Source organism: Microcaecilia unicolor, chromosome 1 (assembly GCF_901765095.1).
Source record: "Microcaecilia unicolor chromosome 1, aMicUni1.1, whole genome shotgun sequence".
Classification (NCBI taxonomy): Eukaryota; Metazoa; Chordata; class Amphibia; order Gymnophiona; family Siphonopidae; genus Microcaecilia; species Microcaecilia unicolor.
The window spans coordinates 723,047,067-723,262,773 of NC_044031.1; the positions used below are offsets into that span (position 1 = coordinate 723,047,067).

The following is a 215,707-nucleotide window of genomic DNA, read 5'->3' on the forward strand; positions in this document are numbered from 1 at the left end:
GTCCAGGCTTCCCGCCTTGGGGCAATATTTATTTATTACGTTTGTCAAACTCTGTACGTCCTCATGTGAGGTAGGTCCTCCCTTATCACAGGGGAAAAGGAGGTTTTTAACTTCCAACAGGTTCTTAGTAACTCCCCACCATTCTGCCCCATATTTAGTTTTATCCAATCTCACAAGTTCTGCAGCTACATAGGTTTCCTTAAAAATTGCCTTTGACGGTCTGGGTGTCAATTTGGGCGGTGTTTCCCTGATTTTAAACGTGGGTGTCTGAGGATCCACTCTAAGGGAAGGTTCAGGGGGTGACTCGGTACATAGCCGAAGCCGTCCCTCAATTTCAAATTGTGTTGCCAGGTCATATTGTTCTGATGTAATTAGGGTTTTCAAATCAGGGTACGTGCCTGATTCTGCACTAGATTTTCCTTTTTCTTTCTGTCTCACCCGTTTTTTTTCCTTTTTCTGTTCCCTAGTCCCCACATCACTGTCCTCATTATCCCCTCCCTTTTTACCTTCTGAATCACTGGGGGGGGTCATCAAGAGCCGAATACCCAGCGCATGGCACAGGGCGCTTTGCCTTTGATTCCTTCATTTTATCAGTCGCCCTTAGGGGGCACAACGTGTCCCTGCTAGATTCATATGACGGGGGATTATTTCTTTCTGCCTCTTTTTGTATCCTATCTACATCAGCATGAAACAGATCTGCTGCTAAAGAAAATAAATTCCAAATTGTAAGATGCTTCTCTAAGCTTTTCTTCTGCCTAGTTTTATTTTTATTTTCTTGTAAGTAGCTCAGGAGAGATAATAATTTTGGACGATCAAACGATCCATCCTGAGACCAGCTCAAAACAGAATCTTTTCCTTCATATTTGACCCATTTCTCATGTATTTTTTCAATCTGTTTTTTTTCTAATGGGAATAATTCTATGACATGCTGCAAAGGGGAGCATTTTTTTGAACTATCTAAATCTAAATACATAGCATATACAGGAGGCTTTTCTTTCTTATCTGCCCCTTTCCCTTTCATTTTATTCTGACTATTACAATTTCTCCTATAGAGCCACAACCTACAAAAATATACTACTGCACCTAAACCAAGAAAATATACAAAACAGAAAACTATAAAACTAAACAAATATACCTAAGTCCACAATGTAAGCTTACTCACGCGTCTTCTTATTTCTCTTTAGCAAGCCCAGGAGTCGTAGCCTATATGTCCAGTTCAGCAGTTTGATCAATCCCACATCAGTGGAGCACAGAAATTAGGCTTAAACAACGCTTGCTCTCTCAAAATCCTGTAAAAAACTTCATTAACAACACACACTTAATTTGTTCTTCGTCTCGCCTTCTCTTTTCCGTTTGCGGCCTACTCCTACTCCTACTCCTGGCTGGCTCGCCACTTTGAAGAGAAGGCTAAACGAATATTTAATATAAAAAGTTTACTCATTTGTTTAGTGTACAAACTGATTACCATCAATAGGGGTAGTCAGGAAGCATTTCTGTACTCAAAGCATATCTACACACAAGCAATATACAGCAAGCTTAAGGCAAATCAAAATGCTATACACAGACAAAGAGAAATTCAAAATGCTTACTTATTTCTTTGTTCCCTCTCTTTTTATACCGGGCCTCTGACTAATTCTCTCATACAACATTCCTGTGCAAGTCTCTGAATACCACAAACTGTTAATCATGTGCAGAACATCTGCTTTCTATTACCCCCCCTAACTTCTAGCCCACAGACTTTCTGGAGCCTGCCTTTGGCTAATGTGTTGCCACATTCTTTTCATGCCTCAGGAGGGTTAGTGTTAAAACAGCTTGTTGTAATCATGGAGCCTTCCACTCCGCATTTTTCATACTTTTATTCAACAAATCTTTCTTTTGTTCAACAATTCCAAGAAATTAACTGTAATAGTATTTTCACTATATTTGCAGGATTTCCTGCTAATTCTGAAAAAAAAAGTTACAGATGTGGCTACATTAACCATAAAGAATTCAGTTCCACAGGTTTCTTCATCCTGAAAAAGTTTCCAAGTATTTAGATGTCTAAGTTTGTGAAGCTGCTCCTTTGAAAATTCACTAGGGCTGCACATCTAAATTTGGGAGCCTAACTTTTCTAGGTTCCTAGAAAGAGGGTGGCAATGTGAGTGGCGTTAGGGCAGGAAAAAATATTGGGCATTTAGCACTGATTTTCAACACCAGATATATAAGCTAGGGTCTATTTATGAAGATATGGTAATGCTGTAAATAATGGGTTTTAAACACACATTGGACCAGATTCTAGATATGGCACCAAAAAAGTCAGCAATGAAAAAACCCACGCTTAGCACTCTTCTATAAACCTCGCCTAAAGTTAGACGTGGTTTTAAAAATATTTGTAGTGGCCATCCTTTGACTAAAATTTAGGCACAGCCATTTACACTAACTAAAACCTGGTGTAAATGCCCACATCTTATTTAGGCACAGATTGGGCATATTCTGTAACAGTGCACGTAATTTTCAGGAACACCCACAACATGCCCATGAACCTTCCATAGCCACGCCCTCTTTTATGATCCACACATTAGAATTTATGTGCACCACTTTACAGAATACGCTTAGAAAGTCGTGCACCTACATTCTAATTAGTGCCAATTAATGCCAATAATTGCTTGTTAGTGGCCAATTATCAGTGCTGATTAGCTTATTAATTAAGTTGCGTACACAAATTGACTACTTATGCTGATTTGCATTCACAACTTTAGTCGCTGTTTATAGAATCTGGGGGATTATGGGTCAATAAATAGAGACCCCCTTAAGTTTTGAAATCTAGACCAATGAATTGCAAATCTACCTTTCGTATTCTAAATTTAGGTGAATTTTCAGCAGAAAATGTAAAGTTGCTGCATTTTGCTAAAAATTCACCAAATGTAAGGTACAGATTTGTACTTACAACCAAATTATTCAGCCATGTTATCTAGTTTGAACAGTTAGAGCCTGTGAATATTTGTATGAATCCAGATTACACCCTCCCCATCTCAGACAGCCTGAAAATCCTCGGCGTTACAATCGACCACAACCTTACACTAGAGAGCCATGTGAAATCTACAGCAAAGAAAATGTTCCACTCAATGTGGAAACTCAAACGCGTGAAACCATTCTTCCCAAAGGAAACATTGCGCAACCTTATACAATCAATGGTTCTAAGCCACATAGACTACTGCAATGGAATTTATGCGGGATGCAAAGAACAACTCATAAAGAAACTTCAGACCGCTCAAAACACGGCAGCCAGGCTTATATTTGGAAAAACGCAATTCGAAAGCACCAAACCCCTCCGAGAAAATTGCACTGGCTCACAATCAAAGAACGTATTGGTTTCAAAATCTGCACCTTGGTTCATAAAATTATCTACGGCGAGGATGCATGACAGACCTCATCGACCTACCAATCAGAAATACAATCGGATCAACATGAACCTATCTAAACCTCCACTACCCAAGCTGCAAAGGACTCAAATACAAATCAACTCATGCATCCAGCTTTTCCTACATAAGCACACAACTATGGAACGCATTCTGTGAAAACAACGTATAATCACCTAAACTTCCGGAAATCACTAAAAACTTACTTGTTCAAAAAGGCATACCCTACTGACCCAACTTAAGTGCCTGAGCCCTGCAACACTATGAAACCAAAGCACGTAATGGACATAACGTAACTCTTCCTCTATACGATTCCCTAATATGTCTGTTCCACATGAACCTCATTCTACCACAACATCACTGTGTAACTGTTTATACCGGAATTGGCGAACGCCTTTACGGTACTATGTAAGCCACATTGAGCCTGCAAATAGGTGGGAAAATATGGGATACAAATGTAACAAATAAACAAATAAATTGATCAGAATAAATAAACTCCCTGAAATCAAATCCCAGAATTAGGTTCAAACATATTGAAATGGACCTAAATTATTTGAGCCTGGATTCAAACTGTAAGACTGATATACTAAAGTACACCAACAATCACAAATGTGCTAATGTGCAATGAAACAGCAAATCATGCATGCTATTCCATGTGCAAGCATTTGTTTGCTCTGAGGGTATTTTTATAAAGTCAGTTTCATGCATATGTGGTTACACCTGAACATAAACAACCTCTTCGAAAAGGCCAACCTGTATAAAAATATGCACTTTGATATGACTGGTGCATACATTGCCGTTTGGGGTGGGGGGGGAGCCAACAGTCGCCCAGGAGCATATGGTTCAGTGTGGAGTATCCTCAAAGGATATTATTGAAACAGGACAATTAGGGAATCACATCAGAGAGGTTTCAATAATGGTGAAAGAAAGCCAGGAGTGTTTAATGGGAGAACAGAGTATAAAGGATGCAAATTATCCCCGTCAACTTCAAAGCAGCTTGTAGATGCTAGGAAAAAACACAGTTTGAAAAGTCTATATACAAATGCTAGAAACCTAAAAAATAAGATGAGAGAGTTGGAGTATGTAACACTAAATGAAGAGGTAGATATAATGGTTAGTGTATCTGTTTTTTTAAAAGTTTGGACAAGTTCCTGGAAGAAAAGTCCATAGTCTGTTATTGAGATGGACATGGGGGAAGCCACTGCTTGCCCTGGGATTGGTAGCATGAAATGTTGCTACTATTTGTGAGTATGCCAGGTACTTGTGACCTGGATTGGCCACTCTTGGGAACAGGATACTGGGCTAGATGGACCATTGGTCTGACCCTGTATGGCTATTCTTATGTTCTTATGAGTTCAGGAGTGGGTCCACCTTAGGAGTCAGCACCCAAGAAGAAGATCTAGGTATAATTGTAGACAATACGCTGAAATCTTCTGCCTAGTGTGCAGTAGCAGCGGCCGAAAAAGCAAACAGGATGCTAGGAATTGTTAGGAAAGGGATGCAAAATAAGATCAAGAATATTATAATGCCTCTGTATTGTTCCATGGTGCGACCTCAACTTGAGTATTGTGTTCATTTCTGGTCGTTTTTTCGCCTTCCATGCTACTAGCGGAGGTGTGTTCCTAACTACTATCAGAAGCCGGATGAATGAACAACCCTTGAAGACGCCATAGCTGGCGAAACACAATTGTGTCGAGTTCTATGTTTCATTTTACAGTCTGGAAAAGTTTCAGGCTAAAGAAAACTTAATGGACATTTCTACTGGACCTATAACAAGTTTTGACGAAGTGAGAAGTGCCCTGGTGTCCCAGTATAGAGAAAGACAATCCTTATGACAACTGGTGGAAAATCAGTAATGATGGACAATATCTATACTATTCAAGACTAATATGGGACAATAGATAAGATATGAGATAGGGCACGTCAAGATAATGACAAAAGAAGGTCTAGTTTATGTGCGATGATCCAATATTTGTAATAATTTAAGATGTTTTAAAGAGTTATTGTATTAAATTGATGTGAATGAATGAAAGATTGAGTGTGCATGTGATCCGTTTTATTGGATTTGTTATAAAAAAGTTTTTTGAGATAATAAAGTTTGTATTAGATTTGATAAAAACAGTTGTCTTGAATATATATATATATATATATATATAGCAGAATTAGAAGAGGTTCAAAGAAGAGCAACCAAAATGATAAAGGGGATGGAACTCCTCTCATATGAACAAAGGTTAAAGTGGACAGGGCTCTTCAGCTTGGAAAAGAGAAGGCTGAGGGGGGAAATCCCGAGTGGTGTAGAATGGGTAAATGTGAGGTGATTTTTTTACTCTTTCAAAAAGTACAAAGACTAGGGGACACTAAATGAAGTTATGTAGAAATACTTTTTAAACAAATAGGAGGAAATATTTTTTCACTCAACAAATCGTTAAGCTCTGAAATTCATTGCCAGAGGATATGGTAACAGCAGTTAGTGTATCTGGCTTTAAAAAAGACTTGGACACGTTCCTGGAGATAGACATGGGGAAGTCACTGCTTGCCCTGGGATTGGTAACATGGAATGTTGCTAATATTTGGGATTCTGCCAGGTACTTGTGACCTGGATTAGCCACTATTGGAAACAGGATACTGTGCTGAATGGACGATTGGTCTGACTCAGTATGGCTATTTTTATGTTTCTATGAGTTAGAGCAGAACATGGCCAGAGCACACATGTACTGGCATAGATGATAAAATACACTAATCGTTGTGCATACTTAAAAATTATGGGTGTGAACATTTATTCCTGTACTTGGGCAGATACAAATGTCCTTGTCTGTAAGGTAGGTGTGGTTTCTGCCACTTATGCTAGTATTTTAGAAAGAAAAGAGCATACTTACACTAGATGCCCCCTTTTCAAATGATCCTTCTGTGTGCATTGCTTAACTAGCAAGAATAACACAAAATATATGCACTAGTCATTTGCATATTATTAACATGGACTGTTGTTGCAGATTAACTGATGTATGAAAATGGCTCATGTTATCACATCTTAGTACCTTGCTCATTGTGTTGGAAGCGTCGAGCCCCAGTGGCGTACCTAGGGGGGGCGCAGGAGGATGGGAGAGCGACCACTCCTCCTGCGCCCCCCCCCCCCTAGTTACGCCACTGGGGCTCACCGCTTCCAACAGATTTTTAAAAAAATGGTGCCTATGCAATTTTGAACCAGCGGGGCCAGCACATTTTTTTTTAATTTGTGCTCTCTCTCCCCTCCCCTCCCTTCCCACCATTCCACAGCACACCTCCTTCTCCAAACCCAACACCACTCTGTTCTCCCCCCCCCCCCCCCCGACTGTCAAGTCTACTTTGTTTAGCAGCAGAAGCAGCCCCTGCAGCATTAACAACCTGATTGAGCCCGGCGTCGGATCCTTCACTCCCATGCAAACAGGAAATGTCTGAGCTAGAGCAGCGCGGCACGTGGTAGAGGGAAGGATCTGATGCCGGCTCTGGCAGCATGTTTATCGCTGCAGGGGCTGCTAAATGAAGCAGGTTTGACGGTCTGGGGGGGGGGGCGACAGAAAGCGGTGCTGGACTTGGGGGGAGGGGAGAGAGGGGGAAAGAAAGCGGTGCTGGACTCAGGGGAGAGAGAGGGGTAAACAAAGTGGTGCTGGACTGGGGGGTGGAGAGAGAGAGGGGGAAACAAAGCGGTGCTGGACTGGGGGTGGAGAGAGAGAGGGGGAAACAAAGCGGTGCTGGACTAGGGGGTGGAGAGAGAGAGGAGAAAACAAAGCGGTGCTGGACTAGGGGGTGGAGAGAGAGAGGGGGAAACAAAGCGGTGCTGGACTGGGGGGTGGAGAGAGAGAGGGGGAAACAAAGCGGTGCTGGACTAGGGGGTGGAGAGAGAGAGGAGAAAACAAAGCGGTGCTGGACTAGGGGGTGGAGAGAGAGAGGGGGAAACAAAGCGGTGCTGGACTGGGGGGTGGAGAGAGAGAGGGGGAAACAAAGCGGTGCTGGACTGGGGGTGGAGAGAGAGAGGGGAAAACAAAGCGGTGCTGGACTAGGGGGTGGAGAGAGAGAGGGGGAAACAAAGCAGTGCTGGACTAGGGGGTGGAGAGAGAGAGGGGGAAACAAAGCGGTGCTGGACTAGAGGGGTGGAGAGAGAGGGGAAGCAGTGGTGTTGGACTGGGGGGTTGGAGAGAAAGAGGGGAAAAAGTGGTGTTGGGCTCGGAGAGATAAAAGAGAGGGGAAACAGAAAGCGGTGCTGGACTCAGGGAGGGGAGGTTGAAGGCAAGGAGGTTTGATAAAGCAGGTGATTGGGGAGGCTATCAAGAGTTTTGACCCAAAACAATAGTAAAAGCTATAGAAAACAATAGCAAAAAGATTAATAGAGATAAGGGACTGCCTATGCATGGTTCATCTGTAAAAAGTCTAAAGCTGTTCTATTTGGATAGGCAGTGCCTTAAAAGGTGGAGGACAAAATAATTTGTTTTTTAATTTTTTTTTTTTTTTTTTTACAGTTTTTCAGTTTATTTGAAAGCTTCCCATATCCTACATAATAATTTGCACCTCCAACGTTCCATTGCTGTCTGGCTGCCTGGGTTTGTAACATCAAATGACGTCAGCCAGCCTCCAGCGTTCTGTTCCCCTTCACTGCCCCGCCTCACGTCAAAACGTAATGACGTCAGAGGGCGGAACAGTGAGAGGGAAGGGAACGCTGGAGGCAAGCTGAACTGACATTAGGGGATGTTACGAAAACAGACAGGCAGCCAGCGATGGAACTCCGAGGTACAATTTAGGCAGCAGGGTGGCAGGAAGCGAGCGAACACAGTAAGCAATGGCGCGAGATTGAGAGGCGAAGGACAGCAGCCTACAATGCTACATTCCCCCTCACTGTCCCGCACTTGCAAAAAGATGTTATGACGTCAGAGGGCAGAACAGTGAGAGGGAAGGGAAAGCTGTAGGCAAGCTGAGCTGACGTTAGGCAAACACGGAACCGCGAGGTACCCAGCGGACGACACAGCACATAAATTTATATATAACAGAAAAAACAGGATAATATCTAAAAAAAAGAAAAGGATACAAAACATACAGACATTGCAATCACTGGCACACACTCTCTCACACAGACACACACACACACACACACACAGAGTCTGTCTGTCTGTGTGTCTCTCACACTCACACAAAGTCTGTCTCTCACACACACAGTCTCTCGCTTTCTCAATAACACACACACACTCTCACATTCTCTCTCTCACACACTCTGTCTATCTCTCATACACACTCTATCTCTCTCACAAACACACTCTGTCTAAAACATTGTCTCTCTCTCTCTCTCTCTGTCACACACTCACTCTCTCTGTCTCACACACACACACTCTGTCTCACACACATACTTTCTCTCTCTCCCCCCACACACACTCTGTCTCTCTCTCTCTCTCTCTCTCCCCCCACACACACTCTGTCTGTCTCTCTCTCTCTCTCTCACACACACACACACACACACACACTCTCTCTCTCTCTCACACACACTCTCTCTCTGTCTCTCTCACACACACACTCTCTCACACACACACTCTCTCTCTCACACACACTCACACAGACACACTCTCTCTCACACAGACACACTCTCTCTTACTGTGTCACACTCACTGTCTTTCTGTCTCACACACACTCACTCGCTGTCTCTCTCTCACTCTCTCTCTCTATCACACTCTCTCACACACACACACACACACACACACTCGCACACAGGCGAATTGCAGGATATGGATGGCATGGGAGGCAAGGGGAGGGGAGAACATAGGAGAATCGGTGCACATCATGTAGAGGCCACAATCGCTGGAGACGGAGGGGAGGGAACGGCATAGGAGAATCGCTGCACATGGATTGCATCGGAGAGGATGAGAGCGTAGGGAAGAATTGCAGAACATGGAGGGGAAGGCAGGGCACTGAGCAAAAGCAGAGGCATAGTCCAACGTACTGTAGCTCACAAACAACAATCATAGACACATTCCAACGTGGTGAACATCACATGACTAGAAGAAGAACACTAACTGCTGAGGAGCAGGCTGAAGTTAAAAGAAAAAGAGCTGAAGCACAACGAAAAAGACGTGCAGCTCTGTGAAGACGAAAAGGCACATGAAAGTCAAAAAGCCACTGCAAGAAAAAGGTCCAGGATACAAAAGATGACTGATGAGGAAAGTGCAACTAACCGACAAAGAAACGCAGATTCAGAAAGGCACAGAATTGCTGAAATGGCGGACAAACAGAGACAAACACACAGAACAAGGCACACTGCTATACAACACAAAAGATTTGAAAAAATGACAGAAGAAGAAAGAGCAACAAATAGAAAAAGGAGAACATATTTAGAACATGAAAGAATTAAACAAATGACAAACACAGACAACAAGACAAAGACGAAAAGATTTAGGGCGGAAAAGACTTGCAGAAATGACAGACAAGCAACGAAGAACGACTATGCAAAATATAACAGATTTCAAACGCAAAACAATTGGAAATCTGAAACAAAAGAAAAAACCCTGTGACAGCACAAAATAAAGCAAGAAGAACAGATATAGTGACAGCACAGTGCAGAACACCAACCACAGGAATTGCAATAAGAGACTGTATCAATGAGAAAGGAACTCAATACTATAGTTGCAGTCCAATGAACACGGTCTCTATATTTTGCAATGCCAAATATTTTCACAATGCAACACCTTCTGACAACCTATTTACACAATGTTGTAGTAAGGGCAAAGTACAACTTCCTGGAATTAAGTACAATGAATTAATACAACAGCTTCTCTCCAGGGAACATGAATATTCAAAGAATTTTGTACAAAACATTAGGTCCTTAGCTTTTGCCTCCATGGGAGCTAACGTTGCACCACCACACGGATATGGCCCTTATTGTTTTCAAATTAATGGTACTATTTACCATAGAACAGTAGCACTAGATCCTCCAAATGACAATCAAAGACAATTTGCATAATTATATATTATTGATCCCGATGAAGCAGCCGTTCAGAGACTACGAATCTCAACAAATGCACACATCAACCATACATTGAGACAATTAAGCGATTTTATGGCATGGGAAAATCCATTTGCAGACGCATGCAAGATGCTGTATGAAGTAGAAAATGAATGCATATGTGAAGCACAACGAAGAAGAATAGAACCTCCAACAGTTTCAGTGGCCATTGTTCAAGATCGCAAAAACAATTCAAGACGATACAATGCCCCTAGAGCCAATGAGGTGGCTTTTATTTTTCAAAATACAGATGAGGAACCTCCCTTACATAGAGATCTGATAATACATTGCCGAAACAAGCCAAATGAAAAAAACAAAACTGAGATAATCAGTGTGTTGGACCCCAATATAGAACTAATGGTATATCCATTACTCTTTCCATATGGAGATCAGAGCTGGGGGATACATATTCCTTTGTCTAAACAACCAAAATGTATAATGCACCTGCGTCGCAAAACAAAGAACATAAGAGTAAGAGTTACACAAATGCAGTACTATGGGTGCCGTTTGGCAATAAGAGACAAATTCAATCCTTTTCTTAGTGCAGGAAAACTAACGCAACAATATTTTGTGGATGTATATATTAAAACAGAGGCAAACAGACTTAATTATATTCGACAAAATCAAAAACTCTTAAGAGTTGAAAAATACTCCAGGTTAATGGACCACCTTGCAAGTGAAGCTGCAAATGGAGGATTTATACCTGGCCAGGCATTTATTTTACCATCATCATTTGCCGGCAGCCCAATAAATATGCATCAAAATTTTCAGGATGCAATGGCAATAGTTCACAAATATGGCAAGCTGGATCTGTTCATTACTATGACCTGCAACCCAAGATGGGAAGAAATTACTCAAAATCTAAAAAAAAAGGTCAGGCATCAGAGTTTCGACCTGACTTATTGGCAATGGTGTTTCATTTAAAACTAAAAAAGTTACTACACGATATATGCAAAAAACATATACTTGGTGTCTCTCTTGCAAAAATTCATGTCATTGAATTTCAAAAGCGTGGTATACCTCATGCTCATATAGAGGGGCATAATTGAACGAAAACGCCTATCTCCATGGGCGTTAATCTCCAAGAACGGGTCCGTGAAGGGGCGGACCGAACCGTATTTTGGGAAAAAATAGACGCCCATGTTTTATTCAACGATGTGTGAGCTGGGCGTTTTTGTTTTTCAGCGATAATGGAAAATGAAAGCGCCCAGCTCAAAAACGAATACATCCAAGGCATTTGTTCGTGGGAGGGGCCAGGATTCATAGTGCACTGGTCCCCCTCACATGCCAGGACACCAACCGGGCACCCTAGGGGGCACTTTTACAAAAACAAACAAAAAGGTAAAAGAGCTCCCAGGTGCATAGCACCCTTCCCTTGTGTGTTGAGCCCCCCAAATCCCCCTCAAAACCCACTGCCCACAAGTCTACACCATTACTATAGCCCTAAGGGGTGAAGGGGGGCACCTACATGTGGGTACAGTGGGTTTGGGGGGGTTGGACGACTAATAAGCATTAAGCAGCACAATTGTAACAGGTAGGGGGGATGGGCCTGGGTCCACCTGCCTGAAGTCCACTGCACCCCCTAACAACTCCTCCAGTGACCTGCATACTGCTGCCAGGGAGCTGGGTATGACATTTGAGGGTGAAAATAAAAAGTTGAGAAACTTCTTTTTTTTGTGGTGGGAGGGGGTTAGTGACCACTGGGGGAGTCAGGGGAGGTCATCCCCGATTCCCTCCAGTGGTCATCTGGTCATTTAGGGCACTTTTTGGGGCCTTATTCGTGAAAAAACAGGGTCCAGGAAAAGTGTCCTAAATTCTAGCTAAAAACGCATACTTTTTTCCCATTATCGGTGAAATGCGCCCATCTCTGTTCGTCAGATAACCACGCCCCAGTTCCGCCTTCGCCACACCTCTGACACGCCCCCATCAACTTTGTCCGCATCCGCGACGGATTGCAGTTGAAAACGTCCAAAAATCGGCTTTCGATTATACTGCTTTATTCATTTTTGTGAGATAAACGTCCATCTCCCGATTTAGGTCGGAACTTGGGCGTTTTTCTCATTTGATTATAAGCAGGATAGTATCATAAAAGAGGAACACAAGCCAAAAAAAAAGGAAACAATTGACAAAATCGTATGTGCTGAAATTCCTGAAATAAACAACTTTTCACGTCTCCATACAGCAGTTGCTAAACGTACGATACATGGCCCATGCAGTGACCATAACTTAAATTATCCCTGCATGCTTTATGGAAAGTGCTCTAAACAGTTTCCAAAACCATTCTAAAATGAAACTATTGAGAATTGTGACGGATATCCTAAATACCACAGAAGGGATAACGGCGTAGGTACACTCTTAAATGGAAAATTCATTAATAACAGTTGGGTAGTCCCTTATAACCCTTACTTACTTTTAAAGTACAATTCCCATACAAAATGTGAACGCATGTACATCTATTAAAAGTGTCAAGTACCTCTTTAAATACGTCTAAAAAGGACAATGTGGTTATTACAGAGCACCAAACCTTACAACATGATGAAATTAAAACATTTACTGACTCTAGATATGTTAGTGCTCCTGAAGCTGCATGGCGATTAAACGGTTTTGAAATGCATCACCAATCACATACTATCCAGAGACTGGAAGTACACTTACCAGATCAACAAAGCATTGTTTTTCACCCTAACGAAGTTGAGGCTGCAGTACAAAGAGCCAGAACCAGGGACAGCGTGGTTTAAACTTAATGCAGAAGACAATCCTCCAAAGACCATTTTGTATGTAGATATTCCTATGCACTATACTTTTGACAAAAGAGAACGAAAGTGGAAACGTAGAAAAGCCGGACATGACAAAACAATTGGGAGAATGTATGCAGTTCATTTTTCAGCGTACCCTGAGCATTACTGTTTAAGGCTAATTCTACTACACAAACCAGGGGCTAAGTCCTTTGAAGACTTAAAAACAGTTGCATGTGTTCTTTATAATACATTTCAAGATGCAGCCAAGAAAATGGGGCTCATTGACGATGAAGCTCTGTGGGAGAACACCTTAGATGATGCACTCACATGCAGCATGCCACAGCAAATCAGACACCTTTTTGCATACATTTGTGTTTTTGCAGTACCATCAAATGCTTTCCAAATTTTCCAAAAATACAAACTTAATATGACACAAGATTTTCAACACATCCATGGTTGCAAAGGTGATTGCTAATTGTGAACAATTTGTGCCTTCAGAAAATCCAACCGTTCTGACTACACATGGCAAAAAGCATGAACACTTTGGTTTACGAACAGTCATCCACAGAATAGAAGATCCTAAACTTGCCTTCAATGTTGGAGATGAAAAGCAGAAAGCTGAACAAATAGTAGAAAAACTAAATAATGAGCAAAGGGAAGCATTTCATACTATACTTTCTGCCTGCAAAACAAAAAACATAACCCACACGTGCTTCTTCCTAAACAGTCCTGCTGGAAGTGGAAAAATATATACTTATAATACTATCCTGAGCTCCATCCGAGGAGATGGAGGAATTGTACTACCTGTTGCTTCTACAGGAACTGCTGCAAATCTCCTTCCAGGAGGATGAACTTATCATTCACAGTTTAAGCTACCTGTTCCTCTACTGGAAACGTCAACATCAAGTATCAGATTAACATCAAATGATGCTTTCATCATTAGAGATGCTAAAATCCTTATTTGGGATGAGTCAACTATCCAGCTTATTTTCGAAAGAGAAAGACGCCCATATTTCGAACCAAATCGGGAGATAGGCATTTTTCTCCCGTGGGTGCCCAAATCGGTATAATCAAAAGCCGATTTTGGGCGGCTTCAACTGCAATCTGTCACCAAAGTTGACGGGGGCGTGTTGGAGGCGTGGTGAAGGCGGGACTGGGGCATGGTTATCAGACAAGGAGAAATGGGCGTCCTTGGCCGATAATCGAAAAAAGAAAGGCGTTTTTAGCGTGAATTTGGGTCACTTTTTTGGACCCTGTTTTTTCACGAACAAGTTCCCAAAAAGTGGCCCAACTGCCCAGATGACCACCGGAGGGAATTGGGGATGACCTCCCCGAATTCCCCCAGTGGTCGCTAACCTCCTCCCACCAAAAAAAACCCACTTTACAAACGTTTTTTGAAAGCCTGTATGCCAGCCTCAAATGCCGTACCCACCTCCATGACAGCAGAATGTGTTCTATCCTCTGACAGCCTTTCCCTGGTTCTGATGTGGCTCTCGGGTGAGTGTGACACCTTTTCTGTTATGCGCACTGCAGAGTCACATCAGCAATGCATTGTGGTGGATGTAGGGTATTGGGCTCCGTGATTCCACTAGCTTGTGTTAAATGCTCACGATGTTGGTAGTTGGTAGGCTCTACTCCCATGGTGCTTTTCCCTCTGCTTGCTGGGTCAGAGTGTGCCCTGTTTTGTTTCCAGTAGTCCATGAGGTAGTGGCCATTTTTGTAAGCCAGTTTTAGCTCCCTTTCATGTGTTACCCACGTTACTGAAAGTGGGCATTGTAAAGCATTCTGCCAGCTCTGACCTACTGCTAATCTCAGTACCAGGGAGACTCTTTGCCAGTGGGGCACAACCTCTGATCTGCAGTTAACTGTGAGTAAACGTGCTTATTCGAATAAAGGACGTTTTTGGAGACATTAGTCTTCAGGTGTCAACTGGTGTGCCAAGGTTCTACAACAGCAACAAGTCCTAGAGGCCTGGAGCACTTTTAGTGGGTACCGCAGTGCACTTAAGGCAGGCGGACCCAGGCCCATCCCCCCTACCTGTAACACTTGTGCTGGTAAATGGGAGGCCTCCAAAACCCACTATACCCACATGTAGGTGCCCCCTTCACCCCTAAGAGCTATGGTAGTGTTGTACATTTGTCGGTAGTGGGTTTTGGGGGAGGGGGTTGGGGTTGGGGGCTCAGCACCCGTGGTAAGGAAGCTATGCATGTGGGAGCTGTTTCTGAAGTCCACCGCACTGACCTCTAGGGTGCCCAGTTGGTGTCCTGGCATGTCAGGGGGGCCAGTGTACTACGAATCCTGGCCCCTCCCACGACCAAATGGCTCGGATTAGGACGTTTTTGAGCTGGCCGGTTTTAGTTTCCATTATCGCTAAAAAAAAAAAAAAAAAACGCCTAGCTCAGAAACAAACAAATCCATGGCATTTGGTCCGTACAAACCGTACTTTTGAAACAAAACAAAGACGCCCATTTTTTTTCGAAAATACGGTCTGTCCCTCCTCTTCACGTACCCATTTTCAGACATAGACGCCCATGGAGACAGGCGTTCGCGTTCGATTATGCCCCTCCACGGCACCCAGTATGGCACTTACTGCTGTAGATAGAATCTTCAAAGACATCATGAACAATCAGAAACCATTTGGCAGGAAAGTTCTTCTCCTTGGTGGAGATTTTAGACAAACTCTACCAGTGGTACCACATGGTGATGGAGCTCACATTATTGAAGCCAGCATTAAGTTAAATAAACTATGGAAAAAAATTGAAATACTAAAATTAAACAACAATGTCCGCTCTGCACACCCAGATTACAACAACTGTGAAATTGGCTTTTGCAATGACAATTAACAAGTCACAAGGACAAACGTTTGAAAAAGTTGGCATTTTCCTCCCAGAACCAGTGTTTACACACGGGCAACTGTATGTAGCATTTTCAAGAGTTCAAAACTCTTCTGATACAATTGTAAAAGTCATAGATGGTCCTGAGCAAGGAAAGCTTTTCTCTCAATGTAAGAAAGTTTTCACTAAAAATATTGTTTATAAAGAAATCTTGCAAATGTGAACAAGCATTATATTTCTAATAAAAATTTTTTTAATTTCTGCATACTCTTTAGCTTCTTGGAAATCTCTCTATATAAAACGCACCTCCAACGTTCGAATGAAGCCTCTGTTAGCCAAAAGTGAAGGGGGTGAGATCGCATTGTGTCTGCCCCGCCCACGCGTCAAACGTGATGACGTCGAGGGCGGAGCAATGACACTCATCCAATCGCAACGCTCGGCAGCGAAGCGTCAGGGAAGGAGGCGGCGCTCTCAACGTCTAGCCTTCCCTTCGCTGTGTTCCGCCTTCTTCTGACGTCAAGGATGACGTCAAAAGAAGGCGGAACACAGCGAAGAGAAACCTAGACGTCGGGAGCACCGCCTCCTTCCCTGACGCTTCGCTACCGGAACCACGGAGGTACATTTAAAAACAAGAAAAAAAAATAAAAACCATGTTGGGGGGAGCGAAGAGGGTGGCCACAAAAGAAAAACAATGGGAGCGGGAGGGCAGGGGAGAAACGACACCATGGATGTGAAGGGGGGGGGGGGGGGGAAGAAGAGGGCGGCCCAGGCTGGGACATGGGAGAGAGAGGAGCATGGATGCAAGGGGGGGTCATGGAAGGGAGACAGGGGACTTGCTGGAAAAGGATGAATGGAGGCGGCAGGGGACAGAGGAGCATGGATGGGCATGGATTGGGAGGGCAGGGCTCAGGGAGAGAGGGCAATTACTGGAAAGGGATGAATGGAGGGGGCAGGGGACAGAGGAGCATGGATGGGCATGGATTGGGAGGGCAGGACTCAGGGAGAGAGGGAAATTGCTGGATAGGGATGAATAGAGGGGACAGATGGGCATGGATGGATATGGATTGCAGGGCAGGCCTCAGGGAGACAGGGCAATTGCTACATAGGGAAAAATGGAGGGGCCAGGTGACAGATGAGCATGGATGGGCATGGATTGGAAGGGCAGGACTCAGGGAGACGGGAATTGCTGAATAGGGATGAATGGAGGGGACAGATGGCCATGGATGGATATGGATTGCAGGGCAGGCCTCAGGCAGAGAGGGGAAATGCTGGATAGGGAAAAATGGAGGGGCCAGGTGACAGATGAGCATGGATGGGCATGGATTGGAAGAGCAGGACTCAGGGAGAGGGGAATTGCTGGATAGGGATGAATGGAGGGCACAGATGGGCATGGATGCATATGGATTGCAGGGCAGGCCTCAGGCAGAGAGGGGAATTGCTGGATACGGATGAATGGAGGGGCCAGGTGAAAGAGGAGCATGGATTGGAAGGGCAGGACTCAGGGAGAGGGGAATTGCTGGATAGGGATGAATGGAGGGGACAGATGGCCATGGATGGATATGGATTGCAGGGCAGGCCTCAGGCAGAGAGGGGAAATGCTGGATAGGGAAAAATGGAGGGGCCAGGTGACAAAGGAGCATGGATTGGAAGGGCAGGACTCATGGAGAGGGGAATTGCTGGATAGGGATGAATGGAAGGGACAGATGGCCATGGATGCATATGGATTGCAGGGCAGGCCTCAGGGAGACAGCGGAATTGCTGGATAGGGAAAAATGGAGGGGCCAGGTGACAGATGAGCATGGATGGGCATGGATTGGAAGGGCAGGACTCAGGGAGACGGGAATTGCTGAATAGGGATGAATGGAGGGGACAGATGGCCATGGATGGATATGGATTGCAGGGCAGGCCTCAGGCAGAGAGGGGAAATGCTGGATAGGGAAAAATGGAGGGGCCAGGTGACAGATGAGCATGGATGGGCATGGATTGGAAGAGCAGGACTCAGGGAGAGGGGAATTGCTGGATAGGGATGAATGGAGGGCACAGATGGGCATGGATGCATATGGATTGCAGGGCAGGCCTCAGGCAGAGAGGGGAATTGCTGGATACGGATGAATGGAGGGGCCAGGTGAAAGAGGAGCATGGATTGGAAGGGCAGGACTCAGGGAGAGGGGAATTGCTGGATAGGGATGAATGGAGGGGACAGATGGCCATGGATGGATATGGATTGCAGGGCAGGCCTCAGGCAGAGAGGGGAAATGCTGGATAGGGAAAAATGGAGGGCCCAGGTGACAAAGGAGCATGGATTGGAAGGGCAGGACTCATGGAGAGGGGAATTGCTGGATAGGGATGAATGGAAGGGACAGATGGCCATGGATGCATATGGATTGCAGGGCAGGCCTCAGGGAGACAGCGGAATTGCTGGATAGGGATGAATGGAGGGGCCAGGTGACAGAGGAGCATGGATTGGACTCACACTTTCACTCTGACTTTCAAACACTCACTCTCACATACACTCTCCCAAACACACACACTCCGAGGAAAACCTTGCTAGCGCCCGTTTCATTTGTGTCAGAAACGGGCCTTTTTTACTAGTATAATATAAATAAAAATTAAAATAAAACACAGAGATTTAAAAAAAATACACATGTCATACCCCTGAACCATATTACTCATTATACACCCTTCCCAATTATTCTTTATCATCACAGCACATTCTTCCTAACAGTTCCTTTAAAAACATAATCACCATTAGATGATAACCTTGCTAGCGCCCGTTTCATTGGTTTGAGAAACGGGCCTTTTTTTTACCAGTGTAGATATAAATATCATGAAATAACAATTGAATATCACTAAAACAGCTTAAACATTATTGTAGCTGGTAGAAACAGCAGTAATAAATGCTGTATTTTGTGCTCATTTTTCTACACTGTTCTATATAATACAGATGGTCAAATTTCAGTGAGGATATCCTGTTTCCTGATGGGTTCATGTTAACTGCTGTAATCTGAAATTAAACATGACCAAAACCGAGCTTCTCATTTTTCCCCCCAAACCCACCTCCCTGCTCCCCCCCGTTTCCTATTTCTGTTGATGGCTCTCTCATTCTCCCTGTCTCCTCAGCTCAAAACCTTGGGGTCATCTTTGACTCGTCTCTCTGCTTCTCTGCTCATATCCAGCAGATTGCCAAGACCTGTCGTTTCTTTCTTTACAACATCCGTAAAATCCGCCCTTTTCTTTCCGAGCACTCTACCAAAACCCTCATCCACACCCTTGTCACCTCTCGTTTAGACTACTGCAATCTGCTTCTTGCTGGTCTCCCACTTAGTCACCTCTCCCCTCTCCAATCAGTTCAAAACTCTGCTGCCCGTCTCGTCTTCCGCCAGGGTCGCTTTACTCATACTACCCCTCTCCTCAAGTTGCTTCACTGGCTCCCTATCCATTTTCGCATCCTGTTCAAACTTCTTCTACAAACCTATAAATGTACTTACTCTGCTGCTCCCCAGTATCTCTCCACACTCGTCCTTCCCTACACCCCTTCCCGTGCACTCCGCTCCATGGATAAATCCTTCTTATCTGTTCCCTTCTCCACTACTGCCAACTCCAGACTTCGCGCCTTCTGTCTCACTGCACCCTACACCTGGAATAAACTTCCTGAGCCCCTACGTCTTGCCCCATCCTTGGCCACCTTTAAATCTAGAATGAAAGCCCACCTCTTTAACATTGCTTTTGACTCGTAACCACTTGTAACCACTCGCTTCCACCTACCCTCCTCTCCTCCTTCCTGTACACATTAATTGATTTGATTTGCTTACTTTATTTTTTGTCTATTAGATTGTAAGCTCTTTGAGCAGGGACTGTCTTTCTTCTATGTTTGTGCAGCGCTGCGTACACCTTGTAGCGCTATAGAAATGCTAAATAGTAGTAGTAGTAGTAGTGTCTTGGGAAGCCTGGTGTTATAAAGATGGAAAGCAGGACTAGAGGAGGAAGATGGTGGACCATAGGAGGAGGAGGAGGGAAAGTGAGTAAGAGAAGGGGAGAAATGCTGGACCCACAGATGCAGCTACACAAACCCTGATGGCTTGCTCCTTCCCGGATTGTGTACACAGTAAACCACACTTAGCAGGCTTTCACTTCTGGTGTGCAGTTTGCTGCCTATACAAACTAGAAGACTCACGGCATTAGGGACTGTATCATATAACTGCCCATATGAGGCTGGCAAATTGCCGATTGCCCTGTTTATGATGCCAATGTTTAATCACGAAAAAGTAGAACCTGCACGACTGCCAGACACAACTCTGGACATCTTGTTGGGCAGACTGGATGGACCAAGTGGGTCCGTTACTATGTTACTGCTGATAGCAGCAGTAGCAACACCACAACCTCAAGATCATTTTTATATATTCCTGTATGACTCATTTTTTTCCCTTAAGTCCTATTCCTTTCATTCAGCAAAAAATAATAAGGCTAGAAATAAAGTCATCAGAATTCAAAATTTTTCACTAAACCAGAATGCACTCAAATATCTACGCATTAAAAAGGAAGGAAAAACCATGTGCTCAAACAGCTTCACCAACCACGAGCACAGGCTGGTGATCTGGTGCTCATCACTGCGCACAGGAACAAACCTTCCCAACTGTGTGTGATCTTATCTAATATGATATATTGGCCACAAATAATTATATTTATAAACTTATCTTCTTCCAGAAATAGAACTTATTGTCACACTCAATCACTAGGGGCGTAGCCATACCCAGTATTTTGGATGGGCCCTTCCACGCCCCCCCACCCCCCTCCCACCCTGAGATAAAAAAAATTACAGCTAAAAAAAAAAAAACTTACCTCACATCCAACATCTCTTCTTACTTTCCTCCGCGGCATCCCAGCATCTGCCCTCCTGTTGCTGGGCCCCATCCCTCCCCAGTTTGCCTTGTGAACATCCCTGGCACCTGCGGTGGTTCATTTTTGCTGCCTGCTCTGCCTCCACAGGCTTGCATCTGCCGTGATGCGTCACGTCCCGCCAGACAGGAAACAGTAAATGATATCATCAAGGGTGGGACATGGTAGATGGATGCCTGTGGGCTGGCACAGGTAGTGGAGATGGATAGCAGTAGGCACTGAGGACACCTTTGAGGTGCACTGGGAGGGACGGAGTTTGGCAACAGGAAGGCAGATACTGGGGTGCCATGGAGGAGAGAGAGGAGAAGGCAGTGTAGTATCATCGCTGGGTGGGCCTGTGCCCACCCATAGCTACGCAACTTTCAATCACGGGGGAAAAAAACTCCATCAGACATAATGTTCTACTTAGCATTTCCTCAGGTTTCCCTGCCAAGGCTATCCCGAGGGCTGTGTGAGTACTATGGTCACACAGTGCACAAGGGAGACAGGGGCACAAAATCACTCCCTCTTGTGGCTGTGGAGCAGTGGATGGGGCAGGGGTGCTAGAGGGTGTAGTTCTGTCTTGGGATGCTCCTCCCTACTATTTCTTTTATATTTCCCACATACCTTTCATCCAATACTCATAACCAGTGCTCTTTTAACATCACTATTTATTCTATGCCACTCATTCAAACAGCCACTCCTCCCACCTTCCACTGCCAATCTCATACCAACTTCACAATTTATTCTGTGCTGCTCATTCAAATAGCAACCCCTCCCACCTTCCACAGCCATTCTGACATCACCACCACCACCATTCATTCTGTCCCACTCATTCAAAACAGCCACGCCTCCTACCTTCCACAACTGCTCTCTTACCAATATCACCATTCTGTTCTACTCATTTGAACAGTCACTGTTACCTGCCACTCTTCTTCCACAACTGCTGTTAAACCATCACCATTCATTCTGACCCATTCATTCAAGCAGCCACTCCTTCCACAGCCACTCTGACACCAGCACCACTATTCATTCTGTCTTACTTATTCAAACAGCCACTCCTCTCACCTTCCTTCCATAATTGCTCTCAAACCAACATCACCAGTCTGTCCTTCTCATTTAGGGGCCCATTTACTAAGATGCACTGAAAAATGGCCTGCTGTAGTGTAGGCGCAGGTTATGAGCGCACACAGAATCATTTTTCAGCGCACCTGTAAAAAAGGCCTTTTTAAAATTTTTGCCAAAAATGGACGTGCGGCAAAATGAAAATTGCCACGTGTCCATTGTGGGTCTGAGACCTTACCACCAGCCATTGACCTAGCTGTAAAGTCTCATGCGGTAACCTAGCAGTAATGACCTATGTGCGCCAAATGCTACTTGGCCCGCATCCGATATGCGCGGCAGTAAACACAAATTATTTTTCAGCCGCGCATATCGGACGCACAGCAAAAATGAAATTACCACAAAAGCCATGCAGTAGCCATGCAGTAACTCCATTTTGGCATGTGTTGGGTGCGTGTAGACGCTTACATGGCTTAGTAAAAGGGCCCCTTAATCTTCTACTCTCCTTCCATCATTCACCATCACCATTCATTCTGTCCTACTCATTCAAACAGCCACTTCTTCCATCTTCCACTCGCTTTCCACAGCCACTCTCTCACCATTCATTTTGTCCCACTTATTCAACAGCCACTCCTCCTACATTCCACTCTCCTTCTATCACTGCTTTCATGCAGTCACCATTCATTCTGTCCCACTCATTCAATCAGCCACTTCTCCCATCTTCCATTCTCTTTCCACAGCCACTCTCTCACCATTCATTTTGTCCCACTTATTCAACAGCTACTTGCTACTCCTCTTAAGTTCCACTCTCCTTCTACTACTGCTCTTATGCCAAATAACCATTTCTTCCATCTTCCACTCTCCTTCCACAGCCACTCTCATTTCTGTAGGGGAGTTCCGGTTAACAACTTGTTGCCACATTTGTCAATATAGTAACTCCAGTTTTAATTTGACTTATACATGTGTATTTCAAACTTGGCTAGGTTAGTGGTTTATTTTTGTGGTTTGTACTATTAATTTTTTTTATTTTGTATAAACCACTGTGAATGACCTTGAACCACTGAGCCAGGAAAGTGATATGGAAGGGTTATTAATAAGCAAAGAAATACATACATAGACAGGACACTTGTTATTGGCTACAGGAGATATTATTTTTTAAATTAAAGTTACCCCCCCCCCCCCCTTTACTGTCATCAACTTCAGGGCAGGTGTCATAACTATCTTTAAGTATGGCTTTACTTTCTTGCTGGCAGAAATACACATATGTGGCACAAAGAGAAAAGAAGAATCAGAGAAAATCCAAGTTTTAAGAGGCTGCAGACACCAAGGTGAAATAAATAAGACTGCAAAGTTAATGGGTAAAATTTATGAAGAATGGACTGGCGGTCAGGTGAGCAAGCTCAGACGAGGAAATAAATTTCACTGTAAATAAAGCTCCGGCTATCACCTAGCAACATGATTATGATGCCAGTGCAATTATGATGCCAACAAAAATCCAAAAATGGAACTTTTAAAGTACTCAGTTGCAGAACAGAGCTACTGGGAAGCAGGGAGGAGATCCTGTAGGTAAGGAGAAACTGGCAGAAAAGCAAAGAATGAAGAGGTGGATTAGGATGTGAAGAGCAGTGACATTATCTAACTTTCTTTCATAAACAAATGTATGGCTTCAGAGCGGCCAGATGATGAATCCAATACTTTATGCATACTGTAAGTCCTCGTTTTCTTCTAAATAGTTTTTCAAATTAAGAAGAGTTCCATGCAGAGTTTTAAAGCGATGAATGCCTTTAATGGTAAGAATAATTCTGGAATATGAAATATTAATGGCATGATGTGTAAGGTTGAAAGTGGTCATGCTGTAGAAGGGGAAGGGGAGAAAACAAGAAACAGAATGTTCTGGAAAGAGGAGGTCTGTTGGGGCTGGAGGTAAAATTAAAGAAATAGACTCTCAGTCTTCAAATAAAATCCAATTCACCTGCTCTTTTTGCACATGTGGAAAGGGGAAGAGAAAGGGGAAATGGGACTTGATATACTGCCTTTCTGAGGTTTTTGCAACTACATTCAAAGTGGTTTACATATATTCAGGTACTTATTTTTGTACCAGGGGCAATGGAGGGTTAAGTGACTTGCCCAGGGTCACAAGGAGCTGCACTGGGAATCAAACTCAGTTCCCCAGGATCAAGGTCCACTGCGCTAACCACTAGGCTACTCCTCCACTAGCAACAGCCCATGTAGAAGCCTGCCCTTGCAGATCAGCAATGCGGCCGCGCAGGCTTCTGTTTCTGTGAGTCTGACGTCCCCAGGATTAAAGTCCACTACACTAACCACCAGGCTACTCCTCCACTCTATATTGAAATCACTATGCAACAAAGCACAAAACCAGCTTTAAGACTTCATACAAAATGAACAAAACTGCGCACTGCATTTGGCACATTATAACGACTCTTTGAATTGGATTTGAACACTTAGGAGCCCTTTTATTTAAGCTTAGCATGCACTGACAGACATTAGTGTGTACAAACGTCTAGATTCTATATAACGCGCCTAGCGTTCCACACTGAAATCTGTGTGTTCCATAACAAGGCGCTTAACAAGCTAATCAACATTAATAACAGCACTTAACAAGCAATAAGGAGCACTAATTGTCAATAATTAGAACTTATGCACACAACTCACTAAGCATATTCTGCAATGAACTGCACCTAAATTCTAATGTGTGTAGTTAAAGAGGGGCGTGGTCATAGGCAGGGAAATGGGTGATTCATGGGCGATGCTAAATTTACACGCATAGTTACAGAACATGGCCCAATGTGCATAAATCTATGTGCTAGGATTTACACCACATTTTCGTTGGTGTAAATGGAGGTGCTTCGTTTTAGGCACTGGAATATCAACTAAGCATATTCTATATACTGTGCCTAAATCTAGGTGCCACTTATAGTATATGCTTAGTCAGAAATGTTTACCACATGGATTTTATAGGCTCCATATATAGAATTTGGCCCTAGGAATAAAATAGTATGTGCAGCATTTAGACTGCTCTAATTCCATTAGTGCATGCTAAGCTTTAGTAAAAGGGCCCCTGAGAGAATTTTTTTAAATCTATTTTCTCTGTGCTAGTAATTTATCAAAAATGATCTGGGAATGAAATTGGACAAACTCAAACCTTTAGGAACAGCAAGTGAAGAGCGCACAGAGTAGGATCTAGAAAGGGAATCAGTACTGACCCTTGCTGGTGAACTTTTTCACAAAGAAACCAGGACAGTTGCTAGTCAAAAAGATGCCCTGGGCAAGGGTTGCTTTATGTTACTCCTGAGTCTAATTCCTTCAAAATATACTTTTTATTGGACCAACCTAAGAATTAGTCAAATGAGGCGCTGATGTGGTCTGTTTTTCAGAATAAAGTTTTCATAAAGACCAATATATCTACTAGAAACATGGGCATCACAAGAGGTGGGGCAAGTGAGGCAATTGCTCTGGGAACCAGTTTGCCCTTTTGAGTTGGTCTCTGAGTCTGGGGGCAGAAGGAATAGGCAGAAGATGTAAGCAACCCTTGCCCAGGGCATCTTTTTGACTAGCAACTGTCCTGATTACATCAGTGGATGAGACACAAATTTGTTATCTGTTGGTCTGTCTATCATTGTTTCAAGCACAAATGCTGGCCATTTGCTTTGTTTCTCATTCTAGTTATTTCTGCTTGCAACTGGTGATACCATGTTTCCTGTGAGGTAGTTTATTGATGATTAGTTTAATACAGAAGGTACTTAAATAGAGGGGCAATCCAAATGATTTGACCCTTTGAGTGACACAAGCCTTGTAAAACAATGAAAATTAAAAACCTCATGTTACCTATCTACGTTTAGCTATACTACTATCTCCATACACTTTACATAGAGAAAATGGATTTTAAAAAAATTCTTTCTGAAACCCAAAAGAGTCATTACTATGCCAAATTCAGTCCCCAATTTTTGTTAGGCTAATTACTGAGAATTTGTGACTCTCAGTAGTTATCATAAAGATTTCTTTTTAAATGATAGCTATGGAGGCAAATTGGAATGGAAACTTGAATTAACTGGAGCTTGTCTTCACATTGATATGTTTACCAATACATCATTTTACTGTGATATTAACAGCTTTCTGTTAACAAATATCACGACATGTTAAGTGGCAAATTGCATATCACTTGATGGGTGCAAGGCATAGGCTGTCTCTTAACACATCCCTTTGGACAGCTGCAGAGTTGTGTATTTTAATTTTCCCCCATAATAATTGATTTTGCCTGGTTTCAAAGAGATTTATCTCATAATATTAATGTTTATTTTACACCTATATAAACTCTTGTGAAACTTAGAGATGTTTTCCTCTTTAACAGGAACGGTGTCCTCATTCAGATCAGAGAAAGACTAGAATACCCTTTGAACATAAGCAAAAGTAATTACCACCTGCAGATACAAAATGGCACCTAAGAATACAACGTATGTTGTGTTTATCCTAACTTTTTCTTTTAATGTGATTACATGTCAAATATTTTAAAAGAAGAATTGGAGTGGGATAGAGGGCTGTAGGATTCGCTATCTTTTCCCAGGTCAACAAACAGGGTGATGATATGTCCCTGGTTTTCCCCACTGCATTTATGGACTTGTAGTTCTGGTTTTCCTATTGATGGCCCCAAGAAAAATTGTAACTACAAATTCCTGCAAACCCAGGACTGGATTAGCCTGTTTGGTTGACCCAAGTAAATTAACATTCCTATACAGTGCTGAAAAAAAAAGTTTTATGAATCACCTAGGATGGTCTATATTTTAGCACAATTTATACTAAAACCATAATTAGATTCTAATCTGAACCTTGATAAAGAGGAGAAATATGTCTTACCTGATCATTTTCTTTCCTTTAGTCCTCTACTAGACCAGTCCAGAACATGTGAGTTATGCCCATTGACCAGCAGATGGAGACAGAGAAGCAAAGTAGTTCTGCATGAGTCACCCCTTAAGGGTACCATGCAACAATAGAATGATCCTCCATATTTCAAGCAATGGAGTTCATAGTTCAGATCAAATGTCATATTCATCTATTACACATGCTCATAAGGCACTATTTTACTTTGCTGACACACAGCTCTCTAACTGGGTCAGGCCTAAAAATCCGATAAGTTGGATGAATTTTCAAAATAGAAACACTTTGACCTGTGAAATAAACAGGATAACAATCCATAAGATAGTTTCTCCTTCCTTAACATCCATTTCAGACCAGTCCAGAGCATGTGGGATATAGCAAAGCAGTCCTGAAACTGGGTGGGACTTGAAATTCTTTCTAGTACACACACTGCTAGAAAAATAGTGAAAGCTTGTGCCCACAGAGCTCTAAGCCTTATGTTCATGCTCTGAATTGATATACAGCGATACATGGCCATTCACTCTTACCTTCTCTAAGGTAAGAGTGAATGGCCATGTATCGCTGTATATCAATTGGCCAGAGTCACTAGGGAGAACTTTGATCCCAAAGTTCAAAAAAATCTTTACAAAAAGAGGGATCAAAAGTCAGCTCTGAAGGTTGTTCTTACTAACCACCTCAAGCAGAAGAAAGAGGAAAGGAAAAGTGCATGTAACACTAGTCGCTAATTTATTAACTCAATAAAGAATTGGAGCTTCATAGGAATATGTAAATCCAAAGTGGTCATGCAGTTTTCATAAACTTTCCTTTTCCATAACCAGAGGATAATAAGGGAGCTAAGGTTTCAGCATGCATTAGTTGTGTACTTGTAATGCAAGTGGAAATATAAAGGTTTGCGAACCTATCACAAACAGAAGCATCCACCAGTTCTACTTCACAAAGAGCCAACAGGTCACCCCACAACTGGGAAAGCAGTGTAGTTTTGCTTTTGGTTTGGTGCAAGATGTGTACTCCTAGGCCAAACAAAATGTACTAGCTAACTTGCTGAATTGCCATGACTTGTAGCATGTCAATACTTCTCATTATTAGCCATACTGGAAGGAGAAGAGAGAAGTGGAACGTTTATTTAGAGCCCAGCTGAACCCAGAACCTTCCGTTTCTGTCAAAACCAAATCTGCGACCAAAATTAGCCACTTGGTTTCAGCAAAAACCAAAACTGTAAATGAAACTGCCCCCCCCCCACCCCATAACCCTAACCATAAAAGCCCTCCTCCTGGCAGTGATGCCCCCCCTGCCCCACCTGATCACTCACTCATTTCCTCTCCTATCCATCCGACCACCAGTAGGACCTCCCCGGGCTTACCTTAGTGAAGCCCTAGTGGTTTAGTAGCCTCTTCAGGGGCAGGAACGAACCCAACTTATTCCTGCTCCATGCCACTTCTCCCTTGAAGTGGACCTCTTTGGGGGCAGAAAGAGACCCCTCTCATTCCTGCCCCGTGCACTGCTCCAATCCAAATGGCTGCCAAAACTTCCCATATCAGCCATGTGATGCTGTAGTTTGCATGTCCCGGCAGCCATTTTCTGATTGAAACAGTACGCTTGTATTTCACTTTGAAACCTAAATTCGGTCGGCCTCTACTTTTTTTTGACTGCCACCAGTCTAGGCCAAATAACTTATTAGATAAGGTGAATTGAAATAGCCTTCCTGCAATGAGTGAGCTACTTATAGATCACCAATACTGGAAGGTAGTCTAGGGAAAACAGAATGCACTCATATAACTGATATCTACTTGCCTGTCTGGAGCCAGGCCTAGCAAGTATACCAGTAGAGATTCTGAACTGGCAGGACATACCTGCAGCATGAGAGACCTTTATTTTTCTCAAAGCCCAGCATTCTTTTTCCAGGGCTAATAGGTCTCATGGACAAATGAACTCTGAACTTGTAAGCTTTACGTGGGAAGGTGGTCACCTTCCAAGAGGAGCTATTCTACTTCTTAAATAATGGGACAAGAGGAAGGAAGGAGGGAGAACATTTAAACGTTCCTGTATTACAGCCAATTCAACACTACACTCTATGTGTTCAGGAGAAGCATGATGCAAGGACAGTTAACTCCCAAGTTAACATGCTCCAGAGTTAAGTAGCACCAAGAAGGAAAATCCATTAGCAATGACCACTGTAGACAAAAGATTCTTAAAAAGAAATGCTGGAACATAAGTCTATTGAGAGAGATAGAAATCCCCAGTAAACAAATCAAGTAGTGCTGAATGAATTAGCAAGGGCTGTCTGCATGATTGATGAGAGCGAGATTCAAACCACGTTAACATTAACCCCCTAATTCTATAAACTTGTGTGCCAAATTTTACGCTTAGCGCACATAATTGCAAGTACTACTACTACTTATCATTTCTAAAGCGCTACTAGACATACGCAGCGTTGTACACTTGAACATGAAGAGACAGTCCCTGCTCGACAGAGCTTAGAATCTAATTAGGGCAGACAAACAGGACAAACAATATATAAGAAATAAGGGTTCTGAACAAGTGAATAAGGGTTAGGAGTTAAAAGCAGCATCAAAAAGGTGGGCTTTTAGCTTAGATTTGAAGACGGCCAGAGATGGAGCTTGACGTGCAAGTTATAGAATACTGTCAGTTACACATGTAACTTAATAGAATTAACTACTAATTGACTAACTACCAATTATTAGCTTTAATTGGTCTAAACTGATGCTAATTGGCACTAATTAGCAGTTAAGTGCATAACTGTCATTAGTCTGTATTCTAAAAATTTTGCGCACAAAATCCAGAGTGTGAATCAGTAAAGTGGGCATGGGCAGGTCAGGGTCAAGCCTAGCACACCACAATCACAACAGTTCACTACTCTCTGGTGAATCTGGTAAAACCCAACTAAATGAGTCACAAGAACTCATGCTTGCTGCAGATATTACCACTGTGACATCATATTTGTGTGGTAATAATCATTGAAATCAGTGACCTCGCACAGCACACCTCAATTAATAAAGAAGAAACAAGAGGCTATGTTACAATTAGAACTGAAACGCATCAGGTAATGGTGTTATCACTTCCTCTTGGGTGACTGAGTCAACGTTTGACCTTTACTTATCATGGGCAGGTAAAGCACTTGCTGTTGTGTGTCGACTGTGTTAGAGTCATTGCTGCTTCTGAATAATCATGTGAGGTGTTGCAAGCCACAGTGCACTTTCATGTGTTTTTGGTAATACAGTGCAGAAAGTTCAGGCCTCAACTATGACAGCAGTTCCGGACAAGAAGCTGGATTCAGCCAAAGGAAGAACAGAGGCATTACTGGCCTCTACAACTTAGGAAACACTTGTTACATGAATGCAGTCTTACAATGCCTTTGCAGCACAACCCCTCTGGTGGAATATTTTCTTTCTGGAAGTTACCACACTGCTATTGTTAGGTAAGCAACATGCATTTACTGAAAAGTAAGAGGTTGGTAGTTTAACACTATTTTACCAGACAAGAAAGGCTTCTACACGATTAAAAAAACACTAACCAATTGTAACCCAGATTTTCAGTGGCACTTACCCAGATAGGGCTAGATTCTATATATCATGTCTAAAAAAAAATCAGTGTTAAAACCCCCCCCAAAACAAACAACCCCCCCCCCCACCTAGGCATGCATTCTATAAACTATACCTAAAGTTCAATTCGATGTATAGAATAAGCCTAATACCCATCTGCACGATGAAATTTAGTCACAGGTAGTTACACCAAGTAAAACTTGTTGTAAATGCCTATGCCTAAATTAGGTGTGCATTGGGCATATTCTATAACAAGGCGCATAGTTTTTAGGAATGCTCATTCCACACCCCCTTTTCAATAGCATGCATTAGAATTTATGTGTATCACTTTATAGAATACATATAGCAAGTTGTGTGCGTATATTCTAATTAAAGCCAATTAGTGTCAATAATTGTTAATTGGCACTTATCAACACTGATTGGCTTGTTAGCTAATTAAGGGCCTATTTTTGTCAAGCCACGCTAGCAGTTTCTGTGCGGCAATGAACAGAGTCCATTCAATGCTGTGTCAGCATTACCGCACCAGGAGCCGCTAGTGCACCTTCATAAAAGAGGCCCTAAATTACGCGTGCAAATCCAGAATACAATTGGATTTGCATGTACAATGTAAGTCACACTTCATAAAATCCAGGGGATAGTACTGCTGAAAATCAAGGTAGACTGCCTTGGTACTATTTGAGCAGTGCCATGGCTATCCGGAGACAGACTCTGGGCACTGCCAGTATTCAACAGTGGTACCTGGACAGCTACTTGGTTAACTTAGGACAGAAAAAAGGCTGTTCTAACTTAACCAGAGAGTTATCTGGGTATTAAGCACCAGCGCCCGGATGGGACCCAGCACTGAATATCCAGGTCTAATTCTCAGCTTCTAACTAAGGGGCCCTTTTACTAAGCTGCTTAAGTGTCTATGCATGCCCAGCGTGCACCAAAATGGAGTTACTGCCCAGCTACTGCGTGGCTCTTGCAGTAATTTCATTTTTGGCGTGCATCTGATACGCGCGGCCAAAAACATTTTTAATTTTTTTATGCGTGTAGGTCATTACCGCCCAGTTACCGCGTGAGATTTTACCACTAGGTCAATGGCTGGTGGTAAGGTCACAGACCCAAAATGGATGCGCAGCAATTTTGATTTTTCCGCACGTCTATTTTTGGCAAAATATTTTATAAAGGCCTTTTTTACAGGTGCGCTGAAAAATAGATTGGCCCAAAACCCACACCTATACTACCGAAAGCCATTTTTCATCACACCTTAGTAAAAGGACCCCTGAATATTTTTAATTAGGCAGACAGCATGAGAGGATGTGAAATTATGCTGACTGAGATTGCTAGCTAGCTATGATCAGGGAGGTAAAGTATATAAACTGAATCAATGTTTTTCATGCGATGCAAAATCTTATTCTTGTTAACCTGTGCCCATCAGCTTAGTACTAGGGATGTGCATTCAGATTGTTAGTGTGTTTTAAAAAAATTATAGTACATTATATTACACTTCTTGTATTCCCCTAATACCTATGCAGATCTTAATGGATAACAATAAAAGAATCTAGGTAATTATCTAGGAAGTTACAATTAGTCTGGTATTAACTTAAACACTACTTGAAAAGTTACACTTAATAAATCATGATACATACACAGTAAACGTTTTTGAAATAGAAACTTTTTTTATAGATTTTTTAAACTCCATAATTAAAGATCTTAATTTAATAGGTAATATATTCTATGCCTTTGCAGCCTGATAAGTAAAAGTAGTAGTAAAACTTTTCTTTTTTAGATTTAATACCTCTAGGATTTGGGAAATATAACATCAGTTCATTACTTGTAGAGGATCTATCACAAGCATAAAAAATATTCATTAGTTGATGCATTTTGTGGGTCTTTTACTAAAAATCACAAGTTAGTTGAGAAGGGCCCATGGGAATAAAATGGGTCCTGTGACAGTAACTTGCACCAACCTTTAGTAAAATGCTCCCATAATGAGGTCTGACTCCATGAATGGCTCCAGACTAATAAAATTTTTATTGCATTTGTATCCTACCTCTTTGCAGGCTCAATGTGGCTTACAATGTGTTATTGTTAGTAGGTAGTAGAATAGGATATAACTGTGTTAAATGGAAGGTAATATCATCGGAGATTATATGCAACTTAATATGCAAAAGAAAAAGATCCAGTTCTTTCATAAGAACCAGCAACCACTTAATTTACAGCCACTTTCTCTTGGTGCTATAACTGATCTACTACTACTTAACATTTCTAGAGCACTACTAGGGTTACGCAGCGCTGTACAAGTTAACAAAGAAGGACGGTCCCTGCTCAAAGGAGCTTACAATCTAAAGAACGAAATGTCAAGTTGGGGCAGTCTAGATTTCCTGAGTAGAGGTGTAGTGGTTAGGTGCCGAAAACGACATTGAAGAGGTGGGCTTTGAGCAATGATTTGAAGATGGGCGTATGGGCTCAGGGAGTCCGTTCCACGCATGGGGTGAGGCGAGGCAGAAAGGGCGGAGCCTGGAGTTGGCGGTGGTGGAGAAGGGTACTGAAAGGAGGGATTTGTCCTGAGAGCGGAGGTTACGGGTAGGAACGTAAGGGGAGATGAGGGTTGAGAGGTAAGGAGGGGCTGCAGATCGAGTGCATTTGTAGGATAGTAGCAGAAGCTTGAACTGAATGCGGTACCTGATCGGAAGCCAATGAAGTGACTTGAGAAGAGGGATGATATGAGTGTATTGGTCCAGGCGGAAGATAAGGCGTGCAGCAGAGTTCTGAACGGACTGAAGGGGGAATAGATGGCTAAGTGGGAGACCAGTGAGGAGTAGATTGCAGTAGTTAAGGCGAGAGGTAATGAGAGAGTGGATGAGAGTTCGGGTGGTGTGCTCCGAAAGGAAAGGGCGAATTTTGCTAATGGTATAGAGGAAGAAGCGACAGGTCTTGGCTATCTGCTGGATATGCGCAGAGAAGGAGAGGGAGGAGTCGAAGATGACACCGAGGTTGCAGGCAGATGAGACGGGGATGATGAGGGTGTTATCAACCGAGATAGAGAGTGGAGGGAGAGGAGAAGTGGGTTTGGTGGGAAAAGAAGAAGTTCTGTCTTGATCTGTGAAATCATTAAGATCTTAGTTGTTCTGATCGATTCCAAGCTATCTTTTTAGGCCTATATATCATCTGTTGTCAGTAAATGCTTCTTTAAATTGCACTTGATTTGCTCCATTCAAAAAGATGGCCTTGTGGACTGTCATTCATGCCCTAGTTATCATCACACATCTGGATTACTGCAATGCGCTCTTCAAAGGTATTTGTAAAACAGAAGTAAGCAACTTCAAATGATACAGAATATCATGCAATTAATTTTTGGCGCTAAAAAATAAGATCATGTGACTCCACTTTTGAAAGTCAAACATTGGCTTCCCATTGATTGCCGTACAGTCTATAAAATTTTAGGGGTCCTTTTACTAAGCTGTGGGAAAATGGCCCTGAAGTAGCAGCGGGGGCCATTTTTCCCACGTGCCAGGGCCCTTCTTACCACAGTTGGTAAAATTCCCCTCCCCCCCAAAAATGGCCACATGGTACAACTCTTACCGCATGGCCATGCAGCAGGGAGCACTTACTGCCACCCATTGAAGTGGCAGTAAGGGCTCCCGCAGTAACCCAGCGATGCACGATTACCGCCTGGTTAGCGCTGCGCTAGGGAAAACAATTTCCTGAACCACTGGAAATGGTGCACACTCCAGCCAGAACTACCACCGGTAGCCGCATTAGGCCAGCGGTAGTTCTGTTTTATCATGTGGTAAGCCCACGTTGGGCTTACTGCCACTTTATAAAAGATCCCCTTAGTTCTTGTTTACCAAGTCCAGTCTACAGGCTTACCTCATTGTTTGCCTCAGTAGATGGTCATAAAAATCTTTTGGAAGTTCTTTCAGGTCTTTTTTTTTTTTTTGTGTGATATTTTTCATGACTATGTTCAATGTGGCTGGGCCCATGCTTTGGAACCAACTTCCTCCAACATTATTGTGTTCAGAAGTTTTGTTCTGAAGAGTTCTTTGAGAAGGTGTTCAATATTTAGCCTCTGGTTTGTTAGTGTTCTATGTTGGGGTATTGGGGGCATGGAGACATAGCAGGTAGATAATGTCATTTAATTTTTAAGCTTTTTTTTTTATTATTTTGTAGTTTCTTTCTAATTGATTATTTATTTCTTATTGCAAGTCTCTTTGAAGGTGGTATATTAAATTCTTTAAAGCAGATAATCAAATAAAGTGAGCCTTGAAGGATATTAAATATTATACAATAGAGCTTGAACAAGACACTAACCCCTCTAAAGACAACCAATGAAGAGGAATATATAACGAAGACACCCTGTCATATTTAATTAGGGAAAAATCAGATGACTTGAAGTATTTTTTTTTTTGTTACATTTGTACCCCATGCTTTTCCCACTCATGGCAGGCTCAATGCAGTAGGCAATGGAGGGTTAAGTGACTTGCCCAGAGTCACAAGGAGCTGCCTGTGCCGGGAATCAAACTCAGTCCCTCAGGGCCAAAGTCCACCACCCTAACCACTAGGCCACTCCGCCACTTTTTTGTATTGCTGCAATCTTTTTTGTAAATATGTAGAATAGTCTAATTGTGAAAATAATAAATCCTGAGCAAAAGCTTCACTGGCTACTAGTACCTTAAAGGGCTAAATTTAAAACTCTATGTTTGATTTTCAAGGTCCTCAGACAAAATGGCCCAGAGTACTTAAAGATTAAGGTAGCCCTTTACACACCTTTAAGACCTCTAAGGTCCTCTCGAGGATCATCACTATCTGTTCCTTCATCAAAACAAATTGTATAATGTGATACCTGCCAGCAGTGGCGTAGCCAAGGGTGGGCCTGGGTGGGCCCAGGCCCATCCACTTTGGGCTCAGGCCCACCCAGTAGCAACATACCTATGATGTGGCTGGCAGGGATCCCCAAGCCCCACTAGCCGAAAAATCCCAACAACTGTCCTGCCTGTATACTTTTTAAGTAGCAGATCTTAGCCTGCAGTGAGCAGCGACTGATACATACTGCTTGCACTGGCCCCACAGCCTTCCCTCTGATGTATTCCCACCTATGCGGAAACAGGACATTGCATCAGAGGGAAGGCTGTGGGGCCAACATGAGCAGTGTGTATTAGCTGCTGCTCGCTGCCGGTGAAAATCTGCTATTTACAAGGTATGCAGGGGAGGGGGATATTTGAGAGACCATATGGCATGCAGGCGAGCGAGGGAGAGACTAAATCACTTGTTGGCCAAGGCAGAGTTCTGTCCACCCATCTTGGGCCCAGGCCCACCCAAAATTGGGTGTCTGGCTACGCCCCTGCCTGCCAGTGAGCTTTCTCAAGAGTAGCCCCCACACTCTGGAATTTACTCCCAGAGGGGCTAGGTATAACTCAAGACTACCTCTACTTCAGGATGCAGGTGAAAGCCTGACTCTTCTCCCAAGCCTTTAATACATAGGTTGACTGACTGACTATACACTTACTCTGCACCTGACTAGCTTGCTACACTGTAACTAAAATCAGTTCCTAATCTCTTACTTAACTATACAATGAACTTGCCTTGAGTTTAACTAACCATCAAATTATCCCAATTGACTCTGTTCCATGCATCTTGTTCCCTTCATACTGCTCTTGGTCCCTCAGCTATATGGTAAGCCATATTGTAGAAAATCTTTAGCATCATATCTATGTTAGTTGAATGTTCTAATGCATGCTTATTAGATGTATCATTAGTATTACGCTAACATTGTATTATATCTCTGGTATTTGAATTCCAGTGCTATTGTAGTTCTATTATTAGGTTTCACTTTACTGTTTTCAAGTTTACCTCATGTATTATATTTATGTTTATTCTTGGTTATTTTGCTATTGTTATGTTGTTAACAAAATTATAAGTATTATGTTAGACTGTACCTACTGTACACCATCTTGGGTGAATCTCTTCATAAAGGCAGTTAATAAATCCTAAAAAATAAATAAATAAATAAATAAATCTAAATTGTTCTAGTTGAATATGTGTTTGAATTCTCCTTATTTCCATAGTATCAGAAAAGATTTTTTTAAATCAATAACTTCACTTGTGGTTCCATTGATACAGTGGGGGAAATAAGTATTTGATCCCTTGCTGATTTTGTAAGTTTGACCACTGACAAAGACATGAGCAGCCCATAATTGAAGGGTAGGTTATTGGTAACAGTGAGAGATAGCACATCACAAATTAAATCCGGAAAATCACATTGTGGAAAGTATATGAATTTATTTGCATTCTGCAGAGGGAAATAAGTATTTGATCCCCCACCAACCAGTAAGAGATCTGGCCCCTACAGACCAGGTAGATGCTCCAAATCAACTCGTTACCTGCATGACAGACAGCTGTCGGCAATGGTCACCTGTATGAAAGACACCTGTCCACAGACTCAGTGAATCAGTCAGACTCTAACCTCTACAAAATGGCCAATAGCAAGGAGCTGTCTAAGGATGTCAGGGACAAGATCATACACCTGCACAAGGCTGGAATGGGCTACAAAACCATCAGTAAGACGCTGGGCGAGAAGGAGACAACTGTTGGTGCCATAGTAAGAAAATGGAAGAAGTACAAAATGACTGTCAATCGACAAAGATCTGGGGCTCCACGCAAAATCTCACCTCGTGGGGTATCCTTGATCATGAGGAAGGTTAGAAATCAGCCTACAACTACAAGGGGGGAACTTGTCAATGATCTCAAGGCAGCTGGGACCACTGTCACCACGAAAACCATTGGTAACACATTACGACATAACGGATTGCAATCCTGCAGTGCCCGCAAGGTCCCCCTGCTCCGGAAGGCACATGTGACGGCCCGTCTGAAGTTTGCCAGTGAACACCTGGATGATGCCGAGAGTGATTGGGAGAAGGTGCTGTGGTCAGATGAGACAAAAATTGAGCTCTTTGGCATGAACTCAACTCGCCGTGTTTGGAGGAAGAGAAATGCTGCCTATGACCCAAAGAACACCGTCCCCACTGTCAAGCATGGAGGTGGAAATGTTATGTTTTGGGGGTGTTTCTCTGCTAAGGGCACAGGACTACTTCACCGCATCAATGGGAGAATGGATGGGGCCATGTACCGTACAATTCTGAGTGACACCCTCCTTCCCTCCGCCAGGGCCTTAAAAATGGGTCGTGGCTGGGTCTTCCAGCACGACAATGACCCAAAACATACAGCCAAGGCAACAAAGGAGTGGCTCAGGAAGAAGCACATTAGGGTCATGGAGTGGCCTAGCCAGTCACCAGACCTTAATCCCATTGAAAACTTATGGAGGGAGCTGAAGCTGCGAGTTGCCAAGCGACAGCCCAGAACTCTTAATGATTTAGAGATGATCTGCAAAGAGGAGTGGACCAAAATTCCTCCTGACATGTGTGCAAACCTCATCATCAACTACAGAAGACGTCTGACCGCTGTGCTTGCCAACAAGGGTTTTGCCACCAAGTATTAGGTCTTGTTTGCCAGAGGGATTAAATACTTATTTCCCTCTGCAGAATGCAAATAAATTCATATACTTTCCACAATGTGATTTTCCGGATTTAATTTGTGATGTGCTATCTCTCACTGTTACCAATAACCTACCCTTCAATTATGGGCTGCTCATGTCTTTGTCAGTGGGCAAACTTACAAAATCAGCAAGGGATCAAATACTTATTTCCCCCACTGTATATTATTGTTCATTGTTGCCCCTAGTTTTGATACAAAATTGTAGACAACACTTTTTCTTGTAATTGCATAGTTACACTGAGAATTTATTTTGGCCCCAACTTATTAAAATGTGGTCATTTATTTATTTATTTATAGCATTTATATCCTGCTCTTTCCCGCTTGATAGCAGGCTCAGTGCGGCTTACAAGCTATGGTACAAAGTATCACAGAGATAACACAAAGTATGGTACAAGGTATGGTACAGAGTATCACATAGATACATAAAGTATGATACAAAGTATCAAGAGATATTCAAGTTAAAAGAGTAGAGACAATGGGGAGAGATGTGGGGGAGAGGATTGGAGGATGGGTGGTGCTGGTGATGTGGAATTAGGTTTGAGAATTAAGTTGGGTTGTTTGGGTAAGCTTGTTTGAAGAGGTAAGTTTTCAGCAGCTTTCGGAAGGGTAGGTGTTCATTGCTTGTTCGGATGTGTCGTGGTATTGTGTTCCAGAGTTGGCTGCCTATAACGGAGAAGTTGGATGCATAGTAGGTTTTGTATTTGAGGCCTTTGCAGTTGGGAAGATGAAGATTGAGATATGTTTGGGAAGATTTGAACCTATTTCTGGCTGGAAGATCGATCAAGTTGGTCATGTAGCTTGGAGATTCGCCATGGAGAATCTTGTGGATCATTGTGTGGGCTTTGAAACTTATGCGTTCTTTGATAGGGAGCCAGTGAAGTTTTTCATGAAGTGGTGTTGCACTTTCAAATCGTGGTTTGCCAAAAATGAGTCTGGCTGCTGTGTTTTGGGCGGTTTGGAGTTTTTTCATGATTTGGGCTTTGCAGCCGATGAAGATGCTGTTGCAGTAGTCGGCATGGATGAGTACTGTGGATTGTACTAGGTTGCTGAAAGTTTGCTGAGGGAGGAATGGTTTTACTGTTTTCAGTACCCACATCATGTTGAACATCTTCTTCGTCGTGGCTTTTGCATGAGTTTCCAAAGTTAGGTGGTTGTCTAGTGTTACTCCTAGGATTTTTAGATTGTCAGATATTGGGATTGTGACGTCAGGGGTGATCAAGGTGGTTGGAAGCAGAGTAGCGTGTTGTGATGAAAGGATTAGGCATTGGGTTTTTTCTTTGTTCAATTTCATCTTGAAAGCGTTGGCCCAGGACGCTAGGATGTTCATGGCAGTGAGTATTTTCTCTGAGATTTCAGTAAGGTTGGATTGGAAAGGGATGAATATTGTGACATCATCAGCGTAGATGAAGGGGTTAAGGCCAGATTTGTATAGGGATTTGGCCAGAGGAATCATCATAAGGTTGAAGAGGATTGGGGGATAGAGGTGATCCTCAGGGGACTTCGCATTTTGATGACCATGCAGGCGATATTGATGAGGTTGATTTGACCTGATATGATCTGGTGGTGATAAAACTTTTTATCCACTTAATGATGTTCCCGCCGATCCCTAGTTTGTCCAGTAGTTTTGTGAGAATAGTATGGTCTACCATGTCAAATGCACTGGATAGGTCGAACTGTAGAAGTAGTATTTTGTTGCCAACTGAAATTTCCTGTTTGAATCTGGATATCAGGGTGAGCAGTACTGTTTCTGTGCTGTGTGCAGGTCGAAAACCTGATTGTGCTGAGGAGGTGGCAATATGGCGCTGTGAACTCCGGTGGAGAGAACGCTGTCGAGCTCTGTGCTAAACATTCACAATTACCGCGTTTTCAATATGCCCCATTCTAAGAGGAAAGGGAATGTGAGGACGGTTCCCCAACCTACCTCAACATCTTCCCCTGTTCAACAGAGGCTCGACCGCTTCCTTACCGGTACCTCCCTTCCAGGTTTGAACATTCCCGCTGCGGAACAAGCCGAAGGAGCGGCATTTCCGCTGGGTTTAGAGGCATCGCTATCGCCTCCCTCAGCCTCCAACAATCCTCCTTGTCCAGCTTCCACTGCCGCGCTGAAAGAAAACGAGTATGCTGCCGGAAGTGCTGCGTCGGCGTTTTCTGTTGGTGGTTCATCGCTGCAGGAACAGTGTCTGGAAGGAGAGGCCCATGGTTTTCCTGAGGCCCCCGAAACATCAAAGGAGGTAGATCTTCGACAAATTTGGAAAATGCTCACTGGTATGAACTCAACTCTTCAAAAATCTTCAGGTGAGATATCTACTTTGCACCAAAAATTCGAGGAATTAGTTAAGATGGCAGTGAGACTTGGCGAGTTTGGTTAGTGCTGAGGAGATTTCCTTAGTGCTGAGGGGGGTGAAATTTGTCCAGTAGCGGTCTGCTGGGATCTCTTCAGAGTCGGGGTCCAGTTCGTCAAGGAAGGTGTCAATATTGGTATCATCGTGGGGGATTGTGTTGCCCAGATTAGAGATTTTATTTTCGAAGTATTTGGCCAGTTGGTCTGCAGATGGACAGTTTGAGGGTGAAATTGTTACTGGGTTCGTGTTAAGAAGATTCTTTATGATTTTGTATTGTTTTTTTATGTCTGTTCCAGTGGCTGTAATTTGTTTTGTATAGTATGTTCTTTTGGCTCATTTAATTTCATTCTTGTATTTCTTCTGTGTTTGTTTCCATGTGTTCAGGGTTGTGTCATCTTTTGACTTGCTCCAAATTTTTTCTAGTTTTCTTGTTTCTTCTTTTAGTTTTTTTAATTCCTCATTGAACCATGGAGAGGGTTTTTTCTTTGTGCGTAGGGTTTTGGAGTGTAGCGGGGCAATTTCATCTAAGATGAGTTTGCATCTATGGTCCCAGTCTGCAAGGAAGTGGTTTGAGTTTGGGTCTATCATCCAATTGTTGTCGTAGATAAGTTGCCAGAAGGTATCTTTTTCGATTCGTCCTCTGGTCTTAATTGTTGTGGGTTCTGGTGGTTTGGGTTGATCTTTTTTCCGCCATTGTACAGATAAGGTTGCTTTGTGGTGGTCGGACCAGGGGGAGGCAACCCAGTGGATGTCTGATAGGAGGAAGTTTTGATCTGTAGAATGTTTGTTTGTGATGATATCAAGTGAGTGGCCTTTGTTGTGGGTTGGTACTATTGGAGGAAGATTGAAATCACATAGTTGGAGGAAGTCTATGCAGTCTCGGGTGTGGGTAGAGTTGGAGTCTTCTAAGTGGAGGTTTTAACAAATGATTTGCCATCCAATTTAAAGTAATACATTTCTGAATCAATGGTGTGATATCTTCAAGAGTGATAGAAATAGATAAAACACAAAAATTCTCTAATTCTATTCTTAGTAAGTACATAAAGACATTAAATACCCCCCCCCCCCCCAATTTAAAAAGCCGTGCAGCAGTGTCGACACAACCCATTCACTTTAAATGGGCTGTGTTGGTATTACTGCACCAGCTTTATTTAAAAAAAAGGAGGGGGTAAGATAGGTGACAGAGGGAAGCCCTGCAGCACCCCACATGGTACCTGCCAAATAAGAGGGTGTATGCCATCCATTTTTACCCTGTAAGATCTACTTGTGAGAAACGCTCTGAACCAACTCAGTACGTTTCCAAATATTCCAATGTCATCTAATATATGCACTATTAAACTATGCTCCACCAGATCAAAAGCACTTGGGAGGTTGAATTGCATGTTTGCCCTCACTGAGGAATGATCTAATCTCACACAACAGGGTCCCCAATACAGTCTCTGAATTATAATTTACTTGAAATCTTGATTGAGAACTATATAAAAAGTAAAATTTATCTAACTTTTATCAGCTGTTTGCTACTAGACTTTCTATTAGTTTGACAAAAAAAGGAATGGATGCTATAGGTTTATAATTTGTTACACTTTGATGTGAATCCTTTACATTCTTCAATATTAGAATAAGAATTATTTCTCCCATATTAATAGGAAATTTACCAGATAAGAGGTTTGTAACCAATTGGTAAGTATAACTTTAAATCCTATTGGGGCTCTTTTTATAAAATGAGCGGGACACACGTCTAATAAACAATGGGATCTTGCAAATTTCTTCATTGAGGGGGGAATTCATGAAGGTGCAGTAAATGATTGCTTACCATTTAAAAGCCCACCACAAATGACAAACATAATAGTGATGTAAAAAAATTTTTTTAAGTCATTTAAAAAAAAAAACAAATAGCATGAACAGAACATACATTAAATAATTGTCCATGAATAGATCAAATGACCTACATGTTTTGGCACACCGCATAAGAGAACTTAAACTTGCAGTGGAGTTCATGCCCAGTAAGAACAGTTGAAAGAATAGTGTGAACAGGTGAAGAAATATATGGGGGAAGAAAGGAGGCATAAGGGTAGATGGTGAACATTGACAAACAAAAAAAAAGGGGGGATAAATTCACTGAAGTAGGTTCAGACCCAAAATATTCCAAATGGCTGAAAGGACAACCTATAATACAAAGGAAATAAACATAATAAGACTGGAAAATAAGAAATGGGCACTTTGGAGTGGAGGAGTGGCCTAGTGGTTAGGGTGGTGGACTTTGGTCCTGGGGAACTGAGGAACTGAGTTCGATTCCCACTTCAGGCACAGGCAGCTCCTTGTGACTCTGGGCAAGTCACTTAACCCTCTATTGCCCCATGTAAGCCGCATTGAGCCTATTGAGCCTGCCATGAGTGGGAAAGCGTGGGGTACAAGTGTAACAAAAATAAATAAATACATCATATATTACAAAAGAATGAACCCATGAAGGGTCATGGGGTAAATACATTACATGCTGAAAAGTCATACCAATGAAGTGAAATTCAAAAACGCATGTCCCAGTAGAATAATTAACACTACAAAAATACAAAATATATAAAAATAACAAACATTTATAATTAAAAAAAATAACAGTCTGACCAGCATAAAGAAAGAATAAGTGCTGGCTAAAAATATCCCCCTTTAAGCAAAATATAATGGGGTTAATATTCAGCATGATTTCAGCAGGCAGGAGATGCTTCTGTCCATTAAATCACATGGGGGGGGGGGGGGTCAAGTGCTGATATGTAGCGACAGTTAACTAGGCAGTGCCAAGAATATTGGCTGTGATGGCCCTGGCACTGCCTGGTTAGTGCTGGGGCAGTCTAGGAGTGGAGTCCAGGAGGATCCGGAAGTTATGTGAGCGGGAGCTGTATTCAGAACCAGTACCCGCAAAGCTAAGCAGCCAGAGAGGACAGTACAAAAGGCAGTCCTAACTTTGGCTACTTAGCCATGCAGGTGCTGGCACTGAATATCAGGCGGCACCCGCACAACTTCCAAATTGCTGTCTGATGCTCTAATCCCCATGGATCCTATACCTCCCTGCCCACTTCCCCTTCAAAGCCTTCTCCCATTTCCAATCTCCCCTCCAACCACTTCAAGTTCCAACTTCCCATCTTGAGCCTCCCAATCCCCCAGGTTCCGATCTCCCTGATCCTTCCACACACCCCTCCCTGAACCACTTGCACCCTTGGGACTTATCCAGGGGTGATCCCTGGTAGTCTAGTGAAGTGGAGCAGGAGTTGTCCCCTTATGCTCCTACCCCATCAGCTCAGGGTTCAAAATGGCAATGCTGAACCATAGCAGTAGTCTCATGGTACTATCACTAGTGGGGGTTAGCAGTCAGCTTTCCATATAAGGGCAATTTGCCCTGATGCAGGCACTGTCCAAAATTTGATTTATTCAAGGACAATTATTTAATGTACGTTCTCTGGATGCTATTTATTTCTTTTTAAGAATTTTTGCTTACACATTTCCATTATGAGTCATTGGACAGGAGAAATACTCCATTTTGTCACAACATAGTTTTAAGCAAGGCAGTACTCAATGCAAAACGGCAGATTAATATTTCAATGCATCCATTTTACTTAAGACAACAAAAGATGCTGGTAATGGTGAAATTTTCATACAACTATACAGAAGTACCACCAAACTTACATATTTTGTTTTTATCCTTTAAGGGGCAGAGGTGAGCTTGCTAATAATTTTGCCAATTTAATGGAAAATATGTGGTTTGGCGATTTTAACTATGTTTCACCTGAAGCATTTCAGAAGGCTATTAGTAAACTACATCCACCTTTTGGAAGGAAAATTCAACATGATGCTCAGGAATTGCTAATCTATGTGCTGAATGGATTACACGAGGACCTGGGAAAGGTGAGCACCTAGTTTGTTCTGTTGAAATCAGACTGAACATTTCTCAGGCACTTGTGTCTATTCTATGTTATCAGAATTCTCATGCTTGGGCCATGTATAGAGCAAGTCCAGAAGCACAGCAGTGGCAGGTAGTACTGTGTCTTCCCCCTCTGCCATCCGACACATAACATCCAAACATTCCACAAGACCTCAGCTGGCTTATCTATTTTGTTGGGGACTGACTAGGTGGTCTGCAAACCTGGTTATAATTACTACTGACCTTGAGTCTTTGATTCACAGAGACTTTTGCTGACCTACACTAAGAGCAATTTTCTGTATTTATTCAGACATCTATTAAGGGCCTCTTTTATAAAGCCGCGCTAGTGATTCTGGCGCAGCAAACGAGAGGAAGCCCATAGGAATTGAGGGCATCTTTTACTAAGGTACGCTCAAGTTTTTAGCATGCACTAAAATTGTGGGTGCGCTAAACGTGTCAGACTTGTCAGTTCTTGTGCCAAGTGGAGCGCTGCTGAGCCCGGTACTCGGACCAGGTTCTGCTTGGCGGCCAGACAACACCGGGTTTCACCTGCGCTGACCGCCGTTCCCCAGAGGTTGAGCCCCTAGGTGCGGGCAGCCTGCAGAACTTACGAGACGGAGCTGGAAGCGGGTTGGTGAACGTATCAGCCAGGCAGGCAGCAGGCAAGAGAGTGATCCAGGTACAGGCAAAGTCAATAGGCAGACAACAGGCAGGGGAGTAATCCAGGAATAGGCAATGTCAACAGGCAAGAGAGTAATCCAGGCACAGGTAAAGTCAGTAAGCAGGCAGCAGGTCAAGAGGGTAATCCAGGTACAGGCAAGGTCAGTAGTCAGGCAGCAGGTCAAGAGAGTAATCTAGGTACAGGCAAAGTCAGCAGGCAAGAGGGTAATCTAGGCACAGGTAAAGTCAATAGGCAGGCAGCAGGCAAGAGAGTAATCCAGGTACAGGCAAAGTCAATAGGCAGGCAGAAGACAAGAGAGTAATCCAGGTACAGGCAAAGTCAATAGGCAAAGAGAGTGATCCAAGTACAGGCAAAATCAGCAACGAGGGACAAGTAGATAAGAAGTAAACTACTGAGCAAGTAACACCCACCAAAGTAGAAGCCAAAGCATGGAGTCCAGGAAGAGCTCAGCTGATAAAGTGCTGGTGTCTGACATCAGCAGGAACCAGCATGGAGAAAGAGCACAACCATAGGACAAGAGCAGGGGAAGGAGGAACCGGAAGACCAATAGAAGCAAGGGAAGCCAGGCAGAGGGAGAGCAGACACAGATGGGTGGAAGCAAAGCAATCCAGGAGCCTGGAAGCCAGGCAGAGAGAGCGCAGACACAGGTACATGGAAGCAAAGCAATTAAGGAGCCTGCAACCACCACTCTCTGAACAAACCCAGAGAAGAACTACACAATATGGCTCAGGGCAGTGCCAGTCAAGTGTGCGTGTCGATGGGACTCCACGCAGCCGAGGACGCTGCTTGCGTTGAGGTAGGGGACATGACAACATTAGAGACGCCCATAGGAATACATTGGCATCTCTAACATTTAGCGCGCCAAAAACGTGAGTGCACCTTAGTGAAAGACCCTCTGGTATGAGCTTCCTGTCATTTACCATATAGGAATCGCTAGCATGTCTTTCTAAAAAAAAAAAAAAAGAGAACCTAACCCTTGCATTAATTATTAACACTGGGATCCAAATTAATTCACATCCCTCCTTGTGTCCAATATGCCTTGATCCTGGCATGCGTTCTCTCAGTCAATACCCTCTCCTCCTTTCCACCATGCTCTCTCAATCCTCTCACTCCATCTCCTAACAGGAAACTATTTTCTCATATTCTTTTTTTCTTTTAATTCCAGTCACGCAAGAGAAGAAATTCTGGCAGAAAAGAAAGTAGTAGCCTGCTTAACTGCTGCTCTGATTGGTCAGTTATCACTCATCTATTACAGGGACAACTTCGTTACGAGATCACATGTCTTGCCTGTCATAACACTACCTTCAAGACAGAGCCATTCACAGTTCTCTCTCTCCCTATTCCTTCAAGGATCCACTGTTACCTTGAGGTACGTGTAATGCTTATTAGCCACTCCTGCACTATTTTAAAAATTTTTCTTAATGAAAAGCAATTCTATAAGCTGGCACCTAAATCTAGGCACATACCCCTGGACTCTATAAAGGTTACCCAAAATTGGGCATGGATCACAGATTGACACCCAAAATAATTAGTTAATGGGCTATAATGATTTAATTATTGGAGTTAGCAAGCATTCAATTAGCACTAATTATGATTTAGGCACCGGTGGTGGGAGGCGGGGCTGGTGGTTAGGAGGCGGGGATAGTGCTGGGCAGACTTATACGGTCTGTGCCAGAGCCGGTGGTGGGAGGCGGGGCTGGTGGTTGGGAGGCGGGGATAGTGCTGGGCAGATTTGTACGGTCTGTACCCTGAAAATGACAGTTACAAATCAAGGTAAGATACACACAAAAAGTAGCACATATGAGTTTGTCTTGTTGGGCAGGCTGGATGGACCGTGCAGGTCTTTTTCTGCTGTCATCTACTATGTTACTATGTTATATGTAATTCTGTAACAATGGGTGTCTAAATTGGATCACATGCTACTCAGTAGGGGGCGTGGCCATGGGAGGAGCACGGGTGGGTCAGAAGCATTCACAAAGGATGCACATAACATTACAGAATAGTGGGGATCCACACCCAACTTGCACACCAGGATTTACACAAGGTTTCATCTGGTGTAAGTCCTTGCACCCAAAGTTCAGTGCTAAATTTGGCACTTAATGCTATCTATAAAGAGTTCTCATCCCAGAGAGTCTTTTATAGAATAGCATTCAGCCACATAGATCTCTAGATGGAAGAGTAGCCTAATGGTTAAAATAGCCAACTAACAAGCAAAACAGAGATGCTGAGGTTACAAGTTCAAATCCCTCTTTACCTGTTTATAATTTTCTTTCATTTTTTAATCTTTTTAAAATTGTGAGCCCTCCAGGAACAGAAAATCACTTCCCCTATAATGACTTCCCTTACTCTCTCCAGTGGAGAACTGCTCAATCAGAGCTCCTTTCTGTAACCTGGACCTGCCAGTCTAAATATAGACAGACATCGTTTTGAACATAGACATCCCTTCCTCTTCTGCATCTTTTTGCCCCTCTCTAGTCGCAACCAAAACACGCCCAGACCTTGCTCCTTGCCATATAGATGTACTGCAGTTTTAGACATCCATATCCTGGCTTTATAAAAATCGGGATTTGGACATCCAAGCAAATATAAATGTTTAAATGCAAGTTTTCATACATTCAAAATACGAACAGAGCTTCTAAAATAACCACCATAGCTTTCAATGAAGCAAGATTTTATTGCTCAAAAAAATCTGTGCTAAACCTGAAGCAAAACACTGTATTGACGTTAGCACAGTGAACATGCAAATGAGCTGCACAGAGAATTTTTGTACATTTTTATTTACTTCCAACTTAGCATTGAATCTTTACTGCACCTTTGGACTTTTGAGTGCAGTTCTTAATGCAGAAATTAATTTTACTTTCTAACATCTTCCAGTTTGGTACAGAAATAAAGTACATAAGAACATAAGTAATGCCACACTGGGAAAAGACCAAGGGTCCATCGAGCCCAGCATCTTGTCCACGACAGCGGCCAATCCAGGCCAAGGGCACCTGGCAAGCTTCCCAAACGTACAAACATTCTGTACATGTTATTCCTGGAATTGTGGATTTTTCCCAAGTCCATTTAGTAGTGGTTTATGGACTTGTCCTTTAGGAAACCGTCTAACCCCCTTTTTAAACTCTGCTAAGCTAACCGCCTTCACCACGTTCTCCGGCAACGAATTCCAGAGTTTAATTATGCGTTGGGTGAAGAAACATTTTCTCTGATTTGTTTTAAATTTACTACACTGTAGTTTCATCGCGTGCCCCCTAGTCCTAGTATTTTTGGAAAGCGTGAACAGACGCTTCACATCCACCTGTTCCATTCCACTCATTATTTTATATACCTCTATCTTGTCTCCCCTCAGCCATCTCTTCTCCAAGCTGAAAAGCCTTACCCTCCTTAGTCTTTCTTCATAGGGAAGTCGTCCCATCCCTGCTATCATTTTAGTCGCCCTTTGCTGCACCTTTTCCAATTCTACTATATCTTTCTTGAGATGCGGCGACCAGAATTGAACACAATACTCAAGATGCGGTCGCACCATGGAGCGATACAACGGCATTATAACCTCCTCATGCCTGCTTTCCATACCTTTCCTAATAATACCCAACATTCTATTCGCTTTCCTAGCAGCAGCAGCAGCAGCACACTGAGCAAAAGGTTTCAGTGTATTATCGACAACGACACCCAGATCACTTTCTTGGTCCGTTACTCCTAATGTGGAACCTTGCATGACGTAGCTATAATTTGGGTTCTTTTTTCCTACATTCATCACCTTGCACTTGCTCATATTAAATGTCATCTTCCATTTAGCCACCCATTCTCCCAGTCTCGTAAGGTCCTTCTGTAATTTTTCACAATCCTGTCGCGAGTTAACGACTTTGAATAACTTTGTGTCATCAGCAAATTTAATTACCTCGCTAGTTACTCCCATCTCTAAATCATTTATAAATATATTAAAAAGCAGCGGTCCTAGCACAGATCTCTGAGGAACCCCACTAACTACCCTTCTCCATTGTGAATACTGCCCATTTAACCCCACTCTCTGTTTCCTATCCTTCAACCAGTTTTTAATCCACAATCAACAATAAAGTTCTATCCCTCTGCCTGTCGGCGTACCTCAGGGTTCTGTTCTTGGTCCCCTCCTCTTTTCTATCTACACTTCTTCCCTTGGTTCATTAATCTCATCCCATGGCTTTTCCTACCATCTCTATGCTGATGACTCCCAAATCTACCTTTCTACCCCTGATATCTCACCTTGCATCCAAACCAAAGTTTCAGCGTGCTTGTCTGACATTGCTGCCTGGATGTCTCAACGCCACCTGAAATTAAATATGACCAAAACCGAACTTCTCATTTCCCCCCCCAAACCCACCTCCCCGCTCCCCCCGTTTTCTATTTCTGTTGATGGCTTCTCTCATTCTCCCTGTCTCCTCAGCTCGAAACCTTGGGGTCATCTTTGACTCTTCTCTCTCCTTCTCTGCTCATATCCAGCAGATTGCCAAGACCTGTCGTTTCTTTCTTTACAACATCCGTAAAATCCGCCCCTTTCTTTCCGAGCACTCTACCAAAACCCTCATCCACACCCTTGTCACCTCTCGTTTAGACTACTGCAATCTGCTTCTTGCTGGCCTCCCACTTAGAGGCAGATGCAGCAACCAAACATAAAAAAATCTAAATCGTTAAAGTCCCTAACGATTTTAAAATAACGAAAAATGCACCAAAAAAAAGTCACACATGCTGAGATCGGTATTGAAACGTACAATGTATCAAAGAATCACAATACACATCGTTAATCGGCCCCCAAATCATGCGCAGAGCAGCCAAGCGTTATGTTAGCTGCTCTGCGCATGCCACAAACAGTCAAAACACAGTCAAATCACAAGCACATGGCTCCCAAATCAAAACAAAAATAAAAAAAAAAGGGTTGGGAGGGGGCAAAGGCGCTGGTCAGGAGCGTCCTGTATGGCCGTCCTTGCCCCCCCCCCCACCCGTGGTCGCCGTTCCCCCCGCCCCACTTCCCCCTGCATTCTAAATTAAAAAGCAAGAAGAAAAGCAAACGTACCTTTAGCAGCCTACGTAGGTTACTGACGTCAGACAGGGGCGGGCGCAGGAGGAGAGAGACGCGCGACAGAAGCTGTGCGAAGGCAGGCATCAGCTTTCTTCTTGCCCGTGCAGCGCCTTCAGACAGAGGAGAGAGGCGCTGCACGGGCCCGGTAAGAGGGAGGGGGGCCCGATGGAGGAGGGGAATGGCGGTGACGACCCCAAGAGGGGGCGGGGCACAGGGCGGAGGATGTCGGGAGGCGGAGCTGGGGGGAGACAGAGTAGTGAGGAAGGGAGGGGGCTGGGGCTGCTCGAATTTTGCTTTTTCGGGGGGGGGGGAGTGGCGGAAAGTGGGGAGCAGCGGGGGGGGGGGGCAAGGCCGTCCATACAGGACGCTCCTGATGAGCGCCCTTGCCCCCTCCCGATCCTTTTTTTATTTTTTTTATTTGATGTGTTTTCTGACGTCCTTTGGACCAATCACAACGCTTTTAGCTCTGCTAATGCGCTGGGATTGGCTCAAAGTTTGTTTATTTTTTCACTTAATGATTTTTCTTGGCACAGAGCTGTCCTAACGAGAGGTCCAGACCTCTCGTTAGATTTCCTGCCTTTTTCCTGCGTAAAGGCAATCGGAAAAGGTTAGTGCATGTCGTTTCAATGGGGTTTTCACACTAATTGCTCATCTCCATTCCGTTTTCGTTAGCTGCTGGCTTCCTCGGTAAAAGCCCTTTGATGCATGCAACGGATCAAATTTTCCTCGTTGGAGGGTCATTAAAGGCTCATTTAGCTTTAGTGCATCTGCCTCTTAGTCACCTCTCCCCTCTCCAGTCGGTTCAAAACTCTGCTGCCCGTCTCATCTTCCGCCAGGGTCGCTTTACTCATACTACCCCTCTCCTCAAGACCCTTCACTGGCTCCCTATCCGTTTTCGCATCCTGTTCAAACTTCTTCTACTAACCTATAAATGTATTCACTCTGCTGCTCCCCAGTATCTCTCCACACTCGTCCTTCCCTACACCCCTTCCCGTGCACTCCGCTCCATGGATAAATCCTTCTTATCTGTTCCCTTCTCCACTACTGCCAACTCCAGACTTCGCGCCTTCTGTCTCGCTGCACCCTACGCCTGGAATAAACTTCCTGAGCCCCTACGTCTTGCCCCATCCTTGGCCACCTTTAAATCTAGACTGAAAGCCCACCTCTTTAACATTGCTTTTGACTCGTAACCACTTGTAACCACTCGCCTCCACCTACCCTCCTCTCTTCCTTCCCGTTCACATTAATTGATTTGATTTGCTTACTTTATTTATTTTTTGTCTATTAGATTGTAAGCTCTTTGAGCAGGGACTGTCTTTCTTCTATGTTTGTGCAGCGCTGCGTATGCCTGTAGCGCTATAGAAATGCTAAATAGTAGTAGTAGTAGTAGTAAAGTTGATTTCAGTTTTGATTTAGCCCATATCTATTTATTTCAGTGCACTAAGCATTTCATTACTTTATTATATCAAAATATAAGTTAAAATTTAATACAGAAATAAAGTAAGTCTATGCTCAAAATTTAACACATTTTCATCACTCTGGAAGCTCAGTACTTTATTTATTTATTTATTTATTTATTTGTAATGCTTATACCCTGCACTTTCCCACTCACTAGCAGGTTCAGTGTGGCTTACATAGTATGTTAACAAAGTAACATAGAGTGGATGCAGCTGTAATATAGTAAGTAAAGAGGTGGTTGTTTAGATGTGGATAGGTAAGATGGGCAAGAAAGGAGGATGGTAAAGTGGGAGAGTGGGAGGAGGGTGTATATTGGGATTAGCATGTTGTTAAGTATGGGAGAATATATAGGGAGGGGTAGGAAGAGGGGTGTGTTAGAAAGGATTAAATAGGGAGCATATTTCAGGTTCAGTCTTCATAACAGAAGGGTTGGTGACCAAGCAACTTACAAACTATCTAGATAAATTTTCAATACTGCACGATTCCCAGTCAGGATTTCGGTCTAACCACAGCACCGAAACAGTATTAGTAACCCTCATGACTAAATTCAAAGAAATGATTGCATCTGGTAAGAACAGGGGCATATCTGAGGTTCGGCAGTAAGGGGGGGCAGGGGCTAGAGTGAGGGGGCACATTATAGCCCCCACCTACCGCCGTTAACCCTCCCCCGCCTACCGCCATCAACCCTTTCCCCGCCTACCTCCATCACCTACCCCCGAGGTCCGCTTCCTCCTGCCGGTTTTTAAATATATTACTTCAGCTGGTGGTGGACCCCAACCCCCGCCAGCCCAGCCGAGGTCTTGTTTGAGTTCTTCATCCTCGTGCTCTGAAAACTGCAACCCTTCCAGTTGGATGGAGTCTGACGTCGCAGCACGTTGACGTCCTGCACGTACAACGTGCTGCGACGTCAGATTCCGTCCAACTGGAAGGGATGCAGCTGTCAAGCACGAGGATGAAGAACTCAAACAAGACCTCGACTGGGCTGGCAGGGGTTGGGGTCCCCCGCCAACTGAAGTAATATTTTTTAAAAACCGGCAGGAGGAAGCGGACCTCGGGGGTAGGTGACGGCGGTAGGTGGGGAAAGGGTTGACGGCGGTAGGCGGGGGAGGGTTAACGGCGGTAGGGGGGTCCAGGGCGAAATCTTTGGGGGCCCAGGCCCCTGTGGCCCCACGCAGATACGCCCCTGGGTAAGAATATACTACTTTTACAATTTGACATGTCAAGCGCTTTCGACATGGTTGACCACGGAATTTTATTACACATCCTTGAATACTTCGGAATCGGAGGCAACGTCCTCAATTGGTTCAAGGGATTCCTAACCACAAGATCATACCAAGTGACATCTAACTCGTCTATTTCAGCCGCATGGGTACCTGAATGTGGAGTACCACAAAGATCCCCCCTCTCGCCGACTCTATTCAACTTAATGATGATACCCTTGGCAAAATTACTATCAAATCAAAACCTTAATCCATACATTTACACAGATGACGTAACGATCTACATCCCATTCAAACAAGACCTAAAAGAAATTTCCAATGACATCAACCAAAGTCTCAATATCATGCATTCCTGGGCGGACGTATTTCGGCTAAAACTTAATGCGGAAAAAACACAATGCCTAATACTCACCTCCCAACACAACAAGAAAGAATTCACCGCCATTAACACACCTACTTTAAACCTTCCTATTTCAGAAACCCTAAAAATTCTTGGAGTCATTATTGATCGACACCTAACACTAGAGAACCACGAGAAAAACACAACCAAGAAGATGTTCCACTCAATGTGGAAACTAAAAAGAATAGGACCTTTCTTCCCAAGGAGTGTTTTCCGCAACCTGGTACAATCAATGGTGCTCAGTCATCTAGACTTTTGCAACGCACTATATGCCGGCTGCAAAGAACTAATAATCAAGAAACTCCAGACAGCCCAGAACACTGCAGCTAGACTCATATTTGGCAAACCACAATTTGAAAGTGCCATGCCCCTATGAGAAAAATTACACTGGCTCCCACTCAAGGAACGCATCACATTCAAAATATGCTCACTAGTTCACAAAATTATCCATGGAGACGCACCAGTTTACATGTCAGACCTGATAGACCTGCCACCTAGGAATGCCAAAAGATCATCCCGTACATTCCTTGATCTGCACTTCCCCAGCTGCAAAGGAATGAAATACAAACTAATGCATGCGTCAAACTTTACCTACCTGAGCACACAGTTATGGAACGCACTGCCACGCAGCTTGAAATCGATCTACGAAAGAACGAACTTCCGCATATTACTGAAGACCCATCTCTTTAACAAAGCGTACCACAAAGATCAACAAATGTGAATATACACAACTCACACATCTATATTCAGAACTGTTTTATAATATTTGCTTGTATACTATCACTCTGTTTGTTTTGTTTGTTTATTATCATCATGCTGACCAAGATCCTGCAATACTAAATGTTTAACTACTAGCATTCTTCCACTACTCATGATGTATTGTAAGCCACTTTGAGCCTGCAAAGAGGTGGGATAAGGTGGGATACAAATGCAACAAATAAATAAAATAAAACAAAATAGTCTGATCCAGGTAGTGCAGATGGACTCATAGTCTAAGTCAGGTCATTTGTGTAGGCTTGCTTGAAGAGGTAAGTTTTTAGCAGCTTCCGGAAAGGTAGATGGTCATTGACTGTTCAAATGGATCTTGGTAAGGCGTTCCATAGTTGGCTGCCTATGACGGAGAAGTTGGATGCGTAGTAAGTTTTGTACTTAAGTCCTTTGCAATTGGGGAGATGTAAGTTGAGATAAGTTCGAGAAGATTTTGAGTCGTTTCTGGCTGGAAGGTCAATCAGATTGTACATGTAACCTGGGGCTTCTCCGTAGATAATCTTGTGAAACAGGGTGTGGACCTTGAAGTAAATTAGTTCAGTAATAGGGAGCCAATGAAGCTTTTTACCGAGAGGTGTTGTGCTTTCAAATCGCGACTTACCAAAAATAAGTCTGGCTGCTGTGTTCTGGGCGGTTTGAAGTTTTTTCAGGATTTGGGCCTTGGATCCAATGAAAATACTATTGCAGTAGTCAACGTGGGTAAGTACAGTGGATTGAACCACTTGACAATTTGTGTACACTATGCTCCTTCACATACACAGTTTAGCACATACTACCCTCATGTGAATGTGCAGAACAGACACTGGGGATGGAGAGCAGGGTCGGGGGTGGTGGGGGTCATGGCTCAACTAGTATCATCTTGAATCTTTCAGTCAGTGGAGTAGGAGCGATTAGGCATTGCTGCAGCAACTGGAGAGCTGGGGTTGCTCTTGTGTAAGGGAAGGGCCCAGGGATAGATCTGTGGGGCATGTGGCACTTAACCTGGTTTCAAAGTGAGTTGGGGCAGGGCTCATAACAGGGGAGTAGGATGGAATGTTGTCATCAAAGAGAGTGGCGGGGGAGGGGAGAAAGAATAAAACAGCTCCCTCAGTGTAGCATCATTTCACACAGATTTTGTATATATGCACGTACATACACATATGTACATTTACATATATATATATATATAGAGAGAGAGAGAGAGAGAGATGTGGTAGCTGTGTTAGTCCACTTTTAAAGGTAATCAATAGAAATAAAACAAAATAAAACAAGGAAAAGAAAATAAGATGATACCTTTTTTATTGGACATAACTTCGAAAGCTAATCAGGAAATGTATTAAGTTATGTCCAATAAAAAAGGTATCATCTTATTTTCTTTTCCATGTTTTATTTTGTTTTATTTCTATTGATTACCTATATATATATATATATAGAGAGAGAGAGCAGAATAATTAAGTTAGATTAACAGTAAGACTTCTTTCTTTTAAAAATATTTGTACTTGGCAGGAATGTCTTCAAAGTTTCTTCCAACAAGACACTCTAACATGGGGCAACAAAATGCATTGCTCTTTCTGTGAAAAAAAGCAAGATGCATTGGTAAAGTCTAACATCTACTCAACACCGAAGATCCTAATATTACACTTAAAAAGGTACTGCATGGTTTATATTTTCTTGGGAGAGTTCCATTTCTGGATAAAGATATGTAAATGACCGCTTTAAATAGTGAGGATGGTAAATCACCGCATTCTTTGGGATGTAAAGTCTGCTCCTTTTGCAATATGAAGATAACTAATCAATAACAGAATTGGAAACCATTGTGGCTTGTCATTATGGTGTTTTAAGAGAAAATTACTTTACCTGTTATCTCAACATACTTTATAGGAATGTACATTTGTTAACATGCCTTAAAAATTTAGGGCCTTTTACCAAATCACACTAGCGATCTCCATGCGGCAATGCCGATGAAGCCCACTGAAAGTGAATGGGCTTTGTCAGCATTGCCGTGCCGGGAATCGCTAGTGTGGTTTGGTAAAAGAGGCCCTTAGTGAGTAAGTATAAAATAATGTAACGCTCTTTAACCTGCAAATTAATGCACACTCAATGGATTTGCAAATGTTGAAAAGTTCTAATGTGCTTTTTGAGTTATTAAGATGAACGTAGAAAACAATCTGAAAAATTACCCCAAAATCATAGAAAAAGAACCAAAAAGTAAAGGGATGCACACAAGTCAAAAATTCTGTAGATTCCAAATAGAGGGAGCAGATTTATACAGCATTTCCCACATGTAAATGCGGTTTTAAATGCATAATTGTACAGCTACATACATGTGTGAAAAGTAGGCCCATGAAAAGACTGCACCTATTTTACATGACCCCTGTTCAGGCAGTCCTGGGGTACAGTGTGCGAGAAGCAGATGTAGAGTTGGGATGTACAGTGGGGGAAATAAGTATTTGATCCCTTGCTGATTTTGTAAGTTTGCCCACTGACAAAGACATGAGCAGCCCATAATTGAAGGGTAGGTTATTGGTAACAGTGAGAGATAGCACATCACAAATTAAATCCGGAAAATCACATTGTGGAAAGTATATGAATTTATTTGCATTCTGCAGAGGGAAATAAGTATTTGATCCCCCACCAACCAGTAAGAGATCTGGCCCCTACAGACCAGGTAGATGCTCCAAATCAACTCGTTACCTGCATGACAGACAGCTGTCGGCAATGGTCACCTGTATGAAAGACACCTGTCCACAGACTCAGTGAATAAGTCAGACTCTAACCTCTACAAAATGGCCAAGAGCAAGGAGCTGTCTAAGGATGTCAGGGACAAGATCATACACCTGCACAAGGCTGGAATGGGCTACAAAACCATCAGTAAGACGCTGGGCGAGAAGGAGACAACTGTTGGTGCCATAGTAAGAAAATGGAAGAAGTACAAAATGACTGTCAATCGACAAAGATCTGGGGCTCCACGCAAAATCTCACCTCGTGGGGTATCCTTGATCATGAGGAAGGTTAGAAATCAGCCTACAACTACAAGGGGGGAACTTGTCAATGATCTCAAGGCAGCTGGGACCACTGTCACCACGAAAACCATTGGTAACACATTACGACATAACGGATTGCAATCCTGCAGTGCCCGCAAGGTCCCCCTGCTCCGGAAGGCACATGTGACGGCCCGTCTGAAGTTTGCCAGTGAACACCTGGATGATGCCGAGAGTGATTGGGAGAAGGTGCTGTGGTCAGATGAGACAAAAATTGAGCTCTTTGGCATGAACTCAACTCGCCGTGTTTGGAGGAAGAGAAATGCTGCCTATGACCCAAAGAACACCGTCCCCACTGTCAAGCATGGAGGTGGAAATGTTATGTTTTGGGGGTGTTTCTCTGCTAAGGGCACAGGACTACTTCACCGCATCAATGGGAGAATGGATGGGGCCATGTACCGTACAATTCTGAGTGACAACCTCCTTCCCTCCGCCAGGGCCTTAAAAATGGGTCGTGGCTGGGTCTTCCAGCACGACAATGACCCAAAACATACAGTCAAGGCAACAAAGGAGTGGCTCAGGAAGAAGCACATTAGGGTCATGGAGTGGCCTAGCCAGTCACCAGACCTTAATCCCATTGAAAACTTATGGAGGGAGCTGAAGCTGCGAGTTGCCAAGCGACAGCCCAGAACTCTTAATGATTTAGAGATGATCTGCAAAGAGGAGTGGACCAAAATTCCTCCTGACATGTGTGCAAACCTCATCATCAACTACAGAAGACGTCTGACCGCTGTGCTTGCCAACAAGGGTTTTGCCACCAAGTATTAGGTCTTGTTTGCCAGAGGGATTAAATACTTATTTCCCTCTGCAGAATGCAAATAAATTCATATACTTTCCACAATGTGATTTTCCGGATTTAATTTGTGATGTGCTATCTCTCACTGTTACCAATAACCTACCCTTCAATTATAGGCTGCTCATGTCTTTGTCAGTGGGCAAACTTACAAAATCAGCAAGGGATCAAATACTTATTTCCCCCACTGTACATGTATTTTATGAAATGTACAGGCAAGGTTACAATCAAAGCAGTTTACTTATTATATGCAGGGTACTTATTTTATACCTGGGGCAATGGAAGGTTAAATGACTTATTTTATTTATTTATTTATTTACTAGGATTTATTTACTGCCTTTTTGAAGAAATTCACTCAAGGTGGAGTATATTAAGAATAAATCAAACATGAGCAATAGGCAATTACAGCAGTAAAATATTCAAATAGCAATACAAAGTATGGTGAGGGGCATAATCGAACGGAAACGCCTATCTCCATGGGCGTTTATCTCCGAGAACGGGTCCGTGAAGGGGCGGGCCGAACCGTATTTTTGAAAAAATGGACGTTTTTGAACTGGGCGTTTGTTTTTTTTAGCAATAATGGAAACTAAAAATGCCCAGCTCAAAAACGTCCTAATCCGAGCCATTTGGTCGTGGGAGGGGCCACGATTGGTAGTACACTGGCCCCCCTGATATGCCAGGACACCAACTGGGCACCCTAGGTCAGTGTGGTGGACTTCAGAAAAAGCTCCCATATGCATAGCTCCCTTACCAAGGGTGCTGAACACCCAACCCCCTCCCCCAAAACCCACAAATGTACAACACTACCATAGCTCTTAGGGGTGAAGGGGCACCTACATGTGGGTACAGTGGGTTTTGGAGGCCTCCCATTTACCAGCACAAGTGTTACAGGTGGGGGGGCGGATGGGCCTGGGGCCACCTGGCTGAAGTGCACTGCGGTACCCACTAAAAGTGCTCCAGGGACCTGCATACACGCAGGCCTCTAGGACTGGTTGCTGCTATATAACCATGGCACACCAGTTGACACCTGAAGACTAATCTCTCCGAAAACGTCCTTTATTGGAATAACCGCCTTTACTCACAGTTAACTGCAGATCAGAGGTTGTGCCCCACTGGCAACGAGTCTCCCTGGTACTGAGATGAGCAGTAGGTCAGAGCTGGCAGAATGCTGTACAATGCCCTCTTTCAGTCACATTCAAGGGAAGAACTAAGTTCTCTAACGTGGCTAACACAGGAAAGGGAACTAAAACTGGCTTACAAAAATGGCCACTACCGCATGGACTACAACAGGAAACACAACAGGGCACACTCTGACCCAGTAGGCAGGGGGAAAAGCACCATGGGAGAAGAGCCTACCAACTATCAACATTGTGAGACTGTAACACAAGCTAATGAAATCACGGAGCCCAATACCCTACACCCACCACAGTGCAATGCTGATGTGACCCTGTACTGCACCCGAGAGCCACATCTGACCCAGGGAAAGGCTGTAACAGGATCGAACACATTCTGCTGTCATGGAGGTGGGTACGGCATTTGAGGCTGGCATACAGGCTGGGAAAAAAGTTTTTAAAGTGGGTTTTTTTTTGGTAGGAGGGGGATAGTGACCACTGGGGGAGTCCGGGGAGGTCATCCCCGATTCCCTCCAGTGGTCATCTGGGCAGTTGGGGCACTTTTTTGGGACTTGTTTGTGAAAAAAAAGGGTCCAAAAGTGACCCAAAATCATGGTAAAAACGCCTTTTTTTTCGATTATCAGCTAAAGACGCCCATCTCTCCTCAGCTGATAACCACGCCCCAGTTCCGCCTCCACCAAGCCTCCGACACGTCCCCGTCAACTTTATTCGTTTTTGCGACAGAGTGCAGTTGGAAACTCCCAAAATCAGCTTTCGATTATACCGATTTGGGTGCCTTTGCGAGACAAACGTCTATCTCCCGATTTAGGTCGCACTATAGGCGTTTTTCTCTTTCGAAAATAAGCTAGATAGTATACTAGTTACATTGTCAGCACAATACGTAATAGAACATTTTAACTGATAGTGAAGGGTAAAGCAAGGATGGAACATATAGGTAAGAGAGTAAGAAAGTAAGTTGACTAATTTAAAGAAAGTTGCACATGAGGTCAGAGAGATGGTTAACATATAGATAGGTAAGAAAGTAAGAGGAGTTGGAAAATAAGGTGATTAATTTAAAGAAAGGTGCACATGAGGTCAGAAAGACTTGCCTAGAGTCACAAGGAGCTGCAGTGGGAACTGAACCCAGGCTACTGCACTAACCATTAGGCCACTCCTAGGCATACTTTTACTAAGTTGCAGTAACACAAGTTTAACATGGCAAAAAAGGTTTACTGTGGGGCATGCTCAAGGCACCCCATGGTAATTTTTGCATGTGTGCTAGAGACCTGCACGGGAACATGGTTCATGGGAATCCCACGGAACCTGCAGGAATCCTATCTGGGGCTGTGGGGTTCTCGTGGGGACGGAAATAGTTCTAGCGGGGTTGCTGTGGAAGAGTAAGCTGTACCTGCACCAGCCTCTTACCTACCAAGTATCAAGTTCTTTGAGTGTCGCCTACTCCTCCTCCTCGCTTTACTAGTGCAGATGCAGAAAGACTTCCATTAAGAAGGTGGTAGAAACAAAATGGTGATGGAATTCAAAAATGCATGGGATGAACACAGAGGATCTCTAATTAGAAAATGGAAGTAATAAAAAGCCTAGAATTAACTGGCTGCATGTATACGAATGTGTCGAGTGATACTTTGATGGCAAATCTGGCAGTGATAAACTTGGGCTGATATCGGGCAGACTTGTATGGCCTGTGTCTCGTATATGGCAATCTGGTTTAGGATGGGCAGGCAAGGGCTTAGACAGCCACTTGAGTGACTGGAACATGAAGAAAAGTACTGGACAGACTTTTATGGTCTGGGTCCCGCAAATGAGAAGACAAATAGGCTAGAGTGGGCTTTGATGACAACTCCAACAATTGGAACATAAGGACAGAGCCAGGTGGACTTCTGTGGTCTATGTCCCAGAAACATTAAAAAAAAGACCATAATCAAATCTGTATCATCAACATTCATTGTTGATTTAATCATGAATTGATAAAATGAGTGTGACTATTGGGTAGACTGGATGGACCGTTCAGGTCTTTATTGGCCATCTCATCACTGACTATGTTACTATTAATCCTCTCTGCTCCAGTGCTGATTCGCAGGCCTCAGTTCTGACACAGGCACAAGCATCAGATGTCACCTGACCTACAGGCGCATGCATGTGGCTACCTCTCAGCACACAGTGCCAGTGAATCAGAGACAAGTCTTACATATGAGCACCAGAGTGTTCCAGTTCCAACTTCCATTCCTTCCTTGCCTGCAGTGCTGTGGTTTGAACCCAGAGAGAGACGACCAATTTTTTAAAAATATATTAACGTACCATTAAATTCTTGTGGGAATGGGTGGGGGCGGGTTAAATTCTTGTGGGGATGAGTAAGATTCCAGCAGAGATAAATGGAGGCGGGTTAGATTTCTGTCTCCATACAATTCTCTAATGTACGCATCCTACCCTTGTACTAAAAAATAAAATGTATATTTTAGCGCTGAGGCCGGACAGTGAGCATATTCCGTACTAATCAATTAATGCAGCTTACATTGCTGTGCACTAGTTGATTAGCACATGGTTAGCATGTGATCCCTTACCACCTACATAAATGGATGGTGGTAGAGGCTCTTGCACTAACGGGAAAATTTACATGTGACCTTTAATAGGGAAATTAGAAAAATTGGCCATTTTACCCTGGCAGTAAAAATGGCCTCAGCACACAAAAAAGACCCAGGTAGGGACATGCTACGGTCACATTTTACTGCAATTTGGTAAAAGGGCCCCTTTGTATCATATGACCCACAAACACCCTTTTCTGAGCTCATTTTACAATACTTTGAGCTGGGCATACCCAGGCTCAACAGTTTTATCAATCAACCATCATAATATCTATTAAAAGCTACATATTTTCTAAATAGAAAGGTTTTAAGTAAGCTACAAAACTGATCACAACGAACAATTTTTATCAATTGTATAGGTAGCAAGTTCCAGCGTTTAGCTGTCTGGCACTGAAGTGTTTCTGAAAGGACAGATTTAGAAACGATTTTTTAGCACTCAGGAAAGTTCGAGATTATCGCCTAGCTGTTTCCAGTCTATTATGATTTGATAAAGCCATCAGATTATTCATGTAATCTGGAGCATCTCCATAAATAATAAAAAAAATAGGGCTGCATTTCAATCGCAGTTAACTTTGTGATTAAAAAAAATGAATCGCATTGCATTTGTCTCCTTCATATAATATTTGCTCAATATGTTAGAAATATTTTATTCAGCACCAAAAGTATATATCAATTTTTAATAAATGGCCTCATAAACCAAGGGTACCAAACATTAATAGGACACCCCTTAACACGGCTATCATCATTGGCCCCACCACCAACCAGACTAACCACAGAGAAAAACTCTCATAACAAGCTGAGAGAAAAGTCTGTGGTGAAAGGTTGGTAGGGAAAACAAAATATCTATTTTTAATTGAAGAAAAATTTTGTTGGATTTGGTTTTTTGCACTAAATTAAAATATTTTGTTTTCCCTACCGACCTTTCACCGCAGACTTTTTCTCTCAGCTTGTTGTGAGAGTTTTTCTCTGTGGTTAGTCTGGTTGGTGGTGAGGCCAATGATGATAGCCGTTTTAAGGGGTGTCCTATTAATGTTTGGTACCCTTGGTTTATGAGGCCATTTATTAAAAATGTATATATACTTTTGGTGCTGAACAAAATATTTCTAACATATTGAGCAAATATTATATGTTGAGTTTCTATTTTTTATATTTGCTGATGCAGTTTTGAATTTTTGATTTGTCTCCTTCATAAATCTCTACTACAAACAACCCCTGTTCTCGGCACAATCCAACATCTTCCCCCCACCCACGTTTCAACATCACCCACCCCTCTGCCAGTCTACCTTACAGGTGGTCGTCTGTTGAACTTTGCCAGCAGCAGTATTGCATATATTCTGCCTGCAGCCTGATCCACAGCTTTCCCCTTTCCCTCTGACCCATCCCACCCAAGCAGAAATAAGAAGTGATGTCAGAGAAGGCAGGACAGACCAGAGGGAAAGCTTCTGGACAGGCCACAGGCTCCAGGTGGGAGAAGTGTAGTAAGCTGCAGTTCCGCAAGCAGGACTGGAGGGGCCACTGGTGGAAGCTATGGCCAAGATAGAGAGAGAGAAAATGGACCTTAGGAAAGAAGAGTTTACATATTATAATATACAGGTACTTATTTTGTACCTGGGGCAATGGGGGGGGGGGGGGGGGGGTTAAGTGACTTGCCCAGAGTCACAAGGAGCTGCAGTGGGAAATAAAGAAATAAATAAAATCTCTTTAATTGTGTGATTAATTGCGATTAGAACTGGGTTGATCGTGCAATTAATCATGATTACAAATTTTAACCGGTCTACAGCCTTAGAATAAAAAAATAAAAATGTATAATTAAAAAAAAAAAAGCATACTAAATAAAGTACCTGCACTTCCCTTCTTTGAAGCAGGTGTAAATTTGTGCATAGGCATATGTGTACTATTGTGACTCCACCTAGGTGCCCTTTTGAACCTTTCACATAGGTGTTTTGTGGTAAAATGACCAAAACAACAAAAATTGAAGATAACAGCAAAGATGATTGTTATAAAAATCAATAAAAAATGATGTTACTCATTGCATAAAGTCATTGCAGGTACTGTGCCATGGCTGCTCCAATTGTACCTGCAATGATATGTAGCAATTGTACGAACACTGTATGATTGCCTTTGAGTGTTTTTAACTTTTTCTATTTTTTAAATTGGAATTAAGAGCAGTATAGCAAATAAGAATAAACAAAAATAATTTTAAAAGTGTGGCGAAAAGAAGACTTCAGACATACAACTCTGGTGGCAAACACTCAAAGCAATCAAGCTTATATCAGTCAGGGGAGGTAATTCTCAAGCAGCTATGTAACTTTAGGTGTAACAATGTGTATAAATGACAGTATTTTGGTCATTTATGCTCATACATGGCCACGTACATTCATAAAAGACCATTTTTCATCTACGTAGTATTCTGTAGGTATGTGCCAATATTTGACAGCATGTACTTGGCAGGTGGGCATTCACACAGTTGGCATTGAGCAGAGTGTGAGTGGGGTACACATCTACTCACACAGATTATACAGTACTATAATCTACACCTATTCTTCAACAATCTAGGCATGAGCGTTTACACCAGCTCTATGAAAATCATGTGGGAATCAACTCGAAAGACTGCATTCTTTTATCTTGCTCCACCGCTATGGAATTCCTTACCGAGATCTTTATGATTAATTAATTTGTTTCAGGAATTCATGTTGAGTTGAAAACATTTTTGTTTTTATCTTCTTTTGAATTTTCATGTTTATATTTACTTATTTGTTTTTAGCCAACAACACACATGGGTAACTACCAGAGACCGGAAGATCTGAGAGTTAGGGATAGAGTTTATCTCTCCTGAGAGTTAGGGCTAGAGATTGTTCCCTTTAGAGTTACAGATAGAGATTGTCTCCCTTGAGACCATCCCCTTTGTTGTTACTGTGTTAGTCTTTTGAATAATTTTAAGGATGATTATTTATGGATGTTTTACTTTTCTTTATTACTGTTACCTTTTCTATAAGATGTTATTTATCAGCCGCTATGATTTGCATTTGCAACAATGGTGGGATAACAAACGTTAATAAACGATGTGTTTACAACATTCTGGATGTAAAATGATGGACTTCAGATAGACTGATGATGCACTATGAGTGTTGCCGCAATCCCTTCCACATACCACGCTCACTGAAGTACAGGGAGATAAATTGTATGATATGATGTTACTGGCAGATTTATAGCACATGTGAGCATTCACAGTTTTAAGAAATGTTACCTTTTCCTTAGGTTTGAATGTGAAGGCCAATATAAAAGAAAACTGAGAACAGAAGTCACTTTCCCAGTAAACAATCTGGATCTTTCTTCTTTTCTTTCACCATCTATACAAAGAAGTCCAAGATACCAACTGTATGCTGTTGTGGTAAGTTTCAAAAATACAAACCAGGGCAGTAACTTAAAGAGATCTATGAGGAGACTGACTTTGAAGAATATAAGGCAAATACCCTAGAAACCTTCTATGAATTTTTAATGAAAGATTTGTAAAGTGAAGGACAGATTCTCAGAGCGTTAACTCACCCAAACGGAGCAGCACCCAAGGGTAAATATCTGCTAAGGGTGGACAAGTTTCTCGATCATTGAAAGTCTCCCAATTTTTCATATAGTGCGAGCAAACAAAACTAGTGCTCCCAAATACGCCGTGATAAAAATCACTGAAATTTTATTTTCACAAATAACTTCAAAGTCTACTCATATTCTCAATAAAGTCTCATTCATACCCATACTCACAACACTTACGAGGTCATTACCCCTCTAACATTTGTCACTCACGTTCTATCACAAGCTCTGAAAATTTGTTTCAAAGACTAGCACTCTAACGCTCTTAAACTGATTTTTTATATCCATATATGTGAATATATAATGTAAATATCTATGTACTAACACATATCATATGTATACATCTATGTATGCATATGCAGGCTAAGTTATACCATACTCATTTCATATCTTCATGCATACAACTTTCCTAAATGTTTCCATGTTTGGCAAATTCAGTATGTCTGAAAGGAATAGGGAACAAATAATATTTATAAGAGATCACAATTCTTCCTCTGTTTTCTCTGCACTCCTTAATCTATCCTATCCAACTTAAAATTGTGTAACATGAAAGCTAAAGATGTTTGTTGCAATGATTCTAACTTTCTGGGGAGGGGGGAGGAGATTTTTATCAGGGTTGTAAGGAACATTTTAATAATTGCTGGATTAACATAAGAACATAAGAGGTTCAAGTTTAGGATCCTGTTTCTTACAGTGGCCAATCCAGGTCACAAGTACCCAGCAGGATCCCAAAGAGTAGATAGATTTCATGCTGGTCACCCAAGGACAAGCAGAGGTCCCACTTTTCACTTTTACTGCTCAAGTCTTTATTGGCAGCTGTTGGCAGAGTTGATTCGGACATATGGGGTATCTTTCTTCGTTGATGACATTCAGCTTTATATGCTATTAGGAGATAATCATGTTATGTGGCTGCAATGATTAAGTGAATGTTTACACGGAAAAGGAAAGTGGATGAACCACAAAATACCTGCTGATTACCACCCAGTTAGCACCGCGCATTGGAAAAATATATATATATTTTCCAGTGCACATATTGGACGCATGTAAAAAATGAAATTACTGCCTGGCCCACACGGTAGCTGGATGGTATTTCCAAACTGGCGTGCACTGGATGCCCTAGGCACCTATGCAGCTTAGTAAAAGGGCCCCTGAATCTTTGCTCAAATAGAGATTGAATCTTCTTTTGGAAGAAGGGAAAAAAGGGAATGGGACTATATACCGCATTTCTGTGTTTTTTTTCCAACTAGATTCAAAGCGGTTTACATGTTATATACAGGTACTTATTTGTACCTGGGACAATGGAGGGTTAAGTGACTTGCCCAGAGTCACAAGGAGCTGAGTCCCTTATAATATTGGTGAGCGGGGGAGGTGGGTTAATTGGTTAAAAATGACTCATTTACTCACAATTATTTGTTCAGATATATTTCCCAGAGGTAGAGCGGTTTCAGAGACTGCAGGTAGAATTCTGATGGAGAGGTAGCTTTAATTCAGGGCAATTGTGCCAGTCGAGCCAGTAGAGGTAGTTCAAAGCTGGGTGGTCGGAATGTGCAGGCGTTTCATCGCCGTGTCCCAGTTCCGCAGAGACTGTCCCTCCATGGTACCTCCGTTTCTCCTCGGTTGTTCCCCCGGCGTCTCCGCCGTCACGGTGCCTGACTAGAGGCTCAAACGCGTACGATCGCAGCCATGCGCTCCCTGACCGGGGCGAGGCCCGGACGCCTCAGTTCTCTTGGCTGGACGATCAAGCGAAGGGCGAGGCCAAAGGGCACACCATCTCTGCTCCAGTCATCGCCCACTACTCATCCACTGCTCACCGTTTCGCTCCAGGTGGCTGGGCGGCACGCTGGGATGCAAATTGCCTGCGCCCCCGTCAGCTGGCGCTACTCAACTCTGCGGCTCCGGGTGGGCGGCCAAGATGGAAGGGCAGACCGCCTCTGCTCCGGTCGCCGCTCACTGCTTGACAGCTGTCCGGGATTTGCGTTATAAGACATATGAGGACAGACTTACTGACCTGAACATGTATACTCTGGAGGAAAGGAAAAACTGGGGTGATATGATACAGACATTCAAATATTTGAAAGATATTAATCCACAAACAAACCTTTTCCAGAGACAGGAAGGCGGTAGAACTAGAGGACATGAACTGAGGTTGAAGGGGGGCAGACTCAGGAATAATGTCAGGATAATTTCTCTGAGAGGATGGTAGATACCTGGTATACCCTCCTGTGGGAGGTGATGGAGATGAAAACAGTAACAGAATTCAAAAATATATGGGATAAACAAAGGAATCCTGTTTAGAAGGAATGGATCCACAGAAGCTTAGCAGAGACTGGGTGGCAACTCTGGTAATTGGGAAGCAAACCCAGTGCAGGGCAGACTTCTACGGTCTGTGCCCTGAAAATAGCAAGCACAAATCTAGGACAGGTATACATATACATACAATGAGTTTATTTTCTTGGGCAGACTGCATGGACTGTACAGGTCTTCATCTGCTGTCATCTACTATGATACTATCAAACAGCCTAATAGCTCTTTTCAGGGCCTGAAATATATACAGATAACACAAATCAGCAAATATAGACAAAAGATACTTAACTTTTATATGCGTACAGGAATACATTGGTCTTTGCATACAGTCAACAGCATAGTTAAGCTGCCAAATGATCAGATAAGATAGCATCAACACAGCAGACCCCAAATCCCTCTCTCTGAAGATGGTCTCTCTGCACAGCTCCAGAATGAGTGGGTTGGGGAGGCCCGAAGAGACAGTAAGGTGCAATAAAGTAGCAAGTGGCTATTGGCTAATAGGGAAATCTATGAACATACGAGTAAAAGAAAAAAAAAAAAAAAAAGCACACACACACAAAATCCCCCCCCCCCCAAAAAAAACCCCTGCTTGTAGGAGACTAGCACAATTGACAATGGGGCCTCTCTCTCTCTCTCTCTCTCTCTGCTTATTAGATGGGAAGGAATGTGACAGCCTACCTCTGTGCCAGCCTGGCTGAAAATCTTCTTTAGGAGCAGTACCAGCAAAAGGGGGGGTAGCCTAAATAGTAAGGAGCTACAAAAGAAAATTATGCATCCAATTTTACTGACAAAAAACCCAACAGCCAACTTTTGGCTACAACCTGCATCAGGGGTCTAAAAACATTACATAAAATTACACAATTCAAAATTACATACAAAAAAATACATCAAAATATATTTTTAGAAGAGTCAATTTACCATCAAAATCGCAAATCAAGGAAGACATGACCATACAGTGATAGAGATTTGTTCTTAGGAGCGCCCTATCTCTCTCTTTATATATATATATATATATATATATATATATATATATATATATAAAGAGAGAGATAGGGCGCTCCTATATACTTGTAAAAAAGGCCCGTTTCTGTTTTAAAGGAAACGGGCGCTAGCAATGTTTTTTTGTTGTTGTTTTGTTTGTAACCATAGTTTGTATAATACTGTTTTAAGGAGATGTAATACTTCTTTAATTTGTAAATGATGTGTTGCCGTATTGTAGCACCATGTGCAGCAACTGTGTTGCCATGTGATTGTGAAAGAGAGAGAGAGAGAGAGAGAGTGTGTGTCTATATGACCCCCTCCTTCTGTCCAAGGTGCCTGTTCCCCCCTCTCTCAGTTCCAAATTCCTGCGTTCCTGCGACACCCCTTCCTGTGTGAGTGGCAATGTAAGGATGTTCTGGTGGAAGTTTCTCCCCCCCCCCTTCTTTCCAAGTTGTGATTGTGAAACAGTGAGAGTGTGTGTCTGTGTGGCAGAGTATGTGTGTTTGTATGTGTCTGCATGAACCCCTCCTTCTGTCCGAGGTGCATGTTCCCCCCCCCCCCCCCTCAGTTGCAAGTTCCTGCCCCACCCCTTCCTGTGTGAGTGACAATGTAAGTTTGTTCTGCTTGAAGTCCCCCCCCCCCCCTTTTGCAAGTGAACTGCATCCCCCCCCTTGTGACACTTACCCAGATTTGTTTCATGCTTCGAAGTAGTGTTTTTTTTTTTGAGTTATGTCTCATGCGTTGTATTTTCCGTCATTGCTGTGTGTTGAATGCACTGTGACAGCCCTGGAGCTTTTGGATGGTGTTTTGAGAGGTAGCTTCTTGAGGGCGTCAGTGTGCTCAGGTGGTTTTTCTTTTTTTTTTTTGGCACGTTGTCAGTTTTGGTTGTCTGGCCCGTGTTGGCGACAATACATCAGCTGTTTTCTTTTTTTTTTTTTTTTTTGAGGGCGGCAGGTTCGGGAGGGCGATTCCTCAGTCTGGTCAGCTGTTTCTTTGTTTGTGAGGAGTATGGCAGGTTCTGGACGGCGGTTCGTGAGGGTGGCAGTCTCGTCGGCTGCTTGAGTGCGTTGGTTTATTTTTTTGGAGGGTGGCAGGGTTCGGGAGGGCGACTCCAGTCTGGTGAGCAGGTTTTTTGTTTTTTGAGTAGAACTGCAGGTTTTGGACGGCTCTCCGTGAGGGTGGCAGTCTTGTCGGCTTCTTGGTTTTTTTTGAGGTCGGTTAGTGCGCGCGTGAGGTTCGGGAGTTTGGCAGCCAGTGTTAGACGTCATTGTTATCTACCACAGGTAGCAGACCACCTCCTGCGGAAGCCACGGTCCCAGGCAGCGTCAGAACGTTGGAGGTGAGAATTATTATATAGGATATATATACATACACACAAAGGGCTAAATTTTATACATGGCACCTAAAAAATAATGCTCAGCGCTATTCTATAAAATGCACTTAGGGTGTGCCCATTTGCACCAACTGACATATGGTGCAAATCTTAAGGCCTAAAATTAGGCGCATATCCCCCCTTATTCTATAATTACGCATATAAATTTTAGGAATGCCTCTGATCTGGCCTTTACCCTCCCATTTCTGTGCCCCCCATTTTGGGCTCATGTGTAAAATTTGGTGCAGATCCAGCACCTAAATTTGCGCATGTAACCGCTTATATCCAATTACCATTAATAATAGCTTGTTTGGATGCCAATTATCGGCATTAATTGGCTTATGTGCAGAAATTGGGGTGTGTGTCCAAATTGGAATGCACAGCTTAAAGCCATATATAGAATCCGGGGGATAGTGCATAAAACCTACCAGGAAGCAAATCAAACAAGCTTTTCTTAATGTTATAAAAAGGAAACTATATATTACCCATAATATATTCTCACTACTAACTACACTACTACTACTTATTTCTAAAGTGCTACTAGACGTACGCAGCGCTGTACACTTGAACTTAAATCCCCAAAGTAAAAAATATTGTACATACATGATTCAGTAACAGCTTAGTTATGCTAAGATCCTCAAAATATAAAATTGGGTACAACTTGCCAATCCGCTATTGCAGCATGGCTTCAAGATGGCCAACAATCTATCCCCAAATAGAAAACAAAACTGTATTACTCTTCAATATTGTCCACCATTATCAAAAAGCTACTAAAATAACTGAAGACCACACATATTTCAAGCCCAGACCACGGCTAGTTTTAAACACTCAGGGGCCCTTTTACTAAACTGTAGTAAAAGGGGCCGTGCGCTAGCAGTGTTGACTGTTTTTGCCATGTGCCAGGGCCCCTTTTACCGCAGCAGGTGAAAATAGTCAAAACTGACATGGCTGTGTGCGGTAAGTTTGTACTTGCTGCATAGACATTTCAGGAGGGGGAGCACTTACCTCCACCCATTGAGGTGGAGGTACGGGCTCCTGCGCTATCCAGCACGCGACGCTGCCCGATTACTGCCATGTAACCCCCCCCCCCTGTATAAATATATTTTCAGTATTTCCACTAGAGCTGGAAATGGTGCTTGCTGGGAACAGAACTACCACCAGAACCCGCGATGGGTCAGCGGTCCTTCTGGGTTGCCGCTCTGCAACCCTTTAGTAAAAAGGGCCCCTTAACGTTAGGCTATTTCTTTAAAAATTATTTTTTAAAGTATAAAAATGTGTGGGAACTTAAAAATAGCAATATATACATAACTGTTTCGAAACCAAAGTGCACTCCTCCGTGGAAGCTGATATCATCATGAGCCGAATGCATCGACTTTCACATTGAGATAGAAAGGCATACCTTACTCGCCCGCCAACAAAAGTGCCAAAACCTAAACGATCTTCTTTAAAGCTAAAGCTGCTAAAAACCTTTGCCCATCTTTCACATTTTGGACCCTGTTTACACGGTTAGTGCACGCGCTAACTGTAGGTGCGTTAAAAATTAATGTGCCCCTAGTTTTTGTTGTGGTTCCTTCTTGGGGATTTAGACAATTGATAAAGACATGGCTGTTTACCTGAGGAGGGTGATTTGCTAACAGAGACTACGGTTTGAATAAAATGTCAGAGAATTTAATCTGTCATGCTGCAAACCTGCTTTGACTATTAGTTGAAAAGTGGCACATGAATGCTGATAAAGTTAGTCAGTAAAAGTATACATTACTGCCACAGAGAAAGCAAAACATTTTTTGAGATCCATCTACAGTACGTCATAAATAAGTAATCAAACCTAGTATTACATAAAATAACTTCAAAACTTGAATATGAAATATATTTTTCATAGCTTTAATACCAATATTGATAAGTAAATATAAATGGCAGCAAAACTATTGTCATGTATTTACAAGGATTAACCTTGTAAATCATGCCATAACTTTTAATACAGGAGTTCTCAACCCATTCCTTCAGACACATCAAGCCAGTCTGGTTTTCAAAATATCGTCAATGAATAAGCATTACATAATTTGCATACAATGGAGGCAGTACTTGCAAATTTATTTCATTCATATTCATTGTGGATATCCTGAAAATCTGACTGGTTAGTGGGCTCATTTTCAAAAGAAAAGGACACCCATCTTTCGACACAAATCGGAAGATGGACGTCCTTCTCACAAGGTCGTCCAAATCGGTATAATCGAAAGCCGATTTTGGATGTCCCAAACTGCTTTCCGTCGCAGGGACGGCCAAAGTTCAAGGGGGTGAATCAGAGGCGGGACTTGGGCGTGCCTAACACTTGAACGTTCTCGGCCCATAATCGAAAGAAACAAGGGCGTCCCTGACGAACACATGGACGACTTTACCTGGCCATGTTTTTCTTACGACCAAGGCACAAAAAGGTGCCCAAAATGACCAGATGACCACCAAAGAGAATCGAGGATGACCTCCCCTTACTCCCCTAGTGGTCACTAACCCCCTCCCACCATCAAAAAATACATCTCTCAAAATATTGATTGCCAGCCTCAGATGTCATACTCAGGTCCATGACAGCAGTATGCAGGTCCCTGGAGCAGGTTTAGTGGGTACTGCAGTGCACTTCAGGCAGGCGGACCCAGGCCCATACCCCCCTCCCCCCTCACCTGTTATGTTTGCAGAGGAAACAGCAGGCCCTCCAAAACCCACCACAAACCCACTGTACCCACATTTAGGTGCCCCCCCCCCTTCACCGGTAAGGGCTATGGCAGTGGTGTACAGTTGTGGGTAGTGGGTTTTGGGGGGCTCAGCACACAAGGTAATGGAGCTATGTACCTGGGAGCAATTTATGAAGTCCACTGCAGTGCCCCCTAGGGTGCCCAGTTGATGTCCTGGCATGTCAGGGGGACCAGGGCACTACAAATGCTAGCTCCTCCCACGACCAAATGGCTTGCATTTGGTCGTTTCTGAGATGGACGTTCTTGGTTTCATTGCCGAAAATCAGAAATGACCAAGTCTAAGGACGACCAAATTTCAGGATTTGGGCATCCCTGACCGTATTATCGAAACGAAAGATGGACGTCCATCTTGTTTTGAAAATATGTGTTTCCCCGCTCCTGGATGGGGGATGTTTTGTGAGGACGTCCCTTTCGATTATGCCCCTCTAGGTGTGTCCAGAGGACTGGCTTGAGAAAGGATGGAAGGAAAGAAGCAAACACTGCAAAAGAAACATTAAAATAAGTTGAAAACTGTAGCCTTATTTTTGTAGTTTACTGATTGAGCAACCATGAATGACATTTTAGCACAGGACCCATAGTTCCTTTCCTATCCCACACTCCTGCTCATTATCACTTTACTATTAGACTGAAATGCTTCTTTTAAAAAAAAAAATCTACAAGTGATCATATTTGAATTTCTTCTGTTTTGTTGCAGAATCATTTTGGTGATATGGATTGGGGACACTATACTGCATACTGTAAAAATCCTGTGATGCAGCGCTGGTACACTTTTGATGACACAAGATTCTTTAATATTCCAGAGTCTACAGTACAAACATCAAATGCCTACATCCTCTTCTATACTTGTCAATCATTCAGTGTGCCCACAAGTCCTCCACCGATATGAGAAAATGTGCACGGCTGTGTGATTAATCAGTTTAATCACAATTCTTAGTGAATGCCAAGTTCTACCATTAAAAAGCACCTCTCAATTGCTGGAGTCAATGTTTAACATCCACATTTTACCTGTCTTAGGGGGAAGAATGTACTTTTTCAACGGAAAAGCAGGACTGAATCAGGTACACATGTGGGTGATGTCATCCGACAAAGACAGAAGTGTTTTTCCAGAACTCAGAACTTTACATCGAGTTCTGAGCATGCACAGCACTTCCTGAGTGCAGCAGACTTCTTAGTGCTTCAGTTCTGTATCTTATACTCTGCTGAATGGATGCGTGACAATGCTCTCCCAACAAATTCCTTATTCCTATTTCTATTATTTTCATAACAGACAGCATTGAAGTTCTTCAACACAACACATCTCCTGTGAGAACTACTATTAGGTTATGACCTCTCTGTACTACAAATATCCACATGGAAGATTTTTCATCCACATTGCTTGGGCTGTTTCAAAGCTACCAGGATATCATTTCTAGAAGTAGACTTTTCAGTTCTGAACTAAGGGTTCTGCTGTCAAAGTCTCTATTATTTCCTTAAAATGCTTATTTATAGCTTCTACGTTACACCTGGCTCCTCTCAGGCTCTTGATTCTTGTCATGTTTAGTGGCATGTTACCATTGCATGCCAATTCTTCAAGGCTGATGTGTTCATTTTTTCCATCATGAGGCAGTGCAACTGCCTTCTGCTGTGATTTAGTACCAAGAAATCAGTGCTATCATTGTCACTATGCGATGGCCCAGCAGCCGCTTCTGCATTCAGTACAGAAGGCGCAAGCACTGCCGACACTGAAGCAGACTAGTGCATCAACCCTTTGAGAAGCTCTGTAAGAAGGGCCTTGATGTGCTCGTCGAGAGCTTACATCGGAAAATGCTGGGGGGCTGGTGTAGGAGTCGGTGGCAGAATCTGAGGGGGCTCGAGAGCCGGTATCAGGCTGCCAGATGACCGACACATCGGCACTTCCTGTATGGAGGGGTGAGCGGTCCTTCCAGTGCCAACACTTCTTGGGTGCCGACTCCCTCGGCACCCTGGAGCTCTTGGTACCGTGCATGGAAAGAGAACGATGACAGTGCTTCTTAGCCTTCGCCCAACGCCCGTCATCGAGACTCCTTGGTACCGAAGAGGACGTGGAATCCTCACGCTTCCTCAGGATCGGGTCTGACGAAGCTCGGTCCTGGGGGGCCTGCATAGCAGTAGGCCTCAAGACAGGTGGAGACCCACTCGATGCCTTGCTGCTCCCAGCACGATGCAGTCGTTCAGCAGCCATTACCTGAGCTCTCGATATCGCTGCTTCCCTCGACATCGCCGACCTCGGTACCGATGTCGATGCAGACGTCGAAGGACCGGACCGATCAGAAAAGTTTCTCATGTTGAGCCTCCCGAGCCACTTGGGTCCGTTTCTTCATCAAAAGACAGAGCTTGCAGGCAGCTGGTCAGACCCAAGGCACTGGAGACACCACGCGTGGGGGTCGGTACCCGAGATGGTCCAGTTGCAGCAAGTACAACGCTTGAAGCCACTGGGAGTCCTCGATGACATGGACGGGAAAACAGCGGCTGTGAAATTAAAAGACTCGATGCTGCCAAATAAAAAGACACAAAAAAGGAAAAATCACCCGTCTGAGCAGCCCAAGGGCAGCCGCGACAAAAAATATAAGAAAACAAAATTAAAAAAAGAAAAAGGGGAAGTGGTAAACGCTTACCCGAGTCTCCCGAGCCAAAAAACGCAGTCCAAAAAAAGACGTGCATCTTCGATCGCGGATCAAAAGAAATTGAGGGCATGCTTGCGTCGCAGGAAGCCGTTCGCACATGCGGTGTATGTCCCGCGTGACGGAGCGTTCTTCTTTTTGCTGTGCAAATTTTTTCCCGGTCTCCTGGGCCTTCGCGGACGACAACCCAGTTGCGAGTATAATCCAGCCTGCTTGTCCTCGGAGAACATTGGTTTTCCCCATTTTTTTTTACTGCTTTACCTTCTTCACAACCCACTACCCCCACTTCCCCTGCTCCCTTCACACATTCTAAACACAAAAACAATCAACCCCCAGATCTCAATCACTACTAACACACAGTGTCCTTCCTACCTCCAACCCACCTCCTATCCCTCCCTCTTTTCCCAGGTGCTTACACATCCTCTTCAACAATGAAATACCTTGCTTCAAGCCTTATGAGGCAAATATTGAATGTATGATCCTTTTAACTCCAGGAAAAAAGTTTTCCCTCTGCTTTGTTAATCATCTTTCTCCATCAAAACTCAGTGAAGAATACTCTACCACTGCCAAGATGAGGGAGCTTTCACTTCCTTCCTACTCACTACCACTATCTTTCTTCTCACCAGGAAAGCCTTGTGTAAGAATCAAAGAGCACATTCCACCATGGGGTACAGCAAGGATTTCCCCAGTTCCCTACCATGGCACAGGATCTTAATCTAAAATTCCTAAATTTTAGGAAGATCCACAGTAAATGTCCCAGGTTGGCCTTGACATTCAAAGTTAGCTATTTCAGCATTGAAACTCATGAAGCAGAACCACTACCACACTGATACCCTGAAAAGACCTGGGTGCATGTGTTAGATAGGTGTAATTTTCCTGACCACATCAAAGTGGTTAACTGTAAAACAAAACAAAAAGAAAAAAAAAAACTTTAGTGATGTTATCCCATCTTCATCTCTACATGTCAAATGCCTGTTACAAAAACTGTGTTGAGCTTTGTTTTAAATGTCTTTAAACAGGATTCTGCTCTCAGCTGAAATGGTAAAATATTCCACAGGAAAGGTGCAAGGATGGCATATATATATATATATTAAAAAAAAAAAAAAAAAAAAAAAAAGAGTATGTAGTCTCAAAGTGATCTCATGAATAAGAAGAGGGTTGAATTTCTCTCGCACCTTTTTCAGATATAGCTCAAGGACAGTTTCATTCAGGTTGTAGGTATTTTTTTTTCTCCCTGGAAGGTTTACTAAGTTTCTACCTGAAGCAATGGAGGGTTAAGTGACTTTCCTGATTACAAGATGCTGCAGTGGGATTTCAACTGGACTTCCCTGGTTCTCAGCGCATCACTTTAACCACTGATAGCACACACATGACATATTTCCCAGGATAAAATCTATATTGCTATTGATAGTTATCAAAATGTACATTTATGACTATGAAACACAGAACACATGAACAGGGGCCACCAGACCAGAGGTTGTGCACAACTGCAGCTTCCCATGGTTGATATGGAACACATACCTCAAAGGCAAAGGGTACAACCACACTATTGCATACATCCTTGGCATAAAATCTTGATCAAATCCAGTCCATCAGATGCTGCAATATACACATTTCATTTTATAGATACATGTTAGGGAACCTTTTAAGATCTTGTAATGAACTGCCCATCAAACAACCCAAAGAAATGTGGGGTAAATATGAAGCAAGGGTAACAAATTTATTTGTGGCCACCAGAAGATTTTCTAACATTATGTCACACCTCCCCTTTCTAACCTATCATCTCAGTGACAGTTTCCAGCAGGGGAACATAGACTGAGATAATGTGTTTGCTGCGTGTACTGAATTGTGACTGGGGTGATGAAACCAGGCACCTACCTTCAGGCTAAACAAAGTTCCCTTCTGAAAGGAAAATTGGAGGTTATATTTTGTAAGATATGCTCTCCTGCAGATTTGGAATGACTTTATAACTCACCTATAAGACAAAATGGTCTAATGGATGATAGCATCATTGATTTTTTTTTTTTTGGAATATAATCATTTTTAAGGGAACAGAATTTAATGGCATAGGTCTATAACTTAAGGTATAGCACAAAATCAACTTGATAAAGTGAGGAAAATGGTTAAAAAGAAGCTAAAGAGATTGGCTGCTAAGGTTGGGACACTGAATCAGGCATGGACATTATTCAGGGATACCATCTTGGAAGCCCACACCAGATGCATGCCACATATTTGCAAAGGTGGAGAGAAGAGAAAACAGCAGCTGGCATGGTTGAGGGGTGAGATAAAAGAGGCTATTACAGCCAAGGGATTGTCCTTCAGAGAATGAAAAGGGGACCTAAGTGAAGAAGGTGGGAAGCAACATAAGCACTAGCAGGTCAGATGTAAAGAATTGATAAAGAAGGCTGAAAGAGAATGTGAGGAGTGGCCTAGTGGTTAGAGTGGTGGACTTTGGTCCTAGGGAACTGGGTTCAATTCCCACTGCAGGCACAAGCAGCTCCTTGTGACTCTGGGCAAGTCACTTAACCCTCCATTGCCCCAGGTACAAATAAGTACCTGTATATAATACGTAAGCCACATTGAACCTGCTATGAATGGGAAAGCGCGGGGTACAAATGTAAGAAAAATAAACTTGCCGCAGAGGCTAAAACTCAAGGTAACAACTTTTTCAGGTACATCAGAGGCAGAAGGCCTGCAGGGAAGTCCATAGGATCATTGAATCATGAGGGAGCGGGGGGGGGGGGGGGGGGGGGGGGGGGGGCACTTGAGGAGGACAGGGCCAGTGGAGAGGCTGGGTGAATTCTTTGCTTCAGTCTTTGCGGAGGGGGATGTAGGAGATCTGCCTGTGCTGGAGAGATGGTTTTCAGAGATGATGATGTGGAGGAACTGAGGGAAGTCACGGTAGGCCTGGAGGATGTGCTGAGCTAAGTTGATAGGTTGGAGAGTGGTAGATCACCTGGACTGGGTGAAGTACATCCAACAGTACTCAAAGAACTGAAGCATGAAATTGCTGATCTGCTGTTGGTGATATGTGGCCTGTCGTTCAGATTGTCCGTAATGCCTGAAGACTGGAGGGTGCTCAATGTGACGCAGATTTATGAAAAGGGTTCCAGGGGTGATCCGGAAAATTACAGACCGGTAAGCCTGATGTCACTACTGGGCAAAATAGTGAAAACTATTATAAAGAATAAAATTACAGAACACGTAGACAAACACGGTTTAATGGGACAGAGTCAGCATGGGTTCAGCTAAGGGAAGTCTTGCTTCACCAATGCTTCATTTCTTTGAAGGTGTGAATAAACATGTGAATAAAGGTGAGCTAGTTGATGTAGTGTATCTAGATTTTCAGAAAGCTTTTGATAAAGTTTCTCATTAGAGACTCCTGAGAAAATTAAAGAGTCATGGGATAGGAGGAAAGGTTCTGGTGTGGATTAGGAACTGGTTATTCCACAGAAAACAGAGGGTAGGGTCAAATGGTCATTTCTCTCAATGAAGGAGGGTGAACAGTGGAGTGCCGCAGGGATCAGTACTAGGATCAATGCTATTTAGCATATTTATATATGATGTGAAAATTGGAACGCCAAGCGAGGTGATCAAATTTGCAGATCACACAAAACTATTCAAGGTGTTAAAACACGTGCAGACTGTGAAATATTGTAGGAAGGGACCTTAGGAAATAGGAAGACTGGGCATCCAAATGGCAGATGAAATTTAATGTGGACAAATGCAAGGTGATGCACATTGGAAAGAATAATCCAAATCATAATTACTTGATACTAGGGTCCACCTTGGGGGTCAGCACTCAAGAAAAAGATCTAGGTGTTTAAGATTATAGGCTGAAATCTTTTGTTCAGTGTGCAGCAGCACCAAAAAAGCAAACAGGATACTAGGAATTATTAGAAAAGGGATGGTGAATAAGACCAAAAATACTATAATGCCTATGTATCGCTCCATGGTGCAACCACAACTTGAGTACTGCGTTCAGTTCTGGTCACCATATCTCAAAAAAGATATAGTGGAAATAGAAAAGGTTTAAGGAACAGTGACCAAAATGATAAAGGGAAAGGGAAATGGGACTCATATACCACCTTTCTGAGGTTTTTTGCAACTACATTCAAAGCTGTTTACATATATTCAGGTACTTATTTTGTACCAGGGGCAATGGAGGGTTAAGTGACTTGCCCAGAGTCACAAGGAGCTGCAGTGGGAATTGAACTCAGTTCCCCAGGATCAAAGTCCACTGCACTAACCACTAGGCTACTCCTCCACTCCAAAAGGGGAGTGGAGTAGCCTAAAGGGGATGTAACTCCTCTCGCTTGAGGAAAGTCTAACGAGGTTAGGGCTCTTCAGCTTGGAAAAGAGGCGGATGAGGGGAGATATGATTGAGGTCTACAAAATCCTGAGTGGAACGAGTAGAAATAAATCGATTTTTTTAACTCATTCCAAAAGCACAAAGACCAGGGGACACTCAAGGAAGTTACATTTTTCACTCAACGAATAGGTAAGCTCTGAAACTCTTTAATGGAGGATGTGGTAACAGCAGTTAGCATATCTGGGTTTTAAAAAAATGGTTTGGACAAGTTCCTGGAGGAAACATCCATAGTCTGCTATTGAGACAGACATGGGGAAGCAACTGCTTGTCCCTGGGATTAGTAGCATGAATTTTGCTACTATGCCATACTTTGTATTGCTATTTCAATGTTTTTACTGCTGTAATTGTCCATTGCTCATGTTTGATTTATTCTTATTGTACAGTGCCTTGAGTGAATTCCTTCAAAAAGGCGGTAAATAAATCCTAAATAAATACATATTTGGGTTTCTGCCGCGTTCTTGTGACTTGGCTTGGCCACTGTTGGAAACAGGATAATGGGCTACTCTTATGTACCAAGATTTCACAGAATATTACAACCAGCATCTGAATTACAATATAAAGTAACAAGAAGAAAAACAGTATCTGATAAAATTTATTCTGAAGAAAACTGAAAGCACAATTACAAAAGGGCAACAGAAATATCAAGCTGTGGTTTGCTCAACAGAAAGAAATGTGAGCACTACAGATTATCTTAACATGAACTGTCAAAGGCTAGCAACCTGGTGAGTTACAACAGACTTATCTGAGAAAAATGCACTATTTTTATTATATACATACATTAGTGTGCAATTAGGTAATCAGTATGTACATTCCTACCTGTTTATTATTCTAGAATATTCACAGTAGTATCAAGCCAAAGGTTGTAAAAGTGAAAAGGCATTAACAGTGGAATAGAAAATCAATATACAACACGAATTTTAGGAGAGGCTGTTGTACTTGTTGACAGAGCTTTAGGCAATGCTATAATTTAATTCTGGAGCATAGAGAATTTAAAAAAATAGCAAATACTGGATATACTTTTTTTAAGCACATAGTTTTCAGTTACAGTGTTATTGGTCCGTTTACATCCTTGAAATGTCACTGAACTGAATATACTAATTCAGAAAAACTGCAGCAAATATCCCAATATCTATGTAGCCATACACCTGTAACATGTTGCATATAAACTATGCACTTGCAGTCCTCTATTGTGCATCTATGAAATGACCAGTTTTCTAACCAATGGCATCTTATGTGGTTATATAGGTTGCTCGCGGTTCATAAGATGTGTAAAAGAGAATATAGGCAGCTGAAGACTTCACCGATGATGTTGAAATTTCAGACACATCCTGATCATCAAACTTAAACCATCGTTGCTTAGCAGCATTCCTGCCATAGGCTGTATAGTGCCCACCATCTAACCCTCCATAATGATTCTGTGGAAGACACAAATTAAACTGTTAACAACATACTTCCGTTGTACCCTAGGTTCTGTTAGCTTAAAAAAAAAAAAAAAGGAATGCACACACCAAATGCCTTTATTTCTGCCCCACTCCCATGCATCCAAGTGGAAAACTCATGCTAGCAAAAAAAGAACAAATTATAAATTATACCACTCACACAACCCAAATGGTCCATGCTGGTTATATTGCAACATATTCTAAATACAAAACTTCCACCCAATACAAAATTACAATAATATATGGGGAAAAGCCTCAAAGAGCTCCCAGATCCAATATCAATCTGTCGGAGCTAAAATAGACCAACTGGTCTTCTCTTCATCATAGGCAAAAACCCCTTTTAGGCAGCCCTAGAACAATTTCTTCTGGGACCGCAGTAAATTTTCTAAATTTTTTGTTATTTGAAGATAAGAATTTTTAAAGATAAAGCGTGTTATATTGCAATGCACTTAGCTTTTTATTGCTTGATATTCAGTATTGCTACTGCTTCATGCTGCGCTGTTTCCTGTTGGGTTACCCTGAGCCGACGTTGGCCAGCGTTTCGCTGCTTCTTCAAGGTCTCGGGTAATTACTAGGGGATACAAACACAAGAATTAATATAGTGCAGCATTAACTGTTTAACAAAAAAATTCTTACTAGAAAGCCATCAGCACAGTACTTGGAACTCGTTACACAGAGTTTCAGATACAACATGTCTGACCTCGGGAGGCGTTGCTCCATTGATATAAGTAAAATATCTGACGTCAGACGCTAACTAATAATTGTCCAATCAAAAATTCAGGAAAATGCTCTTATTGGATATTCTAAAAGAAATAGCACCAATCCAATCGTGAATTTAGACCTCGCGGTTCTAAAGAGTGCAATTTAAAAATCCAACGTTGTTCAGCTTGTAGTAATTGTCTTTGATGATCGCCTCCTCGCATAGATTTTAAAATTTCTTGTAGGACAAAGCATTTCAAATCATTGAAATCGTGCATTAGATCAATACAGTGTTTGACCAAAGGTAGACCTATTTTATGAGAACTTATGGCGCTTTTATGTTCAATTATGCGCACATGTAAGGGCCTGGAAGTTTGTCCTACATATAGTTTCATGCATGGGCAGAGTAGACAATATATTACTGAACTCGATCTGCATGTGGTGTTTATCTTGAGTTCATATGTCTTCTGATCCACTGGATTGACGAAAGTGGAAATCTCCAACATGATGGAGCATACTGAACAACTGTTGCATTTAATGTGACCAGTCCAAATAGGCAAAGGAACTCTATTCAATGGTATAGCTGGACTAAGAAGCTCTTTTAAATTTTTATTTCTACTATATGCTAATCGGAGCTGGGCATCTACAAATTGTGGATGAGTTTGAATAAGTTTCCAATGTTTCCTCAAAATAGATGAGATTCGAGGCGATGTAGAATTAAACTGTGTAACATAGGTGAAAGTTTGTTGATCATTTTCTTCTCTCACCTCTGAAGTGTTTGCATTTAAAAGGTGTACTCTATGATTGTAACGTGCTCTTCTGTATGCATACTTAATTACCGATTTGGGGTAACCTCGAACTTTCAGTTTATTAAACAACGTTCTGGATTGATTTTTAAAATCTGAATCTTCTGAGCATATCCGACGATATCTCAAAAATTGAGATAAAGGTAGACTATTTTTTAGAGCAATCGGATGACTGCTCTCATAACCCAAAAACGTGTTTTTATCTGTAATTTTATGAAACACGGTCGTAGCAAAACTATTGCCTTCATTTCTGATTAGTACATCTAGAAACGTTATTTCTGTTGTATGTATGTGTGAAGTGAATTTAATACATGGATGATACGTGTTCAATTCAATTATAAATGAATTCAGCTCTTGAACATTCCCAGTCCATAGCATAAAGATGTCATCTATGAACCTGGTCCATACACCAATATTCTTATAATATCTTGATGGATACACAAATCTTTCCTCAAAGGCTCGCATAAAGAGATTTGCAATGGAAGGAGCCATCGTTGCACCCATCGCAACTCCTGAGGTTTGTTGGTAAATCTTGTCTTCAAAAAGGAAAAAATTATTTTTCATAGGAACTTTCGCTAAAGACACTAAAAAAGTGGTGGATACTCGAACGTCTGACCTTGATTGTAGATAATATTGAATCACTTCTAGAGCTTCCTCTTGTGGTATTACAGTGTATAAGGATATACTCTAAATATCAAATATAGGGAAAATCCAAAACCCATAAATGTAAAATTCTAAAATCAACCAATGGTTTTGAAAATCTGGATGAGACACGGAAGGTGTGTTATGTAACTGGATAGCAGAGCACCAGCACCAGCTCCACTTTCGACTATCTCCAGCCTGAAAACAGCGTTTCCAAGGAGTCCTACATTAACAACAATCAGATAAGTGACTGTTGAATAAAATCCTGACTCAAAAGAGCAATAGAGATTGAGTTCTATGCTATGAGATGTAATCATTTAGCTATAAAGAACCGCTTTTGATTAGTATTTTATATGAGGTTAGTATTATATTAGTAGGCAGAGCAGGTTGAGTGTTAAATGTTCGGGCGGTTGTATAGAAGAATAGGTGGGGGGTGTACACGATAGGGGAGGTGCACCTATCTTGACTTTTGCTAATAGTGGAGAGGTTGGGAGTTTTTAGACCATCCGGTTTTCTCAATTATATGTGAGTTTTTTCGGTTGGCTTTTTTTCTCCTATTCTCCCCACCTGAACCAGTGATAGTAATTTATGCCTCATTTAAATGGCAAACCAAGCTTAATTAGCAATGGGGGTCCATGAGGTGGTTTGAGGTTCTTTTGTTAAGATTTAATGTAGATCTTGATTTTGGATCTTAAAGTCAAGAGTGGTGACATACCCCTTTTTTCATATCGTGTTTTCCAAACCATTGGTGGATTTTAGTGTATAAGGATACCACATCTAGTGTGACCATTATCGAGGTACATGCTAAATTACCTTTAGCTGTTAATAGACGTAAAAAATGAGTAGTATCTTTGAGATAAGATTTACCTTGAACCACTAAAGGTTGCAAAAAGCAATCAACGAATCGGTAATTAAGTATGCATACAGAAGAGCATGTTACAATCATAGAGTACACCTTTTAAATGCAAACACTTCAGAGGTGAGAGAAGAAAATGATCAACAAACTTTCACCTATGTTACACAGTTTAATTCTACATCGCCTCGAATCTCATCTATTTTGAGGAAACATTGGAAACTTATTCAAACTCATCCACAATTTGTAGATGCCCAGCTCCGATTAGCATATAGTAGAAATAAAAATTTAAAAGAGCTTCTTAGTCCAGCTATACCATTGAATAGAGTTCCTTTGCCTATTTGGACTGGTCACATTAAATGCAACAGTTGTTCAGTATGCTCCATCATGTTGGAGATTTCCACTTTCGTCAATCCAGTGGATCAGAAGACATATGAACTCAAGATAAACACCACATGCAGATCGAGTTCAGTAATATATTGTCTACTCTGCCCATGCATGAAACTATATGTAGGACAAACTTCCAGGCCCTTACATGTGCGCATAATTGAACATAAAAGCGCCATAAGTTCTCATAAAATAGGTCTACCTTTGGTCAAACACTGTATTGATCTAATGCACGATTTCAATGATTTGAAATGCTTTGTCCTACAAGAAATTTTAAAATCTATGCGAGGAGGCGATCATCAAAGACAATTACTACAAGCTGAACAACGTTGGATTTTTAAATTGCACTCTTTAGAACCGCGAGGTCTAAATTCACGATTGGATTGGTGCTATTTCTTTTAGAATATCCAATAAGAGCATTTTCCTGAATTTTTGATTGGACAATTATTAGTTAGCGTCTGACGTCAGATATTTTACTTATATCAATGGAGCAACGCCTCCCGAGGTCAGACATGTTGTATCTGAAACTCTGTGTAACGAGTTCCAAGTACTGTGCTGATGGCTTTCTAGTAAGAATTTTTTTGTTAAACAGTTAATGCTGCACTATATTAATTCTTGTGTTTGTATCCCCTAGTAATTACCCGAGACCTTGAAGAAGCAGCGAAACGCTGGCCAACGTCGGCTCAGGGTAACCCAACAGGAAACAGCGCAGCATGAAGCAGTAGCAATACTGAATATCAAGCAATAAAAAGCTAAGTGCATTGCAATATAACACGCTTTATCTTTAAAAATTCTTATCTTCAAATAACAAAAAATTTAGAAAATTTACTGCGGTCCCAGAAGAAATTGTTCTAGGGCTGCCTAAAAGGGGTTTTTGCCTATGATGAAGAGAAGACCAGTTGGTCTATTTTAGCTCCGACAGATTGATATTGGATCTGGGAGCTCTTTGAGGCTTTTCCCCATATACTATTGTAATTTTGTATTGGGTGGAAGTTTTGTATTTAGAATTTGTTCTTATCTCCACACCACCAAATATATTTGTTTAGTTATATTGCAACATATACACATCATTAACCAATCTGCCAACCTGTCATTCTCTTCCAAATATGGCTCCTAGGTAAGCCAAAGTTTTTTGGGTCAGCACTGCACAGAATTTAACAAAAATATCATAGCAAAATGTTTAACTGATGCTTGTCATATGTATTTTTAAAATAATATACAGCTTTTGCTTAAAGACATACTGACTTCTTATATTATGCCTGATTCACAACAGGCTGTACCAAGACCCTCATCACAGATCAGCATTTAGGAGGCAGCAAAAGGTGTACTGCTCATAGGGGTAAGGTTGGGCTGCCTTAGGCTGCAGTCCCTTAACACTTTCAATAAAAACAGCAACTGACAGTGATTACTGCAAAATTTCCAGTCAAGCCACCTCTAATCCACTGAGATCATTGGGATTACTTACTGATACTGCAAATAAGTTGTATCGCTTAAGGTTATTCTTTGGGCCAATAACATACTGCGACAAGTCGAGACATTCCAATGGGAAATCCACATATGTCTGAAGCTTCTGCTTCCATCTTCCTTCATAAGAAAATCTGTAAAAGTACAGAACAGTAGTAATATAAATTTCATTAACTGATCCTCCATTTAACACTTCACCTATATTAACTGGCAGTGTGATCAAAATGAGAAAAATCAAACATATTGCTTCTCAAATATCTTTTTATATCACAAACTGCACACATTGCTAATTGCCAAAAAAGAAAAACAATTGCACAATTTTCCACTAGTTACTAGCATTATTTCATGGTTGTCAGCAAAATAATACTGTATTTATAAGACCAAAAAATGGAAATAGACAACCTCATTTTTTTCTTTCCTTGAATCCTGCCAGTCCAGTGCAGATACATGGGTTTATGATCCCTCCCCTACCAGCAGATGGAGACAGAGAACTGGACTGCTGATCCTATATAGGGTCTCATGCAGGTTCCACTTTCCTGTCCAAAGAACAATCTAACTAAATTTAAACTATGCTATCCTGGACACAACTGAGCACAGCAGCTGACCAGATAATTATGATAGCTATCATTCTAGAAACACACATATATGGATAGGCAGACTAAAGTTTGACTGGGTGGGTTCTAGACTGGTATGACAGGAATCAAGGAAAGGAAATCAGGGGTTAAATATAAGTTTCTCCTCTCTTATCAACCTGCTAGACCAGACCAGGTAGATGGGATGTACTGAAACCAGACTCAATTAGTCAGCAACTGACAAGCCTGCCCTCAACAATCCTACACCAAAATGCTGGTGTACTCTGCCAGCATGTTTAACCTATAATATTTAGTACAAGAGCCTAATGATAACCACATGCCCACTTGACTGATCTTTTCAGGGGAAATCAATGTATATTCTGCCCAAGAAGATGCCACAGTTCTTATGGAATGAGCCCTGAGACTTCTTAGAAGGCTTTTGAAACAATATGTAGAACTTATGGTCTCCTTTATCCAATGGACAACCAAGGATTTGGATGCTGCCTCTCCTTTCTCACTACCTCAGAACAGGCCAAACAGGTGATCCAGCTGGCAAAATGGGTTGGTCACGTTGAAATATTGCATCAGAGACCTATGGATGTCTAACAAGTAGATTAGAGATCTACCTTGTAAGAGGTCTTGTAGCAGGCAGGAGCTGCTCTCTTCAGGGAATTCAGCATTATCCCCCTGTCCAGTCCTGCCTATAAAAAGACTAGAATCATTGGGATTGTTGTGAGAACTAGTAATGCATCCTCCTCTCTGTACCATGACTCACGCACTTGCCACATTCTAATATATGCTAAGCATGTAGAAATCTCTCTCATCCATAAGAAAGTAGGTATGATCTTTATTGGGTGATCTCTGTCTTAAAATGTGACCTCTCAAGGGCCAAGGGTGATTGGCTCTTGAACTAGTAGTCCTTTGGCCAATACAAATCTCAGCAGCTCTCATCAAGATCCTCATTAAGTTCTTGTACCACGGCCTTCTGAACCAATCTCATGCAAATGAGGATCACTTGTCTGGGAAAACACTCAATCCTTTGGCATGAGTGGCCATGGAAGGGTATGCTGACCTGTAACCTAGACTGGGTAAGGGCGTTCAAACTGCAGATTTGGGGGAGGGGGGGGGGGTTCCTCTGACTGAAGAAACTTTTGGACTTTTGTGTTCCTCCTGGTTGTCACCAAATCCATGGGGGAGAAGACAGTTCTCCAACTTCCATCCCTCCAGATCCAAGCTGTTCCAGCTCAGACATCCACATGGATATTCTATGCTTTGCCAAGATAGCAGTCAAGTACCCTTCCACCAGGGAGGGCAGAAGGTTCACTTCATCTGTCACTTGGAGACCCCCAGTACCCATCTGCCAATTTATACAGGCTGCTGTAGTGGCATTGTTGAAATGGTTCCAAATGGGCTTTCCCATAATTATTGGGGGAAGTCTGTAGTGCTCTCTGCACAGCTCTGGTCTCTAATCAATTTACAGACCACGTGAACCAAAGACCTTGGTCCACCTGTCCCTGACAATGAGCTCCCCCCCCCCCCCCCCCCCGAGACTGGGGACTGTTGTGACCCTTATCCATTGAGCAGCCCTCACATCCATGCCCTGCGGCATGTTTTTCCCCTCTAACCAAACAAACAGAAAAGTGGGCACAAAACCAGGAGTCCCAGAGACTGGATCACAGTAAAGCTAAAACCAAATTTTATTAATTAGTATATTTGACTCGACACAACCGTTGTGTTTCGGCCAAAAGGCCTGCATCTGGAGTCTAAATTCTAAGGTAGACAGCTAATGATGATCCAGAATAAGAAATACTGGTGAATAGTGTATAAATGGTCTTAAAAAAGACCTTTGTATTGAATTGTGGAACGGATCACTTGTGTGAAGGGTTCAGCAGTAAATTTTATCTTTTCCTTTTGAAAATGCTGTTTGGAAAAATGTTTTGTGATTTGGAGGAGTAAGGGAAGGTGATCCCCGATTCCCTCCAGTGGTCATCTGGTAATTTGGGGCACCTCTTGTGTGGAGTACAGCTACTCCTCTACTAGTCGTTAGTGCAGCAGACTTTGATCCTGGGGAAGTGGGTTCAATTCCCACTGCAGCTATTCGTTATAAAAACAGGTCTAGCTCAAAACGTCTAAGTATTAGTCTTGGACATTTTTGTTTTGTTCCATTATGGCTGAAAGACACCTATGTCTTAGAAACGCCCACTTGAGATTTAGAGTCCTTCTGACAGACTTCAGAGAAAGACGTCTAAAAATAGGTTTTTTAAATACTGATTTGGACGTCATAGTGATAAACATTCATATGCAGACATGTCATTTTTTGGATGTTTTTCTTTTGAAAATGATCCTGAAAGAGGCATATTTTCAAAGCAGACTCAGACTTACAAAGTTCCATAGTAACCTAGGTTTTACTGTGGATCGAAACTGGTCAAAAAAACAGAGGAGAGAATAAGTCAATAGTGAAGTAACCCACCCAGGAAAAGGATCTTGGCATCACTGTAGACAGTACACTGAAATCCTGAGCTCAATGTGCCATGGTTGTTAGAAGAGCAAATAGAATGCTAAGTATTATTAGAAAAGGAATTGAGAATAAAATAGAGAATATCATAATGCCTGTCCATTGATCCATGGAATGCCTATACCCTGAATACTGTGTGCAGTTTTGGTTGCCTCATCTCAAAAAAACACAGAACTAGAAAAAGTGAAGAAAAAGGTGATGAAAATGATAGAGAAGATGAACAGCTTCCCCCTTAAACAAAAGCTGAAGAAATTTGGGCTCTTCTGTTTGAAGAAGAGATGGCACAAGAGGTAATGGTGTTGGATCTGCTTGGAAACAGTGATCATATGATCAAATCTGAGCTGATATCTGGACTGAAGTCACTAAAGAAATCTACTAGTAGCATTTAATTTTCAAAAGGGTGACTATGACAAAATGAGGAAAATGGTTAAACAGAAGCTGAAAGGGTCAGCCGCAAAGGTTAGGACTTAATCGGGCATCGACATTGTATAAAAATATCATCAGGGAAGCCCAGACCAGATGTAATCCACGTATTAACAAAGGTGGAAAGAAGAGAAAATGACAGCCAGCAATGTTAAAAGGTTAAGTGAAAGAGGCTATTAAAGCCAAAAGAGCATCCTTCAAAGAATGGAAAGGATCTGAATGAAGAAAGTAAGAAGTAACCTAACTAGTATTAAGCTAGATACAAAGCATTGATAAAGAAGGCTAAAAAGAGAATATGAAGAAAAACTTGCCGTGAAGACAAAAACTCATAGTAACACCTTTTTCAGGTACACCAGAAGCAGAAAGCCTGTGAGGGAATCTGTGGGACAGTTAGATCAAGAAGAAGCAAAAGGGGAACTCAGAGAGGTCAAAGCCATAGCAGAGAGATTGAATGAATTCTTTGCTATGGTGTTTATGGAAGATTAAGAGATCTACCTGTACCGGAAATGGTTTGCTTCGGTCTTTATAGACGACGTAAAAGATCTACCTGTACATAAGCACCGCCATACTGGGAAAAGACCAAGGGTCCATCAAGCCCAGCATCCCGTCTCTGAAAGCAGCCAATCCAGCCTTCAAGAATCCGGCAATCCCCCCCCCCCCCCCCAAATAAATTAATAATGTTCAATGGCCTTTTCCCTCAGGAATCTGTCCAAACCCCCTTTAAATTCCGTAAGGCCAGCTGCTGTCACTACATTCTCCGGCAACGAGTTCCAGAGTCTAACTACACGTTGAGTAAAGAAAAACTCTCTTGTTTTAAATCTACCATATTCTAGCTTCATCTTGTGTCCCCTGGTTTTGTTGTTGTTTGAAAGTGTAAACAAACGCTTCACATCTGTCCGCTCTATTCTGCTCATTATCTTGTAACTTCTATCATTATCACCCCTCAGCCGCCTTTTCTCCAAGCTGAAGAGCCCTAACCTTCTCAGCCTTTCCTCATAGGGAAGTCGTTCCATTCCCTTTATAATTTTCGTCGCCCTTCTCTGCACCTTTTCTAATTTCTTTATATCTTTTTTAAGATGCGGCGACCAGAACTGGACACAATACTCGAGGTGCGGTCACACCATGGAGCGATACAACGGCATTATAACATCCTCGTGTTTGTTTTCCATCCCTTTCCTAATAATACTCAACATTCTGTGCGCTTTCTTAGCCGCGGCAGCACACTGGGCAGACGTTTTTAACGTCTTATCAACGATGACTCCCAGATCCCTTTCTAGGTCCGTAACTCCTAACGCGGAACCTTGCATGACATAGCTGTAATTCGGGTTCCTCTTACCCACATGCATCACTTTGCACTTGTCAACACTGAACTTCATCTACCACTTTGGGACGCCCAGTCCCCCAGTCTTGCGAGGTCCTCCTGTAATCTTTCACACTCCTCCTGCGACTTGATGACCCTGAATAATTTTGTATCATCTGCAAATTTAATTACCTCACTAGTTACTCCCATCTCTAGGTCATTTATAAATATGTTAAAAAGCAGCGGTCCCAGCACAGACCCCTGCGGGACCCCACTAACTACCCTTCTCCACTGAGAATACTGACCATTCAACCCTACTCTTTGCTTCCTATCTTTCAACCAGCTCTTAATCCATAGTAAAACCCTACCTCAGATCCCATGACTCTCCAGTTTCCTCAGGAGTCTTTCATGAGGCACTCTGTCAAACGCCTTTTGAAAATCCAGACACACAATATCCACCGGCTCCCCACTGTCCACGTTTGTTCACCCCCTCAAAAAAATGCAGTAGATTGGTGAGGCAAGACTTCCCTTCACTAAATCCATGCTGACTTTGTCTCATCAGCCCATGTTTTTGTACGTGCCCTGTAATTTTACTCTTGATAATAGCCTCTACCATTTTGCCCGGTACCGACGTCAGACTCACCGGTCTATAATTTCCCGGATCTCATCTGGAACCTTTTTTAAAAATCGGCGTAACACTGGCTACCCTCCAGTCTTCCAGTACCACACTTGATTTTAGCGATAGATTGCATATTACTAACAGTAGCTCTACAAGTCACAAGGAGCTGCAGTGGGAATTGAACCCATGTTGCCAGGATCAAAGCCCAGAGCACTAACCATTAAGCCACTCCTCCTCTATTTTGGACATTTTACATTTGGACGTTTTTTGTGTGAAAATGGACCAAAAATAAAACATCCAAATCACAAAACGTTTTCCAAACAGCATTTTCAAAAGGGAAAGATAGATGGTTTTTTTGTTGTTCAAAATAACCTTCTTTCCTGTTCTGGATTTGGACGTTTTTTGTAAAACGTCCAAATTCAGACTTAGACATCATATCGAAAATGCCCCTCTATATCATCTTCCAAACTATACTGGAATTTACAGCCTAGTGCATCTTATAATCAAATGCAATACAGAATATGATGCAGATGTGTCATGCTGAAATATACTGTCTTACCGTTTAAAGTGTACCAAAAGAACAGGTGGGAGTTTCCAAATTTCTATTTTTTTCAATGAATCTCTTCGAGTTTTGCAATGACTACAATAAAATCTATTGTTATCTGTAAGTTTTTCCTCTTTGGAGAATAACTTAAGGCAGTCCTAGAAAACAAATGCATTTTATTAATGTATGAAGTTATGAAAATGTATTAGTTAAGCATAAAACTAAATAAATAAATAGTTATATGGTACTCTGTACCATAATAATGTGGAAACCATGGCATAAACAAAATGAAGTACAACTGTAACAATCTACCTTCTAAACTTACCCACCCTATCACTTCCTTCTTCCTCCCCTTACTTAATCTTTACACATCACTAATTGTATCTGATATCCTGGAATGACAGCATCATAACCAAACTATGTAAGCCACATTGAGCCTGCAAATAGGTGGGAAAATGTGGGATACAAATGCAATAAATAATAATAATAATAATAAATGCAAACCTTTTCAAAAGGGCTAGACTGAAATCTGTGAAAACACTGGGGTAATTCTACAGAGCAAGAGCTAACATTTACACATCAGTTACACATGTAATATTCAGAATACTAGCATCTACATGCAAAGTACGAAGCAGTGAGTTTTTTAAGCAAGAAATAAGCACCCTTCCTCTAGCTGGGTTGGGGAGGGATGACACTTAAGTTGTTTAGAGTGGCCTGAAGTTAGCTTGGCAGTCGAAGTGCTCTTGTTACAGACAATCCAAGCTTGGATTGTGAACTTCAAGGAGTTGAATGGTGCAGGGTAGGATTGCACACAATAACCTTTACAACAAATTACAATGATAAAAAGCATCTGGTAAGTACTACAGAACACAAACCAAATATAAATAAGGCACTTCCACACATCTGGTGTCTGCTATTAAACCTTCCAGCGGTAATTACTGTAAGCAATACATCAGTCTCAGCAGTCATCTACTTTATCCATGAAAGGACAGAATAAAAAAAATAAAAAAAAAGACTAATGTGACTGACAACTGCATATGATCAGCAGATTAAAGCCAATCATACCCAAGGTCAATTTCAAATCAGTCTTGCATGCACTTATCCTGACTAGAATTGACCATTGTAATTCTCTGTATCTACAGTCTTCAACTACTAATCCATTACTGCAGCAAGTCTTCTGCTAGGTGCACCATGTCGCCAGCACATTATCCCATTTCTCTGCAATTTACACTGTACATTTTAATATATTTTTGTATATAAAGCCTTATGACACACCACAGTACTTTACCTCAGTCCTGAAAATGTATTGCCCGTCAAGGCACTTCTGCTTAGAACATGCACCGTGTTGGTCTATTTCCTCATTAAAGGGAGAAGAGTGAGAATAGATATCAAGGTTTCCAGAGACGGGAACATGAACAGTCCTTAGTAAAACAGTGTTTATTGAAAATCAAAGTGACAACACAATGTTGTGTTTCGGCCAGAAGCTGAAAAGCAGCTGATTGAGAGAGAAAGGCTCTCTCTCTCAATCAGCTGTTTTTCAGCTTTGAATAAGTCTTAGCATCCAGTAGCAACTATACATAACGGTCTTTTTAAAAACCATCACGGTCAACCTTTATGTCTCCTAAGTTTGTTATCTCTGACACACTCACAAAGTCCTGATGCAGGCCTTCTGGTCGAAACACAATGTTGTGTCGAGTCGCTTTGATTTTCAATAAACACTATTTTACTAAAGACTGTTCGTGTTCCTGTCTCCGGAAACCTTGGTCTCTATTCGCACTCTTTCCCCTTTGAGTTTATTCGTGGAATCTTTTGAGTTCTCAACGTACGTGGATTCTCGTTGGACTCTATTCTCTCATTAAACACGGTTCACTTCTCAGTGACCAGAACTCTACTTTTTCAATAGCAGGCCTCGAGGACCAGAACTGTTAGCTGCCACAGTTAAGAACACTGGATGACAAAAGTGTTCAAGAAATATCTGAAGGTTTTCAGCAGGCCTTGTCATAATTTTGTCAAGAGCAGCTAGTTATGCTTTTTTTTTTTTTTTTTGCAGTTAGCTGCAAGAGGGATTTGTTTGTTCTATTAGAATTCTTTAGTTTGCTGCTTTATGTTTTTATGTATTTTTTGTTTTAGTTGTAATCTGTCTAGTTTTATGGGAAGAACAGAAATTAAATGAACAATCTAAAATGCTCCAAAGTGACAAACTAAGAGGCTCACTTTCAAATCACAGACTTCCTCCTTTGTGTATCTCTTACCAGCTTATAATCAGCCAGTTCACATCCCAGCCTTCAGCAGCTCTCGCCCATCATCTAAGCAGCAGAGGAAACCAGCAATCTATGTATCTGAATCTTTCCTTTGTCAATGAATCAGCAAGAGAGGGGAAAACACACAGCAGTGCCTTTCAAAACAAGATCAACTGCTGCAAGGAGGAAAGTGTAGCTGCAGCTGAGAATGCCAAAAAGAAGGAGTTGGGGGGGGGGGGGGGGGGGGAAGAGTGTAAATGGTAAAGGAGAAACTTTAAAAGAATGTGCTAGTTTGTTACATGTTTCCTCTTTGCTCTGCAGTCATGAAAGTGTTGCTGCTTACCTGTAACAGCAGCTTTCCATGGTAGATTGAAGAGTAGTCCATGAAGACTAATGCTCGATAAGATAGTAAAACCAGGAGATATTTTTTGCCTGAGTATAAAGCCCGTGTAGGTCAATACATTTTGACAGTTGAAGCTATAACAAAAGGGGCTTCATTTTTTTAAGGCCTTAAAAATTTATGTTGTTAAAACCTTAAACTGGATTCTTCAGGAAATAGGGAGTCAGTGGAGCCTAGACAATACTGGTGCAAAGTGTTCAAATTTGGAAGTATGTGTCAGGCACCAGACTTTTGTGCACTTGTAAAGCACAGAGCATAATTTGATAATCCTATAAGTAAGGCACCGCAGTATTCACAATGAGACATAATTGTACTTTGAATAACTAAATGAAAATTTATTTACGGTCAAGAGGTTACGTAATCTCTGTGCTAGCCTTAAGGAGTCATCTAATAGAACTCCAAAATAACAAATTTCCTTAAGCTTTGGGATAAAAAAAACCCATCCAAGGAAAAGGTACTTGGGACAGTCAACTGAGCTGGTCTGAGATAAAAACAGAATTTGGGTTTTCCTAACAAGCTGGAATTGGTTTGTCGTCATCAAATTTTATATAAGCTTAATACAATGTGCCAAATCAATTGAAGTTACCATAGGGAAAAAAAACAACTATAGATCAGCAGCATATAATTTGTAGTTTATACCTTGGGAAAAAAAAAAAAAAAAAAAGCAATTTACAGATTAGAGTCACATAAATATTAAAGAGCACTACAGACAAAGTAAAGCCATGGGGAATTCCTGAAGAAAGCTGATTCAGGAAGTATCAGCATGTGTTTTACCCAAAAGAACCAATTGGTTAGAAATGATTGAGACCAGGCAAGCAGTGGCATACCTGGGGTATTTGATACCCGGGGCCGATCATTTTTTAACACCCCCTCCCAAATCCAGTATTATACATACTGAGAATACAAAACACAACAAATGTCATTCAGGACCTACATTGCAATTCTACCATATCTTAAGCAGTAACTTCTACGAGTCACATAAGAGTGTACCTAGGAAAAGGCAGCATCTTAAACATTGCAGTGAGCAGTAGAACATCAAACATCTATTGTAAAACTAAACCTGCAAGAATAGTACAGCATCGATCCTGTATAGTCAATGCCAACAGAAAACCATGTCTTTTTCACAGATACAGATACACCCTAATCCACTATAGAATAAGTAACCACAAACTGGTTTTAATCATTGTGAATGCCAAGACCTGCTAGTGAGCATTAGCAGTGTAGAAAATTTTAAATAAAATATAAACTAACAATATAAATATTTAGACAAAAATTAAACTGAACCCCAAGAAGGCAGAGTCTGCATACAATGCAACACCACAGAAACAGTGATAGTGGCAAAATATAAAGATAGCAGATGTAAATTTGAAAAAACTAGCAAATACCAATCCCCACTTTACAAATTAACAAATAGAAATAAAACAAATAAGGAAAACAAGACAATACCATTTTATTGGACTAATACATTTAGCATTCAGAGGCCAAAACCTCCTTCCTCAGGTCAATACAGTATACTGCTATTACAGTATCCTGTCCTGACCTGAGGAAGGGGGTTTTGGTCTCTGAACGTTAGTCAAAATGTATTAAAATTAGTCCAATAAAAATTATCTTTATTTCCATTTTCTATTTATAAACATGTATTAACACAGCTACAATAGTACTTTAACCTAAAGCAGAAAAAAATAAAAAAATCTTTTATTTACCTTTGCTGTCACTGGTTTCTGCTTTCCTCATCAACTCTTCACTCTCTCCCTTCCATCCACCATCTGCCCCTTCCATCCAGTGTCTGCCTTCTCTCTCTCCCTGCCCCTGTAATCCAGTGTCTGGCTTCTCTCTTTCTGCCCCTCCATCCAGCATCTGCCCTCTTTCCCTTCCATCCAGTGTCTGCCGCCTCTTTCCCTTCCATCCAGTGTGTGCTCTGTCTCTGCCCATTCCATCCACCGTATGCCCCTGTCTGTCCTCTCTCCCCGCTTTCCAACCATTGTATGCCCTCTCCCTTGCTTCCATCCTGGATCTGCCCTCTTTGTCTCTGCCCTTCCATCCTCTGCCATTTCTCTGTCTTCCATCCAGGGTCTGCCCTTTCTCTCTCTGCCCAATCCATCCACTATCTGCCCTTTCTCTCTCTCATCCATCCATGGTCTGCCATCCCACCCTCTCCCTTCCATCCAGGATCCCTCCTCTCTCTGTTTCTGCCCCTTCCATCTGCCCTTCCTATCCTTTTCCTATCCCCAGAATATGCCCTTTCTCTCTCTGCCCCTTCCATCTACCATGTGCCCTTTCTCTCCCATCCATCCAGGATCTGCTCTCCCTCTTTCTCCCTTACATCCAGGATATATCCTCCCCCCCATCTATCCACCATCTGTCCTTTCTGTCCATTCCATCCAGGGTCTTCCCTCTCTACCTCTCTCTGCTCCTTTCATCCACCATCTGCCCTTTCTCTCCCTTCCATCCAGGGTCTGCCCGCTTCCCTCTCTCCCCCTCTCTCTGCCCCATGCTCCATCCACCATCTGCCCTCTCTATCTCTGCCTTTCTTCAATCCACTGTCACAGTCTGCCCTCTCCCCTCTTCCTTGTCTGCCCTCTCTATCCTTTTTACCGGATCCATTCACACCCCCCCCCCCCCCCCGATGCTGATGCTGCTCCTCCTGCTTCAAACTATCAGAAAAAAATAATAAACCAAGATCGCGGGGCCTTACCTACTCGTGGCTGCTGACTGTGCTCCGGAACTGGAAATGACGTCAAAGGGGCGGGATCGGCAGCCACGGGTAGTTTAAACCCAAACCCTTCAATCTTCCTGCTTTTTCATACCGCTACCGCTGCTAGTCTGCTGGGTGAGAAGCAGCAGCAGTGGCGGTGTTGACACACAGGGCTAGAGGCTGCTGGAGGAAGGCACGGGACCGTCCGGCCAGAGGAGATGGAGAGGCAATAGCGGCAGCAATTTGGCAGGGGTGGAGAAGAAGAAGGGTGCGCCGCGCGGAACCAGCCAGAAGGGAGGCAGGGTCGATGGCCCAAATGGAGGGACTGGAGCAGCGCGAGCAGAGCACCCCCCCCCCCGCTGATTTGCACCCGGGCCGCACCGCCCCCACCCTTGGTACGCCACTGCAGGCAAGGACATTCTCAGCTAAACAAAAGCTCTATAATCAATCAGAATTGTATAATTAATGGTATTAAAGGCTGCTGAAATAATCAAGAGTGATCATGAAATAGTGTAAACCCTTATCAAAACCCATTTTAACGGTGTCTCAATCACACATAGTAACATAGTAGATGACGGCAGAAAAAGACCTGCATGGTCCATCCAGTCTGCCCAACAAGATAAACTCTTATGTGCTACTTTTTGTGTATACCTTACCTTGATTTGTACCTGTCCTTTTCAGGGCACAGACCGTGTAAGTCTGCCCAACACTATCCCTGCCTCCCAACCTCCAGCCCCTCCTCCCACCACCGGCTCTGGCGCAGACCGTATAAGTCTGCCCAACACTATCCCTGCCTCCCGCCACCGGCTCTGCCACCCAATCTCGGCTAAGCTCCTTAGGATCCATTCCTTCTGAACAGGATTACTTTATGCTTGTCCCACGCGTGTTTGAATTCCGTTACCGTTTTCATTTCCACCACCTCCCGCGGGAGGGCATTCCAAGCATCCTCTACTCTCTCTGTGAAAAAATACTTCCTGACATTTTTCTTGAGTCTGCCCCCCTTCAATCTCATTTCATGTCCTCTCGTTCTACCTCCTTCGCATCTCCGGAAAAGGTTCGTTTGCGGATTAATACTTTTCAAATATTTGAATGCCTGTATCATATCACCCCTGTTTCTCCTTTCTTCCAGAGTATACATGTTCAGGTCATCAAGTCTCTCCTCATACGTCTTGTAACGCAAATCCCTTACCATTCTCGTAGCTTTTCTTTGCACCGCTTCAATTCTTTTTACATCCTTCCCAAGGTACGGCCTCCAAAACTGAACACAATACTCTAGGTGGGGCCTCACCAACGACTTATACAGGGGCATCAACACCCCCTTTCTTCTGCTGGTCACACCTCTCTCTATACAGCCTAACAACCTTCTAGCTACGGCCACCGCCTTGTCACACTGTTTCGTCGCCTTCAGATCCTATCACCCCAAGATTCCTCTCCCCGTCCGTACCTATCAGATTCTCCCCGCCTAACACATACGTCTCCTGAGGATTTCTATTCCCTAAGTGCATCACTTTGCATTTCTTCGCATTGAATTTTAATTGCCAAACATTAGACCATTCTTCTAGCTTCCTCAGATCCTTTTTCATGTTTTCCACTCCCTCCCGAGTGTCCACTCTGTTACAGATCTTGGTATCATCTGCAAATAGGCAAACTTTACCTTCTAACCCTTCGGCAATGTCACTCACAAATATATTGAACAGAATCGGTCCCAGCACCGATCCTTGAGGCACACTACTACTCACATTTCCCTCCTCCGAGCGAATTCCATTCACCACCAACCTCTGGCTTCTGTCCGTCAACCAGTTCCTAATCCAGTTCACCACTTCGGGTCCTATCTTCAGCCCATCCAGTTTATTTAAGAGCCTCCTGTAGGGAACCGTGTCAAAAGCTTTGCTGAAATCTAAGTAGATTACGTCTAAAGCTCGTCCCTGATTCAATTCTCCTGTCACCCAATCAAAGAATTCAATGAGATTCATTTGGCACGATTTCCCTTTGGTAAAACCATGTTGTCTCAGATCTTGCAACTTATTGGCTTCCAGGAAATTCATTATCCTTTCCTTCAGCATCGCTTCCATTACTTTTCCAATAATCGAAGTGAGGCTTACTGGCCTGTAGTTTCCAGCTTCTTCCCTATCACCACTCTTGTGAAGAGGGACCACCCCCGCCGTTCTCCAATCCCTCGGAACCTCTCCCATCTGCAAGGATATATTAAACAAATCTTTAAGAGAACCCGCCAGAATCTCTCTGAGCTCCCTCAATATCCTGGGGTGGATCCCATCCGGTCCCATGGCTTTGTCCACCTTTAGCTTTTCAAGCTGTTCATACACACTCCCTTCCATGAACGGTGCTCTATCCACTTCAATCTCATTTGTACTTTTTGCAGTCCATCGCGGTCCTTCTCCAGGATTTTCTTCTGTGAAAACAGAACAAAAGTATCTATTTAGCAAATTTGCTTTTTCTTCATCATTATCCACATAGCGGTTTGCAGTATCTTTTAGTCTCACAATTCCCTTTTTAGTCATTCTCCTTTCACTTATATACCTGAAGAAATTTTTGTCACCCCTCCTTACATTTCTAGCCATTTGTTCTTCCGCTTTCACCAGACGTCTCTCTCTCTTGGCTTCTTTCAGTTTCATCTGGTATTCCTCCTCGTGTTCCTTTTCTTGAGTTTTTGTGTATTTCTGGAACGCCAACTCTTTAGCCTTTATTTTCTCAGCCACTTGCTTGGAGAACCATATCTCAATCAGACGGACACCAACAATGACTCGGTGCTGCATTTTTGTCTAAAACCAAAATGATGTTTGCCTAAAAGACCATTTGTGTCTAAAGTCCTGCAACCGTTGAAGAGCTAAACTTTCAATGTCTTTAATCCTCCATTGCCTCAGGTAGAAACTTAGACTGAGTCCTCTAAGGACACAGAAATAACTTATCTGAATATAACTCACCTTGAGCTACTACTACTAAAAAAAAAAAAGGGGGATAAGATAAATCCAAAATCCCTTCCTTTCTCCTACTCAGTTATAGATTTTGGTATCTTATGCAATCGGAATTTACTAACACGCATTAATTGTGCTAGCGTACTTTGGCAAATCTAGCCCCTTACTCGTGATTCTAGATAAGGAATATTTATTTTCTGGAGCAGAGTAGTTGGTTTTACAACACTTAAGGTGCTCAGTTGAACGTGACTGTTATTTTCTACCATAATCTGCACTGTGATGACTGTCAATATCCAGTTTTGCTCTCTTTACCCCATGCAGCTTATTGACTGTGCTATGGCACTTAGCACGTATGGGGATTTCCCTGCACCACGTTTGTCTTTGGCACTGAAAGTTGATCCACATGAAGCATTCTTATCTTCTCAAGTCAGATGCTCCGAGGACAATTCTGTAAAGCTTTTCTACATGTAAAGCCTGTTGTACACACAGAAAGGAGCTTTTATAAAATTGCATGGCTTCATATATACATAAAATGTAGGTGCAAAGAAAACGCACCTACGTTTTATGCGATTTGCATATAGGCATTTTCAGGATTGGAGATAAAAGTTGTGCTGTACACACATATTTTACAAAAATTTGGGTGCCTGCTTACATTTGCACCTTTTGGCTCAGGTGTAAATTTGTGAGTGGGCATTTCTGCACTGCTGGAGCTGATTCTGGGAACCTATTTTATAAAGGCATATAGGTGCCTATGTTGACTCTACAAAATAGGCCCCTTTTTGGGCTTGTAACTAGGCATCCTGTAACAAAATTACTCTTCTGTTTCCTCAGTGCTGTGGTAGATGCAGCTTGAGCTACTGGATTTCTTGCTGGGATAGTGTTAGTGTTGCTTTGTTTCACTCATGGTCCAACTTGTGTCTCAATGACCTCTGCTCAGAGTGGTAACTAGAATTACTTGGAGACTTTAATACACTCTGTGTGCCAGTCCAAATAGTCTAGGCCTTGGAGACATACGAGCCCATTTGGGGCAATTTGGCAAGTCATGGGATGGGCCCATGTACAATCATTCTGGACCTCTTTTAAAATGTGGTTTTCCATTTGCCATGGAGAAAAGAACACCTTCAGTGAGATTAAACAAATGCAAAACTGGAATAAGGGGAAAAAGTTGGCTAGATTAAAGGTGCTCTGCTTAGCAAGTGATGTAACATATTACCAGATTTTCTCCCTTCTGTATATCTTTTTTTCTTCTCACTCTAATCTTTGTATGTAGACGGTTTGGAGAGGCCCTGGATAATTTTTTTTTTAATTTATAAGATTTTACAACTTTTTAATCAAGTACATACTTGTTTGAAAAGCAATACATAGGCCCTGGATAATTTATGGTGGTTCTTGGTTTTAATTTTCTTTAACCAGAACTAAACGTCTCAAGTTTTGGGGGGAAAAAAAGAACTTATGGAAGAACAGTTGAAGGGACTCACTACTACTACTATTTAACATTTCTAAAGCGCTACTAGGGTTACGCAGCGCTGTACAATTAACGAAGGACAGTCCCTGCTCAAAGGAGCTTACAATCTAATGGAGGAGTGGCCTAGTGGTTAGGGTGGTGGACTTTGGTCCTGGGGAACTGAAGAACCGAGTTCGATTCCCACTTCAGGCACAGGCAACTCCTTGTGACTCTGGGCAAGTCACTTAACCCTCCATTGCCCCATGTAAGCCGCATTGAGCCTGCCATGAGTGGGAAAGCGCGGGGTACAAATGTAACAAAAATAAAATACGCAGAAATTGTAAAATTTTAGAAAAATTTTCTTAATTACTTCGAAAAGGAGTGAAGCCTGTGAAAACTGGGATTGCTTTAATCAGTGGGATTTGAATTAGAGAGTTGAGTATATGCATTGTTAAATAATTTCTGGTTTTTGAAAGAGAGAGAATGTAATCAGATGTATTATTTCTAACTAAAACCTGGACAATAAGTATGTTCTCAATGAAATGAATTGACTATACGCCGTATTTGGTCTTGAGGAAGCCAACCAGATGATCAATGTGGAATAATGAATTAGATGAGTAATATCTGGGGATAATCAGGTTAATACCATGTTTTCTTTTTTTCTGCTTACTGTTTAATTGATCTCCTTGTCTCTTGCTTTCACTCTCCCTATTTTTCTTCACTTTGTGGTCTAAGAAAAAGAAAGACTGTATATAATCCATATATCTAGTTGGGATTGTTTTCTTCTTATATTGTATTAAATGTGCAATCATCTCTGTATTACTGTTTGCAAGTGACCCTTGTAAAATGAAAAAATTATGATAAATAAATTGTAAAATTTTTATTAGAAATATAATGGTTGTTTACATTTGCAAGATTTCTTTATAAACAATATTTTTAGTGAAAACTTTGTTACAATGAAGGAAAAGCTTTCCTTGTTCAGGACCATCTATGACTTTTACAACTGCATCAGAAGACTTTCGAACTCGTGAAAATGCTACATACAGTTGGCCATGTGCAAACATTGGTTCTGGTAGGAAAATGCCAACTTTTTCATATGTTTGTCCTTGTGACTTAATTGTCATTGCAAAAGCCAATTTCACAGGAAATTGTTTTCTACATAATGTAAATGGGAGGTCAGTGTTAGATGGTGCTAGTTCAATACGTGGTATAAAAACAGTACTCCCTGCAGTTGACCCAGTGATTACTTGACTAATAATGAGGTTAGGTTTCAAGTCTTTGACTATTAAGCGAGTTCCATTACATAAACCTCTCCTGGTATTTAAATTCCTGAGTAAGATAATTATGGTTCCAATTTTTAAATGCAGTTTATGGCAAGGCATGCCAGTTGGAGTTTGTTCATGAAGGAATTCTATAGGGTATAACTGATGTTCCTCATCATTGGAGTCATGAATGGAGTCCGAACTTAAATAAGTAACTGTCTCACCTTCTAAAATATTTAGAACGGCCTCATTTATCTTGTCTACATATGCATTTTTGGGGGCAAAGTATAGCCTTTTTAAGCAAAGTTAAAAACAATATCTACGGTAATTTTTTGACAAAAAATGGCATTAACTATATCACCGTCACAAATGCGCATCTATGGGATTTCGATAATATCTTTAGTAGAGTGGTGTGGTAGCCGTGTTAGTCCACTTTTAAAGGTAATCAATAGAAATCAAACAAAATAAAACATGGAAAGATACCACCTTTTTTTATTGGATATAACTTAATACATTTCTTGATTAGCTTTCGAAGGTTGCCCTTCTTCGGCAGATCGGAAATAATTTGCTTATTTCCAATCTGACGAAGGGCAACCTTCAAAAGCTAATCAAGAAATGTATTAAGTTATGTCCAATAAAAAAGGTATCATCTTACTTTCTTTTCCATGTTTTATTTTGTTTGATTTTTATTGATAATATCTTTGAAACCGTCTGGACATGGAAGATTTCCATCTGCTAAAGTAATAAGCCAGTTGTTGAAATCTGGGTGTACAGAGCGGATATTGTTGTTCAATTTTAGTATTTCAAATTTTTTCCATAGTTGATTTAACTTAATGGTTGCTTCAATAATTTGAGCTCGATCACCGTGGTATCACTGGTAGAGTTTGTCGAAAATCTCCACCAAGGAGAAGAACTTTCCTACCAAATGGTTTCTGAGTGTTCATGTCTTTGAGGATTCTATCTACAGCAGTAAGTGCTATACCGGGTGCCATAGTTGATTCATCCCAAATAAGGATTTTAGCATCTCTAATGATGGAAGCATCGTTTAATGTTCATCTGATAATTGATGTTGTTGTTTCCAGTAGAGGAACAGGTAATTTAAACTGTGAATAAGTTCGTCCTCCTGGAAAGAGGTTTGCAGCAATTCCTGTAGAAAAAACAGGTAATGCAATTCCTCCATCTCCTTGGATGTTGCTCAGGATAGCGTTATACGTATACGTTTTTCCACTTCCACTAGGACAGTCTAGGAAGAAGCATGTGTGGGTTATGTTTTTTGTATTGCAGGAAGAAAGTATAGCATGAAATGCTTCCCTTTGCTCATTATTTAGGTTTTCAAGCATTTGTTGAGCTTTACGGTTTTCATCTGCAAAGCTGAAAGCAAGTTTAGGATCTTCTATTCTCTGGATGATTGTTGGTAAACCAAAGTGTTCAAGTTTTTTGCCATGTGTAGTCAAAACGTCCTGGATTTTCTGAAGGCACAATTGATCACAGAGCAATCACCTTGGCAACCATAGATGTGTTGAAAATCTTGTAGTGGAGTGGAGGAGTGGCCTAGTGGTTAGGGTGGTGGACTCTGGTCCTGGGGAACTGAGTTCGATTCCCACTTCAGGCACAGCTCCTTGTGACTCTGGGCAAGTCACTTAACCCTCCATTGCCCCAGGTACAAATAAGCACCTGTATATGTAAGCCGCATTGAGCCTGCCATGTGGGAAAGCACGGGCTACAAATGTAACTAAAATAAAAAATAAAATTAAAAAATCATAGTAAATTTGTATTTTTGGAAAATTTGTAATGCATTTGATGTTACGGAAAACACACAAATGTATGCAAAAAGGTGTCTGATTTCCTGAGGCATGCTGCTTGTGACTGCATCATCTAAGGTGTTCTCACACAGAGCTTCGTCGTCAATGAGTCCCATTTTCTTGGCTGCATCTTGAAATGTATTATAAAGAATACGTTCAACTGTTTTTAAGTCTTCAAATGACTTAGCCCCTGGTTGGTGTAGTAGAATTAGCCTTAAACAGTAACGCTCAGGGTCTGCTGCAAAATTAACTGCATACATTCTCCCAATTGTTTTGTCATGTCCTGCTTTTCTACGTTACCACTTTCATTCTGTTTTGTCAAATGTATAGTACATATGAATATCTACGTTCAAAATGGTCTTTGGAGGATTCTCTTCTGAATTAAGTTTAAACCACGCTGTTAAAGTGGTGTCCCTGGTTCTAGCTCTTTGTACTGCAGCCTCAACTTCGTGAGGATGAAAAACAATGCTTTGTTGATCTGGTAAGTGTATTTCCAATCTCTGGATAGTACGTGATTAGTGATGCATTTCAAAGCCGTTTAATCGCCATGCAGCTTCGGGAGCACTAACATATCTAGAGTCAGTAAACGTTTTAATTTCATCATGTTGTAAAGTTTGGTGCTCTGTAATAACCACATTGGCACAATCGTGTCCTTTATAGATATATTTAAAAGGTACTTAACACTTAATAGATGCACATTCTTCTACATTTATATGGGAATTGTACTTAAAAAGGGACTACTTACGTGTTATTAATGAATTTTCCATTTAAGAGTGTACCTACACCGTTATCCCTTCTGCGGTATTTAGGATATCCGTCACAGTTCTCAATAGTTTCATTTTGGAAGGGTTTTGGAAACTGTTTAGAGCACTTCCCATTAAGCATGCAGGGAAAATTTAAGTTATGGTCACTGCATGGGCCATGTATCATATGTTGAGCAACTATTGCATGTAGACGTGGAAAGTTGTTTATTTCAGGAATTTCAGCGCATACGATTTGGTCAATTATTTTCAGCTTATGTTCCTCTTTCAAGGTAATATATGAGTGGAGCAGTTGGGGGGAAGAGGGGGTGGTGGTTGGGAGGCGAGGATAGGGGAGGGCAGACTTATACGGTCTGTAACAGAGCCGGTGATGGGAGGCGGGACTGGTGGTTGGGAGGCGGGAAATACTGCTGGGCAGACTTATATGGTCTGTGCCCTGAAAAGGACAGGTACAAATTCAAGGTAAGGTATACACATATGAGTTTGTCATGGGCAGACTGGATGGACCATGCAGGTCTTTTTCTGCCGTCATCTACTATGTTACTATGAGTGTGAACTAAACCACGCTTTTGAAATTCAATTACATGAATTTTTGCAAGAGGCACACCAAGTATGTGTTTTTTGCATATATTGTGTAGTAACTCTTAGTTTTAAATGGAACACCCTTGCCAATAAGTCAGGTCGAAACTCTGGTGCCTGACCTTTTTTTAGATTTTGAGTAATTTCTTCCCATCTTGAGTTGCAGGTCATAATGAGAATGAAGGTTATGCTGACTAAACAGGTCTAATACCAAAGATGTTTTTTGATGCAAAGAACAGAAGTTCAAAAGACTACATGAGAATGGTTCTAATGGGTGAGCAGAAGTTGGCATAGACACACATTGTAGCAAGTGAGTGGGAGTTCGTGTTGATCGAGAGTGTTGGTTGTAAGAATAAGGGACTCACGCTGGATGTCATCCATAATTTACTGGGATAGGATAACTAAAAGTCAAATAGAAGGTGTTAAGAGAAGTGGATTCTATCACTGCAGACCCTAGAAAAAAAGACCACCAAACTAGCAGCTAAGGAAGGAAAATGTATAAATACACAGTGAGTCTGTGAAGTCTGTTAACTGTTAACACCTAATTTTTAGCTATATTATCAAAATGGTTACTTTTATTATTCTTTCCAAACAAACAGAATGTTTGGAAAATGTATTTGAACTGCCTCTCCCCTTCTATGACAGAGACAACACAGATATAAACGTACATGCTAACATGTGCACACATACACATGCAGAGGGGATGGACAGAATTCTTTGAGCCATGCTCCACATGCATTTCCCACTTGCTTCAGTGTTAAACTTACCTGAAGTGAACACTTGCTTGTAGATGCAAGTGGCAAAGACAAATACATGAATGCCTCAAAGGTTCTGGATTTTTTATGACATGTAAGACACTGCACTGTGGATTTAAACTGGCCTTGGAAAAGCATTACAATGATGGACTCATTGAGCATCTTGTGTTTAATCCAGGCCTGATCTGCTGCTTTGAAATCATCAGGAATCTCATTATCTTCTTCCTTGTACCTCTTCCTGTTGTCAGCCTAGATATTAGCAAAGTAATTTAAAACATTTTACTTCAAATCACATGTTAACTTACAAAACGACATATGTAATAAAGTATAAAAAGTAAATTAGCACATAAACACTTCACATGACTGTTTAGAAAAACATATTAAAAGCAACAGGTCATCATTGTTAGACCTTCCTTTCTTCCTTCTCCCCTCAAGTTCATACCTGGTTTGCGCATGTCAGAGATCATTCTTTTTCAAATTTACTACTGTAAAACTAAATTTTAATTCTCAAAATAAAACTGCACTAAACTTCAGTGCACATACTTGGTAACTTTAGCTTGAACAATGCAAGTCAATGAAAACACACGCAAAGTTTGTTTAATAGCAATGCAAATTATTGGCTTTAATTTCTTTCAGCAGTTATTCTTAGCATGTAACCCACATCACGAACATCCAATGAAACTCAGCTTTTCTAGGTCCTTTTTTCATGTTTAGGTTATTAAATAAAAATATGTAAGCCAAAAATTTGTCCAACTAGTTTTATGTGATGCCTTGAAAATATTCAAGTTGCTCCCATCTATTTTCGTAAGATCGGGGCATGAGTTTAATGTGCTTGTAAGCCTTTTGGTCACTTGCAGCTTAATAGTGCCTTACAAAAACTCACATTTGTGTTCCACTGCTCCTTTTCTACAGCAATAAAAAATTAATTTTCTAAATCAGCTGAAATCTGAACTGCAAGTTTTGACATTCCTAAGAATATGGTTCAGTTTTTGCACAATTATTTATTACCAACACTATTACACTTTACATCTTTTACTGTTTATACTGTTGTGAGCAGATTCATATCTTTACTACCGCATACTGAATATAAAAACTTTCCAGTATATGAGACCTCAATGGAGATAACTTTCAACAATTTATGCTGCCACAAGCTATGTAGGCATATACCCAGGATTTCCACGCAGAAATCAAAGTGTATTCCATAACAATGCAAATAACTTAATTAGTTAACAAGCTAATCAGTGCTGATAACTGTGCCATTACAGAATACACCCGTTCCATGCCTAATTTAGGCGTCAGGATTTACACCAGGTTTTACTTGGCATAATTGACCACGACTAAATGTTATCACATGGACTGATGCTCAATGTATTCTATAAAATGCAAGGAAATTTAGGCTTATTCTATAAAGTACGCCTAAATTAAATCATACTTTATAGAATACGCCTAAGCAAATTTCATTTTGGCGCCAAATTTTTAGGTGCGATATACAGACTCTAGTCCTTAATACTCAGGGACTTTATAGCAATTTTCAGAGGGAACCAGAAATAACTGTTTCTTTGAAAATTACTTATAAGAACACAAGTGTCTGCATCCTCTGTATCTGCTTTATCAGTAAGAAGTGAAAAGAGGGGCAAAACACTGCTTGTATATTTGTAAATCCATTTACTCCCCTGACCTAAATACCCCTTCCCTCCTTGAAATACCTCTTTATAATCTGTTTAAAAGGTGCATTGTTAAAATTCCTACATACTTTTATTATTATTATTTGTAGCATTTGTATCCCACATTTTCCCACCAATTTGCAGGCTCAATGTGGCTTACATTTGCCGTAATGGCGATTGCCATTTCCGGGTAACAGAATTACAATTGGTAATGCATACGTGGAACAGATAACGGCATACCTACATACATGGTAACATACAAGTAGCATAGCATATTTGGAACAGAGAGGTAATCAGTCAAGTGGTAAGATTCTATTTGTGTCTATGTCATGTAAAGTCTTGTTATTTAGTATTTAAAATGGATGTTTATGGTATGCCTTCTTGAACAGATCTGTTTTCAGTTACTAATCAGAAGGGCAACCGAGGATCATCCCTCCCCCCCCTCCCCCAAGCAATCTAGCCATTAACTAATTAACCAGCTACACCCTTTGAAAATGGTCAATACGTGGCCACATATAAGCAACTGGTAATTTGTGTACAAACACACACATCTAAGTGGTATCACTTACTTTAAAACCAATAACAAATCAAACCTGGTAAATCAATACTCATGCTTGATTGTGGATGTTTTGTTTAAAATGTTATGCTTTGTTTTTAAAATTTTACATGGACTAGCTCCAGCCTATATAGAAGCTATGCTGGAGATCAATGGGTCACCTAAATCATTGTGTTTATCAGATAAGCTCTTTTCATCTAGAGATAATCATTAAAAAGTAGCTATAAGAAGTTAAAACAAACAAACGCTGGAACATCTTATTGCGGAAATTAACTCCCACAATATATTCATGCTATTTAAGTACATAAGTAATGCCATACTGGGAAAAGAACAAGGGTCCATCGAGCCCAGCATCCTGTCCACGACAGCGGCCAATCCAGGCTAAGAGCACCTGGCAAGCTTCCCAAATGTACAAACATTCTATACATGTTATTCCTGGAATTGTGGATTTTTTCCAAGTCCATTTAGTAGCGGTTTATGGACTTGTCCTTTAGGAAACCGTCCAACCCCTTTTTAAACTCTGCTAAGCTAACCGCCTTCACCACTTTCTCCGGCAACAAATTCCAGAGTTTAATTATACGTTGGTGAAGACAAATTTTTCTCCGATTTGTTTTAAATTTACTACACTGTAGTTTCATCGCATGCCCCCTAGTCTTAGTATTTTTGGAAAGCGTGAACAGACGCTTCACATTCACCTGTTCCACTCCACTCACTATTTTATATACCTCTATCATGTCTATTTTATATACTACCTTTAAACATATTTTGAAAACCTGGTTGTTCAAAGGTTACTTGGAATTATGGGGAATGCTACTATTTTAAAACAATTTAAAAACTGGTTATCACTATTAATTTTATACGTATTGCTGTTGTAATTGTTTATTTTTATGTATTACTAATCTGCTGCTATGCTTTATAATCTGCCTTGAACTAATCTGATTAAGCAGATATAATAAAGTATCCAAATTAAATTAACCACACCCCGTGAAAGCAGAGTTGGCTAAACATGTCGAAATGACTAAACATCTATGTGTTCCTGTGTGTATTTGTGGTTTCTTTTTTTTTTTTTTTTTTTGGGGGGGGGGGGGGGGGGATTTAGTAATCATTCACCCTAATTCAATATAAAGAGCACAAAATTCTGCTCACAAATTTGGGCATGCACCCAATTTGTGTGTGAAGTTTGACTGACAAGCCAATTAGCGCCAATAATTGGGTGGTAATCAATTATCGGCATTAGCTGGAATTTAAATTTACATGTGCATCTTTAGGTGCCAGGATCTGTGCGTAACTTTTATGAACAGATCCAAAAAGTGGGAACGGTTATGGGAAGGGTATGGACAGATCAAGTGTGTTCCTGAAATTTGCATGCAGTGTTACAAATAAAGAAGATCTACACCTAATTTAGGCAAAAGAATTTACACCAGGCTTAGCGCTAATTTTCGATACTGATTTTTTGGCACCACATACCAGAGGCGTAGCTACGGGTGGGCCTGGGTGGGCCCAGGCCCACCCAATTTCAGCCCTGGCCCGCCCACCCACTTTTCCTCCAGGCCCGCGCCAGCCCCAGCTCCCATTGCCAGCCACTGCTGCTTTTCCTGTTGAGCAGCAGGGCTGACGCTACAAAAAGAAGAAGCACTGAGCTGACTGAGCTGAGCGCCGCCGCCAACGACAAGAAAAAACATTAAAAAAAAAAAAAAAAGCGCGGCACCGCAGGCAGCCTCAAAGCATTGGCTGCTGGCTCTGCAGGCTCCTCCAGTCTCTTACGTCACTGCCCCTGCTTCGCTCCAATGCTTCGAGGCTGCCTGCGGTGCCGCGCTTTTTTTTTTTTTTTTTACATTTTTTCTCATCGTTAGTGTTGGTGGCGGCGCTCAGCTCAATCAGCTGAGCGCTTCTTTTTGTAGCTGGGGCTGGCGGGCCTGAATTGGGAGAGAGAAAACGGAAGGATGGGGAGAGAAAGAGGGAATACAGACGGGAGGATGGCAGGGAAAACGGAAGGATGGGGAGAGAAAGAGGGAAAACAGACGGATGGGGAGAGAAAGAGGGAAAACAGACGAAAGGATGGGGAGAGAAAGAGGGAAAACAGACGAAAGGATGGGGAGAGAAAGAGGGAAAACAGACGAAAGGATGGGGAGAGAAAGAGGGAAAACGGATGGATGGAGATAAAGAGGGGAGATGGATGAAAGGATGCAGAGAGAAAGGGGAGAGACTGGAAGGATGTGGAGAGAGAAGGGACACTGAACAGAAAAGGGTAGAGAGATAGACACTTGTTAGAAGAAGGGAGAGAGAGACATTAGATGGAAGGATCAGGAAAGAGGGTAGATGGATGGAAGGATGGGGAGAGAAAGAGGGAAGGGTAGGGAGAAAGAGGTGACACTGGCTGGAAGGATGCAGAAAGAAAGAGGGGAGTACTGGAGGATGGGGAGAGAGAGGGGAGACACTAGAAGGATGGGGAGAGAAAGAGGAGAGCTGCTGCATGGAAAAGGGGAGTAGTGAAAGATTGGAGAATAAGAGGAAGGGGCATGGGGAGAACAAGGGTGAGAAAAAGATGAAAAGCCATAAGAAGATGAAGGAAATTAAAGAATGGATAGTAAGAATGAATTAAATCTGGACACAGAGAGGCAGAAAAATATTGAAGAAAACAAAGAAAAAGGAGAGAAAAATGACAAATGGCCAGGAAACCCTGGCAGAAGAGTTAAGCGAAAACGAAGGAAAGCAGAATCTAGACACTGGGAGCAACACAATGAGAAAAAGTAAATGACCATACAACAAAGGTAAAGAAAATAATTTTATTTTTAATTTAGGATAAAGTAATATGGTGTTAAAGTTTCAGAGACCAATACTTCCTTCCTTAGGTCAGGAGAGGATACCGTAACAGCATTATACTGACCTGAGGCAGGAGGTTTTGGCCTCTGAAAGCTCACTGAAAAGGATGTTAGGCTATTAAATAAATTGTCTGAAATCTGATGCACTGAAAAGCAGCACTTTACCCTGTGTGACAAATGTATGAGTGTGACTACATTTTGCTGGGGGAGGGGGGTAGAGAGAAAATTTTGTGCCCACCCACTTTGGGTTCAGGCCCACCCAAAATTGTCAGTCTGGCTACGCCACTGCCATATACAGAATTTAGGGGTCCTTTTACTAAGGCATGCTAAAAGGTGCCTACGCTACCTTTAGCATGATTTCCCATTTGCTGCTGCCTTTAGTGATCCAGTAAAATGGCCATGTTTATGGGATTAATTTTTTTAATGGCCACGTGCTAATTTCCGCATTAGCGAGTGGACATTAATGTGGAAGCCCTTACCGCCACCTATTTTGGAGGTGATAAGGGCTCCTGCGGTACTCCTACACTAAGCGGGTAGCACGTGGGAATGTGCTCATAGAACCCAATTAGCGCAGGCACACCTGCTCTCTGTCCATAGGCATGCCTCCCGTGCTGCAAAATAAAAAATATTTTTCAGTGTAGGATCACTGTGTGCTAACTGGACTACCACCATGGGACGCCTCAAGAGTGTCCCACAGTAGTAGTCTTTTAGCACATGCCAGGCCCGCGTTAGGCCTACTGCGCCTTAGTAAAAGGGCTCCTTAGTCCTTTTTGCCTGTTGCTTATGTAAGCTATATATTTATTTACAACATTTATCCCCATATTTTCCCACTAAAATCTGAGTTCAATGCAGCTAACAAGCTACAAGAGGACAGTACAAAATATGAAATATAAACCATAATCCCACACACATCAACAAGGGAAAGAATCGTAAATAAATATGCAAATGGGGGGGGGGGGGGGGGGGGGGGGGGGGAAGGAAGAGAAAAAGAAAAAAAAAAACTAGGCATCAGCATCAATTAACAAATTTTTTATACAGGAAAAAAATTCAAAATCTTGTGAAAAACTAAGTAAGCATGCTGGGATCTAATGTATTTCAGCAAGAAATTCCACCACTTACCTTGGTAAGAAAAAGTAGCTTCACCTGTCTTTTGCTGTTTTTAGGACAAACTGTAGAAATCTGTCTGGCATCAGCCTCGGTTCCCTTGATGCCGAATCTTCTTTCAGTCTTTTGACATTTTCAGGACACAGACCATGTAAGTCTGTCCAGCATCAGCCTCAATTCCCACTACTCTTGCCCAAGATAACACCTCAACAGCCATGTTGTGTTTCCATCCTCTTTCTATTTAGGCATCCCCTGTGTCTATCCCACACATTTTTGAATTCATTCACTGTTTTTGACTCTACCACCTCTCCTGGAATGGCACTGCAAGCATCTACTACCCGCTCTGTAAAAATGGGCTTTCCGATGTGTGACGGAACAGTGTGTTTTAAGTCTGTGAAACTGCCTTAATTCTTTAAGTGTATTTCTCTAGTTTGCCCAGCAGGTGGTGCATGTTATGTTTTAAGTTGTTGCAAAGAACTGACCTTTCCTTCTTTAGTTAACACAGACAAAGGAAATGCCTGCAGTGATGTAACCAGCTATTTTTAAAACCTGTTGTTTTGGGCTCTGATTGGTCCAGGAGCTCATTTTCATTTGGATTTTACTGGCTTTTCCCCATGTCTTAGCCAGGAAGAAAAGAGAGCAAGATCTTTTTGCTGAGGCTCAGTGAACAATTATATGTCCTATCCTCCTAGGTACTTTTTAGAAAACAAACAAATGCTTCGTTAGTGTTATAACTGATCCATATTTCAGTTACCTGTTATTGTTCTGCTGATTGCACTTTCTATGTTTCACTGTTCCATTTTTTAAGACAATAAGCAATTTTCAGTTTGTTGACTCTGCTGTCTGGACTGATAAAGAATCCTGGTGATTTGTGTTGGGTCTGTGAGTGCTTTCCGGCAACTGTGGGACCACTGGGAGTGTGGCCTCCAGTAACCTAGAAATCACTGGGGATAAGTTGAGAGCGGGAGACTCATCCAGAGGCGGTTGGGACCCAGTCAGTGGGAGGAGGGTGCTAGTGTAAAGCACAAGCAGCAGGTGCAGGCAGACCTGAGCTGTGCTGGGGATAGAGCCTCAAGGTGGCTGCAGGGTAACCTCAGGCGGCTAGCTAGGTGTTTTGTGACGTTTCTCCTAATACTTCCCTACAACCTCTATTCATATCCTCTAGTTCTACTGCCCCTATATCTCTGGAACAGGTTTGTTTGAATATTAATACCTTTTAAGTACTTAAATGTCTATCACCTCTCTCTCCTTTTCTCTAGCGTACATATATTGAAGTCCTCCAGTCTCTTCTCATACGTTGTAGAATTGTATTAAAATAATATATTGGATAAGCATTAATATGCATTTCACCCTAAACATGGAGCAGAGAGTTTGCTTTTGACTGTTTAATTCTTTGTTCAGAGCATTAGATATTAAATATATCTAATAAAAAACCAACCTCTTCAAAATGGCCTACCCCAACGACCCCATGTAAACCTCTTCACCCAGCAACACAGCATGACTATAATCGTACTGGACAACACACAATCTTTATCCCTTGCGACCCTCTACTTATAACTCAAACGATCACTATACAACCTTGTATCTGTTATCAACTGACTGGGCAAATGCCTTGACGGTACTATGTAAGCCACATTGAGCCTGCAAATAGGTGGGAAAATGTGGGGTACAAATGCAATAAATAAATAAAAAATAAATAATAAAATAATACCAAAAAATATAAAACTATAATCAGCGTTTAATATGTCACACAGTATTTTGTTGGTTAGATTATTTACATGCAACATAAATAGAAGTGAAACCATTTCTCATTTATCTGACAGATTTCAACATGTTTCTTTTAAAGTAGGGGTGGGCAATCTCGGTCCTTGAGGGCTGCAACCCAGTCGGGTTTTCATTATTTCAAATACACACAAGATCTATTTTCATGCACTGCCTCCATTGTATGCAAATAGATCTCATGCATATTCATTGGAGAAATCAAGAAAACCTGACTGGGTTGCAACCCTCGAGGACTGAGGTTGCTCACCCGTTTTCAAGATAACTCTTCTTACTGGATGCCTTTACATAATGATGTCCCTGCATTATCTACTACTTTGTGTAATGTTTTACATATAATTTTTATAAGTCATCTGTTTGTGGATTTGAAATTAAGTTACTGTATTTATGACGACAATATTTTAGTATTTTACTGATTAGGGAAAACCAAGTAAGTAGCTCAGAGAATGAAGCTTAATTTATTTGTTACTGTTGCTTGGTTGGCAGAAAGGACAATCATCTTGCTCTCAGCCTGATAGACAGAAGTGTTATTGACTGATCAAGGGAAGGTGGGTCAGCCATCTCAACTTATACAGATTAACCGTGTTCAAATGAAATCTGGAGATTAGTTATTTGGGGGTCCGTACAGATGCAGAGGCTATTTGAAGGCTATGTTGAAATATGTGTTTTATTTGGTTTTCGTCAGTTAAAACCCCGTTCATTACAGCAGGATCTGGAATGGGGAAATGGAATGGGTCTTGATATACCACCTTTTTGTGGTTTTTTTGCAGCTACATTCAAAGCAGTTTACATAGTATATGCAGGTACTTATTTATACCTGGGGCAATGGAGGGTTGAGTGACTTGCCCAGAGTCACAAGGAGCTGCAGTGGGAATCGAACCCAGTTTCCCAGGATCAAAGTCCACTGCACTAACCACTAGGCTACTCCTCCACTCCTGTCTCATCTACTCTATCTTTATAATTCCATTTTCATGGGTTTACCAAGCACTTGGCTCAGAACTATCAGAATTATTTTTAGCCTCTCTCAACGTGAGCATATTTTCTCTACTTAGTAAAATTACAGGGGGGGGGGGATCACTGTTCCCTCTAAGCTGTGCACCTTTTGGTAAACGGCTATGCAGCAGTTCATCCCCCTGCACGCAGCAGACACTAGGAGTGATCCATACCTCCCGCACCCCACCCTCCGCTACTGCTTTCCAGAACCAGCAACGCAAAACAAAATACTACCATTGTGGGACCTCCCTGTACATACTTGCAGCTGTTGGTCTGCCCGGTGACATCATTTATTGTTGTGGGGCAGAGCCAGCTGCCACTAGTATGTATAGGGAGATCCCGCGGTGGCTGCATTTTGTTTCACTGCTGGTTTGGGGAAGCAGCAGCAGTGGGGTGTAAGGGTGCAGATATTGGATGGAAGTAGTAAAAGAGAGGGGAAACGCTGGACAGAAGGGGGAAAGAGATTTCATATACCGCCTCTCTGTGTTCAAAATGGGGTGTGTGTGTGTATGTATAAAAAAATTAGATTTGAGCCTACTAGAAACAGAAAAAAAAACCCTGTGTATGTATGTGTGTATATATATATATATATATATATATATATATATATATATATACACATAGACACACAGGGTTTTTTTTTTCTTTTTCTAGTAGGCTCAAATCTAATTTTTTTATACCTGGGCAATGGAGGGTTAAATGAAGAGGGCACATGCTGGATGGAAGGGGAATAGAAGGGGACAGACACTGGAAGGAAGGGAGCAGAGAAAGAGGGCACATGCTGGATGGAAGAGGGGGGATGAAGAAAAAGGGCAGTTGCTGGTTAGAAGAGGGAACAGAGGAAAGATGCTGAATGGGGAGGGGTGGGGAAGAGCCTGGGAGTTAGTGAGATACTGGGGGAATAAGAGGAAGTGAAATAGAGTTGGGGTGAAGCAAAGAGGTGGCAAGCTGAAGGTAGACAGTAAAAAGAAGGACTGGATAGAAAAAAATAATTAAATCTGGACAGAGGCAGAAAATAAATTAAAGAAAGCTGAAAGGAAAAAGAGAGAAAAGTGACAAATGAACAGGAAATCCTACCGAGAGCGTTAAGAGAAGATGAGGAAAGCAGAGACCAGAGACTGTGCCCAAGGCAATTGAAAAAGAGTAAATGGCCAAAGGTCGAAAAAAGTTTGTATTTTCAGATAGAGCGGTGAGGTGGTGACGATATTCAGTTGATATTAGGATAGCTCTTAGGACAGCTTTATTGTTCTCCAAGTTATCCTGATAACTTGCTTCTCCGCTCCGAATTGTGCCTGGACCAGCATCCAGATAGTGCCGAGATGGTCTGCTGTAAAGATATTCATCGACACTATCTGGACAGTACCACTGAACATCGCAGAGGCATTTATCTGAATAGCAGGAGCTACTACCCAGATAAATTTTTAATTAATTGTGTCTTAAATGTATAGTTATAATATTAATGTCATTGCTTTTATAAAAAAGCATTTTTTTAAAGGAAAAAAAACTGCCAGGATTGGTAAATTTAAAGGAATGAAACCTTTATTGTGCTAAGAACTACTAAGCTGGAGACTGAGCTATAGCCATTGGAAAAAAAAAAAAAAAAAAGGACAAGTGAATTTAAACCAAAAAAGTTCCCTACACCTTTAATCCGGTCATTTTTTTCTTTCTTTCCACAGACAGCATGTTTATGTGGCTGGGAAAGGAAACGCCTTCTCATTGGCTGGCAGCATTAGCCTTTTCCAATCTCCCAGGCCTGACTGCACCACCTGTGTGGCACACAGAGGCACGACTAGCCCCAATGACAGCGGATCTGAAAATGGATCTCCTACACTGCAACACAAAATGTGATGGCCCAAATGATTCTGTAACATACTTGATATTGTAATCATGGTAAATGAATGCTTTAACTGAGCATTAAACCATCATTATAATGTTCCAATTATGGTGCTAAAATTAACTTACCCAAAACTATACTATTGCCTTGCAAATGACTAATGACTTTTATATTTTTGCATTATGGACAACAGCTGACCTGTACATTTTTATAAACTTGCCTTTAAAAATGTTTTACCTTATTGAGGTCTTCATGAAGTCCATCCATTAAAAACAGAAGTAACTCTTGTGAGTCTTGTTGGCTGTATCCTGCAAACTGTTCATTGATCTTCCCAATTGTGACTTTAAAATCTCTTGGACTAACGTATCTGTACTGCCCCGAACATAAAGCTTTCATTATTATACCAAACTCCTCAGCCACTTCACCTTTATGTCCCAAAAGATTTGACCTATGCAAATAAAATAAAATACATTACATTATTATTAGACACCAGTAACTATTTATATTAAAAATAAATCTTACAAATTTGTATTATATTATTTTTATCTGATTATGCTTCAAAGACTGAAAATGATGTACTGTAATGGTCTTGGAAATTTACAGAATAGTGCAAGCTTTTCTTTGAATGTGATATGTTTAAAAAAATCTGTAAGACCTCCAATCAACCCTATCTTGCACAATCTCAGACCACGGTTCTTGCTGCCTTTTAACTATTTCTTTGTAAGCCACCATCCTTATGATTTAAATTCTCATTTTTACCTCCTAAACAACTGGCACATGCCCATCCTGAACCTTCCTGGATTCTTCTCACACTTCTGAAAAATCAGTCTTCAACTTATTTCTCTTATCTCTATATTTAAGCACTTTCCTACACCATTTCACATTAATGGAATGAATTTCCTACTGAACTCTGCCACTTTTCTAACTTTTCAATGCACTCTCATGGCTAAGTACTTCTGCTGCACCTTCCAGTGCTCCTTAAAAGGTGGTTGGAAGGATGTTTTGAATGTGACTGCATTTCATGAGACTTCTGATCCTGCAAATGTGACTCTAGCTACAGTACCAGTTGATTTTGCTCTTACCTCAGATAGGGAATAGATATTTAAGCTAACTTTTTTTTTTTTCCGGAATAGGGGAAATTGTTTTTCAGTTGTAAAATTTTGATGTTTCCTGATTTTTTACCCAAGACCCAAAGCAGAAAGATGCGTTTTTTTGATTCTTCACCCTGGAGTCTTGCAGTTAGGATGGTTTTTTTTTTTTTAAAGTTCCTTTGTAAATGCGTTATGAACTGAATTTCATTAAATATGTATTTTTTGAACCTTCACATCCGATATCTTTCTTGACTATTAGGGGCTTTGTTGGAGATAATTAGCTCCCCTGATTACCATTTCTTCTTGAGGCACTCTAATCTTGGCATGGGGCATTTTGAAGGGGCTAGATACGGTCTGTTTTCCCCTGATGTGCTAGGTTTCCTTATTTTTCCCATAAGAACTTTGATCCCCCAACTTTGTGGGCTTGTGCTGTATCCAAGTAGTTTCTTTGTAGTCTTCACTCCCCCCCCCCCCCCTTTGACAAACCTTCAGTACAAGTAATTGCTTGGTTTGTAATTGTTTTATTCTATAAAAGTAAAGAACACTTGTTACCTGTTAATATCATCTTGGTAGTTATTTTTATGAAAATATTCAGCCAGATATGGAGTGTTACAGAGACATTGTAATACTGAATTCATATAACAGGTATTGCCTAAATTTCGAAGTCCAGTGAGAGCTGCTCCTATCCCCCCAAACACAGGATTCAGATTACGAATTTGAGATGCAGACAACCTGGAAATTTCAGTTTTAGCATGAACAACTGGTCTGGAAAAAAAAAAAAGAAATATATACCATTATTAACCTGAGCTCTGTAACAATTCGTATCTTTTCACGTAAACAGATCATACAAGTTTGTTTTCATAATTAAAATATTTTCTAATTGCTCTCTCAGTAGCTTCTTTAGATGACTCCGCTTGAGTAGTCTCTTCCCTAGAGACATCAGCCCTGGTAACTTACCAGCTGCAATGACGCTAGCAACAGTCCTCCAGCCACCTAACCTGCTGCTCCTTCTCTAACTCATGCACCAGCTCAGCAAATCTCACAACGCATAAGATTATTAGTACAGCCAGCCTGCAAACGTTAAAACCGATTCTTGATTGCGATGCTAGCACTGTTGAGCAAGTTGCTGGGAAGGAGGTCTTAATGACACAAAACACACAAGGGTTGTCGAATCATGTGCCAAAGTGGGGGAGTGGGGAAACATTTACTACATGGAACAGCTAGTAATGTCATGGCTAATTTTAAAGCTATCCAACAGCAGGTGCATGGACTTCAAACTCAAAGAGAAAATTAAAAACTGGAAATATAAGAATAGGTATAATGAAATGTATTAATTTTAACATAAAAAGCTAATTTAGAATGGCCATGTTTTGGCATTCCCTTGTATCAGGGATAAAATAAAAGCTTCTAAAAAAGAAATTTGATTTTAATACTTTATATACTGCTTAATACAAACTTAATACATACAATAGGTACAAATATAATTAAAAAATACAATAAAAACATTAGTTTACCATTATACAGCAGCAATTACATTGGGAAATAAAATTCATTAAAAAATATAACTACGCTCAACTAATGAGATAATTCTCATAAATTAGAAAACATCGCTACAAAACTGAATGGTCTTGTATTCTTTTGTGGGGCCATCAAGGTTCTAGATCAATAGTGGCTCTGTGTGCTAAGCATCAAGAGTGATATCCCACCTTGTTAGTTCAGGTGATATATTATCATCATCATATTTTTAAGTTTAACATTTTAGTCCATGGTATATTTTATATTTTATAAAAAGTCCATTACAGAACAGACACTGAGACTCTGCACTGCTCGCTTCCTGCATTGCTACCAAAAGTCAAGTTTGCTCATTTTGATTTTTTTTTAATCAAGGATATATTTCAAGTACTTCTGATCATCTATTTGCTAATAACGTTTCCTTTTTCTATTGTTTCATTCTGCGCTCTGATTCAGCACTGTGTTGTTTACTAGGATAATGTGCACCTACAAAAAAGATTGCTTTAATGCAAAGACATTTTTAACAATTTCATTTTAGAACAGTCCTGGGACCCTGATGCAGACTGCTACTGAAACAAACACGTACACTTTTCAGGTTAGCATTTTATAATTAACAAATTTCTTTATACCTGTTTTTAAATTTCTAGTTTTAATAAAACTTCCTCTTCCAATAATAGACCATGCTTCCATTGTTATTAGATAGATTTTATTTGCAGTTTTACCTCTTTTTGTAAACGTTTTGTAAACTTCTGCCTCATAGCTAAATAAACTTCAGTAAATGTAGGATTAAATCAATCATGCATCCATCTCTCCCCATGATGTAACATACACTTAATGAGACACAATGATTCTTACATTTTTAGAATCTATTACAACTTACTTATTTTCACGATTAATAGTGGGAATCACAGGCATTTTTTTCTTTTCCTCTTCCTTAATAGCTTGGGTTATGTCAGGTGATGAGTAGGAGCGCTTCAGTTTAGAGAGATCACGGTCCCTGTCACTAGCAGCTTGATGCTTGGCTTTAGGAGTTGGGGGAGTGGAAGGAGGAGTAGATGGAGTAATTTCAGGTGGATACATATGGACTGTATGTGTTGGAGAGTGGTAGTAACGGTACGTTCCAGTAACTGAATCAAGAAACTAGTGTGGGAAAAGCAGATTGAAAGTTTAAAGGTTGCTAAAGTTACCTGTGTAGTTTGACAGTATTACAATACAAAAAATAGATTGACAATCAAAATTAAATCAAAAACCAGCCTGGCCCCACCCCCCACCACCGAATAGCATCCACTCCCTCATCCCCACAACTAGGCAGCCTTTCTCTCCTTCCCCCCTCCCCCCGGTAACCAGACAGAACCATTTTCACCCAAAACCAGAACGAGACCAAATACAGATTTTAAGCCATTTTCAGTGCCAAATCCAAAATCTGGTGGGCCTCTAATGAAAAGGTCACATATATATATTTTGCACCATTCAAATGTGTTTATGTTTCACTGGTCTAAAGTTACTCCCTTGATTACTACCAGTTAACAGCTCAAAAACATATAAATGAACACTCAAAAAAACCCCCCCAAACTACTGAATTAACGTATCTAAAATAAGAATCCATTACGGTTTTTGATATCTGTATACTACCTTCACCCAGCCTTCTGGAAGTCCTGGTACTATTCTCCCCATTTCCTCACTTCGTGCTCTCATCAATGGATCTCTCTAGGGATTAGGAAAGAACAAAACCTTTTAGTCAAATGACATGGGAAAATGAGATATCATCATATACATGCAATTCTTGAAATGCAGGAAAGCATTAGGAGCAGTTTTAAATTATGTACTATTAAGGGATGGGAAGGGATTTTGGATTTAGTTCATGTTTTTAGCAGTAGGTCATGGGTGAGTTACAGTCAGGTACAGTAGGTATTCTTCCTGTCCCTGGAGGGTTTACAAGTTTGCACTTGAGGCACAAAGTGAGGTCAAGCGAGATGCCAGGTCAAGTTTAACATGGAGTTACTGGGCCAGCTACATGCTTTTATTAACAGATTGCAGCTGGATCAGTGAGCAATGCACAAAGGGGCTTTTTTTTTTTTTACAGTTCACATTGGCAGACAACGAAAATTGCATGCTAAACAATGCTAATGAACTGATCAGTATTAAAATGTGCATTCCAAGTGATGCACAGCCATTTACGAGCCATGCACAAAAAGGCCTGCCTACTGTTAGTGGGAGAAATTTTACGGGAGGTTCAGCCATAGCAGGCAGTTACTTCATGTAGACTGTGGAAAAAACATGTCTTTGGAGCCAGGATCCTCTTGGATTAAAAAAAAAAAAAAAGACTAATGTCCACCATGTCCTGGACAGGGCTGCTGCAGAAGGCCACAGGAGACTTTAACCATACTTCAAGGCAGGACCAGCCAAGCTTCCATGTTCTCTCAACAGTGAATGGCAGCAGGTTGGGGCTATGTGCAGCATGTGCATTCCCCAGCCACCCTTGGCTAACTTTGCGGTAGAAAATGCTTAAAAATTAAAAAATCACCCCTTTCCCTCTGGACCCAGATGTGGCACTTTGCATCAAAAAAGTAAAAAAAAAAAAAAAAAAAAAAAAGACCCAAAAGCTACCCACGGCTTTCATACACACAGCTTATATAAGAGTATAAAAGTTGTGGGTAGCGCCTGTTCTGAGAATGCGCAGAGCAGACCCAATTGGCTGTTCTACGCATGCGCAGCTTGTTGACTGGCTTCCCTCTACTCGGTAACTTTTACTGAGGATCTCAACGAAGATGGATGTTTCCGGGGACCTTTGTGCATCTGCTCCTCAGTACTATGAACTGGATGAAAACTGGACTGCCTGTGATGAAGAACACTGAGGCCTCTATGTGATGAAGTTGAGCAAACACAGCAAGATTGAAAACTGGTCTTTAATTTGAAACGGAGAGGAATCAGGTGTAGGATTTCTTTTTTTTAAGAGAGGCCATACGAGGGTATATTTCTAGGTAATCAGCACATCACCAAACCGAAGACTTAGATTCATCAGAGAGAGGATTATAGGAAACGGACCTAAAGATGGGATCCAGTATGAAGGAAAAGGCTCAAGGGAGCAGAATGCTGGTCTTGAAGAGATGAGTTTTGAGACAGTAGCTAGACAAACTGACTATTGAAAGATGCCCATCAGTGAGAAAAATATGCAGAATTCCATGACGCTAGAGGCAGGTGGTATTGAAAGTAGCAAGGATAAGGAGGGAGGGGTAGTGAGAGAGAGAGTGTGAAGAAAAGTGAATAATCAAAACCAAAGCCTCAGATTAGTAATTTTAGAGCTAAAGTGCAACGGAAATAGCATCAAGATTCTCAGGAACTGGGGGTGAAGGCCCAGAGGTCAGAGAGGAGACAATGGAAAAAAGCTCCCTAAGATGGTTGCCAGCTTATATTTTTCTAGAAAGAAAGCGCACTGCTATCTTTACATGGTAGAACTTACAGGTCATCTTAAAGAAGACAAGATTGGTGGAGTCCTCAAATGCTGCTACTGCCTTTCAGACTGCTGTGCCTGATGCTTTAACAGCTTGAGTCCCCAGTAAAACCAGGGACAATGACGGGCAGAAGGGCGTGATATGGGTTTCAAAGGAGCAACTGAATCTAAGGCACAGCACAGGACGCAACCTGGGCTGCTCAGGTCAAGTCAGTGAAATTCATGTGAAAAGATGGAGGGTAGAGGGTTCAATTTAGCTCAGGTGCTGAGACCGGGCAGGAAGAGCAACAGATTACAAAGGATGAGAAGTGGTAAGAGTATTTAAAAAAAAAAAAAAAAAAAGACTAATGTAATCAGACCAAGAGATCAGGAGTGAAGAGAAGAAGGTAAATCTAAGGAGAGAGTGTGGATTAGAGGACAACTAAAATATGGTCTGCAGAGTGAATGGAGAAGGCAGGAAGTTGATGGCAGAGCCCAACCCCCTACAGCCACTGCTGCAGGTAGATCACTCCTCTAGGCTATATTAAAAAGGCTTCCCAGAGAAGTAAAGAAGCAAGGGAACATAGGAGCAGGAGGGAAGAAGAAAGGAGGGCTGGTAGAAGTAGGATCTGATTCTCCTGTTCTAACCTTGTTCTCTGCCCCTGCTCAACAGAAGGCTGCTGGAGGCAGCAGCTCTGGAAGCACGTTTACAATTACCTTCTACCAGAGGCAGCCAAAGCCTGAACTTTGAGAGCCTGATCAACCTGGGGGAACCTCTACCAATAAAATGCCCAATTGTTCATAATTATATCTGTATATATTGTGAATTCCTAGTAGCGCTATAGAAATGTTAAGCGCTAGTACTTACCCTAGGTCTTTCGGTATCTCCTTCAGCATTTTCCCTCAAAATACTTTTTTTGTTTTCAACTCCATTTTCCAGGTTTTCTTTAATCTCTGTATACTGTAACATATTGGGGGGGGGGGGGGGGGGGAAGACACATGGTAGATTCCAAAATGAAAATTTAATTGTACCTGAGAAATGAATACACTATAACATGATTACATAAGTTGTAAAACCCCATCGTTAATTTGCCCCTTAAGCATGCGCAGAGCAGCCAAGCGTTATGCTGGCTGCTCTGAGCATGCCACAAACGTATTAAACCTACGTAGGTTGCTTACGTCAGACTGGGGCGCGCGAGGGGGGGGGGGGGATCGCAACCTGCAAGCCTTTTAGCTCTCTGATCTAGCAGAAGAGTGCAGTTGAAGATAACTCTAAAAAGAACGACCCTGGTAAACCCCCTTTTGTAACAAAAGACCTCTTTGCAGCTTGTTTATAGTACTGGGAAAATTGGCTTCAGGGGATAGCAGAGATTGTTAATTTTCAAAGCTGTGGGAGAAGGAGAGAGAGACAGGATTTTTAAGCTGCAGGGAGAAGCAGTATGTTTAGTTTTGTAGTGATGCAGGGGGAAGCGGAGAGCCACGTGTTTGTATCTCACTTTTCTTTTTAAACAGGCCGGCTTGGATTTTTATGGTGCAGGGGGCAGCGGGGAGATGACAGCTCATGCCTTAATGTGAGAGAAGATCCACCGGTAAGTGGAAAACTCAAGCACCCCACGGTAAAAACAAGAATGTGTAAAAAAAGTGGGAGTACGACCAAGGAAACCAGAAACTGGAAGATGTTCTTGACAACAATTTATTGAAAATTTGAAGACTCGACACGTCGTGTTTCGGCCGTCAGGCCTGCATCAGGAGTCTGCTGTGCAAAGTGCTGCAGAGCAATGACGATGGAAAACCTCTAAGGATATATCAGTAGTCTTTTGCACGGAGAGTTGCTAAACAATGATGAGGTTGATTCTTAAGAAGTAGCGTGGTAGTCTTAAGAAAGACTGTTTTGAAAAAGTTCGTCAGGAGCGCTGCTCGCACTCTTTACAGAAAAGGTGGCGGATGTGTGGAACAGCCTCTTGGTGGAGGTGGTGCAGATGAAGGTATCTGAATTCAAGAAAGCTTGGGACACGCACAGAGAATCTTTATCTCTTTCTCTCTGCCAGCTGCCTACAAAATCTTTCTCACGGATGGAGGACCACTGTTTTCCTGCCACACATCCGCCACCTTTTCTGTAAAGAGTGCGAGCAGCGCTCCTGACGAACTTTTTCAAAACAGTCTTTCTTAAGACTACCACGCTACTTCTTAAGAATCAACCTCATCATTGTTTAGCAACTCTCCGTGCAAAAGACTACTGATATATCCTTAGAGGTTTTCCATCGTCATTGCTCTGCAGCACTTTGCACAGCAGACTCCTGATGCAGGCCTGACGGCCGAAACACGACGTGTCGAGTCTTCAAATTTTCAATAAATTGTTGTCAAGAACATCTTCCAGTTTCTGGTTTCCTTGGTCGTACTCCCACTTTTTTCAGCTCATGCCTTAATGACAGGTCTGAGCGCATGTAAAATTTCTGACGGTAAATGATTCGTTGCAATCGTCAGTATGGTTAGTGCATTCCGAATTGTCCACATTTCAATGGTAGTTTCTCGTTTGCATTCCGTTTTCGTTAGCTGCTTGCTTCGTAGGAAAAAGGCCTTTAATGCATGCAACGGTTAGGCATTTCCTTCGTTAAAGGGTTGTTAGAGGGTCGTTAAGGTTTAGTGCATCTAGCCCTGAGAAAGAATTAACACAAAGGAAAATTGAATTCTTTGATAATCAACTCAGGCGTAACAACCTGAGATTCCTAAACTTTCCCAAGACTCCTTTGATATCAGCTACGGAAATGCTAAAAAAATATTTCTTTGAAGTACTTGCTATTCCTAAGGAAGCTATACCTCCAGTTATAAAAGCTTATTACAGGAGCTAACACAGCTCAAGTGGAAGCTCCGGAATTGAAATTTATCACAATTTTTAGAAACATCCTCAGAAATGATTACGGAACGTACGACTTTGCTTGCCTCTTTCGCATTTGAGTCTGATAGAAATCATGTATTCAGACTTTACTTCAGACATATTTCAGCCCAATTTCTGGGATCAAAAATACAAATTTTTCCTGATCTAAGTAAAACTACTCAGAGAAGGACAAGAGAATTTCTGGGACTTAGATCTCGGGTTCTCTCTCTAGGTGGCACTTTCAAGTTGAAATATGCTTGTAGATGTATTATTTCCTTAAATACAGTATTCTATGTATTTTTTGAACCAGAAAAAATGAGGCAATTTATAATTGCTAAAGAAAGTGGTGGCGAAAGAGATCTGGACACCCCAGAGGGAAGCTGAAACCACTGGCAGGGTTTGGTCTCTGTCCTCACAAATATTTTGTTTAAAGAGTTAATTTTTGAATTTGCATTTCCTTGTATCTTGATCAAATATATTGTGGACTAAGTAACAATGTAATTTCTTATTTGTTCCTTGATGTAAAGGACATGACATTTTCATTTAGATTTTTTTCTGATTTACCTAAATTTATTTTATGTAAATGTGTATTTTGAAAGTGATAATTAAAAAAAAAATCTCATCCTTCCTGTCTCATCAGCTCATAACCTTGGGGTCATCTTCGACTCCTCCCTCTTCCTCTCTGCACATATTCAGCAGACTGCTAAAACCTGTCGTTTCTTTCTCTATATCACCACCAAAATTCGCCCTTTCCTTTCTGAGCACACTACCAGAACCCTCTTCCACACTCTTATCACCTCTCGCTTAAGATTATTGCAACTTGCTTCTCACAGGTCTCACACTTAAGTCATCTCTCTCCTCTTTAATCTGTTCAAAATTCTGCTGCACGACTAATATTCCGCCAGTGTCGTTATGCTCATATTAGCCCTCTCCTCAAGTCACTTCACTGGCTTCCTATCCATTTCTGCACACAGTTCAAACTCCTCTTATTGACCTATAAGTGCATTCACTCTGCAGCTCCTCAGTACCTCTCCACTCTCATCTCTCCCTACATTCCTCCCTGGGAACTCCGCTCACTGGGTAAATCTCTCTTATCTGCACCCTTCTCTTCCACTGCTAACTCCAGACTCCATTCCTTTTATCTTACTGTATCATATGCCTGGAATAGACTTCCTGAGCTGGTACATCAAGCTCCATCTCTGGCAGTCTTAAAAGCTGCATCAAAAAGGTGGGCTTTTAGCTTAGATTTGAACTCTTAACCCTTATTCACTTGTTCAGAACCCTTATCATCCTGACTTTAATATTCCCTTATCTCTTGTTTGTCCTGTTTGTCTGTCCTAATCAGATTGTAAGCTCTGTCGAGCAGGGACTGTCTCTTCATGTTCAAGTGTACAGCACTGCGTACGTCTAGTAGCGCTTTAGAAATGATAAGTAGTAAAGTAGTAGTAGGGAAGGATCGATGAGAACACTGCCTGTGCACCTGCTTCATCCTCTGTCCCAGACCCATTAAGTCACGTTTGATACGTTCAGTGGGATACCTTGAAGTATCATTTGTTCCAACATGGATGAGCAGCATAGCATTTTGGTCAGTAGGCTTGTAACGTTCTGCAAAACATCTTGAATATTGGCACCAGGCAGACAGCACACTTCCCTGGACATCATGTCTGGTCGGCAGATGGCGATTCTGTTCTGAAGGGTACAGAGGCACCTAACACCACTACCTTTCCCTTCTTATTGGTCACAGCTTTGGGATGCTTTGTTTCCTCCTGATCTCAAGAAATTTTCAGCTCTTCTATCTCCAGGACTGCAAACCGGTTCTTCGGTTCAACAGAAGATGGAGCTGGGGGGAGGTTGATTTTGCACAATCTAGTGATCTGTGTCGATCCCCAATGCCTCAAGATGCATTTCCGGGATGGATTTCTGGTTGTCAAAGATGTGCCTTAGTCTTGCCACCTCCTCTTTTAGTTCTTGCATTTCTTTTATAAGGGATTCAGTGTGCATACATTTAGCACATGAAACCAGTCCCTTGACCTGATCAAGAGTAACAGCCTGGAGCTGACTAACTCCGCATGCCAAAGTGGCTGCCACCAATAAAAGGGCTTTCCAGGTTAGGTACTTTGGCTTACAGGAGGCTTGTAGCTCAAAAGGAACCTTCATTAGCTGGTTACCAGTAGCACCTCGAATTCAATTTAAGGTTTGTATTTTAGTTGATACAATTATTTTTGGACAGTTACCAGAATATCTGCTCAGTTGGATCTAAGTGTCTAATAAAAACAGAGACCTTTCAGATATTTTTCAATTTAGAAGAACTAGGATAATGGAGTAAAAAAAATAAGACCATTCATTCTGCAAGGCTCATGTTTCAAGCCCCATTGTTATGGAATTCTCTTCCTGTACAATTTTTAAAAAATGCAGAATTTATCTACTTTTAAAAAAGCTTTGAAAACTTTTCTTTTTAAGAAGTTTTATGACTAGATTATGCTTTTCTTCTTTTAATATGTATTACTGATTAGTTGATAGCTCGCAGGATGTGCCTTCTGCTGCTTGTGATCTGCACTTACCTCTTTTGAGTAGTTGTGAAATATAAGAAATAAAATTAAGTAAAATAAATGCAGAGATCCCAAGAAGCAGCAGCAGGCTTCAACAGAAGGAAGCGGATCCATGAAATGAACTAAAGGCTGTAAAGAGATGGGTTTAGTTTCTTCATAACATAGTAACCCATCCAAATCTATTCAGCTACGATCAGGGCACAGACTATTCAGCATTGGCTTTGCTTACCAATTACCGGTGCTTTGCTAAGCTTCTTTGGATCCATTCCTTCTACAAAAGGATTCCTTTGTGTTTATCCTATGCATGTTTGAATTCCATTACAGTTTTCATCACCACCACCTCCCATGGGAGGGCACTTTGGGTATCTACCACCCTCAGAGTGAAAAAATGCTTCCTGATATTATTCCAGAGTCTGCCCCCCCTTCAACCTCAATTCATGTCCTCTAGCTCTACCACCTTCCCGTCTCTGGAAAAGATTTGTTTGCGGATTAATAACTTTCGAACACTTAATACCTGTATCATCCCTGTTTCTCCTTTCCTTCAGGGTACACAAGGTCTGTAGCTGCCCAGCATGGGGCAGTGGGAGACTTAGGAGAAACATCAGGAAATACTTTTTTCACAGAAAAGGCCCACCCAAGTGAGGCTGTGAGAATAAAAACGGTAATGAAATTCAACAATGCATGGAACACAGACATTTAAATACTTCAAAAACGTAGTAATTTACAAATGTATCTTTTTTTTTTTTTTTTTTTTTAAGAGACAAAGAAGTAGTAGAACTTGAGGACATGAATTGAAGTTGCAAGATAGAATATTATCAGGAAATACATTTTCATGAAAAGGGTGGTAGATGCCTGACATGTGTCCTCCTGGTGGATGTGGTGGGGAAAAACTGACAGAATTCAAATATGCATGGCATCAACACAGAGGATCCCTATATAGAAAGGGGATGAAATCAAAGCAAAACTTAAATAACCTTAGCACTTTAAACAGGGCATAGAGGGATGTAACCTGCACAGATCACCAGGTACAAATCTGTTCTGCTTGTTGAGCGGACTGAATGAATTTACTATGATAGCATGAAACAGAATCACCCTGTTCTCTTTGTGACTAGAACATACTTGGGAATAAAATGCCTTCCTTCTTTTTTTTTTTTTTGTTACATTTGTACCCCGGCACTTTCCCACTCATGGCAGGCTCAATGCGGCTTACATATTGTATACAGGTACTTATTTGTACCTGGGGCAATGGAGGGTTAAGCGACTTGCCCAGAGTCACAAGGAGATCATGATCGGATGGCTTTGACAACACTGGTCTCCAAGAGGAAGGAAAGCTCTTTGAAAACTATTCCCTGGTGCCAAGATGATCTCATTGGACCATGTGGTAGGTCAAATAGATGCAGCTTAAAGCCACAATGTATGATCTTTAGAACTCAACATTCAGTAATTACAATGATCCAACAAAATGTAAAAAAAGAAAAACTTTAACCTGATAAACTTCTAGTTGGAGAGAGGCTATGTTTTCCTGGAGCAAGTCAAAACCCCTTGCAAGGTTTTGGCTAAGGAACAGGTTGGGTTTTCTGGGTCCTCTGCTATCTGGGTGAGAGTCAGGATCTTACCAAGTCTGACTGGATCAAATGGGTGAAACAGATACCTACACCTTTGGACAGCAGTAATGTCTCCTAGGCTCCAAAACCTCTTATAGGAAGAGCACAGTTCTTTGGAAAGGGACTTGAATATTTCACAGTATTTCTTTGAGGAAACTGCCTGGTTGACCTTATTCTTCAAAGAATTTCGTTGCTCATCAGGGAATATCTGCAAACTTCTCCTGCATATCAAATCAAAATGAAGGTCTGAAGCTTGTATCCATGACAGCTTGTGAACTCCCAACAACAGATACTTTTGATGCTGTTTCAACAGCATTAAAGGTCAATCTAACATGTACTTTCTACACTCCTTTGCTTTGTCTACTAGTGACCTAAATTCTCTCGATTTATGCTGAGGGAGAGAATCTGTGAGTTCCTCAGCTTTACACAAGGTATCTCACATGTGCTGGCTGATAGCTGGTGAGATGTTACGTGAAAGACAGCATAAGCAGATTCAACCAAAATAAAACAATAAGGAAGCTGTTTCTTGAATTCAGAAGTCTTCTGGACTCTACACAGAGTATGCCTTCTTATTAGCAGGATGTATGGGGGTTCTCCCACGTTCTCTAGCAGCTATAATTTTTTTTTCTTAGATCTTCCAATAGAAAATATTAGGTGCATAATGCTCAGTTGCCTTGCTTGCTATGCTACAGGCTACTAATGATATGGCATAGTGATAAGATATTTAAATAATTAACTCACCTTGTTTGAACTTGTAAGTCCCATTCCTGGCTCTCCCAAAGACTTTCTTGACAAGTCTGGTGTCTGAGATCCACTTTCTTTTGATTCCCTCTCCTGGTCAATTTTTTTCATTTCATTTTCCATTCTAATTTTCCTTTTACTCTCCTGTTCTTCTTGCTCTTCCCATTTCCTTTCTTCAAAACTTTGTTTGGCCTGGTCATCTTTCCTCTGGGCAGCCTCTTTTGCTTGGTTTTCTTTGAGTTCTTTTTCTTCTCTTTCACTCTGTTCCTCTTTTGCCTGCTGTTCTTCCAGGTCCTGTTTACGTTTTTCTTTCTGTGCTTGTTTTTCCAACATTTCTTTTTCTCTTTTGCTTTTCTCTAATGCCTGTTTCTTTTCTTCCTCTAATGGACTTACAAATTTTGGTTTTGTTGAGCGATCTGGAACTATAATTTTGCCATTCTGAGCAGGCCGATCATCAGAAGCTAGATTTTCAACATTCAGTGCATTAGTAGCCATTTTAATTGTAGGTTTTTTAGTACGATCCACCTATACAAAAAAAGCAGCAAAAATTTACAAACACAGTACAAGATACAAAACAGATGCAATTATTTTTTATATTAACAGGAATGATCATTTGTCATAATAAGCCCAAGAACTCAAAGCCAACTCTGTCAAAATGCCAATAGAGAATCACAATTTTTCTTTCTAGCTTTATCAAGTTTCTTTAAAATAACTTCATCCACTTATTAACCACTGGTTTTCTTCCTTGTTTCAGAAATGTTGCCATTAAAGCATAAATGATCTATTGAAAATGTTGACTATAAGCCATATATTCAGATGGAACACTTCAACCATAAATGATCTATTGAAAATGTTGACTATAAGCCATATATTCAGATGGAACACTTCAACCATAATGACTCAAATTGTTTAGAGGGCACATGAGATGTAAATTGTGCCCTCACTTTCCTGCCCCCAACAAATTCCTCCTCCAGTATGATCCATTCCCTACTCTCCTTTCTTGGCTTTAATGTGAAGTTTGAATACACTGTGCTAACAGATCTTGAGACTAGAGAATGACACAGGGACGGGGACCCGCAGTAACTACGGGGATGGGACAGGGACAGAGCCCGTGAGGACGGGGACAAACTTTGTCCCTGTGTCATTTTCTAATTTGAAGCCTGTTAATGAACTGGACTGTTATGTTTGATTGATGCAGATGACAATATTTTTACTTTTTGGAAAAACAAGTAAACATGCTGGCCACTACTAGCAAAATTTGCATGGGGGATGCTGTACATTCCTACCACCAGCACATCTTCTAAGAAGACATCTTCTGTTGCAGGAAGGACTGTGAAAGACAGGAGAGCTAGACTGAATCCTGAGACTGTTGACGACTTCTTATTCAGATTAAAAAATTATAAGTGCTTCATAGGGCATACAGAACGGATAGTATTTTGTACCCCTGGACATTTTAACAGGGTGGATTAGGATTCATTGGGGTAGAAGTAGTCAGCTATTGTTGAGGTTGGAAGGGTAGAGGGTGGTGGGAGGGTTTATTATAGCTGCTCATTTTTATTGTTGTTTTCTATTGTTCCTTTTTATACTTTAATAAAAAGATTTAAATATAAAATCTAAGTGTTTGAGGCTTCTGCAGATGAGAACAGAACCTGCGGAGTTGGGGTGGGGACAGAGACAGGACGGAGACAGAACCCACAGGGATGGGGCGTGGCAGGGACAAATTTTATCCGTATCATGGTTTACTTGAGACTAAAAGGTCCTACACAGTTCAGTCAGCACTTTTAACCCATCACTCTGAGTAGTACACATGCCCTTAAGTATATGTGTCTATTGTGCCTAAATAGGAAATCTGGCTCTGCCAGCAAATGTAAAAGTTATCCTCTGGAAGATAGAAGATGAGAGTTTTCCAACAAAAGATATTTCCTCTACAGCTGGGGCTTGGTCTATGATGCATGAGGGGAGATATCACTGAGGTCTACAAAAACCTGAGTGATGTAGAACGAGAAGAAGTAAATCGATTTTTTACTCGTTCCAAAAGTACAAAGACTAGGGGACACTTGAGGAAGTCACATGGCAATACTTTTAAAAGAAATAGGAGGAAATATTTTTTCACTCAACGAATAGTTAAGCTCTGGAACTCTTTGCCGGAGGATGTGGTAACAGCAGTTAGCGAATCTGCGTTTAAAAAAAGGTTTGGACAAATTCCTAGAGGAAAAGTCCACAGTCTGCTATTGAGGCAGACATGGGGAAGCAACTGCTTGCTCTGAGACTGGTAGCATGGAACGTTGCTATTAATTGGGTTTCTGCTAGGTACTTGTGACCTGGCTTGGCCACTCTTTGAAAAACACGATACTGGGCTAGATGGACCATTGGTTTGACCCAGTATGGTTAAAAATTTGAACCCTCTTTGATGAGGTAGGTTCTGCAAGCATTCAGAGCACATCAAAGAGCAAAGCACTGCCTCTGGAAAGACACAATAGTGTGCAACAAGGCTGCAGCCTACAAATTAAAGGAGTTTTATTTAAAATGCTGTAACTATAAGTATATATAGCACTTATGTTAGAATATCCCATAACAGTGAGCATTTCCTCACAGTGTATGTAATCAGTAATTTTTTTTCTTCAGATGAACATGAGGACCACCAGAAATGCATATTCTTCTTCTAAAATCTTATCCGTTGCTCACAGATTTTTTTTTTAATATTCTGCCATAGAAGTGTAATGGGCATCAGCATTTACTCCAATATATTATATACAGTTTTCATTTGCAATGCTTCATTTCTTTTAACAAAGGGAGAGCAAAGAAACTCTGCAACCTTAACAAAAAGTTTAATAACTTAAAAATTATCAAGAGAATAAAGAGCCCAATATTCAAAATAACTTAATGAGGCAGGAGAGACCCCTGCCTAGTTAAAAATTGCACTAGTCAGAACATTCAGCGTCACTTAACCCATTAGGTTCCAATGTTCCCACAATAAGCCAAATGAGAAACTGATTCGGGCACTAATGGGTTAACAAGATAGAACTGCTGAACAGAGAAAGACACAGGGACAAAGTCTGTCCCCATCCTCACGGGCTCTGCCCTCATCTGCAGAAACCTTAAACATTTATGATTTTATAATTAAATCTTTTTATTAAAGTATAAAAAGGAACAATATTCTGTGCCCAACTGGAAACCACCAGCGACCACATGACAGCCTATCCTCAGGCCCGAAGGTCCACATAATCCCCTACCACAGGGACTCCAGAAAAAGCAGCAGGGGGACAGCCAAGAAGGGCAACCACCGCTCTCTGTTGAAACACTACCTCTGCGCCAGACTCTTAATTGAGTGCGCCAGTACCACCACCACGTGGCAGCCTATCCTCAGTCCTGAAGGTCCACACAATCCCCTACCTCAGGGACTCCTGAAAAAGACAGTAGGGGGACAGCCAAGAAAGGCAACCACCGCTCTCTCTTGAAACACTACCTCTGTGCCGGAGAAGCATGCTCAGTGCGGCTGATGACTGCATGGATTCCATAGCCTCCTGCTTTTGCAATGGAGAGGAGTCGCAGCTGGTGGACAACCGAGTGGAGTGAACGCTGCAGTGAATCGATTGGTACAGCGGCGGCACCTCAAGGGGAGACAGCAACCGACCACCACTGAAGAAGAGGCATCAACAAGACATGCATCTCACCTCTTGGCAATCTCATCAGAACCCTACAAGTCCCAATACCGATGGGCAAAAGAACCCCTTCCCTGCGTTCCTCTGCTTCCTCTTCCCCACTACATTGAGCAGGGACGCTCTGACCTGATACAAGAACACATAGGCTGACTCATTACTCTCTCACGCACTCACACAGAACGCCTTCCCCCTCTCTCTCTCTCACCTAACCGAGCAGAACATTCCATCCAGGTACAAAAAAAAAAATCATCATCATCGCAGGCTGACTTACTATCCTCCGCCGCACACACTAAACTCCATGTACCTCAAAATGTACACTACAAGAATACTAGTAGAATTAGCAACCCTAACACTTATAATATCCATCGATGCCCTAACCCAAGGATAAAACAATATACCGATACACTGCAACTTACGTCACCCAATGGGAAGAACCGACGTCCTCACGGGCAGAGCTCAATCAGAAACCATTCACCCAAAGCACATACACAACAGAGGTACAAAAAAGAAACAAAGAAACTCAGAAACCAAAATCAACAAACAAAAATTACCACTGTCGCGACAACGGAGCATACATCAATGCCAGATCGTGATAAACAAAACAGAAACAATAAAGGACTGGATAACCAACGAAGATCTCAGACTGGTTTTCATCACAGAAACATGGATCCATGACAAAGAAGACACTGAAAATATGCCCACCAGGACATAAAATCCTACACTGGACTGGAAAAGGGGCGGTGGAATTGCCCTAATCTACTGATCTTTTTTCATGGCCGAAGCTTCAGCAGAATCTATAGCACCACAGCTGGAAGCTGCCTCAATCAAGGACCAAACCCTACACAACCAACTGAGCTACATCCTATTCTACAGACCCCCAGGTAATTGGAAATCGATTCAAACAAACATACTTCATGGACTTCATCTCAAACCCCAATACACTGCTAACAGGAGATATTAACCTACATTTAGATGACCAGAGAACTAACTGCTCTAAAGAATGTGACGAATTCCTCCTAATATGGGACTTCCAATGACCACCTGTGTCTTCAACCCACAACAAAGGACACGCCATAGACCTACAGGTTCTCACAAGACTATGACTTTAGAATACAGAACCCAGGATAGACAGAAGATCCTTGGTCTGATCACTTCAAGCTAAACATGACCCTATACTGGAAAGCACAAAAATCACAATCACGAAAACCAGACAAATCACACGGAAAAATAGATCCAACCAAATTAGGGAAGGCCATACATGAAGATCAATGGTCGCCATCGACTAATATAGAAGGATTCCTACTAGAATGGGACATAAGTGCACGCACATACGGGACACAATAGCCCCTGTGGAAAAGAAAAAACAGAACAGAGGCACAAATCGATACTATGGAATGATGAATAATTAAAAATGGCTAAAACCCACTGCAGAAGACTAGAACGAGCTTGGACGAAAAATAAAAATGATACAAACAGAAATGCATAGAGAGAAGAATGAAACAGGTACAAAACCAAAATTAGACAGGCCAAAATAAAATACTACAAAGAACACATAGGCGCAGATTACAAAGACACGAAGAAATTATACAAACTTATAAATAACTTAACACCAAACCAGTGATATCAGTGATGAAGAGCCCCCATCAGCAAATGGACTCACCAAATTCTTAAAAGAAAATATCCGCAACCTCAGGAAGAGCCTAACACATGATGCCACAAATCTTGAAGCACTGACAGACAAACTCGATCAACCCCCCCCCCCCCAAAAAGCACCACCTGTGGACAGGACATGGACCGCCTTCACACAACCCACATCCGAGACGGTAGCACAAATGTTTAAAAAAAATTCTTCCACCCATTATCTGCTAGACATATGCCTAAATCATCTACTAAAAATAGCACCAGATTGACTCACAGATCAATTCACCTTCCATCTAAAGGCTTCCCACAGAAGAAAGGCAACATAAATACTCACCTATCCTGAAGGATACCAAAAAATAAAAAATAAATAAAAAAAATCAAAGATGCCTCAAACAACAGACCAATTGCATCCACCCCATTAATGACAACAACAGAAGGTATAGCGGCCAACCAACTAACTGACTATACTGCCAAGCACTCTTATTTATTTATTAGGATTTATTTACCGCCTTTTTGAAGGAATTCACTCAAGGCGGTGTACAGTAAGAATAGATCAAACACGAGTAATAAACATTACAGCAGTAAAAATATTCAACAATACAAAGTATGGCATGGTATACTACTTGCAATGACTACACAATATGTAATAGAACATTATAATTGGTAGTGAAGGGTAAGGCAAAGTTGTAACATATAGATGAGTAAGAAAGTAGGAAGAATTAGAAAGTAAGGTGATTGATTAGAAGAAAGTTGCACATGAGGTCAGAGAGATGGTTAACAGAGTGGACACCAGGGAGGGGGTGGAAAACATGAAAAAGGATCTGCGGAAGCTAGAAGAATGGTCTAAGGTTTGGCAATTAAAATTCAATGCGAAGAAATGCAAAGTGATGCACTTAGGGAGCAGAAATTCACGGGAGACGTACGTGTTTGGTGGGGAGAGTCTGATAGGTATGGACGGGGAGAGGGATCTTGGGGTGATAGTATCTGAGGATCTGAAGGCGATGAAAGTGTGACAAGGCGGTGGCCGTAGCGAGAAGGTTGCTAGGCTGTACAGAGAGAGGTGTGACCAGCAAAATAAAAGAGGTTTTAATGCCCCTGTATAAGTCGTTGGTGGTGAGGCCCCACCTGGAGTATTGTGTTCAGTTTTGGAGGCCATATCTTGCTAAGGATGTAAAAAGAATTGGAGCGATGCAAAGGAAAGCTACAAGAATGGTATGGGATTTGCGTTACAAGACGTATGAGGAGAGACTTGCAGACCTGAACATGTATACCTTGGAGGAAAGGAGAAACCAGGGTGATATGATACAGACGTTCAAATATTTGAAAGGTATTAATCCGCAAACAAACCTTTTCCGGAGATGGAAAGGTGGTAGAACTAGAGGACATGAAATGAGATTGAAGGGAGGCAGACTCAAGAAAAATGACAGGAAGTATTTTTTCACAGAGAGAGTGGTGGATACTTGGAATGCCCTCCCGCGGGAGGTGGTGGAGATGAAAATGGTAACAGAATTCAAACATGCGTGGGATAAATAAAGGAATCCTGTTCAGAAGGAATGGATCCTCAGAAGCTTAGCGGAGATTGGGAGGCGGGGCTAGTGCTGGTCAAGACTTCTACGGTCTGTGCCCTGAAAACGACAGATACAAATCAAGGTAAGGTATACATAAAAAGTAGCACATATGAGTTTATCTTGTTGGGCAGACTGGATGGACCGTGCAGGTCTTTTTCTGCCGTCATCTACTATGTTACTATCTCAGCTAGGGTAGGAGTGGATAAGCATGTCCCGCTGCAGTATGTGCAGCCCGAGTCAATCCTTGTGTGTGTGAGTGAGACTAACAAGTTAGTTACTTCTTCCATTAAAGGCCTGGTTGAACAGCCAAGCTTTCACCTGCTTCCTGAAGTAGAGATAGTCTTGTGTTAAGCGGAGCCTTTCAGGCAATACATTCCAGAGTGTGGCAGCTACTCCAGAGAAGGCTCGCTTGCAGGTATCACATCGTGTAATGTCTTTTGGAGAGGGTGTAGTTAGTGAAAGTCCTTGGGAGGACCTTAGTGTCCTTGGCGGTGTGTGGCGGATCATCCTATTCTTCAGATACTCGGGGCCATTTCCTTTCAGGGCCTTGAAGATCAGACAGAGTTTTAAATTTAGCCCTGTATTGAACTGGTAGCCAATGAAATTTTTGCAAAAATGGTGTGATGTGGTCACGTCACTTGCAACCTTCTACGAGTCTTGCTGCTGCATTCTGAATCAACTGGAGCTGGTGCAGACCCTTTGTAGTCAGACCATTGTATAGTGCATTCAGTAATCCAGTCCTGATGTTACCGTGGCATGCACAACTGGGATAAGATTTACCTTCTCGATGTAAGGAAAGAGGCAGCGTAGCTGTCGCAAATAGTAGAAACAGCTCTTGAAGGTTGCTTGGATTTTGGATATCAGTATAAGTGTTGAATCTAACTGTATTCCAAAGTTCCTGACTTGTGATTTGAGGGGGAGTTCATACTTCCCAAAAGGGATTTTGATGTCAGGTATGTATCCACTTGTGTTAGGGACCCAGTAAACTCCAGACCGCCCAAAACACAGCGGCCAGATTAATCTATGGTAAATCAAAATTTGAAAGTGCTAAACCTCCCTGAGAGAAATTGCATTGGCTTCCTGTCAAGGATCATATCACCTTTAAAATCTGTTCCCTAGTCCACAAAATCCTCTAGGGGGAAGTTCCAGGCTACATGACTACATTAATCATCCTACCTCCTAGGAACGCATTAAGATCATCCCGTTCATTCTTGAATCTTCATTATCCAAGCTGCACCGGTATCAAATATAAATCTTCATATGCTTCGTCCTTCTCCTTCATTGTCTCACAACTATGGAATGCTTTGCCAAAAGCTATAGACCATCTAAATTTCAGGAAATCTCTTAAGACCATCCTATTTAGAAAAGCCTACCCCAAAGACTCAGCCATTGTTACCACTTCTTGATGCACATCAATCTACTGATAATCTTGGACACACTTACCCTCACCACCTCTCTCCCTATTTTCCCTGATCTCTCTTGCTCCTCCCCTTTTCTCACCATTCTCTCTTGTGTAGGATTTATCTTGTATTAGTTTAATTTACCGGATCGGCATCAGCCTTTGCGGTACTATGTAAGCCACATTGAGCCTGATGCTGTTGGGAAAATGTGGGGTATAAATGCGATAATAAATAAATAAGTAAATAAATAAATAAATAAATAAACAAAACAAACAAACAAATGATTCTCAGTCAGGCTTCAGACCACAACAGAGCACAAAACAGTACTAATTACACTTTTGGCCAACCTCAAAAGGGAAATTACATCCTAAAAAAAAATTCTTCTACTACAGTGTGACATTTCAAGCTCATTTGACATGGTTGACCACCAAATCCTCAAAAGAGTACTTGATAAAAATCGGTATGGGGGGGGGGGGGGGGGGGGGGGGGGGGGGAGTCCTCGACTGGTTCCTAGGCTTCCTTACAACTAGATCCTATCAAGTGAAGACAAATTCCTCTCTCTCCTCTGCATGGAAAGCGGAATGCAACGTCCCCCAGGGCTCGCCACACTCACCAACACTATTCAACCTGATGATGGCTCCTCTTGCCCGAACACTAGCCAAAAAAGGCTTCAACTCTCTTATATATACAAATGATATAGCAATCTACATCTCATTCAAATAGAATCTTCAAGAAATCGTAATCAGGATAATGGATGGTATAAACACTATGGAATCTTGGGCAGAGATGTTCAAGCTCAAACTGAACAAAGAAAAAAAAACCTCACTGCCTGATACTTACATCACCATGCAATACCGATCATTTCTCAAACATCACTGTCATGGGCACATTCCTTCCAATAACTGACAATCTAAAAATTCTAGGAGTCACCATTGACTGCAATCTATCCTTCGATAAACAAATCTCAAATCACAACAAAGAAAATGTTCCAAACCATGTGGAAACTAAAACGCATAAAAAACTACTTCCCAAGAAATGTATTCCACTCACTAGTTCAATCCATGTTCTTCTCAAATGCTGATAACTGAAATGGAATTTATGGCCAGATGCAAGGAACAACTATTAAAGCAAATGCAAACAGCACAAAACAGCCTAAAGACTAATACTCAGAACAAATCACATCGAAAGCTCAAAACCGCTACTCCAAAACCTACACTGCGGATGATACTAAGATTTGCAACAGAGTGGACACCCGGGAGGGAGTGGAAAGCATGACAAAGGATCTGAGGAAGCTAGAAGAATGGTCTAAGGTTTGGCAATTAAAATTCAATGCGAAGAAATGCAAAGTGATGCACTTAGGGAGTAGAAACCCAAGAGAGACTTATGCGTTAGGCAGTGAGAGTCTGATAGGTACTGAGGGGGAGAGGGACCTTGGTGTGATAGTATCCGAGGATCGGAAGGCGACGAAACAGTGTGACAAGGCGGTGGCCATAGTGAGAAGGTTACTAGGCTGTATATAGAGAGAGGTGTGATCAGCAGAAGAAAGGAAGTGTTGATGCCCCTGTACAAGTCGTTGGCGAGGCCCCACCTGCAGTATTGTGTTCAGTTTTGGAGGCCGTACCTTGCGAAGGATGTTAAAAAAATGGAAGCGGTGCAAAGAAAAGCTACGAGAATGGTATGGCATTTGCGTTCCAAGACGTATGAAGAGAGACTTGCTGACCTGAACATGTATACCCTGGAGGAAAGGAGGAACAGGGGTGATATAATACAGACATTCAAATATTTGAAAGGTATTAATCCGCAAACAAATCTTTTCCGGAGATGGGAAGGCGGTAGAATGAGAGGACATGAAATGAGGTTGAAGGGCGGCAGCCTCAAGAAAGATGTCAGGAAGTATTTTCTTCACAGAGAGGGTGATGGATGCTTGGAATGCCCTCCCGCGAGAGGTGGTGGAGATGAAAATGGTAACGGAGTTCAAACATGCGTAGGATATGCATAAAGGAATCCTGTGCAGAAGGAATGGATCCTCAGAAGCTTAGCCGAAATTGGGTGGCGGAGCAGGTGGGGGGGAAGAGGGGTTGGTGGTTGGGAAGCGAGGATAGTGGAGGGCAGACTTATACGGTCTGTGCCAGAGCCGGTGATGGGAGGCGGGACTGGTGGTTAGGAGGCGGGAAGTACTGCTGGGCAGACTTGTACGGTCTGTGCCCTGAATAAGGCAGGTACAAATCAAGGTAAGGTATACACATATGTTTGTCTTGTTGGGCAGACTGGATGGACCGTGCAGGTCTTTTTCTGCCGTCATCTACTATGTTACTATGTATGTAAAACCTACACTGGCTACCCATGAAATCATGTTTATCATTCATGATATACTCATTGGCCTACAGAATAATTTTCAACCTAGCACTGAAATATATGTCAAACCTTATAGAACTGTACGAAATGCATTCAAGGGAGCAAAAATCTACCTCACCCTACCCTAAATGCCAAAGAATAAAATACAAATCCTCATACTCGACCAACTTCACATACATATGTCCCAAGACTTGGAACACATTACCAAAAGACTAGATTGGAAAATGTGGGTTAGAAATGCAGACATAAATTAATAAATAACTGTTTATAAATCACAAATAGAAAACAACTACAAGCAACTATAAAAACTCTTCCCCACCCCTTCACACATTCTACCCTTCCAACCCCAACAATAACTGACTTCTACTACCCCAGGGAAACCCTAATGCACCTGGTTAAAACATCCAGGGGTACAAAATACAACCCGCTGTGTGTGACCTAGAGGGGGAGAAATATGCCCTACAAAGCACTGTTATGATTTTTTAATCTGTGGATGAATAATAAACCATTAATCTCAGGATTCAGTCTAGCTCCCCTATCTTCCACAGTCCTTCCCGGAATATAAAATGTCTTCTCAGAAGATGTGCTGGTAACAGCAATGCACAGGATCCCCCATGCAGAATACAAGCTTATTATCACTGAAACCTTCTGTATGAAAAACTCAATCATTGGCATAAGCTGATGGATAAACCTTAATTTCCTGATAACTGTTGCAAACTTCAGGAATGAAACTTGAACTGTAAAACTGTAAGAAGATTCATGGCTAATTAGAACTAAAGGAAGGCAGAAATCAATTTTATACCCAAGCCTCTGCAGATTTCTTTATGGGTGCCCACATTATAGCAACTACCAAAGCTTCAGTTTCTACGTTAACACGGTTACCACACTCCTCTACTTACGTTCGAAACAGAATTTAAAAAAGAAGAAAAAAAGTTTACCTGTAATATTTATTCCATATCAATTTGTGTCAAAACCTCTACTGAAAATGTGTTTAAAATAAAGATATTGTTCTTTCACATACTGATTATAGTACTGTTAAAAAATAAAAAGCTTATAGTTAACTGGATTTTATATTACAGTGTAAGCAGAATAAAATACAGCCACACACCTGTGGAATGATATTCCCAGGATAACTTGGTTGAACCTTAGGTTTAAGTACTGGTCCACTTGGAGTTGGCAAATTTAAAGATTTTACTCTCTCCTCTAAATTATCTGTCACTTCATTTTCTTCATTCAGCTCTACAGGAGGTGGTGGCTCTTCCAAGGATGGATAACTGAAGTCCACTAAAATAGACACAGTGATTTATTTAAAAAAGAGCTACTTTAGAACCATGTATGCTTTGAAATAATGCAAATAAGCAGGTGTGTGCACTACTCAAAGTCCTTGACTGAACTCTTGACTTTCACAGCCTTGGCTGAAGAGTAAAAAGTTCCATAACAAACAAACAGGACAGAAACATAAATGAGGTGATCGAAAAGAATACTATAGCGTGCGCTAAGAAGAGATGTTCTGGATTGCTGAGGTTTTCTAATGGGATAATTCAGAACTTCACAGAGGAAGAAACTTGAAGTTCTCCGACAGGACCAAGCCACTTTCTAAGGGGGAGGGGAGGTACTAGTTTCTAGGGTGCATAACGCTGCATACCCTGGAGAAAGTATTTGAATGCACCATTAATTAGGTTTATTACATGTTATTTCAAAAAAACTAATAATAGAAAATAAACTAATCAGACCTGAAAAAAATGTTTCACATCAAGGTAGCTAACTTATCCAAATTATAATACACAAAACAGGACTCAAAATAAGAAAAAGCTCTGATCACCAGAAATCTTACTATATTACACTGAAAAGAAAGATATATATTATTGATGCATTTTGGATAATATGCATAGTTTAGTCTTCTACATTTATATTCCCTTTTACTATACAGATGATTGGGATATATTGCTTTCAATCATTCTACTGAATTCATGTAAGCACATCTCAGCCACAAAAACTATTTATTTTCCCCTATTAACTTGATCGCTTATAGCTACAGAAAAATCATTGACTCCTGTTTAGCACTAACATACATTTGACCTGGAAAAACAAAACCCCCTTTCCCAAAACATTCACCTATAGCCGTAAAACGCAGTACACAATTTATCAAGTAAAGACAGTTTGTGAAACTTACATGAGACAGGCATTGCTTCATTTATGCCTTTTTGAGGTGGAGTAACTTTAGCATTTGTTGTATACATAGGATAACAAAGAAGCCAGTTTTCATAGCCGCCTTCTAAAACTAAAGGCTCACTACGAAGTATAGTTTTACTTTCCCACTGCAATAAGGAAAAAAAAAAGATTTTGAAATTGGATAACATTTCTTTTATATGAAAGCAGTTTTTTTGTTTTCTTTTTTCTAATGGCTCAGTGTTTACTGAAATTAAGTACTTTTTATTGTGACAAATGATTCTACCACCGTCTGTTTCCCTCTGTTACACAGCCCATATATGATAAGATGCTTTTTAATTTAAAAAAAAAAAAAAAAAGTATAGTAAATTCAAGTGTCATTAGCACAAAATATAACTAATCTCAGTTGGTCCAATGGAATAGTTATGTATTGCTATGCAGAACGAGGTTTTGTTTCCGGTTAGGCCCGGAGATGCTATAGAGGCAGTGTTCTGCACAACACCATTACTGAAGCCAAGGAGTTGGCTATCACACATACAATATTTTACACCCTTGTGACACTGAAGCTGTAAACTGTAGTAGAAAAATGTGTCTAAATAGAGTGGTGGCACTGAGTAGCAACGAGTGGGCTCCATTCCTGCGCCCCAAGAGACCACTAGACCACCAGGGTTTGTTAAGGTAGGCCTGGGAAGAGCCTACAGGGTGATGGGGTAGGTCTCTGCTGGAGGGGAGGAGGTGGTAGCAATGCATATTTTCGGCTGGGGGAGGGGGCACAAGTCATTTTCAGTCCCAGTCAAAGCCGAGCAGCAAATTTCAGCTCTGGATTCAGTTTTGGCAGGAATGAAAACCACTGGTTTTGGTCGGCCTGTAGCAATAAGCTATCCAGATATAAAAGGAAGTGATGGACGGCGCTCCAAAGGCAAAGCTAAAGAGTTAACTGAATAGCACAGACATTTTGTATAATCTGGCTGTCTTTATTCCTTTAAGTAGGGCCACATAAAGTTCTTAAAACTTATCTGTTTACGTTTAAGACTGCATATTCAACAATGACAAGTTGACAGACCAGATTAAAAATTGTCAGTTACCTTGGTAAAAGATCTGGTTAACTTTAAAGCAGCTTCATTTCTTTCCTTCTGGCCTACAAAGTTTCCTACTCTTAGTTTACATTGCAAAGAGCCTTCATTCAAAACTACCTGGTGATTTTCCCCTATTTCATGTTGCTTTTACAACAGGGCTTTTGAGGGAATGGTCTGAAATGCAGTTCTGTCACTTCTTTTGAGTCCAGAGCCGCAGGGTATTCACTTCTAGCCCTTCCCAGCCAAGAAAGCGGGGTGAGTCTGAAGCAAACAGAGAACAGTCTACTACCTAACTAGCCCCCTCACCTGGCTCCACAGTTCCACTTCCTTTTTGTCTACAAATTAAGCCCAACACTTGCATAAACCTAGATACTGCAGAGACAGCCGGCCACTCAGAGCTCCTTTTAAAATCCTTAAAAGTGTGAATCCCATCATTGCACAGCAATTGATATTCCCCTGTGTATGGTGCCTCTGTGACACTCCCAGCTAGCCCTGGAAGAAGAAGGTGGGCCTGAGAATTTAATAAGGATCTTTCACATTGCAGCACTGTCAACCACTCACTAGATTGACCCTTATGACATCTTTTATAAGGAAATATTAGTTCTTACCCGATACTTTTCTTCCCTTTAGTCCTAAAAGATCAGTCCAGACTAATGGGTATTGCCCATCTGCCAGTAGGTGGAGATATAAAACAACTCATTAGTGCTCTCTAGAATTTTGTGCATTCTGACTCAGCCAGCATTCAATAGCTAAGCAGTGGATGTGACATGTGAAAACAAAAATCTCCTCTTTCTGAAACATTAAATTAAATAAGACCAGAAATATGAACTTGTGCCTGTGAACGAAAGACACAAACCATATACAAGACAGAAAATGAATAAAGGCAGGTTCTGGACTGATCCTTTGGAACTAAAAAAATTATCAGGTGAGAACTAATTTTTCCTTCCATTTCATCACCAAAGGATCAGTTCAGACTAATGGGAAACTTGACACCCCTGCAGAAATAACCTAGCACCCAGAGGCTTCTGCTCTGGCTGCCACACCCAGATGACTGTTTTGAAAAAGAATGACAAGATAACCAACTGACCTACAGATTTCACCTAAAGATATATCCTGAACCACAGCTGAGGAGGTAGAAAGAGCTCCAGTCGAGTGAATTTTAAACATGCAAAGGAGCAGGTTTTCATGAGAACAAATAGGCTGAAGTATAGCATCCTTCAACCAACAAGTAATGGTTGCTATAGAAGCTGCTAAGCCTTTCCTGGGACCACAAAAAAGATCAGAAAGAATGTCTGAAGTAATTGGAAAATTCCAGATAATCACATAATTGCATGAATGACATCCAATAAGCGTAAAGAAAAGAATTCAGACTCAGTCTTCTCTTCGAAAGAATTGTAAAATAAATAAGCTGATTAAGATGAAAAGAGGAAACCACTTTAGGGTGAAAGGAAGGGACTCATAGATACTCCAGCTTCAGAAAACTGTAAAAGGATGTCTCTGCAGGAAAGAGTTTGAATTTCAGATATTCTCCTAGCTAGGGTTACCATATTTTGTCCTCTCAAAAAAAGGACATGTCCTGCCCCTTTCACATCCTCACCCCGCCCCCCTGTCACATATTCCCCTCCCCTCCACCCAGGTCACATATTCCTCTCCCCTGCCCCCCCCTCCCCTTACTTACTATCTACTGCCCTGGTGGTCTAGTGACCTCTTCAGGGCAGAAAAGAGCCCCCTCTTTCCTGCCCAGAGCTCTGTCCTTGCCCTGCATCCTGTTGCTGTGATGGTCTCGGGATTCAAAATGGCCACCGAGAGTTGAAGCGGCCTCGCGAGACTTCAACTCTTGAACATTTTGAATCCCGAAACCGTCACAGCAACAGGATGCAGGGCAAGGGCAGCGCTCCGGGCAGGAAAGACGGGGCTCTTTCCTGCCCCGAAGAGGTCACCTAGGTTAGGCCCGCCCGTTTGTCCGGAAATCCGGACAAACGGGCGGACTGGCAAAACCCGTCCGGACATGTCCTCAAAAAGAGGACATGTCCTGGTAAATCCGGACATATGGTAACCCTACTCCTAGCAGATGACAATGCCACTAGGAAAACTGTCTTTAAGGTAAGGTCTCTGATGGCAGTTTTAGAGATAGGGTCAAAAGGAGCTTTTTGAAGAACTCGCAGAACTGACTAAGATCCAAGCTGGACATACCCTCCTAAGAGTAGGGCACAAATGAGAAACTCCTTTAAGAAAAATGGACTACATCAGGATGAGCCGCTAAAGAGATGTTTTGAATACGACCTCTAAAAAAGGCTAAGGCTGCAACTTGAACTTTTAAAGAATTAAGAGCCAACCCTTTTTAAGTTCATCCTGTAGGAAGGTTAAAATATGCTGCAAAGAGGCTTTGAGAGGACAGAAATGTCTCTCTTTAGACCAACTTTCAAAAGTTCTCCAGACTTTAGCATAAGCGTAGCTATAACATCCTCTGAACAACCTCTTTCTTTTAGGTATCACCTTTCAATAGCCAAGCAGTTAAGACCAAAGGGGGAGGGATCGTCCATGAGAATCGGTCCCTGAAGCAGAAGGCCTCTAAGAGGGTAGGTACAGGGGAGAAGAAATCTGGAGACAAATGAGATCCGCATACCACAGATGTCTTGGCCAGTCTGGTGCTACCAGTATCACACATGTCCAGGGTGATAAGCAATGCGGCTTAGAGTCCTGCCTACCACTGGCCAAGGAGGAAAGACATATAGAAGATCCAAGGACAGCCACTCCTGAATTAGAGCATCATAAGTACATTAAGTGTTGCCATACTGGGACAGACCAAAGGTCCATCAAGCCCAGTATCCTGTTTCCAACAGTGGCCAATCCAGGTACCTAGCAAGATCCCAAAACAGTACAATTCATTTTATGCTGCTTATCCTAGAAATAAGCAGTGGATGTTCCCAAGTCCATTTAGGAAGCTATACAAACCTTTTTTAAAACTCCGTTAAGCTAACCTAAGCTAAGCTAATTTTCTGGCAACAAATTCCAGAGTTTAAATTACACGTTGAGTGAAGACATATTTTCTCCCAAGACTCCAGTTCCTTTCTTTGACTGAAGAATCTGGATACTTGCCCATTTGTGCTGGATGCCTTGAGATCGAGAGACAGAAGGACCCACTGATTATTAGGTTGAAGGCACTCGACATCAGATGCCATTTCCCTGGGTTCAGAGAAACTCTGCTGAGATAATCTGCCCAAAAGTGTTCAGAGTGCTTGCAATATGAGAATCGGAAAGGAGAGGAACGTGCAGTTCTGCCCACTGGAAGAGAAGGCTGGCTTCCTTGGCAAGCTGTGCACTCCTTTTCTGATCCTTGCCTGTTGATATAAGAGACTGCTGTCATATTACCAGAAAATACGAGGACTGGTTTCTCCTGTAGAGCTGGGGGTGAACAACAGAAGGGCTTTACCGACTACCCTGAGCTTCAAGAAGTTTATGGACCAAGAGAGCTCTACCAGTGTCCAATAACCCTGAGCTGTTTGATGAGAACAATGAGCTCCCCAGCCAGACTGGCATCTGTGGCTGCCATATACCAGTCTTGATGTGGAAATGAAGCCACCATTTCAGACTGTCTAGGTCCATGGAATCAAGGCTTCTTAATTCTTCAACACCACCGTCTTAGAAGAAACTGGGGTCTCATGTGAGCCATGCCCATGGAACAACTTCCAGTGTGGCTGCCATTGATCTCAAAACATGGACATAATTCCAAGCTCTGGGAGCTGGAAGAGAGAGAAGGTTAAGAATCTGGTTTTGGATTTTCAACTGATGCGATGAGGGAAGAAAAACTTTCCAAACTAATGTGGAGTAATTCACCACCCAGACTAAGGAAGAGAGGAGAGAAACTACTCTGCTGGATATGAGCAGACTGTCCTGACTGGATGGGGCTCAGATTAACCAACTGTCCAAGTAAGGATGCACTTGCACCCCTTGTTTTTTAAGGAATGCAGCCACTACCACCATAATTTTGGAAAACGTGTGTGGTGCTGTGCATAGGCCAAATTGCATGTCTTTCAACTGGAAATGATTCCCTAGTACTCAAAACAAAGAAACCTTCTTTGAGGTGGCCAAATTAGAATATGGAAATATGCCTCCTTCAGATCTAAGGAGGTTAAGAGCTCTCCTGGCTGGACTGAGGCAATGACAGATCTTAATGTTTCCATTTGGAAGTGCAGCAATTTGAGAGATTTGTTCATTCCTTTGAGGTCAAGAACTGGGTGGCAGGAATCTCCCTTCTTTGGTACTACAAAGTAGATGGAGTATCATCCAGAGTCCTTCTCTGCCTGAGGAATGTGCTAAACTACACTTGTCTAGAAGAGATTGAAGAATCAAACATATTGCTCAACATTTGTGAAGAGCTTTGCATGGAGACTACAAGACAGCAGAATTCTAGCCTGTAACCTGACTTTATAGCATCTAAAACCCACTGGTCTGTAGTCACTTTGGTCCTCTCCTCGTACAATAGAGCAAGACATCCTCCGATAACTTGGGACAAGGAGTGAACCTCTACCCTGTCATGAGCAGAGGTGGAGGGAACCTCTACCCCGTCACTGTAAGGAATGCGCAGAGGTGGAAGGTCTTGAAGTATTTGCTACAACTTTTTTGTCCCCATGAAAGAAGCCTGAGATTGTTGAGAATGTGACTTCTGAAGAGGTTGCCAGGTTTGTAATTTCTCACATCTCTGAAACAAGGTTTAGCTGATCTGGAGACTTAGGTTTGTCTTCAGAAAGTTTCTGAGACTTAGAATCCTCAAGGTCTTTAATTTTTCAAGGACTTCCCCCCAAAAAAGAGTTTGCATCTAAATGGCAACTTAGCTAAGCAGGATCTGGAAGCCACATCTGCTGCCCAGTGTCTTAACCATAACAGGCATCTTGCTGAAACTGCCAATGCCATTTGCTTTGCATAAGTTCTAGCCAAGTAAGAAAAGCTTGCTTCTAAAGAAGGTAGAAATTCAGGAGCAGATGTCTGAACAAACTGTTGAACCCAAGATAAAGAGGCTCTTGTAGCATAAGAACCACATAATGAAGCTTTCAGACTTAGTGCTGCAATTTGAAATGAAAGTTTTAGAGAGGATTCAAGCTTACGATCATGAACATCTTTTAAGAGCTGTGCCACATTCTACAAGAATTGTACTTTGGCATCCACCTCAGGCAAGGGAATTTAGGTTCTTACCTTGGTAATTTTCTTTCCTTTAGTCATAGCAGATGAATCCATTACGAATGGGTTGTGTCCATCAACCAGCAGGGGGAGATAGAGAGCACTGAAAAACCATAGTGCCTCATGGCCAGCTAGCTCCACCTGCCTCTTCAGTATTTGAAGCTTCCAAAGCAGTGTTACACCGCAAAGTATAACAACATGAACTTTTCTCTGACCTGCAATGTGAGCTGCTGACAGAAACTGCAGATGTAGCTCGGCCCAGTGGCAAATCTGCGCGGCTAGTGCCCTGCACTGAGTTCCGCCTTGTCGATTTATGTAGGCCACTGCTGTCGTATTGTTCGACAGAACTCTAACAGCCAATCCTTCCAGGGTCCATTGAAAGGCCAGAAGCGCCTGGAATATAGCTTTCAACTCCAAGCTATTGATGGACTACTCCGACTCCTCGGGTGTCCAGAGACCCTGGGCATGCCTTCCCCAGCCACTTCAGGCTGGCATCTGTTACCACCAGGCACCAATCGGGGAACGCTAGCGGCATTCCTCGCCGCAGCATACTGTCTGAGAGCCACCACTCCATACTGAGCCGGGCCACAGGGAGCCACGTGAGTCTGCATTGGTAATCCTGAGATATGGGAGACCATCATTGAAGCAGGGAACACTGCAGAGGTCTCATGTGCGCTCTCGCCCATGGCACCACTTCCAAAGTGGCCATCATCGACCCCAACAGCTGGACTATGTCCCAAGCTCGCGGGCGAGGCATCCTCAGGAGCAGACGGACCTGGTTCTGAAGCTTGCACCGCCTTTGCTCTGGTAGAAAGACAAACCCCCAGGCTGTGTCGCACTGGACCCCCAAATATTCTAGAGATTGTGAGGGGGTCAGGTGACCTTTGGCTATATTGACGACCCAGCCCAGAGATTAAAGTACTGCGACCACTCTGGCTGTGACATGATGACTCTTCTGCAGAGTCCGCTCTGATGAGCCAGTCGTCTAGGTACGGGAGAACCCGAATACCCTCTCGCCGGAGAAAGGCAGCTACTACCACCATTACCTTGGAAAAGGTTCGGGGAGCTGTGGCGAGGCCAAAAGGCAAGGCTCGAAACTGGAAATGTTTTCCCATCACCACAAACCGCAGAAAACTCTGGTACGGGGGCCAAATAGGGTGCAAGAAAGCTTTTTTCAGGTCCAGAGAGGTGAGAAACTCTCATGGCTGTACCGCTGCAAGAACGGAGCGCAGGGATTCCATGTGAAAATGCTGCACTCTTAGAGACTTGTTGACTTCTTTTAAGTCTAGGATGGGTCGAAAAGACCCTCCTTTTCGCGGCACAACAAAATAAATGAATAACGGCCAGAACCATTTTCGGCGGGAGGCACCGGGGACCCTGCCCCTAGGTGAATCAAGCCTTGCAAAGTCTCCTCTACTGCCGCCCGTTGACAGCAGAACCGCATCGGGACTCCACAAACACGTCTCTCACCGGGGCATTGAATTCCAATCTGTAACCATCTCTGATCAGGGTCAAAACGCACTGATCCGAGGAAATCTTGGCCCATTCCTTGAGAAAGAGGGGACACCGTCCTCCTATTACAGGAATCGAGGAGAGGGCCGGCGCACCATCATTGAGAGGGTTGCCCTTGAACTCCAGGCCTTGAGCCGGTCGCTGCGGAACGCTTGTCCAAGCGAAAGGAGTTCCTCTGCTGAAAGCGGGCACGTGAAGTAAACCCAGTAGAACACCCCGGGCGGTACCTTCTCTCAGTTCCAGTCCGGGGATAGCAGCTCTCATTAGCCTCCACACGAGGCTCCCCTCCAGGCTCAAACCCCTCCGCTTCTGTGGGGGTCGCGCCATGCGGCGCGTCCAAAATTGCGCCCGCTGCCAGCTCCACTGAGCTGGAAGAAACATCGCTCGCCATGCTCGTGCTGGCTCTGATGTGTGAAGAGCACGATTTACAGAGTCCTGCTGCTGATCTGCACTTACCACAACGGGAACAGCACTTAACAACCTTCGCAGCCATCGCCGAAACACGGCGGAAAATTCAAAATGGCGGATTCGCGCCAAAACTGTCCCGATCGCGGGCCTGAGCTACAAAATGCTCTTACCTCAACAGACCGAATCCCAGAGCTCCGGTCACGCTGCACAATCAGAAGAAAACCTCTTTGCTGGAATCGCAGCACCAAAGCGCAACGCAACTTTTTTTTTTTTTTTTTTTAACGCTGTGAGGAAAGTTAGAGGCAACAGTGATAGAGGCAAATTTCCAACTCCGGAGGATCAGTAGAGTGGGAAAGGCAGGGAAAGCACTAACCAATGTGCCTGCATCCACATGGAAGTGGGAAAGGCAGAGTCAGGGCGAGCCTATGTGCCTGCATCCACATCGGGGGGGGGGGGGGGGGGGGGGGGTAAGGCAGGGAAAGGGCGAACCTATGCGCCTTTAAAGTGGGCAACATCAGCCACAACACCCCTGCTACAACTGGCAAAAGCACAGGAGCCACCCCAGGCAGAATTCTGTAGGAGCTGAAAAAGCTGCATCCACCCTGCTGGGGAGATAGAGAATACTGAAGAGGCAGATGGAGCTAGCTGGCCATGAGGCACTATGGTTTTTCAGTGCTCTCTATCTCCCCCTGCTGGTTGATGGACACAACCCATTCATAATGGATTCATCTGCTTGATGACAAGGAAGCTAAATTTGTCAATTTCAGAAGACAAAATAGGATAAAACTTTGCCATAGCTCTAGCAATTTTCAAACTGGCATCAGGGTTATCCCATTGAGCTATCATAAAGCTTATTCATTGCCTCATGAACATAAAAAGCTGTAGGAGGCTTTTTAGTGCCTGACATAATAGAAGGTTGTACAAAGGGTCCCTGAGACGAGATATTCAAAACCGCCATAATCTTAAAAATTAATAGAGGTAATTCCTCTTTTTAAAAAGCCTGGCAGTTGTGGGATCATCCCCTTCTGCATCAGGGACTTCCTCTTCAGTTAAATCCTGAGGCACTGTATAGTTGGTGGCTATAGAGAAACCCCCCTCAGACCCATTAGGAGAAGGGGAGGGTGTCAAGTCGTCAATGGTAGTAAATGATTCTAATTTGCATTTTTTGAGTAACTGTGCTTCTTGCTGTATCAGCGAAAACTGCCGGCATACTAGGCTGAGCTGACAAACAGAAAAGCCAGATGAAGCAATAAAACTCAGGAGAAAAGGGTAAAGAGTATGTAGTAGTTTCAGAGTCCCTGAGGCCTGACCGAGAGGTATGAAAGGGAGCTGAAACAGCCCACAGATTTGGGAAAGCTGTGAGAGCGGATTCCCTGATGGCCGAAGTAGCATTACAGTTTGAGGCTCAGTCCGCCAAAACTCCAGTCTCCAGAGTTTCTTGGAGTACCAAGCTGGGACTAGGTAGAGCCTCAAATGAGAGGGTTGTCTGACCATATACGAGAATTGCCCTGAGGTTGTTCTTGAGGTAACCACACTGAAAATAGTGCTTCCCTTATTCAGAATGCATAATAAGAGTCAATACTCAATGAGAACAAGAAGGATACCCACGGTGAATTTAGCTCAAAGGTACAAAGCTGCTTTGCTCAGCAGAATGACAATAAGTAGTGCAATATTCCAGTTGTTTTTTTAAACAAGGCAGGAAATAAAATAGAGAAAGGAAAATAGTGGGGAGAGGAAAGGGACCCGACAACACCAGGTTTACACCACCATAAGATCTTTCTAGCACCTCAACTCCTGAACTCAACTGAACCTCCAAAAGAATGGTCAGGAGAAAGTCTCAGAACTGCTATCCGCCTGCTGGAGATAGAGAATGCTGAGTCAGAATGCACAGAATTCTATAAAGCATAGCTGTCACTGTGCTCTCTATCTCCAACTGCTGGTAGATGGGCCACACACATTAGACTGGACTGATTCTTTGGTGACAAAATGGAAGTAAAATATTTACAGTGATATGAAAAGCCAAATTTACTAACCTTAAAAAGTGCATCTTTTAGACTCTGAAGAGTTGTTCCAACCTTTAAATCATTTACAGAACTAAACCAGTCAAGCAATATAGTGTAATCCACATGTCCTCTTTTATGCCACAGTTCTTTTGAATCATCTGGGAGTTTGGCTTCAATCCAGCTAGCTGTGACTCTGCAATATTATTAACATGTTATGTGTATTATTTTAACCAATCCTATATAATAATTCTCACCACCAATGTTCTAATGTGTCTGCCTGTGTCCGTGGCGCCTTCGGAGTTGCTGAGCTAGGCTCCGTAGCCAGGCTGACGTCACTCACAGCTGATTCCCAGGCAGGGGGAGGAGTAGGGCAACACGCGGAGCAAGTGGCAGGGAGTGGCGCATCAAACAACGACCCTCCTCTCCCCTGCCCCCCCTCCAGCCACCCATGTCCGACCCTCCTCTCCCCCTGCAGCCAACCATGTCCAGTGACACTACTCTCCCCCTGCCCCCCCTCCAGCCACCCATGTCCAACGACCCTGCTCTCTCACCTGCCCCTCCTTCATCCACCCAAGTTGTGTAAACAATCTTCGGGGGCAGGCAGGAAAGATCCCCGGTCCTGCCTGCCCGATGCTGACACTCCCCCGCTGCTGGATCGCTGTTCAAAATGGCTGCCGATACTTATAAGGGCGGCCTCCAAGACTTCAACAGAAGTCCCACGAGTCCGCCATTGGAAGTCTCGGCAGCCATTTTGAACAGCGATCCGGCAGCAGGGGAGTGTCAGCGCTAGCGCCAGCAGCGGGCAGGCAGGACCGGATTTGGTTACACAACCTGGGTGGATGAAGGAGGGGCAGGTGAGAGAGCAGGGTCGTTGGACATGGGTGGCCTCAGAGCATAAAAGGGAGGGGGGAGGGGGCACTCACTCTCACATACACTCTCTCTGACACACTATCACACTCTCCATCTCTCTCACACACTCTCTCTCTAACATACACTCCGAGGAAAACCTTGCTAGTGCCCGTTTAATTTCTGACAGAAACAGGTCTGTAAATTATCAATAGGAAGAATTTTGGATTATTATTCCTCAGACTGCGGGAGTTAGCTGGGCTGACTCCCGTGGTCAGCACAGAGCCTGGATATTCAATACTGGGCTGTTTCTGGTGACCGGCATTGAATATCTGGGTGTTTTTTTGACTGGTTTCAAGCCAAAATTCAGCGCTGGCTGGTTAAGTTGAAACCGGCCAAAGATAGGCCTGCTATTTGTGCGGCCAAACTTGTCCTCCAAACTTAGCCAGAGATGCGCTGAATATTAGCAGGTAGCCAGTTATATATGATATAACCAGTTATCCACTAAGCGCTAACCGGCAATATTCAGTGGAAGCCAACCAGCAATCTCCCGCTGAATATTTCCCAGATAGCCGGTTAAGTGCCATTTAACCAGCCAGGAGCCATTCTTGGCCGGTTAAATGGTTTTAAATATCAGGCGGAAAGTGATCACATGAAAGAATCTCTATTCCACACAGGATGCCTTTAGCCCCATTGGAAGAAACATAACAGCACTGAATTTAACTAGGTAATAGGCATTTCAAGTGTACTAAATCAGTTAACCCAAAAGAAGGGCTGATGAAAAGCCTGTTTCAGAAAACTAATGTTCACATTTGTCATATAGGTTTGTTTTACTGATATGGAACTCACTTCACTAATAAAGCAAAGCTGCTCACCTCTCAATAGAAAGCAGGATTAAACCATGCAGACAACTGGATGATGTCAAGTAATGGCACCAGGCCAGAACAGCTCTCAGAATTCATGTAGAAGTGCTCAGATCCCACTCAGTCTGTTAAAACTCAGGGAGATGGCTGGAATTGTGTGTTTACAGAGAACAGCCATTACAGGTAAGAAACTGCTTCTGCTCTCAACAAGTAGAACCAAATTAGGCACACAACTGGACAACTCTCAAGCTCAGGGATGCTCCAGTTACTGCGATAATCCTTGACAGTTGAAAAACTAACTTGTTCTCAACTGATGTGAGAACTGAATAGTTCAGAAAAAGGACTGCTCAGTACTCCTTGACTGAATGCACGATCTCTGGCCTGGACCAAGCAGTGAAGGTATGGTGCAAGGCCCAGGCAGCCGCTTTGCCAAAGCTGGTCAGAGAAGTGGATTTCAAGAAAACTACAATAACTCTGATCTAATGAGACTTGGCTAAAGCAGTGGTGGGCAATCTGTTGACTGCCACTGAATTTTATGTGGCCTACAAAACTACGAGTAGTATATGTAGAAAATGCCATTAACCAGAGTTTGGGTGATTTTAAATACTGTATTTCACAAATATTTTCATAATAGTTTTCTAGCTGTTTGTTTCTAATCATTTTTAATTAAAATTTTTACTCAAAGAAGTCTATGGAGTTCTGTGCATTTCTGGTTCCAACATTTATCTAATGTTGTGGCCCACATGAGGTAGTACCAACATTCATGCAGACCGCTTTGTTTAAAGGTTGCCCACCCCTGGGCTAAAGGACAATCAGCCTGATCACAACAGAACTAAATATAAGATGCTAACCAGTTAGCCACCAGAATGCCACATTTGATGGAATCGAAGATGGCAGCTATCTGGACTGTGTTCTTTCCAGATAAATGAGAGCCCATTTACAGTCCAAAGCACAGAGGTTCTTGTTACACTAGTGAATACAAAGTTTAGAACAAAAAAGCAGGCAATACTATTTCCTCATTGACATGAAAAAGGGCAACTACATTTGCCAAAAATTTTAGAAGGCTTCATAAGCCTACCTTTTTCGAGAGAGATCAAGACAGAGAGAGAGAGATCGAGAGAGACTGAACGAGTACAGGCAGGATGCAAGGGTGAAAGAGAAAACCTCTCATGTATCACCAGGTAACAGCTGAAGCAAAAAAATGCAGCTGCCTTAGGTGCAGCTATAAAGGGTCATTGATATGCTGCTGACAGCACACTTGTTAGTTATGGTTAAGAAGGGAGAGACCCCAATACTTCTGCTGGCACTGTGCAGTGGGATGTTAAAGGCCCGATTTAATAAGCTTTCTTTTTCCATAGGCACAGAATAGGAAAATCCTTAGGAAATCAGGATGTAAAGAAGCTTACAGCTTGGAGGGGGAGGGGGAATTGTGACAAAACAGATCTCAGCAGATACCTCCTAGGTTCAAAGAAAATGCATCTAGGCCTGAGTTAAACCCAAGCAAATGACATATGTGGGTGTCACTGTTTGCTCTCTCTCTCTCTCTCTCACAAATTGGGCAGGCCTCGAAACTGTTTTGTCTATGCCATGGCCCCACAGAGACTTGCACGGGAACAGGGTTCCGCGGAATTCCCACGGAACCCACAGGGATGGAAGCAGTCCTGCGGGGTTCCCTGTGGAAGTGTATGCTGAACTTCTGCCAGCCTCTCACCTACCGAGTACCAAGTTCTTTGAGTGCTGTCTCCTCCTCCTTGCTTTAACAGCACAGATACGTAAAGTCTCCATTAAGGAGGTGGTAGAGATACAAATGGTGACAGAATTCAAAAAGGCGTGGGATACACACTGAGGATCTCTAATTAGAAAACGGAAGTTATTAAAAAAAAAAAAAATCCTAAAATTAAATGGCTGCATGTGTGTGAATGTGTCGAATGATGCTTAGATGGCAACTGCGGCTGTGATTAACTAGGTCCGATACAGGGCAGACTTGTAATGTCTGTCTCTCATATATGGCAATCTGGTTTAGGATGGGCTGGAAAGGGCTTAGACAGCAACTTTAGCGGCTGAAACATGAGGACAGTGCTGGACAGACTTTTACAGTCTTGTGTCCTGCAAATGAGAAGACGACTAGGCTGGAGTGGGCTTCGACGGCAACTCCAGCAGTTGGAACATATGGAGAAGGCCGGGTAGACTTCTATGGTCTACGTTCCAGAATTGCCAAAGAAAGACCACAATCAAGTATATAATATCACGTTCATTCATCATGAATTGATAAGGAGTGTGACTATTGGACAGACTGGATGAACTGTTCAGGTTTTTATCTGCTGTCACTTACTATGATAATATTAATCCTCTCTGCTCCTGCGTTGATGCGCAGACCTCGGCTCTGACAGAGGAACAAGCATCAGATGTCACTTTACTTTCACATACATGTGGCGACCTTAGCACACAGTGCCAGTGAATCAGAGACAAGTCTTACATGTGCACACCAGAGTGTTCCAGTTCCATCTTCTGTTCCACCCTTGCCTGCAGTGCTGCAGCTCGAACCCAAGAGAGAGCCGACCAGAATTTTTTTTTTTTATATGTACCATTAAATTCTTGTGGGACTATGTGGGGACAGGTTCAAGTCTTGTGAGGACGGGTTAAATTCTTGCAGGGATGGGTGGGGATAGGTAAGATTTCTGTCCCCGTACAACTCTACCATAGAGTCAAAGTGGGAACCAACAAAAATTATTAAATAGAAAAGAAAGAAACAGAAAAAGTCAAACCAAATCTTGGCATCCATTTGACAGAATGGGGGGGAGGGGGGAACCTGAGGAGGCTGAGGGGACTGCTGTGCATCCTTGCAACTTTACTTTTGAGGTCCGAGGTCTGGTAGAGCTGTTCTGTTCCAGCACTGTCCAAAGACCTCACACCATTTGCACTCAATTCAATCCTATTTGAAAAATACATTGTTACTTTAGAGCAGAGAAATTCAATGTCTGTCCTCAAATACTGCAAACCAGTCGGGTTTTTAGGATTTCCACAAATGAATTTGCAAGAGATCTATTTGCATGCACTGCTTCATGCATATTCATTGGGGAAATCCCCAAAACCTGACTAGGTTGAGGACTTCAAGGACCAACATTGAATACTTTGCTTTACAGACTGCAAATCACATATTGATACATTAGAAACTGGCTTACATGTACTACCTAGAATTCCGTTCTTATTCTCTTATTACAAATTCATTAAGCAATAGCTGAGAATACCATGCACTACACAAAACTACTGACTTTCCATATAAATGAATATTAGGCATACATTACACTTTGTAGCAAACTGTCTTCATCCCACATGACTGAGGATTTGATAAGTTATACTGATACAGTTCTATAGTTCATTCATACCCAGGCATAATGGCCTCTTCTGGAATACTGACAGAGCTCTGAATATGAGACTCTTGATAATCCTTTATACTGCGAGCATCCATAATGATCACACTTATGCTCTGGTCCTTCATCATAGCAAACAACTTCTCAGCAGTGACTGCTCCTTGGCACTGTACATCTTAAATATGAAAGAGGAAAATAACAAATAAGAGGCAACAGAAATACCTTCTGCCTAGCTAGATACCAGGATACCAACAATTTATTATCAGAAATGGGACATCTCTTATCTGGTGTGAATCCTACAACCTTTATTATGTTATTATAACCACAAAAATTAAGCTTACCAGGAGCACCTAGAAGCCATATCAATTAGCGATATCTTCTGGCTATACACAACAAGGGTCTTTCTAAACACCACAACTTTTTGTAAAGGTTTATTTCTGAAGACATTATCCGAAAGGATTGTTAGACACGTTTACCAAGACTCCTGAGGAAGGCACTTTTAGTGCTTAAACATGGTACCGTGTTGAGTCATCCCTTAATAAATTTTGTATCTTCACTGGATGCCTTTCAACTGTTTTTTTGAAGAGTGATTCTGTTCCCACTCTTTTTCTGCTCCTGTGACTTTTTTCATGGGACACTGTTGTTCTTTCCACTTCTGTGGTTTTGTTCGCATGTGTATGTTGTACACATAACAGGCAATTTTATATCTCTGAAATTCAGAAGCTACTTTGCAGAGTTCCACAGGGGTTTTTATTATCTCCATTGCTTTTCAATCTGTATTTGAGCCCTTTAACTTAGTTATCAAAGGAACTTGTTATTTCCGCCCACTTTTTTTGTGGACGATATCCAACTGATTACTTACGCAGAACCCAAACAGCCAGACCTCACTAGGTTCAGCGATGGTCTGCAGAAAAATGCTTATGATTGGAAGAACATCAGTTGAAGCTGAACCTGTTAATCTGATAACCAAATTTGGATTTTGTCTGTCTACACCTTCTGTAGCGCCACAATTATTAGGCCATATTTGACCCCTTAGCTCTTCTATAAACATTTTAGGTGTTACAAGGATCAAAAGACAGCTGGGAATCTAGTGTATCACCTTGATAACTCAAATGGTTTGGGGCCTTATGCCTCATTAGGTCAGTTTTATTGACACATGATCTGTCTTCTATCTACTTTCTGTATTGCCTCTGAGACAGAAGTAACCTTCTGGAGGTCTCCTGGGGGGGGGGGGGGGGGGGCGGATCCTCGAGTAAATCTTTGATCCCCCAGGCAAGAAAAACTCTGGCTACTAAGTATTAGACATAATAAATGTTTATTCAAATTGTCAAACAAGCCAATCGGTAATTATTGAAATAGTAACAAATAAACTCCCAATACAGTATAATATGTAGCAAATAAAAACAGAGTTTTCCCTGGGAGCTGTCAATATACCCTGATTCATAAAGTTATTTATGGAGATGCTCCGGTCTACATGTCAGACCTTATATTATTGATCTACCACCCAGGAACACTAAAAGATCTTCGCGCACGTTACTAAATCTTCACTTCCATAGCTGCAAAGGACTAAAATATAAATTAATACATACATCCAGTTTTTCCTACATAGGAACTCAGCTTTGGAACGCATTACCACTTGATGTGAAAATAAAATAAGTGACCTAATCAACTTTCAGAAATCACTGAAGACTTATCTCTTCAATAGAACATATCACAATGACCCATCACCTTAACTTTAGTGCATTACAACTTTAACTGTCACTTTATTATTGATCCCGTTATAACTAATGCTTTATCTCATTTGTTATATATATCCTTCTGTAATTATTAATTGTATCTTTACTCTGCTATGGCAATAACCAGGGCGGAATTTTGTAAGCCACATTGAGCCTGCAAATAGGTGGGAAAATGTGGGATACAAATGCAACAAATAAATATGTTCACCTGCTAGTGGACACACTGAGGTTCGCCATCCTCGGTTCTGTTTCCTAAAATACTTTTTTCTTCCTTTCTTCATTATATTAAGTAGAGAGCTGTATATTATAATTACCCTTACTACCTAATGAATATGCATCTTTCCAGAATATTGTTTCCTATGAAGAATCATGTTCCAACAAATTCTATCATTTATTCTCTTAAATAGATAGTTAGGGCCTGTCATGTAAGCTTTCATTAGATAATGAGTAAAGGTTCTCTGTTACTACCCCCACCCTCTTGCTAAGGCTATAATTTTGCTCACACCCACTTCTCCTTTTGATTGTTTATCTGGATACAGCAGATGTCCTTAATCATAGGAGTCTCTGTCTTAGTTGTTGACCAGCAACTTATCGCATGTTAGGATAGGCCAAATGTCAAACCACAGCCTCAGAAAGCTATTTTTCAGAAAAAGCACACGTATAGCTCTCTTGCAACTCTTAAGTCTGCTCCTAGCTCAAGACAATCAAAATAGCTACATTAAAAACTAGAAATATGTATGGTTTGCACCTTTTCATGGCATCTATGATATACACTTCTATGCATAAACTTGTCCATACCCTGATAAGTGGATTGGACTATGCAAATTCTTTGTTTAATGGGTTGCCAAAATATACAACTATCCAGATCCTAGCAATTAAGATTAACTTTGCCCCAGAAGAGGGGTAGGTAGAATTATCATTCAGTGGTAAGCACATCAGCACCAAACTCTCCTATAAGCCACAGGTCCAAAGACTAGTTAGTAAGGAGTTGTACTTGACTTGGTGAAGGTGTAAATGGCAAAAAGGAAAATGTTCTTTTTTTATAGCCATATATTTTAAAATTATATTGGTATCAAATAAAATGCAAAAAAGCAGAATATAACAATCCTTTATCAATACAATGTCCATAAGCTTCTCCACGGTCCTCCCTCCAAGTTTAAAAAAATATTACGATCCCCTAAACAACGCCCCCTCATCCGTCCCTTGAGCAACATACATATATCCATAAAATACCACTTCCTTTGGCATGCCAAACATTATTTTATGCTAAATCTTTTTTTTATTGAAAAATCAATAAACAGCACAATGTCTCATTTTTCAACTGTCTTTACACTTCTTAATCCTAACTTACCCCCCCTCCCTCCCAACCCCTCCAAATCCCTTCCCACCAGATCAGGTTAAATAGCCAAGCGCGTATGATATAGTATACAAAGAGACGACAACACTTTCATGCAAAAGAGCATGAAAATTGAACTATCGTACCAGATAAGAGAAAAAGGCCTTGTGTCTTATAGTCTTCCCTCAATTACAATTCCCTTGCAATAAACTAATGAATACTATCCTTCCCATATTCTCCCACCACAGAACAAAAAAATAAATAAATAAATAAAAAATAAAGACCCCTGTTAGCTGAGGGACACGAACCCTCTACTCCCACTCAAATTTACAACATGTTCAAGATAAGACTCTTAACCCTATATGACTGAGGGAGTCTATATAAGGGTCCCAAATTAACAAGAAAATTTCCTTCCTTTTAAGGGACATACCAACCCATCAACGTTCCATTAACGTAGCATGATGCAACAGTCCCCTCCTTCCCCAGAAAGAAGGTGGATCTGGAACCGTCGCCAAACATTATTTTTATTTTTAATGTTTTATATTTTTATTTTAAAATTACCATGGTGCGGAAGGGAAGTTAATGAAATGGGAGACATTACTGGCGCTGGGGAAAGTGGAAATGAGAGATATGTTTGCCTACAGGCAGGTACAGAATTACATTCAGAGTTTTGCTTTGCAAGATAGGCAGTTCCAGACAGCGACTTTTAGGCTTTTTTGAACCGGTTCAAGATAGGGGGATGTCAATATTCACTCTAAAGAGAGCGTTGGAACAGATACAGGTAAAGCAAGAGAAAAAGGAGATACAACAGCGATGGAGTCGGGACCTAGCTATACCAGAAGCTCTGATAAATATTGACCAATTAGCACGGCGAATGGCATTAGGGTCAGTTACTGCCGAGTTGCGTGAAAGCAATTTTAGGGTGCTGCATAGAGCTTACTTCACGCAAGAACGATTTTTCAAGGCTGAAGGAATAGATTCCCCACTGTGTAGGAAATGCCAGATAGCGGAATTCATATATACATGCGTTGTGGGAATGTGCACCGGTTGAGGCCTTCTGGAGGGAAATGATCTCCTATTTGGAGACTCTGGGAGGCCGACCAATCAGGATGTCACCCATAGGATGGCTGTTAGATAAATATGAGGATTTTGGGCCCCAGGAAAAAACGTTTCAGACAGTTCATTCGGAAGGCCGGGATGTTGGGCAAACGAATTGAGATGGGGGTGTGGATCAGTGATCAAGCTCCTTCATACTGGCATTGGAGGAATAGGTTACATGCATTGCTGTTAGAATTACAATATGCCCACTTGACATTTAAGCGGAAGAAAATGTTTTTGCTTATCTGGGATAAATATCTTCAGTCCTTGCCCCACAGAGCTCACAGCCTTGTGTTAAACTCGTTTTAATGAAAGGGAAGATTGGGTAGAGGAGAATAAGGGGAAAGATAATGAAATGGTGGGGGGGCCTGGTCTACGTCACCTGGAACACACTAACATCTTTAGGGCATCCGGAGGAAACAGGGTCGAACGCACAAGTCAGGGCAGGGCATGGATTTGGGGGGATGGGAGGGAGGAGAATGGGAGAAGACTGAGGAGTGGAAGGGGAAAGGTATCTAAGGTCCAGATGTTTATTTCAGATATTTATTATCACCCCCTACACAGGCAGCAGAGTTTAACTGTAATGAATCTTTCTGGAGAATCTAACTGGGATTTTAGTAATGAGCTGCTATAATAAAAAGAGAACGATCGCTGTTGAATATGGTTGTCAGCAATAGACGGGCTATCCGATTCCAAGCCCTTGGAAATCATTGTGTAATGGCAGAAGTTCTTGATTAGTTTAGTTGGGAGGGGGGATGAGGGGTTAGGGACAAATTAACATAAAAGTTGATGATGGTTTCTAAAAAGAAGTATACTTGATAGAATTTAAGGCGACTGTATTGGATGCATATTAATGTTACTGTTATTATTGAATGTCATCAATAAAAATTGTTGAAACATAAAAAATTACCATGGTGCTCATTTTCAAAGCAGTAAGTTCCATAGGTTATTATATAACTTTGTAAGTCTAGTGCTTTGAAAATACGCCTCTATGTATGTTTTGTATTGTGCTGTCTTTCATCTTGCACATTGTAACTGTGTATGTTTTGTGTTCCCCGCCTTGAGCTGTGGTAAGTATGGGTTATAAATATATTTAAAAAAAAAAAAATCACCATTAGGAAGAAGAAAATTTTAAGGGACCCCCAACTTTTTAGAACTTTTAGTGGCTTACTTTATTTATATGGGCAAATCTCAGCATACAGAAAAATCATTTCAAATCAGTTAAAAAGCAATACTTAGTATTTTGAGCCTGTGAGAGAGCTTGTCTTTGATTACAATTTGACTATCCAAGTGCATCACATTTTTTGTTTTCATCATTTCAAATTAGTCCATAATTTAACCATAAATCAAGAAAAATACATCCGCCAGTGTAAAAAAAAACTAAACAAAGCACGCCCAAGCAAAAATCCAACCTGTACCTAATCTCTCGCCTGAGCCAGACTCAGATACGGAATTTAAAAGAAGGAAACCCAACACCTTTTCAAACTTTGCCTCTACGTTTTATGTTGCTCAGTCCATAGTATAGATCAGCCACATTTGCTGCAACCAGCTCTTCATGGGCAGTGGAGCATGTCTTCCGGAACAAGGCCAAACTGAGTTTAGCCACATTCAGACAATGTACTAAAATCTGTTGATTGGATGGCAAACCTGGGATGCATAAATTAAATAAGAAAGTCCCAATCAATCAATGTATCCTAAATTGGATGGCCTTCCAACGTGTACTAAATGTGAGCCAAGACCACCACATTTTACCAAACTGATCATTTTGACATCTAAAGATTGATAAATTTACACATTGTGTATATCTCCCACAGTCAATTGCTCACACTTTGCCTAATTGGTAAGATGGGCTTTTTTCCAAACCACATTTATATGCCCACCACCATAGAGATCACAATAAATTTCCCAATATATATGGGGTCTCATCCTTCCACATGAACATTCATGTATACAGTGGTGGAAATAAGTATTTGATCCCTTGCTGATTTTGTAAGTTTGCCCACTGACAAAGACATGAGCAGCCCATAATTGAAGGGTAGGTTATTGGTAACAGTGAGAGATAGCACATCACAAATTAAATCCGGAAAATCACATTGTGGAAAGTATATGAATTTATTTGCATTCTGCAGAGGGAAATAAGTATTTGATCCCCCACCAACCAGTAAGAGATCTGGCCCCTACAGACCAGGTAGATGCTCCAAATCAACTCGTTACCTGCATGACAGACAGCTGTCGGCAATGGTCACCTGTATGAAAGACACCTGTCCACAGACTCAGTGAATCAGTCAGACTCTAACCTCTACAAAATGGCCAAGAGCAAGGAGCTGTCTAAGGATGTCAGGGACAAGATCATACACCTGCACAAGGCTGGAATGGGCTACAAAACCATCAGTAAGACGCTGGGCGAGAAGGAGACAACTGTTGGTGCCATAGTAAGAAAATGGAAGAAGTACAAAATGACTGTCAATCGACAAAGATCTGGGGCTCCACGCAAAATCTCACCTCGCGGGGTATCCTTGATCATGAGGAAGGTTAGAAATCAGCCTACAACTACAAGGGGGGAACTTGTCAATGATCTCAAGGCAGCTGGGACCACTGTCACCACGAAAACCATTGGTAACACATTACGACATAACGGATTGCAATCCTGCAGTGCCCGCAAGGTCCCCCTGCTCCGGAAGGCACATGTGACGGCCCGTCTGAAGTTTGCCAGTGAACACCTGGATGATGCCGAGAGTGATTGGGAGAAGGTGCTGTGGTCAGATGAGACAAAAATTGAGCTCTTTGGCATGAACTCAACTCGCCGTGTTTGGAGGAAGAGAAATGCTGCCTATGACCCAAAGAACACCGTCCCCACTGTCAAGCATGGAGGTGGAAATGTTATGTTTTGGGGGTGTTTCTCTGCTAAGGGCACAGGACTACTTCACCGCATCAATGGGAGAATGGATGGGGCCATGTACCGTACAATTCTGAGTGACAACCTCCTTCCCTCCGCCAGGGCCTTAAAAATGGGTCGTGGCTGGGTCTTCCAGCACGACAATGACCCAAAACATACAGCCAAGGCAACAAAGGAGTGGCTCAGGAAGAAGCACATTAGGGTCATGGAGTGGCCTAGCCAGTCACCAGACCTTAATCCCATTGAAAACTTATGGAGGGAGCTGAAGCTGCGAGTTGCCAAGCGACAGCCCAGAACTCTTAATGATTTAGAGATGATCTGCAAAGAGGAGTGGACCAAAATTCCTCCTGACATGTGTGCAAACCTCATCATCAACTACAGAAGACGTCTGACCGCTGTGCTTGCCAACAAGGGTTTTGCCACCAAGTATTAGGTCTTGTTTGCCAGAGGGATTAAATACTTATTTCCCTCTGCAGAATGCAAATAAATTCATATACTTTCCACAATGTGATTTTCCGGATTTAATTTGTGATGTGCTATCTCTCACTGTTACCAATAACCTACCCTTCAATTATGGGCTGCTCATGTCTTTGTCAGTGGGCAAACTTACAAAATCAGCAAGGGATCAAATACTTATTTCCACCACTGTATGTATATTATGTATATATATTTTGGACAACATCCTCCAGCAACAGATTCCATACATGCAGTATATAGAAAAAAAAACCCAAAAACCTTTCTACAACTTGCTTTCAATCTGCTGGTCCTAAATTTTATGAGTATCCTCCTGTTTTTGTATTGGGAAAGTTAAATAACAGTTTCCAATTTAACCTAATTTAACCAGACGGAGCTTCAATCAAATAGTTTCCTATAAAGACGTCACAGCAATAAGGATAAGGAACTCTGTTGTAAATACAGTAAAATAGGATGTCAACTATCAAAAAAAAAAAAGCAAACTTCTGTAACAATTTAAAAAAAACCCCATTAAAATTATGAACTGAAAATAAAAAATGTGTTTTACTTACCATTCCTTGGTTTATCTTTTTCCATTAAATCTTTCTTCTCACCATTAACCTAGGTTTTATAAAAGCAAGAATTTGACAGTACAGAAAAGATGTCAGTCATCATAGCTTAATCTTAAATATGACCCCAGAAATAACAGGGACAAACAAAAATGATTACTAAGAGTTACCAATATATGTCCATTTTATGATTTCTAGGTCATACATTCCAAATATATCTAATGACTTGTTACTCAAAAAATAAAATTTATAAAGATGTTTATCAAACTACTGCCTGTTTAATACAGCTCAAAGCAGTATATAAAACACTCAACGCAAATTTGCTTATCTGCAACAAGTGCTTTTTGTACATAGCAGGATTAATCAAGTAGATGAGTGGGTGACATCAGAGGGCACTGGGATGAACTCAGAGTTAATGTAAAAGTAGTATGTGTGGCCCTGCCCACATCCAGTGATCTACTAAGTTTAAGTTAAAGCTTTGAACCAACTCTTAGGAAGACAGGTAGGATTGTGTGACTCATTAATCCTTCTGTCTATAAAGGATACCTATTACAAGCAAACTCTTTTGCTTTCTCTAGTTGACTAGTAAGTTTCAAATTACGCACACAAGTGTCCCAAGCTCAAAGTGCTCCAGAATGTTAGATGCTTGTTCCAGTAGAATGAACAAGTAGATTAATGATTTGACCAGTTAAGATCCCACTGATGCTCTTTTTGACCTTAGGCAAGTTACTCGGGGCCCTTTTACCAAGCTGTGGGAAAAAGAGCCCTGCACTGGCGGCGGGGACCATTTCCCCGTCGTGCTAAGGCCCTTTTTACCACAGCGGATTAGAAAGCCCCCAGCACACATGGCCATACGGTAAGAGAACTCTTACCAAGTGGCCATGCGACAGGAAGCCCTTACTGCCAGCCACTGAGGTGGTGATAAGGGCTCTCTTGCTAACCCAGTGGTAACCGTGCACAGCGCGGCGCTGCCTGATTACCGCCGTGCAAGCCATTTCCAGGGTTTATTCCCCTGGAAATGGCATGCACTCAGGGCGGGACTACTGCTGGCAGCTGCACTGGGCTGGCGGTAGTTCCGAAAGAGCGGTAAGCCCGGTTGAGCTTACTGCCACTCTGTAAAAGGGCCTCACAGGTAGCTAGCCTTCCAAGGACAAGGAAATCTTGTGCCTTAACCTGCCACTGAAAAGGAATGAGCTAAAAGCTAAACAAAAAAAAAACAAAAAAAAAGAACTTGCTGACATGATGAAACAATAGTTGAGTAGATCACAAAGGCAGATTGCTCAGTACTACTTGACTGAAAGCACTGTGGTCCACGCAGTAACGCAAAATAAAGATGTGAAGCAATTACCAGGGTATTTGCTTTCCAGATGCTCTCTAATGAAGCAAATTTCATTAAAGAAATTGTAGCAGCAGTTGCTCCAATTTGAAGAGGCCTGAATTGAATACAGAATGCCAGCCAACTATCTAGTATTCACTTAGCCACAAGAATACCAAGTCTGGAGGTCAAAGGAGATGAAAATCTGCAAAGACTTTTTTGCCAGTTCTGTTCTCTTAAGGTACTGAGAGACTGTTTACCATTCACAACATGCAGAGGCTTCTCATGCTAGATGAGGATTAGAATAGAAGATGAATAGGTGCAACCACCTTTGACAAGAATTTAGAATAAGTAAGCTTGACTACCTTACCATGATAAAATTCTGTATAATTTATGCAGATAATATTTTTATTGTTTCAATCATCTTTTTCTTGGGGCTGGATGTTCAATTATTGGATTTCATTCTATTCTTGAATGGCACATGGAAAAAGGACTACCTATTAACTTTAAAAAAAATCTGATAATTATATCCCCGACTACAACTTACACCCCATTGGAACAAATTATGTTTGCTGGTCATGTTGTTTTAATTTGAGAGGAGGTTAACTACATGGGAATTATGTTAGATTTAAAAGTAGTTTTAAAGCTCAAGTTTTAAAAGTTAATACACAACGCATTTTTAAAATTACAATCATTTGAAGGCTACTTCATGACCTTGAGCCTAAATTCTAGACAGTCACTCAACTTTTTAGCTATTTCTTATCTTGATTCAAGTAATTTGATATAAGATGAGCTTCCTGAGCTATTATTGGTACAGGAATAAAGGATCATATTATACTCGTTTTACTGTAACTGCACTGGCTTTCAATTAAATTTCGAGTACAATTCAAGATATTTTTCATGATTTTTATAATCCCACATGCTTGAAAATCTAAATTGAAGTACCCCATCCCAAATGTGCCTGCTCAGGATTTATGCTCAAGCCAGCCAGACTTACTGCATTGTCTCTTCATTGGGATGTGCTAGGAAACAATTTACTCATTTACATATACATTCCTTTTTGGCCCCTAAAATTAGCCATTTTCTCGCACTTTCAATGCAATAAGAAATAGCTTTCCATCACTTTCATAAACAGCTTAAGACAAATTTCAGAAGCTTTTGTGAAATATATGGGTGGTTTTAGCTTGTAGAATTTCTGATACGTCTAATTATTAACGTGACATCTTATTTGCTTTCTATTGTTTTTCTATTTGATTATGTATGTTTTTGATAGTGAGATGCTTAGAATTGTCATAGGAAAGTTATAAATTAATAACATGAGAGACCATGTGATGCACTGAGAGGGTGAGACATGTTTTCATGCTGAGGCTCCTGCACCCTCTTAATCACACAGCTTATATTACTGCTTTCCCGTCTTCGTTTTTGCCTGTCTGGGTGTTACTTCAATGGATAAATACTTAGCTGCATCGCAACGTGGAATGGCAGGCAAGGGATCTAGACTGGAGAAGGACAAGCCCCGAACAGCAGACGGTAAGATGGAAGCAACACAACTGCAGGGCGGGCCATCCTTTTCAGCAGAGCAACTATCACAGCTGAAAGCGGCTGTGGAACAAGTGCTTGAACCTAAATTGGAGCGGCTGTCAGATCAACTCTCCAGGTTCGAGACCCTTTTGGCTGACAAGAGTAAATGCAAAGGAGAGCTGGAACAAAGGGTTTCAGTGCTACAGGATGCTTCTCCCCCCTCCATGGAGGCCCTTGGCCACGCTAAAAACTACAGTGCAGGAGCTGACTGCAAAGGTGGACACCTGCGCCAATTTGAGGATTATAGGCTTACCAGATTCTGTGGGGGAGCAAGTTCCGTCATCCATACTAGGAAGCTGGTTAGCCACAGAATTTGCACTATTGGATCATGCAGGACCTTTATGTCTGGAGTGAGCTCACCTACTCCACATGCACTTCTTGTTAAAGCCCATAACTACATCCACAAAGGAGAGTCTATGTGGGATCAGGAAGAAACCAGACATGATGCAGTATGAAGGCCACTCTATAAGAATTCTTCAAGGTTATTGTGCCTCTCTACAGTAAGGCTGGACAACTTGGGGTACGTAAGTGAGAACGCTATTATTCTGTTCTGCCTCCTTTTAAATTCTGGCTAAGCCCTTAGGATGCCCAATTCGCATTGTCTCATGGAACGTATGTGGGATTACCTCCTGTCAAGAGAACCAAAATACTATCAGCTTTGAAAAGACAAAGCAGATGTAGTGTGTCTGCAGAAAACTAGGCTTTCAACAGAAAAGCACCTTAAATTACAGAGCAGGTGGGGGGGGGGGGGTGCTCACCGGCAACGAGGGATCAGGAGGGGGGAGGGTGTGTAGCAGTGCTGCTGCATAAATCTTTGGTATGCCAGACCAAATTATTATTTAAAGACTGTGAGGGTCAATATCTGGGGCTTAGAATCCATCTGCAGGGTCAGGACATTGTGTTGGTTGCTGTTTATGCTCCAGTTACGTCAGATCATACCTTTTACCCACTTTTACTTTCCCTTTGTCAGCAATATTCGAGTATGTTGGTGATAATGGCTGTGATATGAACCTGGTCTATGACCTGGAACTAGATCGTTCCGATCCCCTTAGGACTCTGACCCCTGTGCGCCTCTCAGTCTCAACAGAGGCGGTGGAGTCTCTCAATCAGCCATTGTCTGCAAAAGAATTACAACGGGTCATTCGCACTTTAAAACTTTTTTCTGAACCCGGTTCAGATGGGTTTATGGGCGAATTTTACAAAACCAACTTCTGGGCCCATTGTTAGATTTTTATAACATTGTGGTGGAAGATAGTGGATTTCCTCTTTATGCTAACACTGCCCTTATTAGTCTCACAACGAAACCTGTGCGAGAACCCACCCAGCTGGGGTTTTACCAACCAATTTCCCTGATAAAATGTCAATGTGAAACTTGTCGCGGGTTCTGGCAGATCGTCTGGTGCCTCTACTACCCCAATTGATAGCAGACGATCAGAGCGGCTTTGTGAGGGGGCGCCAGTTGGTGGTCAATGTCTGCAAACTATTACCGATGATGGTACAGAGCCGTGCAATGGGTGCTTCCTACCTGGTGGCGTGCCTAGATGCAGAACGTGCATCTGAATGTGTCCTTTGGCTCTTTTTGTTCACCACTCTGTGCTGGGTTGGCCTCCAGGGATGATATTTGCAGGCAATCTTAATAATGTATTCTTCTCCCCGAGCAGCATTGCTAGTGAATGGCACCAAAGCAGAGGATTTTCCTATCGGTCGAAGTACCCAACAAGGTTGTCCTTTATCCCCGTTATTGTTCCTTATAGCTTTAGAGCCCCTTTTGTGTATGATATTGGCGACAGAAGGAATACGTGGTGCGAAAGTCCAGGGCTACTCCCCTCAAGGTGCTATAGTACGCGAATGATTTACTTTTAATTCTGGATGAGCCTCAATGCTCCCTCTTACAATTACTCCATGTGATTGCTCAATATGGGACACTTTCAGAATTTCAACTTGGAACTTAAACCAAATCTTTGGCACTCCCACTGCCTTCAACTCTTCAAAATGAATGGGTGGGGAACTTTCCATTGAAAGGGCTCCTCAGCAGGTAAAATATTTGGGGATTTACATTCCAGCTGATCTTTCCAGGCTCTATAACAATAACGTGCTCTCCTTGTTAGCTGAGACCAAACGTCTGTTGCAACTCTGAGATGCTTATCCTCTTTCCTTGCTGGGACACATTTCCTTGTTTAATATGATGTTGGTTCCCCACTGGCACTACGTGTTTCAGATGTTATCTTTGTTTTTGAAGAGACAGGAGAAGCATTTGTTGAATAAAGCACTTCAGTGTTTTCTTTGGAAGGGAAGGCGCCCCAGACTTCCTATATTTGTAGTACAGAAACCTCGGGCCCATGGGAGCTTGGGGCTCCTCAATATAAGATAACTATAGCTTATTCCATGAGATATATTCATAACTGGCTTACAGGGACGCAAACATTCTCAGCTACTCACTTAAGAGTCTTCTCTCTCTCCCACGACACATACCAGTTGCTTGTACACACTATTCCAAGCAGAGACTCCGGTGTTGCATCATAATCCACTTCTACTTTCAGCGAGAGCAGCCTGGAGGTGTTTGTGCAAACGTCTATTTTTCTTCTGCAGCCACACCTTATTTGGCCATCTTTCGCAATCCTGATTTCTCTGCGGGCACGACTTCCCCTGTTTTGCACGTTGGAGGAATTTAGGAATACATTATCTGTTTCAACTCTTAAAATGATGAGGGTAAGCTGAAACCATTCGTTGAATTACAGCAAGAACTGTCACTCTCGGATTTCTTTGTGTATTTACAATTGCATCAAGTCACCACATTAGGATGGGGCTAATCTCAGTGAAGATGTGCAAGACACTCAATACAAAATTTACACTGGTACCTCAAACTGTGGTACCCTTGGTACTATCATCACAGTTATCTTTTAGAGACTGTACTGAGAACCTAGATTACAGTAAAATAGCTAATACTTGGCCTGTGGAACTGGCTGTGAAGATGACTGTAGATCAGCTCAAAAAATGGGAATCCAACATTACTCTCCTTTTGTTTGTTTTTGGGAATTGCAATACAAATTTGCTCTACGACTATACATATCTCCCTACAGAGCATTTTGAGCCTCATTTGGCTTAACATGGGAGTGCCCAAAATGTAACTATGATCTTGCCACTTTAATTCACATGTTTTTGGACATGCCCCCTTATCACAAATTTCTGGTCCCAATTATTGTCTATGGTACATGTACAATGGGGACACTGGGTACCTTTGCATCCCTTGGTGTTTTCTGATGTGTACCACCATTCGCTTCCCCCAGGTTTTAAACAATTCCTTCAAAGAGCAATTGTAGTTGGGGAAAATAGTTATTCTGCTGTGTTGGCGAGAGCCCTTTGCGCCCGCTTTTGCAATGTGGCACACCCATTTGAATGATTTACTTAAATTGGAATGTTTTGAGGTCAAGGATATTTCCTCAAGGGCGGAATACGTTTCCAATGATCATGGAAGCATTTTTGGGCAAGCTAACAACCAACTGCATGCAGCAGACTTCTTAACCAGCCATAATTGTGTTTTTGTTTTGTTTTTTAAGCTTCACTTTGGCAGTGGATCATACTCCTCCTCACAGTGGCCACTCATGTTAACTGGCAGTTCGGGATATTGATTGGGGGGAGAGGTGGGTGGGGGGTAGGGCTGTTATGAATCATAAATAATATCTATGTTCTACTTTCACTAGTTTCTGGAGGCTATGACTTGTATCACTTTTTGAATGATTGCAATTAATGAAGATGATTTAAACATAAATTAATAAAATGAATACATGAACAAATGTTATCAACTCAGAACTGCAGATGATGCAGGTTATAAATTTCATACATAATGAAATGAATATATGATTAAGACTTGAAGTTCACCAATTCTTCTAACCGAAGAGATTGCTACTGCTCTTTCAGCAGGGACTGTCATTTTCATGTATGGTGTACAGCGCTGCGTATGCCTTGTAGCGCTATAGAAGTGATAAGCAGTAGTAGTAGTAGTAGTAGCAGCAGCAAAAGCATTTCCCACATTAGGTGCTTCAGAAATCAAGATTCCGTTGACTCAGATGTTTTCATAAGAAATGAATGTACAACATTTAAGTTCCATAAGTCTGGAGGCTTCTGGATTAGTGATTTCACGAGGCATGCTTCTCATGAGTTTAGAAACACTGGAAGCTAGAAATTGATCTAAAGAACACTAAGATTTTTCTTACAGAGGATATCTGTAGTCCAAGCCAGAAAATATGGCAAATGTTGAAGTATGGCATTTGGAGGGCAGCGAAAAGGGTCAAGACTGTTAGTGAAGCATCAGAAGGAAAACCTTGTAGGAAGTTTTCTTACCATCACTAAAAATCTCTGCACTACCCAACAACCCCCACCCAACTGCCCCAACACACTGCAAACTGCCACCCCCCAACTGCCCCAACACCCCACCCCCCAAAAAAAACATCTCCCGCAAACTACTTCAATCAACCCCAGCTACACCACCACCACAGAACAGAGATACACACACACACACACATAAGTACATAAGTAATACCACACTGGGAAAAGACCAAGGGGCCAGCGAGCCCAGCATCCTGTCCATGACAGCGGCCAATCCAGGCCAAGGGCACCTGGCAAGCTTCCAAAAAATGTACAAACATTCTATACATGTTATTCCTGGAATTGTGGATTTTTCCCAAGTCCATTTAGTAGCGGTTTATGGACTAGAGTCCACGCTGAAGCAGTCCTTTGAAATCTCGGGCCTTTCCTTACGGGTGGCTATTTGCAGTTCCTACGCAGCCCGGGCCTGCCTTTCCTGGTTACAGCAGGCGATTGATTAGCCCGAGGGTGGTGCGGGTTCCCTCTCTGAGGTTGGCCTGTGGATGGAGTCTGCCGTGTCCATTTTGGCTGATGCCCTTTATGATCTGGTCAGAGTTTCAGCTAAACAGATGTCTGTGGCGGTTTCAGTCCGCCGCCTTCTTTGGCTACGGTATTGGGCGGCTGTCATGGCCTCGAAACAAAGGCTGGTGAGGTTACATAAGTACATAAGTAATGCCATACTGGGAAAAGACCAAGGGTCCATCGAGCCCAGCATCCTGTCCACGACAGCGGCCAATCCAGGCCAAAGGCACCTGGCAAGCTTCCCAAACGTACAAACATTCTATACATGTTATTCCTGGAACTGTGGATTTTTCCCAAGTCCATTTAGTAGCAGTTTATGGACTTGTCCTTTAGGAAACCGTCCAACCCCTTTTTAAACTCTGCTAAGCTAACTGCCTTCACCACGCTCTCCGGCAACAAATTCCAGAGTTTAATTACGCGTTGGGTGAAGAAAACGTTTCTCCGATTTGTTTTAAATTTACTACACTGTAGTTTCATCGCATGCCCCCTAGTCCTAGTATTTTTGGAAAGCGTGAACAGACGCCTCACATCCACCTGTTCCACTCCACTCATTATTTTATATACCTCTATCATGTCTCCCCTCAGCCGTCTCTTCTCCAAGCTGAAAAGCCCTAGCCTCCTTAGTCTTTCTTCATGGGGAAGTCGTCTCATCCCTGCTATCATTTTAGTCGCCCTTCAGTGCACCTTTTCCAATTCTACTATATCTTTCTTGAGATGCGGCAACCAGAATCGAACACAACACTCAAGGTGCGGTCGCACCATGGAGCGATACAACGGCATTATAACATCCTCAGAGGGGTTGGAAAGAATATCATGCTTTCTCCACTTGTTGAGATTACATTTTATTCAAAATGTGTAAAAAAATTATACTTTCAATAAGCCCAACAACATTATACTTGGTCTTCCAAATACAATCTTCTACAAAATGTGTATGTGCCTGTGAACCTACCACTAGCTATTGATACTGAGGATTGAAAATTTCAATGAATTATCCATCATGACACAAATATCTTTTTTCCTGAGTAATTACTCAAAAAGTGCATGGTATAATTAAAAAATGCACAGTATAAAACAGAGGATCCCTAAACAGAGAGAGGATGGAATCAAAACACAGCTGTGGAGATGTTATGATGAGGTGCTTATTAGACAACTCCAGACGTTGGGAACTAAGGTCAGTGCTGGGCAGACGTCTATGGTCCATGTCCCATAAATGGCAAAAAAAAAAAAAAAAAAAAGATGAAAATCAAGTACACATATTTTATATCACTTCAATATATGTTATGAGTGAGGGTGCTGTGCATCTCCAGGAAGGAGGGAAAGACATCTCAATGTTGAAATTAGCAAGTTATACTGTTAATATTGTTAGTTTACACATATAGCGGGGTCATTTTCAAAACAGAAAAACATCCAAAAAAATGGCACAAAGCAGCAGATGGACTTTTTTTTTTGCAAAATAAGTCCAAATCACTATTTTCAAAACTCAAAACTTTTTAGGACATTTTTCTATGCAAAATTTCAAGGGGGTGAGAGTTGGAGACGTATTTTGGGTGGGACTAGGGTAAGCTTACAATTTTGATGTTTTTCTGTGATAATGGAGCATTATAAAAATGTACAAGACAAAAAAATAGAATTTTTTTTGGCTAGACCTGTTTCAATAACGACTAAGTGCCAAAAGGGTGCCCAAACTGACCACTGGGGGAATAAAAGCATGACCTCCCCTTAACCCCCCAGTGGTCACTGACCACCTTCCACTCTTTCCCCTCCCCCCCCCCAAGAGGTGAAAGTGACAGTGGTTATATGACAGAGTAGCAAGCAGGTCCCTAGAGTAGCCTAGTGGTCAGTGCAGTGGACTGTAGAGAAAGGGACCCAGGCCCATACCCCATTCTAACTGGTGCACTTGTAGTAGAAAATGTAAGCGCCCCAAAACACACAAAATAACTAACGAACCCACATAACAGGTGACACCTGCAGGCATAAGGGCTATTGTAGTGGTGTACCTTGGGTACAGTACATTTTTTGCTATTCCTGGAGGGCTCACCATACAATACAAGGTTATGATGTGATGTGTACTTGTGACATTTTATGTGAAGTTCACTGCAGTGCCCCCTAGGCTGCCCCACTGCTCTGCTGGGATGTCTGTGTGGCCAGTCTAGTAAGACTGCTAGCCCCCAGACATACCAATGGCTTATTTTTGTGCATTTTTCCCTTTGACTTTTTTTGTTTGAAAATGGCCCTTAAAAGAAAGGCTCATTGAGCACAAAACAGTCTAAAATAGGGCAATTTTCAAACCAAAAAGATAGATGTTTTTCTGGTTCAAAAATAACCATGTTTGGCACTGGAGTTTTGGACTTTTGCAAAACAACCAAAATCGGATTTGGACGTCATACTGAAAATGCCCCTCATGTTGTTCAAAGACTGCGTCATATTTGACTGACTGTATGTGGTGGCATGGTGGCAAATTGCTATCCCGTGTTTAATCATGAATGACTGTAACCTGCAGAGAGTGGTGGCTGCAGCTCTAACTTATTGGGCAGACTGGATGGACTGTGCCAGTCTTTGCCATCATTTACCGTTACTCCTAACTCAGGATCAACATTTTGTAGCTGTAGTCGAGATTAATTTTCTCTATATGTATACATTTGCACATGTTCATGTAAGTTTCATCTGTCATTTAGATAGCCAGTCTCCTAGGCGCACAAGATCTGAAATTCTTCCAGTCCTCTGCAACTTTAAATGGCTTTGAATAATTTTGTGTCATCAGCAAATTTGATCACGTCACTCACTGCTCCTTTTTCTACATTATCTCTGTGTTAAACAGCACAATACAGACCCATGGGGTACTTTACTACAGACCCTTTAACCCTACACTCTATTTCCTGCCATAATAGGGTATTGTCTCCTACATTTCCCCGAGGACTCTCTCATAAGGGACGTTGCCAGATTGTCACCTGAAAATCCAAAACACTATATAAATCAACCAGTTAATTTTGTTCATATATTTAACACTTCAAAAAAATGCTAATAAACTAGTAAAGCAACAGTTTACTTTGCCGAAATCATGCCAACTCATATCCATTAAGCCACGTCTATCTATATGGTCAGATTTTTTTTTAAGAATAGCATCTACCATTCTGCCTAGCACAGATGTCAGGGTCATTGGTCTATAGTTTCCTCAATCACCCCTTAAGCCCTTTTCTAAAAATCAGTATTGACCATCCTCCAGCACTTGGGTCCTGCAGTCATTAAAAAAAAAAAAATATGACAGGTTACACATTAACAGTACCATATGTGAGCTCTTTCAGAACTCTGGGGTTAGTCTGTCAATGTGTGCTCTATTACATCTTCCAGATATATCGCCAATTCCTTTCGATGCTCCAAACCATCACTGTTCAATAAGGTTTCCAGTGTGGGTATGATGCCAACATCCTCCTCAGTAAAAGGCTCAGGCAAAGAATTCATTTAGTTTTTCTGTTACTACCTTATCTACCCTGAGAAATCTTTATCCTTGGTTATTTAGAGATCCAACTGACACTCCCTTACAGGCTTTTTACATCAAATGAACTTGAAACTGAAAAGAAATTTGCTGTAGGCAAAAACTAATATTAAAGTCCCTCTTGGCACTGTTTTACATCTAAGTTGTAGTACTTAGGCTCATCCCTATGTTCCTCAATGGGGTCTATTTTCCATTTTCTGAAGAATGCCCTTTTGGCTTTCATTGCCTCTTACACCTCAGCATTAAACCACACTAACCATCATCTAAGTATTCAATATGAGATTATTCTAAAAGTAATATTTCAATCTGGATCCAAAATAGTCTTCACATAGTGTTGATGAATACAGAGGGGTACATTTTCAAAGTGATCTAGCTAACTAAGGACTTAAGATACATCAAATACCTTGAACATTTACCAGGTGAGCAGATACATTTTAACCAGCTAAATTCTAGATAAGTGCAAGAGAAAGGCAGTTGAAAGTGGGTGTTAGTCTGAAAAGATGGCAGTTGTATTTAGAAGGCAGTTAGTTAAGCAGAGGATCTCTTTCCTTGGCATTTAGGTTGGCCAACTTGTCACACACAGGGCATACGCATGTGCACAATGTTTAGACATGGGACATATTCTGGATTGTCTGCCTACTTAGAATTAGAGTAGGTGCTGTTTTCATAGGTTTACTCTTGTGAGTTATATGGTTAGGAGAATAATAAGACTGTTGTGGTTAAAGTGGGTGGACTTATAGCATCATGAAGTTTACAGACCCCAAAAGAAATTTGAGAGAGGCAGCAACATCCGCAGCTCCATGACGTTACATTAGGACCAAAAAAAGCAGCTCTGCATTATTTTCAACTACTGGTGAGTTACCTTTTCAACTACTGGTGAGTTACCTTATGTTTCACTTTTAGCTTTGAGCTTTTCTGAATGGTTTGATGAAACAACCTTGCTACTTATCCAACAGTGGCAATGAGTTACCCTAATGAAAGTTTTTTGCTGAAACTAAAGCTGCTGTCTGGACATGTTTGGGATCTTAAGAGATTACTCATTTTTATGTTTTGTGATTTCACAATTTTAAACTTGAAAAAAAAAGTTCATTTTTGATAAATTGGCAATTGTGACACAAAGAATTTCTTCTTTAATTTTATAACTGACAAAATTTTTCTCCACATATTTGGTCATCAGATATTTTGGAAATAAGGGTTGGCCATGATTTTGTTTCTTGAGGCTGCAAGAAAAACAAAACAAAACCCTCACATTGTATATGAATTTTATAAGTCAACTTAGAATACCTCTTGAGTTTTTTCTTTGGAATCTTGTATGTCTCCTGATAACTTCTTTGACATATGTCCATCCTTTTTTGCTGCTACCTGCTTCTTCCGCTGCTGCTCTTCCAATCTCTCTTTTTCCTCAAGCCTTTTCCGAACTTCAGCCTCTTCATATCTGAAAAGACACAGAAAAGGAGTGAACTAATATAAATTTGAAACATATCCACAGAAGCACTAATCAAGGCTACAACCATGGCTAATGTCCATGTCTGCAACTTTTATATACATTCTTGATTCAAATCATCTTTGTCTAAAAAATAAGGAGTCTCTCACATTTATTTACTTTATGTTTAGATCAGAAACAGCTCGAAGTTTCCGTGTGAAATTTAAATAGGTGAAGAGGTTTATTGGTGGATGTAATTGCCCATGGAGGGAAAAAGGGAAAGGGCTGGGGACTAGGAGATGAGAACTGATAGTAGTTGGGATGCTATCCAGAGGGCAGAGACTAAAATCACAAACACACAGCCACTAATCCTGCCACAATCGCTCACCAGATATAAAATTTCATTGGTTACTCCAGTGGTTCCCAAACCTGGTCCTGGAGGCACCCCAGCCAGTCAGGTTTTCAGGATACCCACAATGAATATTCATGAGAAAGATTTGCATGTAGTGGAGGTAGTGAATGTAAATCTCTCTCATGAATATTCATTGCGGGCAACCCAACAACATGACTGGCTGGGGTGCCTCCAGATCCAGGTTTGGGAACCACTGGGTTAATCCTTTTTAAGCTTTTAAATTACTCATGAGTTTCCAAAGAGTACTAATTCAACTCCAACATATAAGCACATAAGCCAAATAAACAGATTCACTAATATTTTTCTCTAAATTCAGCTTTGTGTAAAAGTTTAGTTGACAATATTCTGCGAGTTCTCTCCTTCCAATTGTTTTATTAGAACAGTGGTGAACAATCTGTTAAAAAGAAAAAAATTCAAATCTTATAGATTATATTAATTTTTTTTATACTACATGCCATCTTGAGCTTTTGGAAAGATGACATATAAATGTTAGAGTACTAACAGTTTTGTACCAAGCTTATGCATAAGAGGAACACAAAACTTTGTACCACTAACAAATCTTTCTGGGCCACTGATAGCATGGTAAAATTATGACTTACCTGCAGGTAATTTTCTTTCCTTTACTAGCACCAGATGAATCCAGAAACTGGTAGGTTACGTCCATTTACCAGCAGGTGGAGATAGAGATTACAAAGTTGAAGGAAATGATACCAGACAGCCAGCTCCTCCTTCAACCAGTATATGTCCCATAACAAAGTAGAAATATCAAACCACAGGCTATAAAAGCCTTCCTCACTAGAAAAAGATGCAGGGACAAAGTTTGTCCCCGTCCCTGTTTGCCCCGCAAACAAAGTTTGTCCCCATCAGCTCTGTTATCCCATCCGTAGAAGCTTCAAACAGGCAGTGGCGTTCCTGGGGGAGGGGGAGCGATCCGCCCCGGGTGCACGCCGCCAGGGGGGTGCCGCGCGCGCCTGCCCTCCGTTGTTCCATGCTTCTTATCTGCCCCGGTACAGGTTACTTCCTGTTCCAGGGCAGAGAAGAAGCATGGAACAACGGAAGACAGGCGCACGCGGCACCCCCCCAGCAGCGTGCACCCAGGGGGCGGGGCGAATCGGCGATCCGCCCCGGGTGCCAGCCCCCCTAGGAACGCCACTGCAAACAGGATTTTATATTTAAATCATTTTATTAAAGTATATTAAAAAAAAATATTCTGTACAATTGTACAATATTTCTGGCCCATTCTTTTAGCCAGAAAGACTAAGAAGTCTCTCTGGCTAAGAATGGTTCAGAAGTATGGTTGAATGAAACTTTAAAGAAGTTCTTCATTGGGGGAAGGAAAAGGGGGAAGGAGGATACTGAAGGGGGGAGGAAAACTTCAGTACTGTTATTAATGATATTAAACTGTTCATATTTCATTTACATGTTTTATAGACAAAGCAACTTTAAAAGTATTAAATGGTTTTTGGTTATCAGTAAAATTGTTATTTCCTAATGAGAGCTGGGGGGAATGGGAGGAGGTTTTGTCAGTTCAAAATTGATGATGTTTTGCAAAGTATTGGACTGATTATGGTAGTGTTACTGGAATATGCTTTAAATAGTCCCAATTGGTTTTATAATTTCTGTGATTTGACAAGTCATCAATAAAAATCGTTGAAACATAAAAGTATTAAATGGAATGATGTTTCTTAATAAAATGAGTTCAGGAAGAGAGGGGAACAAGTGGTGAATAAAAGCTCTATATTAAGTTGTAGATTTAATGGAATTTTTTTTGTTCCATGTGATATATTTGTAATGTTCACAACAAAAACAAATCCTTCATGAAAGCATTGCAGAAAATAAGATTTCTACTAGTTCTGATTACCATAATTTTACAGCTTGACCTCTACAACCAACATTATTTACCTTCTGCTTAACTTCCTGTTTTGCAAAACAGGAAGTTGCATCAGAAGACGGGAGTCTGCAGATGAGGGAAGGCCCCAGAGCAGACCTATGGGGAATGTCTTTAGTGTCACGACAGGGAGGGAGGGAAGAACAAAGGAAGGAAGGAGGGAGAGAGGAGACGCTGAACCTGCAGTAATCACAGTTTTTATTTTTTACTGTGGGAGCAAAATTTTTACCACTACTGCAGGATGTTAAAACGTTTTGCTCCTGCACCTGCGGTAAACCTTGGCAATTTTTTTTTTTTTTTACTGTGGATTTACCATGGTTTAGCACAGGTCCCCATTCCCGTGTCATTCTCTATTCCTCACCAAAGAACCAAACAGGAAACAACTGGCCTAACTGCTTACACATCTACAATCTTATTCTTGAACTTATTTCTTCTCTTATTTTTCTTCTTTTACCACAAAAAACACAGTTCAGAAAAAACAGCAACATGGAGAAAAACAGGAGGTATCCTGGATTCATCTGCTGCTAGTAAAGGGAAGAAAACTATCTGCAGGTAAATCATAATTTTACCTTCCCTAGCTTCAGCAGCAGATGAATCCCGGAACTGGTTGGATATACCAAAGCAATCCCTAAGGAGGGTGGGCCACCGCCGCACCCCTGGACAACACCGTCACTCCAAAGGAAGTATCAGACCAACCGGCCACATCCCCCTGAAATGCTTAGCAAAAACGTGAAGGGAAGCCCAAGTAGTTGCCCAACAGATCTCATCCAGAGACAGAACCCCCCGTTTCAGCCCACAAAGCCGACTGCAACCTCGTGGAATGCACCTTCAGCGCCTCTGGCGGAATGCGACCCAGCAACAGGTATGCGAATACAATGGCCTCCTTGATCCAATGAGAAATTGTCGCCTTCGACGCCGCATCTCCTCTATGGAAGCCAACAAGGAGGACAAAGAGATGACCCGAACACCTGAAATCAACGGAAACTCGCAAATATCCGAGGAGAGCCCTCCGAATATCCAGAAGGCATAGCGTCACGTATTCCTTAGGATAATCTTCCTCCCGAAAGGAAGGAAGAGAGGTTGATTGAGATGAAACGTCAAAACTACTTTAGGCAAAAATGAAGGCACCGTACGCTAGGTAACTTCAGCCTCGGAAACCTGAAAAGGGTCTCAACAGGACAAGGTCTGAATCTCAGAAACCTGGCAGGCCCACAAGATAACCACCAAAAACACCACTTTTAGGGTAAGGCCCTTGACAGAAGCAAAGGCACAAAAGGCGCTCTCTGCAAGGCCCAGAGAACAAGATTAAGGCTCCAAGGAGGACAAGGTCGTCATAGAGAAGGGTGAAGATGTAGAACCCCCCTCAAGAATAGCCCACATCGGGATGCGAGGCTAAAGACCTCGACACCCACCCCCGGAAACAGGCGAAAGCAGATACCTGTACCTGAATGGAATTATAAGCATGGCGCTTGTGCAACCCCTCCTGCAGAAAGGCCAGCAGCTGAGGCACAGAGCCCTGGAATGGCGACCAAGCTTGAGACTCACACCAAGCTTCAAAGGTGTACCATACCAGAGCATAAGATGTGGACCGCTTGTGAGCGTGTAGCAAGGTTGCAATCACCACTTTGGAATAGCCCTTCCTCCTCAACCGTGACTGCTCAACAGCCAAGTCGTAAGACCAAAGCAGGAGGGATTCTCCATTTGAACTGGTCCCTGGACGAGAAGATCGGGTGAGATGGCATTGAGACGGAGGAGCCACTAGAAGGCATACCAGATCCGAGTACCACGGGCGTTGAGGCCAATCCGGGGCAACCACAACTATCCGCCCTCAATGACCTGTGATCCTGAGAATTACCCGGCCGATCAGTGGCCACGGAGGAATAGGAAAAAGGAGAACCTCCTCTGGCCAGGTTTGAAGAAGAGCGTCCAGTCCTGCTGAGCCGGCCTCCCATCGATGACTGAAAAACCATGGCACCTTCGCATTTTGATGGGACGCCATCAGATCCATCTCTAAGTTCCACATTTGCAGCAAATCCGACGAAACACTGTCTTTGACACCTCCTACTCCACTGGATCCAAAAGATGATGGCTGAGAAAATCTGCGTTCACGTTACACTAACCCGCAATGTGAGCCACCAACAGCAGAGGAATGTGGGACATGTCCTACTCCAAAAGGTGAGCCACCTCAGCCACCAGGGCTCGTCCAACTCCTGTCAGTTGATATACGCCACAGCAGTCATGTTGTCCGACAGCACTCGAACAGGCTTGTTCACCAGGCAAGTCTGAAAGGCTAGTAAGGCACTTAGGACCACCTGAAGCTCCAGAAGGTTGATCAGACACGCCACCTCCTGCGATGTCCAGAGCCCCTGAGCATGCCAATGAAAACAACAGGCTGGCATCCGTGACACCCACCACCCACTGCAGAGTTGCCAAAGGTATACCCTTCCACAAGCAGGGTTGCAGATCCACCAGCTCACGCTCTGGCATGCCTTGGGCAGCCACAGAAACTCCAGGGAGACAAGCGACCTACTCAGAAGCTAGAGCTGGAGAGGCTGCGTGTGTGCCCTTGCCCACCGCACCACTTCCAAAGTGGCTGCCATTGAGCCCAGAACTTGGACATAGTCCCAAGCTCGAAGGCAGGACAATCCCAACAGACTGCACACCTGAGTCTGAAGTTTGAACATTCACTCCTTGGTCAAGTAGAGAGGTGTGATAGCCGTGTTAGTCCACTCTTAAAGGTTATCAATAGAAATCAAACAAAATAAAACATGGAAAAGAAAATAAGATGATACCTTTTTTATTGGACATAACTTAATACATTTCTTGATTAGCTTTCGAAGGTTGCCCTTCTTCGTCAGATCGGAAATAAGCAAATGTGTTAGCAGATAGTATATATAAGAGAAACATCAAAGCATTACTTTGACAGTCTGACAGAGTGGAAGGGTGGGGGTATGCATGGGGACATCAAAGCATTTCATTGATATTCTAACAGGATGGGTGTTGGTAAGTGAGAGGAGGGTAATAAACAGAGAAATACAGCTTTATGGTTTATAATGGGTTAGAAAACTCAGATCCTTATTAAGTCCTGTTTGTTGGGTGTCAAAATATTCATTCATTCTTATTTCAAAGGTCTTCCTGTATTGTTTTAAAATTACCTTTCAGTATTCTTACTGTGAAATCACTGGTGAAGTGTTTGCCCACAGGGGTGGAGGCTTGACTGGCACCGGCTATTTTCATGTGATGTTTGTGCAGATTGAATCTTGTCTTAAGCATCTGGCCTGTTTCTCCAATATAGCATCCTTCGTTACATTTTTTACACTGAATGATATATACCACATTGGAAGATGAGCATGTAAAATAGTCCTTTATGTTGAATATTTTTCCTTTGTGAATGACTGACTGTGGGGTCTTGTGAAATGTTTTGGCATAGTTTGCAGCTGGCTGTGGTACAGGGAAAAGTGCCCTTTTCTTTTTCCATCTGTGTTGGAAGTTTACTTCTGATCAGCTTGTGTTTTAAATTTGGTGGCTGTCGGAAGGCCAGCACTGGTGGGGATGGGAATATCTCTTTGAGTAATTCATCTTCCTGGAGTAGTGGCTGTAGGTCTCTTATGATTTTCCTCAGTTTCTCCAGCTCTGGGTTGTATGTCACTACAAGGGAAATTCTGTCTGTGGCTTTTTTTTCTTTGTACTGTAGCAGATTTTCCCTGGGTGTTTTGAGGGAGGAGGCAATATTCTTGGAGATTATTTTGGGGTTGTAGGCTGTTTGAAGGATGCAGTCAGGGTTTCAAGGTGTCTGTCTCTATCCTCTGGGTCCGAGCAGATACGGTGGTATCTTGTGGCTTGGCTGTAAATAATGGATCTTTTTGTATGTGAAGGGTGGAAGCTGGAGTTGTGGAGGTAGCTGCATCAGATTCAAAATTGACTACTCCCCAGAAAAAGTCTATTTTTTGGACACCACAGTCTCAATCAGTGATGGCTGTATACAAACATCTATATACAAGAAACCCACAGACAGATGCAGCTACCTCCACAACTCCAGCTTCCACCCTTTACATACAAAAGGTAAAATTATGTATCATACCTGATAATTTTCTTTCCATTAATCATAGCTGATCAATCCATAGACTGGTGGGTTGTGTCCATCTACCAGCAGGTGGAGATAGAGAGCAATCCTTTTGCCTCCCTATATGTGGTCATGTGCTGCCGGAAACTCCTCAGTATGTCGATATCCAAGCTCCATCCGCAGGACTCAGCACTTAGAGAATTACACCCACAAAGGGACACTCTGCCCAGCTCACCACCGCCGAAACGGGGGAGGGGAATTAACCCAGCTCATCCCCACACAAGTGGGGGAGGGGAATCCGTCCAGCTCATCCCCGCGGAGCAGGGGAGGGACACCACCCCGCCGACGCGGGGGGATCTGGCTTATCCTACAACCGCAACCGCGGGAGGAGCTGACTGACCCTAACACCGCCGAAGCGGGAGGGGTACAAAGCTGCCCTACAGCCGCACGAAGCGGGAGGGAGCGCCGGCAGAATTTATGTCTCAATCCAGCCCCGTAAAACGGAGGGGAGAGGAATGCAGCAGCTCACTGTAACACAAACTCGTCTCAACTCTTGAAGAATCCAATTGAAAAAACTTGAACACGAAGTCCTCCTGAACAGGAACTGAAGACTAAACTTGAACCTGAAATGCAACCAGAATATAAACAGTACAGATATCTGGGAGGGGCTATGGATTGATCAGCTATGATTAATGGAAAGAAAATTATCAGGTATGATACATAATTTTACCTTCCATATCATCATGCTGATCAATCCATAGACTGGTGGGATGTACCGAAGCAGTACTCACCCAGGGCGGGACATTGAAATCCCTGACCGCAACACTGAAGCTCCAAACCGGGCCTCCGCCCGAGCAGCCACAGTCAAGCGGTAATGCCTGGAGAAGGTATGGGCCGATGCCCAAGTTGCCGCCTTGCAAATCTCTTCCAAGGAGACGGACCCGGCCTCTGCCATCGAGGCCGCCTGAGCTCTAGTGGAGTGAGCCTTCAGCTGGATAGGCGGCACCTTCCCCGCAGCCACATAAGCCGCTGCAATGGCTTCCTCGACCCATCTTGCCACTGTAGGCTTAGCAGCCTGCAGACCCTTACGAGGACCTGCAAACAGGACAAACAGATGATCCGATTTCCGGAAATCATTGGTCACTTCCAAGTATCTGAAGATGACTCGTCTCACATCCAGATATTTGAGAGCAGAGTATTCCTCTGGGTAGTCCTCCCTACGAAAGGAAGGGAGACAGAGCTGCTGATTCACATGGAAGCGAGAAACAATCTTGGGCAGGAAGGAAGGCACTGTGCGAATAGTCACTCCTGCCTCAGTGAACTGCAGAAAAGGCTCTCGACATGAGAGTGCCTGGAGCTCGGAAACTCTTCTGGCTGAAGTGATAGCCACCAAAAAGACTGCTTTCAACGTCAGGTCTTTCAGAGATGCCCTCGACAAGGGTTCAAAAGGCGGCTTCTGCAAGGCTCTTAGCACCAGGTTGAGATTCCACGCAGGCACCACTGAGTGCAGAGGAGGGCGCAGGTGATTAACTCCCTTGAGAAACCGTACCACATCTGGCTGCGAAGCCAGGGAAGCACCCTTCAGGCGGCCCCTGAAGCAAGCCACAGCCGCTACCTGGACTTTAAGGGAACTGAGCGACAGGCCTTTCTCCAGACCTTCTTGCAGGAATGCCAGCACTGAAGAAATTGGAGCAGTGAAGGGAGAAAGCGAGCCTGCTTCACACCACGCTGCAAAGGTACGCCAAACCCTGGCGTAAGCAGTAGAAGTAGAGCGCTTCCTCGCTCTCAGCATAGTGGCGATGACCTTGTCTGAGAAGCCCTTCTTCCTCAGACGCTGCCGCTCAATAGCCAGGCCGTAAGACCAAAGGGGGAGGGATCCTCCATCACCACGGGACCCTGATGCAACAGGCCCTGCTCCACTGACAGCCGCAGAGGGTCGTCCACTGAGAGCCTGATCAAGTCCGCATACCAGGGACGTCTGGGCCAGTCCGGACCCACCAGGATTATCCGGCCCGGATGCTTTGCCACCCGGTCTAGTACCCTGCCCAACATGGGCCAGGGCGGGAACACATAGAGAAGCTCTTGTGTCGGCCACCGTTGGAGAAGAGCATCTACTCCCAGAGATCGAGGGTCCCGTCCTCTGCTGAAAAAGCGCGGCACTTGGCAATTGGCCGATGACGACATCAGATCTAGGCTCGGCTGGCCCCAGCGCTTCGTGATGTCCAAGAACGCCTGAGCCGATAACTGCCACTCTCCGGGATCCAAGGTATGGCGACTGAGAAAGTCCGCCTTGACATTCATGACTCCGGCAATGTGGGCCGCTGACAGCTGTTCCAGGTTCGCTTCCGCCCACTGGCATAGATTCATGGCTTCCTTGGCTAGAGGGGCGCTCTTGGTACCTCCCTGGCGGTTGACATAGGCCACAGCCGTGGCATTGTCCGACAGGACCCGTACTGGCTTCAACGCCAGTACCGGGAGGAACTCCAAAAGCGCCAACCGAATGGCTCTGAGTTCCAGGAGGTTGATAGACCACTTTGCCTCTGCAGGAGACCAGAGCCCCTGCGCTGTCCTTCCCAAGCAGTGGGCTCCCCAGCCCGTCAGAGGCATCCGTCGTGACGACAATCCATTCCGGGGTCACGAGAGGCATCCCTGCAGACAACCTGTCTGTCTTCAGCCACCAGCTCAGCGCCTTGCGCACTGCTGGGTCCAAGGGAAGGCGCACAGCATAATCCTCCGACACCGGAGTCCAGCGCTGCAACAGAGAGTGTTGTAGTGGTCTCATATGAGCCCTGGCCCAGGGCACTACTTCCATCGTGGCCGTCATAGAGCCCAACAGCTGCACATAGTCCCAAGCCCGAAGCGGAGAGGCTACTAGGAACTGGTCCACCTGAGCCTGAAGTTTGACAATCCGATTGTCCGGCAGGAACACTCTGCCCACTTGGGTGTCGAATCGAACTCCCAGATACTCCAGGGACTGAGTCGGGCGCAGCTGGCTTTTCTCCCAGTTGATGATCCACCCCAGGGAGCTCAAAAGAGCAATCACCCGGTTCACAGCTTTGCCGCACTCTGCATAAGAGGGGGCTCGGATCAACCAGTTGTCCAGATAAGGATGGACTTGTACTCCTTCCTTTCGCAGGAAGGCCGCGATGACCACCATTACTTTGGAGAAGGTCCGCAGAGCAGTAGCCAACCCGAACGGGAGGGCTCTGAACTGGAAGTGTCGGCCCAGGACTGCAAAACGCAGAAAGCGTTGATGAGGAGGCCAGATGGGAATATGCAAGTACGCTTCCTTGATGTCCAAGGATGCCAGGAACTCCCCTGCGAAAGTGCCGAACTTTCAAGGCCCGATTGACCCCTTTGAGGTCGAGGATAGGCCGTACAGAACCTCCTTTCTTTGGTACCACAAAGTAAATGGAGTAACGTCCCTTGCCAAGCTGATTTTCTGGCACCGGAACGACCGCACCCAGGCGGATCAGATTGTCCAAGGTCTGCTGCACTGCCACAGCTTTGACCGGAGACTTGCAGGGAGAGAGTACAAACCCGTCTCTTAAGGGTCGGCAGAACTCTAGCTTGTAGCCGTCTCTGATGACTTCCAGCACCCAAGCGTCTGAAGTTACCCTGGTCCACTCGCCCAGAAACGAGGACAGGCATCCTCCAATCTGCACTGGGCCATGGACCAGGACCCCGTCATTGGGTACGAGACCCTGGGGGAGGACCGGAGGGCGCACCTCCGGGACGGCGGTCTCTGCGAAAGGAATGCTGCTTGGGGGAGAAATTCCTCTTGAAGGAAGAGGGGGCAGAGGAGCCCGACTTGCCCAGGCGGTACCGACGGGCTTCCTGAAACCGTCCTCTGGAGATACCGGGGCGAGCACTGGCCCGAGCCCTGACCTCTGGTAACCTCTTGCCCTTAGACGTGCCGAGATCGGTCACAATTTTGTCCAGCTCGACCCCAAAAAGCAGCTTGCCTTTAAAAGGCAACTTAGCCAGGCGGGACTTAGAGGCGTGGTCAGCAGACCAATGTTTCAGCCAAAGCCACCGCCGCGCAGAGACTGTCTGAGCCATACCTTTAGCCGAGGCTCTCAAGACATCATACAGTAAGTCTGCCAAATAAGCCAAGCCCGATTCCAGGGCCGGCCAATCAGCCCTCAAGGAAGGATCCGAGGGGGAAGCCCGCTGCACAATCGTCAGGCACGCCCTGGCCACATAGGAGCCGCAAACTGAGGCCTGCAAACTTAAGGCAGCCGCCTCGAAGGACGACCTTAAGGCCGCCTCCAATCTTCTGTCTTGGGCGTCCTTTAGGACCGTGCCACCTTCCACCGGCAAAGCCGTTTTCTTAGTCACCGCAGTGATTAAAGAATCCACGGTAGGCCAAAGAAAGGCCTCCCGTTCACTTTCAGGCAAAGGATAGAGGCGGGACATAGTCCTAGCCACTTTGAGGCTCGCTTCCGGGACATCCCATTGAGCCGAAATTAAGGTGTGCATGGCATCATGCACGTGGAAGGTTCTAGGCGGGCGCTTCGTCCCCAGCATAATGGCGGAGCCAACAGGGGCTGAGGGAGAGACGTCCTCTGGAGAGGAAATCTTCAAAATGCTCATGGCCTGCACTAACAGGTTGGGCAAATCCTCTGAGCAAAAGATCCGCGCTGCAGAGGGGTCATCCGCTCCATCCGAGCGGGAATCCGTCTCCTCCAAGGAATCCCCAAAGGACCGTTGGGAGAACTCAAATACGCTGCCCTCATCTACATCAGAGGAAACAGAGTCCTCTAAGGCCTGGGAATCCACCCGAGGGCGTTTACTTCCGGGGGCCTCAACCCCTTTATCGGACAAGGGAGAAGGGGCAGCGTTTTGCATAAGGAAGGCCTGATGCAGCAGCAAAATAAACTCGGGGGAGAAACCCCCCAGACTGTGTACTTCGCCTGGGCCACAGCCCTAGACGCACTCGCAAGAGCGGGGGAGAAACATGCTGCGCATCCAAGATGGCGTCCGGCGCGACACTCCGCGAAGGAGCCGCGCGGGAAGAACGGCGCTTAACTTTTGCCGCTTTTTTGCCGTCGCCCAAATCAAGGGCAGCCATGGCATTAACATCTCCCAGCTCAAGGGCGGCCCAAGAAGAAGCCGTCCGAGCAGAGTGGCCGGCCAAGATGGCGGAGGCGAGCAGCGGGGGATGGGCGCTTAGGGCGGGAAAAACCGCCGCACCAGAGGAAGACCCGGGACACTGACCGGCCTCCGAACTGACACCCAACAAGGGCGAATCAGACCTTAAGACCCCCGCATCCCCACTAGAAGCGCACACGCGGTCCGGGGAGCGATTCTTCGCGCCCTCGCCCTCCGACGCCATAGGCCACGTGGAGATCGATCGGGGAACCCCCTGCCCGCTATAAAAAGGTAAAAATGACCTGCTTCTCGCTCCGAGCTGTAACGACCTGGTGTCCCAGTGAGTAGCTGCAATAAACGTTTAAATAAACGTCGAAATAAACGCCTTTAAGGACGTCCAAAAATTTTTTTTTTTTTTAACGGAGCCAGCGGGAGGGGGGAGAAAAGGAGGGACCTGGCACCACCAGGTTTGCACTTGCTCAAGAAGAGCCCTCAACCCCAGGTACTCAACAAAACCTAAAAATTAGGCTTGGAGACCTAGCCAGAGCTGCTGCTGTTGTGTGTGACCACCACCTGCTGAGATAGAGAACATACTGAGGAGTTTCCGGCAGCACATGACCACATATAGGGAGGCAAAAGGATTGCTCTCTCTCTCCACCTGCTGGTAGATGGACACAACCCACCAGTCTATGGATTGATCAGCATGATGATATGGAAAGATCCATTATTTACAGCCAAGCCACAAGATACCACCGTATCTGCTCGGACCCAGAGGATAGAGACAGACACCTTGAAACCCTGACTGCATCCTTCAAACAGCCTACAACCCCAAAATAATCTCCAAGAATATTGCCTCCTCCCAACACAGACGGAAAAAGAAATGGGCACTTTTCCCTGTAACACAGCCAGCTGCAAACTATGCCAAAACATTTTACAAGACCCCACAGTCAGTCATTCACAAAGGAAAAATATTCAACATAAAGGACTATTTTACACGCTCATCTTCCAATGTGGTATATATCATTCAGTGTAAAAAATGTAACGAAGGATGCTATATTGGAGAAACAGGCCAGATGCTTAAGACAAGATTCAATCTGCACAGACATCACATGAAAATAGCCGGTGCCAGTCAAGCCTCCACCCCTGTGGGCAAACACTTCACCAGTGATTTCACAGTAAGAATACTGAAAGGTAATTTTAAAACAATACAGGAAGACCTTTGAAATAAGAATGATTGAATATTTTGACACCCAACAAACAGGACTTAATAAGGATCTGGGTTTTCTAACCCATTATAAACCATAAAGCTGTATTTCTCTGTTTATTACCCTCCTCTCACCTACCAACACCCATTCTGTTAGAATATCAATGAAATGCTTTGATGTCCCCATGCATACCCCCACCCTCCCACTCTTGTCAGACTGTCAAAGTAATGCTTTGATGTTTCTCTTTATATATACTAACACATTTGCTTATTTCCGATCTGACGAAGAAGGGCAACCTTTGAAAGCTAATCAAGAAATGTATTAAGTTATGTCCAATAAAAAAGGTATCATCTTATTTTCTTTTCCTTGGGCAAGAAAACCCAACCGAGAGCCGTGTCAAATCAGACTCCCGGGTAACCCAGACACTGGGAAAGAGTGAGGTGGCTCTTCTGAAGGTTGACCACCCATCCCAACAACTGTAGGCTGGCGATAACCCAGTGGTGGCCTGACAATTCTCTTCCGCAAAACCCACCAGGATCAACCAGTTGTCAAGATAGGGGTGGACCCTGATGCCCTCCTTCCACAGGAATGCTGCAACTACCACCATGACCTTAGAAAAGGTGTGAGGGGCAGTGGCCATGCCAAACAGCAAAGCTCGAAACTGGAAATGCAGGCCCAGAACAGCAAAACGGAGAAATCATTGATGAGGCCAAATAGGGTTATGCAGGTATGCCTCCTTGAGGTACAGCACTGTGAGAAACTCTCCCGGCTGAAAAGCCGCCATCATGGACTGTGAAGTCTCCATGCGGAAATGCTGAACAGTCAGGCACTAGTTCACTTTCCGGAGATCCAAAATTGGGCAAAAGGAGCCTCCTTTCCGAGGCACAACGAAATAGAGTAGCGCGGGTCTCTGAAGGAGGCACAGGGACCACCGCCCCAAGTCCAGGAGAGAGTGGAGCATGCTTCGACCACCACCATGGCACACCTGGACTCCAGAAATACCTCACCAACTGGCAAGGAGAATTCGATCCAGTAACCTTCTCTGACAATGTCTAAGACTCACTGATCTGAAGTGATTTTGGTCCATATAAGAGAGGGTCAACCGACCTCCGATCCTGGTCTCCGAGGAGTAGACTGGCGCCCCATCATTGAGAAGAACTGGTACCAGACCCTTGCTGTGCTGTTGCCCCCGCGGGTTTCTTTTCACGCCCAAAGGAAACACACTGCTGAAATCTAGTTGAGCGTCCCAGAAGCGAGGTCTAGAAGAATCCCCCCACCCCACGACAATGACTTGGGCTTATCCTCTGGCAGCCACTGAGACTTTGAATCTCCCAAATCCTTCACTATCTTCTCCAATTCTTCTCCAAACAAAAGGGAAGTTGTGTCAAATGTTGCTTGGATGCCAAATCAGCCGTCCAATGCTGGAGCTACAAAACCCGCCGAGCAGAGACAACCAAGGCCATCTGCTTGCCTGAACGAGATCATAAAGGGAATCAGCCAGATAAGCCAATCCCGACTGCATGAAGTTCAAGGAACCTCCAAAGGCTGGAGTCGCCCCCTGGTCCTATTCCAACACCTGCTGCAACCAGCTAAGGCAAGCCCTAGCAGTGTAGGAACTACAGATAGAAGGGAAAGCGCCGAGACCTCAAAGGAGCGATTAAGGGAAGCCTCCAGCCGCCGATCCTGGATGTCCTTCAATGACCGTCTGATCTGCAACAACCGGGTAAAGACGAGACATAGCCTTGGCTACATTTAAGCCACCCCTCAGGATCAGCCCACTGGGCTAAAATAATCTCTTGGATGGTAGCATGCATAGGAAAAGTGTTAGAGGGCTTTCTACAGCTGGCCATCTTGGGACTGACTGCAGCTGCAGCTTGTGCATCCGGATCCTCAATATTTAAGGCTTCCAGAGCATGGCAGATGAAAGAAGGCAGCTCATCCCAATGAAAAAGACAGACCGCAAAAGGATCTTCATACTCATCCTGGGGAACCTCACCATCGTCCAACTCATTCACCCAGAATGGATGTAAAGACAAAAGCTGACTCAAATTAGGATCTGGCTGACAGCTGGCATAAGCTCACTCCCACAAGAGTGGGTACCAGGTACCTGTGAGAAGAAAGCTGGAGGTAGGTAACTTAAGGCAGCTGCAATACATGGGCTCTCTTACTCCCATCAAAAGTTATACAAACCCAGATCTGTGTGGTGCCATAGCTATAACAACAACTTTATAATACCAGACTCACCAGAATGTTTGTAAGTTCCCATTTACTAAAAGTCACTCTGTGGACATTAACATTCAAGGAGGAAGGCAAGACCTATGTTTATGAAGAAAAAATATTGTTCATTCTTTTTCAAGCAGGAACTACTTTGGTCACAACTCTGCAACACGAGAGTCAGGACTGTGGCTGGAGAAAGCAGCCAGTACCCTGAGCAAGGGGATCCCTTTCCAAGTACAGCTGAACTACAGCGCCCTTTGTGTAACTAAAATGAAGTCTGTCCCCTACATACCCTTTCTCCCTCCCACACTTTCCAAGTTTGTCTCTCTTAACACACTTCATTAACCTCATTCCAGTCAGTCTCAACCACCACCTGCCTCTTAACAGCCAGCCTCCATCATTCTGTTCCCATTCCCATATCTCCTAACACAGTTCTCCCCCTAGCTTCTCTGGAGACCTGCTGCAGGTGCTCTATATTTCTCTGTGGCTCTCAATGAGTTTGAGCACAAAGTGCACCAACTCCAACACTGTTCACACAACCTTGAGCAAATAGCACAGGAGTTCAAGTACTACATGGCTCAAATGCTCTGAAAGCTGAATAGTATCAGAAGAAATTGGAACAAAATCAGAACAGCACTTTGAGGCAACGCCAGTTGCAAGATTCTGGAGAAGGTGGAGGAGAATGTGTATTGGTCAAGACTGAGGGAGCTGAACTAATGGCTCCTGGGTCTTACAGTAAAGAGCACTGGTCTAAAACTTGTACACTAGTTAAAAAACAGAGGTGGTTGAATGTGAAGTGGCTGCTTTCTGTATCCCTAAGAAGAAAATGTCCAACAGATAGCAGCATGTAAAGTGATTTAAAGTTAAGCTGGCACAGAAGATTACTATTTCAGACAGAGGTAGGTGTAATGAATAAAATACAGTACAGATATCAGTTCTTCCTGATGAGGAAGCAAAGGAAATGACAAAAGTTTATATAACTAAACTTCTACTTTACACAGTATTTGTGGCAAGATTTTGCTGTTTCTGACTTACAGACCTATTTTTAAGGCTTTCGGAGAGTTTTTCAGCTTCCTCGATTGCTTTCTTAATGGTTGAAGGTCCAAGTATAGACTGGAAATAGTCCTAAAACAAAAAGCAGAACATTAACATTGACCTGCGACAGAACACCCAGGATGATGCCTAGAACCATTAAAAGGTAAAAGAAAACTGCAAGTTTAACTAATTCATAATTTTCTCACGAGTTCAATTTCTCAACGTATACCTGAAACACCTTTCTCAACCAAACTAATAGAGAGGACAACTCTTGAAAATTTGCCAAAATACTTTTTCATTGAACTAACTTAATGTATCACACACAACTCTGTTATTGTCCCTTATTGCTATTCTACTACAGAAAAAGGTCAAAAAATATTTTAAGATCTGATATTTCTGGAACACGAGTTCATAACTGTTGGAAAGAGTAACAGGTACTGCCTTACCACAGATTACCTTCAACTAGCACAATACAATGAAAGACAACAGCTCACTTGATTTTGCCCCAACATAAAATCAGAACTCACAAAAGATCCTTGAATGCAACTATACCTGATGCTGCTTGAAATCAGGTCTTGTTTTGATAAGTTCAAATAAAAACAAATATTTCATGTACAAAATATAGGCCTTCTCTTCATCCCTGTCCAATCGGCATTCTTCTGCTTTCTTAAAAACTGTACAGGCACTCTTCACATAGCTTGACAAGAAGCAGAAATTGCATAATAAATTATTATTGTACATACAAATACCAGCAACATATCAACACTAGCTTTTTCAGAACAATTATCATTAAAATTGTATTTTCTATTATAAGTTTGCTCTTAATAGAAAGGTGAATATCAAAACTTAACTTTTTAATACTACTACTACTTAACATTTCTAAAGCGCTACTAGGGTTACGCAGCGTTGTACAATTTACATAGAGGGACAGTCCCTGCTCGAAGAGCTTACAATCTAGAATATGTCAAGGGATTAGAGAAATTGACAAAGGACAACTGGAATGCCCTTAACAAGTATTAAGCTCAGTTGAAGAGAGGTGGCTAAGGTAAGAGAAAAAAAAGGAAGCCAAAGGGCTTGTGGCCTGCTGTCAATTGGGCCCATTTTAAAATTGAAATTGGTATGTTATTAGAGTTTAAAATTTTTGAAAGCTCCTCCTTAGTCACCCCCACCCATATACCATATGTCTGAGGAGACCTAAGCACTCGTATGCTTATTCTCAGCAGCATTCTGTACAGATGCTATAAACAACAAAAAAGCAACAAAAAAACGTATAAGGTACTACTATCTTTTTATTCAACTAGCTTTTAGGAGTCAATGTCCCTTTCCCCTGCCCCAAAAGGAATGCACAAAATATGACATTACCAGCTAACATCTGTGACAAAACAGTGTGTTTTTAAGCCTGTAAACTATATTATGTCTTGAAGTATACTTCTCCAGTTTGGCCAACAGTTTGAACATCAACTGTGAGGAAGTTTCGTTGCTCTACTTCTCTACATTTGGTGTCCCCTCTACAATAGAGTATATTCCTTCTGTTTTGTGACTGTTTTTAGAAGATTACTGAATAAACTTTGGTTTGAACATCAACTGTGAGGAAGTTTCATTGCTCTACTTCTCTACTTTTGGTGGCCAGCAAAGAGAAAGTAATCTGCAGTGATGTGGCCGGCTACTTTAAAAAAAAATGTTGTTTTGGGCTCCGATTGGCCCAGGAGGTCAAATTCAGATTGGAAATACTGGATTTTTCTCCAGTCTCAGTTTGGAAGTAGAGAGAGAAAGACTTCATTACCGAAACCCTGAGACTTCCCAGGCACTATCCAGGTAGTGATAAAATGTTTAGTTTTATAATTGATCCTTATTCAGTTACCTGTTATTTTCCATCTGGTTTTATAGTTTACTGTTCAGTATTTTTTTAGTTTATTGATTCTGCTTGTCAGGACTGACAAAGAATCCTGGTGGTTTGTGTGTTGGGTCTGTGAGTGCTTTCTAGGAACTGTGGGACCACTGGGAGAGTGGCCCCAGTAATCTAGAAATCACAGGAGATATATCTTGAGAGCGGGAGACTTGCCCAGAGGTGGTTGGGACCCAGTCGGTGGGAGGAGGGTGCTAGTGTACAGCATATGCCCAGTGCAGGCAGATCTCAGCTGTGCTGGGGATAGACCTTATCAGTGGCCACAGGGATAGCACCAAGCAAGTGGCTAGGCGTTGTGACATTTTTTTTTTGTACAGCTGGGATGAATAAAAGCAATTTTGGTCTACAACAACCAGGAACCCATCAATTTCTAAAGGAAATCTTCAATAATTATATTCCTATAATTAAATAAAAATGTGACTTTCATAACTGAGCACCAAAGCGCCGTTTAGTCCTTCTCTTCTTGCTTTCTTCCCCAGTGGCATTTCCAGGTCTGACACTAATTCAGGAACATACTAAGAACATAAGGATTGCCATATAGGATCAGACCAAAAGTCCATCAAGTCTATCATCCTGTTTCCAACAGTGGCCAAAAAAGTGGACCTATTCTATGCTATATACCCAATCTGGTTAATAATGGTTTATGGACTTATCCTCTAAGACAGTAGTTCGCAAACGTGGTCCTGGAGGTGCCGCAGCCTGTCAGGTTTTCAGGATGTCCACAATGAATATTCATGAGAGAGATTTGCATGCAGTGGATGACTGGCTGGGATGCCTCCAGGACCAGGTTTTGGAACCACTGCTCTAAGAGCTTGTCCAATCCTTTTTTAAAACTTGCTATGCTAAATGTTACCACATCCTCCAACAACAAATTCCAGAACTTATCTATACTTCAGTGAAAAGTAGTTTCTCTGATACGTTTAAAATACACTGTTTAGTAACTTCATAGCATGTTTTTCTAGACATTAACCTCCACCTAGAAGACCCAAACTCTACAAATGCACAAGACTGTAAGGATTTCCTTCACTTATGTGATCTAACATGGCCGCACATGCAAACAACCCACACGAAGGGCCATACATTTGACCTCATCTCATACAAACTATCCACTGACCAGAACCTAACCATAACACAAACCAGATGGACAGAAATACCATGGACCGACCACTATAAATTAAACCTATCCCTAAAATGGTGGAAAAAAGGCTCTCTCCACACACAAGAGAACACAACCCACACCACGAGAGGCCAAATAGACCTGGATTCTTTCTGGCAACAGATATACAATAACGACTGGACAACACAAACGGACTCCATTTACTATCTTTCAGTTTGGGACAAAAGATGCAGACACATACTAGACACAATAGCACCCCTACAAACAAGAACCTCACGCAGACACAACTCAAGAACCATAGTTCAACGAAGAATTGAAAAAATTAAAAACACAATCGAGACTAGAACGCGCATGGAAAAAAATAAAAGATGAACACACACTCTACGCATGGAAACATACAAAGGAAATACAAATATGCAATAAGAGACCAAAAGGTCATATTACAAAACCAAAATCAGGCCGGACTACAACAACACGAAGAAACTATACCATCTCGTGAATAAATTACTAGACACAACACCGGTCATCACAACCAACACCGACATCCCATCTGTAGACAACCTTGCTAAATATTTCAACGAAAAATTATTAATCTACACAAAACCCTATCTCTGGACAACACGGATATAGAAAACTTCATAAATGGGCTGGACCCCACCCCTGGTGAATACCCGGTGGACCGATTATGGACAAACTTCGCTCTCCTCAGTGCCGACATAGTTACTCAGGTGATCAAAAAATACTCCAAAAGCCACTGTCAATTGGACATCTGTCCCAGCTACCTAATACAATATGCTCTCCACCGCTTCATAACAGATCTCGCATCCCATCTAAATTTCAAGCTTCAGCAGGGTATTTTCCCTAAAGAAAAAGGCAACATCCTGCTCAACCCAATACCAAAAAGACACCAAGAAAAAAACAAATGACATCACCAACTACCGCCCAGTAGCATCTATCCCATTAGTAGTCAAACTTATGGAAGGACTGGTAACCAAACCACTCAATGACTACATAAACAAATTCACTATACTACGCGAGTCACAATCAGGATTCCGACCCCAACATAGCACCGAAACAGTACTACTCACTCTCCTATCCAAATCCAAACAAGAGATAGCAATAGGCTCATTCTCCTCCCTCAATTTGACATGTCCAGTGCGTTCAACATGGTTAACCATAACATATTGCTAAGACTCCTTGACTATTTCGGAATTGGTGGTGGAACTCTCAACTGGATTAAGGGCTTTCTAACCACCAGAACATACCAAGTGAAATCAAGCACCAGCATATCGTCACCCTGGAAACCAGACTGCAGAGTACCACAAGGATCACCACTATCACCGATCCTTTTCAACCTCATGATGGTCCCACTTGCCAAAGCCTTATCCACATAAGGCCTTAATCCATTCATTTATGGTGATGTCACACTATACATCCCCTACAAGCATGATTTAGCAGAAATCAAATCACCTAATCCGTACATTTCTAGATCTTTGGTGCAATACAAGTCTGCACGTACAGTCTAGATATGTACCTTAGGTTTAACAGACCCCCTTTTGTAAATTAAACTTCAATCCTACATAACAGAATGACAGATACATAGTACTTGCATGTATGTGGTTCAAGCTTGGATAATTTACATGAAACCAGACCCATTTGCTAATGAGGGATCCGTGCTCTAAGCTATGGCAAGCATCTAAAATGACAGTACAACAGCAAGATCGCATCCCTATATAAACACTACCATGCTTTCCATCCTACTCATTTACTTGTTAGCGCAGTTTTAAGGTTTTAAAAATAAAAACAATTAAGTTTCCAAGTTATAAGATAACTGTAAAAAAAGGGGGATAACAGCTACAGAAGAAATGCATCACCCTTGAGAACGTGTCATAGTTCAGACTTACTACTTTAACGTGCTTATCTAAACCAACACTAAGGCAACGAAAGTATAAGATGCACCTACGTCTTCGTACTTGTTTTCTCCGGCTTTACTTCGGCCTTCTTATTAAGCTCCCCCAGCGAGGCGCCGAGATACAGGTCCCTCGGTACCACAGAAGGCATGATGGCCTAGGGATCCCAGGCTCTACACATTGGTGGGCGAACTCCTCAGTAATAACCTGGAGTGACTTTCAAGAAAAAAAAAAGGGCAAAAGGTAAAAAAACGGCCGTCCCACGTCCCGAAAAAAAGTAGCACCGGAGCGAATTGCCGACAATGACTCACTATGTAATAATATCATTTGTAAAGATTCAAACAACCCTATAATGAAATGTCCAAAATGCCACCGTCAGCTCCTCGTAAGCATTAGACAAGGCTGGACTTCGGATGAGGGTGAAGCATCTGGGCCCCAACCAGCCCAACTTTTATACCACTCTCTCCTTCGTTGCCTTAAACAGCTGATAAGCAGACCTAACACCGTACATATACCTGCACTCTAGCGAGTATCTTTTCCAGATTTAGGTCCTTTTTTTTAATCTACTGGCACAATTTTTCACCCCCACCTCCGAAGAAGGGTCTAAGCATCACGGTTAATAACCTATCAGGCCTCCCTTCCTTCCCCACCTCAAAAAAAACAGTAAAGAAGAGTGCCCTTTCTCGCGCACGCGCACCAACTATCACCACCACGGCCTGTAAACACAACCTCCTTGTGTAAAAACCTGCAGCTGCTTCCGGTTCTGCAGGCGCATGCTCTGTGAAGTTCTGATGTTTATGAAGGTCGAGGGCGTGGATTACTCGAGTTGTCGTCACTAGATGAGGAAAGCGTGGGAAAAGTAAAGTTCACCTGTACCTGTTTTGTTTGGCAGGGGCTGGTGGCCTCATCGCTGGGATGAGGTAGTTAACGAAGAGGCTGCTTGAGGAACAATACAGTTTTGTAACCTTGTCAGCTATACTTTAACGTGCTGGGGAAAGAGGCGTTTTCTGTAGTTAGGTGTCATGCATGTGAAATAATAAACAGGAGTCCTGTAACAGTGTTGTCTGCCTTTTTTTTTTTTTTAACCCCACGTCCTCCTCGTGCCCGGGAAGTACGGTCTCTTCGACGTCAGATCATAAGTAGTGTAACTGAAGAATTTTTTTTCCAGCAAAACCTTTTTTGAAAAAGCAGCCTGCATTTTTTTAAAGATTGCTTAGTCAGGTATTATTAATTCAGATGGTAATAGACCTTGACACTTCAACTCTTTATCCCTGTACTACAAATAGAGCAGAAGTGAAAGGTGACATTTTGAGTGTGGGGAAATAAGGGACTGCGGGTTTTCTAGTAAATAAATGCTGAAATTCTTACCTACCTCATGTCTTGCTCTTTCCATAGTGACCCGAATGTTAAGCCAACTGTTTAGAATTGTGGTATAGCTAAAAAAACTTTTTTTTTGTGGTGGTGGTAAGATCTAAATGTTAACATGGATTGAGAATTTGAGCTGAATGCCAAGACCCTATCAGTGACAGCTCTAACAGTGATCAGAGTGTTAAACCTATCACAATTTCTGCTGTCAATCAAGAAGGATCCAGGGGCAGCACCATCATTCAGGCCAAGTGCTTTATGGCAATGTTTCTCAACTTCATCAAGTATCTCCTAAGATGAACAAATTTCAACCCTTATTTATTTATTTTTCGTCTATTAGATTGTAAGCTCTTTGAGCAGGGACTGTCTTTCTTCTATGTTTGTACAGCGCTGCGTATGCCTTGTAGCGCTATAGAAATGCTAAATAGTAGTAGTAGTAGTAGTAGTTATGAACTGCCATATTCTAATCACAAAGTAAAATATAAATTTATGTTCTCTATCTGCGTTGTCTAATCATTTTATTTTTCTAATTTTGTTGGTTCATGCTCTGCTTTTTACTTTTCTCCATTTTCTCTTAACTCTTGTCATTTTTTCTCCTTTTCCTTTCAACTTTTTCCAATTTATTTTTCTGCCTCTGTCTAGATTTCATTCATTCTTACTATCCAGTCTTCAGTTTCCCTCTTTTTACTACATCTCTTACTCCTTTCCATCTCATAAGAATTAGCCGTACTGCGTCAGACCAATGGTCCATCTAGCCCAGTATCCTGCTTCCAACAGTGGCCAGTCCAGATCACAAGTACCTGTCAGAAACCCAAATAGTAGCAACATTCCGTGCTATCAATCCCAGGGCAAGCAGTGCCTCATGTCTGTCTCAGTAGCAAACTATGGGCTTTTCCTCCAGGAACTTGTCCAAACTTTTTTTTAAACCCATATATGCTAAATGCTGTATCATATCACCCCTGTCTCTCCATTCCTCCTGGGTATACATGTTCAGGTCATCAAGTCTCTTTTCGTACCTCGTGGCTCAAACCCCATACCATTTTTGTCACGTTTCTCTGAACCGCTTCAAGTCTTTTTACATCCTTAGTGCCTCCAAAACTGAACACAGTACTACAAGTGGGTCCTCACCAATTACTTTAACAGGGGCAAAGTGGGGCCTCACCAATGACTTGTACAAGGGCACCAACACCTCCTTTTTTCTGCTGGTTATACCTCTGTATGCAGCCTAGCATCCTTCTGGCCACGGCCACCGACTTGTCACATTGTTTAGCCTCCTTGAGATCCTCAGACACCATCACCCCAAGATCTCTTTCCCTCATACTGGCTCTCCTATTCCCCTTCCTCTTATTCCACAGTCTTTCACTATCTCTGTCCTGTTCTCCCCATCTGTCCACCATCTTCCCCTTTCTCTCCCCATCCTTCCATCCAGCATCTCCTCTCTTTCTTCCCCCCTCCATCCAGTGTCTACCCTTAAGTCTTCTGTTCTTCCCCCCCCCCCCCCCATCCACTGCTCCTGCTTCTCATTCAGACCAGCACGAGCAGTAAAATAAAGTAAAGCAGTCACAAGGTCGCAATCTTCATACACACTGTCAGCCCTATTACAGGAAGTTGACAGAGGGAGCAGGGGACCAGCAGAGCTAACAGTGCACACATGAAAACTGCAGTCCTGCAACTACTATACCATGTTTTGCCACTGCTGCTAGTCTGGAGAAGTGGCAGCGGGAGGAAGGTGAGGAAAGTTTTATACTGAGCCTTGTGAACCCCCTGCTGAGGTCTCACATACCCTGTGCTGTGTGTTGTGAACCTATACTTTATTGTATCACTAGTAAAACATGCCCGTTTCTTGCGGCAATGAAACGGGCGCTAGCACGATTTCCGCCCGGACCTCCCCCCCTCCCTACTCACCCCGTCGGCTTTCGTCCGCCATTGCTGCATACCTCGGCACGTCACCACCGTCAATCTGCTGACATTGCTCCGCCCTCGATGTCATCACATTTGACGCGAGGGCGGGGCCCCAACACAGTGTTTTCGGTAGCTTCACCAACACGAAGGCTTCGAACCGGAAGGAAGTGCCCAGAGGACCTGACAGTGACGTCAGTGTCCTCAGAACGTTGAGGGTGAGTTTTATTATATAGGATGAGTTTGTAAGATTAAGCCCTTGTAGGGCTGGCCCTAGGTGAGTCTTCATTCTTTTGCCCCTCCCCCACTAGTTACAAACATACCTACTTCCTCCCCCACTAGTTACAAACATACCTACTTACTGGCAGCAGCTCTGGCATACACAGTTATACCTTCACAGATAAAGGTTAGTATATATACCCCCAAATTCTATAAAGTTGGGTGCCAAACTTTACGCTTAGGGGTGAATTCTATATATGGCACCAAAAAGTTGGTAAAACTAAATAATCCAGAAACCTCAACACACTTTAAAACAAAAATTATGAAAACAAACAAAAAATATATATATACATGAACAGTATAAGCAATCAAATAAATTATATATATATATATATATATATATATATATATATGTGTGATAGGTGCTCAGTTTTTATAGCGCATTATACAGACCGAAGACTTAAGCAACTGTAATGACACCTTACCCATATCATAGCACCTTACTCCAAACTTTTCCATCCATATGGCAGCAAAACATTTTTATGTTGTAACTATACAAAACAAGGTTCAAGAAGCACAAAAAGATGTTACACTTATCTCAAGGCGCTATGATGATACACATGTGGGAGGTGTAGTTCTCACAAACAGCAATCCAGAGTGTGTAATGCTTTTACCGAAGCGGTGCTCTCAAGACAGTCAAGTTAATCAACAGTATAGATCCAAAGAACTAGAGTCCACAAAAACTCAGTCCCAGAGATTTTGCTCACTTGGGCAGCATTCTTTATCTCCAACATGGTCCATGTTTTGCATACAATAGCATCATCAGGAGAATATAACTGCAGCTGAAAAAGTCTGCAACCCAATACTACCTCAGGGTGGAACTATGTTCCCATCAAGACCCAGCAAAAAATTGGTGCAAAAAAAAGTGCTATTTTATAAACTAAGCGCTATTCTATAAACTACGCTTAAAGTTAGGCATGGTATATAGAATAGACACTTATGCCTGGGAATCATGCCTAATTTTAGGTGTGGCCTTTTGCACCAACTGAAACATTTACACGCCTAAATTAGGCACATATATGCGGTCATTCTGCCCATGACCCGCCATTTTCCAAGCCCCTTTTTTGAACTTGTGCATACCAGTGGCGTAGCTACGTGGGGCCTGAGGGGGCCGGGGCCCCCGCAGATTCACCCCAGGACCCCCCTCCCGGCGAACCCGCCGCCGCCTACCTTTACTTTTGTTGGCGGGGGATCCCACTCCCCGCCAGCCGACGTCTTCTCAGTCCTTCCTGCTTTTCAATTTGTTTGCTGACGTCCTGCACGTAATTGTACAACGTGCAGGACGTCAGCAAACAAATTGAAGAGCAGGAAGCGACTGAGAAGAAGACGTCGGCTGGCGGGGAGTGGGATCCCCCGCCAGCAAAAGTAAAGGTAGGCTGCGGCGGCGGCGGGTTCGCGGCGGGAGGGGGGGCGGCAATGTCGGCGGTGGGGGGGGCGGCGCCGGGAGGAGGGCTAAAATGTGCCCCCTCCCCCCGGGCTCTGGCCCCCTCCCCCACGGAAGGCTGGCTACGCCCCTGGTGCATACAGGTGCAGACCCTGTGCCTAAATTTACATGCATATGTTTTGATTAAATCTAATTAGTGCCAATAATTTCTTGTTAAGCCAATCGGCACTAATTACCTTGTTATTCAATTAAATTGTGCATGCAAATTGGGCACATGTGCAATTTTTAGCAACATACATAAAATTAGGGGATTAGTGTGCAAACTTCCATACAATTTTTAGAATAAGTTGTTACGCTTGCAACTTAATTCAATAATTGGCTGTTAATTGGAGTTAACAGCTAATTATTTACTATAATTGGCCTTAATATGCACTAATTGGCACCAATTAGTAGTTGTGTGTGCAACTTCCCCTAGTTGTATTCTATAAGCGGTGTGCTCAAAACCCAGCATGCACAACTTCAAGGTGGGCTTGGACATAGGAGAGGCATGGGCAGATTGGGGGCGGATCTGGCAGTTAAGCACATGTTATATTTTATTTATTATTTATTTCTTAGGATTTATTTACCGCCTTTTTGAAGGCGGTGTACAGTAAGAATAAATCAAATATGAATAGACAATTACAGCAGTAAAAATATTCAAAAACAATACAAAGTACAGCATGTATACTATTTACAATGTCAACATAATATATAATAGAACATTATAATTGATAGTGAAGGGTAAAGCAACATAAAGATAGGTAAGAAAGTAGGAAGAGTTAGAAAGTAAGGTGATTGATTTAAAGAAAGTTGCACATGAGGTCAGAGAAATGGTTAAATATTATCTCAGCTAGTGTAGGAGTGGATAAACATGTCCTGCTGTAGTATATGCAGCCTGAGTCACTCCTTGTGTGTGTGTGTGAGTGAGACTAACAAGTTAGTTACTTCTTCTGTTAAAGGCTTTGTTGAAGAGCCAAGCTTTCACCTGCTTCCTGAAGTAGAGATAGTCTTGTGTTAAGCAGTGTTGCCAGGTGGGCGGTTTTACCGCCCAATTGGGCGGTTTTCCGCAACCCGCCGCGGGAAATTTTTGCCCGCGGCGGGTTGCGGTTTTTTGGGCTGCTTTTTGGGCTTCAGGGCGGTTTTTTGGGCTGCTTTTTCGGCCGCGGGGGGCGGGGTTAGTGACATTTTTGGGCGGGGTTAGTGACGTTTTGGGCGGGGTCGATGATGGGGGAGGCGGGGCCGGTGACGGCGGGGGCGGGGGTGATGACGGCGGGGGTGTCAGGGGCGGGGTTTGAGTTTGGGCGGGTTTTGGGCGGTTTTTATGCTGGATTGGGTGGGAAAAAAATTTTCCACCTGGCAACCCTGGTGTTAAGCGCAGCCTTTCAGGCAGTGCATTCCAGAGTGTGGGGGCTACTTTGGAGAAGGCTTGCTTGCGGGTATCACATCGTGTAATTGAATGCTGAAATTAATTTTGCTTCTGTCTATAGTCAAGTATGGTACTAATGGTGCTGAGACAGTCTGCTCCAGCTATTGTATCACTTGTCACTTTATAATCTTTATTTTAACAGAAGGCATGTAAGACCCTATTGAGGTGTGCTTTACATTGCAGAAATGCCTTGTGCACTCAACGTTAGCCTAACTTTTCAGCTGCACATTGGCAGAATCTTATATCTACAACTTGCCCCCAGGGAACAGGAAAGATATGCTTCCAAGTTTAAAAATGCAGATGAATAAAAGAGAGGAAGAACTTGTAGCAGGAACAGTAAGACTGATGGGGTTTTCCTTGTTCTGCCAGCCAAAGAGAAGGGAGGGGGAGCGTGAACAGGACACGGGAGAAAATTAAGGGTATAAAGAATGCCTTTGAAAATTGTAATTGTATCTGATCTAATAAGTTCTTATACAAACTATTAAGGATTTTGCCAATCAAAAAAGAAAAGATTTCACTTTAAATGTAAATGTTTTGTCACCTCGTTTGCTGTACTAAGAGTTTAAACTACTCCTATTAAGTGAATTAGTACAATGGCTTAATATGTATTTGTAGAAGGACATCAGAGCTACACAAAAAATGTTTTGATTATTGTAATTGTACAGGAACATATTAATGAATACTTAAGAAGGAAGGGAAGGGGTGGAAGATTGGGGGGGGGGGGAATTGGATGATAGTAGTTTTAGGTTCATTAATAGATGACAGAATTATTTGTTATCAGATTTATATTGATTGATATGGAATTGTCTACCATGTGATCTCATCAATAACAATCGTTGAAACATTAAAAGTTAAATATAGAGCACGGTAAAAGAAAAAAACAAGGGGGGGGGGGATAAAAGTTATATAAAAATTTGATGGCTGTAAGTAATGCTGTATTTTTTAAGTGTTGCTCCACTGAGCTCTGTAAAATTGCATTGACGCCGCTATGTTAAGGTGGATTTGTACTTTCTTGTCATCAATAAAAACCGTTGAAACATAAAATGTTTTGATTAATAAACAACAAATGTAATGCTACCTGCTTACGTAGAAAATAGAAGTTGGTGCCCCATTAAGGCATGTCAAGATCAGACATACTCTGCTGAACCCAGTCACTAGTTTACTTGTTTATCTTTACTAGAGCAAGAAAGTGAGCATTTGAAGATATTTATGTGAATGTAATTTCAGTGATATGAAAAGAGACAGGGGTTTATACCATGCTCTTTTTTTTCACTTTATTGTTACAGAGGGGTTCGCCACCAAAAAAAATTAGAATCCTATCATTTGCACACCTAACTACCTACATTTGGGCGCGAGCACTTACACCAGCCTTTGAGCTGGTGTAAGTGCTCCCACCTTACATCAGACTGGTAGATGCAGACTTAAGCTAGTATTTTATAACAGTAGTTCTATGTGTAACTGTCACTTTTTGTACTTTTAATCACAATAGGTTATGAGCCACATTGAACCTACTCTATTGGCATAATGTGGGATATAAATGAAATAAATAAATTATAGAATTTGCACTCAGCACACATCTTCCTGGCACCATTTCTTAAATTTACCCCATTATATAACAAATTAAGGAGTCAACTCCATAACAGCAGCACTATGTCCACTATCAGGCACTTTGCAGGTAACCCCCCCCTCCAAAATAAATAAATAAATAAATAAAAACCTGCAGTATATAGCAAACCTGCCATACCAATACAGGACTAATTGACAGATCAAACACAAAAAATATTGTTACACCAGAGTCAGACTCTAGAATACCAATACTCTTTTTTAGTGGGAAAGCAGAACAGGCTGATAGAGATCCCTAAGCAAATGCTAAATTCACAAACACTCACCACATAGGATTGCCAATTGGCTCCAGATTTCCAAACAGCTTGATCCAGTTTTGGTTTTACCCTATGGTATTCCTGATTTCTGTGTTGCATTTCTTATAATAGGCTTGCAGTGGAGTAAACCCAAGAATGGATCAGTTTATCCTGAAAATTTGAAGCCATTTAGCAACTCTATCACCAAATAAATAAGGAACCACAGAAATGCCTAGAAGCCAGGCTCTGTATGTAGTACAACAAAAATGTATTTCCTCCCATACTGTGCAAAATACAAAGATTCTGGATGCTACTATTTGGGATTTTGCTAGGTTCTTGTGACCTGGATTGGCCACTGTTAGAAACAGGATATTGGGCTAGATGGCCCACCAGTCTGATCCAGTATGGCTATTCTTATATTCAGCGAATGCTACATACCTGTAGAAGGTATTCTCCGAGGACAGCAGGCTGATTGTTCTCACTGATGGGTGACGTCCACGGCAGCCCCTCCAATCGGAATCTTCACTAGCAAAGTCCTTTGCTAGCCCTTGCGCGCCGATGCGCACCGCGCATGCGCGGCCATCTTCCCGCCCGAAACCGGCTCGTGCCGGCCAGTCTCATATGTAGCAAGACAAAGAGAGGGGAAGACACAACTCCAAAGGGGAGGCGGGCGGGTTTGTGAGAACAATCAGCCTGCTGTCCTCGGAGAATACCTTCTACAGGTATGTAGCATTCGCTTTCTCTGAGGACAAGCAGGCTGCTTGTTCTCACTGATGGGGTATCCCTAGCCCCCAGGCTCACTCAAAACAACAACCATGGTCAATTGGGCCTCGCAACGGCGAGGACATAACTGAGATTGACCTAAAAATTTACCAACTAACTGAGAGTGCAGCCTGGAACAGAACAAACAGGGCCCTCGGGGGGTGGAGTTGGATCCTAAAGCCCAAACAGGTTCTGAAGTACTGACTGCCCGAACCGACTGTCGCGTCGGGTATCCTGCTGCAGGCAGTAATGGGATGTGAATGTGTGGACAGATGACCACGTCGCAGCTTTGCAAATCTCTTCAATAGTGGCTGACTTCAAGTGGGCTACTGACGCTGCCATGGCTCTAACATTATGAGCCGTGACATGACCCTCCAGAGCCAGCCCAGCCTGGGCGTAAGTGAAGGAAATGCAGTCTGCTAGCCACTGCGTTTTCCTACAGCCACTGCGTTTTCCTACAGCCACTCCCTTCCTGTTGGGATCAAAAGAAACAAACAATTGGGCGGACTGTCTGTTGGGCTGTGTCCGCTCCAGATAGAAGGCCAATGCTCTCTTGCAGTCCAATGTGTGCAGCTGACGTTCAGCAGGGCAGGAATGAGGACGGGGAAAGAATGTTGGCAAGACAATTGACTGGTTCAGATGGAACTCCGACACAACCTTTGGCAAGAACTTAGGGTGAGTGCGGAGGACTACTCTGTTATGATGAAATTTTGTGTAAGGGGCCTGGGCTACCAGGGCCTGAAGCTCACTGACTCTACGAGCTGAAGTAACTGCCACCAAGAAAATGACCTTCCAGGTCAAGTACTTCAGATGGCAGGAATTCAGTGGCTCAAAAGGAGGTTTCATCAGCTGGGTGAGAACGACATTGAGATCCCATGACACTGTAGGAGGCTTGACAGGGGGCTTTGACAAAAGCAAACCTCTCATGAAGCGAACAACTAAGGCTGTCCTGAGATCGGCTTACCTTCCACACGGTAATGGTATGCACTGATTGCACTAAGGTGAACCCTTACAGAGTTGGTCTTGAGACCAGACTCAGACAAGTGCAGAAGGTATTCAAGCAGGGTCTGTGTAGGACAAGAGCGAGGATCTAGGGCCTTGCTGTCACACCAGATGGCAAACCTCCTCCATAGAAAGAAGTAACTCCTCTTAGTGGAATCTTTCCTGGAAGCAAGCAAGATGCGGGAGACACCCTCTGACAGACCCAAAGAGGCAAAATCTACGCTCTCAACATCCAGGCCGTGAGAACCAGGGACCGGAGGTTGGGATGCAGAAGCGCCCCTTCGTCCTGTGTGATGAGGGTCGGAAAACACTCCAATCTCCACGGTTCTTCGGAGGACAACTCCAGAAGAAGAGGGAACCAGATCTGACGCGGCCAAAAAGGAGCAATCAGAATCATGGTGCCTCGGTCTTGCTTGAGTTTCAACAAAGTCTTCCCCACCAGAGGTATGGGAGGATAAGCATACAGCAGCCCCTCCCCCCAGTCCAGGAGGAAGGCATCCGATGCCAGTCTGCCGTGGGCCTGAAGCCTGGAACAGAACTGAGGGACTTTGTGGTTGGCTCGAGATGCGAAGAGATCCACCAAGGGGGTGCCCCACACCTGGAAGATCTGTCGCACTACACGAGAATTGAGCGACCACTCGTGAGGTTGCATAATCCTGCTCAACCTGTCGGCCAGACTGTTGTTTACGCCTGCCAGATATGTGGCTTGGAGCACCATGCTGTGACGGCGAGCCCAGAGCCACATGCTGACGGCTTCCTGACACAGGGGGCGAGATCCGGTGCCCCCCTGCTTGTTGATGTAATACATGGCAACCTGGTTGTCTGTCTGAATTTGGATAATTTGGTGGGACAGCCGATCTCTGAAAGCCTTCAGAGCGTTCCAGATCGCTCGCAACTCCAGAAGATTGATCTGCAGATCGCGTTCCTGGAGGGACCAGCTTCCTTGGGTGTGAAGCCCATCGACATGAGCTCCCCATCCCAGGAGAGACGCATCCGTTGTCAGCACTTTTTGTGGCTGAGGAATTTGGAAAGGACGTCCCAGAGTCAAATTGGACCAAATCGTCCACCAATACAGGGATTTGAGAAAACTCGTGGACAGGTGGATCACGTCCTCTAGATCCCCAGCAGCCTGAAACCACTGGGAAGCTAGTTTCCATTGAGCAGATCTCATGTGAAGGCGGGCCATGGGAGTCACATGAACTGTGGAGGCCATGTGGCCCAGCAATCTCAACATCTGCCGAGCTGTGATCTGCTGAGACGCTCGCACCCGCAAGACGAGGGACAACAAGTTGTTGGCTCTCGCCTCTGGGAGATAGGCGCGAGCTGTCCGAGAATCCAGCAGAGCTCCTATGAATTCGAGTTTCTGGACTGGGAGAAGATGGGACTTTGGATAATTTATCACAAACCCCAGTAGCTCCAGGAGGCGAATAGTCATCTGCATGGACTGCAGGGCTCCTGCCTCGGATGTGTTCTTCACCAGCCAATCGTCGAGATATGGGAACACGTGTACCCCCAGTCTGCGAAGTGCCGCTGCTACTACAGCCAAGCACTTTGTGAACACCCTGGGCGCAGAGGCGAGCCCAAAGGGTAGCACACAGTATTTGAAGTGACGTGTGCCCAGCTGAAATCGCAGATACTGTCTGTGAGCTGGCAGTATCGGGATGTGCGTGTAGGCGTCCTTCAAGTCCAGAGAGCATAGCCAATCGTTTTCCTGAATCATGGGAAGGAGGGTGCCCAGGGAAAGCATCCTGAACTTTTCTTTTATGAGATATTTGTTCAGGGCCCTTAGGTCTAGGATGGGACGCATCCCCCCTGTTTTCTTTTCCACAAGGAAGTACCTGGAATAGAATCCCAGCCCTTCCTGCCCGGATGGCACGGGCTCGACCGCATTGGCGCTGAGAAGGGCGGAGAGTTCCTCTGCAAGTACCTGCTTGTGCTGGAAGCTGTAAGACTGAGCTCCCGGTGGACAATTTGGAGGTTTGGAGGCCAAATTGAGGGTGTATCCTTGCCGGACTATTTGAAGAACCCACTGATCGGAGGTTATGAGAGGCCACCTTTGGTGAAAAGCTTTCAACCTCCCTCCGACTGGCAGGTCGCCCGGCACTGACACTTGGATGTCGGCTATGCTCTGCTGGAGCCAGTCAAAAGCTCGTCCCTTGCTTTTGCTGGGGAGCCGAGGGGCCTTGCTGAGTCGCACGCTGCTGACGAGAGCGAGCGCGCTGGGGCTTAGCCTGGGCCACAGGCTGTCGAGAAGGAGGATTGTACCTACGCTTGCCAGAAGAGTAGGAAACAGTCTTCCTTCCCCCGAAAAATCTTCTACCTGTAGAGGTAGATGCTGAAGGCTGCCGGCGGGAGAACTTGTCGAATGCGGTATCCCGCTGGTGGAGCTGCTCTACCACCTGTTCGACCTTCTCTCCAAAAATGTTATCCGCACGGCAAGGCGAGTCCGCAATCCGCTGCTGGAGTCTGTTCTCCAGGTCGGAGGCACGCAGCCATGAGAGCCTGTGCATCACCACACCTTGAGCAGCGGTCCTGGACGCAACATCAAAGGTGTCATACACCCCTCTGGCCAGGAATTTTCTGCACGCCTTCAGCTGCCTGACCACCTCCTGAAAAGGCTTGGCTTGCTCAGGGGGGAGCGCATCCACCAAGCCCGCCAACTGCCGCACATTGTTCCGCATATGTATGCTCGTGTAGAGCTGGTAGGACTGAATTTTGGCCACGAGCATAGAAGAATGGTAGGCCTTCCTCCCAAAGGAGTCTAAGGTTCTAGAGTCTTTGCCCGGGGGCGCCGAAGCATGCTCCCTAGAGCTCTTAGCCTTCTTAGGGCCAAATCCACAACTCCAGAGTCATGAGGCAACTGGGTGCGCATCAGCTCTGGGTCCCCATGGATCCGGTACTGGGACTCGATCTTCTTGGGAATGTGGGGATTAGTTAGAGGTTTGGTCCAGTTCGCCAGCAATGTCTTTTTCAGGACATGGTGCATGGGTACTGTGGACGCTTCCTTAGGTGGAGAAGGATAGTCCAGGAGCTCAAACATTTCAGCCCTGGGCTCGTCCTCCACAACCACCGGGAAGGGGATGGCCGTAGACATCTCCCGGACAAAGGAAGCGAAAGACAGACTCTCAGGAGGAGAAAGCTGCCTTTCAGGAGAGGGAGTGGGATCAGAGGGAAGACCCTCAGACTCCTCGTCAGAGAAATATCTGATGTCTTCCTCTTCCTCCCACGAGGCCTCACCCTCGGTGTCAGACACAAGCTCACGAACCTGTGTCTGCAACCGCGCCCAGCTCGACTCTGTGGAACCACGTCCACGATGGGGGCGTCGAGAGGTAGACTCCCTCGCCCGCATCGGCGAAGCTCCCTCCGCCGACGTAGTCGGGGAGCCTTCCTGGGAGGCGACGGCAGTTGGTACCGCAAGCGGCACCGACGCCGGCGACCTCATCCCGGGCGATGGACCAGCCGGCGCCACGCTCGACGGTACCGGTGGCGCAAGCACCGCCGGTACCAGAGGGGTAGGGCGCAACAGCTCTCCCAGGATCTCTGGGAGAACGGCCCGGAGGCTCTCATTCAGAGCGGCTGCAGAAAAAGGCAGGGAAGTCGATGCAGGCGTCGACGTCAGAACCTGTTCCGGGCGTGGAGGCTGTTCCGGGCTGTCCAGAGTGGAGCGCATCGACACCTCCTGAACAGAGGGTGAGCGGTCCTCTCGGTGCCGATGCCTGCTGGGTGCCGACTCCCTCGGCGACCCAGAGCTCTCGGTGCCGACACGGGAAGGGGACCGGTGTCGATGCTTCTTAGATTTTTGCGAAGCACGTCACCCGGCGCTTCCCCGGCACCGACGAGGAGGACGTAGAATCCAGCCGTCTCTTCCTCGGGGCCAAGACCGAAGAGGGTCGATCTCGGGGGGGCTGTACCGCAGGAGCCCTCAGGGTAGGGGGAGACCCACCCGAAGGCTCACCGCCACCAGCAGGGGAATGGACAGCCCTCACCTGCACTCCAGACGAAGCACCATCGTCCGACGACATCAGCAGACGGGGTCCCGGTACCACCGACGTCGATACAGTCGTCCGATGTCTCAGCGCCGATGCAGAGGGTCGATGCCTCGATGCACTGGCGGCCGAGGATGAAGGTCTGGACGCTGAAGACGTCGATGCACTCGATGCCCCCGGTGTCGATGCCGACGAAGAGCCCGAGAACAAAAAGTTCCACTGGGCTAACCTCGCTACCTGAGTCCGCTTCTGTAAAAGGGAACACAGACTACAGGCCTGAGGGCGGTGCTCGGCCCCCAGACACCGAAGACACGAAGCGTGCCTGTCAGTGAGCGAGATTACCCGGGCGCACTGGGTGCACTTCTTGAAGCCGCTGGAAGGCTTCGATGTCATGGGCGGAAAAATCACGCCGGGAAGGAAATTTCGACCGGGGCCTAAGTAAGGCCTACCCCGACGACGAAAGAAAACTTACCGGGGCGAAAAAAACCTCGAACTACAGGAAGGGAAAGACCAAAAGAGGTCTTTCCGAAACAATTTTCAAAGTTTCTCACGGAAACGAGTCGAACGAGCGGAGCGTGTTTCCCTACTCCTCCCCCTGCCAAGGAAACGCTGGCTACCAACCTAGAAAACCACCCAAAAGCTACATAGATAAAATGGAGCCCCGCCAACAGAATGACCAAGGTCCAACACCCCCCCCCCCCCAAAACAACCAACAAACCTCAACAGAAGAAAAGAAATCCGACAAAAAACAGGAGGTGCAACACCCCCCCCCCCCAAGCCACCCACCGTCGCGTACCTTTGCTGGCGGGGGACACGAAACCCCGCCAGCATAAGTCCTGTCTTCAGACTCCGGCGTGATCTTCAGCATTACTAGCCTCTGCAGGCAGGGCTTCTGTGCGTCTGACGTCATGCACGTACAGGACGTCAGACGCACATAACCCCGCCCAGCAGAGGCTAGCAATGCTGAAGAACATGCTGAGTCAGCAGACAACACAGGACTTCTGCTGGCGGGATTTTGGGTCCCCCGCCAGCAACACTACGCAACGGTGGGTGGGATGGCGGCGGC

General features: G+C 42.8%; 3 protein-coding genes across 6 annotated transcripts; 2 read left to right on the forward strand and 1 right to left on the reverse strand.

Annotated features, from left to right (window-relative positions):
• Window positions 1-10,506: 10,506 nt before the first annotated feature.
• LOC115461919 lies at window positions 10,507-11,465 on the forward strand. The gene is given in 2 exon segments (XM_030191972.1): window positions 10,507-11,278; window positions 11,281-11,465. Coding segments are annotated over 2 exon segments (957 nt in total).
• Window positions 11,466-26,377: 14,912 nt separating this feature from the next.
• On the forward strand, window positions 26,378-73,141 carry USP50 (ubiquitin specific peptidase 50). Its single transcript, XM_030190421.1, has 7 exons — window positions 26,378-26,397; window positions 30,057-30,254; window positions 43,955-44,150; window positions 46,014-46,217; window positions 55,230-55,372; window positions 64,528-64,660; window positions 72,950-73,141. Exons 1-7 carry the CDS (start codon window positions 26,378-26,380, stop codon window positions 73,139-73,141), a joined length of 1,086 nt encoding a protein of 361 aa, XP_030046281.1.
• Window positions 73,142-79,844: 6,703 nt separating this feature from the next.
• USP8 (ubiquitin specific peptidase 8) lies at window positions 79,845-201,389 on the reverse strand. 4 transcript variants are annotated; one of them, XM_030189597.1, is made up of 20 exons: window positions 201,370-201,389; window positions 200,694-200,856; window positions 196,260-196,404; window positions 195,712-195,797; window positions 179,655-179,805; window positions 167,098-167,146; window positions 159,022-159,181; window positions 153,957-154,119; window positions 143,754-143,898; window positions 142,689-142,864; window positions 130,955-131,479; window positions 124,054-124,146; window positions 121,388-121,462; window positions 120,636-120,895; window positions 118,796-119,008; window positions 117,390-117,600; window positions 106,413-106,649; window positions 91,545-91,687; window positions 85,558-85,690; window positions 79,845-80,681 (listed from the first exon to the last, which is right to left on the reverse strand). In XM_030189597.1, the coding sequence occupies exons 2-20, from the start codon at window positions 200,789-200,791 to the stop codon at window positions 80,496-80,498; spliced, it is 3,249 nt and encodes a 1,082-aa protein (XP_030045457.1). In that variant the 5' UTR covers window positions 200,792-200,856; window positions 201,370-201,389; the 3' UTR covers window positions 79,845-80,495. The 4 variants fall into 4 exon arrangements, with proteins under 4 accessions (XP_030045457.1, XP_030045456.1, XP_030045455.1 ...); XM_030189596.1 differs by having other exon boundaries at window positions 201,338-201,381; XM_030189595.1 differs by lacking the exon at window positions 201,370-201,389 and adding an exon at window positions 201,156-201,323.
• Window positions 201,390-215,707: the final 14,318 nt, after the last annotated feature.

Bases quoted from the DNA above. Each gene is read 5' to 3' on its own strand.
- USP50 (XM_030190421.1), top strand. From the start codon at position 26,378: ATGGCACCTAAGAATACAAC. The intron at 30,255-43,954 runs GTAAGCAACATG...TTATCCTTTAAG, and splicing joins TACCACACTGCTATTGTTAG to GGGCAGAGGTGAGCTTGCTA. The intron at 55,373-64,527 runs GTACTGCATGGT...CCTTTTCCTTAG, and splicing joins CTAATATTACACTTAAAAAG to GTTTGAATGTGAAGGCCAAT.
- USP8 (XM_030189597.1), bottom strand. From the start codon at position 200,791: ATGCCTTCTGTGGTACCGAGGGACCTGTATCTCGGCGCCTCGCTGGGG. The intron at 167,147-179,654 runs GTATTCTAAGTT...TATAAAACCTAG, and splicing joins CCAAAGAAAAAACTCAAGAG to GTTAATGGTGAGAAGAAAGA. The intron at 131,480-142,688 runs GTGTGTGGCTGT...TTTTTTGTATAG, and splicing joins CTGGGAATATCATTCCACAG to GTGGATCGTACTAAAAAACC.